Source organism: Scyliorhinus torazame, chromosome 1 (assembly GCF_047496885.1).
Source record: "Scyliorhinus torazame isolate Kashiwa2021f chromosome 1, sScyTor2.1, whole genome shotgun sequence".
NCBI lineage: Eukaryota > Metazoa > Chordata > Chondrichthyes > Carcharhiniformes > Scyliorhinidae > Scyliorhinus > Scyliorhinus torazame.
In genome coordinates this window covers 340,033,957-340,322,314 of record NC_092707.1, presented here as the reverse complement: position 1 = coordinate 340,322,314, position 288,358 = coordinate 340,033,957, and the positions used below count along the sequence as shown (strand labels likewise).

Here is a 288,358-nt window from a genome sequence, read left to right as displayed (position 1 = left end):
GTGGTTTTCCTCCGGGTGCTCCGGTTTTCTCCTACAGTCCAAAGATGTGCAGGATAGGTGGATTGGCCACACTAAATTGCCCATAGTGTCCAAAATTGCCCTTAGTGTTGGGTGGGGTTACTGGGTTATGGGGATAGGGTGGGAGTGTGGGCTTGGGTGGGGTGCTCTTTGCAAGAGCCGGTGCAGACTCGATGGGCCAAATGGCCTCCTGCACTGTATATTCTGTGATAAAACACTGCAATGAAGTTACTGTGAAAAGCCCCTAGTCGCCACACTCCAGCACCTGTTCATACACTGAGGGAGAATTCAGAATGCTCAATTCACCAATCAAACACATCTTTCGGGACTTGTGGAAGGAAACCGGAGCACCTGGAGGAAACCCACGCAAACACAGGGAGAACGTGCGGACTCCGCACAGACAGTGACCCAAGGGAATAGAACCTGGGACCCTGGAGCGGTGAAGCAACAGTGCTTACCACCGTGCAATAGTGCACACATCTTTTATTTTATATAATTTAAAGTACCCAATTCATTTTTTTCCAATTAACGGGTAATTTAGCGTGGCCAATTCATCTACACTGCACATCTTTGGGTTGTGGGGGTGAGACCCACACAGACACGGGGAAAATGTGCAAACTCCACATGGACAGTGACCCAGGGCTGGGATCGAACCCGGATCCTTGGCGCCGTGAGGTAGCATATTAACCACTGCGCCACCGTGCCGCCCCTATAGTGCACACATCCTGAGTGCCAACGGGCAAGTGCTCTTTTAAATTCAGCTTCTAGTCCTATCAATAATAGTCATTGGGTGGGAATTCTGATCAACTCATCCAGTATCATTGGACCTTATTTGAGTTTATTCACAACACTCCTGTATTGGTGACCTTGGCCAGGCACTCAGTCAAATAATGCACAATGAGTTCCCTGTAGTACGAGCTGGTTAGATGATCTTAACTGCTCACTTGTTAAAATCAAGTCCAGTATATTCAAGTACAAGTACAGGTCAGTCCTGAAGGAAAATGACTCCCTTTGTGTCCATCTGGTTAAAAAGAAACTTTCTGCTGATAGTTACGCCACGAGTATGAATTATATATCACAAACAGTAGTATTGTAAAGTATTGACCATCATTTTGAAATGAATTGGAACAAAATTCCCATTAACTCTTGAAGTGTTACTTCTAATGTCCATGCTCTGAGCACATGAAGGTCCTCTTCATTTATCAGATCAGGCATCTCAAATAGCAGAAACAACTGGTCCTTGCTAAAATGAAGGGGTCTCCTGTTGCTGCACTAATTCTAATTACGGAACAATCCACAATGTTTGATTGGATCCCGCTTCGATAACCTGAATTTGTTGGTATTGGCAGTGTTCATGTTTCCTGCTGTCACTCAGGCTAGCAGAGTGCATGCAGTATGAATCCTGGCACTGAAATCAGTCAGGCTCACTGTTTACTGCTTCTGACAGTGTCTGCATTTTGCAAGTTTGATTGAAAGTGAAAAATGCAGGATTGGTTGACACTGGCAAAGGCAAATCTCTCCAAGTCCCAATTTGCACAGATGACAATGCTCAGAACAAAAATACACATTGTTTGAGAAAACTGAGTTACTCCAATATTCACAAAAATATTGCCTGTAAATTGGATTTTCAGTATAACGGTCACTGAAAACTACAGCACTGCATTTAAAATGTGTTTTACTTGTACTGTTGTACATGTAATAATTGCACATGTAATAATAGCTGGCATAGAGTTACAAAGCAGTAACATAGGCAAATGACACAAAAACAAAATCCACCCCATGGGCGAAATTCTCCCCCAACGGCGGGATGCCCGCCGACTGGCGCCAAAGCCGGCGCAAATCAGACGGGCATCGCGCCGGCAAAAGGTGCGGAAGTCTCCGCATCTTTGGCGGCCTAGCCCCAACATTGAGGGGCTAGGCCGACGCCGGAGGGATTTCCGCCCCGCCAGCTGGCGGAAATGGCGTTTGTTGCCCCGCCAGCTGGCGCGGAAATGCGGCGCATGCGCGGGAGCGTCAGCGGCCGCTGTCAGTTTCCCAGCGCATGCGTGGGAGCGTCAGCGGCCGCCAACAGTTTCCCGCGCATGCGCAGTGGGGAGAGTCACTTCCGCCTCCGCCATGGTGGAGGCCGTGGCGGAGGCGGAAGGGAAAGAGTGCCCCCACGGCACAGGCCCGCCCGCGGATCGGTGGGCCCCGATCGCGGGCCAGGCCACCGTGGGGGCACCCCCCGGGGTCAGATCGCCCCGCGCCCCCCCCCCAGGACCCCGGAGCCCGCCCACGCCGCCTGGTCCCGCCGGTAAATACCAGGTTTGATTTACGCCGGCGGGACAGGCAATTCCTGGGCGGGACTTCGGCCCATCCGGGCCGGAGAATCCAGCGGGGGGTCCCGCCAACCGGCGCGGCCGGATTCCCGCCCCCGCCCAATCTCCGGGAGCGGAGACTTCGGCGGGGGCGGGGGCGGGATTCACGGCGGCCAACGGCCATTCTCCGACCCGGCGGGGGATCGGAGAATGACGCCCCATATCTCTGGTTGTTCCTATTGGTGTAAACAAAATAGTTTAGCTGTGAATTTCCCTGGCACTTGGGTGGAGCTCGGGGGGCGGCCGGGGGGATCAAGCTTGTGGTCTATGGATCTCAGACTTGAATTTCCCTAGCCAACTAGAAAGACTCCCCCTGCTGAATCATTGAATCTGATCAAACTTTTTTTAATATCTGACATTTGGATCATCCAAATTCCAGATGGGAAGGGAGAGAATAAACCACGGCACTTGTACATGCAACACTGCATATTAATATGCATACAGATCATCCTAAACTGCTATGTTTTTATCTCCCTTATGTGAATATTATTGTATTGATAATATGATTACCCAGTGCCATTTTAAGAATGTTGATTATTGTTTCATCCGGAGTGTTTTGTTTTGTACCATGAATGATATTAACATTGGTTGTCAACAATTGGCAATTGTGTGTTCTGAAAGTTCTCCATTAGAGTGGCCTGGCCAACTTTGTGTCCAACCTACATGTTAAAACAAAAAAATACACCATGATTAAACGTAAATCCATGCTATTTTTAGCCTGCATTCTTCGCCCGCCAGCGAAAGTGGTTTGAAAGAGCATTGTTTCCATAAAAAAAGTGACTGGCATGATTCTATAAAGTAACCTGAAGAGACGTGTGTTGTTTTCATCCTTGTGCTGTCCTGTCATGTGTTCTGATGTGACCGAAATCACAGTGTTGCATGTTTGGAAACCAATGAAAGAAACAAAAGATGATTCTCTCTGTCGCAAACACGAAAAAGGCCTATTCTATTCATCATCATTCAAGGCATGAAAGAGAGGCGGTCAGTAGTGGGAATTTGGAGTGCAGGGGAGTAGCACGATATTTGACAAGTTGGACGTCCAAATTAACTTGATATAAGTAAGGGCTGTAAAGAAGCCAAAGGCACATGTGCCTGAACCAGGCAGGTAGGGGGCCTCTATGGGCTTCTATGCTCTGCCCTTTTTTAACAGGGAAATTGGCCTAACCTGCGACAGTCAATGTTTTGGCTTTTATTGTACTAGACTTTAGGAAACATCAGCCAAATGAGCGGTTCTTTCTTATGCCAGGTTGCTTCCACTGGTTCATTGGTGAAATCATGAATAGCCTCTCTTTTTGGTTGGCTGAACGATTGCAATAAAATGTTAAAAATCCTGCCTCAAATTTTGAAAACAAAGAATGCCAGCAATGGAAAGTTTATCAGTGTCCCCATAACCAAACTCCCTGGTGACTCCTCTCTCAGCCCAGTGTGATGTATGTAGGAATTTCAAATGTGTTGTATTATAGGTATTTGGTGCAGTAAGGGTTAAAAGTCTGGAACAGAGTGCGTTTGACTGCTGCAGTCATGTTTTAAAATAAATCCTAGTTTGAAAGGCAAGCATATTTTAGGAATCGGGCGAAATTCTCCGACCCCCCGCCGGGTCGGAGAATCGCCGGGGGCTGGCGTGAATCCCGCCCCCGCCGGTTTCCAAAGTCTCCGGCACCAGAGATTAGGCGGGGGCGGGAATCGCGCCGCGCCGGTTGGCGGGCCCCCCCCCCCCGCTCGAATATCCGGCCCGGACGGGCCAAAGTCCCGCCGCTAAAATGCCTGTCCCGCCGGCGTTAATTAAATCACCTACCTTACCGGCGGGACAAGGCGGCAGGGGCGGGCTCCGGCGTCCTGGGGAGGGCGCGGGCGATCTGGTCCCGGGGGATGCCCACACGGTGGCCTGGCCTGCGATCGGGGCCCACCGATCCGCGGGGGGGCCTGTGCTGTGGGGGCACACTTTCCCTTCCGCCTCTGCCACGGTCTCCACCACGGCGGAGGCAGAAGAGACTCCCTCCACTGCGCATGTGCGGGAATACTGTCAGCAGCCGCTTACGCTCCCGCGCATGCAACGCCCCGGAGATGTCATTTCTGCGCCAGCTGGCAGGGCACCAAAGGCGGAAATTCCTCCGGCGTCGGCCTAGCCCCTCAATGTTGGGGCTCGGCCCCCAAGGATACGGAGCATTCCGCACCTTTGGGGCGGCGCGATGCCTGTCTGATTTGCGCCGTTTTGGGCGCCAGTCGGCGGACATCGCGCCGTTTCCGGAGAATTTCGCCCCAGGGGTGCAATTAGCCACCATAAAAGTCTTTGGCTAATGCAGTTTTGTTTTAATTAAGGGGATTCCCTGTGGAGTTCATTAGTTTTCAACTTGGTGAGATTATATCATTTAATAATAATTATTATTATTATCATCGCTTATTGTCACAAATAGGCTTCAATAAAGTTACTGTGAAAGGCCCCTAGTCACCACATTGCGGCGCCTGTTCGGGGAGGCCAGTACGGGAATTGAACCCGCGCTGCTGGCATTGTTCTGCATTACAAGCCAGCTGTTTAGCCCACTGTGCTAAACCAGCCCCTGGTTTCTAGGTGGTGCTAAGGTATCAGGCTTTTTGGGAACACATTTTCAGTTCAGTTCTGGGGCGTCATTCTCCGACCCCCGCCGGGTCGGAGAATCGCCGGGGGCTGGCGTGAATCCCACCCCCGCCGGTTGCCGAAGTCTCCGGCACCGAATATTCGGCGGGGGCGGGAATCGCGCCACGCCGGTTGGCGAGCCCCCCCGCTTGATTCTCCGGCCCGGATGGGCCGAAGTCCCGCCGATAAATTGCCTGTCCCGCCGGCGTGGATTAAACCACCTTTTGAACGGTGGGACAAGGCGGCGTGGGCGGGCTCCGGGGTCCTGGGGGGGGCGCGGGACGATCTGGCCCCGGGGGGTGCCCCCACGGTGGACTGGCCCGCGATCGGGGCCCACTGATCCGCGGGCGGGCCTGTGCCGTGGGGGCACTCTTTCCCTTCCGCCTCCGCCACGGTCTCCACCATGGCGGAGGCGGAAGAGACTCCCTCCACTGCGCATGTGTGGGAAACTGTCAGCGGCCGCTGACGCTCCCATGCATGCGCCGCCCCGAGATGTCATTTCCGCGCCAGCTGGCGGGGCAACAAAGGCCGTTTCCGCCAGCTGGCGGGGCGGAAATTCCTCCGGCGTCGGCCTAGCCCCTCCATGTTGGGGCTCGGCCCCCAAAGATGCGGAGCATTCCGGACCTTTGGGGAGGCGCGATGCCCGTCTGATTGGCGCCGTTTTGGGCACCAGTCGGCGGACATCGCGCCGTTTCGGGAGAATTTTGCCCCTGATCTGAATGAAGCTGTGCCCAGAGGTGAGGCAGTTTTGCTCTCCCTTTGGTAAGTTAAAAGAGATTAGCAGTATTTAAAGTGGTGCAGACTTGTCTGGGAACAATGGGGAGCTGAAACAAACCAGTTGGAACAGGTTTTGAAACCAAACAGCAAGAATTTCTGCAGGGGTCTGGCAGAAGTCAGGGGCGAGATTCTCCGACCCCCCAGCGGGTCGGAGAATGGCCGTTGGCCACCGTGAATTCCGCCCCCACCGCCCGCCGAAATCTCCGAAGGGAAAAAAGTCGGCGGGGCGTCAATGGCGCCCCACACATCGGAGAATGGCACGGGTGGGCACAAGGCAATGGATTTTGGGGCTGCCGATATCCTCCCGTCCGGATGGGCCGAAGTCCCGCCGACGTGATGACGGGTCAAGTCGGCGTAAATCAAACCACCTTTCAATCGGCGTCAACCAGTGCTCAAGGTTAACGCCGACCAGCGTGGAGGGGTTGGCCGCTGGACAGGCGATGGCGTGGCCGCAGTCTGAATGTGTGGGGGAGAGGTGTGTGTAGGGTTTTGTGTGTGTGTGTGCGACGGGGGGGGGGGGGGGGTGGTTAGAGTGGGCTGGGCTCCGGGGGAGTGCCGGGAGGGGGGTGAGTGCCGGGGAGGAGGATGGGGTCCGTGCCGGGGTGGAGGATGGGGTCCGTGCCGGGGAGGAGGATGAGGGGGGGGGTCCGTGCCGGGGAGGGGGATGGGGTCCGTGCCGGGGAGGGGGATGGGGTCCGTGCCGGGGAGGGGGATGGGGGGACGGGGTCCCTGCCGGAGAGGGACGTGGGGGGGGGGGGGGCAAGTGAGTTGGTCCACCTGGCCAGGTGCCAGCCTCCAACAGTCGGACCTATGCGGTCCATGCCACCTGGCTGGGGGGAGGAGGGGGTATGGGCAATGATGACATGCCGTCGTTCCCCCCCCGCACCCCGCCAGGCCGTCATGTTTTCCGATCAGCCAGCGATGTTGACCGCCGTGGCGGCAGCCGCTAATGTCCCTGTTGCCCTGGATGAGGAGGAGGAGGAGGAAGAGCGTGCCAGAGAGGCGGCGCAGGCTGCCGCAGAGGGGCAGGCGGCAGCCGCCCAGGCTGGAGGGACACCTGACCGACAGGACGAGGAGGGGGAGGAGGACGTCGCGGCCCCACGGCAACGGAGGCACCCGAGGGCGCCCCGTGTGTACCGGCCCCGGCAGTCATACCAGGACCTCACGGACCGAGAATGCAGGAGGAGACTCCGGATGAGCCGGGAAACCGTGGCACACATCTGCCACCTGCTGGCGCACCTGTCACCGCGTGGCACTGGCGGGGGACACCCTCTCCCTGTGTCCGTCAAGGTTACGGTGGCCCTGAACTTTTATGCAACGGGGTCATTCCAGGCACCGAGTGGGGACCTGTCCGGCATATCGCAGACATCGGTGCACCGGTGCATCCGGGCAGTGACACACGCCCTATATGCCACGGCGCACCGCTACATCCGCTTCCCTGTGGACCGAGCCAGCCAAGATGCCCGGGCCGTGGGCTTCTCTGCCGTGGCCGGGTTCCCCATGGTCCAGGGCGCGATTGATGGGATGCACGTCGCCGTGCGGCCACCTGCAGATAACAGGGCCGTGTTCACCAATAGGAAGGGGGCCTATGCGATGAACATACAGGTGTCTGCGAGCACCGCACGATGATCCTGCACGTCTGCGCCCGTTACCCGGGCAGTGTACACGACTCATACGCGTTGTCGTGGTCATACATCACCGGCATGTACGAGCGACGCCATCCCCGGCTGAGGGGCTGGTTGCTGGGCGACAGGGGCTACCCATTGCGATCGTGGCTGATGATGCCTATACGGAGGCCACGCAATGAGGCGGAGAACCGCTACAATGATGCCCATGTAGCGACAAGGGGAGTGATAGAGAGGTGCTTTGGCGTGCTGAAGATGCGTTTCAGGTGCCTGGACCTCTCTGGGGGCGCCCCCCAGTATCGGTCAGATAGGGTCGGCCGCATCATTGTGATGTGCTGCGTCCTGCACATTATAGCCCAGCAGAGGGGCGATGTGCCGCAGGCAGAGGAGGGCGGAGTGGAGGAGCAGCAGGAAGAATTTCATAGAATTTACAGAGCAGAAGGAGGCCATTCGGCCCATCGAGTCTGCACCGGCTCTTAGAAAGAGCACCCTACCCAAGGTCCACACCTCCACCCCATCCCCATACTACCCCACCCAACAGTATGGGCAATTCTGGACACTATGGGCAATTTAGCATTGCCAATCCACCTAACCCGCACATCTTTGGACTGTGGGAGGAAACCGGAGCACCCGGAGGAAACCCACGCACACACGGGGAGAATGTGCAGACTCCGCACAGACAGTGACCCAAGCCGGGAATCGAACCTGGGACCCTGGAGCTGTGAAGCAATTGTGCTATCCACAATGCTACCGTGCCGTCAAGAGGCGCAGTCCTCCCCAGATGAGGGGGATGGGGGCAATGGTCAAGGCAGATGGGCTAGACACGGGCGGGTGGCTGTCCACCGTTACCGGCTGGGCCAGCGGGCACGGGACAGGCTGATAGCCGCCCGTTTCACTGACTAGATGGGCGTGGGAATCGGGTAGTATGGCCACAGACCGCACACCATGGCAACAGCCGACCACCCACACCCCCCACCCATCCACCCACCCAGCACCCTCACCCCCCTCCCCAACCCCACCCACCCCACCCGCATGCACACCACACCCCCATTGCCGATCCACCTGCGGCATAACGGCCGGGCTCACACAGTTGCCGGTGGACGCGTGTCTATTGCAGGCCATGGAGGATGATGACAACCCGCCCTGCGATGAGCTCCGGGCTCCACATCATTGGACTATGTCTGACCCATAGCCACAGTACCACCATCCACCCGGACCATCCCTGCATGCGGCTGTGACACTGCAGCGCACGGTTCCGTCCTCTGCCCAGGGGGATGTTGATGGCGGCCCAGGGGGAAGGGGGCAGACTCACCTGGGGCTGAGGTAAGACCACCCCTCACACACACACTTGCGCTCAACGTACATGACACCCCCGCACGCTTTGGACAGAGCACAAAGGCAGCTTCGGTAGGTGTAACATTGACTTTAATAACGAAAGGAGTTCATGCACGTGCCCTAGCCCCTAAAACTCATCTGTGCCCTGCACCCCTGCCAACTTACTCAGTGTTTAATTGTTTGGCCTTACGGACCCTATGACTACGTCTACGTGGTTCCCCAGACGGTACAGCAGAACTGGAGGTGGACTCCTGTGATTCCTGCCCTCTGACACGGGATCCCTTTGGCGGCCGTTTCCTGGGGCGTCCTGGCCTAGATGGGCCAGGCTGTGGCCCGGGCGACTGGGATGGCGAGCCGCCAGCCTGTCCTGCCCGTTGTCCACCCGATGCACCTGGGACGGAAGGGGGGGAGTCCGAGGTGTCGCGGTGTTCCGGGACCTCCCCTACAGGGGGACTCGGGACGGACCACACCACCTCCTCCTCCCTCGGGGTGCCCGATGGCCCCAGGCCTCTACATGGGTGGGAGATGCGAACGGACTGGCCATCCGACGCCCCCCCCAACATCTGGCGCTGCCAGTCCTGGAGGCCCGTGCTGGTATTGACAGGGGTCAGCAGGTTTGCAGCCATGGAGCTCAGGGGATTGGCAAACCCTGTCTGTGACTGTGCGATGCCGGCTCGCACATGGGCAATGGCGCCGATGCCCTCAGCGATGGCCTGCTGAGACTGGGACATGGCCTGCAGAGACTGGCCTATGGACTGTTGAGACTAGGCCATGGCCTGCTGAGACTGGGCCATGGCCTGCTGAGACTGGGCTATGGACTGTTGAGACTGGGCCATGGCCTGCTGAGACTGGGCCATGGCCTGCTGAGACTGGGCCATGGCGTTGAGCGCCTCTGCCATCTGCCGCTGGCACTGGCTCATGGCCTCCTGTGAGACGGCAGCCATGTCCTGGGCCACAGGCGCCGCCTGCACGGAAAGCCCCAGGCCTCGCAAACCGTTCCCCATGTCTGACACCATCGCACCCATTGCCTCCACCGCGGACGCCACCCGTGCTGTGTCGGCCTGGGTGGCATGCATGACCGGCACCACTCCCAGCTCCTGGGCGCGGGTGGACTCCTCCACCTGCGACTGCAGCCGCCGCAAGCCGGCCGTCACCCTCTTCGCTCGTCTCCGGTTCGGTGGTTGCATCGGATCTATGGGTGGGTGTGGTAACTCCAGGAACCCGGGATCCATCTGGGCGGCAGATGTTCCCTTGGGCTGGGCTGCCCTCCGACCGCCCGGCCCCTCTGCTGCTCCTACCTCCACCTGCTGTACCGGGACGGCTGTGTTTGGCGCACCAGTGAGTGTACCAGATGCCTCATCACTAAAGTGCCCAACCGAGGTGAGTGTTTCTGCGATGGTGGAGGATGTTGGTGACAGCAGTGGCGTTGTGTCGTGCTCTTCGTCCCACTCTGAGTCCATGGCACTTTGGGGTGGGGGTTCGTCTCCGCCCATCCAATCTGTGTCCCTGTCCTGTATTTCAGTTTCCTGGGTAGTGGTGTCCTGGGTAGGGGTGTCCTGGGTAGTGGTGTCCTTGGTAGTGGTGTCCTGGGTAGGGGTGTCCTGGGTAGTGGTTTCGTGGTTCGGCTGTGACGGGGGCCTGTGGCTGGCCCTCTCGTCGCTGGGTGGCACACGACTGCGTCGTCGCACCCGCACGAGACGGGGGCGTCGTCTCCCTGTTCCTCCAGGTCTCTCCATCTCCAGTGGTCTCCGAGGGGCATCCTGCGGGCGTCGCATACCAGAGGGTCCGGGTCTCTCCATCTCCAGTGGTCTCCAAGGGTCATCCTGCGGGCGTCGCATGCCAGAGGGTCCGGGTCTCTCCGTCCCCATGGTCTCCGAGGGGCATCATGCGGGCGGTCTGCATCTGCGGGGATGGGTGCCTCGATGTTTGCTCCTGCGATACACAAGGAAGCATGCATGGTTAGACACGCAGGCGGTGATCAGGTGATATGGGGGAGGGTGATATAGGGGAGGGGGAATATGGGGGAGGGGGATATGGGGGAGGGGGGATATGGGGACGGGCTGTCGGTGGCTCACTTGCTGGTGGGCCCCCGACCTCTGCATCAGCAACCTCCCGGTCCTCAGGTCCGCCAGCCAGTTCCAGGGCCCTTCGCTCATGTTCGGTCAGTGGCCTCTCATCAGCGGGGCCACCTCCCGTCCTCACATGCTCCCTGGTGTTGTGTCCGCGTTTCTCCTGTGGGGGGGGGGGGGGTGGTGGTGGTGGTAGGGGTAAAAGGCAACAGTGTTAGACAGGTAGATGAATGCACGCCATCGGTTGCGCGTGTATTGCAGAGGTTAAGGTTAGGGCTGGATTCACTTGGGGAAATGGGGGAAGGCGGATATGGGGGAGGGGGATATGTGGGATATGGGGGAGGGGGGATACGGGGATATGGGGAGGGGGATATGGGGAGGGGGATATGGGGGAGGGGGATATGGGGGATGGGGGATATGGGGAGGGGGGATATGGGGGAGGGGGGATATGGGGAGGGGGATATGGGGAGGGGGGATATGGGGAGGGGTGATTTGGGGGATAGGGGGGATATGGGGAGGGGGGATATGGCGGAGGGGGATATGGGGGAGGGGGGATATGGGGGAGGGGGGATATGGGGGAGGGGGGATTTGGGGAGGGCGGATATGGGGAGGGGGGATATGGGGAGGGGGGATATGGGGAGGGGTGATTTGGGGGATATGGGGAGGGGGGATATGGGGAGGGGGCATGGGGGGAGGGAGATATGGGGAGGAGGGATATGGGGGAGGGGGTATGGGGAGGGGGATATGGGGAGGGGGATATGGGGGAAATGGGGAGGTGGTATATGGGGCTATGGAGAGGGGATATGGGGAGGGGAAATGGGGTATATGGGGATGAGGGATATGGGGGAGGGGGGATATGGGGAGGGGGATATGGGGGAGGGGATATGGGGTATATGGGGATGAGGGATATGGGGAGGGGGGATATGGGGGAGGGGGGATATGGGGAGGGGGATATGAGAGAGGGGGGATATGGTGGAGGGGGGATATGGGGAGGGGGGATATGGGGAGGGGGGAGAGGGGGATATGGGGAGGGGGGATATGGGGGAGAGGGGATATGGGGAGGGGGAATATGGGGAGGAGGATATGACGGATATGGGGGAGGGGGGTATGGCGGAGGGGGAATATGGGGAGGGGGATATGGGGGAGGAGGGATATGGGGAGGGGGGATATGGGGAGGGGGGATATGGGAAGGGGGATATGGGGGAGGGGGATATGGGGGAGGGGGATATGGGGAGGGGGCTATGGGGAGGGGGGATATAGGGGAGGGGGATATGGGGAGGGGGGATATGGGGATATGGTGGAGGGGATATGGGGGAGGGGGATATGGGGAGGGGGGATATGGGGGAGGGGGGATATGGGGAGGGGTGATATGGGGGATAGGGGGATATGGGGGAGTGGGGATATGGGGGAGGTGGATATGGGAGATATGGGGAGGGGGAATATGGGGGAGGGGGGGATTATGGGGAGGGGGGTATATGGGGGATATTGGATGGGGTATATGGGTAGGGGGATATGGGGGAGGGGGGTATGGGGAGGGGGGATATGGGGACGGGGATATGGGGAGGGGGGATATGGGGAGGGGGAAATGGGCGAAATGGGGTGGGGGGATATAGGTGAGGGGGGATATGGGGCTATGGGGAGGGGGATATGGGGAGGGGGGATATGAGAGAGGGGATATGGGGATATGATGGAGGGGGGATATGGGGAGGGGGGATATGGGGCATATGGGGAGGGGGGATATGGGGAGGGGGGAGAGGGGGATATGGGTAGGGGGATATGGGGGAGAGGGAATATGGGGGATATGGGGAGGGGGGTATGGGGAGGGGGGATATGAGGGATATGGGGGAGGGGGGATATGGGGGAGGGGGATATGGGGAGGGGGATATGGGGGATGGGGATATGGGGAGGGGGATATGGGGAGGGGCGATATGGGGAGGGGGGATATGGTGGAGGGGGGATATGGGGGAGTGGGATATGGGGCATATGGGGAGGGGGATATTGGGGAGGGGGATATGGGGGAGGGGGGTTATGGGGAGGGCGATATGGGGGAGGGGTGATATGGGGTGTAGGGGGGATATGGGGGAGTGGGGATATAGGGGAGGGGGATATGGGAGATATGGATGAGGGGGGATATGGGGGAGGGGGGTATATGGGGGATATGGGGAGGGGGGATATGGGGAGGGGGATATGGGTAGGGGGATCTGGGGGAGGGGGGATATGGGGAGGTGGATTATGGGGAGGGGGGATATGGGGGAGGGGGGATATGAGGAGGGGTGATATGGAGGAGGGGGATATGGGGAGGGGGATATGGGGAGGGGGAATAAGGGGAGGGGGATATGGGGGAGGGGGGATATGGGGCATATGGGGGAGGGGGATATTGGGGAGGGGGGATATGGGGGAGGGGGTTTATGGGGGAGGGGGATATGGGGGAGGGGTGGTATGGGGGGTAGGGGGATATGGGGGAGTGGGGATATGGGGAGTGGGATATGGGAGATATGGGGGAGGGGGGTATATGGGGATGGGGGATATGGGGAGGGGGATATGGGGGAGGGGGACTATGGGGAGGGGGGATATGGGGGAGGGGTGATGTGGAGGAGAGGGATATGGGGGAAGGGGATATGGGTATATGGTGGAGGGGGGATATGGGGGAGGGGAATATGGGGGAGGGGGATATGTGGGAAGGGGGATATGGGGGAGTGGGGATATGGGGGAGAGGGGATATGGGGATATGGGGGAGGGGGATATGGGGACGGGGATATGGGGGAGGGGGATATGGGGAGGGGGATATATGGGATATGGGGGAGGGGGATATGGGGGATATGGGAAGGGGGGATATGGGAGGGGGAATATGGGGGAGGGGGGATATGGGGGAGGGGGGATATGGATATCGGGCGGGGGGGGGAGGCTCACCCTGGCTGCTCTGACGAGCTTGTTCACCTTCTTGTGGCACTGGGTGCCTGTCCATGGTGTCAATGCCACAGCGGTGACGGCCTCAGCCACCTCCCTCCACAGACGCCGGCTGTGGCGTGGGGCAACTCTGCGGCCATGCCCGGGATACAGGGCCTCCCTCCTCTGCTCCACTGCGTCCAGGAGCGCCTCAATGTCACGAGACTGGAACCTCATGGCTGAGCGGCGGGCGGCCATCCGGTCGGGTGTTCTGGTCGGGTGGGGGGAGCAGCGCGTCCTTAATTAGCCGTCACGCCATGCGGCGTGTATGACGCCACACGGCGTGAACCACGTGAGCCAGCGCGGATAGCGTCACGTCACTGCTAGCTCATTCCGGGCCGGAGACTTTGTGACGTTTGGGGCGGCGTGATGCCGGCGGACTTTGCGCCGATAACGGAGAATTTCGCCCCATAGCTCTTAATTCCATCGTTGGCAAATCAAAGCAGGAGTTGGGAAAATTCAACCAGAAATACAACCAGGCACAATTGCAGGCGGAAAATGAACTCAAAGAGGTTGCGGCCTTGAAAGAACTGAAGAACCAGTTGGCAAAGAAGACTCCAGAATCTTTTAAATTTCAGGAAGAAACCAAGCTGTACAAGAAAAAGGTGACAGAGCTGAAATAAATGGTTGGAAATTTGAAAAAAAACTTGGGAAAACATTACTTTTCCAAAGAGAGATATGAAGAGACAAAAATTAAGAATATAGAATGGCAAGAGAAATTAGTACTTCTCACAAAAGAGCGTGAAGAGTCTCAAAAAAATAGGCAGAAGTGAAATGACAGAACGTGAGTTTGAAGGATAGCGCAGAGAAATTATGTTCTGCTGAAGAAAACTGATCAGCGAAGAGAACCAACATGCGTGTACAAAAGATGAGTTCATGAAGGAAAAACAAAGGGCAGCACGGTGGCGCAGTGGGTTAGCCCTGCAGCCTCACTGCGCCGAGGTCCCAGGTTCGATCCCGGCTCTGTCTGTGTGGAGTTTGTACATTCTCCCCGTGTTTGCGTGGGTTTTGCCCCCACAACCAAAAGATGTGCAGGCTAGGTGGATTGGCCACGCTAAATTGCCCCTTAATTGGAAAAAATTAATTGGGTACACTAAATTTATTTTTTTAAATGAAGGAAAAACAATGGAATGTCGCTCACCGGAAGTAGAACACTTGAAAGGGGATTTGAAATGCATAAAAGGCAAATTTGTAGAAGCACGCTCAACAAAGAGAGATCTTCAATTAAAACATGATGAACTTCAAACATCAGGGGCTGGATTCTTCACTGGCTGGATTCCATGTTGCGCCGGCAGCACACCCACTCCCGGCGATTTCCCAACAGCGTGGGGCTGCCCACAATGGGAAATCCCATTAGCCGGCTGACAGGACGGAGAATCCCGCCCCGGCGGGGGCACACTGCAACGGGACGGAGAACCCTGCCCCAGATGTCTCCAGTAATTATTAGTACAAAAATACTTGCAACAGGAGAAAGAATTATTGATGAATAAGAACGGTTGCTTGAAAGCAGAATTAGCAACCAAAACTGATTAAGTCCTTGGACTTCGGTCCAATCTGAACAACATGTAGTTTGAGATGGGAAATATGGAAGAGCAAATCATCTGAGAAATTCTACAAAGCAGATTGGGAGGAAGATTCCCAACAGAACTGAATGCCCAGATGGAGTTGTCAAACTTATATAAGAGTTCCACAGACAACTTTGAAACAAGGACAACTCAACTTACCAGACTTGTTGCCGAATGAAAAGATTCATAAGCATGTTGCTAGCACTCATAAGTTTGAAAAACAACTGGAAAAGAAGAAAGTGCGACAAAATTTGGGTAAAGTGGTGAAACAAGTGGGAACGAGCGTGCAGTTTGAGGTCAGAATCTACAGCTATTCATATGTACAAAAAGTGATTCCATCCCACCACAGCTGCCAATGGAAATGCCCTTGCAGAACATCAAAACCAGAGGCATGGTACATAATGGGATGGATTTTAAGGGGGGAGGGGCACACTGCTCACCTCCTCCGCAAAGGAAGGGCCAAACGGAACCACTTTTAAAAAGTCTGCCCGGCAGAAATAACAAACAGGGGTTGTGCTAAACAGGTTAAGGATCGTACTCTGGGCAAGCTGATTTGCCTGCATCTTCAGCAGACCCATCAGCACCCGAACTCAGCTGTGAACACTGCTGGGACACAAGGATACCTAAGCAAGAACATCAGGTGAGTTATGAGCTTTTAGGTTGTGAAATTCAGATTAATAAATTAACATATGCAATTGTCGGTAACAGATTTGGACAGACAGAAGTAGCAAAATTAGGATTCATGTTGATATTATTCCAATAGTCACTTGGACAAATGTGGGTTAATTAAGAAATGCCAGCATCGATTTATTAAGGGAAAATTGTGTTTAACTAACTTGTTAGAGTTTTTTGATGCTGTAACAAAGAAGGTTGATGAGAGTAATGCTGTTGATGTGGTGTATATGGACTTCCAAAACAAATTTGATACAGTGCCAAATAACAGGCTTGTCAGCAAAGTTTGGAATTAACCGGACAATAACAACGGGGAAACAAAATTTGTCAAGTGAGAGATTGGGCGGGATTCTCCGACCCCCCCCACCAGCTCGGAGAATCGCTGGGGGGCGGCGTGAATCCCGCCCCCGCCGGCCGCCAAATTCTCCGGCACCAAAAATTCGGTGGGGGCGGGAATCGCGCCGCGCCGGTCGGCGGGTCCCCCCGGCGATTCTCCGGCTCGCGATGGGCCGAAGTCCCGCTGCTGGAATGCCAGTCCCGCCGGCGTGAATCAAACCACCTACCTAACCGGCGGGACTAGCGGCACAGGTGGGCTCAGGGGTCCTGGGGGGGACCCCCCACGGTGGCCTGGCCCGCGATCGGGGCCCACCGATCCGCGGGCGGGCCTGTGCCATGGGGGCACTCTTTTCCTTCCACCTCGGCCACAGCCTTCACCATGGCCGATGCGGAAGTGACCCCCCCCTGCGCATGCGCGGGGATGACATCAGCAGCCACTGACGCTCCCGCGCATGCGCGGACTTCCGCCGACTGCCAGAGTCCCTTCGGCCCCGACTGGCATGGCGCAAAAGGCCTTTCCCGCCGGCTGGCGGCGCGCCAACTACTCCGGCGCGGGCCTAGCCCCTCAAGGTGAGGGCTTGGCCCTAAAGGTGCAGAGAAATCCGCACCTTTGGGGCGGCCTGACGCCAGAGTGGTATACCTCCCTCCCGCCGGCACCCCCCCCCGCCCCGCCGGGTAGGGGAGAATCCCGGCCGAGGATACTCAGGCCCCAGACTGCCAGGTATCGTCACAAGCAAGCTAGGAAAGTTTGCAAAGCCGTTAAAAGTCAATACTCTCCAAATTTTCTCTTCCTGCCCACGATAATGTCTGCTGAAGCCGGGGCCAGAAAACTACGGACAGAAAGTAGTGGTTAAATGTTATTTTTCAGAGGAATGTTTATTGTGGAGTTCCCAGGAATCAATGTAAAGATGCTTGCTCTTCCTGATACATATTGATGATCTAGACTTTAATGTACAGAGCACAATTTCAAAATTTGCGCATGATACAAAACTTGTACTGTGAACTATAGAGGAGGTCTTGTGGCGTTAGTGTCTCTGAGCCAGAATTTCCAGGTTTGATTCTCACCCCAGGACCGAATGGCCAAGGAAGGTGGGTTCATCACACAGTCAAACAGGTTGCGTGTCAACCTGCCAATTCTTTCAAATACGGCAATGATTGGTGGTAAGAGCAGGAGAGACCCCTGGTGGAGTGGTGTCCCTTAAGCTAAAGCCTCTGGCAACAGAGTAACAACCTGTTCCATGGAAACAATCAAAAGTCTGCCTTCATGGGGCAACACGGTGTCACAGTGGCTAGTGTTGCTGTCTACGGCGCTGAGGACCTGGGTTCGAATCCCGGCCCTGGGTCACTGTCCATGTGGAGTTTGCATGTTCTCCCCGTGTCTGCATGGGTTTCGCCTCCACAACCCAAAGATGTGCAGGTTAGATGGCCACGCTAAATTGCCCCTTAAATGGAAAAAATAATTGGGTACTCTAAAAAAAATTTTTTTAAGTCTGCCTTCGTGCACCACTAGGATGTTACATTGAGGAGAGCCCGGAATCCAGTGTCATGGGCTTCCTCCATGTAGCTGGCTTGCCCCAAGTGCAGGGTGTCATAGGCCACACTCACATGGCTCTGCGCTCCTCATTGCATCATGTGGCCTTGTTTATCAACTACAAGGGATTCCACTCCCTCAATGCACAGATCGTGTGCGACCACTCAATGCACATTGTGTGCCTGTTTCCTGGGGATCATCAATGATATCTACATCTTGGGACACTCACAGGTGCCAGTAACTTTCAAGGGTGACCAGTGGCTGGAGGGATGGCTTCTCGTGGACAAAGGGTACCCACTCAGGAGGTGGCTAATGGCACCAGTGCGATGGCACCAAACACCCGGTGAGACTTGATATAACGAGGCTCAAACACCTACACGTGCACTGGCCTCGCAGGCAATCAGCCTGCTAACAATGCAGTTCCAGTGCCTGGGACGGTTGCGTGGAGCCCTTCAATGCAGCCCCCTAAGGGTGTCCCACAGCAACGGGGTTTGCTGCACTGCAAAAAGGGAAAGATGCTGGATGAGGAGGTAAGGCAGAAGCACCACATCTCCGAGGTCGAGGAGGGCAGTGTGGGTCAACATCTGAAGGAGGTAGAGAGGAAAAGGATCTTGGGCAATGGCCAGGGCTCACTTTTCTTTCCTTTGCCTTCCTCACCCTCCCGCTATGTCTAGGTGTATTCCCAGGGTGCACAGCTGGGGATAGGGCAGCTTCTATGCCCTACTGCTTATGATGAACTTGGCGGGTGTCCCCTGGAGGGTGGGACATTGAGGGTCCTGCCCTACTTTTGGGCAGCAGGAATGTTTGCAGAGCTATCCTCCTTGGTGGGGCTGGGGGGGTGTCGGTCACAGGGAGGGTGGAGTCAGATGGGCTGGGCATCCCCGGGGTCTCTTGGGTGGAAGGCCTCAGGTTGTGCATCCCTTCAAGTACCGGATCCCTGAGGCATCCCTGCCTTCAACTGCTGTGGATCATCAGTTGTGAGGTGTTCACCAGTGAGTGACCTAGACGTCTGCCCACTAATGATTCCTACCAAGATGCAAATATCTGCATTGGTGGAGGGGCGGGTGACAGATGTAACACCTCTTCAATCCTCGTCTCCGAGATGTCTCCCTCAGAGCTGCTTGTATCAGTGCTATCCAGGGGGCACGAGGATGGTCTGGGATAGTCTGCTAATTGACTTGCAAGGGAAGCGAGATGGCATTAGTGCTTGGCAGGCCAGACTGATAGATGAAAGTTAACTCATATGAGACTGGTGCCATGGCTGGATGTGTTGAGGATTCCCATTTTTGACTCTTGCCCCCACCTCGCCCTCTTCACAGGTATGATCCTGCTACTCGCTGGCCAGCCTCAAAGGAGTTTAGGGTCTTGGCTCGGGCATGACTCCGGCTGGATGTACCCACTCTCGCCGATTGTGCTTGTGTTTGTCCTGCAATGAGACAGATGGGGAGAGTGTAGGCAGGAGTCCTGTTACGTCAGATGGTCATGAAGTCTGACATGCATGTGAGGTGAGTTGGAGTGGGGATGTGAGGTGCTACTGTGTGGATGATGTGTGTGGGGGTGGGGTGTGGTTGGGAGGCAGCATGGCAAGTACTGGGCCCTTGTGAGTTAGCTGGGAGTGAGATCACCATGGAGGTGTGATGGGTGTGTTAAGTGATGCTGTGTGAGACATGAGGAGACAGACTTACCCTTGCTACACGAAGAAGGTCATTCATCTTCTTTTGGCACTGTAGCCTCATACCCTTGTAGAGTAAGCTGGTGCTCACTATTGCGGCCACAGCCTCCCAGGCGGGTAGGTGACCTTGCTTGCTGGATGTCGGGCTGCCCGCAGGTGGAGGATTTCATGCCTCTGCTGCCCCATCTAGAAGTTTGGTGAGGGCTCCCTCCCTCTCTCCTTGAATCATCCTGGCATCCATCCCCTGGGGAGGCATTTAAAAGGAGTTTCCCACTGAGTGCAGTGATTAGGTTTGACTGCAGCGAGCAAATCAGGGGCTGGCTGTCATGAACGCGATATGAAACTCATGAAAAGGTGGCTGAATATATGGTGAGTTTTCTCGCCGACGAGGTTCTCTCAAGTTTCCTCGCCGAGGCCAACACTTAGGAAAAATGTCAGCAAATTCCTCCCCATGTCTCTATGATAAGAATTGCAGTGGATTATGTAAAAGTGTGAAATAAGACCAAATATAGCCATGTAATCAGGTTTGTGCATGACACTGAAGCAGAACAATTCTGAGTGACAACAAATAACACCAGTTGTTCAGGTGAAAGAGCATCGACTGCTTTGTTTTTCTCTCACATATGCTGCCTGACTGGTTGAGTATTTTCCAGAACTCTCAGCTTTAAATGGATGCAAGAAGCCTTAAAGATAGCTGCCAAAAGTCACCTAACCTTTTGGTCAAGCTTCCAGAAAGCTCCAGATGGATTGCGGTTGGCATATCCATCATATTGATAGTTAAAATTCAATTTGCATTTCCACCAGGTTAAACAGAAACTCAGTGTGGTCTCATAGAATCATAGAATCCCTACAGTGCAGATGGAAGCCATTTGGCCCATTGAGTCTGCACTGACTCTCTGAAAGAGCACACTACCTGGGGCCAGGTCCCCACCCTATCCCCATAACCCCGTAACCCTACCTAACCTTTTGGACACGAAGGGGCAATTTAGCATGGCCAACCCACCTAACCTGCACATATTTGGACTGTTCAAACTCCACACAGTCACTCACGGCCAGAATTGAATCTGCGCCCCTGACGCTGTGAGGCAGATGGGTTAACCACTATGCCACTGTGCCGCTCCCTGGAGGAGCAAATAGTTCTTTCTTATCTCAAACCAGGAAGAATGGGAACCATTAACTTAATGGCTGAGACCTTTAAAAGGTTAATTATCTCTGCTAAGAAGACATGTTTGGGACTGTGCACCACCACCTCTACCCCCTCACACCCACAAGACCTAATTTGGTGGCATGATTTGACAGTTTGGGCTGGCATCCATTTTAAGTTGGAACTGGATGAAGTCTAGCTGCGGACAGTCATTTTGTGTGCAGAGCCATCATGAGAGGCACACCTTGAAACAGGAACTGCTCTCAACAGGGAGAGAACCGAGGTCGGTTTCCAGAAACAGCTGTTGGACTGCTATACTAAATCAAGCTGCCAAGAAACATCACCTGCAATACCATAACAGTGAAAATGGAAGCCTTCAGTCCCAGGCCATGCTCTGCTTGTTGAGCCACTTGCAAAGGTAAACCCCAACTCTTCAACCGCAGAAGCCATTGCAGCTGCTGAACTGAACCTCAAATTTCAACCCCTTCACTTCGGGAAGAAGGAACTCAAGTACCAGGCCAGCAATGGTATCTCACAGGCACTGACTTGAAATCTCATCTTGAAGTATCTTTTTTTCAATCTTTATCTGCTTTTAATCTGTGTATCTGTTTTTTTAGTTAATAACGTTATCACTTTTACCTAAGTAACTTTCAGCAGTGGTGTTTGTAATAAACCAACCTTTTATCTTGTCTAAGGCTAAAAGCTTGTCAGCTGGGTTATTTTAAAATTGAACCACTCATAAATCAAAAGAGAACTACAGAATGAGACACAAAATTCTTAGCTGACAGACTACTTTAAGGAAACGCCTTTTACACGTGGTCAGGACGGTGGATTCAACTAATTTTTTCATGTTTATTTCATGGCACTATTGCAACTGCAGGCACCTGGCTGAACGACATTTGACCTGTTGACCTGTGGTGTCTGCAACCTGCCTTACACCAGGAAAAAAATAAGGCGCAAGTTAAAAACATTTCAACGTGAACAGACAAATGAAGTGGATGATACAGGCTGGAATATATTTCCTCCGCACATGTGGTAATGCTTATGTGTATTATGTTTTTCTCTGGCTCACACATGATTGTACTACCCATAGACTGCTTTGTGTTGCTGAGTTGATCTTGCGTGTAATTCAGTAGCACTCTTCGCCAGCATCGCGGTTAAATGGAATGAAACGTTTGTTTTCTCTTCTTACATAACTACGTTCTGACTTGAAATGCTGCTCAACCCTCTTTATCCCAATGATTGAAATGATAATGAAAACCAAACTTACAACATACTCATATCCGTGCAGGAAGGGTTTGATAAAATTCTTAAACTAAAATGTCATCAATGGCCAGGAAATGATATCTGTTCAGAGCCACAGAGTAAACAATTTCTGCACATCATCATTGCTATTAGTGATTCCTAGGAGCGGCTAAATGTTGCGCCCATGGATTTAGTTTGCTCCCCTCTTATTTATTCCAGTTCACAGATCTATGTCACACAGTGGGTGACATGGTGGCACAGTGGTTAGCACCGTTGCTTTACAGCTCCAGGGACCCAGGTTCGATTCCTGGCTTGGGTGACTGTCTGCACGTTCTCCCCGAGTCTGCGTGGGTTTTCTCCGGGTGCTCTGGTTTCCTCCCACAGTCCAAAGATGTGCAGGTTAGGTAGATTGGCCATGCTAAATTGTCCTTAGTGTTCAAAAAGGCTAGGCGGGGTTACTGGGTTATGAGGTTAGGGTGGAGGTGTGGGCTTAATCTTTCCAAGGGCCTGTGCAGACTCGATGGGCCAAATGGCCTCCTTCTGCACTGTAAATTCTATGATCTAAACACGCTGGAGTGGGGTGGATAAGATTCTGTGGCTGTGGCCAGTCAATTTTCTTTAACTTCATAAAAATTAAAATGTATCCCTCAATTTCCTGGAATTGAGAAGGGTGGGAAGCAAGAGCTTTGCCTGTGAAGAGCCAGAGAACCGGACAGACCCTATTGCGGCAGGTCTCTTCCCCATTATAATCTGGCCTGTTACATTTGGTAGGGTGGCCTTGAGCAGACTGCTCAAAAATGGGGCAGATCTGGGAAATTCCTGTATTTTCCAAGAACATTATGTCCACTTGACCCTTAAAAGGCCTCAGTCTGAGCCCCGGAAACGTCCAACAATAGGGTGATCAATGGAAGGCAGATAAAGGGAATTCCTGCCACTTGTTTCCAAGGAATATAACATCCTGCACTTGTGCTTTTGAGAAAGCCCTTGTGTGTTATGAGGCCTTTAAGTTTCTGACTGGGTGTTCTAATATGTTCATTTTATTTCCATAGGTTAAGTAAGGGAGATCAAAAATGCTGAAGTTTTACAATGGAAGGGGCAAGGACTATTCCATTTATATTAAAATTATTGTCTGATGACATTTGTCAATTAAAGGGTCATCTGTTTTGTAATCATTCTGATCAAAAATTGTGAATTTTACAATCCATTTTATCAGAATTCAACACTTTGGAAAATAACTATCCTTTTTTTTAAAAAAAATGTTTATTCAAAGTTTTTCCAACAAAAATGTTCGCCCAATTAAACCCCCCCCCCCGTAACAGAAAAGCAAAAGAGAAAAGAACAGAACAGAACATAAACATATCAATCAAGCATACTACAGAACTTATACAATGGGCTTCTCCCGCACATAGTAACCCTCCCATATGCTTTTTTACAAGTACCCCTAGGGAAAACCCCCTCCCCCGCCCGCCCAAATACCCCCCCCCCCTGAAAGAAACACCCCCCTCCCCTCCCCTCCCCCCTCCCTCCCTGGGTTGCTGCTGCTGTTGACCGACCTCATTCTAACGCTCCGCGAGATAGTCTAGGAACGGTTGCCACCGCCTGAAGAATCCCTGCGCAGACCCTCTCAAGGCAAACTTTATCCTCTCCAGCTTGATGACCCCTGCCATGTCATTTATCCAGGCTTCCACACTGGGGGGCTTCACGTCCTTCCAGGAAAATAACTATCCTATTTTAAAGGCATGTGACAGACTCTGAAAAGGAAAGAAAAAAGAAAGGAAATTCAATCACAGTACTCAAAGTAATGTAAATGGAGGGAGAAGTGGGTAGTGGAAAAAATTTTTTATTTCAAAGAACATTGACATTTGGATGCCAAAGAGTTGTCAGAATTTGAAGTTTGCCCTCAATATGGAGTAAGTTATCAACTTCAGGCATGCCTGACAAAGGTCCAATAATTGCCTACTAATGGAAGCGGGAATTCAATGAAGTCATCCAGGATGATTCTTCTGCATCTCTTAGCAAACAAAGAACAGCACAGGCAAAGGCCTGGGAATAGGTCATCTGGCTAGGCCTGCTGTATGGACCAGTGAGCCAAATGCAACTGCTGTTCAAAAGCCACAATAATTATGTAGATGCTTTCTGGCATATTCAGCAATGCTTTGTAAATGAATAGAAACAGGTCAGAAATATCCTTTGAAGCAATAACAAGTTGTGTTTTTATAGTGCCTTTCACTTGACAAAACACTCTTAAGGTGCTCCACAGGTCCTTTATCAAAGCAAAATTTGACACTGAGCCACACAATGAGATATTCAGGCAGATGATATGATATGCAGACATGCACATAATGAGATACAGACAGGCAGCTAATGAGCACAGAGAACAGGACATAACCAATCATCAGGCAGAACACTTGGGGGTGGTTTCCCACTATAAAAGGCACGAGGCACTCACACTCCACCTCTTTCCACTGGGGACATCTCCAGAGTGAGTCTGGTGTATATATCACATAACACCTACAGCACGTGGCTAAGAGCTAGTCTGGTTCAGTCAGACAGAGTAATCACACTTAGGTTAGCAGAGAGTCGAACTCACAGAGAACGGTGCTAACTGTGTGACAGGTTCAATAAATCAAATTGAACTAACTTCAAGGTCTGGAGTATATTTCAGTTATAGCTGCATCCAGTTGCAGCCCGTGTTATCTCAGTTTGCTTAACACGACAGATGATAAAAAGGTTTGTCAAAGAAATAGGTCTTAAGTAGCATGTTACAGGAAGGGAGCATGTTACAGGAGCAAAGAGAAGTAGAGAGGTGGAGAGGTTCAGAGAGGGGAATCCAGAGCTTCAGGCAGCTGACAGCATGGCTATCAATGGTGGAACCATTGAAATCAGCATTGTTCAAGGGATCAGAGTTGGAGAAGCACAGAAATCTCAGAGGGTTGTAGGGCTGGGAAAAATTACAGGGATAGGGAAGTGCAAGGTTGAAAACAAATTTGCAAAGATTAGGGTTTTTTTCAACGGGGGAGAGCCAGTGTAAGTCGGTAGGCTGAGGGGTGATAGTGGCACAGGACTGGGTGTGAGTTAGGATGCAGGTGTTCACGTTTCAGGTGCGTTTAAGTTTATGAGAGGTGGGAGATGTGAGTCTGGCTGACTGTGAACAAATCTGGAGATAACAAAGGATAGATTACAGCAGGGTTTCCCAAACTGGGTTACCCAGAGATTCCGGGGTAGCTCCAACAATTTTAAATGTTTACAAAATCTGCCCTTCCAGTCTGATCATTCAAAGGCAGCTTTTTTCACTGTGTTGGCTATTGATAAGCACACTAATCGGCCTATGAGCAGCCAATTAACTAAGACGCCAGGCACTGATTGGACAAGCTGGAAATGCCGGCAAAGTTGGTAAAATTTTCAAGTCACAGGCAACACTTTCGTATCCACAATGCGGGAGAGGCAGGAACTGTGGGGACTGAGAGATGCCATGGGGGCCCCAAGAGAGTCCGGGGCTTCGATATAGTTCAGGGCGGTGGGGTTCTGAGAGAGTCCTAGAGCGCGGGATCCCAAGAGAGTCTGGGCCACAGGGGCCGAGAGAGCCCGGGGGCCCGAGAGAGGCCTAGAGCGCGGGGGCCCGAGAGAGTCCTAGAGCCCAGGGGCCCGAGAGAGTCCTAGAGCCCGGGGGCCCGAGAGAGTCCTAGAGCCCGGGGGCCCGAGAGAGTCCTAGAGCCCGGGGGCCCGAGAGAGTCCTAGAGCCCGGGGGCCTGAGAGAGTCCTAGAGCCCAGGGGCCCGAGAGAGTCCTAGAGCCCGGGGGCCCGAGAGAGTCCTAGAGCCCGGGGGCCCGAGAGAGTCCTAGAGCCCGGGGGCCCGAGAGAGTCCTAGAGCCCGGGGGCCCGAGAGAGTCCTAGAGCCCAGGGGCCCGAGAGAGTCCTAGAGCCCGGGGGCCCGAGAGAGTCCTAGAGCCCGGGGGCCTGAGCGAGTCCAAGAGCGCGGGGGTCCGAGAGAGTCCTAGAGCCCGGGGGCCCGAGAGAGTCCTAGAGCCCGGGGGCCCGAGAGAGTCCTAGAGCCCGGGGGCCCGAGAGAGTCCGAGAGCCCAGGGGCCCGAGAGAGTCCGAGAGCCCGGGGGCCCGAGAGAGTCCTAGAGCGCCCAGCACCCCGAGAGAGCCCGGGGGCCCGAGAGAGTCCTGGAGCCCGGGGGCCCGAGAGAGTCCTAGAGCCCGGGGGCCCGAGAGAGTCCTGGAGCCCGGGGGCCCGAGAGAGTCCTAGAGCCCGGGGGCCCGAGAGAGCCTGGGGGCCCGAGAGAGTCCTAGAGCCCAGGAGCCAGAGAGAGTCCCAGAGCCTGGGGGCCCAAGAGAGCCCGGGGTCCCGAGAGAGTCCTAGAGCCCGGGAGCCAGAGAGAGTCCCAGAGCCCAGGGGCCCAAGAGAGACCGGGGGCACGAGAGAGTCCTAGAGCCCGGGAGCCAGAGAGAGTCCCAGAGCCTGGGGGCCCGAGAGAGCCCGAGAACCCGGGGAGGCCTGAGAATCTGTGGCCGCGGGGGTCCGAGAGCTTCAGAGCTGCAGGGGCCCAAGATAGTTCAGGGCAGTTGGGGTCCAAATGAATCTAGTCGACAGGGGGCTGAGAAAGTCCTAGACGCCAGAGATCCAGTGGAGTCTGGGGCCATGGAGGTCCGACGAATTCTAGATGCCGGAGGTCCGGAAGAGTCTTGGCTGCGGGGACCCAAGAGAGTCCGAGACCACATGGGCGCAGAGCGTCCATATCTATAGGGGCCCGAGAGAGGCCGTGGCCCAGGGCTAGAGAGCCCCGAGAGAGGACGGGGCTAAAGTGCCAAGTGAGTCTGATCCCGAGGCCAAGAGATGCCCTGGGCTGCAGGGGCCCAAGAGTGTTCTCGAGAGAGTCTGAGGCCATGGGGTCCAAGATGGCCTGTGGGTTTTGAGAAAGTCCAGGGTCATGGGGGCTGAGAGATGTTGTAGGGATCCGAGAGAATATGAGGCTGCGGGGGCCCCAAGATAGGCCAGGGCCCCAAAAAGATATGTGAGTGTGATGTGCCGTCAATTACCACGAGACGAGAATGGTGAAACAATCGAGGCTTTATTGCACAAGATGTTGTGCCTCCTGCAGCTGGAACCAGAATGGGAGCAGCGCAGGAGAGCACATACTTTTATACAGAGCCTGCTGGGAGGAGCCAGCAGGCTGGGATTTACCGTGATACCTGTAATACATGGGCAGTACTGTAATACATGCAATGTGTTACTCGTGGTGTTTACCACATTCACCCCCTGTTTAAAAAAGGAATCCGGCAAGGGTGAAGAAAACATTACAAATTGTGTCTGTCGGGGGCTCTGACCCTCCCCTGCGATCGCCTCAGTCCTGGTGGTGATGTGGGCGCTGACGTGGTCACCTGCGACTCCGGGAGCGTGTTGTCATCTACTTCGTCACCCCTTAGTGGATCCAGTGAGGGGACGGATCCTGCTGGGATGGGGGCTGCGGTGAGGCTCGCTGGTGGGAGGGTGGTTGGCGCAGGGGTGAATGAAGCAACCGGGGGGAGGAGAGCAGTATCAGGTTGGGGGTTGAGGGTGGGGGCCCAGCGGGTGCCAGGTCCCGGAGGGAGACTGCGTCCTGTCGCCCGTCGATGTGTGCCACGTAGGCGTACTGTGGGTTTGCATGGGGAAGGTGCACTTTCTCAACTAAGGGATCCAATTTATGGCTCCGCACATGCTTCCGCAGGAGGACGGGTCCAGGAACTGTCAGCCATGTTGGGAGCGAGACCCCAGAGGTGCACTCCCTGGAGAAGGCAAACACACGTTCGTGAGGGGCACAGGAGTGACCGGATGGAGTGGAGCGTGTCGGGGAGCACCTCCTGCCATTGGGAGACCGGGAGATTTCTAGACCGAAGGGCCAGCACGACAGCCTTCCAGACTGTCCCGTTCTTCCTCTCCACCTGCCCACTTCACCGGGGGTTGTAGCTGGTCGTCCTACTCGAGGCGATGCCCTTGCTGAGCAGGAACTGACGCAGCTCATCACTCATGAAGGAGGATCCCCGATCGCTGTGGATGGAGGTGGGGAAACCAAACAGAGTGAAGATGCTGTGCAGGGCTTTGATGACCGTAGCGGAAGTCATGTCGGGGCAGGGGATGGCGAAAGGGAACTCATCAAATACGTTGAGGAAGTACACGTTGCGGTCGGTGGAGGGGAGGGGCCCTTTGAAGTCCATACTGAGGCGCTCAAAGAGGCGGGAGGCCTTCACCAGGTGCACTCTATCTGGCCGGTAGAAAGGAGGCTTGCACTCTGCGCAGACTGGGCAATTTCTAGTTACGGACCTGACCTCCTCAATGGAGGAGGGCAGGTTGCGGGCCTTGACAAAATGGAAGAACCGGGTGATCCCCGGGTGGCAGAGGTCATACTGGAGAGCCCGGAGTCGGTCCACTTGTGTGCTGGCACATGTACCGCGGGATAGGGCATCTGGGGGCTCATTGAGCTTCCCTGGGCGATACAAGATCTCATAGTTATAGATGGAGAGCTCGATCCTCCACCTCAAGATCTTGTCATTCTTGATCCCAAGCCATTGTGGAAGCTGTGCGACATTGGAGGCATTACCTGGCCGGCAGGAGATTCACTCTCCTCACTGACCAACAGTCGGTAGTTTTCATGTTTGATAATACACAGTGGGGCAAGATAAAGAACAACAAGATCTTGCGGTGGAGGATAGAACTCTCCACCTACAACTACGAGATCTTGTACCGTCCTGGGAAGCTAAACAAGCCTCCTGATGCCCTGTCCCGCGGCACGTGTGCCACCGCACAGGTGGACCGCCTCCGAGCCCTCCACAAGGACCTCTGCCACCCGGGGATCACTCGCTTTTTCCACTTCAATAAGACTCGCAACCTGCCCTACTCCATCGAGGAGGTCAGGACAGTCACCAGGGACTGCCAAATCTGCGCGGTATAAATATACTGCAAACCGCACTTCTACCGGCCAGAGAGGGGGCACCTGATAAAGGCTTCCCATCCCTTTGAACGCCTCAGCATGGACTTCAAAGGCCCCCTCCCCTCCACCGATCGCAACACGTACATCCTGAACGTGATTGACGAGTACTCCAGGGTCCCGTTCCCCATCCCCTGCCCCGACATGACCACAACCACTGTCATCAAGGCCCTCCAGGGTATCTTTACACTGCGTACATACAGAATGATAAGGGGTCCACCTGTATGAGTAACGAACTGCGTCAATTCCTGCTCAGCAAGGGCATCGCCTCAAGCAAGACGACCAGTTACAACCCCCGGGGAAACGGGCAGGTAGAGAGGGAGAACGGAATGGTCTGGAAGACCGTCCTACTGGCCCTACGGTCCAGGAAGGTCCCAGTCTCCCGATAGCAGGAAGTCCTCCCGGAGGCCCTCCACGCCTTTCGGTCACTGCTCTGTACAACTACCAATCAGACACCTCATGAACGTCTCCTTGTCTTCCCCAGGAAGTCCTCCTCCGGGACCTCGCTCTCAACCTGGCTAGCAACACCCAGACCCATCCTGCTTCGGAAGCGCGTGCGGGCGCACAAGTCGGACCCGTTGGGCGAGAGGGTCCACCTGCTGCACGCTAACCCCCAGTACGCCTACGTGGCGTTCCCTGACAGCCGGCAAGATACAGTGTCGCTCCAGGACCTGGCGCCCGCCGGAACCCCACACGCACCCGAACCATTGCCCCCACCCCCTCCCCCCCACAGCACCTCACTGGGGGGTCGGTCCTCCCGCCGCTCCTACCTAGGCCATCCCACCCACCGACACCCCCTACAGATGCCCCCCTCTCGTGTCAACCATTTGCCCCACCAGCGCCACCTAAGGGTGACGAAGCTGCCATGGACGCGAAGCCACGATCCCGGAGTCGCAGACGCCCGGACCCCCACCAGAACCACCACAGAGGCTCAGACGATCCAGGAGGACGACCAGGCCTCCCGACCGACTGATTGCTACACTGTAACTTTAACTGTACATGAACATGACTATATATATATCTTCCACACTTGTAAATACTCACGGTACCTCCATATCTGATCATACCATGTTCAATGCAATTGACTGGCCAACACGCCCGCCAGACTCTTTTTTAACAGGGGGTGAATGTATTAGGGAATGTAACAGGGGGTGAATGTATTAGGTATTGCGGTACCCGAGAGGCTATGGACCATTGGGTAAGCCTAGCAGCTTACCATTGGCTGTTTGGTATGTGGCTCCGCCCTGACAGGCGGAGTATAAGAACAGGTGCCGTCCCAGCAGCCCTCATTCTGTACCAAAGCTGCTGGGGAACAGATCTAGTCTATTAAAGCCTTCAATTATGATACAACCGCGTCTTCAAATCTAATTGATCGTGCATCAACTGCGCAATTTGATTGACCATGTCAGATATGCGTGGGAGGGGGTACACGTCGAGCTGCGTGTACCGGTTGATGGTCTGACTGTAGTCAATGACCATGCTGTGCTTCTCCCCAGTCTTCACTACCACCACGTGAGCTCTCCAGGGGCTGTTACTGGCTTCAATGATCCCCTCTCGCAGAAGCTGTTGGACCTCCGACTTGATAAAGGTCCTGTCCTGCGCACTGTACCGTCTGCTCCTAGTGGCGACGGGCTTGCAGTCCAGGGTGAGGTTTGCAAACAGTGAAGGTGGATCGACCTTAAGGGTCGTGAGGTCGCAGACGGTGAGGGGGGGCAGGTGAATTTCAAAGTAAGGCTTTGGAGGTGGCATTGAAAATCAAGACCTAGTAACAGGGCAGCGCAGAGATGTGGGAGGGCGTAGGGCCTGAAGTTGCTGAACTCTATGCCCTGAACGGTGAGGGTCGCGACACAGTACCCCCGGATTTCCACGGAATGAGATCCGGAGGCCAGGGAGATTTTCTGGGTGACGGGAAGTACCGGGAGGGAGCAGCGCCTTACCGTAGCAGGGTGGATGAAACTCTCTGTGCTCCCCGAGTCAAAAAGGCAGGTTGTCTCGTGTCCGTTGATCTTTACCGTTGTTGTAGCGGTCGCGAGGTTGTGGGGCCGAGACTGATCCAAGGTGATGGAGGCGAGCTGCGGAAGATGTTGGGAGGTCTTGGGCTGATCAGCGGTGGCGGAGGTATCAGCGGGCAGCGAACGGCCCGACGAGCAGGGGTCATGAGGCAAGGTCCAAGATGGTGGTGCCCACGGGGCGCACATGGCGGGCGGCATCAAAGATGGCGGTGCCCACGGACCGCACGTGGCTTGTGGTGGAGAAGATGGCGGCGCCCATGGGCCGCACGTGGCTTGTGGTGGAGAAGATGGCGGCGCCCCTGGATCACACGTGGGGGGTGTAGCAATGCCGGGCCTGGAAACAGTGGCGACCGACCGGGCCTGGCAAATGGAAACAAAGTGGCCCTTCTTCCCGCACCCGTTGCAGGTCGCGCTCCGCGCCGGGCAGCGCTGCCTGGGATGTCTGCTCCGGCCACAGAAATAACACTTGGGCCCTCCGGAGTTGGCTGGCTGTCGCGCGGTGCAGGCTTGCGGTGAGCTCGAGTCAGCAGCTGGTGGGGCCCACGATGCCCACGAGGGTGACGCGCGGTCGGAGGTGTAGGCCTCCAGATTACGGGAGGCCACTTCTAGTGAATTAGCAAACTGCCTAGTCTCTGCAAGATCGAGCGTACCCCCTTCCAATAGTCACTGGCGAACGTATGTAGACTTCATGCCCGTGACATAAGCGTCTCTGATTAATAGTTCGGTGTGTTGGACTGCCGAAACTGCCTGGCAGTCACAGTTCCTATCGAGGAATCTGTAGAGCCCGCAAGAAATCCTCCAGTGTCTCCCCCGGGAGTTGCCATCTCGTGGCCAGGAGGTGCCTGGCGTACACTTGATTCACCGACTTAATGTAATGTCCCTTTAGTAGCGCCATCGCTTCTGTGTCGGTGGGCGCATCCCGGGTGAGGGGAAAGATTTCAGGGTTCACCCGTGAGTAGAGGACTTGGAGCTTCTGTGGGTCCGAGAGTTCTTCAGTGGCTGCTCTGAGGTAGCCTTCAAAGCAGGCTAGCCAGTGCTCGAAGGCGGATGTGGCGTTGGCTGCGTGAGGGCTCAGCTGTAGATGATCAGGTTTGATTAGGAAGTCCATCTTTTAAAATCTTGTGCAATAAATTGATGTACCGTCAATTACCACGAGACGAGAATGGTGAAACAATCGAGGCTTTATTGCATAAGATGTTGTGCCTCCTGCAGCTGGAACCAGAATGGGAGCAGCGCAGGAGAGCACATACTTTTATACGCCGCCTGCTGGACGGAGCCAGCCGGTTGGGATTTACCGTGGTACCTGTAATACATGGGCAGTACCGTAATACATGCAATGTGTTACTGGTGGTGCTTACCACAGAGTGTGTCTGTCTGTATGTCTGTGTGTGTGAGGTGATTGTGTGCACGTATGGGAGAGGAGTGGGTATATGGGAGAGGAGTGGGTATGTGGGAGAGGAGTGGGTATATGGGAGAGGGGTGGGTATGTGGGAGAGGGGTGGGTATGTGGGAGAGGGGTGGGTATGTGGGAGAGGAGTGGGTATGTGTGGGAGATGGGTGGGTATGTTTGCATGTGTGAGAGATGGATGAGTGTGTATGCATGTGGGAGATGGATGAGTGTGTGTGGGAGATAGATGAGTGCGTACGTGTGTGGGAGATGGATAAGTGTGTGTGCATGTGGGAGATGGATGAGTGTGTGTGTATGTGGGAGATGGGTGCGTGTGTGTGTGTGGGAGATAGGTGCGTGTGGGTGTAGGAGATGGGTGCGTGTGTGTGGGGGAAATGGGTGCGTGTGTGTGGGAGATGGGTGCGTGTGTATGTGGGAGATGAGTGTGTGTGTGGGAGATAGAGGGGTGTGCATGTGTGGGAGGTAGAGGGGTGTGCGTGTGTGGGAGATAGAGGGGTGTGCATGTGTGGGAGGTAGAGGGGTGCATGTGTGTGTGGGAGATGGGTGAGATAGAGGGATGCGCGTGTGTGTGGGAGATAGAGGGGTGTGCGTATGTGTGGGAGATAGAGGGGTGCGCGTGTGTGTGGGAGATAGAGAGGTGCGCGTGTGTGTGGGTGATAGAGGGGTGTGTTTGTGTGGGTGATAGAGGGAGGTGTGTGTGTGGGTGATAGAGGGGGGGTGTGGGTGATAGAGGGGGGGTGTGGGTGATAGAAGGGTGCGCATGTGTGTGGGAGATCGATGGGTGTGTAGTTGAGCTGAGTGTGCATGTGGGAGATAGAGGGGTGCGTATTTGAGGTGAGTCTGTATGCATGCGGGAGATAGAGGGGTGCATATTTGAGGTGAGTCTGTGTATGCATGCGGGAGATAGAGGGGTGCGTATTTGAGGTGAGTCTGTATGCATGCGGGAGATAGAGGGGTGCATATTTGAGGTGAGTCTGTGTATGCATGCGGGAGATAGAGGGGTGCATATTTGAGGTGAGTCTGTGTATGCATGCGGGAGATAGAGGGGTGTGTATTTGAGGTGAGTCTGTGTATGCATGCGGGAGATAGAGGGGTGCGTATTTGAGGTGAGTCTGTGTATGCATGCGGGAGATAGAGTGGTGCGTATTTGAGGTGAGTGTGTGTATGCGTGTGGGAGCGGGGTGGCTGTGTGTGTGATGTGAATGTACATATGTTGGAGAGGGGTGAGTGCATGAGGTGAGTGTATGCGTGTGTGGTAGAGAGGTGAATGTGTGTATATGAGGTGAGTGTTTATGCCTGTGTTTCTCCCTCTGCTACCGGTTTCCTGCTGCCTCCGTGAGTCTGCAATGAAAACAGACCCAAGCTGAAGGTAAAGAAAGTACCCAACTGAAGGCCTAACCTTGAGAAAGAAACTAAGTGGAAGGCAAGCATCTGAATCAAAAACCCTCATCCTTTTATTTTCTTATTATTTCTCTTCTCTTTCCACTATCCTTTCCCTTCTGTGTTGTTGTCGGTGTGTGTGTGAGTAGAGGGTGGGGCAAGTTAAAAAGTGAGGTGTGGGTTGGGAATCAGACAATAGATATCCCGGTGTATTTTTTACCGATTTAATTATAATTACTGTTAATAATAAAAGGTACAAACCGTGATTGGTTACAGTGCGGAACAAGGGGCCAAACAAAGCAAATACATGAGCAAGAACAGCACAGGACGTCGTGAATAGTGTTCTTACAGGGAACAGATCAGTCCGAGGGAGAGTTGTTGAGGAGTCTGGTAGCTGTGAGGAAGAAGCTGTTCCTATGTCTGGATGTGCGGGTTTTCAGACTTCTGGGGCGTCATTCTCCGCCGGCGGGAGTCTCCGTTTTGCCGGCGCCCGGGGGTCTCCCGACGGCGTGGGGCTGCCCCACAATGGGAAACCTCATTGACCGGCCGGTGTAACGGAGCACCCCGCCGGCGGGTCGGGGCAGAAATGTGGCGGGGCGGGTGGCAAGCGGGTGGCAGAAATGTGGCGGGGCGGGTGGCAAGCGGGTGGCAGAAATGTGGCGGGGCGGGTGGCAAGCTTGTGTGATGCATTGGGCTGAGTTCACCACACTGCAGTTTCTTGAGATCTTGGGCCGAGCAGTTGCCATACCAGGCTGTGATGCAGCCGAATAGGATGCTCTCTGTTGCACATTTGTAGAAGTTTATGAGTGGATGCAGACATGCCAAATTTCTTTAGCTTCCTTAGGAAGTAGAGACGTTGGGCTTTCTTGGCTGTTGCATCAACATGAGTGGACCAGGACAGACTGTTGGTGATGGTGACCCCCAATGATTTGGCAGGAGTGAAAGTTATAGCTTCACCCATGATTACAGGGAATCTGAGAGAAGATAAGGAGACAGAACAGTTATAGGAACCGTTTCCAGATATTTTTCTGTCATGTATGGTGAGCAGGGAATTGGTGAAACAAAGTCCACCACCAGAGATGGAAGTCACGGGCAAAATTCTCCGTTATCGGCGGAAACTCCGCCGATCGGCGCAAAAAACGGCGCAAATCCGACTTGCGTCACGTCGGAAAAATGGGTCGATAGTCTCCGGCCCGAAATGGGCTAGCAGCGACGTAACGGGATCCGCGCTTGCGCAGTGGTTCACGCCGTGCAGCGTCATACGCGCTGCACGGCGTGACGGCTCATAAGGCCGCGCTGCTCCCCCCCACCCGACCGCAACACCCGACTGGATGGCTGGCCGTCGCTCAGCCCCGAGGTTCAAGTCACGCGATGTGGAGGCGCTCCTGGACGCGGTGGAGCAGAGGAGGGACGCCCTATATCCCGGGCACGGCCGCAGAGTTGCCCCACGCCACAGCCGGCGTCTGTGGAGGGAAGTGGCAGAGGCCGTCACCGCTGTGGCCCTGACACCACGGACAGGCACCCAGTGCCACAAGAAGGTGAACGACCTCGTCAGAGCAGGCAGGGTGAGCCTCCCCCATATCCCCCATATCCCCCCTCCCCCATATCCCCCCTCCCCCATATCCCCCCTCCCCCATATCCCCCCTTCCCCATATCCCCCCTCCCCCATATCCCCCCTCCCCATATCCCCCCTCCCCCATATCCCCCCTCCCCCATATCCCCCCTCCCCCATATCCCCCTCCCCCATATCCCCCATACCCCCCTCCCCCATATCCCTCCCTCCCCCATATCCCCCTCCCCATATCCCCCATATCCCCCCTCCCCCATATCCCCCTCCCCCATATCCCCCATACCCCCCTCCCCCATATCCCCTCTCCCCCATATCCCCATATCCCCCCTCCCCCATATCTCCCCTCCCCCATATCCCCCATATCCCCCCTCCCCCATATCCCCCCTCCCCATATCCCCCTTATCCCCCTCCCCCATATCCCCCTCCCCCATATCCCCCCTCCCCCATATCCCCCCTCCCCCATATCCCCCCTCCCCCATATCCCCCCTCCCCCATATCCCCCATATCCCCCCCTCCCAATATCCCCCATATCCCCAAGTGAATCCAGCCCTAACCTTAACCTCTGCAATGCACGCGCAACCGATGGCGTGCATTCATATACCTGCCTAACACTGTTGCCTTTTACCCCTACCCCCCCCCCCCACAGGAGAAGCGCGCACACAACAATAGGGAGCATGTGAGGACTGGAGGAGGGCCCGCTGATGAGAGGCCACTGACCGTACACGAAGAAAGGGCCCTGGGACTGGCTGGCGGACCTGAGGACCGGGAGGTTGCTGATGCAGAGGTCGGGGGCGTACTAGCGAGTGAGCCACCGACAGCCCGTCCCCATATCCCCCCTCCCCTATATCCTCCTCCCCCGTATCACCTGATCACTGCCTGATGTCTAACCATGCATGCTTCATTGTGTATCGCAGGACCAAACGTCCAGGCACCCATCCCGGCAGATGCAGACCGCCCGCAGGATGCCCCTCGGAGACCACAGGAGACGGAGAGACCCGCACCCTCCAGCATGCGACGCCCGCAGGATGCCCCTCGGAGACCACAGGAGACGGAGAGACCCGCACCCTCCAGCATGCGACGCCCGCAGGATGCCCCTCGGAGACCACGGGAGACGGAGAGACCCGGACCCTCCAGCATGCGACGCCCGCAGGATGCCCCTCGGAGACCACGGGAGACGGAGAGACCCGGACCCTCAAGCATGCGACGCCCGCAGGATGCCCCTCGGAGACCACGGGAGACGGAGAGACCCGGACCCTCCAGCATGCGACGCCCGCAGGATGCCCCTCCGAGACCACGGGAGACGGAGAGACCCGGACCCTCCAGCATGCGACGCCCGCAGGATGCCCCTCGCACACCACGGGAGACGGAGAGACCTGGAGCAACAGGGAGACGACACCCCCGGCACGTGCGGGAGCGACCACCCAGCGACGAGGGGGGCAGCCACAGGCCCCCGTCACATCCGAGCCAGGACACCACTACCCAGGACACCACTACCCAGGACACCACTACCCAGGACACCACTACCCAGGACACCACTACCCAGGACACCCCAACCCGGGACAGCACTACCCAGGAAGACGAAATACCGGACAGTGACTCAGAGTGGATGGGTGGAGACGAACCCCCACCCCAAAGTGCCATGGACTCAGAGTGGGACGAAGAGCACGACACAACGCCACTGCTGTCACCAACACCCTCCACCATCGCAGAAACACTCACCACGGTTGGGCACTTTAGTGATGAGGCGTCTGCTACACTCACTGGTGCGCACAACACAGCCGTCCCGGTACAGCAGGTGGAGGTAGGAGCAGCAGAGGGACCGGGCGGTCGGAGGGCAGCCCAGCCCAAGCGAACATCTGCCGCCCAGATGGATCCCGGGTTCCTGCAGTTACCACACCCACACATAGATCCGATGCAACCACCGACCCGGAGACGAGCGAAGAGGGTGACGGGCGGCTTGCGGCGGCTGTGGTCGCAGGTGGAGGAGTCCACCCGCGTCCAGGAGCTGGGAGTGGTGCCGGTCATGCGTGCCACCCAGGCCGACACCGCACGGGTGGCGTCCGCGGTGGAGGCAATGGGTGCGACGGTGTCAGACATGGGGGACGGTTTGCGAGGCCTGGGGCCTTCCGTGCAGGCGGCGTCTGTGGCCCAGGAAATGGCTGCCCTCTCACAGGAGGCCATGAGCCAGTGCCAGCGCCAGATGGCAGAGGCGCTCAACGCCATAGCCCAGTCTCAGCAGGCCATGGCCCATTCTCTGCAGGCCATGGCCCAGTCTCAGCAGGCCATGGCCCAGTCTCTGCAGGCCATCGCTGAGGGCATCGGCGCCAGTGGCCATGTGCGAGCCGGCGTCGCACTGTCACAGACAGGGTTTGCCAACCCCCTGGGCTCCATGGCTGCAAACCTGCAGACCCCTGTCGATACCAGCACGGGCCTCCAGGACTGGCAGCGCCAGATGTCGGGGGGGCGTCGGATGGCCAGTCCGTTCGCATCCCCCACCCATGTAGAGGCCTGGGGGCCATCGGGCACCCCGAGGGAGGAGGAGGTGGTGTGGTCCGTCCCGGCTCCCTCTGTAGGGGAGGTCCTGGTACACCGCGACACCTTGGACTCCCCCCTTCCGTCCCAGGTGCATCGGGTGGGCAACGGGCAGGACAGGCTGGCAGCTCGCCATCCCAGTCGCCCGGGCCGCAGCCTGGCCCATCTAGGCCAGGACGCCCCAGGAAACGGCCGCCAAAGGGATCCAGTGTCGGGGGCAGGAATCACAGGAGTCCACCTCCAGTTCTGCTGTACCGTCTGGGGAACCACGTAGACGTAGTCAAAGGGCCCGTAAGGCCAAACAATTAGATACTGAGTAAGTTGGCACGGGTGCAGGGCACAGATGAGTTTTAGGGGCTAGGGCACGTGCATGAACTCCTTTGGTTATTAAAGTCAATGTTACACCTACCGAAGCTGCCTTTGTGCTCTGTCCAAAGTGTGCGGGGGTGTCATGTACGTTGAGCGCAAGTGTGTGTGTGAGGGGTGGTCTTACCTCAGCCCCAGGTGAGTCTGCCCCCTTCCCCCTGGGCCGCCATCAACATCCCCCGGGCAGAGGACGGGACCGTGCGCTGCAGTGTCACAGCCGCATGCAGGGATGGTCCGGGTGGATGGTGGTACTGTGGCCATGGGTCAGACATAGTCCAACGATGTAGAGCCAGGAGCTCATCGCAGGGCGGGTTGTCATCATCCTCCATGGCCTGCGATAGACACGCGTCCACCCGCAACTGTGTGAGCCCGGCCCGTTGTGCCGCAGGTGGATCGGCAATGGGGGGGGGGGGTGGTGTGCATGCGGGTGGGGTGGGTGGGGTTGGGGAAGGGGGTGAGGGTGCTGGGTGGGTGGATGGGTGGGGGGTGTGGGTGGTCGGCTGTTGCCATGGTGTGCGGTCTGTGGCCATACTACCCGATTCCCACACCCATCTAGTCAGTGAAACGGGCGTCTATCAGTCTGTCCCGTGCCCGCTGGGCCAGCCGGTAACGGTGGACAGCCACCCGCCTGTGTCTACCCCGTCTGCCCTGACCATTGCCCTCATCCCCCTCATCTGGGGAGGACTGCGCCTCTTCCTGCTGCTCCTCCACTCCGCCCTCCTCTGCCTGCGGCACATCGCCCCTCTGCTGGGCTATGTTGTGCAGGACGCAGCACACCACAATGATGCGGCCGACCCTATCTGACCGATACTGGAGGGCGCCCCCAGAGAGGTCCAGGCACCTGAAACGCATCTTCAGCACGCCAAAGCACCTCTCGATCACTCCCCTTGTCGCTACATGGGCATCATTGTAGCGGTTCTCCGCCTCATTACGTGGCCTCCGTATAGGCGTCATCAGCAACGATCGCAATGGGTAGCCCCTGTCGCCCAGCAACCAGCCCCTCAGCCGGGGATGGCGTCCCTCGTACATGCCGGGGATGGATGACCGCGACAACACGAATGAGTCATGTACACTGCTTGGGTGACGTGCGCAGACGTGCAGGATCATCATGCGGTGGTCGCAGACCAACTGTACGTTCATCGAATAGGTCCCCTTCCTATTAGTGAACACGGCCCTGTTATCTGCAGGTGGCCGCACGGCGACGTGCATCCCATCGATCGCGCCCTGGACCATGGGGAACCCGGCCATGGCAGAGAAGCCCACGGCCCGGGCATCTTGGCAGGCCCGGTCCACGGGGAAGCGGATGTAGCGGTCCGCCATGGCATATAGGGCGACGTCCTCCTCCCCCTCCTCGTCCTGTCGGTCAGGTGTCCCTCCAGCCTGGGCGGCAAGCCTGCCCCTCTGCGGCAGCCTGCGCTGCCTCTCTGGCACGCTCCTCCTCCTCCTCCTCCTCATCCAGGGCAACATAGACATGAGCGGTTGCCACCACGGCGGCCAACATCGCTGGATGATCTGAAAACATGACGGCCTGGTGGGGGGGGAGGGGAACGACGACATGTCATCATTGCCCATATCCCCTCCTCCCCCCAGCCAGGTGGCATGGACCGCATGGGTCCAACTGTTGGAGGCTGGCACCTGGCCAGGTGGACCAACTCACTTGCCCTCCCAACCCCCTCCTCGGCACGGACCCCCCCCCAACCTCCACCCCAGCACGGACCCCCCCCCCCCCCAACCTCTGCCCCGGCACGGACCCCCCCCAACCTCACCCCGGCACGGACCCCCCCCAACCTCACCCCGGCACGGACCCCCCCAACCTCCACCCTGGCACGGCACGGACCCCCCCCAACCTCCACCCCGGCACGGACCCCCCCCCAACCTCACCCCGCACGGACCCCCCCCCCAACCTCCACCCCAGCACGGACCCCCCCCCCCCCAACCTCCACCCCGGCACGGACCCCCCCCCCCCAACCTCCACCCCAGCACGGACCCCCCCCCCCCAACCTCCACCCCGGCACGGACCCCCCCCAACCTCCACCCCGGCACGGCACGGACCCCCCCCCAACCTCCACCCTGGCACGGCACGGACCCCCCCCCAACCTCCACCCCGGCACGGACCCCCCCCCAACCTCCACCCCGGCACGGACCCCCCCAACCTCCACCCCAGCACGGACACCCCCCCCAACCTCCACCCCGGCATGGACCCCTCCCCAACCTCCACCCCGGCACGGCACGGCCCCCCCCCCAACCTCCACCCCGGCACGGACCCCCCCCCCAACCTCCACCCCGGCACGGACCCCCCCCCAACCTCCACCGCAGCACGGACCCCCCCCCCCAACCTCCACCCCAGCACCAACCCCACCCCCAACCTCCACCTCGGCACGGACCCCCCCCCAACCTCCACCCCGGCACGGCACGGACCAACCCCCAACCTCCACCCCGGCACGGACCCCCCCCCCAACCTCCACCCCAGCACGGACCCCCCCCCCCAACCTCCACCCCGGCACGGCACGGACCCCCCCCCCAACCTCCACCCCGGCACGGACCCCCCATCCACCTCCCCGGAACGGACCCCCTCCCGGCACTCCCCCGGAGCCCAGCCTACTCTAACCACCGCGCCCCCCCCCCGCCGCACACACACACACACACAAGCCGAGACACACCTCTCCTCACGCATTCAGACTGCGGCCACGCCATTGCCTGCCCAGAGCCAACCCCCCAGGCCGTCACTCACCTCCAAGCTGGTCGGCGTGAGCCTGGAGCACCGGGTCACGCCGATGAAAAGGAGGTTTAATTTTCGTCGACGTGAACGGTCATCACGTCGACGGGACTTCGGCCCATCCAGAAGGGAGAATATCGGCAGGCCGAAAATCGGCTGTCTTGCGCAGACCCGTGACATTCTCCGCGGCAGCGGCGACATTAACGCCCCGCCGACTTTTCTCCCTTCGGAGACTTCGCTGACTTCTGGGGCGAGATTCTCCGACCCCCCGCCGGGTCGGAGAATTGCCGGGGGCTGGCGTGAATCCCGCCCCCGCCGGTTGCCGAATTCTCCGGCACCGGAGATTCGGCGGGGGCGGGAATCGCGCCGGTTGGCGGACCCCCCCCCCCGCGATTCTCCGGCCCGAATGGGCTGAAGTCCCGCTGCTAGAATGCCTGTCCCGCCGGCGTGGATTAAACCACCTCTCTTACCGGCGGGACAAAGCTGCGCAGGCGGGCTCCGGGGTCCTGGGGGTGGGTGGGGGCGCGGGGCGATCTGGCCCCGGGGATGCTCCCACGGTGGCCTGGCCCGCGATCGGGGCCCACCGATCCGCGGGCGGGCCTGTGCCGTGGGGGCACTCTTTTCCTTCCGCCTTTGCCACGGTCTCCACCATGGCGGAGGCGGAAGAGACTCCCTCCACAGCGCATGCGCGGGGATGTCGTGAGCGGCTGCTAACGCTCTCGCGCATGCGCCGCCCGGCAACGTCATTTCCGCGCCAGCTGGCGGGGCACCAAAGGCCTTTTCTGCCAGTTGGCGGGGCGGAAATCGGTCCGGCGCAGGCCTAGTAATTTCGCCCAAGGTGAGGAAGTAGAGACATCCTCATAGATCTGCATACGAGGAATGGATGGTTGTTTATCGCCAAAATATTGTAGGGAAATATTGGAAACAGGCGTTTCACCTGGCCAAAATTGCATAAGGATATAGTGTGATTCTGTACAACCAATCATACCTGTTAGGTAATAGGTAAACCGCAACATGGGATTAAACCCATGTCTTTAATACTTTATCAATTTTGGAAAAAACATTTGTTGTGTATTGGTAGATTGTGTAGGTCGATTGCCTAAAGCAAGGGCAGGCCATTAGTACATCTTATGATCATGGATATGACCACCCAATTTCCGGAAACTCTGGGCAAGATTCTCCGTTTGGGAGACTATGAGCTAGATTCTCCGATTTTGAGACCAAGTGCCGACGCCGGCATGGGAACATTGTCGTTTTATGACAGAAAAAACGGTGCAACAGCTGCACTGATTTGCCTACTTTAAATGGTCTAGTAGCATCGCCACGTGGAACACAATAAATTCCATGCAAAATGGTGCCAGATTCATCGGGTCCGTGATTGGCACACGTGAAGCTCACACACCGCAGCCGAACTTAAACGATCCATCCCTCCACACACACAGTCCCAGCCAAAAAGAAGGAGAGTAGCGCCAATGGTCAGGGACGCTGAGCTGGATACCCTCATGGAGAAGAGAAGGGTGACCCTGTACCCTGACCCAGGAGGAAGGCCACCAGGCTCCGCTGTTCACAATGCCTGGGCGCAGGTGGCAGAGGCAATCAGCGCCATGGACAACATCGCCCGGACTGGCATGCAGTGCCGAAAGAAACTTCACATACTTCTCAGGGCAGCCAGGGTGAGTTGGCTGCACCTGGCACTAACCCCACGCCCCCCACACACCTGTAACCCGGCCCCTCCAACCCCGGGGATGGTAGAACCCCCACCCTGCCCCACATGCCCGCACCAATGCCAGCCGCCATGGCTGGGTGCACTGGCCACTGAGGCCACCATCCTGGGCTGCATGCTTGGGAACATCTCACGGTTTTGCTGTTTGTGTGTGTCCCCCCCCCAGGATAAGGCCACGCACAACCGCCGGGATTGGGGAGTACCGGATAGGGACCACCACAACTGCGGCCCCTCACCATGCCCGGGCAGTGGGCACTGGACGTGGTAGGAGGCCCAGAGGAAAGGAAGGTCGCCGAGTCAGAGTTCGGCTGCGGGCGAGGAAGTGAGACCCTGCTTCGTTGCAGATCCCCATGACACGTGTGTACACCCTCCCGGCTGCCCCCTCCCCCTCCCCCCTCCCCCTCCCCCCTCCTCTCCCCCCACCTCTCCCTCCCCCCCCACCCCCCCCCCCCCCCCCCACCCTCCGGCCGGCTGTCTAATCATACATGTCGTCCTGTGTCTTCCAAGACCTGCCATAGATGGTTCCACCCTGAGCCCCCCCGGCCCCAGCCAGTGCCAGAGCCGGTGGCCCCAGACAGCCGAGCAGTGACGGGGAGAGCAGCTCGAACAACAGCCACCCGTCCGAGACTCGGGACAGCCTGGAGCTCGGCTCGGAGGAGGACACCGACTTTCCATTACTGATGTCTACTGCACCCTCCACCATCCCAGAGACTATCACCTCGGCTGGGCACATCAGTGAAGAGGCTCCTGGGACACTATCTGGTGCGCACCACACATTGCATCCGGTACAGCAGGTGGAGGTAGGAGCAGCCGAAGGGCCGGACAGTTGGAGGGGAGGCCGGCCGCAGGAACCAGCTGCCATCCAGACAGGTCCCGGGCTTCTGGAACATCCAGTCCCAGCCACAGTGCAGACAGAGTCAGAGACCCAGGGACCACAGGAGGGGGTGATAGCCGGCATCCAGCACCTGCAGGCGCAGGTAGAGGAGTTTATCCGCTGGGGGTGGTGCCAGTCTTGCGTGCCACCCAGGCCGACACTGGGGGCGACAGTTTCGGCTATGGATCAGCGCGTTCAAGGCCTGGGGCGTTCTGTGCAGGTGTTGGCCGAGGCCCAGGACAGGGCTGTCCTCTCACAGGCAGCCACGTGCCAGACCCACTTGGAAATTGCAGCGGCGATCCTCTGCATGGCCAAGTCACAGCAGGCCATGGTGGGGAACGTCGGCAGCATTGCCCAGCCGCTGGTCAGCGTTGCTCAGACACTGGACAGGGTGGCCCAGACCCAGAGGGAGGTGTCCCAAAAACCAGAGGAAGGTGTCCGAAAAACCAGAGGGAGGTGTCCCACACCCAGAGGGAGGTGGCTCGCCCCAGGAGACACTGGATGGGGTGTCCCACACCCAGAGGGAGGTGGCTCGGCCCAGGAGACGCGTGCCACAGGGCAGGAGTCACAGCAGTCTGCCTCCATTCATGCTGTACCATCTGGCCAACCACCTAGGTTGGGGCTCGTAAGGCCAGAAAGTTAGACACCAGTTAGGTTGGCACGGGTGCAGGGGTCCGTCTAGTTATAGGGGCTAGGGCACAGACCGTGTATATATTTCCGCACAATAAACACCTGTTAACACCGTTGAAACCTGCCTCGGTGTATCTGTCTGATGGGTATGGGTGTGTGGGTGGGGTGGTCTGGGCTGGCCAGGAAGGAGCGGGGACTGGGGACTGCAGGTGCGGGGGAGGGGGGTAGGAACCAGTGCAGGTGAATTAGTGCGACCATCACCACGGCGGTCAGCAGTGCCTATTTGAAAGCAAAACGCCATTGTCTACAGTGGTTGGAAGGCCAGCATGTAAGCACGGCTAATACTCCCCAGCCCAGCCAGGGTCCATGGGCCACACAGTGGCCCCTGTCGGCACTGCAGACTCTGCCTGAGCATGTCTCTCCCCCAACCCGCACCCCTGCCCTGTTGACTACTGGCACCGTCGGCGCCCCTGGGATTGACGCCTGTCCCTGCTACCAGGGGTGTAGTTGGATGGCACTGCCCTCACTGAGGGCTGCCGTGGGTGTTGCACTGGGTGTTCCCCCGGTGGATGGCGGCCGGTTGGGCAAGGTGTTTGGGTCGGGGGGGTGCACTGTGGCGGGGGGTGGGTGTCACTGTGCAGAACCAGGGGCCGAGGTGCGTGGTCAGCGGGTGCGCAGCAAGATGGCCACCGTAATGGCAGTCGGTGCCTGGACTCCGCCCCAGTCCTATGGTGAAGCACCCCGGCTGCTCGGCCTATCTCCCCCCACCCCAGCCAGCACAGCCGGTGTCCGAACCTGCAGCCTACTGTCACTCCACGCCATTTCCTGTCTCCTCTCTGTCTCACTCAGCAGCCACGATGCCAGGTTCCCACCTTTTGAGAGTATAAGTGAACCACGCCATCGGGAACTCGGCCCTTTGGAGGCCCCGGAGAATAGGGTGTCAGGCCCGCTAATGATATGCCTACTGTACGTTTACCATGCGCAGCAAGCGGCGCATTTATGCCATTTTCAGGGTGCCAGTGCATCCCGATTTGGCATCAAACAAGCGCCTACCTCAATTTTGGAGTCGGAAGCTATTCTGCGCCCCTAATCACATTTGTAGATTTCGGCAAATGAAAAATCATGCCCTATGTTCTCCTGCCAGAGCTGAGTTGCACCAGATTTGCCCTCCCAGCGATTTCCAATCTTTAGCCATGCAAATTTACATATGGAGAATTGAGAGGGAGTGGGATTTCTGCATGTTTGGGGGAGGGGTGAGTGTGTGTGTGTATGAGGTGAATGTGTGTGCATGTGTGGGAGAGCAGTGAGTATGTGTGTGAGGTAAGTGTGTATGCATATGTGAAAGAGGGGTGAGTATGTGTTCATGTGTGTGAGGGAGTGGGCTGAGTGTGCATTCATGTGGAGGGGGTGAGTGTGTGTTCATGTGTGTGTGAGGGGTGTGTGTGAGGTGAATACGTGCGTGTGTGTGAGGGGAATGTGGGAGGGGTGAGTGGGTTTGAGGTGAATGTGTGCGTGTGTGGGGAGGGGTGAGTGTGTGTGTGGAAGAGGGTGAATGAGTGAGAGGTGAATGTGTGAGTGTGTGGGAGTTTGGTGACTGTGTGTGGAAGAGGGGTGAGTGTGTGAGCATGTGGGAGAGAGTGAGTGAGTGTGAGGTGAATGTGTGTGTGTGGAAGAGGGGTGAGTGTGTGTGCTTGGAAGAGGGGTGAGTGTGTGTGTGAAAGAGGGGTGAGTTTGTGTGCATGTGTACGGGAGTGGTGAGTGGGTGTGCGCTTGTGTGTGTCTGAAATGAGAATCCAGCTCCTCAGCAGCACTTCCAGTATTGAATTAATTAGTCAGCAAAAGATCAGCATTTCTGCTCCCATTAAAAATGATAAAAAGGTGAGACTTGGAAGTATTTATTGAATGAGAGAACTTTTCAGAACTTTTTAATTAAAATAAGTGTATACGTAAAAGAAATGGAAAAATCTTTTAAATTTGTTTTTGTTTGTACCTATTGCGCAATAACAATAATTTTAATTGAGGTTTAATTATTCAATGTAATAAGAATGTTGAGAATGAGGTTGCGTAGGCTGGGCCTGTACTCACTCTAGACGAATGAGAGGCAACCTTATTGAGACATATAGGATTCTCAGGGAATTTGACAGGATAGATGTTGACACTGGTGGCACGGTGGCAGAACGCCAGGGACCAAGGTTCAATTACAGCCTCGGGTGACTGTGTGGAGTTTGCACTTTCCTCCCCGTGACTACGTGGGTTTCCTACCACAGTCCAAAGATATGCAGGTTAGGTGCATTGGCCATGATAAATTGCCCCTTAGTGTCCAAAGGTTAGGTGGGATTACAGGGATGGGGTGGGGAGTGGGACGAGGTAGGGTGCTCTTTCAGAGAGTTGGTACAGACTTAATGGACTGAATGGCCTCCTTCTGCACTACAGGGATTCTATCAGAGGTTGCTTCCCTTTGTTGGAGAGTCCAGGACCAGAGGGCATACTCTCAGAGTAAGGGTTCGCCCATTTAAGGCAGAAGTGAGGAGGAATTTCTTTTCTCACAGAGTAGTGAAACAGTGGAATTCTTTACCATAGAGGGTTGTAGAGATTGGGTCGTTAAGTATGTTATCAGTAATGGAATCAAGGGTTACATGATAAGGCAGGAATGTGGGGTTGAGGATTATCGTATTAGATCAATCATGATCTCATCGAATGGCAGAGCAGACTCGATGGACCGAATGGCTATTTCTACTCCTACATCTTATGATCTTATGGTTTCTTAGAAGTCCCATATGTACTCTTGGGAGGCCAAAAGGGTTCCATGGCTGGAAATGTTTTGGAAACCCTGGATTAGGGTTGCAGCAACAGATGGGCTGAGGCAGGGGCAGAGTGGGATTATGTTATGGAAATTGAAGTGAGTTGGTGGCACAGCCGATATGTGGTGGGAAACTCACCTTGGGGTCAATTGACAACTACTCCAAGGTTGTAAACAATCTGGTTCAGCCTCGGGCAGTTGGAGGGAGAAGGATGGAGTCAGTGGCTAGGGAAAGAATTTGTGCTGGCAATCAAAGACAATGGGCTGAATATTCATGGGTGGATCGCAATCCTGATGTCAGGTGGAATTCCAAGTTGGGAACCTGGAAGTGACTGTGACTAAATGACCTCTATGATCTGTCCAGAGATGGCCAATTAATGAGCCTCCGCCAGGAACCCCATACAATTAGGTAGTGGCTGGGTTGCAGCAATGGGAGGTCCATTCAGTGCTGCTCATAAAACCGGGTTACCCAGCATCCTTCGGTGTGTGGGCGATACCTGGTCACCAGCAGGAGCCACAGCAGCAGCAGGGCCCTGCTCTGGAAGAGAAGTGGCTACCATTGAAGCAGGGCAAGCGTTAACAGAGACATCAATCTCCATGAATTGGTTCAAAAGACATGTCTGGTGCCTGGAGTTAGATCTTCTTTGTGAATTGCCAGAAAATAAATGTAAATCCTCAGTTGGCTCACAGCTTGGATGTCCCACTACAAACCCATCCACTGATCCATTTTCAGGCACCTGACACAGCCCAATGCGTTGGGAAAATCGTTTGAGGCCTGGAAAATTGAAGTTCAGTGCCTTACTCATTGCCATCTTTAGGTGGATTCTTGCCACTACTGGTGGTGCTTGGAGGTAGGAATGCATTGGGGAATCTAATCAATGCGCATCTTTCCAAATTGTTTCACACCCCTGACTCCAAAACTGTATTCATGGACGTAGGAATATCAGTCCAGGGCTTTGGTCTTCCCCATATTTAATTGTAGGAATTTTTTATCTTCCCCATATTTAGTTACAGGAAATACTGGATGGTAGACAAGCAGCATTACAAATTCACGGAAGTGCAAGAGCAGAGGTGGTGGTGAGGTACAGATGGGTGTCATCAGCGTGCATGTGAAACTGAAGTTTTGTTTTTGGATGATGCCGCTGAGGGGAAGCATGTGGATGTATTGCACTGTAACATCAGAGCAACATAGATTGATCATTTTAGTTTGATGTTCAATATTTCCCTTCCTGCTCTAATATCAGCATTAATGAATCTAAATTGCACGTGTTCTAGTCCAAGGCATTTATGCAAGTAGATGTGCGGGAGGAATTTAATTATTTTCCACGTTTTTATGTTTCAGTTGGATTCAGCAATATTCCAATCAAATGAATATTCCCTAATATCTTGCTCACTGATGCTGAATTCAGTTTCCACCAAAAGCACTTGGCTCCAGTTCTCATCACAGTCTTGATCCAAATGTGGGCACAAAAGCTGATTGTCAACAGAACAGTGAGAGTATCTGATGCTGATATTAATGCAGCATTTTACATAATATAGCACCAAGGGGCCCCTTCAAAACTGAAGTTATTGAGATCAAATGAAAGCTCCTCATTCACAAAGATAGTTTCTGGTTTTTGGAGGCCAATATTTGCAGCCCAAGGACGCCACTGCAGGAGACTCTCAGGAGTTAACCCAGTCATTATTGATGGTTTTATCAATGACTTTCGTCCATCATACTGTCAGGAGTGGGGCTGATCACTAACAATTCCATAGTAATTAGCACCATCCACATTGCCTCTGATAATGAGGCAGCCCATGCCAGCACGGGATACGGATAACATCCATACTTGAGTGGACCAGTGACTTGTATCATTGTCATGTATTTTAGAAGTTTGAGAAACTTTGAAACAATTGCCATTTGAATGGCTGATTTGTCAGAAAATGAGGCGGTAAAGATTTCATAATTGGTGGTGCAGGAGGTGATGGTGAAGTGGTATTTTCACTGGGCTAGTCATCCAGAGACCCAGGGTAATGCTCTGGGGATCCGGGTTTGAATCCTACCATGGTCGATTGCAAAATTTTGAATTCAGTAAAAATCTAATTAAAAGGGTAATGATGACCGTGAAACCATTGTCATAAAAATCCACCTGATTCACTAATGTCCCCTAGGGAAGGAAATTCGCCATCCTTACTGGGCCTGGCCTACATGTGACTCCAGGTCCACAGCAATGTGGTTGACTCTTAAATATCCTTTGAAATGGCCTAGCAAGCTACTCAGTTCAAGTGCAATTAGAGATGGGCAATAAATGCTGGGCCCAGCCAGCGACACTCGCATCTCATGAATGAATTTTTAAAATGGAATTACAAAGTCAAACCAATCTTTGTCTTGTTTCTCAGGTCTGAAAAGCCAGGAGCTACACGTCAAGCAAATGGATCGGTCCCCCCAGCAGTAAGATGCATTCAATTGTGGCACATTAAAAACTGAAATACAAAGATCTGTTGACTTCAGTTGTATGCAATTAAGATCACGTATATACGTATGTCAACTCTGTCTCACTTCATTTGGCACTGTTGCTTTGGCTAGTGTCATCCGTCAATTGTATTGCAGTGAAAATTCAAACAATTCAGTAGATCAGTAAAGGGCTGATCAATATAATTGGAATCAGTCTAGCAGACTTGAGGTCGAAAATGCCCCGAGTGTTTGAAAGATTGCCTCATTTTAAAATGCTTTATTATCTGCTGTTTATCAGTTATAGAAATACAATATTTTGGAGACTTTCCATAAATGTTCCAAAGATTCAAAGAAGATCTTCCTGAATTTACTTCCAAATTTGTACTGCCAATGGTAATTAGCTAATCAACCTGTTTAGGGCAAAGCAGACAATAATTCTCTTCAATGATGATCTCTTATATCCATGATGATTTATTCATGAAAATGCATCCCATTTGCTAATCCGGTAATTTACATAATAAGTCTTTGTAAGCTGAGATGAACGGTATTTGAACTAAGTGTTTTAAGCCAATTTTCAGTCAATAGACACCTGGATTATGATCTCTCCAGTAATCTCAGTAAGAACATCTTGGACCTTAGGCTGTTGTACATCTGTAAAATATATTTTTTATAATAAGTCAAGGACTTCCAAAAAAAGTAAAACTGAAATAATTTATTTAACCACTAGAGCACCACAAAATCTGCAGGCTTCACAGACATACCATGTGTTAAAAAACATAGTAATTAGCCAACAAATATGTATGTTTGACCAAAATGTACGATTGAAAGATAAAATGAGGAAAAAGCACCCACCCTCCCACCCAAGTGGTAAGATCATCAAATGTCCAACATTTACTAAGGATCAAGAAATAAGTGTACAATTTTTAAAAACAATAGTTTCAAAGACGTCAGCATTACAAGAGGAAGCTTTATACTAGTATCAGTGCAATCCTGAGGAAAAGAAACTTCATCCTAATGGGGCAAAAAAATAACAGCAGAAGGAAATATTGAGCAAAATACAGAGATACGTTTTTTTTTCTTAATAAAAAAGCATTCAACATTTGGCTGCGTCCAGCGCAATCAAGTATAGTTTGACATTCTGGCATCCCATCTCCTTTAATTGGAGCTAAAAGACAAATTATTATGCCATTCAGATATAGGATCCCAAACTATCCACAATGAATGACACTCTTAAAGATTTAAAGATAGGTTCTCCCCGACAAAAGTGCTTACAACTGGCATTCCAGATGTCAGAAGCTATTTTCATGTATTTATCTACAAGGTATATTTTGCGAATTTCAAATGATGTTTAAGTGTTAGATTAGAGCTAAATTGAGACCACTGTCTTCATGAAAACAGTATTTGGCAAACATTTTTTTCATTTTGCCTGACACAGTTACCTCATAGATGTAAACCCAGCCAAAATGTATCACTGTGTCATTTGCAGGCACTATTACAATGATGAAGATGATGCATGGGCATTCTTGTTTGCCAAGTAAAAAAGTTGGCCAGAGACTTTTTTTCTTGAAGGCAGTGGCCCTTTAAAATGATTCACTCTTTCTATCCCAATGAGGAATGAAAATCATATGGGAATTAGATCAACAAATCAAAATGTTCTGAAACGAATAGACAGTATTATAAAATAAGTAACATGGTTTGATCATCTAGTATGATGAGCATCACAGAAGCAGGGGTTTCCAAATTGGGTTTAGATGAATGTCCTATACACATCAGTGAGTCATGAGAAGTAATAAAGGGGATCTGGATATTTATTTTATTTAGACAACTACATCAGCACATATTCCACTGTGTATCTTAAGGAAGCTGTCAAAGGTCACTCCTTATTTCCATGAGTTAACTTGTGAAATTTTAGCACACTGTTTTCTTGCATATTTTTCTAGTGACGTTATGTTTACTTTACACTTACCAAGTGAATGGAAGTAGTCACAACAGAGGGAGATTCCCATGGTTTAACATTGTAAAACTTCTTGAAATTACTATTGAAAAGACATCTGAATTAAAATATTGGAAATAATAAAGGGTCTATATCTGATCAAATTTGACTTTTCATAATTGCCCTTGTAAATAAGTCCTTCCACGCCCCCCCCCCCCCCCCCCCCCCCACCCCCCCATTGCTCTTGTGTCCGTCTCAGCTGGGAGGTGCAACCATGGAGACAATATACGCTGTTCCCCATTTACACCCTAAATGCTGCTCGGCATTCGGCCCAATGTGCCTATGTTGGCTCTTTGAAGGAATTATCCAATTGATCCCAACCCCCAGTTCTTTTCCTTTCTTTATCCCACTGCTTTGACTGTGCCAGGCAGACCAAATCAGCATTTCTAGTGAGCAGTCTAGGATTTCTAGCGGCATTTTTAGTCAATCTGCAGTCTCTTGTCTGGGATTTAAATTGAATGTCCGCCTGAGGAGACACCACTTGGCAGTCCTAGCAGAAGGACTGGTTTGCCCCTGATAAGGAATATAGCTCAGAAATCCTGATCAAAATGTGTGCTACTGTTTATACACCAGGACTGGAACATGGATCCCCTGATCAAGAAGCAACACCTCAGTGTGATGGGGAGGGGGAGCATTTGTGTTCCACTGTCCTTTCACCTATAGTTCTCAGCAAACAGGCTTTCTGATTTGCCCATCCTGCAGAGTGTTTCCAGAAGATGTTCCTTATCTTTGTATTGCTGTACAGTCTGAGGAAGAAAGGAAACCTTCTTGGGAAAGAGGACCATCTCAGTATCCATAAAGTTCTGAAAGAGCTCTATTAAAACTATAGGAGCTTTCATGAGATTTCTGTGGGACTATGAAACACTTGGTTTTCTTTTCTCTTTCCTGTGAGGATTTGTTGGTCCCCACTTAAAACAGAGAGCTCAGCATGTGACGACATGCTGACACAGACCCACATTCTCTCATTCTGTTATACAACACGTTACAGCATCCCTTTTACGAACCTGAAGCAAAAATGCATTGTCCTTGTACTGCACCTAACCTAAAAAGGAACTCAAGTATTTTAATCAGATGAGTATCATAGCTATGGGCCGCCCCTTACAGATAAAATATTTTGCTTGGTGTAAACAGAAGCATCACTTTCATATTGTTGTGCTAGTTTCTTTATTTTTAACAATACTGTACACATTTCATTGTTGTGCTTGCTAACCGTTCACTCATAAGTAACTGATAACAAAAATGCATCACACAAGTAGATTTAAAAACAGAAGAGATGGAATTTTTGGGCTGATGCTCAATTTAAAGGAAGAATAAAGCCGATATAATTCAGCAAATATCATATCTGGCCTTAGGGAGAAAGGAGTATTTCCTTAATTGCTCCTAAAGATGAAACTGAAATATGGAAAACCAAAAACAGAAATATCAAAGGACATGAGTCCTCGTATTTTGCTCTCTGCATTTGTTTTTGCAAATTCAGAAATGTAGCAGCTCTGGAATTGGAAGAGTCTGTTCCTAATGTGCAATCTAGCTTAGCAAGAGTACAGATTGGAGACTTGGTGGAAAGGTCAGTGTGCCTGAAATGCTGCAGTTCTATCTTTTGGATATTAATAATAATATTTATTATTTTCACAAGTAGGCTTACATTAACACTGCAATGAAGTTACTGTGAAAAGCCCCGAGTCTAAATGCTGAAATATTATGGCTAGTATTCTCCGGCCACTGGGATTCTCTTTTCCCGCTGACAGTGCACCCTCGCCCATGGGGTTCCTGGCGGCGTGGGTGGCTTCAACAGGAAATCACATTGACAAGAGGCAGGAAGAGAGAATCCCGCTGCCAGTGAACGGCGCGCCGCCAGGAAACACATCGCTGTGCATCCGGAGAATCTCGTCCTATGAGTCCCACAAGTTAAGTATGATGACCTCTGCATCTAGTTCCCCGATCATAGCTGGAGCAGAGTTTCACAATTTCAGGCTATTATCTGGAAATGCAAGTACAAAACCAGTGCACAGTGGAAAATATCGGCAAAGGTGCTTTAGAAAGAAAGAATTCCCATTAAGTTCGATTTATGGCATTTCTGATATTCCAGTCATTTATTTTAACAGCTTGGAAATGAAATCAACCATTCTGACCTCCACAGATAATTCTCCAATCAACACTTCTGTTGGATAAGACTCTGTACCAGAAGCAGACAATTTCCAGGCTATCATGCTTATGAATTTGTTAAATCAAATCCAGACTGTACAATGTATGGTTTTTAGTGGAAAGGGCATGAAGTCTAACAAGTCTGCACTTTCTTTTCAAAAATCAACCCCAACATTCAGCCTTCTTGCCATAATCACTCAACCTCTTCTCTTTCCAAGAATGCATCTTAATTGAACAGTTCTCCTACAAGCATGCTAACATCTGGATTCTAAGTGTTCCACTTGCTGTTTCTTCTTACTTGTAACATACTCATTTTTAGGTCCGAATTGTAATCACTTTCATTCCCTCGACCAATATCGTACTTGACTGATAGCAAGTACATGCTGTGTGCTGTTTACAAGTTTGTTATTGTCTGCCACCACTTCAACCAATAGCACATCCCGTCAATGAACATATCAGCAATACATCTAACTTTGTTGGTGCCCGAAGAAAGGAGTATATAGGATGCCAATTGCATAACAATACAAAAGATCAAGTAAGGCATGGGACCTGTACAGCATTTCCACTAAGTGGGACTCTTTTTATTTCACATATTAACACTTACAATTTTTCCAGTGTTTTTATTTAAATTTAAAGGTTCTGTGTCTCATCTATCACACTAAATTAGTAGGTGAAGGATAGGAATAAAGCCTTCAATGTACATTTTTTTTTCCTTTTGCTTCTGTTGGTAGTTAAATGAAAACAAATGTTCCAAATAGTTCAAACTAGTACCATGTATTGTTCTTTTATTTAACACTGATGAACCTGGGATTTTCAGGGGTGTTGTATTCACTCTTAGCTGCATTTGCAAGACTTAACTACCATGTTCGAAAGGTGTTCAATTTTCGGAACTTTGCCAACGAAGTAGAGAATGGTGAGTGGCTCCAGGTCTTGAGAAACACAGCAAGGGGAGGCAGAAGCTTCAGGGTTTATGTTGTTGTACAGACTAAGTATCTGAAATAAAGAAAATATCATTTAGTCTGCCAATAATCTTTTAGAAAAACAGAGTCAACTGGCCGAGGGTCATTCTGGTAGGAAGTTTATATATGACTGAAATAAAGAGTGAATGGTCACTTGAGAAATAGCCTAAATAAATACTGCCACACTGGGACAAAGGCAGTTTTGCAGCTTGACCATTGACCTATTGAATAAGCAAAAGAGAATTGTGATGCTGTTTTCCTGACACCATAACATGTTCAATTCTGAAATATGATTTTATAATAACATTCTACCATTAAAAGAGATACCACATACACGGTGTATTGTTTTTAAAGAACACTCAGTCCTATTGATGGACACAGATGGAAGTGAAAATATTTAATATAAATCCTTGGCAATGTGTGAAATGCTGAAGTAAATTTTGCCATTACTACAGTATGTCACCTTTTGGCATCTATAAATATTTTGACTGCCTCCTAGGAATAAAACAGGGCTGAGTTCTCACTCTAATTTCCTTACTTTTTAATTTTTAAAATGGGGATTTCTTTAAATAGGCTGGAAAGTGATTCTGCTAATTGGGCTACAAGTGATTTTGCTAATTGGGCTCAAAATGTAGACATTCAGAGCTTAATGTGTTCAAAATGACTGCCTGAAATTGGTGGCTGAATGAGTTGTAGAACTTTAACCACCATCATGCTGTCATTCCTGCTCATCAGCTACAAAATGATTTTTGCAAAGCTGGTGCAGGACAGACCAAATAACAGGCAACCTGCTGATAAAAGTATTTTGGGAAATTAAAAGAGTATTAATTCGGGTAACAACTTTGTAAGATAAAGCTGAAATAAATACTTTCCCTAATAGAGATAGTGCAGATGGTGGAAACCTAGAACAGTAAAACGTAGGGGTACTCCTCTCTTGGAACAAAATAGAATAGAGGTACTCCTCCAGAGGAAAAGTGTGGAATGGGTTGATTGTTAAATAAGAACAGTATTAAATAAGTATACTGCTATATAGGAATAATGCAACAGGGCTGCCCTGCTGTATAGAATCAGTGTGGGGTAGGTTGAGTGGTGGATGAGAACAGTGCGGCGTTGGTACACCGTCGTCCATGGTCAATGTGAAGTAAGAATGTTGTTATATTGGAACCCAGTGAAATGGATAATTTGATATGCATGACCACGATTATGTTAATAAAATTTCATACAACAGATTGGTTAAAAAAGTAATCTTATTCTATCTTATACTCATGATTGTCCGAATAACGGTCCTAATAATTGGTCTGCAGCCTTTGATATATGTGATGAGACGACCAAGGACATGGATTTGACTTTTTTTTTCCTGTTCTCCCACTTGGGTTGATTATATTGATTCTAAATGATTATATATGTAGGCTGGATTGCGCTGTCAAGCATCCAGTTTTTTCAACTGCATTGTGGTTTCTCACCAGTTGTTTTTTGAGTCCAGAACAGTTAAATTTACAGAGCACTGATGAAAAGTGATATTATTCCCAGCCCAACAAGACTTCCTAATTCTAGAAACTAATTTCAGAGAAATCGAGCCAAGGTGGACCAGACCGCAACTCGCTCCTCTTTCACAAGCAACTGCTCAAATTTTAGATGATTAAATTGATTTGCACTCCTTGATCATTATTTACATCTTTCTATAGCGTAACGTCCATTTTATTATACATCCTTATAGGAATGTAGAAAATACAGAGAGAGAACATACAGCAGTTTCCCTTGCGCCAGCGCAAAAATATATCAAAGTACATGGCACAAGTTAACAGCATTGTAAAAGATCCAAAATCTTTAAACTGTTCAACATCACAGTGCTATTGCGTCTGTGCAGTCACAGACAGTACTTACCCTGCTGTGTTGAGTATCTGAACTCCACAAGTAAGGACAGGCCCCAGCACAGAAGTTAGCTTGGTAGCCCTTGGGTTCATGAATCCATTTCCACCCAAGGTCTCTCCGGAAGTCAATGTACAGTGGGCGTAGGCAGCAGTTGTCCTGCACATTTCTATTCAACAGACAAAAGTTCACATTTAGGTGGCAGGATTTTTTTTTCAATTTCGTACTCCTTTTTCCCCTTATCTCCTGAAATTTCTGACTTGTGCAATAGTACGTTTAAAGCAGTTTTTAAATGATAGTTCTCAGGATGCGGGTGCGGCTGGAAAAGTTGGCATTTATTATTGCCAAGCCCTAATTGCCCTGAACCTTCATACAACTGGTACAGCTCAGTGGCTTACTGGACCATTAAAATTCAACCAGGGACTGGAGTCTCTGGTAATTACAAAATAAAAATACTTTAAAACTGTATGTTTTTTTCCTAAATCTAGCAAGGCTCATTGGATAATGTGCACTGGTTGTGGAAAGATTTATAAGGCAATCAGCCCAGTGCTTGGCCACAATAAAAGAGGCAAACAAAGTAATGTTTTGCATTAACAAAGAGATCGAGTACAAATTAAAGGAGATTCTATCATTCCTGTACAAGGTGTTGGTCAGTACCCATCTTGATTACTTCGCTGTGACCTTGCTGAGCGCAATTTGGCTGCTGTGTTTCCTACACTGTAACAGCGACTGCACTGAGGAAGCTGATCTGCGTGCATTCAGTCAGGAATGCAGATGAAGTTCAGTAGTTTCCTAAATCTATTATTAAACATAATTTTTTTGAGTTTAATGTAGGATCTCACTTGCACTCACTGGTTCGCCTGTGGATAACTACTTCACATAAAAGGTGATGCTTCTTACTCACATTTCCCAGCTTTGGAGGATCAGAAACTAATCTGCACAAATCAGATCTGTTTAGATGAAAGATAACGAATAATGACAGTAAAAATATAGCCTGAAGCTGTCCCTAAATATGCTTTGCCAAACCAAAGCTATGCGCCTGCTGGAAAGGTATGTGTTTGCATTTATCATGCTATCAGGTCAATAAAATTAAACTTAAAAAAAGGCTGGCCAAAACTTGCAAAATATATAATATAAGTTTTGCACATTATGAAAACATATAACACAGAGCCATTCACACTTTTGGCCTGTCTTTACTAATTTGAGTGGGAAAAATGAGATGCAGCACATTTAGTATTTTCTGTTTCTAACAATGCCGACATTTTCACAAAAATTAGCGAAAATGTTCATTCCAAACACTTTCATACATTAAAATTTTTCCTCCAGAGGGACATACAGGTGAAAGAGAATCCCACATCCATTTCTAATACTTTCCAGCCCAATTTGAATTAATTTGAAATGGAGCCATTAAGCTAATTTACATAATATTTCTCAGTACTTGACTATTTTTTGAAACTTTAATCAGTTGGCCACTTTCAGGCAAAATAAATCCTCCCGTAGGCTTTCAGCAACCGAAAATCTGAAGTATTGTTGCAACTTATTTTTGTAGAAGACTTTGATGTCTATATCTTGGCTACGAGTTTATGAAAAGTCAGAAATATGATGCCATCTGGTACTGCTCTAACTGGCTACACCAGTGTAAAATGCAGCATAGGTTAAAACTGCACAGTTCCCACAAAGCAACCTCTCCAATCACATCCAGGCCATGAATGGCAGCCACAATACTGAGGTTAGGCTTGTTCCTATATCAAAGGAGGAGAAATTGATTGGTGAGTCACCTGTTGGTGACCGGTTCAGAGGCTTCCCACTGTTTTGGCTAGAAAATGAAGCACTCACCTGGGAAATTAAAGGGCGAGATAATCACTTACATAATCACGGTGAGAAGATAGGTTTTGATATATGGAATTGCAAACACCTAATTCAGCAAAGGACTTTTATTATGCAACTATTTTTCCTTGTGAAATATTTTTCAAAGAATTAACTTGTTAAGCCATGTAATGAGTAGGCTTATAAGTTTTAGAAGATTGATCTTTTTGATCTTTGCCCATGCCCCAACCACAAAAGCCTTTGCATCGTCTAATATCCCATCAGCATTCCTGTAAAACTTTGAGGGATGGGATGGATAACTTCCTAAGATTGAATCTCTCACTCATCCTTCAGCAATATTTTAAGTTTGTTGTTCAAGCAGCCTTTTTGTCTACTTTGCCAAAGACGGTTCTCTGCAGAATCGGACAAATTCCTGGACAAAACTAGCACTAAGTGGCATTCATGCCTGGATTGCACTTAATGGCCATGAGACACGGAAGGTAGAATAGGACAAGGCAATTACAAGCAAAACCAACTCATTACTGGGGCAAAATTCCAAAAATCAATGAGGACAGCAAGGAAGTTACCATTGGAGGATTAGAAAAGGCTTTTTTTTCAACAAATTTTACAGTCCCAAACAGTATGTTACTTTCCAAGTGATAAGACATTGGCAGAGTGTGCTCAGCCAAATGTTGCAGTTCATGTCAGAACTAACAACAGAAGAAAGAGGGGGGTTTCAGAGAGAATTTGAAGAGTTAGGAGCTAAACTACAGAGTGAGGCATTACATGTAAACGACAGTACCACAGGATTACTCCATGTGCCGGGTCCGGTACAGGTAGGTTACAAGTGTCAGAGTTTAGCTCAAGAAATGGTGCAGGAACGAAGATTTCATATTTCCAGGGCAAGGGGAAATTTTTAGAAAGGTGAAAGATATACAGGAGGGTCAGGCTTCATTTGCCATTACTGAAAGCATTAATTAGAGAACAAATTCAGATTTAAATCTGTAAGGAAGGGGAAAGGCAAAGAAGGCTGACCAACTAAGACATCAGATGACCACTGAGGCTTGCAAGGGGTTAGTTGTAGATGAACGAGGCCTCAAAAGTAGCAAAGAGGAAGGGGAAAGTAACATAAATTAGATGACACTGCAAAATTTAGGGGCGATAGTAGTGAGACTTAGGGTGGGGAAACAAGGAGGAAAAAAAAACATAGCAATTAGAAAAAGGAAAGGTTTAACAACAAAGATAGGCACCAAAATGCATGTATACGGAATCAATAAGGAATAAAACTAGGAAACTAGAGTAATATCAAACAAGGTGAGTGTGAATTCAGCTAAGAGGTTAACAATGGGATTTCTACAATACTGGCTGTGTTTTCAGAGCATCAAATTGTTTAAAACATAGAAAGTGAAATCTGCATACAGTTTAGAGAGATCTATAGCAGCAATAAAGAGATAAAACTATAATAGCAGATAATCAGGTTACTAGGTTATAGGGGAGATGATGGCAGAGTGGTAATGTCACTGTGCTAGTACTCCAGAGGCCCAGGCTCGTGCTCTGGATACATGGGTTCAAATCTCATCATTGTAGATGGTGGAATTTAATAACAATTGATAAAATCTGGAATATAAAGCAAGTCTTAATAATGGCGAAAATGAAACAATTATTTGAAGAGTTACATGTTACAAACATACACTTCCTAACCTAATGTTCATAGTTTGTCTATTTATATAAGCACAAGTGAATACACAGTTAATATCCACTTCCAGCATACAATTAAACATAATTAATATAGAATTAATAATAGAATCATAGAATTAACAGTGCAGAAGGAGGCCATTCGGCCCATCGAGTCTGCACCAGCCCTTGGAAAGAGCACCCTACTTAAGCCCAGGCTTCCACTCTATCCCTGTAACCCAGTAACTCCACTTAATCTTTTGGACACTCAGGGCAATTTAGCATGGCCACCTAACCTGCACATCTTTGGACTGTGGGAGGAAACCAGAGCACCCGGAGGAAACCCAAGCAAACAAAGAAAGTACAAACTCCACACAAACAGTCACGCGAGGCCGGAATTGAACCTGGGATCTTGGAGCTGACAAGAAGCAGTGCTAACCACTGTGCCACCATGCCGCCCGTGAGCAGCAATTGGTATGGGATAGAATACGAGCAGTAGAGTTTTGGGCAAGGTGGAGTTTTTGGAGAATGGATTGCCAGTGCTAAGAGCTTTGAAGTATTTGAGTGCAAGTTGGCAAATGTGTGAGTGAAATTTACACATGTGTAACAGCTGAGGAAAGAACAGAGACGGACACGTTATAGTGGTGGAAGCAGATCATTGTGCTGGTGAGGATATGAGTTTAAAAACTGAGCTTGGGACACCAAAGTAGGGAACAGCTTGATTCTGCACAATGGCTGGAGTGGGGTGAGCTTGGGCCAGGGATGAGAGAACAGAATACATAGCTGAGGGAGAAAACAGTAAAGGCTTTGATTGTACCAACATATAGATGAGCTTCATGAACACAATATTCACCCCAAAACTTCACTCTCTGTGGAGAAAGAGAGTAATGTTCTCAGTTTTATAAATGTTACACTTCAAACCTCAAAACGTAGGTGAGTTCACAAAGATACGTGGGACTGAGGAATGTGAAACATTTGGATTTACGTTACCTAAAACAAAATGCAGCATCCAGTGCACGTTTCTTCCGCCGACTAGATTGTTGTGACTCAAGTCTATAGGTTGGTAGTAGCATTAGGATAAGATGCGCTGTTTTTCCATTATAATGATTACTTTTTAGTTTTCTCATATCACCACTGGAATAATCTCTTAGATGGTTGTCATAAATTCCTTCAAAAGTAACAACATTTCCAGTTAGAAAAGGTAGCAATGCATGTTCCTGCCTTCAGCATATTTCTTTATCTCAATATGTTAAAAGGCCCTCTTAAAAAACAGACCAGACAACCAACTTCGTTGATGTTAAAAATTTAAATGTTCCAGTTTCTTGGGTCCAGGTTAGATGTTATGGTAACAAAGGTTTTATTAGCTGTGCTATACAGAGTTTGAACAATGCACACTGCATGAATTCTGACCATTCTTGATTCAGCAGGTGGAAAAAGGACAATTCGGTTTCTGAGGGGGAGGAAGGACTCTAAAGCAAAATAGGATTAGTGCCATCTATACAATTAACTCCATCCTATATGCTGATAAAATGCAACTTGAGGTAAAAGTCACTTGTCCCCACTGCCCCCAGTCAGAAGCAGACATGCTGCGCCCTGTCCCTATGGTCGAGTTAGAGCAAGGTGGGGCAGTCTTTTGTTGTATCTGTGTGAGGTGAAAGACAGGAATTAGAACTGGCAAGGTGAAAAGTTTCAAAGTCATCCTTGTGCAGATGATTATACTACTTTGATTACTTTGCTTGCTGGCATCATGTCCACATGAGTGAGTGTTGTGTGCCATGCTGTAGTGTGAATAATTATATCGCCAGATATCTGGGAGACCTCCATTTCTCCATCTCTAACAGAGTTGCCGATGTACCGATCTCCAGTGCATCCTCCTCTGCAGCCATCGGGTTGGTGATGACTGGAGGGCCACACCCAGTTCTCTGCCTGTCCCTGATATTCTGCTCTCTCCGTTGTTAGCCGGAGAGAAGAAAGAGAGATACGAGTGTGAAATATGGTAGGACAACATTTGTGAGGATTGGGAGTGAGAGATGGTATGGCATGGCAATGAGTGTGTGTGCCAGGGAAGGTTGGTGAAGTCAGAGTCAGAGGTTTGGCAATGAAATGTAGCATGCCACTCACCTCTCCTTCCCTCATGAAATCACTGAATCTCTCAAGGCACTGAATGAGGTACCACACTCCTGCTGCTCATCTCCTCAGCCTGCTTGGTCTCGTAGACTGACCACTTTCTGGGAAGAATATTTCTCTGCGGGCTTTACAACCGCAATATGATCCTTAGTGGCTTCCAAGGACCAATGTGGGACCTTTCCGGTGTTGAAACTCCCTCTGTCCAGCTGCTGTCTCTAGTCTGACAGTTGTGGAATGGATCCATTCTAATGCCTGCCCAGATCCCATTCAATAATGCAGTTTGAACAGTCAAGCGCAGATCATCATCCTGCCTGGCTGCTCAAATTCATTGAAAAACCTGTAAGCGGGATTCTTATGGAATGGCAAAGCTATAACAAAGCCCACTTCATGGATTCTTGGCTTCCCAACCCACTGCCAATCTCTGCAAGTGGGCCTTCTGCCTCAGTTTCTTAAATAAATGCAGTATGGAGGCGGAAAATGAAGGGCTGGATTCTCCGATCGGCGGTGCCGAAATCGTGTTTGCCGATCGGCCGGAGAATCCCCGTTTACTCCGGAATCGGGGGATGTGCCCTTTTTGCGATGCTCCAGCCCCTCAAAAAAGGCGTACTCGTGGAATATGCCACATGCCATATGGATGGCCTCAGGACGTCACCGAAGACCCTCCCCTGGTGCTCCACCCCCGATGGGCCGAATCCCCTATGGCATGGGACACGTGTGCTCACACCATTCAGGAATCCCGCGTGGCGGCTGCGGACCTGAGTCCAGCGCCGCCACAGTCGGGCGGGTGCCGTTCCACTGGCAGAGGGGGCTTTGGGCACTGATGGGGTGGTGGTCAAGGGGTGGCAAGGCTGCTTAAATGGGGCAGTTTTTGGCAGACCGGGTCCGTGTGCGGCTGGCGCAATGTTGCACGGCGCTGCTGCCGCAGGCCGCCACCGCGCACATGCGCGGCCACGGACCCGGCCATATCCGCAGGTAAACCAAGGGGCTTTACGTTATGTGGCTGCTATCCCCTCTACCGGACAGAGGATCGGTGCAGGGGCGGTGCCGACTTTCTGGTTTTAAGACCAGATGGATCCTGCGGGCATAGCTGCAGGATTGGAGAATCCAGCCCGACGTTCCACCATGTTTGTACAGAAGAGATATTTCAGCTTGTGGCCAGAGAAAGCAATATTTAGAACATAGAACATAGAACAGTACAGCACAGTACAGGCCCTTCAGACCACGATGTTGTGCCAACCATTTATCCTAATCTAACATCAACCTAATCTACACCCCTACAATTTACTACTGTCCATGTGCCTGTCTAAGAGTCGCTTAAATGTCCCGAATGACTCTGACTCCACCACTTCTGCTGGTAGTACATTCCACACACCCACCACTCTCTGTGTAAAGAACCTTCCTCTGACATCTTCCCTATACCTTCCTCCATTCACCTTAAAATTATGTCCCCTCGTGACAGCCATTTCCAACCTGGGGAAAAGTCTCTGACTATCCACTCTATTCATGCCTCTCATCACCTTGTACACCTCTATCAAGTCACCTCTCTGCCTTCTTTGCTCCAGTGAGAAAAGCCCTAGCTCCCTCAACCTTGCTTCATAAGACATGCCCTCCAGTCCAGCAGCATCCTGGTAAATCTCCTCTGTACCCTCTCCAAAGCATCCACATCCTTCCTATAATGAGGCGACGAGAACTGGACACAATATTCCAAGTGTGGTCTAACTTGAGTTTTATAAAGCTGCAGCAAAACCTTGCGGCTCTTAAACTCAAACCTCCTGTTAATGAAAGCCAACACACCATACGCCTTCTTAACAACCCTATCTTGGTGGCAACTTTGAGGGATCTATGTATGTGGACCCCAAGATCCTTCTGTTCCTCCACACTTCCAAGAATCCTGCCTTTAATCCTGTATTCAGCATTCAAATTCGACCTTCCAAAATGAATCACTTCACATTTATCAAGGTTGAACTCCATCTGCCACTTCTCAGCCCAGCTCTGCATCCTGTCAAGGTCCTGCTGTAACCTGCAACAACCCTCAACACTATCTAACCTTCGTGTCATCGGCAAACTTATTAACTCACCCTTTCACTTCCTCATCCAAGTCATTTATAAAAAACACAAAGAGCAGAGGTCCCAGAACAGATCCTTGCGGGACACCACTGGTCACCGACCTCCAGGCGGAATACTTTCCATTCACTACCACTTCCTGTCTTCTTTCGGCCAGCCAATTCTGTATCCAGACAGTCAAATTTCCCTGTATCCCATGTCCCCTAACTTTCTGAATGAGTCTACCATGGGGAACCTTATCAAATGCCTTACTGAAATCCATATACACCACATCCAATGCCCGACCTTCATCAATACGTCTCGTCACATCCTCAAAGAATTCAATGAGGCTTGTGAGGCATGACCTGCCCCTCACAAAGCCATGCTGACTATTCAAAGCGATTCATAGAATTTACAGTACAGAAGAAGGCTATTTGGCCCATCGAGTCTGCACCAGCTCTTGGAAAGAGCACCCTACCCAGGCCCACATCTCCACCCTATCCCCATAATCCAGTAACCCCGCCCAACACTAAGGGCAATTTTGGACACTAAGGGCAATTTAGCATGGCCAATCCACCTAACCTGCACATCTTTGGACTGTGGGAGGAAACCGGAGCACCCGGAGGAAACCCACGCAAACACGGGGAGAACGTGCAGACTCCGCACAGACAGTGACCCAAGCTGGGAATCGAACCTGGGACCCTGGAGCTGTGAAGCAATGGTGCTAACCACTGTGCTACCGTGCTGGTAATCAAACTATGTTTTTCTAAATAATGATAAATCCTATCTTCTCAGAATCCTTTCCAATCTTTTGCTCACCTCAGACGTAAGACTGATGGGTCTGTAATTCCCAGGAATTTCCCTATTCCCTTTCTTGAACATGGGAACAACATTCGCCTCCCTCCAATCATCCGGTACTACTCCAGTGGGGAGTAAGGACGCAAAGATCATCGCCAACAGTGCAGCAATCTCCTCCCTCGCTTTCCGTAGTAACCTTGGATATATCCCGTCAGGCCCAGGGGACTTATCTATCCTGATGCTTTTCAAATTTCCAGCACATCCTCCTTCTTAATATCAATCTGTTCAAGTCTGTTAACCTGGTTCACACTGTTCTCATGAGCAACAAGGTCCCTCTCATGAATACTGAAGCAAAGTATTCATTTAGGGCCTCCCCTATCTCCTCAGACTCTAGGTACAAGTTCCCTCCACTATCCATGATCGGCCCTACTGTCACTCTGATCATCCTCTTATTTCTCACATAAGTATAGAACGCTTTGGGGTTTTCCCTAATCATTCCTTCCAGTGATTTTTCATGCCCCCTTCTAGCTCTCCTCAGTCCATTTTTGAGTGCCTTCCTGGCTAGCTTGTAACCGTCTAGAGCTGAGTCAGATCCTTGCTTCCTCAACCTTACGTAAGCTTCCTTCTTCCTCTTGACTAGAAGCTCCACTTCTCTTGTCATCCAAGGCTCCTTCACCTTACCATTCCTTCCTTATCTCAGTGGGACAAAACTATTCAGCACTCGCAGCAAGTGCTCCTTAAAAAGGAGTATTACTGTTGTGCATTTCCCCAAGAACAATTGTTCCCACTTTATGCTCCTCAGCTCCTGGCTAATAGCAGGATAATTTCCCCTCCCCCAATTAAATATCTTCGCATACTGTGTGTTCCTATCCCTCTCCATGATTATGGTAAAGGTCAAGGAGTTATGGTCACTGTCACCAAAATGCTCTCCCACCTAGACATCTGACCTGGTTTGTTGCCGAGCACCAAGTCCAATATGGCCTCCCCCCCAAGTCGGCCTATCTACAAATTGAGTCAGGAATTCTTCCTGTACACACCTGACAAAATCTGCTCCATCCAAACCATTTACACTAAGGAGGTTCCAGTCAATATTAGGGAAGTTGAAGTCACCCATGACAACAACTCTGTTACTTCTGCACTTTTCCAAGACCTGCCGCCCAATCTGTTCCTCTATCTCTCTGCTGCTTTTGGGGGGTCTATAGAAAATTCCCAATAAAGTGAATGCTCCTTTCTTGTTTCTGACTTCCACCCATACTGACTCAGTAGACAAACCCTCCGCAACAACCTCCTTTTCTGCAGCTGTGGTGCATTCCCTAATTAACAGTGCCACTCCCCCTCCTCTTTTACCTCCTTCCCTATTCTTCAAAAAACATCTAAACCCTGGAACATCTAACAACCATTCCAGCCCCTGTGAAATCCATGTCTCCATAATGGTCACAACATCGTAGTTCCACAACATTTGCTATCATATGTCAAAATTGAGGATGCTCCCTCCACCCCCACCTCAGCCCCTGAAATTAGAATTGCTGAGGCCAATGTTACTGTCACGGTATCCCTTCAAGAGCAAGATTTATCCCAGATGAAAGCAACAAAAATCAGCTGTATTTGGAGACTGCAGATTATAGAACAACAGAACATTACAGTGCAGTACAGGCCCTTCGGCCCTCGATGTTGCGCCGACCTGTGAAACCAATCTAAAGCCCATCTACACTATTCCATTATCATCCATATATCTACCCAATGACCATTTGAATGCCCTTAATGTTGGTGAGTCCACTACTGCAGGGCATTCCAAGCCCCTACTACTCTCTGAGTAAAGAACCTACCTCTGACATCTGTCCTATATCTAACTCCACTCAATTTAAAGCTATGTCCCCTCATGCTAGCCATCACCATCTGAGGAAAAAGGCTCTCACTGTCCACCCTATCTAATCCTCTGATCATCTTATATGCCTCTATTAAGTCACCTCTTAACTTTCTTCTCTCTGACGAAAACAGCCTCAAGTCCCTCAGCCTTTCCTCATAAGATCTTCCCTCCATACCAGGCAACATCCTGGTAAATCTCCTCTGCACCTTTTCCAATGCTTCCACATCCTTCCTATAATGCGGCGACCAGAACTGCACGCAATACTCCAAATGCGGCCGCACCAGAGTTTTGTACAACTGCAACATGACCTCATGGCTCTGAAACTCAATCCCTCTACCAATAAAAGCTAACACACCGTATGCCTTCTTAACAACCTTATCAACCTGGGTGGCAACTTTCAGGGATCTATGTACATGGACACCGAGATCTCTCTGCTCATCCACACTACCAAGAATCTTACCATTAGCCCAGGACTCTGTATTCCTGTTATTCCTTCCAAAATGAATCACCTCACACTTTTCTGCATTAAACTCCATTTGCCACTTCTCAGTCCAGCTCTGCAGCTTATCTATGTCCCTCTGTAACCTGCAACATCCTTCTGCACTGTCCACAACACTACCGACTTTCGTGTCATCTGCACATTTACTCACCCATCCTTCTATGCCCTCCTCCAGGTCATTTATAAAAATAACAAACAGTAGTGGCCCCAAAACAGATCCTGGTGGTACACCACTAGTAACTGAACTCCAGGCTGGACATTTCCCATCAACCACCACCCTCTGTCTTCTTACAGCTAGCCAATCTCTGATCCAAACCGCTAAATCACCCTCAATCCCATGCCTCCATATTTTCTGCAATAGCCTACCGTGGAGAACCTTATCAAACGCTTTACTGAAATTCATATACACCACATCAACTGCTTTATCCTCGTCCACCCGTTTGGTCACCTTCTCAAAGAACTCAATAAGGTTTGTGAGGCATGACCTACCCTTCACAAAACCGTGTTGACTATCCCTAATCAAACTATTCCTTTCTAGATGATTATAAATCCTATGTCTTATAATCCTTTCCAAAACTTTGCCCACAACAGAAGTGAGGCTCACTGGTCTATAGTTACCGGGGTTGTCTCTATTCCCCTTCTTGAACAAGGGGACAACATTTGCTATCCTCCAGTCTTCTGGTACTATTCCTGTAGACAATGATGACATAAAGATCAAAGACAAAGGCTCTGCAATCTTCTCCCTAGCTTCCCAGAGAATCCTAGGATAAATCCTATCTGGCCCAGGGGACTTATCTATTTTCACACTTTCCAGAATTGCTAACACCTCCTCCTTATGAACCTCAATCCCATCGAGTCTAGTAGCCTGTATCTCAGTGTTCTCCTCGACAATATTGTCTTTTTACTGTGTGAATACTGATGGAAAATATTCATTTAGCGCCTCTCCTATCTCCTCGGACTCCACTCACAACTTCCCACTACTGTCCTTGACTGGACCTACTCTTACCCTAGTGATTCTTTTATTCCTGACATACCTATAGAAAGCTTTAGGGCTTTCCTTGATCCTACCTGCCAAGGACTTCTCATGTCCCCTCCTGGCTCTTCTTAGCTCTCTCTTTCGGTCCTTCCTGGCTAACTTGTAACCCTCAATCGACCTAACTGAACCTTCACGTCTCATCTTTACATGAGCCTCCTCCTTCCTCTTGACAAGTGATCCAACTACTTTAGTAAACCACGGTTCCCTAGCACGGCCACTTCCTCCCTGTCTGACAGGTACATACTTATCAAGGACACGCAGTAGCTGTTCCTTGAACAAGCTCCACATTTCAATTGTGCCCATCCCCTGCAGTTTCCTTCCTCATCCTATGCATCCTAAGTCTTGCCTAATCGCATCATAATTGCCTTTCCCCCAGCTAGAACTCTTGCACTGCGATATACACCTATCCCTTTCCATCGCTAAAGTAAACGTAACCGAATTGAGGTCACTATCACCAAAGTGCTCACCTACCTCCAAATCTAACACCTGGCCTGGTTCATTACCCAGTACCAAATCCAATGTGGCCTCGCCTCTTGTTGGCCTACAACATACTGTGTCAGGAAATCCTCCTGCACACATTGGACAAAAACTGGCCCATCTAAAGTACTCAAACTATAGCGTTTCCAGTCAATATTTGGAAAGTTAAAGTTCCCCATAACAACCACCCCGTTACTTTCGCTCCTATCCAGAATCATCTTTGCAATCCTTTCCTCTACATCTCTGGAACTTTTCGGAAGCTTATAGAAAACTCCCAACAGGGTGACCTCTCCTTTCCTGTTTCTAACCTCAGCCCATACTACCTCAGTAGATGAGTCCTCATCAAACGTCCTTTCTGCCACCGTAATACTGTCCTTGACTAACAATGCCACACCTCCCCCTCTTTTACCACCTTCCCTGAGCTTACTGAAACATCTAAACTCCAGAACCTGCAACAACCATTCCTGTCCCTGCTCTATCCATGTCTCTGAAATGGCCACAACATCGAAGTCCCAGGTACCAACCCATGCTGCAAGTTCACCCACCTTATTCCGGATGCTCCTGGCGTTGAAGTAGACACATTTCAAACCACCTTCCTGCGTGTCGGTACACTCCTGCGACCTTGTAACCTTACTCATTACCTCACTACTCTCAACTTCCTGTACACTGTAGCTACAATTCCAGTTCCCATTCCCCTGATGAATTTGTTTAAACCCTCCCGAAGAGCATTAGCAAATTTCCCCCCCAGGATATTGGTACCCCTCTGGTTCAGGTGTAGACCATCCCGTTTGTAGAGGTCCCACCTACCCCAAAATGAGCCCCAATTATCCAGGTATCTGAATCCCTCCCTCCTGCACCATCGCTGTAGCCACATGTTCAACTGTTCTCTCTCCCTATTCCTCGTCTCCCTATCACGTGGCATGGGTAACAATCCAGAGATAATAACTCTGTTTGTTCTATCTCTAAGATTCCACCCTAGCTCCCTGAATACCTGACTTACATCCCCATCCCTATTCCTACCTAAGTCGTTGGTGCCTGTGTGGACCACAACTTGGGGCTGCTCCCCCTCCGGGACTCTGTGCCAGAGTCTGTGCCAGAGACCTGTACCCCGTAGCTTACCCCTGGTAAGTCCCCCACCCCCACCAGTATCCAAAGCGGTATACTTGTTACTAAGGGGAACGACCACAGGGGATCCCTGTACTGACTGCTTCCTCCCAGCCCCTCTCACCATCACCCATCTATCTTCATTCTTCGGAGTAACTACATCCCTGAAGCTTCTGTCTGTGACCACCTCTGTCTCCCGAATGATCTGAAGTTCATCCAGCTCCAGCTCCAGTTCCATGACACGGTTTCTGAGGAGCTGGAGATGGGTGAACTTCCCACAGGTGAAATCAGCAGGGACACTGAGAGTGTCCCTCACCTCAAACATTCTGCAGGAGGAACATTGCACTGCCTTCCCTGCCATCCCCTCTAGATAACTTGCGGATAAAACAAGAAAAAGAAAGAGCTTACCTGTTATCCCCTTGAATCCAATCGTCAATAGTATATTATAATTTGCTTACTTTTGAATTTGAATAAAATAAAATTAGCATTTCCCTGAGGTAACATCCAAGCTGTCGACACAAAGATGGGAATAATAGGTGCAGACCCAGCATTTGCAAGGTAATGAGGTGGATGAAGATCTTGTCCCTTAAGGGCACCCATTTCCACTGGAACCCCAAAAGGTTGATGACGGATCTTGCACCTTAAACTCTTTCTGAGGGTGACAAGCAGCTAGGTAAAATTGGACAAAAGGCAAGTAGCATTCCTTTTATTAAATTAGATTTTCAGTTCTGAAGGTCCTTTGGCTGTTGTTTGCCAAAGGAAGTTCCAAACGTCGGCGATTAATTTTGCAGCTACATTATTATTTCAGCTCCTGTTTCCTGGTACATAATGCTGTCAGGGATGGGCCTGCACCAAAGGTGTGGTCATCTCACCAATTACCACAGACTGCCATCTGCCTGAGAAAAGGGCAGCGAAGAAAATCGGCCCCATTGAGTTTGTGTGGACATACAGCTTTATTTTCTTAAGAGGATTAATCACCCCAAATTTGAGGGGCCTTAAATGGGTAAAAATTGACATTAATGAAACAATTCTCAAAAAGAGTGGCAACACAGCCAGCACCAAAGCAAGGAGCATAAAATGTACTGAACCTGAGCTGAAAGGGTCATTGCTAATTTCTTCAGCTCTCCTTCAGGCCTGCCTCAAGACTCCCATTTAGGCCCTGCTGTGGAAATCACTTCAATAATTGGTTGCACTAATTAAAGCCACTGAAATGTTTTAGTTCAGGTCTCTTAAGTTTTCACTTGGGTTTAAGTATTATCCCTGGTAACTGAAATGCTTTATTTGATTTTGAGAACTTAAAAGATTCAATGTAACATTACTGTGAAATTCTATAAATATGACCTAACTAAGGTCTGTTAACTTAAGGAATCTCTGGAATGCTTACTGTTTCCAGTAGCAAGATCCATTTTTCCAGCAACTGTAACGTACGTTACTGTAGCACTGTACTAAATGCAATGCTGCTCAAAATCCTGAATTCCAATGTCGGCCCAGAAGCGGTAGGGAGAGGTTAAGTCAATAAAACTGAGTTTTAAAAAAGCACTAATATAAGTTTAAAAACAGCTTCGCCTCAATATGGACATCGAACAAGTAAAATGTTAATGAGTTTATATTCTGGCATTTAGCTTTTTTAAAATATAAGAATATCAAAGCACTATTCTACAAATGCTGCTTTGGCATGAGTCCACTTTTGTTACCATTTTCTCACTGCTAGTAAATAGCACGTTTGATTCATTGGTTTGGCTTTGTTAGAGCACTTTTGTTATCAACAGTTGGACAATAATTGTTTATCAAAGAAAAAAGCCATATTAGAACAACAGCAGTAAACTCACTAGTCAGACAAGTCATCCCCATTAACATGAAACTCTGACCCACTGTCACAAAATGGGAAAATATTTTTACAGTAATTATCTATTTCTTGTTTTAAGAAGTAGTTGTCGCTGACATTCGAGAATGAATGTCCTCATCCCAAAGCAGCCACAAGGAAAATATTTGGAGAACGTTATAAAAATTCTTGGCTGTACAAATGATCTGTTTCAAAATCTATGTAAATATTGAGGCCATTTATTTTTGATGTCAAAAGAGTTCCCTCCACGGACCCTGACTGATCAGTATATGATTTAAAAAGTCTTGGATGCATTATTCAAACATGATCCTTTTCCTTTGAGAAATCTAAACAATTTTGATGAATGTCTATAAAGAACACAGCTGCTGCTTTCTCCCAACACCTCACCACCCAACAAGAAGGTAGGCTCAATTTTGATATATTATAAGTAGTGAGTGATGTATCATGATCTAGGTCTTCAGACATTGGCATAATTTCCCCAAAATATGGCAAAGTGTAATTTTCAGTGATTCCCGTCGGCCCAAGCGGAGTGTCCCGGGCTACAATTTTCAGGCACTTTGAAAAGATCCCCCTCCCCACGTGAAAAGCGCCACACCTGAAGCATGACGCGTCTGATTGGCTGCCCCGGGGGTCATCTGAGCACTTCAATGAAGGGGTGCTGCATTTAAACTGTTCCATAGCGCTTGCTCCCATTCAAGCCAAGAGGTTGGATGTGAGGACACCTGCTCCTAGATTTACAGAGGGAACACTCAGCTATTTGCTGGTTGCCGTGGCGGAGAGGCGGGCTACATATGCCCTCGGGCTGGCTGAAGACCCTCCAGCCAGATGACAAATCCCACCTGGGAGACGGTGGCAGCACTGGTCAGTGCCAGCGAGAAGACAGGTGTGCAGTGTAGGAAAAAGATGAATGACCTACTCAGCAAGGGTAAGTGCTCCCAGTCTCCTTTCTGCACTTCACCCGTCCGTCATCCCCAGAAAGTCACCTGGCTGACACATGCCACCACCTTGTAGGGTCCAGCAAGAGACCTCCCAGCAGCATTCCCAAACCCCCCGCCACCCCCCATCACTGCACTTCTCATCAGAACACCTGGCCCAGGGTTTTCTGGGCTTGTTTACCGTGGGCGCAAATCTCGTAATGGCCACTAACTCTCAAAAGAGGACTTTCTTTTGACAAAGAAGATCTGAAGTGAAAACCTGGTTGTGTTTCTGGGGCGATATATGTCGGATTTCAGTCAGAACCTAACACTTTGCCATTTTCTTCGGAAAATTCCGTCCCCTTCCTGCTTAGTTGCAGTGGCCACACATGCCAGGTGTCATCGACTTTTGACTTACCAGGCATCCAGCTCACATAATTCCCATTTGTGTTCCTGCAGGAGAAGATCATCCATAACTGCCTCAAGTGAGAAAATGAACAATGGGATGGCCGAGCTGAAGATCCTGACTCCCTAAGAGGAGAGGGAGGTGGAGCTCGCAGGGAAGGAGCAGCAGTGGGCCTGCACTGACAGCGAGGTTGACCAGTGACAGAAAAGTGAAGAGCCATTGCACCTTCATCCAGATAACTAGTCTCAGGTGAGTTCTTTGTTGTCCAAAACCTTGACCAGGCCATGTACCAAAACGAAGTCCCCTGCCTTGCAGGAACATCAACCAAAGAGCCAGGCCTGTCTACCAACAGTGTCGCCCCAGCCACCCTTGACATCACCTTGGAGGAAACCTTGAAGGAGGACACGGATGAAGCGTCACAGCTTTCACCTGCGCCATCCACCATCACAAGGATACACACCTCGGTAGGCAAACTTAGCAGGCAGGCTTCGGGTCACTTTCTTGTGAGCACAACACAGCTTCTACTGTACATCAAGTGGAGACAGGAGAGTCCCAAGAATCAGACAGTCAGAGGTTTGCTAGATTCCAGGACACAGCTGTGCCCAGGCAGATGACATGCCTCTGGACACATTTGTCCCTGGAGATGTAAAGGCAGAGCCGGGAACACCATGAAGGGGTGCCAACAACACTCCTGTGACTGCATTGCCGAATGAAGGAGTCCCAAAGCCTTCTGTCACAGATGTCATCATCGATGCGTAGCATACAGGTCAACACTACAACGATGGTGTCTGCAGTGGAAAACCTGGGGCAAGGGGTCAGATCCAAAGTATGGCTCAGTCCCTGATGACCATGGATGAGAGGTTCAAAACCATGGTGCAGATACTGGCAGGCCTCCAGGACTGGCAGCAGCAGATGAGGTTGAGGCGTCTGGAGCTCACTCCAGCTGTACCTCCATCCCACTGAGTAACCCAGTGACCCAGGAGCACCGGAGTGAGGAGGGTTCACTGGAGCACATCCCAGGACCATCCACCCAGGTGACCTTGAGAAACACCAGCCTATCTCAATCCCCTGTTCCTGAGATTGTCACAACTCAGGCGTAATGAGCAGAACAGGTGAATGCAACAAAACCAGTGTCACCCAAAAGTAGGCCGTAGCCCTCCAGGTACCGGCCCACCAGAGGATGCCCGCCAAGGGCATATCAGGCAACAGGGTGTGGAAGGTAGCAGGCTGACACCACCTCTGATGTGCATCCTTGGAATACATCAAGATGTAGTCGGAGGGTTTGCAAGTGTAGGGAATTGTAGAAGCACAGTGTGGGTATGGCTGAAGTTCGGCACAGATAGTTGGGGTCTTTATCACCTGTAACATCTGCACATTTCACTGTTTTAAATTTTATTGGTCTTCACAACCTTAAGGCCTCACTTTCGTTAACCCTCCTCCCAGTGTCATAGCGCTTCCCCACAACTGGACAAAGATCTTCTCACAGGCCCTCAATGTTAGGCAAATAGTGAGGCACTCTCACAGAGAATGTTTCATTAATTGTAATAGGACTCTGGCATGAATAGGTGACCCAAGACACTCGCCCCTAATACTCCTATTAGTGCTGAGGGACAAAGGAATCGAGAGCCAAACCTCACCTGCTCATGATCCAGAGAGTCAGCATTCTGGCAGCAAACAGTCAGGAGTCAGACCTAAAGACTAGCAGGCCATTCCACACTGCGAGTCATCATCATTCTCCTGCAATGACTGGGCAGCAGGTTCACAAGGACTCCTCAGCCCCACAACCCTGATGACTAAGATTTCTGCAACCCTTATCCTATGGTTGTGAGGGGTCACCACAGTGTGGGGGTGGGGACAGGGGGGAGCTTGTTGTCGGACAACATACTGGTCCTACTGCATGAAGCAGGAAGTGATGAGGGCTTCCCTAGCCCTTCTGCCCAACCCCAGCCCTTCCCTAGCCCTTCTGCTCAACCTCGCGTGGCCTCCCATCCTCTGGCTCCACATCAACCTATTCCTCTACTCCCACCAGGACGTCCTCCTCATATGAGGAAACATGACACTCCTCCAGGTCTTCATCAGTAAGTTTGCCACCCTGCTGTTGAGCAGGGTTATATAAGACCACCACAATGCTGGGGACAATACTAAAGGGCCCCACCAGACCTGTTGAGGCAGTGGAAGTGCCTCTTGAGGAGGCCGATGCACCGTTCTATCACAGACCGGGTGGCACTGTGAGCCTCATCGTATTGGGGCTTTGCTACAGTCTCAGGCCTCCGCACTGGAACCATCAGCAGAGACCTCACGGGATATCACTTGTCCCCAGCGAGTGATCCTTGAAAATTCTAGGTATTTGCGATTTCCCAAGAATGGAGATTTCATGCATGCTCCCAAGGCGGCCTTCAGGACGCGCGACAACGCAGAATCGCCGAGCAGAAACTTATAGCCAAGTTCCGCACACATGAGTGCGGCCTCAACCGGGACCTGGGATTCATGTCGCATTACATTCATCCCCCACCATCTGGCCTGCAAAATCCTACCAACTGTCCTGGCTTGACACAATTCACACCTCTTTAACCTGGGGTTACCCCATCTCTGGATCTGTAAAGATTTAATCACCTGCTAATGGTCGCATTCCAAGCATTGTTTGGCATCTTTGAATTTGTCTATATATATGTTTCTGGAACAGACCTCTTCATTCACCTGAGGAAGGAGCAGCGCTCCGAAAGCTAGTGACATTGAAACAAACCTGTTGGACTTTAACCTGGTGTTGTAAGACTTCGTACTGTGCTCACCCCAGTCCAACGCCGGCATCTCCACACCCTAGAAAATGGGCATACATGAACCTCATCTGGTGGTCACACACCAACTGTTGATGAAGGGAATCCCTGATGCCCTTCCTGAGCGTGAACCTGATCAGATCATCGAGATGGGCCCAGGGAAGATTGTGTTCTGAAATCTCGCTGGCACAAATCCCGTTTTTGACTCTTGTGATATTTAGCAGCCATTACGAGATATGCGCATGTGGCTAAAGGACTCATTAAATCCTGACCATTGTTTATAACCTTTTCGCATTAGCTATCTTCTTACTTGCAAGCTAGAGACTACACAATTCTTTCCAAGTCCTGCACGCAGTGGTGATGAGTGATTAATTGCGCCAAATTCTTGCAGTGCACATTGTGAATATTTTACTGTGAAGTCCATTCAAAATTATACTAATAGTAAAATTATAGCAGATGACATTGGGTTTGTGCCAAGGTATTTTTAACTGATACTATTTCTTTAGAAGAGCCAGCATTGTTGATGTATCAACCAGCAAAACACACAATGGCCAAGGTAGATGACAAGAAGCTGTGACAAACTCAGGACCAAAGAAACATTTACATTGAGTTACAACACAGATAACTTTAGCTGAAACCATGGATATCCAGAGACAAAAGAAGTGCCATTGCCCTTGTTCAGACTACGTGAAATGTTGTAAAAATTGTCATATTAATTACCTGCAAATCTGGCTTCCAGCTCTTCGCTCTTATTTGGTATAATATAATTATTTGAAGGCACAAATGTGCAACATGGGCAATGTAGACTTATCTTAAATCCAAGGTTTCTGTCTGCAAAACACAAAATATCAAATAATTGAAGACATAGCTTAAACGAACATTTCGCAAAATCAAAAGCATTACACTCCAAATATACTTAATATGCAACTGCAAAAGGTTACCTCGATGGAGCAGCCATTCATTAACTGTCTCAGTCACATCAAAGGACAGCCATTCTCCTTCTGTTCTTGTTCGTACTACTTTACTGTCAATATACCGCTGGGATGGAGATGAAGGTTCTTTAGATTTTAGAATCTGAGAATAAGAATGTAACAATGGTAAATTTTTCTGACTACATCAATGTCAATCAAAGACCACCAATGGAATTCTCCGTCAGCGGTATCCTCCGGTCCGCCGGCAGCACACCCGCGCCCACGGGTTTTCCGATGGCGTGGGGTGGCCACAATGGGAAACCCCATTGACAAGCTGCGGGAATGGAGAATCCTGCTGCTGGTGGGAGCGCTCCACACCGGAAAAAATGCTGGCTTACCGGAGAAACCCGCCCCAATACTTTTTAACCAAGAATGGGACAGATATTTGCTATTATTCAGAACTTTGATGTAAATCACTGGAGTGGCAAACTGATAGCTGACATCATCTTAATGAGGTCATTGCAAAACACTTTTTCCAACGAAGGATGCCAGATGTGGCAGGAGGACTCAGTCACGGAGCTGGCTTGTGCACAGAAGAAAATCAAAACAAACCTTTTTGTAGAACCAAATCGAATCTAGGAGGCACTCAGAGTAAGAGATCTAAGGCCTTCAGTAAATTAAGCCCTCAAATACCTTCATCTTGCCTTTTGAAAATCAAATGGCAAAAACATCGATAGGAAAGCAGGGCAGGGTATGAAATTCCGAGCCAATAATTGAAATCTTATGCAAAGAATAGTTTTATCACAAAGGGTAATGGAAATGTGGAGTGATCTCTACTAAAATGCTATGGATATCTGGCCAACTGAAATTTTGATGACTAGGACCATACGTTTTATTGAGTCACAGTACTGAAGGATATAGAGAAATGGTGGATAAATAGAATTGAAGTACATTTAGGTATTTATTTTCCCATTAAGGCAACACCACTTTTCTCAGGGAATCCACAACGCTGATATGCCTCCCTCAGTTTTGATTGAATTGAATCATGGCATGCTTCCCCAACTTTACAGCGCTTCCTGGTGATTGAACTCCTATTCTCTGCCAAGGATTCAAAGTCCAATGGATCCATGCCCTTACATATTCCCTGACAGTGGCAATCACAGATAAAGATCCATCTGTGAATTGAAGACCTCCTTAATTAGAATCTCCCACTCAGGTTTCTATCTATTCCTGACTTTATAATAGATCTCAGACCTGTGGCTATGGTTTACAGCTAATATTTACACTTCTACAGTCTTGAATATTCCACAAATTGAATATATTCATTGAAGACCTTTCCAGATAGTACAAAGGTCTTCCACACACAAAAAATACTTGACTGAAAATTCAGGCTGTTTTGTAAAACTTCTCTATTAGAAAGAATTACTAGCAATGTGCATCACACATCATGTATATTAGATAATGTTATATTGAGGGATGATAAATCAAAGCTGAAGTCGACCCACCTCTTTCAATTTTACTCGCTGACGTCCAGTTGTATTTTTTGAAACAATCTAGAGAGGAGGTTTCCACTGTTTACTATTTGCAGCAAAATTGAAAACATTGTAAAGATCACAGATGCGATTTAACTGGGAAAAAAATCTATGTACAATTTTGGGCGTGTTTATCGGGGTGTTTCTTGGTGGCTGCAGCATCGAGAAACATCTGGCTATTTAACTGCACTTTGCTATTTTTTTTGGCCTTGTGAAGGTTCTCTCCGCTGAGGTCGCACTTAGTCATTTCCTGCCGGCGAGCAAAGGCTCTGTGCAGATTGGGGTGCCATTTTATCCGGCTGTCCCGATCTCGCCACGATGCGCCCTGCCCCGCCCAACCTCGGGGTGGCCCTCAGAAACACCCCTCACCCCCCCCCCCCGCCCCCCCCCCCCCACCTAGTAAGACCCTCCAAGTCTAATCCTGGGCAGTGCCAACCTGGCAGTGCCCCTGTCAGCCTTGCAGTGGTACCCTGGCAGTGTCAGGCTGGCACTTCCATGGTGCCCGGGTGGCACTGCCAGTGCCAAGATGCCCGGGTGCGAAAGGGAGTTCCAGGGTGCCACCCTGCCCTATCCCCGACTGCCCAGGGGTGTTTAATGGTCTGAGAGAGCGCCCTAGGTGCCATTACGACTGGTCTATGTTTGTGGAAACCAGTACGAAATGGCATCCTGTTGAGGATTCCCAGGCGCAGCCGTTAGGCCCTGAAGGTGGGAAAATCCTGCATTTAAATGAGCCCAATATTGCCAGTTTAAATATGTTGATCTGGATCACGTGTAGTGAGGGCGAGATCCAGAATGTGATGTTTCGCGAGACTCCATTAAATAGGGCAAGGCGCTTTCAGCGTCGCAAATCTGGCGAGTTTTCTCATGAGATTCAGTGGACTCGTCACGCCAAGTCGGGCGCAACGAGTCCGTTAAATCTCACCCGACATTTATAACTCAATATGAACAGTAACATATTCCCCTGTCATCCTCTGTATATTGCTCAATGTTGACGCACTCTTCGCACAGGAGGAATGTAGCGCACCAATTACTCACTCAAGTCGAGAAGTGATGAAGTCAATCAAGGCTTTATTAAGCAAGACTTGTTCCCCAGCAGCTCAGTTACAGAATGCGGCTGCTGGGAGAACTCGAGCTCTTATACTCCGCCTTCAGGGCGGAGCCAGAAGGCGGCAGATCCAACCAGGACCCGGGACCTGTCAGCCAATAGCCTCTCGGCTTCACAGGTACCGTATTACCTCTAATACATACCACCACATTCACCCCTTGTTGAAAAAGAACCCGGCGGGGTGGTGGTTCGCATGGTGGTCGGGGTTTATGAAGGCTGGTCCTGGAACAAATTTCAAACAGTGGCTATGTATTGTGCCCAACCGTTAACTATGTACAAGTTATATCAGGATTATTATGTACAGGTTTTGTCAGAATCATTATGTACAGGTGTTGTCAGAGTTATTTACAAGTTTTTCTGGTGTCACGCGGATTCCACGAGTTGCGCGGGTGCCCTGGTCATCCTTGTCGATCGCCTCAGCCCCGGTGGTGGTGCAGGTGCTGGCTCGGGCACTGTCATCTCTGGAAGGGTTGCGCTGTTCGTTCCTGTTTCTTTACTCCTGGGCGGGCACGGGAGGAGGACAGATCCACCCGGGAAGGGGGTGGTTGTGGGGTGCGCCGGTGGCAGGGAGGGGGTGTTCGGTGTTGGGAGTGTGTGTGTGTTTCCGGCGGGCGGCAGGTCCCGCAGGGAGACCGTGTCCTGTCGGCCGTCGGGGTATGCCACGTAAAGTATTGGGGGTTGCATGGAGAAGGTGAACCCTCTCGACCAACGGGTCCGATTTGTGCGCCCGCACATGCTTTCGGAGCAAGATGGGTCCTGGGACTTCCAGCCAGGTCGGCAGCAATGTTCCGGAGGAGGACTTCCTAGGGAAGACAAGGAGGCGCTCGTGAGGCGTTTGGTTAGTGGTGGTACACAACAGCGACCGGATGGAGTGGAGGGCATCCGGGAAGACTTCCTGTCACCGGGAAATTTCTGGACCGTAGGGCCAGTAGGACGGTCTCTCTCTCTACCTGACCATTCCCCCGGGGGTTCTCCCTCTCTACCTGACCGTTCCCCCGGGGGTTGTAGCTGGTCGTCCTGCTCGAGGCAATGCCCTTGCTGAGCAGGAACTGACGCAGCTCATCGCTCACGAAGGAGGACCCCCTGTTGCTATGGATGTACGTGGGGAAACCGAACAGTGTAAAGATGGTGCCGAGGGCTTTAATGACTGTGGTCGCTGTCATGTCGGGGCAGGGGATGGCGAAGGGGAAACGGGAGTACTCGTCCACCACGTTCAGGAAGTATGCGTTGCGGTCGGTGGAAGGGAGGGGGCCTTTGAAATCCAAACTGAGGCGTTCAAAGGGACGGGAAGCCTTTATCAGGTGCGCTCTATCTGGCCTGAAAAAGTGCGGTTTGCACTCTACGCAGATTTGGCAGTTCCTGGTGACTGTACGGACCTCCTCCACAGAGTAGGGGAGGTTGCGGGGCTACACGAAATGGTAGAATCGAGTGACCCCCGGGTGGCAGAGGTCCTCGTGGAGGGCCTGGAGGCGGTCTACTTGTGCGTTGGCACATGTGCCGTGGGATAGGGCATCGGACGGCTCGTTCAGCTTTCCAGGACGATACAAGATCTCATAGTTATAGGTGGAGAGCTCAATCCTCCACCTCAGGATCCTGTCATTCTTAATTTTGCCCCGCTGTGCATTACCGAACATAAAGGCTACCGACTGTTGGGTCAGTGAGGAAAGTGAATCTCCTGCTGGCCAGCTAATGCCTCCAATGTCGCACAGCTTCCACTATGGCTTGGGCTTCCTTTTCCACTGAGAAGTGGCGGATTTCTGAGGCGTGGAAGGTCCAGGAGAAAAAACCACGGGTCTGCCCGCTTGGTTGAGAGTGGCCGCCAGAGCTACGTCGGATGCGTCACTCTCGACTTGGAAGGGGAGGGACTCGTCGATAGCATGCATCGCGGCCTTTGCGATATCCACTTTGATGCGGTTGAAGGCCTGGCAGGCCTCTGTCGACAGGGGGGAAGGTAGTGGACTGGATTAACGGGCGGGCCTTGTCTGCGTACTGGGGAACCCACTGGGCGTAATACGAAAAGAAGCCCAGGCAGCGTTTCAGGGCTTTGGAGCAGTGGGGGAGGGGAAATTCCATGAGGGGGCGCATGCGTTCGGGGTCGGGGCCTATCACTCCATTGCGCACTACGTATCCCAGGGTGGCCAGATGGTTGGTGCTAAAAACGCATTTTATCTCATTATAGGTGAGGTTCAGGGCGTTAGCGGTCTGGAGGAATTTGCGGAGGTTGGCGTCGTGGTCCTGCTGGTCATGGCCGCAGATTGTTACGTTGTCGAGGTATGGGAACGTGGCCCGCAAACCGTGCTGGTCAACCATTCGGTCCATCTCCCGTTGGAAGATCGCGACTCCATTCGTGACGCCAAATGGGAACCTTAGAAAATGGTAGAGACGCCCGTCTGCCTCGAAGGCCGTGTACTTGCGGTCACTCGGGCGAATGGGGAGCTGATGGTATGCAGACTTGAGGTCCACGGTGGAAAAGACGTTGTACTGTGCAATCCGATTGACCATGTCGGATATGCGGGGGAGAGGGTACGCATCTAGCTGCATGTACCTATTGATGGTCTGACTATAGTCTACGACCATCCTCTTCTTCTCCCCGGTCTGCACAACTACCACCTGGGCTCTCCAGGGACTATTGCTGGCCTGGATTATGCCTTCCTTCAGCAGCCGCTGGACTTCGGACCGGATAAACGTCTGGTGCTGGGCGCTGCATCGTCTGCTCCTAGTGGCGACGGGCATGCAATCCGGGGTGAGGTTCGCAAACAAGGAAGGCGGTTCAACCTTGAGGGTTGCGAGGCTGCAGATAGTGAGTGGGGGTATTGGGCCGCCGAATTGGAACGTTAGGCTCTGGGGTTACACTGGAAGTCTAACCCCAATAGAGTGGGAGCGCAGAGTTGGGGGAGGACGTAAAGCCTATCGTTTTTAAACTCCCTCCCTTGCACCGTTAGGTTCGCGATGCAGAACCCTTGGATCTCTACTGAATGGGACCCCGCTGCCAGGAAAATCTTTTGGGTGCTCGGACGAATGGAAAGAAAACAGCGTCTTACCGTATCCGGGTGGTTAAAACTTCCTGTGCTCCCAGAGTCGATCAAGCATGGCGTCTCGTACCCGTTGATCAGCACCGTTGTTGTTGCCGTCTGGAGCGTCTGGGGCCACGATTGGTCCAGGGTCACCGAAGCCAGTCATGGTTGGAGCATTGCGGCGTTTTCTTCAGACCCCGTGGAGCTGTCTATGCTGGGGTCCTTGGCTATCAGCCAAAATGGCCGCCCCCATGAATCGCACGTGGCCGGGGGGGGGTCACAGGATGGCGGCACCCATCCTCCCCTCTTGGTGTCCGGGACCCAAAATGGCGGCGCCCGCGGGCTGCATGTGGATCGTTGGGGGGGCTGAGTCTGCTGTCCCCGTTCTCCGCTAGGACTGGCATACTGCTGCGTAATGCCCCTTTTTGCCGCAGCTTTTACAAGTCGCTGAGCGGGCCGGGCAGCGCTGCCGGGGGTGTTTCGCCTGCCCGCAAAAATAGCAGCGGGGTCCACCGGGATGGTCTGATGCTCTAGCCGCGCAGGCTTGCGGGGTGCCGGGGAGTCGGTCGCAACGGGGTCCACGGAGCCCAAGGGGCTGCCGCGCGGTCGGGGCCGTAGTCGCGGGCGTTTTGTGAGGCCACGTCAAGGGAGGCCGCAAGGGCCCGTGCCTCTGTGAGTCCTAACGAGTCTTTCTCTAACAGTCTTTGACGAATTTGCGAGGAAGTCATACCTGCCACAAACGCATCTCTAATTAGTAGCTCCGTGTGCTCGACCGCGCTCACCGACGGGCAGTTACAGTTCCTCCCCAAAATCAAGAGTGCGCTGCAGAATTCGTCGAGCGATTCTCCGGGGATTTGCCGTCTCGTCGCAAGTTGGTGGCGTGCGTAGACCTGGTTTATGGGCCGAATGTAGACTTCTATCAGCATGGCGAGCGCCGTCGGGAAATCCTCCATGTCTTCGATGAGCGAGTAGATCTCCGGGCTCACCCTGGAATGCAGGACCTGCATTTTCTGATCTTCCGTGGTCCGGCCGGGGGCCGTTCGAAGGTAACCTTTGAAGCATGCTAGCCAGTGTTTAAACACGGCTGCCGAGTTTGCTGCATGGGGGCTGATTCGCAGACACTCCGGGGCGATCCGGAGCTCCATAGTCTTTTAAGCTTGCTTAATAAATTGTAGTGCAACAGTTACTCACTCAAGTCGAGAAGTGATGAAGTCAATCGAGGCTTTATTAAGCAAGACTTGTTCCCCAGCAGCTCAGTTACAGAATGTGGCTGCTGGGAGAACTCAAGCTCTTATACTCCACCTTCAGGGCGGAGCCAGAAGGCGGCAGATCCAACCAGGACCCGGGACCTGTCAGCCAATAGCCTCGCGGCTTCACAGGTACCATATTACCCCTAACACATACCACCACAAGGAATAGCTACAGTTGTTGACAAGTGCATGACAAATATCTCACTTGTTTTCAGTTTTTAGTTTCAGATCTCTTTCCCACAGCCTTCACCGGAGAGTGTACGGGCAGTAACGCAGAACCTAGCAACCAAATTACAAACATTCAGCAGGCCAAGCATGAGAACTAAGGTCCAGCAGTATTAGTGGGTATTTTGTTTATGGACTGGGCCAGCTATTAGTGTGCAACTGATTGTCCTATTTTACTGAGAAGTCAGATTAAGCAGACACCTAATAATAGGAGACGGGGAAATGGCTGAGGAGCTGAACAGGTTTTTTTGGGTTAGTCTTCACAGTGGAGGACACAAATAACATGCCAGTGACTGATGGAAATAAGGATATGATAGGTGAGGACCTTGAGATGATTGTAATCACTCAGGAGGCAGTATTGGGCAAGCTAATGGGGCTAAAGGTAGACAAGTCTCCTGGCCCTGATGGGATGCATCCCAGAGTGTTAAAAGAGATGGCTAGGGAAATTGTAAATGCACTAGAGATAATTTATCAAAATTCACTAGACTCTGGGGTGGTCCCAGAGGATTGGAAAGTAGCAAACGTGACACCACTGTTTAAAAAAAGGAGGTCAGCAGAAAGTGGGTAATTATAGGCCGGTAAGCTTAACTTCGATTGTAGGGAAAATGCTGGAATCTATCATTAGGGAGGAAATAGCGGGGCACCTGGAGGGAAATTGTCCCATTGGGCAGACGCAGCATGGGTTCACAAAGGGTAGGTCGTGTCTGACTAATTTGGTAGAATTTTTTGAGGCCGTTACCAGTGCAGTAGATAACGGGGAGCCAATGGATGTGGTATATCTGGATTTCCAGAAAGCTTTTGACAAGGTGCCACACAAAAGGTTGCTGCATAAACTAAAGATGCATGGCATTGAGGATAAAGTGGTAGCATGGGTAGAGGATTGGTTAACTAACAGAAAGCAGAGAGTGGGGATAAATGGGTGTTTCGCTGGTTGGCAACCAGTAACTAGTGGGGTCTCTCAAGGATCAGTGTTGGGCCCGCAGTTGTTCACAATTTACATAGACGATTTGGAGTTGGGGACCAAGTGCAATGTGTCAAAGTTTGCAGACGACACTAAGATGAGTGGTAAAGCAAAAAGGGCAGAGGATACCGGAAGTCTGCAGAAGGATTTGGATAGGTTAGGTGAATGGGCTAGGGTCTGGCAGATGGAATTCAATGTTGCCAAGTGTGAGGCTATCCATTTTGGGAGGAATAACAGCAGAATGGATTATTATTTAAACGGTAAGATGTTAAAACATGCTGCTGTGCAGAGGGACCTGGGTGTGCTGGTGCACGAGTCGCAAAAAGTTGGTGTGCAGTTGCAACAGGTGATTAAGAAGGCTAATCGAGTTTTGTCTTTCATTGCTAGAGGGATGGAGTTCAAGACTAGTGAGGTTATGCTGCAATTGTATAGGGTGTTGGTGAGGCCGCATCTGGAATATTGTGTTCAGTTTTGGTCTCCTTACCTGAGAAAGGACATATTGGCACTGGAGGGAGTGCAGAGGAGATTCACTAGGTTGATCCCAGAGTTGAGGGGATTAGATTATGACGAGAGGTTGAGTAGACTGGGACTGTACTCATTGGAGTTTAGAAGGATGCGGGGGGATCTGATTGAGACATATAAAATTATGAAGGGAATAGATAGGATAGATGCGGGCAGGTCGTTTCCACTGGTGGGGGAAAGCAGAACTAGGGGGCATAGTCTCAAAATAAGGGGAGATAGATTTAGGACGGAGTGTAGGAGGAACTTCTTCACCCAAAGGGTTGTGAATCTCTGGAATTCCTTGCCCAGTGAAGCAGTTGAGGCTCCTTCTTTAAATGTTTTTAAGAAAAAGATGGATGCCTTTCTAAAGAATAAAGGGATTCGGGGATATGGTGTACGGGCCGGAGAGTGGAGCTGAGTCCACAAAGATCAGCCATGATCTCATTAAATGGCGAAGCAGGCTCGAGGGGCCAGATGGCCTACTCCTGTTCCTAGTTCTTATGGCTAGAAATTAATGTCCTCACGAAGATGAGTCTGGAGGCAGGTAGCATTTAGAGGCTATCTTCTCGCCTCTGCCACATATAGTGTTGGGGTGGAAAGGTCTTCCCAACCTGCCACCAATTGCGTTTGTCCACTTAAAGATGTTGTCCTATCACTGCTGGTATTCAACCAACAGCGGGTGGGGCTGTTGCCAGTCAAACAACTCAGTCTTGTTTGCTTCTGGGCTCCAGCCAGGGGTCTTTTGTTCAAAGGTACTCAGTGCTTGATCAAGAGATCTTAGGAAGGTGTTCCACCGAGTGTCACCTTCCCCACCTTTGCTTCAGTAGTTAGTCTTGAAATGGCTTTAAACCCCCTCATTCTTTCCTCATCGGGGTCAGAACACTTTCATCAGTACTGTTTGTAAACTAAACTCAATTATTACAGGCTGAGCATCCCTTATCCGAAATTCCCAAAATCGAAGATTTTTGAAATCCGCACATTTTTTTCAGCGCCGACGAGGCGTCACAAATGGGAAATCCCACCAGGCTCCTGGGCAATGCACAGTTTCCAAGGCGCACCGCACATACGCAGTTCCCAATGCACACCGCACATGCGCAGTTCCCAAGGCGCACCGCACATACGCAGTTCCCAATGCACACCACACATGCGCAGTTCCCAAGGCGCACCGCACATACGCAGTTCCCAATGCACACCGCACATGCGCAGTTCCCAAGGCGCACCGCACATACGCAGTTCCCAATGCACACCCCACATACGCATGTCCCAAGGTGCACCACACATGCACAGTTCCCAAGGTGCACCACACATGCTCAGTTCCCAAGGTGCACCACACATGTGCAGTTCCCAAGGCGCACCGCACATACGCAGTTCCCAAGCTGCACCACACATGCGCAGTTCCCAAGGTGCACCACACATGCGCAGTTCTCAAGGCGCACCGCACATAGGCAGTTACCAAGGTGCACCACACATGCGCAGTTCCCAAGGTGCACTGCACATGCGCAGTTCGCAAGGCGCACCACACATGCGCAGTTCCCAAGGTGCACCACACATGCGCAGTTCCCAAGGCGCATCGCACATACGCAGTTCCCAATGCACACCGCACATACGCAGTTCCCAAGGTGCACCACACATGCGCAGTTCCCAAGGCACACCGCACATACGCAGTTCCCAAGGTGCACCACACATGCGCAGTTCCCAAGGTGCACTGCACATGCGCAGTTCCCAAGGCGCACCACACACACGCAGTTCCCAAGGTGCACCACACATGCGCAGTTCCCAAGGCGCATCGCACATACGCAGTTCCCAATGCACACCGCACATACGCAGTTCCCAAGGTGCACCACACATGCGCAGTTCCCAAAGCACACGGCACATACGCAGTTACCAAGGTGCACCACACATGCGCAGTTCCCAAGGTGCACCGCACATGCGCAGTTCCCAAGGCGCACTGCACACGCGCAGTTCCCAAGGCGCACCGCACACGCGCAGTTCCCAAGGTGCACCACACATGCGCAGTTCCTAAGGCGCACCGCACATACGCAGTTCCCAATGCACACCGCACATACACAGTTCCCAATGCACACCGCACACACGCAGTTCCCAAGGCGCACCACACATGCGCTGTTCCCAATGCACACCGCACATGCGCAGTTCCCAACGCGCACCACACATGCGCAGTTCCCAAGGCACACAGCACATACGCAGTTACCAAGGTGCACCACACATGCGCAGTTCCCAAGGTGCACCGCACATGCGCAGTTCCCAAGGTGCACTGCACACGCGCAGTTCCCAAGGCGCACCGCACACGCGCAGTTCCCAAGGTGCACCACACATGCGCAGTTCCCAAAGCGCACCGCACATACGCAGTTCCCAATGCACACCGCACATACACAGTTCCCAATGCACACCGCACATACGCAGTTCCCAAGGCGCACCACACATGCGCTGTTCCCAATGCACACCGCACATGCGCAGTTCCCAACGCGCACCACACATGCGCAGTTTCCAAAGCGTGCTGCAGCTCAAGACGGCACCAGAGCATGGCGACTCTCTGCAAGCTCTCTCCCACAGATCATTTTCCTACAACTCTTACAACCTTGCTAACCGTTTAAAACTCAATACTAACACTAATATTATCTCGATCCTTTCTCTTTTATGTTACTTCCGGCGCCCGTGGGCCAGCCCACATGACCCCACAGGACCTGACTCGGTAGAACTCCTCCGGTGACTCTACCCTGGACCTTGCCCTGGAAGTGGAAGAGGCCCGACGCGGAAGCCCAAACACGACCTGGCAAGGAAAACGACCCAGCTCACGGAGCACCCGGCCTAGGAAGCTACCCCGTGCCCCGGAGTGCCCGACCTGGTCCCCGACCACGCGACCCAGCGCGACTCAACCTGGAGAGGCCCATCCAGTGTCCTGACATGCCGGCAGATGGAGGAAAGGAGAATCTACATGGAGGCCCGAACAAGCCTACAATAAGGCCCAATTCCAGGACAGCCAGACCCAACCACCAATATTGGAACTGATCACGTGACCCGGCCCAAGCTGACCCAGGAAGATCCTGCCAGCAACTGAAACCGGACTGTGCCATACAACCTGACGGCTTCTCCACATACCGGATGGACCACATGGCACCATCGGGCAAAGTGAAGGGTAGAGGGGTTTTCCTCCGCAACAACTACTCCTGGTGCTCGGATGTGGCAACCCTGGTGAACTACTGCTCCCCCGACCTGAAATACCTGGCTGTGAAGTGCCACCCGTACTACCTTCCACCGGAGTTCGCTTCTGCCAGCATCACAGTGGACTATATCCCACCCCAGGTGGAAGTGAAGAAGGTGCTTGATGAATTGTACAATGCTATAAATAACAATGAAACAGAATACACGGAGGCCTTGTTCATCATGGCAGGGGACTTCAACCAGGTCAACATCAAGACTGTACTGCCAAAATTCCAACAACACATCTCCTGTCCCATCAGGGGCCCCAACATCCTTGACCATTGCTACACAAACACCAAGGGCACCTACCGATCCATTTCCCACCCGTATTTCGGAAAATCTGACCACAAGACAGTGCTCCTTCTCCCGCCATACAAACAAAAACTTAAGAAGGACATTCCGGTTAAGAAGGTCATGCAATCGTGGTCCGATGGAACGGAAGTGCTTCTACATGACTGCTTGGAGTCAGTGGACTGGTCCATATTCAGGAACTCAGTGGCTAATCTAAACGAGTATGCCACCACCATCACAGACTTCATCAGTAAGTCTGTAGAAGATTGCATGCCAAAGAAGGTAATGCGTGCGTTCCCCAACCACAAACCATGTTTTATTTTATTTTTTAATAAACATTTTATTGAGGTATCCTTGGTATAGTAGCAACAACAAAACAAACATTATACGTGAAACCATAAACATAGTGCAAAAGCCATTTACCTCTCGTACAGGTCCCTCCCTTATTGACCCTCTATTCTAATCTAGACTACTAACCCCCCCCCCCCCCCCCGCCCTCCCCCCCGCCAGTCTGCTGACGATTATTTTCCCGCAAAGTAGTCGACAAACAGTTGCCATCTCCGGGTGAACCCTAACAGTGACCCTCTCAAGGCGAACTTGATTTTCTCTAAACAGAGCCATGTCCGATAACCAGGTCTCCAACTTCGGGGGTTTGAGTCCCTCCAAGCTAATAATATCCATCGCTGGGCTACCAGGGAAGCAAAAGCCGGGATGTCTGCCTCTTTCTCCTCCTGGATTCCCGGATCCTACAACACCCCGGAAACCGCCACCTCTGGACTCAGTGCCACCCTTGTTTTTAACACCTTGGACATGACATCTGCAAACCCCTGCCAAAATCCCCTCAGCTTTGGACATGTCCAAAACATGTGAACATGGTTCGCCGGCCCTCCTGCACATTTTGCGCACCTGTCCTCCACCCCAAAGAATCTGCTCATCTGGGCCACTGTCATGTGAGCCCGGTGAACAACCTTAAATTGGATCAGGCTGAGCCTGGCACATGTTGCGGACCATTGACTCTACTTAACGCGTCTGCCCAAAGACCATCCTCTATCTCACTTCCCAGGTCCTCCTCCCACTTGCGCATCTGCTCTTCGGTCTGCGTCTCCTCCGACCCCATGAGCTCCTTATAAATGTCCGAGACACTCCCTTCTCCGACCCACCCTCTGGAAACTACCCTGTCCTGAATCCCCCTTAGCAGTAGGAGCAGGGAGGTTGACACCCGGACCTGCAGATACCTGAATTTGTTTCCCCTCGCGAAGCCAAACTTTTCCTCCAGCGCCCTCATACTCGGAAAGCTCCCCTCTAAAAACATATCCGCCATCCTCTCAAACCCCGCTCTCCGCCATAACCGGAACACCCCGTCAATACTTCCCGGGGCAAACCGGTGATTATCACAGATTGGGGCCCAGACCGATGCTCCCACTGCTCCCACATGCTGCCTCCATTGCCCCAAACTCTCAGGGCCGCCGCCACCACGGGGCTGGTGGAGTACCTGGCCGGTGGGAATGGCAGAGGCGCAGTTACCAACGCCCCAAACTGGTGCCCTTGAAGCCGCCTCCATACGCTCCCATGCCGACCCCTCCCCCACCACCCACTTCCTGATCATGGCTATATTCGCCGCCCAGTAATAGTTGCTAAAATTTGGCAGCGCCAGCCCGCCCTCTCCCCGACTCCGCTCAAGCATTACCTTCCTTACTCGCGGGGTCTTGCCCACCCAGACGAAGCCCGTGATCACTCTGTTGACCCGCTTAAAAAAGGACCGCAGAATAATGATGGGGAGACACTGAAATACAAATAGGAATCTCGGGAGGACCGTCATCTTCACCGTTTGCACCCTCCCAGCCAGAGACAACAGAAGCGAGTCCCATCTCCGAAAATCATCCTTCCTTTCGTCCACCAGCCGGGCCAGATTCAATTTATGCAGCCGGTCCCATTCCCGCGCCACTTGGATGCCTAGGTACTTAAAGCTTCCCTTTACTAACCTAAACGGCAGATCTCCCAGTCGCCTCTCCTGTCCCCTCGCCTGGACCACAAACGTCTCACTCTTTCCCATGTTAAGTTTATACTCCGAAAACCGGCCAAATTCCCCTCGAGTCCTCATGATTTCTTCCACCCCCTCTATTGGGTCCGGAACTTACAGAAGCAGGTCATCCACATAGAGCGAAGCCCTGTGCTCTAGCCTCCCCCCAGACCAGTCTTCTTCAGTCCCTTGAGGCTCTCAGAGCAATTGCCAATGGCTCTATAGCCAGCGTAAACAACAGTGGGGAGAGGGGCATCCCTGTTTCGTCCCCTGGTGCTGTCTAAAATAGTTCGATGATGTCCTATTCGTCCGTACACTTGCCACAGGAGCCTGATACAGTAACCTGACCCAGTCAATAAAGCCCCGCCCGAATCCGAACCATCCCAGTATCTCCCACATATAGTCCCATTCTACCCGATCAAAAGCCTTTTCTGCATCCATTGCGATCACTATCTCCACCTCCCTACCTACCGGGAGCATCATGATCACATTTAACAGTCTTCTTACATTGGCCACCAACTGCCTGCCCGAAACAAACCCCGTCATCCCCAATAACGTCCGGAAAACAATCCTCGGCCCTGGAGGACAAGATTTTGGCCAGCAACTTGGCATCTACATTCAACAGGGAGATCGGCCTGTAGGACCCACACAGCTCCGGGTTCTTGTCCCGCTTAAGAATCAGCGAAATCGTTGCCTGTGACATTGTCGGGGGCAACACCCCTCTTTCCCTTGCTTCATTGAACATCCTCAACAACATCGGCCGCAATATCCCCGAGAGCGTTTTATAAAATTCCACAGGGTACCCATCCCGACTCGGGGCCTTACCCGCCTGCATGGCCTTCAAGCCCTCCACTATCTCTTCCAGCCCGATTGGGACCCCCAGCCGGTCTACCCGCTTCCCGTCCACCTTTGGGAAATTCAGCCCTCCAAGAAGTGCCTCATCCCCTCCGGCCCCGTCGGGGGTTCCGACCAGTACAGCATACTGTAGAAATCCCTAAACGCCTTATTCACCCCTGCTGAATCAGCAACCAGGGGCGGGATTCTCCGACTCCCCACCGGGTCGGAGAATCGCTGGGGGCTGGCGTGAATCCCGCCCCCGCCGGTTGCCGGATTCTCCGGCACCGGATATTCGGCGGGGGTGGGAATCGCGCCGCGCCAGTTGGCGGGCCCCCCCCCCCCCCGGCGATTCTCCGGCCCGTGATGGGCCGAAGTCCCGCTGCTGGAATGCCTGTCCCGCTGGCGAGAATCAAACCACCTCTCTTACCGGCACGACAAGGCGGCGCGGGCAGGCTCCGGGGTCCTGGGGGGGGGGGGGGCGCGGGACGATCTCGCCCCGGGGGGTGCCTCCACGGTGGCCTGGCCCGCGATCGGGGCCCACCGATCCGCGGGCGGGCCTCTGCCATGGGGGCACTCTTTTCCTTCCGCCTTCGCCATGGTCTCCACTATGGCGGAGGCGGAAGAGACCCCCTCCACTGTGCATGCGCGGGGATGCTGTGAGCACTTGCTGACGCTCCCGCACATGCGCCGCACGGCAAAGTCATTTCCGCGCCAGCTGGCGGGGCACCAAAGGCCTTTCCCGCCAACTGACGGGGCGGAAATCAGTCCGCCGCGGGCCTAGCCTCTCAAGCCTTTGGGGCAGCGCGATGCCGGACTGATTCCCCCCATTTTTGGCGCCGGTCGGCGGACGTTGCGCCGATTTCGGAGAATCTCGCCCATGATTCCCATCTCCGTCCTTTACTTTCCCTATCTCCCTAGCTGCCTCCCTCTTCCTAAGCTGCTGTGCAAGCATTCTGCTGGCCTTCTCTCCATGTTCATAGATCGCCCCCCTCGCCTTTCTCAGCTGCTCCACCGCCCTTCCTGTGTTCAGCAAGCTAAACTCCACCATTAACTTCCGTTGTTCCCTTAAAAGCCCTGCCTCTGGGGTCTCCACATATCTCCTATCAATCTCTAGTAGCTCCTTTACCAGTCGGTCCGTCTCTGCCCTGTCCACCTTCCCCCTATGGGCCCGGATCCAGATCAGCTCCCCCCTAACCACCACCTTCAGTGCTTCCCACACCACCGCTGCTGAAATTTCCCCCAATGTCATTGATCTGCAGGTAGCTCTGAATACATTTCTTCAGCTGCTCGCACACCCCTTCATCCGCCAAAGTCCCACATCCAACCTCCAGTGCGGGCGCTGGTTACTGTCTTTACTAACCTGCAGGTCAACCCATCCCCGGTGCCAGATAGTCTCCCACCTATTGTTCCCTCTCCATCCTACCGCCCGCTCATACAAACAAACTCCAACATCAAACAATCCCCACACAATTGCCCAACAGAAAAACACCAAGATCAAAATAAACACACATCCATCCCCCAACAGTGCAAATGAAAACCTTAACTCACTCAGCTTTACCGCTGGTTCCAAATCAATGCAAACGGCATCACAAATATCTTCCATGCAACGCAAAATGAGAAACTTTTTACAAAAACAGAGAAACAAAAGGAAAAAAGAAAAACATGAACGTTGCAGCCAAGTTCAAAAGTTCTCAATCCATCACCAGCCCTTTCTTTTTCGCAAAGTCCAACGTGTCCTCAGGCGACTCAAAGTAGAAGTGCTGATCCTCATGCGTGACCCAGAGACAGGCTGGGTATAACAGTCCAAACGTCATCTTTTTCTTAAAAAGGATCAATCTGATCTGGTTGAAGTCTACTCTACTCCTGGTCACCTCTCCACTCAGGTCCTCGTAAACCCGCAGGATGCTATTGTCCCATTTACAGCTCCGTGTCTGCTTGGCCCACTGTAGAATGCGCTCCTATTCCGAGAACCTGTGGAATCTCACCACCATTGCCTTCGGGGAATCTCCCGTTCGCGTTTTCCTAGAAACCATGTTTTAACCAGGAGATTCACTCCCTATTAAAGGCCAGGTCTGAGGTGTTCAAGACAGGCTACTCTGACCTATGCAAGATATCTAGGTACGACCTCTGCAAGCCATCAGGGACGCCAAGAGACAATACCAGACTAAGCTAGAGTCATAGACTAACGACATGGACTCTCATCAGTTGTGGCAAGGCTTAAACAATATAATGGGCTACAAAGCAAAGCCGAGTAGAATCTCCGGCAACAGCACACCCCTCCCGATAAACTCAATTCATTCTATGCTTGTTTCGAGCAGGAAACCAACAAACCATTGTCAACTGCCCCAGCAGCCTTGGTCACACCCATACCTACCATCACAGCGTCCGAAGTCAGATCAGCCTTCTTTAAAGTGAACCCTCAGAAAGCAACAGTTCCTGACAGAGTCCCTGGTTGTGCACTGAGATCCTGTACGGACCAACTGGTGGGTGTGTTCGCGGACATCTTCAACCTCTCCGTGCTCCATTCCAAAGTTCCCACCTGCTTCAAGAAGACCACCATCATACTGGTGCCAAAGAAGAAACAGGCAACGTGCCTCAATGAGTACCATCCGGTGACCTTGACATCTATCATTATGAAGTGCTTCGAAAGGTTGGTCATGAGACACATCAACTCCATACTCCCAGAGTGCCTTAATCCACTGCAATCCGCATATCACCACAAACAGTCAACAGCAGACGCTATCTCCCTGGCCCTACACTCATCCCTGGAGTATCTTGACAACAAGGACTCCTATGTCAGACTCCTATTCATTGACTGCAGCTCCGCCTTCAGCACCATAATCTCAGCCAAGCTCATATCAAAACTCCAAAACCTAGGCCTTGGCTCCTCTCTCTGCAACTGGATCCTCGACTTCCTGACCCATTGACCACAATCAGTAAGGATAAACAACAACACCTCCTCCATGATAGTTCTCAATACCAGTGCCCCAAAAGGCTGCATGCTTAGCCCCCTGCTATACTTCCTATACACACCCAACTGTGTGGCAAAATTTGGTTCCAACTCCATCTACAAGTTTGCTGATGACACGACCGTAGTGCTTCTGATCTCGAACAACGATGAGTCAGAGTACAGGAGGGAGATAGAGAACCTAGTGGTGTCATGTAACGACAACAAGCTCTCCCTCAATGTCAGCAAAACTAAAGAGCTGGTCACTGACTTCAGGAAGCAAAGTATCGTACACACCCCGTCTGCATCAATGGAGCCGAGGTGGAGATGGTTGACAGCTTCAAATTCCTCGGTGTACACATCACCAACAATCTGGCCTGGTCCACCCACATCGATGCTACGATCAGGAAAGCACAACAGTGCCTATACTTCCTCAGGAAACTAAGGAAATTCTGCATGTCCACATTGACTCTTACCGATTTTTGCAGATACACCATAGATAACATCCTATCTGGCTGCATCACTGCTCGGCCCAAGGCCGTAAGAAATTACAGAGAGGCATGAACACAGTGCAGTCCATCATGCGAACCCGCTTCCCATCCATTGACACCTCCCGCTGCCTTGGGAAAACAGGGAACATAATCAAAGACCTGTTAGAGTTCTTTGAAGAGATAACAAATAGGTTAGACCAAGGAGAGCCAATGGATGTTATCTATCTTGGCTTCCAAAAGGCCTTTGATAAGGTGCCTCACAGGAGACTGCTGAGTAAAATAAGGGCCCATGGTATTCGAGGCAAGGTACTAACATGGATTGACGATTGGCTGTCAGGCAGAAGGCAGAGAGTTGGGATAAAAGGTTCTTTTTCGGAATGGCAACCGGTGACGAGTGGTGTCCCGCAGGGTTCAGTGTTGGGGCCACAGCTGTTCTCTTTATATATTAACGATCTAGATGACGGGACTGGGGGCATTCTGGCTAAGTTTGCCGATGATACAAAGATAGGTAGAGGGGCAGGTAGTATGGAGGGGTGGGGAGGCTGCAGAAAGATTTAGACAGTTTAGGAGAGTGGTCCAAGAAATGGCTGATGAAATTCAACGTGGGCAAGTGCGAGGTCTTGCACTTTGGAAAAAAGAATAGAGGCATGGACTATTTTCTAAACGGTGACAAAATGCATAATGCTGAAGTGCAAAGGGACTTGGGAGTCCTAGTCCAGGATTCTCTAAAGGTAAACTTGCAGGTTGAGTCCGTAATTAAGAAAGCAAATGCAAAGTACGCACTAAGAGGTTCGGCTCAGGGGTTCACCAGGCGGTGGCAACCGTTCCTCGACTATCTCGCAGAGCGATAAGGGAAAATAGGAAAGACAACAGCAGCAACCCAGGGGGGGGGGGGGGGGGGGGGGGGGGAGGGTACATTCGGGTCTTTGGGGGTTCTTTGTGTGTTGTTACATAATTGTTGTTCATATTTATCTTCTCAATGTTACCATTTCTTTTGTTTTTTATTTGTGTTGGCATTTGCCGTTAGTTAATATATTATTTTAAAAACGATCAATGTATATACTGTTACAAAGTTGTAAAAATGGAAAATTCTTGGTTGATCGAAAAACTTTAATAAAATATATTTTTTTAAAAAAAGAAAGCAAATGCAATGGTATCATTTATCTCAAGAGGCTTGGAATATAAAAGCAGGGATGTACTTCTGAAGCTTTATAAAGCATTAGTTAGGCCCCATTTAGAATACTGTGAGCAATTTTGGGCCCCACACCTCAGGAAGGACATACTGACACTGGAGTGGGTCCAGCGGAGATTCACACGGATGATCCCAGGAATGGTAGGCCTAACATACGATGAACGTCTGAGGATCCTCGGATTATATTCATTGGCGTTTAGGAGGTTGAGGGGAGATCTAATAGAAACTTTCAAGATAATGAATGGCTTAGATAGGGTGGATGTAGGGAAGTTGTTTCCATTAGCAGGGGAGACTAGGACCCGGGGGCACAGCCTTAGAAAAAAAGGGAGTCACTTTAGAACAGAGATGAGGAGAAATTTCTTCAGCCAGAGAGTGGTGGGTCTGTGGAATTCATTGCCACAGAGGGCGGTGGAGGCCGGGACGTTGAGTGTCTTTAAGACAGAAGTTGATAAATTCTTGATTTCTCGAGGAATTAAGGGCTATGGAGAGGGAGCGGGTAAATGGAGTTGAAATCAGCCATGATTGAATGGTGGAGTGGACTCGATGGGCCGAATGGCCTTACTTCCGCTCCTATGTCTTATGGTCTTATGGACCCCTCCCACCCAGGTTATTCTCTCTCCCAACCTCTTCCAAAGGGCAGGAGATGCAAAAGTCTGAGAACACAGATTCAGAAATAGCTTTTTCCCTGCTGTTACCAGACTCCTGAATGGCCCTTATGGAGTGAACTGATCTCCCCACGCATCTTCTCTGCTGAGTAGCACTACACTCTGTATGCTTCACCTGATGTCTATGTCTATGTATTTATATTGTGTATCTATCATATATCCTATGTTTTTCATGTATGGAAAAATTTGCCTGGACTGTACGGAGACCAATACTTTTCACTCTACCTCGGTACACATGACAATAAACCCAAATCCAAATCCAATCCACCTGTGCAGTATATTCCGAAAAATTCCCAAATTGGATTTACACTCAGCCCCAAGCATTTCAGATAAGGGATGCTCAATCTGTATTTCTTTTGCCCCATGCTGTTTGCCCTCAATGTGCACTTTCCTACGATCTGTCACCCTGAAGTGCAGATGCCAAGAGGTGCCAGACACTATGGCAATTGAGATGAGATTGAAAATAAATTCACACTAACATCAGTTGTCTTAAAGTAGTTCATTCCTAGTGTTACCTTATATATCTCATAGAATCCCGTCTGTGCAGAAGGAGGTCATTCAACCCATCAAGTCGGCACCGACCCCCTGAAAGAGCACCCTACGTAGGCCCACTTCCCCACCCTATCCCCCTAATTCAATTTAATCTGCACATTTTTGGACATAAAGGGGCAAAGTGGTTAGCACTGTTGCTTCACAGCTTCAGGGTCCCAGGTTCGATTCCTGGCTTGGGACACTGTCTGTGCGGAGTCAGCACATTCTCCCTGTGTCTGCGTGGGTTTCCTCCAGATGCTCCGGTTTCCTCCCACAAGTCCCGAAAGAAGTGCTGTTAAGTTATTTGGACATTCTGAACTCTCCCTCTGTGTACCCAAATAGGCGGTGGAATGTGGCGACTAAGAACATTTCACAGTAACTTCATTGCAGTGTTAATGTAAGCCTACTTGTGACAATAAAGATTATTAAAAATTAAATCCAGCATCACCAATGCAATGGGGCTGAATTTTATGGGGTCTTCAGGGACAGACTGGGAGGTGGGGAGTGGTCTATAAAATGGTAAGGGAGGTAGCAGCGGAATGTTTATTGCCTTCCAAAGCCAGAGAATTTTATCAGTGATGGTGGAGAACCATCCTCCTGCCAGAGGCCAACTGAGGCCATTAAATTGTCACTTAAGAACCTCTTCCCATAACTGTTGGCATTTAACAGTGGGTGGTTATCCCTCTGCTGTGTGGAGGGACCACCTGGTAAACCCTGATGGTCTCCCTGTGGGCTTGGTGGTGGCAATGGAGGGGGTGGGTGGGGATGGGAGGGGGAAGCGAGTTCCTACTATGAGGGCACCTGCACAATGGTAATGGGGACCTCCGTGACAATACCCCCATTTGCCATCATCAGCCAAACCTTGCATCCTCGTGGGGCCTGCCTGACTTGCCCCAGTGATCCTAATCCTACTTGCCATCTTCGGAGGTTGGTGAACATGCTGTTTCTCCAGACTTGATACAGTGAGTGCAGTTATGTGTGTTGCTGGGATGGAAGAGGGACAGATTTCCTTAAAGGGACTGGAGCTCCTATAGCAGCTAATAACTGCCTGTGCATCAGAATCCAGTCGGGCCTCGCCAAAAAGGCCAAGGCAGGGTTGCCCGTGTTTTCCGGCCTGCCAGGGCCACTGTTTCCCTGGCAAAATCCAGCCCATGGAGCCAAGACCAAGTTCAGTATTCAGGCTTAGCAAGATTAAAGGTGGATTCAGGGCAGGGAGGAGGAGGGTTGAAAATAAGGAAGAAGGAAGACAAAGAAAGAGGTGAGTGAAGAACATGGGGAGAAGAGCAGGAGGATGTGAGAATGGGCAACGGCGAGGATGGATAATGGTACAGTGTTGCATTTGAGCAGAGATAGTAGAATTGCCTCTTCAAATTCAATCAATGGGGTTGCAAGAAAGGCAAAGGAATCATTGCAGCTAACTTCTCAAAATATTTAAATGCTAAGAAGGGGAGATGAAGAGCATCCATTCATTGCTCAATGGATTTGGATATTCCACTCGATGATTATCAAATGCAATGAAGAAGAAGTATTAATCAGTACAGTTGTGGCCTGCTGTACTTGACAGGTCACACAACTTGACCTTCAGAGTGTAACCAATAGGCATAATGCCAACACAATGCTGCAATACCGCACCATTTGTAATAGCATATAGATAAATATATAACAGCTTAAAATGCTTGCTGTATTGAAGCTGGCTACAATTTAAAGTTCTGTCTCATCACCAATTATGCCATAAATCAGTTCTGCACTGTCATATAAAATCTGGGTACAGGGATCAGGATATTCTTTAGTGTGTCTCCTTTGTCTTGTGTTTCATCAAGGTCCACATTTTGATCTTACACAGAAATAAGTTAAGGGCCAAGCACTGGTCACAATCATGGACTTCCTGGTATTTGAAAGTACTTTAAATTCTCCCAGGTTTATTTTCTCCCTTACACTTAAAGCAAATTGATTGAAGGATGACACTGTCAACATTGTGCCATTGGCTCCTGAGTGTGTTCACTGAGCCACCCAGGCCATGGATAATCCTATGTAACCACTGACACTAGAAATCCTGGGCTTCTCCAAGCTGAAAAATATCTTGACAGGATCAAGGCTGTCTTGGACCTTTATCTTGGATGGACTTGAAAAAAAAACCTATGAATGTAAAGAGTTAATGCAGTGATTCCCAAGACCTCTTAATAGAAGAAAAATGTGACTTCAGTGCAAGCCTGGTTTCTATTTCAGCAGAAATGGCATTTGGTATATATCGGTAAACACTGTAAGTACTAGTGCAGCAAGATTTATGTTCCCTGTACCTCCCCACGCCTGCCTCGCTTATCCTATTCTAAATGTTTCACCACCCAGCACTATCTGCAGTTGACCATGGAGAGAAAAAGAATCCCTCTCTATTTTAAGCCTTAAGTCATTTTGAACTCTCCCTATCTGTCCTGCTCTGACTCTGTACTTTACATTCTTTTCACGGAAAAAAATGGGGAAATATATTGAAGCACATTTAAAGTGCTAATTAAATAATGGAATATTCACGTAACAACTGAAAAAACATCTGGTGGGCAGACAATGTCTGCTGCAGGGCCGATCCAACAAACCATGGTTCATTTTCTTATTCAAGAATAGTAAATAGAATATCTGTACATACAGCTGATGACTAAAACAACAATTTTAAGGGAAGTGCAGAATTCTTTTCTGGTTCCAGTTTTTCTTCCATTCACTTTTCCATTTTCCATTTCCTCTCCCACAGTCTGTTCCAGTAACTCAAAATGGATAAGTGCACACACATGCACATGGTTAAGTACAGTAATTTCTTCTTAAATGCGCCTCTCTATTTTTTAAATAACTTTAGTGCAGGAAACTATGAAGAGCGGAAAAGGAAAGGAAGAAATAAATGCCTTACAATTTTTAAAAAATTTGTTCTTGGAATAAGTAAGGTGATACTCCTGGCAATACGATAGCTTTATCTTCAAATGCATTTTGATCCATTTATTATACTTTCCATCATTGAATTTGTTCTCTGATCTGGAAACTATTCTGAACATCTCCTGAGAGACAGCAGAACAATGGACTGACACCGATATGTGGAGAATGTATGTGGAAAAAATATCTTTAATCCATCTCAGAGGCACAGGTGTTTGGTAACAGATTGTACATTTGACATAAATGTGACAGCCTTAGTTCAAGGGAAAGACGCTCAAGAAAGAGGATGTCTGTTACAGGCTAGTACCAATTATTAAAAACTTGATTCCACCCAAAGAATGCACACTTCATACTCCAGTGAGTTGCCAAAAACCTGGGGCTGAATTTCGAGAAGGGATTTAGGACCCTGATGGCACGGCGAAAAGGGGGTTCCGAGTCCCCACTTGCCGACAGTGGAACCTGTTGAGCCATTTCCCTGCAGGATGTATCCTAATTGGCCGTCTGTGGGCCTGACCTCCAATTATCGATGATGGGCAAGCTCTTGATGCTGTCAGCCCAATCAGCAGGCTGGCAGCTCCGAAGTCTCAGCAGCGCCACTGGGAAAAGTGGTCACAGCTGAGGAATGCAGGACAGCTCGGACCTACAGAAGGTAAATAAAAAGAATGAAAAGAAAACCAGGGATCTCAGGTCGGAGGGGAAACGTCTCTGGGGAAATCATTGGGGCCGCTGGGACTGCCTTCCCTGTCCACAGCCCCACCTTTATTCTTTAAAAATGTTCCCTACACCAAGTTGCTCCTGGGAGATCATCTCATTTAGCCAGCAACCAACTCATATGAGATGTACGATAAAATGGTCCCTAATTTGGTCTTTGTGGAAAAGGGGGCCTGTAAAACCATGGCCTTGGTGATTTGGAGAGTAGATATCATCAACAGGATCGTTTTGCAGAAAAGGAGTTCTGCATCACTGGCTCAGAATGGGAAAATAAAAGCATTTAAATAAACTAGATTGCCACAAAATACATTGGCTGCACTTCTAACAATATCTAAGTGTCTTAATCTGTAGCTTCCCTGTATGTAGAGAAAACAATCACCACACAAAGCATTCAGCTTTCTGTGCTACAGCTTTAATAACATAACTGAAATACAGTGCATCACTGTCTCACTCCCATCTGGCAAGCTAACATGTAGCAATGGAAGACCAAACAAAGGACCAGAAAGTGAAATAATCGAAATAAAGATTTCTAAAACTTGCCGACATGTTGAGATTAGAGGTGTACAGATTTCATTCATTTCAAATTTGCGCCAGAGAATAAATAAGATTTGAATTTGTAATGATAAATGAACCCAGAAGAGATATAATGTAATGAACCATTCGGTACTGAAGTAGAAATTCAGATAGTTGGAGATGAAGAGAGACACCACAAACAAACTATTATCTTAATTCATTACCAGTGTTTAATATTTTTCTTTACAATATTCATTTTTGTATTTAAAGGTCACATGTTTTTACATTTACTAACTGCAAAAATGTTGTTATTGGCTTTTATCTCTATTACTTTTGGCAACAGGTAGACTATGGGAAGAGGAAAGTGATATTACAATATTAGAAATCCTTGATGGCTGGTATTAAGACATGGCCTGCGTCGGGCTTTCCATTAAAGTCAATAGGTTCTGAAGTAATCTTTGGAATAACTTGTATTAAAAAAACAGCTCACACACAGACTTTTGCACAATTGCTTAAAGATAATTAGAAGATAAGAAAGCAGATACTGGGGTGGGGGGGTGGGGAGGAGGGGGAGGGGGAGGAGGGGGGGGGATTGTGGTACCCTCAATAACGACGCTTTGAGTGTGAACAGTAAAGAAGGTTTTAATAAACTAAGAACTAGACTAGAGCCGAGACGTGTGCTAACTGCTGCACTGCCCACAAGGCGGCTCTTTATATACGGCTCCCAGATGGGTTGAGCCAGAGGCGGAGTTTACCAGGGTTCCAAGCCCGGTCTTAAAGGGGACATCACCTTACATGATGACAGGGGTACAGTGTTACAGTAACCGTTCATCACATTCACCTCCTGTTTAAAAAAAGTCCAGCGGGGGTGAAGTGCCATCATAGGTCCATCCGTCTCGGTGGCCGGATCGGCCTCATCGACCTCCTCAGTTCGGGAGGTGGTGCGGTGGCCGGTGGTGCGGCGGACACGGACGTCCTGGTTGAGGGTACGTCTGGGAGCACGGCGGTCGGAGCTTCGGTCCGGGTCGGGGCAGGGAAACAGGGCGCAGGGAGAACAGGCGGGGCTGGGGGTAGCGGTGCCGGCGCCGGCGGGGTGTGTAAAGGGGGGGCGCTAGGTAGGTACTCACCAACGGGGGGTGGGGCCGGGAGGGGGTATGTTGTAGTGGGTGCCGGGTCCTGCAGGGGAGCGGCGCGGTAAGGGGCGTCTGTAGTGGGGGATCCAGCGGGTGCCAGATCCCGGAGGGAAACCGCATCTTGCCTGCCGTCGGGGTAGTCAACGTAGGCATAACTGGGGTTGGCATGGAGCAATCGGACCCTTTCGACCAGCGGGTCCGTTTTATGGCTCCTCGGGTGCCTCCGGAGAAGAACAGGTCCCGGAGCCATCAGCCAAGGTGGATGCGAGACCCCGGTGGTAGAGATCCTGGGGAAGACAAACCATCGGTTGTGAGGGGTCTCATTCGTGGCCGTGCAGAGGAGCGACCTAATGGAGTGTAGGGCATCGGGCAGGACCCCCTGCCAGTGGGTAGTTGGGAGACTTCTCGACCGTAGGTCCAGAAGGACAGCCTTCCACACTGTCGCGTTCTCCCTCTCCAATTGCCCGTTTCCCCGCGGGTTATAACTGGTCGTTCTGCTCGAGGCGATGCCTTTGCTGAGCAGATACTAACGCAGCTCATCGCTCATGAACGATGTACCCCGGTCGCTGTGGATATAAGCAGGGAAATCGAACAGGGTGAAGATGCTGTGCAGTGCCTTAATCACAGTGGCTGAGGTCATGTCAGGGCAGGGAATGGCGAATGAAGTCCACGCTCAGTCGCTCAAAGGGCCCCGAGGCCTTCACGAGCCGAACCTTGTCTGGCCAGTAGAAGTGCGGTTTGCACTCCGCACAGATCTGGCAGGCCCTGGTCATGGCCTTGACCTCGATTGAGTAAGGTAGGTTGCGGGACTTGATAAAATGGACGAGCCGGGTAACCCCCGGGTGGCAGAGGTCATTGTGGATGGCTTGCAGGCGGTCGTCCTGCGTGTTGGCACATGTGCCGGGAACAGGGCATCTGGGGGCTCGTTGAGCTCCCCTGGACGATACTTGATATCGTACGTGTAGGTGGAGAGTTCGATCCTTCACCTCAATATTTCATCATTTTTTATTTTGCCCCGTTGCGTGTTATCAAACATATAGGCGACTGACCATTGGTCGGTGACGAGGGTGAACCTCCTACCGGCTAGGCAGTGCCTCCAGCGCCGCACAGCCTCCACAATGGCTTGTGCCTCCTTCTCGACTGCAGAGTGTCGAACCTCGGAGGCGGTGAGAGTCCGGGAGAAGAACGTTACTGGTCTGCCTCCTGATTGAGGGTAGCAGCCAGGGCGATGTCTGATGCATCGATCTCTACCTGTAAGGGGATAGTTTCGTCCACCGCGCACACAGCAGCCTTGACGATATCGGCCTTGATGCGGTTGAAGGCCAATTGAGCCTCAGCCGAGGGGGGAAAAGTGGTGGTCTTTATGAGTGGGCGGGCTTTGTCCGCATACTTGGGGACCCACTGGGCGTAGTAGGAGAAGAGCCCCAAGCACCGTTTGAGGGCCTTGAGGCTGTGGGGGAGGGGGAGTTCCTTAAGGAGGCGCATGCAGTCGGGGTTGGGACCTAGGACCCCGTCTTCCATGACATAGCCGAGGATGGCTAGCCGGGTTGTGTGGAAAAAGCATTTTTCCTCATTATAGGTCAGGTTAAGGGCTCGAGCGGTCTGGAGGAACTTTTCGAAGTTAGCGGCATGGTCCTGCTGGTCATGGCCGCAGATGGTGACATTGTCCAAGTACGGGTATGTAGCCCGCAAACCGTACTGGTCACCATTTGATCCATCGCTCTTTGAAAGACGGAGACGCCGAAGGGGACCCTGAGGAAGTGGAAGAGCCGGCCGGCTGCTTCGAAGGCAGTATAGGGGCGGTCTTTTGGTTGGATGGGGAGCTGGTGGTAGGCGGATTTGAGGTCGACTGTGGAAAATACTCGGTATTGGGCCATCCGATTTACCATTTCCGCGATGCGAGGAACGGGGTACGCATCAAGCTGCATGAATCCGTTTATGGTCTGGCTATAATCCACGACCGTCCGTTTCTTATCCCCGGACTGGACTACCACCCCTTGTGCTCTCCAAGGGCTGTTGCTAGCATTGATGACCCCCTCTCCCAGTAAACGCTGGACCTCTGACTTGATAAAAGTCATATCTTGGGCACTGTAGCGCCGGCTCCTGGTGGCAACTGGCTTACAGTCGGGGGTGAGTTCGCGAATAGCGAGGGGGGTGCGACTTTCAGTGTCGCAAGGCAGCATACCGTGAGGGGAGGCAAGGGTCCGCCGAACTTCAGTGTCAGGCTTCGGTGGCTGCACTGGAAATCCAGTCCGAGCAGCAGGGGGCACAGAGGTGGGGAAGGATATAAAATTTGAAACGGGTGTACTTGGCGCCCTGGATCGAGAGATCTGCAATACAGTACCCCTTGATTTGTACCGAGTGGGCCCCGGATACGAGGGCTATGGTTTGGGATGCGGGATGGGTGCGCAGGGAGCAGCGCCTTATCATTTCAGGATGAATAAAGCTCTCCGTGCTCCCGGAGTCGAAGAGGCTTGCAGTGTCGCGCCCGTTGACCTGGACCTTCATCATAGAGTTCTGCAGGTGTTTTGGCCGAGTTTGGTCGAGGGTGATCACACCCACTCGCGGGTAGTCGGAGTCCTCAGCCGAGTCGGACTCGTAAAATGGCCGCCGCCGGCTGCAAGTGTCGGGTCGAATAGATGGCCGCCGACAAGATGGCCGCTCCCATGATTCGCACGAGGCTGATGACGCATCAGAAGGGGGCGTGTCGGGTCGGAGCGCAGCCGCATTGCGAGGCCTGCGGGCCTGAGAGCCTGATTTTCGGGCCGGCTGTTCCTTGTTCTTCTGGCCCCTGGGTCTGGCCAGGCAGACCCTCGCAAAATGCCCCTTCTTCCCGCAGTCGCTGCAGATCGCTGAGCGGGCTGGGCAGCATGGGCGTGGATGCTCGCCCTGCCCGCAAAAGTAGCACGGTGTGACCCCATGATGAGCGGGTCGCCACGTGGCGCAGGCCTGTAATATGGCTGAGTCTGAGGAAGTCCGGGGGGGGGGGGCTCGTAGAGTGCGCAGGGTACCCAAGTTATGTCGGGCCACCTCCAGCGAGGAGGCAAGCGTTAGCGTGTCCTGGAGGACTTTTGCCCCATTTTCGAGCAGCCACTGCCGGATGTAGGTCGAGCGGATGCTGGACACGAAAGCGTCTCTGATGTGCAGGTTCATATGGACTTCCCCTGTCACATCCTGGTGGTCACAGTCCCTGTCAAGCGCGGTGAGTTTCTCGACGAATTCGTCTAGCGATTCCCCCGAGCGCTGCCGGCAGGTAGAGAGCAGATGCCTGGCATGCACCTCGTTGATAGGCTTGACGAACCGCTTGCGGAGTAGCTCGACCGCCTCTTCACAAGTCGTCGCCTTTTCGAGCATGCCGGAGATTCTGTGACTCACCCGGGCGTGGAGTAGGCGCAGCTTGCGTGGCCCCAGTTTGGGAGTCTCTGAGGAGTCCAGGTACGCCTCGAAGCATCGGAGCCAGTATTAAAAAATTTCCTTTGCCTCCGATGTCCGTGCTTCTAGGTTGAGCTTCTCGGGCGTTAGGCCTGCGTCCATCCTGATGTAGTTTAGTTTACTAAATTGTGGTACCCTCAATAACGACGCTTAGAATGTAAACAGTAAAGAAGGCTTTAATAAACTAAGAACTAGACTAGAGCCGAGACGTGTGCTAACTGCTGCACTGCCCACAAGGCGGCTCCTTATATACGGCTCACAGATGGGCGGAGCCGGAGGTGGAGTTCCCCAGGGTTCCAAGCCCGGTCTTAAAGGGGACATCACCTTACATGATGACAAGGGTACAGTGGTACAGTAACCGTTCATCACAGGGATATTCCAGGCCCAATTATCACAAATCTCATTATGACCACTAACTGCTTACTCTTGTGGGAGGGCCATAGTGGGATATGCCAGGGCGATTTCAGAATTAAATCTCTCCCAGCTTTTATCGTCCACGCTGCACTGCGGTGAGCTGCTTTTTGGGTGCAACGTGGCCATTGGATCGTGCTCCATATTAGAAGATCTGGGGAGAAAACCTGGCTGTTTCTCTGGGAAGAAACACACTGGTTTTCAGGCGGAACCTAATACTTTCCCCTGGGGGGAAAGTTCTGCCCATCATTTCCTGTAGACCACTACAGTGTGGACAATGCACATGCCAAGCACAACATATGCAAAATGTCCCATAGATATCCCCAAAACGTAATAAAATCATGAGAAACTTTCATCACAAATTTCACCCCCCTTAAAGATGCTGACGTAAGTTGGAGTCCAGTTTCTGGGCACCAGTGACCCTCAGGACATCACGCAGTATCGATTTTTTTTTCCATGTGTAAATCTACATAGTGTCAGCAGGCTACATAACCCCCTGGGAAGAAGAGAAAAGTATCAACCCAAATCCAAAATTTTCCTTCACCCAACTCACAAGCACATGCAACTGTTTAGATTTCACTGCAAGTACTCTGCTGTGAAAAAGCAACTCAGTTAGCTAAGCAGGAGCAGAAAGCAGAGCTGGAAAGGATTCCAGCTGTGATGACAATTGGTGTTTGTAGAAAGAGAAGAAAAGGAGTAGGGAGGAGAAGCTAACTCTTGATGCTTACAAGTATAGTTGCAAAGTCATCCTGCAACCATACACTGCAGCAGCCCAGACCACACACACATTATAAATAAAACACTATCAGTGTTTGAGTACATGTCATTCGTTACAAGATAGTAGATGCCTGCAAATGAATTATTAGATACTCCTGCTCTTCTGAAACTCCAAGTTCATCATCCTGCACACTCATCCTATTTTCTATGCCTTACTGTGTTGAAAACCAGGCCCATCACACTTTCCCCTAGTCTAATTCATTCTTTTCCAGGGTATCAAACCTGCCAACATCCTCACAATCCTCGATATTCCCTTCCTCTCTACATCCACAACCTTTTCAAATTCAACCTTGACATCACCTATCCACTTGATTTATTTTGTATTCTTCCTCCATATTGCAGCCTTGATGCTGTCACACATTATGGGCCTGGCCTTGCTAAAGAAACAAACAAATCTAATCCTGGAGCTTAGCTGGCACCATAAAGACCTCACGTGTCATTAGAGTCCATAACAGTGATTAGAAGACAAAAGGAGATGATTCGACCCATTGCGTCCATGCTGGCAAAAACCTTTGAAACCAAGGGTTTAATAGCTACCTTAAACCTGCTAATTGGTATTGGTTATTTATAATGCACACCAGAGTTGTTCTGTCTGTTTTCTCCTTTTACCCCATCGCTCCTGAAGCAATGATTCCAGGGCACATTAATGTGCAAATCTGGCGACTTCCGGGTGCGGCGATGACCAGCTGAGTCGCACGTTTCGGCAGCTCCCTGTGAAACGGACTTTTGGGCTCTTGATAGGAGCCCCAACGGCAATTTTAACGGCTGAAAACACCGTGCGGTAAACCAGAAGGGTGTTCCCCCTGGACACGGATGGAAAAAGGAGAGGAAAGTGGCCGGATTGCAGCGGATCCTTTGGAACAACGGCAAGGAAGGCAAGCAGAAACCAAGATGGCGTCGGAAGGTGGCAGTTTCATATGGGGCCCTGAACAACAAGAGTTTTTGAAACGCTGCGTGGAGGAGATAAAAAAGGAAATGAAGAAAGAGTTGTTGGCCCCGATATTACAGGCGATTGAAGGGCTGAAAGAGGAACAAAAGACCCAGGAGCAGGAGCTTCGGGTCGTGAAGGCGAAAGCAGCAGAGAATGAAAACGATATACAGGGCCTGGTGGTGAAGTCGGAGATACAGGAGGCACACCAGAAACGATCTGTGGCGAGGTTGGAGGCACTGGAAAATAACGCAAGGAGGAACAACTTGAGGATTCTTGGCCTTCCTGAAGGTGTGGAGGGGGCGGACGTCGGGGCATATGTGAGCACGATGCTGCACTCGTTAATGGGAGTGGAGGCCCCGACGGGTCCGTTGGAGGTGGAGGGAGCATACCGAGTTATGGTGCGAGGATCGAGAGCAGGAGAAGCTCCCAGAGCCATAGTGGTGAGATTTCTCCGTTTTAAGGATAGAGAAATGGTCCTTAGATGGGCGAAGAAAACTCGGTGTAGTAAATGGGAGAACGCGGTGATCCGCGTCTATCAAGATTGGAGTGCGGAGGTGGCGAGAAGGAGGGCGAGCTTTAATCGGGCCAAAGCGGTACTTCACAAAAAAAAGATAAAGTTTGGAATGCTGCAACCGGCAAGACTGTGGGTCACATATCAAGGGAGGCACCACTACTTTGAGACGGCGGATGAAGCGTGGACTTTTATTGTAGAAGAAAAATTGGAATGATTGGACTACGAAAATGAACGTTTGGACAAAGTGGTGGGACGAGTGGGGGGGGGGCGAAGAGGGATTGTATGATTAATCCTGCGGTATGGTAACTTTTCTTTCTCCCACAGGTGGTGATGGGGGGAGGTGGGGAGGGAGAGGAGATGGGGCGTTGGCCATGGGAGGCGGGGCCGAGGGAGAGGCGCGGGCTTGGTTCCCGCGCTATGATAATTATGGCGGGAATAGAGAAGCAGGAAGGAGGGGGCGCCGCACGGGGCGAGCCGTGATCACGGGGGGAAGCCGAGGTCAGCCAGAGTTTGCTGACTTCTGGGAGCAACATGGGGGGAGTAATTACGCTAGCGGGGGGTCTAGCGGGGGGGGGGGGGGAGGGGGGAATTACTGGGTTGCTGCTGCTGGGGAAAGGGGGGAGTGGGTACGGGAAAGGATGGGCGGGGGGGCACCGTCTGGGATAAATACAGCTGCGTGGGAACTGGGCGAGAAGCTGGAAAAAGATGATGGCTAACCGGCAAGTGGGGGGGTGGGAAGCCCCCCAACTCGGCTGATCACGTGGAACGTGAGGGGGCTTAACGGGCCGATAAAGAGGGCACGAGTACTCGCACACCTTAAGAAACTTAAAGCAGATGTGGTCATGTTACAGGAAACGCACCTGAAACTGATAGATCAGGTTAGGTTGCGCAAAGGATGGGTAGGGCAGGTGTTCCATTCGGGGCTGGATGCGAAAAACAGGGGGGTGGCTATATTAGTGGGGAAGCGGGTAATGTTCGAGGCAAAGACTATAGTGGCGGATAACGGGGGCAGATACGTGATGGTGAGTGGCAAATTACAGGGAGAGATGGTGGTGTTGGTAAACGTGTATGCCCCGAATTGGGACGATGCCAATTTTATGAGGCGAATGCTAGGACGCATCCCAGACCTAGAGACCGGAAAGCTGATAATGGGGGGAGACTTTAACACGGTGTTGGAACCAAGGCTGGATAGGTCGAAGTCCAGGACTGGTAGGAGGCCGGCAGCAGCCAAGGTGCTTAAGGATTTTATGGAGCAGATGGGAGGGGTGGACCCGTGGAGATTCAGTAGACCTAGGAGTAAGGAGTTCTCGTTTTTCTCCTATGTCCATAAAGTCTATTCACGCATAGACTTTTTTGTGTTGGGTAGGGCATTGATCCCGAGGGTGAGGGGAACGGAATATACGGCTATAGCCATTTCGGATCATGCCCCACACTGGGTAGACTTGGAGATAGGGGAGGAAACAAGAGGGCGTCCACCCTGGAGAATGGACATGGGACTAATGGCGGATGAGGGGGTGTGCTTAAGGGTGAGGGGATGCATTGAAAAGTACTTGGAACTCAATGACAATGGGGAGGTTCAGGTGGGAGTGGTCTGGGAGGCGTTGAAGGCGGTGGTTAGGGGGGAGCTGATATCAATAAGGACACATAAAGGGAAGCAGGAGAGTAAGGAACGGGAGCGGTTGTTGCAAGAACTTTTGAGGGTGGACAGACAGTATGCGGAAGCACCGGAGGAGGGACTGTATAGGGAAAGGCAAAGGCTGCATGTGGAATTTGACTTGCTGACCACAGGCACTGCAGAGGCACAATGGAGGAAGGCGCAGGGTGTACAGTATGAATATGGAGAGAAGGCGAGCAGATTGCTGGCACACCAATTGAGGAAAAGGGGAGCAGCGAGGGAAATAGGGGGGGTGAGAGACGAAGATGGAGAGACGGAGCGGGGAGCGGAGAGAGTGAATGAAGTGTTTAAGACATTTTATAAAAAATTGTATGAAGCTCAACCCCCGGATGGGAGGGAGAGAATGAGGGAGTTTTTGGATCGGCTGGAAATTCCCAAGGTGGAAGAGCAGGAAAGGATGGGATTGGGAGCACAGATCACGGTAGAAGAAGTGGTGAAAGGAATTAGGAACATGCAGACGGGAAAGGCTCCGGGACCGGACGGATTCCCAGTTGAATTTTACAGAAAATATTTGGACTTGCTCGCCCCGCTACTGACGAGGACCTTTAACGAGGCAAAGGAAAGGGGACAACTGCCCCCGACTATGTCAGAAGCAACAATATCGCTTCTTTTAAAGAAGGAAAAGGATCCGCTACAATGCGGGTCCTACAGACCAATCTCCCTCCTCAATGTAGATGCCAAGGTCTTGGCCAAGGTAATGGCAATGAGAATAGAGGAATGTGTCCCGGGGGTGGTTCATGAGGACCAAACTGGGTTTGTGAAGGGGAGACAGCTGAACACGAACATACGGAGGTTGTTAGGGGTAATGATGATGGCCCCACCAGAGGGTGAAACGGAGATAGTAGTGGCGATGGATGCCGAGAAAGCATTTGATAGAGTGGAGTGGGATTATCTGTGGGAGGTGTTGAGGAGATTTGGGTTCGGAGAGGGGTATGTTAGATGGGTGCAGCTGTTGTATAGGGCCCCAGTGGCGAGTGTGGTCACGAATGGACGGGGATCGGCATATTTTCGGCTCCATAGAGGGACAAGGCAGGGATGTCCTCTGTCCCCATTACTGTTTGCACTGGCGATTGAGCCCCTGGCGATAGCGCTGAGAGGTTCCAAGGGATGGAGGGGAATACTTAGGGGAGGAGAAGAACACCGGGTATCTTTATATGCGGATGATCTGCTACTATATGTGGCGGATCCAGCGGAGGGGATGCCAGAAATAATGCGGATACTTGGGGAGTTTGGGGATTTTTCAGGGTATAAATTGAACATGGGGAAGAGTGAGCTGTTTGTGGTGCATCCAGGGGAGCAGAGTAGGGAAATAGAAGACCTACCGTTGAGGAAGGTAACAAGAGACTTTCGTTACCTGGGGATCCAGATAGCTAAGAATTGGGGCACATTGCACAGGCTAAATTTGACGCGGTTGGTGGAACAGATGGAGGAAGATTTCAAGAGATGGGATATGGTAGCATTGTCAATGGCAGGGAGGGTGCAGGCGGTTAAGATGGTGGTCCTCCCGAGATTCCTCTTTGTGTTTCAGTGTCTCCCGGTGGTGATCACGAAGGCTTTTTTCAAAAGGATAGAAAAGAGTATCATGGGCCGGGAAGACCCCGAGAGTGAGGAAGGGATTCTTACAGCGTAGCAGGGATAGGGGGGGGCTGGCACTACCGAGCCTAAGTGAGTATTATTGGGCCGCTAATATTTCAATGGTGAGTAAGTGGATGGGAGAGGAGGAAGGAGCGGCGTGGAAGAGATTAGAGAGGGCGTCCTGTAGGGGGACCAGCCTGCAGGCTATGGTGACAGCCCCATTGCCGTTCTCACCAAGGAACTATACCACGAGTCCGGTGGTGGTAGCTACACTGAAGATTTGGGGACAGTGGAGACGACATAGGGGAAAGACTGGAGCACTGGGGGGGTCCCCGATAAGAAACAACCATAGATTTGCCCCGGGGGGAATGGATGGGGGATATGGAATGTGGCAAAGAGCAGGTATAACGCAATTGAAAGATCTATTTGTGGATGGGAAGTTTGCGAGTCTGGGAGCGCTGACCGAGAAATATGGGTTGCCCCAAGGGAATGCATTCAGGTACATGCAATTGAGGGCTTTTGCGAGGCAACAGGTGAGGGAATTCCCGCAGCTCCCGACACAAGAGGTGCAGGACAGAGTCATCTCAAAGAAATGGGTGGGGGACGGTAAGGTGTCGGATATATATAGGGAAATGAGAGACGAAGGGGAGACTATGATGGACGAACTAAAAGGGAAATGGGAAGAAGAGCTAGGGGAGGAGATTGAGGAGGGGATGTGGGCAGATGCCCTAAACAGGGTAAACTCGTCGTCCTCGTGCGCCAGGCTAAGCCTGATTCAGTTCAAGGTATTACACAGGGCACATATGACTGGAACACGGCTCAGTAAATTTTTTGGGGTGGAGGATAGGTGTGCGAGGTGCTCGAGAAGCCCAGCGAATCATACCCATATGTTTTGGTCATGCCCGGCACTACAGGGGTTTTGGATGGGGGTGACAAAGGTGCTTTCGAAAGTAGTAGGAGTCCGGGTCGAACCAAGCTGGGGGTTGGCTATATTTGGGGTTGCACAAGAGCCGGGAGTGCAGGAGGCGAAAGAGGCCGATGTTTTGGCCTTTGCGTCCCTAGTAGCCCGGCGCAGAATATTGCTAATGTGGAAAGAAGCCAAGCCCCCGGGGGTGGAGACCTGGATAAATGATATGGCGGGGTTCATAAAGTTGGAGCGGATTAAGTTCGTCCTAAGGGGGTCGGCTCAAGGGTTTACTAGGCGGTGGCAACCGTTCGTCGAATATCTTGCGGAAAGATAGATAGGGGAGAACAAAGAAGGCAGCAGCAGCGGCCCAGGACTTGGGGGGGGGGGGAGGGATGGGGGGCGGGGGGGGGGGAGTGTGGCCTGAGACAAGGCAGTTGCCAATTAGGGCTAGCTTTTATTTATTTATTTATTTTTTTTTGTTATTTAATATTTATTTATTTGTTGTTGTTTTTGTTTAAATTTAAAAAGGTCATTATTATCTGTATTGTTACAATGTTGTGTAAAAGATGCACAATGTACTGTGTTGGTTGACCAAAAATTTTCAATAAAATATTATTTAAAAAAAAAAAAAAAAAATGTGCAAATCTGGCAAATGACTGTTGGTGGACTTTGCAATGTAATAATAATATAATAATAATCTTTATTGTCACAAGTAGGCTTACATTAACACTGCAATGAAGTTTCTCTGAAAAGCACCTAGTCGCCATATTCCGCCTGTTCGGGTACACAGAGGGAGAATTCAGAATATCCAATTCACCAAACTGCATGGGCGTAATTCTCCGCAATCGGCGCAATGTCCGCCGACGGGCGCCAAAAACGGCGCGAATCAGTCCGGCATCGCGCCGCCCCAAAGGTGCGGAATCCTCCGCATCTTGAGCGGCCGAGCCCTAACCTTGAGGGGCTAGGCCCGCGCCGGACTGATTTCCATCCCGCCAGCTGGCGGGAAAGGCCTTTGGTGCCCCGCCAGCTGTCGTGGAAATGACTTTGCCGGGCAGCGCATGCGCGGGAGCGTCAGCGGCCGCTCACGGCATCCCCGCGCATGCGCAGTGGAGGGGGTCTCTTCCACCTCCGCCATGGTGGAGACCGTGGCGAAGGCAGAAGGAAAAGAGTGCCCCCACGGCACGGGCCCGCCCGCAGATTGGTGGGCCCCGATCGTGGGCCAGGGGTCCTGGGGGGGGCGCGGGGCGAACTGGCCACGGGGGCAGCCCCCGTGGCCAGTTCGCCCCGCGCCCCCCCCCCCAGGACCCCGGAGCCCGCCCGCGCCACCTTGTCCCGCCGGTAAGAGAGGTGGTTTAATCCACACCGGCGGGACAGGCATTCCAGCAGCGGGACTTCGGCCCATCCGGTGCCGGAGAATTCAGCAACCGGCGGGGGCAGGATTCACGCCAGCCCCCGGCGATTCTCCGACCCGGCAGGGGGTCAGAGAATCCCGCCCCATGTCTTTCGGGACTTGTGGGAGGAAACCAGAGCACCTGGAGGAAACCCACGCAGACACAGGGAGAATGTGCAGTGTTCGAGTCGATTGCAACCAAACCTGAACCTATCCTAATACTCACACACAGATACTCCCAGAAGGAGTCAGTGAGCAGGAATGGGATTGATTTTCCCTTCCTTGGCACAAGGGGCGGGATTCTCCGACCCCCTGCCGGGTCGTAAAATCGCCGGGGGCGGCGTGAATCCCGCCCCGCCACTCCGATGCCGGCTGCCGAATTCTCCGGTGCCGTTTTTTTGGCAGGGGCGGGGATCGCGCCGGTCGGGGGCTGTTGGCAGTGGCACCCCCGGCGATTCTCCGGTCCCCGAGGTGCTGAGCGGCCACCCGTTTTCGGCGAGTCCCGCCGCCGTCTATTAGACCAGGTCCGTACCAGTGGGACCTGGCTCTGAGGGCGGCCTGCGGAGTCCTCGGAGGGAGCCCGGGGAGATCCGGCCCCGGGGGGGGCCATGGTGGCCTGGCCCACAATCGGGGCCCACCGATCTGCCGGTGGGCCTGTGCCGTGGGGGCACTTCTCTGTCCCAAGGCCGGGGCGGAGAAGAAACCCCCTGCGCATACGCAGGAATCATGCCAGCAGTATTGGGAACACGCTGGTGCTCCTGCGCATGCGCCAACTCGCGCCGGCCGGCGGAGGCCCTTCAGCGCCAGTTGACACGGCGCCAATTACTCCAGCGCCAGCCTAGCCCCCGAAGATGCGGAGGATTCTGCACCTTCCAGGTGGCCCAACGTCGGAGTGGTTCACACCACTCTTTGGCGCTTGTACAGCCTGCCCCGCCAGATACCGGAGAATCCCGGTGTTGATGCTAATTGTGGCATGCCTATCATTAGCTGCCTGATATCAGCTATCTCAAAATAATCCAGGATCTTACCTCCATCTTGGTGCATATGATTCAGTGCCATATCAGACAAAGGGCTGAACTACTGAGCTACGAGAAAGCTACAACACTAACATGTATTATTGTAATATATGTATAATACAATTGTACATAACATATTATATCCCATATAATTTATTATAATATATGATGTTAATTTTTAATACTTAAGTAGATGTCATTGATTCTCCTTGTATGATTTAGCATCCAATGGAAGTAGAATTTTGAAACATTCTTTCACCTGATGTGGGCATCGCTTGAGGCCAGCATTTACTGCCCATCCCTAATTGTCCTTGAGAAAGTGGTGGTGTGCCATTTTCTTGAACCCCTGCAGTCCATATGATGGATGTACACTCACTGTGCTCTTAGGAAGGGAATTCCAAGGTATTAACCCAGCGACAGTAAACGAACGGTGATACGGACCGGGTTATTCCAGTCCTGTCGTGAGCAGAAATGGAAATTTGGAGAGCCAGCCAGAAGTCCATTGACTTTCGACGGCACCAGAAAACCCTGGTGACGGGTGGGGCTGGAAAATATTGACCATCGTTTAGCACAGTGGGCTAAACAGCTGCCTTGTAATGCAGAACAAGACCAGCAGCGCGGGTTCAATTCCCGTACCGGTCTCCCCGAACAGGTGCCGGAATGTGGCGACTAGGGGCTTTTCACAGTAACTTTATTTAAGCCTACTTGTGATAATAAGCAATTATTATTATTATTATTATTATTAAGTCAGGGTAATGTGTGGCTTGGAGGGGAACTTGCAAGTGGCCGTTTCCCTATCGACCTGCTGACCCTATCCTTCTAGTTGCATTTTTTAAGGAAGGAACATACAATACACATTAGATGTTCTACAAAAATACAAATCATGCTGTCGAACTACAGACCGGTGAGCCTAACGTCTGTAGTAGGTAAGTTGCTAGAAGGTATTCTGAGAGACAGGATCTACAGGCATTTAGAGAGGCAAGGACTGATTCGGGGCAGTCAGCGTGGCTTTGTGCGTGGAAAATCATGTCTCACAAATTTGATTGAGTTTTTTGAGGGGGTGACCAAGAAGGTAGATGAGGGCAGTGCAGTAGACGTTGTCTACATGGACTTTAGCAAAGCCTTTGACAAGGTACCGCATGGTAGGTTGTTGCAGGAGGTTAAAGCTCACGGGATCCATGGTGAGGTTGCCAATTGGATTCAAAATTGGCTGGACGACAGAAGACAGAGGATGGTTGTAGAGGGTTGTTTTTCAAACTGGAGGCCTGTGACCAGTGGTGTGCCTCAGGGATCGGTGCTGGGTCCACTGTTATTTGTGATTCATATTAATGATTTGGATGAGAATTTAGGAGGCATGGTTAGTAAGTTTGCAGATGACACCAAGATTGGTGGCACAGTGGATAGTGAAGAAGGTTATCTAGGATTGCAACGGGATCTTGATCAATTAGGCCAGTGGGTCGACGAATGGCAGATGGAGTTTAATTTAGATAAATGTGAGGTGATGCATTTTGGCAGATCGAATCAGGCCAGGACCTACTCAGTTAATGGTATGGCGTTGGGGAGAGTTACAGAACAAAGAGATCTAGGAGTACAGGTTCATAGCTCCTTGAAGGTGGAGTCGCAGGTGGACAGGGTGGTGAAGAAGGTATTCGGCATGCTTGGTTTCATTGGTCAGAACATTGAATACAGGAGTTGGGACGTCTTGTTGAAGTTGTACAAGACGTTGGTACGGCCACACTTGGAATACTGTGTGCAGTTCTGGTCACCCTATTATAGAAAGGATATTATTAAACTAGAAAGAGTGCAGAAAAGATTTACTAGGATGTTACCGGGACTTGATGGTTTGAGTTATAAGGAGAGGCTGGATAGACTGGGACTTTTTTCCCTGGAGCGTAGGAGGCTTAGGGGTGATCTTATAGAGGTCTATAAAATAATGAGGGGCATAGATAAGGTAGATAGTCAACATTTTTTTCCCAAAGGTAGGGGAGTCTAAAACTAGAGGGCATAGGTTTAAGGTGAGAGGGGAGAGATTCAGAAGGGCCCAGAGGGGCAATTTCTTCACTCAGAGGGTAGTGAGTGTCTGGAATGTGCTGCCAGAGGTAGTAGTAGAGGCGGGTACAATTGTGTCTTTTAAAAAGCATTTAGATAGTTACATGGGTAAGATGGGTATAGAGGGTTATGGGCCAAGTGCGGGCAACTGGGACTAGCTTAATGGTAAAAACTGGGCGGCATGGACTGGTTGGGCCGAAGGGCCTGTTTCCATGCTGTAAACTTCTATGATTCTATGATTCTAAGATTAAGTATATGCATAATGTTCAACACAGATACTAATATGGGTTGACAGTGAAAATCAAATTTCTCGAGTAAACAAACATGATGGATAGAAATAGTTTCCATTTGTGATGGGTTTCCTGTGACAATACAATTCTGTTTAACCTTTAATTGTATAGAACATAGAACATACAGTGCAGAAGGAGGCCATTCGGCCCATCAAGTCTGCACCGACCCACTTTAGCTCTCAGTTCCACCCTATCCCCGAAACCCAATAACCCCTCCTAACCTTTTTGGTCACTAAGGGCAATTTATCATGGCCAATCCACCTAACCTGCACGTCTTTGGACTGTGGGAGGAAACCGGAACACCCGGAGGAAACCCACGCAGACACGGGGAGAACGTGCAGACTCCGCACAGACAGTGACCCAGCGGGGAATAGAACCTGGGACCCTGGCGCTGTGAAGCCACAGTGCTGTCCACTTGTGCTACCGTGCTGCCTATACTCCACTAACCAATCCCTGCACCAGCTTGTATATTGGAGGCAAATAGAACCAATCACGCTTTGGGAAATCCCTGATGTGCAACTGAAATAACTCAGAAGAATAAAGGGAAAGAAATTCATATGGTTATTTTATTCAAATCTTCAGTGCTATAATAGATATCAGCAAACTCATGGGACTTCAATTCAGGACCTGGATTTTATAAACACGCTTTTACATCCAAATGGACACTGTGGAGCTGGCAGAAAATGAATTGAAAGGCTGTAACATCAGTTTTAAAATAAGAAAAGCATTGATAGGGAATTGGTTGATGTGACTATTGCCTCCAGGACCAATATTTAAATAGATCCTGGACTTGTGGGCAATGTGCCTCATATATGAAAATGATTGGGCAGTGTAAATACCTTCCTAATGACTATGGGCCTACAACACAAACTTAGCATTAATGATCAATTTAAGTGGAAGAATCTACATGAACCAGAAAACCTCACACTAGTGCAACAGACAGTGACCATTTGTGATTGAGGCAGAGTTTTCTCTGTATCTTGCTGTGGCTTGCTTGACTTGAGCATGCTTGATGTTGACACTGGGGGGGCAGGATTTTCATCCCCAATGGTGAGCAGGTATGTCGGCAGCCAAGTGCGAAAACCCACACTGCTAGCCTAAATACCAGTTTCCTGGCACCATCTGCCGATTGTCCATTTTCCCAGAGGCAGGATGGAGGTTGTACCCACCCACTAGCACTAGGTAGCTAATTAAAGGCCAATTAAGGTAAATTGGCAGAGGCTGACTGAGCTATTTGCGTCCCTCGCTTTGAGAAACCGTTTTTGACTAAGGTTTAGAAAAGTAGGTTTAGTACAAAAATCGAAAATTAGTTTTTAACAATAAAACGGACTGACAGGTGAGTTGAAATGTTAAAAATGTGTTTCTATTGCTCACTTTCTGTCTCAAAAACAACCTCTTTAACCTTGCCTTGCCTGTGATCACTTCCCCTAAATCTTCTAATCCTGTGCAACCCATCATGAAGTGCCTTGGGAAACTTTGTTGCAAGTATCATTTAACTGCAATATATTGTTGTTTCTACATGGAAAGCCAGTTATTATGATTAATTTGGGCACTCACATATATTCAAATGTGGTTATAGCGTTTGCCTGCGCTAAACATATTTGTAAATAACACATCCCCTGCAGGGCTGTAGGACATACATACATTTCCTGATCTATAACATCCAGAAGAAAACTAAGTTCCTGTTAGTTCTAAGACTAAATTATTCTGGTGGAGCTCTAGGGGATTACTTATTTGGTTACTTATCAGGTTACTTATTGGCTTTCTCAACTGGCGACGATGCCAGTCTTGAGCTTCACACTTTGTTCTTTTCTCTGGATTCTCCCATTTTTGTGGCTGCGTATCTTTATTCACTAAACCAAGAACTGGGGAGTGTGAATCTAAATTCTTTCCCTGTTAGTAACAATAATTGCATTTATTCAGACTTATCTCTGCAACCTTCCTGATTGTAGAACACCCAGCACGTTCTGAGACCCGGAATACTACTTTTGTGCCAAAAAAATAAAGAATGTGTGTATTTATGTGAACAATGTTTTGAGTTAAGAATTTTCCCAGAATTCTAGGCATTTAAAAAAAATTCTACAACATACAGCTTTAGAAATTAAAGTCTTTCTCTCTCCCCTGCTCTCATTCATTAGTGATCGTTGAATAATCCAGTTCTTCGATAGTTAAATAATTTTGACTTATTCACTCAAACACCATAGCCATGCATGAATATTTGTGGCCGCTAGTACATACAAAGAGTTTGCCTTCCGAGACCACAACGGAGCCAATTTTTTCCGCAATGTGAATGGCGTTCCTGACATTTCATTCTTACAACGCATAAGGATATGGTCTCAGAAGAACTGGAATGTAGCTTAGAAAACATATGTAGAGCTGTTGAATTGAAAGTCACAACAAGAGGCAACCATGTTGGCCTCCCTGGAAAGTCATCTTCTGACATTGGGCGAGATTCTCCGGTCCCCAGGCACGTGTTTCCCAGCGGCGCGCCATTCACTGGCGACGGGATTTTATCTTCCCACTGCTTGTCAATGGGATTTCCCATTGAAACCACCCCGTGCTGCTGTGAAACCCTCTGATGGGGATGCGGTGCCAGTGGGAAAAGTGAATCGCGATGCCAGAGAATTCCTCCCATTAACCTAGAAGGAAATACATGAAGAAAGTGCGCACTTAAGGGACTCTTTCACCTGACCACCCTTCTTGTCTGCTCCATAAAGAGTACCTCCAAATTCGAAAAACGGTACATTGTCAAAACCTTTTAACATTGCACTTGAGAATCTTCCTGGCAACATTTACTCGGGAAGAATTTCAAATCATTCTGCTCATTAATAGTAAAAACACCTGGTGAACCCACTGAAAATTGCTTTTTCGGCAATGATTCCTGGAGCTAGATTTTTAGCCTCTGCCAGGGCTGGAACAGACTTGGGCAGCCACTAAAAATGGGATTCAGACATACAAAGGGAAAATCCAGCTCCTAGTGTTTGGAATTAGGCGCAACTATAAGTTACTGATACACAAGATTAGGACTTGAAAATATACAAAATCTACCAACCTGTGGGACCAGGAGCTGTTGAATATCACTGGTTCAAAATACTGTCCTGTCAGTTGTTAATATCTTGTCAATTACATTATTAAGGTTAAGAGAAACAGGTGATGGGATATTAATGGTCTTTGAGCCCATATAAGTAGGGGATATCACCTCTGGAAATGATATTTTGGTTTAGTTAGTTACGTTTCCTTTGACGTTCTGATTTTTGTGACAGGGCCCCACCAGGGGATGCCAGCCACAGTAAAAATTAAAGCTGAGATTCACAATTTTGTTTCATCACTGACATAACTGCCACAGTGTATATCAGAAGAAGAATACAAAAAGTCCCTGAGACACATTCCCTTATGTAAGACTGGTGCGAGACTGGCGAGTTATTCCAATAACAGTAAGTGATGTGAAGTTAGTGTCAGAGTTAGTGGAATAAAATGATATATCTTGTGACTTGTCATTGGTAGTAGTAGGAGGAAAGGAATTGGCTTCAGGAAATTTGGTTAAACTGGGCTGAGGTATTCACTGTGGGAAACAGTAAGGGTATATCTGTCATTGATGAAAGTGGTCTTTGAGCAAGAAGGACTAAATGATAAAATTAGCCAACATTATGAATTAAATATCATGGGCGAGATTCTCCGTCAGCCGACGCCAAAATTGCGGAACACGATTGGGTGGAGAATCGGTTTTAACTCCACATTTCTGGCCGGCCCTGGTTTCACGCCAAATCGCAATTCTCCGACGCCTCGACAGCTGCGTCAATACATTCCAGGAAGCACGTACAGTAAACGGGTTTGACATATCATTAGCGGGTCTGACCCGGTATTCTCCGGAGCCTCCGCGACTCTCCGCCTCCAATGGTTCGAATTCCCAACCGTGAGTTTCACTTGTGCTTTTAAAAATTGTAAAACAGGCGCCATGGCTGCTGAGGGAGAGAGAGGGGTTACGGAAGTGTTCAACATTGCCCTAGTTTGCTGACAGTTGTGCCGCTGGCTGACGGCTTCTGCCAGGCTTGGGAGAATAGCACATGATGGCCAGGAGGTGGGCAGTGGAGTCGGGATTGAGGGGCTCAGAACACCGTTACTGCAGCTTGCAAGGCAACCATGCAGCTGCATATGCTGCTGACTGCCCACTGTGAACTTAGGGCCACAGGTCCTATAGGTGTCACCGCAGACCACCCCCAGGTGCCCTTAGGCCCCAGCCGACCCATCAGTGGGATGGGCGTGCCGCAGCACAACCTGTACCATCTTGTTGACTGGAACGGTGGGTGTGATTCTCCGAAATGGAGACAAAGTCCCGACGCCGCAGTGTTTCACTCCGGCGTCGGAGCCCGTTCCCAGCCCCCTATTCTCCCGCCCCTAGGGGGCTAGGAGCGGCCGGCGTCACGTAAACGACATCACCTGCGCATGCACGGTTGCCGTCCTCCCCGAGGCCACCCCGCAAGAAGATGGCGGATGGATCTTGTGGGACGGCGAGGAAAGGAGTTCCTCCTTTAGAGAGGCCAGCCTGCAGATCGGTGGGCACCGATCGCGGGCCAGATCCCATCGGAGGCCCCCCAGTGCAGGAACACCCCTCCCCCCTCCCCACCAGGCCGCCCCCCCCCCAGCGTTCCCGCGCAGTTCCCGCCAGCAGCGACAAGGTGTGGACAGCGCCGGTGGGAACCTGTCGTGTTGGGGCGGCCGCTCTGTCCATCCTGGCCGGAGAATCGACACTCGCCTTTTGCAAACGGCGAGCGGCGATTCTCCGAGCGGCCAGGCGTGATTCTTGCGGCGCTGGTTTGGGGGGATGGGAGAATCGCGTGCGGGTGTTGGGGCGGCGTGGCGGGACCCGCGCAGCGCCCTGCCGTTTCTCCCACCCGGCATGGGGGGGGGGGAGAATTCTGCCCACGGTGTGTGTGGGGAGTGATGTGTGTACATGCAGCTGCACCTTGTCAGCCTCCCGAGTGTCAATAATGGACCCAGCAAATCCCGCACCATTTCCCATTGGATGCAACTGCATTTCACGTGGCACCGATGCTAGCTCCTTAACTGTCGCTGAATCGGTCCAGGTGCGGCACCAGTTTTACTGTCATGGAAGTCCACAAAAGCTGCCCTGAATCGGTCAGGATAGGGGCCGTTTCGCGCCGTCGTGAATCTCGACGGCGTTCACGACGGCGCGAACACTCTGCCTCCATTTCGGAGAATCCCGCCTCTTGATTCCAATGTCTGCACACAGATTTTCTAGGAGGATCACTCAACTGTAGATCCTGGCTGATTTTCTTCCTACCTAACTTGAGCACAGTAAGAAGTTTTACAACACCAGGTTTAAGTCCAAAAAATTTGTTTCGAATCACTAGCTTTCGGAGCACAGCTCCTTCCTCAGGTAAAGCTGACAATGAGAGTTACAAAAAGAACCCTCTGGTGGACTACTTTGATTAACAGGCCATTTGGTGTAGGTTAGAAAAATGCATTACCAAATGGTCACCAGATTTCAATAGAGTTCTTTGTTGACATTTCCTCAACAACCATCATTATGCCATTATGAAAGCCTGGCTGAATTTCAAAAGCATGGGGTTATAAATTCATGGCTTGACAGTTAAAAAGGCTATTATTGGTCTTCGGTTTGGGGTCTGCAGATAAGCTGTTTCCTGAATGGGAGTCTTTTTTACTATCAAGTGAATTGATAGGTTGTCAGTGGTTTATCTTTCTTCACCTCCACCTGGCTCCTGAAGTCCAGCCATGGTGGATACAGGTTATGGAGGAGTCACTGATGGGATGAGGTCGCATGGGAGTGGTCAGAGTACATGAATTAGCATGAAGGTGGTATGAGGGCAAGGGGGGCATGGAGCTGGGGGTGGAGATTTGATCAAGAAGACCTAACGGTGTCTGAAACAGCTGGGATAGAGTCTCAGATATCGGAGGTGGGCATTCCAACCATCTGCTCACAGCACTTCCCCATGCTCCCTACCCACAACCAACCCCCACCCCGCCAACCATGACTGTCTAGGATCTACTTCCAGGGTCAGTGAGGTGAGGTGGCTCCACTGGGTCAGGAAATTTCCCAACGCCAACCACTCGCCTCAGTAGCTAAAATCCGGTCCACTGAGGCCATTGGAATGTACCAAAATGTTTCCATGGCTAGCAAACGCAACACAGGTCACGATTGAACCTCCGGCATTTCCCAGCCTTTATGGCTCTGTACCACCGTATGGCATATTGGAGAGATGGAAGCAGAGAGGCACGTTTAAATGAAGCTGCATTTGAAATTAGCATGGCTAGAGTCGCTCTACTGAGACCCTCCAGTGGCACGGTGGCACAGTGGTTAGCATTGCTATCTCATGGCATGAGGACCCAGGTTTGATCCCGGCCCCAGGTCACTGTCTGTGTGGAGTTTGCACATTCTCCCCATATCTGCATGAGTCTCACCCCCACAACCCAAAGATGTGCAGAGTAGGTGGATTGGCCATGCTAAATTGCCCCCAATTGGAGAAGTAAAAAAAAAACCTGAGAGGCTCCATAACAAAAGAGCCACTATTGTAAATTCAGCGCCAATAAAGTTGAATGCGCTTTTTGTTGATGATTAAATCTTTTCTTTTTCTGCCTCGCTGTTGGCTATTTCACTAAACACCTGTTTGAATAGTTGTTCCTGACCCTTTGGTTTTTTTCCCTCGTTTGTCTTATCTACAGAAAAATTACCAGAGTCTCATCCATTTATTCACTTGTCAATGGTTAGGGAACTTGTCTCAACAGATGATAAGTTGGTGTCATTGGATAGGAAGTTGATATCTGTAGCATAAATATAGATCAGGTACGCTGGGGCAATAATGGTCAGAAATGGAAGACCTGAACACTATCAACGATATTGCTCTATTTAGTGCATTAGTGAAATTTGCTTCCTTCCTAGCAAGAGGTTAATGGTGTAAGGAAGCAGGCTTCCACGATGCATTTTAGACAAATGCAATTAATTCGGTCATCTTCTGCCAAGTTCAAAACCAGACCGGGGGTGGAACTGTGGCGGGAGGCAGTGTGTGGGACCGTGGCTTATGTTCTGAGATTCAATGTGTTGGTGATGAAAAGCCTCCTCATAACCTCAATAATTAATGTCACCACATTACGAGACGCAAACATTATGAAAAAAAATGGGGCTTATATTTTTAAAATCAGACCTTTTGATGTCTGGTTTCCATCTTAGATATTTCCGGACAGCCCACTCAAAAACAAGACTGTCTAAGCCAACCCTGGGAGGGTGGCAACATCGACAGTAGAAACTAGGAAGTTCCGCAAAAGGACAGCTGAGACCGTTTGAGAAAAGAATGTTGTAATAGTGTAGCACATTCCACAGGGAAGACAGCTGGGACTGTGAAAAAAATTCACGATAAAAAGAGGAAAACACAGAATAAAAGTAATTAAATGGTCTGCTAAGAAAATGGCAATGGACATGCTGTGTGATGTGTACTACTGTGTTTTGTTCAAATCAAGGACAACTGGAAGACTGAAGAGTTAAGAGTCTGGTCCTGCAATTCTTCAGCCAAGTGCTAGTATGGCGAGACAGGACACACATGCCTCCATTATACTTCTTCAAAGTTGGAACCAATTCATGCCAATGTGGTGCACACATGCAATACCTTTTCCACTATGTGTTGGATATGCGTGCCAGAACTGATTGTCTGGGCCTTTTTTACTCTTGATAAATGATTGGCGAATGATTGAAGGGGCCAGAAACTGAATGTAAGAACACCTTCAATGTACTTGTTTCAAACACCTTTCCAATGACTTCTCTACAAGCTTTAAAATACATTGAAAAACTAGGAAATAATACCCCACACAGGACCACCTACAAACCTTCAATTTATGTGGCTGGAGCCATTGCAGAAAATTGAAAAGAAGAAAGTCAAAAAGGCTTACATTTTCATAGTGTCTTGACAGACTCAGGACACCCCAAAGCACCAATAAAGTACTTCAGAAAAGTATTAATTGTTGTAATGTTGGAAAATTGACAGGACACGCTGCCTCACAGCACCAGGCACCCGGGTTCAATTCCAGCCTTGGGTCACTGTCTGTGTGGAGTTTGCACGTTCTTCCCATGGCTGCGTGGGTTTCCTCCCACAGTGCAACGCTGTGCAGGTTAAGTGGATTAGCTATGCTAAATTGCCCCGTAGTGTTCAAAAAAGATGTGTAGGTTAGGTTAAGGGGTGGGGAAGTGAGCTTGGGTGGAATACTCTTTCAGAGGGTCGGTGCAGACTCGATGGGCCGAACGGCCTCCTTCTGCATTGTAGGGATTCTATGATTCTATATGGGAGAAGGAGAGTGTATGTCTGAGCGCAAGTCAGAGCTTGTGTGCCTGTGTGTGTACATGTGTGTGTGTGTGTGTGTCTGTGCCTGCAGTTTTCTGGCCCCATCATGGCCCAGCTTAATGTTCATTTGACTTTTGGCAGGGCCGGATGATCCCAGTGGTGGTCGGGGCCAGAAAATTCTGATCTGTGTTCATGTGTGTGGTGGGACAGGGGGCTTTTGTGTGGGCATGTTTGTGTGTGTCAGCATCTGCATGTGTCTAATGCTGGGCAGTCTGACGGAGGCATGGAAGAAAATAGTGGATGTTTCTGGGATGCTTGTTGTTTGACTAAAGTATGATTAATTTTCACACACATTTGGCAATACCAGATTTCATTACCTCGCGTCAAAATCAAAATGTAAAATGGGCTAAATGCCCAGTCATTAACACTGTAAAATTGTTACCATTTTGTAGTGGATTTTTAAAGTAAACTAAAATGCTTGCAATTGGCACCTTTTGCTCATGTTGGCTGTAAAACTGCACAAAGAACTGGAATTGTTTTGAAATACAATCCATAGAAAAATATTCTCAGAAATTTGGGATTTGAGCATAATTTGTATGAAGGACACAGCTGCTCTGCGAACCTGAAGCTAAAGGAAAGGACATTTGGTCGATGTATCAAAGCACAAGGAAGGAACAAGCAAGCGAGGAAGAAAGCAGACAAAGTGAAAGGTATTAGATCCTCATAGAGTTCCTGTGGCTTTGGTGTATCTTCTGGAATTAGTAGACACGAGTTCTCCTTCCCGTTGCTCTGCAGAACACACACCTAGTCAGCTTACTACAAATAGCCAATCTGACTTCAATCAGTCTCTAACTGGAAGGCAACTTCTGTATTTTCAGGGTGGTCATGAATAGAAACTGAATACAGACCTTCATGAATAAATGGGACCAGTTTTAGGATCTGACATGTCCTGCTTCCGGTCGCAGACAGACCATCCTGGACTGTGGAATCCGCTGGAAGCCAGCTCTGCAGGTTTGCCATTTAACTTTAGCCCTTCTGAAACAGGTTGGAATTTCATTTTAAACAGGGACTGGACGGCACTGCTTTATTACCCAACTTGTGAATGTGCTGGATGTCTAACATTGCTGCCAGGAGTTTCAAATTTTCACCTCCACCCCGTCAACAACCAATACCTCTATCCTTAATTATTTAATAGAGCGCTATTTACTTTTGACGGTTTAGAAGGAATTAATACCTGTTCTAAATCATTCTAAATTGACTTGGATGATAAACCCCAGTACTTAGTGCAGTAGGATTTAATCCAATCCCCCAATGCTCAATATTTATATTGGATGCAAAATAAATAAATAGAACCATCATGGTGCTTGTTTCCTCCTTCACTCGTGTTGCAGTTTGACACCTGTTCTGCAAAATCTGCTATGGAAAATTTTCTACCAATGTGAAAAGGGCCACTGACAGCACAATTAATAGATCTTCATGCAATCAATAACCACGTTATTATGTGAATGCATGTGCACGCCGACACGTCAGGTATTTGCCAACATGACAGCATTTAAATACGTGATTTGAATGAATTCAGAGGAGAGCTTAATATTAGCACTGAGATGATCTGATTAAATTCCTACGGATAATGACAGCATGTGTGCTGCAATTAAGGAACAGTGGTGTGCCAGTTATTCAGCCACACAGAAAGTTAGAAACATTCAGAGCTTGTGACGATGGTGGCATTATATATGAGTGACTTTTTGTAGGTTAGTAAATTTACAATGGGTTAGGATGGTTTTTTTTACTGTTTATTTCTCTCTCATCCAATTAGTATATGTATGGTAAGAGAATAAATAACAAAAGTAATTTTCCATTAAACACAAGTTGGCAGCTCTCTGCTAGACCGTAAGGAAAAAAGCTTGCCCTGTGAAGAAGGTGATAAGAAAAGAATGTCACCATAATAAAGGTACTTTAATGCTATCTGGAATATCACATTAATACATAGAAACATAGGAATTAGGAGCAGATGCAGGCAATTCAGCACTTGAGCCTGTTCCACCATTCAATCAGATTGTGGCTGATCTCCCTGCTCTCAAATTCACCTCCCTACCTGTTCCCCATATCCCTTCAACCCGCTTTTATCAGAAATATATCTATCTCCTTCTTGAAACCATTTAATGACTCAGATTCCATCACCCTATGGGGCAGCGAGTTCCACAAATTCACAGCCCTCTGCAAGAAGTAGTTCCTCCCCATCTCAGTTCTAAATCTACCGCCTCTCAACCTAGATCCGTGACCTCTTGTTCCAGATTGCCAAACAAGGGGGAACATTTGGTCTACATTTACTTTATCAATCTCTTTCAGTATCTTATATGCCTCAATCAGAACCCCTCTTAACTTCTGAACGCCAGTGATTATAAACCCAAGTGGTTTAATCTCTCCTCATTTCATTTTTCATTTTCATTTCATTTTTTTCACACATCAACCCTTTCATACCCGGAATCAATCTGGTGAATCTCCTCTGAACTGCCACCAATGTTGCCACATCCTTCCTCAAATAAGGAGACCAGAACTGGACACAATACTCCAGATGTGGTTTCACCAACACCCTATACAATTACAACAATACTTCTCTACTTATATACTCCAGTTATTTTGCAATAAACGCTAACATTTCATTTGCGTTTTAAATTACATGCTGTATCTGCATACCGACTTTCTACGATTCATGAACAAAGACACCCAGATCACTCTGCCCAGACGCATTTTATAATAATTTATAGTAATTTGTCTTTCTATTTTTTTGGCCAAAATGGTTAACCTCACACTTATCTATATTAAACTCCACCTGACAAATTTTGGCCCAATCTCCGAGCTTATCTATATCCGTATGTAAAATCTTTATCTCCTCTTCACTGCCTGCTTTCCCACCTAATTTGGTATCATCCACAAATGTTGATATGTTACACTGTGTCCCTGCCTGCAGGTCATTCATGTAGATTGTGAACAGTTGAGGTCTGAGGATTGACCCCTGTGGCACCCCACTCTGCTTTCAGTCAGTCAGCCAATCCTCAATCCATCTTCCCTCGAAATAGGCAGAATTTTCCTAAAAAATGCTGAAGTGTCAGGTTCTTGCTGAAAACCGGCATGTTTCTCCATAGAAAAACAGCCAGGTTTTCTCCCCAGATCTTCTGGCACTTTGTGCAAAAAAAGCAGGAGGCATGTTTTCACTTTCATTCTTGAGCGGCGCCGCCTAAAGACACAGGCATGTCCAGCTCTACAGGTATCGTGCGCCATTTTAAAGCGCGTCCCGATCTCAAAGACCGTCCCCCCACAACCACCGTTGCCGGCATCATGGTTTCAGTGCCCACCCCCATCACCGTCACCGGCACCCCACAGAGTGGGACCCTGCCATTCCCAGACAATGGGGATTCCCTGGAGACCCCCCGGCCCTGCCCCTTTGCCCCTCCCCTGGCACGACCAACTTGATGGTACAACCTTGCACTGTCAACTGGCACTGCCAGGGTGCCAGTGGGCAGAGAGGAGTAGCGATTCCCTCTGGTGTGCCGTCACACCAACATCAAACATCCCCGGAAGGTAAGGCATTATACCTTTTAATCATATATAAATCCATTCAGATTCAAGTTAATCAAGTTCACATCCTCACTTGGCGTAAATTTGATTATGTCACCAATGGGGGGGGGGGGCATGAAAGATCTTTTCTGAGATTTCCTCGACATAAATCCCGTTATGGCCCTCTCATAAGAATTTGCGGTCATAATGGGATTCGCGCCCACGGAAATCGGGCCTGGAAACCCCCCCCATAATGTCAGAAATTGGCTACATTATCACTAATGGATGGAAATTTTAAAAAGCACATTGTTTCTATACAGAGGGTGGGCCGGGTTTTCTTGCTTCACCGTGACAGGGTTGAGCCGCTGCAGAGCTTCTGCCCCTCACCACCCTAACTCTGCCAGTTTCCTGAGTTGGGGATCATTCGATTTGCATTGCAAGATTTGGCAGAAAATGCGAACCTACCAGTGGTCCACAGGAAAATTAAGATTGTTGCAGGAGGATAGCTGTTGCAACAAACAAAAAGATGGGAGGTATTACAGGGCCCAAAGATTGAGGATTCGAACAGATAAGCAATTGGAGGGACAGAATTCCATTACTAGACCTTCTCCCTCTTTCCAAATAATTTTGGATCCTTTCCTCAGCTGATCCAAGCCTACTGCCACTTTTCCTAGGAAGCAGCAGGACAAGAGACCCAGGTATCAGTAATATCCATTTGAGACCACCTTACCTCCCACCTCTGCCACTGCCACTTGCATGTAGCAGGTGAAGAAGGAGTTTTCAACTGAGGTTCTGTTAGCATTACAGGCAAGACAATTCAGGTTGGAACAGTAAAACATCACTTGCAATCATTGTCCCATTCCTCTCAGTTTCTACCACTATTCCACCCCATTTCAAAGAGGATTACAGAGGAGATTCCAGCCTTCACCATGTTAGCATCATAGAGTGTAGCAGAAACACAACTCGGGTCATTTTGCATGTTATCTATGGAGCCACCATAAATCAAAAAGACCACACAAATCTTCACATTCCATGCTTTTCCTTTTTAGGTGTAGATATATTTATCTTTTATATTAGCCCTTTACTGTTTAATTTTTAATGAATATATTTTCCCATCTCGCCCCCATATTCTTACCCTTATGCCCATCCCACTGACATAAGCTGGGCTAGACAGGTTTAAGCTGCAGAGGTTTCCACAACTGCTTTCAATAAAATGAACTGGCAATGTATTTTCTACTAAACACCTACCAGAAGTGATCTGGCTGAATTTTGTGTGGCGCTTTTATCTAACACACCCACCAACAAGGAACAATGCACTCCCAAAGAAAACAATCAGTTAAAGGGGCTGACAAAACTTTCCAACCTTTTGGTTAGGAGTCAAGAGCTTGGCTTCTTGAGGCACTGGCTGGCTTCATACATTCCTTATCTCAAGAAATGGCAAGACTATCAACTTTACTGCTTGTGCTTTGGGAAATTATTACTTTCAGCGGGTAGATAAGGATAGCAATGCCAGGCTAAGTAAAATGCTATTGCCAGCAGCTCAAGGTAACTGTAGAATGCAGCTGTAAGCTAATATTAATTCAAACTGGCCAACAGACACCCTTCTGGATTATATTTGTGTTTTGACTGTATATGATCCAACAGTCACAATACAATGTAGTAGGTAAAAGCTTCTTCATTTCCCACAGTATAATGCTGCAGTCTCAGAAGTTGCTTCTGAGTAAAATGCTATTGCCTATATGGGAGAGTTAAAAGTTCAGATCTAACACTACCATTTAAGGCTGGGACTCTTGGGACAAGGTATTTTATTCCTGATCAAATTTTCAGAATCCAAATTACTACCGCTTACCCCCATGTCCCTGTCCCCCACACACCCCATGAAATACATCAGTATTTTTATTTGATTTTATGAGGCGATTGCTTTGTGAAAGTAAAGTAAAAAGCGCAAAGAATGCTGCTGCTTCTGGGAGGCCATGGCCCGCCCTCATATCTCTCCTATTCTAGCAGATAGAAATCACTGTTCAAAGGTGTTTTTCTCGTGCCGTAAAAAGGGGCTTTATTAAGAGAGGTAATTTTAGAGTACTCTGGTACAGCTGCCGTTGTTATTATTGACATAATTCAATTTTGGCAGAGCTATTATTTGTAGCAAATCTGTCTTGCCTTCCGATGAAAAGCACAAAGATGCTGTTCACCTTTTATTTTGTGAAAATAATGGCCTCCTGGAAACATATAATTACAATGCCAAGCTACTTCTGAATGTATAAGATTTTAAAATGAGACAATGTAACCACACCATATTTACAGGTGGTTCAGCAGCATGTTCTGGAGAGAAGCAAGTCAGCCGCCACTGATCAGTGGCTGTCTGAATCGATACACTTGTTTGAAGAGCAACTTTTAATTTATAGGTTAAATTTCATTCATGCAACAGCATGCACATAAGAGTCAATCAGTAATACGATGTTGATTTAAAAATCGAGTTATTGCAATGCACAATATTACCGCACATAGATAATGCTATACTACTTTTACAATGCTATGCTAGATCTCCATATTGCTTTATATTGACTGGATCGCTGGAGACTAAATATGGCAGAAATTGATGTGATGATTCTCCCTGGCTCCCACTTGTGGTAGAGCAATCCAGTTGCTGGAGAAGTAGCCTGAACTTCTTTTAGGAAATATCGAGTTTGGATCAGAATCCCATATTTGTTCTAAATGTGGGGTGGGGGAGTTGGAAGGGAGCGAAGAGGAATACAGGGCAAGACTACCTTGTCTTGAATAAAGACAGAAAATTCTGGGAAAGCTTTTAGAACTGTGACAAAAGGTCATCGTCCTGAAACGGTGGATGGAAATTTACTGTGAGCTTCAGGACCATGATGTCGGACGGAAAAAGATGTCCTGAGCCTGCACTTGCCGATAGTGGGGGTTGTTCGGTGATCTTGCTGCAGCCAACCTCCTGGGTGATCACCTGCAGGCTCGCCATCCAATTAAGGATGGCAGGTAGGTTCCTGGAACTGTTGGCCTAGTCAGAGGACCAGCAGCTCTGAAGCCTCAGCAATCCTGTCAGGAGACATGGGCACTGCCGAAGAAGGCGGGGGAGCTCAGCATGGAAGTGCCTTCAGGCAGGTAGTAAAAAGAAACAGTTCGGACCAGTGTCCTTGGGCGGGATTCTCCGTTTTAACGGCAGAGTGTTGACACCGTCGTAAACGCCGGAGCTTTTTACGACGGCGTCATCTGGCCACTAGGAGCAGTGATCCCCCAACTCACAGGGGGCCAGCACGACACTGGAGCACTTTACGCAGCTCCAGCTGCTGATATGGGCCCCAGCATGGCCGGCGCGGGTCTGCGCATGCGTGCCACGCTCGGCGCAGGTCCGCGTATGTGCGCCACGGGCGGCGTGAGTCCGCGCATGTGCGTGGGTTGCCGTCGCCGCAACAGTACCCACGAAACATGTCGGAGACTTACAGGGGCCTGGCACAGAGGAACATAGGCCCTCCCCCCCGGAATTAGCCCGCCTGCCGATCGGTAGCCCCCGATCGTGGGCCTGGCCACCGTGGAGGCCGCCCGCCCCCCGGAGTCGTATCTCCCGTCCCCCCCACCAGGACGGCTCCCGCAGCCAGAAAGCCGAGGTCCCGCTGGTAGGGCCGCACGTGAACGATGCCGGCGAGACTTGGCGGAACTCGGCGGACACTCGGCCCATGGAGCGTGAAAGGGGGCGCGTTTAGCGGCTCCCGACCGGAGAATCGGCAGCCCGTCGTCGGAGCGGCATGGCGGGATTCGTGCCACCCCTCTCCCCCGGCGATTCTCCGACCCGGCGTGGGATCAGAGATTCCCGCCCCTTATTTCCCAGTTTTTAGTGTTTTTTCATTCTACTTAAAATTTAGGATCTGGTGATGGGGGGGGGGGTCGAGGGTGGTAAGAGGGTAAACCCCTTGGAGGGGGTGGGGGGTGAGGGGGATTTCTTTCATGCTGGCAACCCCTTTGTTGAGCCATGGAGCCTCCGGCTCGGAAGATCCCAAGGCAAGCAGGCTGTCTCCGTGGAGCTGATGCGGCACGGACGGGTCAGCCATCAGTAAAATGCCAACAGCCTGGTTAAATGAACTGTACTGAGGCCTTAATTCTGCAACTTGGATGCCTGAGCCCATAGTGCGAGCAGCCAATCCACACCCAGGCTGAACCTCTACCCAACTCTGACAGAACTCCCCACCATTTTATTGGCATATCCTTGTCTCTGCCCTCGCCACCTGGCAACCACTAGAATCCAGCCTGGCAACGTATTTTTCTCTCTTGACTGATGCTGCCTGACCTGCTGAGTCTTTCCAGCATTTTCTGTTTTATTTTGGATTTCCAATATCTATGGTATTTTTCTCCTTAATTTCTTTTTGCTTCTTCGTGGGAATCTCTAGCAATTCTCCCGGAGAGAGGAAGGGCAGGGAACTTGCTCTCAGCCATCTGCAAATGATTTCACTACAAACAAGATTACAACCCCTCAGTGTGACTCTCTTGTGGATACTCCTCCCCTCCTGTTGTGAAGTGTGTGGGCTATGTTCTCTATTTCCTCTTGATGGTCAGACTGAGTTCAGGAACCTATTAAGTGAGAAATTAAGGCCATTGATCAAGTTGAGTGGTAGATCAGGCCCGAGGGGTTGAAAGACCTACTCCCATTCCTTTACTCCTATTTGTCTGCATCCCATCATTCTGTGGCACTGTCTACACTACCACAATGCCACGCCACCACTCTGCCATTTTTAAAAAAACCTTATAAAAGGATACTGATGGCACAGAGCCATCTGGCATTCAAACAATGATTTAATTATATTCGAAGCACCACATCAGGAGATTTTGCAATCTCCAAGCTAAACATGGAACTGTGGTGCTCCTGCACTGACAGAAGAAGAGAGGGTTTAACTGAAATTATTGAACAGCAGCCCTAAGAAAATAAACAAATTCCACCTTGTCTATTCACGGCTGATTGTCTTCCTCCGAGTACAGGGCATAAACAACCCACAATTAATTATAAAGTCTTATATTTTCAAAACAAACCTTTCATCGTTTCTTTGTGAGCCTTTTCTTTTTATAGAGAGCACACACAATAAGCTCAAAAGTCAAGAAGTCCAAATAAAACCTCCTGACAGCACAATGTTAGATTCCATAAACAGTAGAGAAAGCATATTAAACATTCCCTCTCACACTGTACGGGACTCCCTGTACAACAGTGAATGTGAATAAAGCATGTCCTGCAAATTTGTATCAGAAAATTAACAGCATAATCACGGTAATGCGAATTGACAGTGTAAAAGATCAAGAAAATTCTGGAGTAAATCACTTGCCCCTGTTTTTACAAAATAGTTTGCTCGATCTTTTACCGATTTGCCTATTCAAAAGAACCTTTGTTGCAAGTCTCGATAACCTCGCCCTATCCCCATGCCAAAGTGCAACTTACATAGATTTCTGGAATTTTTGCCAGTTCTGAATGGGCAGTAAATCATTTCAGGCCACAATAGGACCTCAGGTATTATTTCTGGAGTTTCATGGCATTTTCAATTACTTCTTTCGAATCATTTCCCTCCACTGAGGCATCAATATATTTTATGTGTCTTTCAGTGTATTTCTAAGGAACAAAATGATTTGCACTAAATATTGAAAAGGTCCCACACCATATTTATGTGTATATATGTTAGTCTGATAACTTAAAAGCTTAATGTTCATGCATAAAGAGGAACTTAAAGAAGGAAGGTGGCATTAGTTTGCTGGGTACCTAGGCTCCTGATGTTTTGTCTGATTCCCACTTGCTTCAAATGTGTTTTTATGATCTAGTGTATGCTAATGAGGTTCTCAGCCGAATTTTGGTGTGGCATCATTTTCAGGAATTGCCAGGCTGATTTATAGTGCTCTGCCTAACAGGGACATTAATTAACAGCAATGTAAGGCTCCTCTCTCATGCTCTCATTATTCCTGGTTGCTGGCGTAAATTTCCATGGTACAAGTTGTTGTATCTGTTATTGTTCACTTGTGCTAAGCAGTTCTCTGGCCACCCACAATCTTTCCTTTGAATTTTAGTGCATTGCCAAAGCACGTATGCATGCAGGTACATGCTGTACATTGCTACACCCTTCATTGGGCTCATTATATATACACAACAGGCTCTTGGCAAATTATCTTTCATCAAGATGGGACCCCCAATGCAACTAAACAAGCTGCAGTGGCAACAAGGAGCCTCAAAAGAGCCAAAGTACCACAATGATGGGAATAAAGGCTTCCTCTGAAGGCTTTGGTCAAGACAGGAATCTTCAGCAGCTTTGGTGGGAGAGGAGACAGTCCCCTCCCTCTACTGGTGGAACTACTGTTGTTTCCTTTGCAACTGCTACCTGGGACTTAGGGGCCAGGATTTTGCAGCCCCTCCAGCCCAATGGAATATTACGGTCCAGCTGAAAAAAACAGCAATTCAAACAGCATCCACCGTTGGGGGGGGGGGGGGGGGACCTTCTGTTATTCTCTGTTTTGGGTGAAATCACAGAGAAATCAGCCCCCCCCCCCTCGCCATACCTGAGCCCCCATTCTGCTCCATCCACCCCCTGTCCTCTCCATTTATTGTGCTATTGGGTGTACATCAAATTATGAAGTTGGAAGAAACGTGGGTGTGCAGTGAACATTATTCGACCCATATAAGAGATAGTTATTCGCCAGCTAAATATTAGAACATTGGAATTGGAGTAGGCCATTCAGTCCCTCCATCCATCTGCCTTTCAACTATAATTATTTTAAGCCTGTGGTTAATAGATTTTTCTTGACTGAGTGTTTCAAGGGATGTGGAAACCTTTAAGGTTGAGGTTAAAAGTTATAATTTTGGGCAATGAACCTCGGCAAAAGCCACTGAATCTCTTTCCAAACCTTCTTTATGAAGGCACCTTCCAGAAGGGGGTGGACAATGGTCTGTTCCCCACCACAGCCCCTTCAAGGTTAATGTGCGGATGGAGTGAGACTCCGGGTGTACAGGAAGGATTTGACGGGGAGGATCTTTCTCACCACTAGCCGTGGGGAAAATTCAACCCCTATTTTGTGCAACCTGTCTATATAATAAAATCTTTAACCTCCAGTACCATTCTGGTGAATCTGCATTGCACCCCTCCAAGGTCAATCGATACAGCATGTGGGGTAGTGCCCAGAATGCAGTACTCTAGCTCGATCTGACCAAGGCTCTATTGAACTGAAGAACTTCCTCTCTTGATATTCAAACAATCTTGGGATACAAGTCAACATTCCATGAGTGTTTTGACTGTCTTTAATGCCTTTTCATTTTCTTTTTATAATTTGTGTACATGGACACCCAAATCCCTTTGCTCCTTGACAGATCTTAGTTTCTTATCATGTAAAGTTGGATGATCTCACAATTACCAACAGTAAATTTCATTTTCCTCAGTTTTGCCATTCACTCTCTCTGGGCTGGATTTTACACTCCCCTGCTTGGGGGGCAGGGGGTGGGGGGGGAGAGCACCTAAAAGGTGGCCTTTCCGCTGCATACCCACTCGCCCCGAACTGTCTGAAATTTTACAGGGGTGAATGAGGCAACACAGCCCTGCCCACCCTTGGGCTTATTGAGGCCCTTAAATGACCAACGAATTCCCTCTCTGAACTGCTCTACCTCTCGTCCCTCCTTAAAGGTGCTCTTTAAAACGTACTTGTGATCACCTGTCCTAATATCTCCTTTCACAGTCTGTGTGAATAATGCTCCCAGAAATACCTTTGCTTTTTTTCTTACATTAATGGTGCTACATGGAGACAAATTGTTGTTTGCTTCCCTTGGTTATTTTAATAGCTCTCCCAGTCTGCCGGATTTCCACGTTGCTTTGTGTTTGTTTAAACTTCTTCTTTCAGTTTTATATTGTAGCTTCCTCATTTCTTGATTATCTGAGTTGACCCAAGAATATAGTACGCTGATAATAGCAACAACAACTTGCATTTACAGAGTACCTGTTGTATTATGATGCCACCGCTGAGTAGCATGTTTTATTATTGGTATGTTTGATGTTTCAATGGTGAGATTTTGAGATTTGTATGTTTAAACATGAACTGTTTATTGTTAATCATTAACTATGTACATGTCCCACTTACTGCTGCTCCAGGCAGTCTGGTTCTTTATAGATTCCTCAACCTGTCTATTACCGTGTGACTTTATATGCCATACCTGGGGTATGCTATTCATAGAATCATAGTATCCCTACAGTTTAGAAGTAAACCCTTCAGCCCATCAAGTCTGCACTGACCCTCTAAGAGAGCACCCTTCCTAGACCCACTCCCCCGAACCCCAATTAACTGCACATCTTTGGACACTAAGGGGGAATTTTAGCATGGCCAATCCATGCACATCTTTGGACTGTGGGAAGAAACTGGAGCACCCAGTGGAAACCCACACAGACACATGGAGAGCATGCAAACTCCACACAGTCACCCAAGGCCGTAATTGAACCCGGGTCTTTGGCGCTGTGAGGCAGCAGTGCTAACCACTGTGCCACCATGTCGCCCTCTCCAGTCCCATGGTAACCCTTGCCCTATGGAGTACCTTTACCTTACAATGGCAAGAAGGCACATACAACATCATACAACAGTATCTTTAACATAAAAACATTGTTCCAGACTCCTAAAAGAAGCTTAATCAAACAAATATTGATATGCATGCGTGACAGCTGCATTTATGCAGCCAATTACATCATAACATGACACAACTTCAGGGGCGAAATTCTCCTACCCGCCCCGCCACATTTCTGCGCCGACCGGCCGGCGGGAGTCTCCGTAACACCGGCCGGTCAATGGGGTTTCCCATTGTGGGGCAGCCCCACGCCGTCGGGAAACCCCCGGGCGCCGGCAGAACGGAGACTCCCGCTGGCGGAGAATGACGCCCCAGATATTAGACAGAAATGTTAGACAGAAATGGACACAATTTGGGGGGGGGGTTTACTTTATTTTTGTTTATGTTATTTACACTGGTGGGTCTGAGGGGGTGTATACACCTGTTGTGTTAAGTCGGGGTGTTAATGTTAATTTATTATTTATGTACAGGGGGGAGGGGTTTGGTGGGTTGCTTTTTTAGATTGTATTTTGTACTTAACCCTGTTGGGTTCTTTTTTCTTTCTCATTTTGTCATTGATATTTTATGAAAACCTTTAATAAAAATTATTAAAAAAAAAAAAAAAGTACAATTCTAATCCATCATTGTACTAACATTCTAACTAGAAGCACCAAAGGTGGGAGAAATACTGACACCCCTATTTTCAGATAATGGTATAGTACCTACAACCATAGCAAAATGAATGTAGCTAAAATTCAAGCGTGATAGGGGTATCATAAAGAAACCATTCAAAATATTCCTCCCCCACAGCGCAATTATGATTCCCCTTCTAATCTAGAAATTACACTCTCAATATCATATTCGACATGGCTTGCAGCCTAATAGGAAAATCATATTTAACATGCTTAATATTACTCTCTCATTCTGCCTGGTAAATTGTTTAATACTGAAGTGAAACCATATTAAATTGGCTAAATGGCAGTATCCTGTGAACATAGATATTGATCTAGGAAACTCAGAAATGTTGAGTATATAATAAACATAATTAATAAAATTCATAAACTCAAGAAAGCTGACACAGCCCCATAAGCTGACAATTCATATAAGAATCACGAAACCTGGAATACAAGCTTGTAACCAGCATGATTGCCTTACAATAATTAAATAAGTCTTGTTTTAGTGCATGCAATTTTAGGATTCTCAACAATGTTTTGTGCAGCCACATTTTATAATACAGACCCTTTATCCATTAAGGCAGTACCTAAAGACTTTTGTCAATGGCATAAAAACAATTAGTTATACTGAAATTGCAACGAGACATAAGTCTGTTGTAACTTAAGCTGCTGGTCTGCCCAATATATTCACCCACTTGTAGTGTAGGTAAAAACTAAAGCACACAAAAATGCATTTTGTATGTTGGTGAAACAAAATGTTTTTTGGCGGGATATGTGCATACTTACTCAACTCTGGGAGCAAAGCCTCCCCCTCAATATTTCAGTTTTTGACATTTTGTAAACTTTCCTGCATTTTGAACTGCAATCTAATTCAACCTTTGACGGCAAAACTAAGTTATTCTTGAAAAGTTACAAATATTTGAAGCATTTGAATATATTAATTGTTCAAGGTAAAATTGTCTTTTCATGTTTGAGTATAATACAGCAGATTGCTGAATCACATTAATACCATAATGACTTTTCCCACAAGTGCAGATCAAGAAAATAGAGCAGGCACTGTAATGCTGGAAATGCTGCAAACTGTCTTGCAGTACATGAAATGAAATGTCAAGTCAATGCTAATCCCCTCCCCTGTCAGCTACTAAATGTTCTGCTGAACAGCTTTGGGATTCAAGTGTTCTCCCAACATCTGCACATGGATGCTGTATGGCCCCTTTCTGTTTCTTCCTCTTATTTCTCCTTTCTTTTATTTTGTCATTCTTACTTTTGATCCATGGGTGATTAATGGATATGCATCTTTAAGGCAAGCAGCAGAATTCAGAAGTTATAGGAGAGAACACTTTGCTGGTTGAAACAGGAGCTGCAGACTTGTCGGCACCAGAGGAGAGATGGGGTGGGACTCAGTTTGATTGGTTGGTCACCAATGAATTGGCCCAAAAGGCCATACTCTGCTCAGTAACAGGTGATGATTGGATCCTATCCGAGTGGAATGATTTTCAAAGTCCTAAAGAGGTCCAGTTTGATCCTGGCATAACAGAGACAAGATCCTGCTACTCTCTCTCCTCCAGGTTCTCTACAGAAAGGCTGTGAATCCAGTATTCCTGGGGCTGCAGAGAGCTTGAATGAATTAATCTACAGAGAAATCAGTACAGGCTGCAAACCAAGACCAGGACTAGCTTTCTCTCTCCAGAAAGTCTGTGACTGCTGTATTTCTGAAGCCTGACTGAATGAATCTACAGATAAGATCAGTACGGCTTGCCAACAGGGATTTTAACCTGTACACTTGCTGTGACGGAATGTATGCTAAAAAAACACCATCTGAAACAAAGACTCTTTTTCCTTTCATGTATGTTTTTCACTCCTTCCCGCCCCTCTGCGTATTTCTGTCTTATGTGTGTGTATGTGTAGAGGGTATTTTTCTAAGAAATATTGATTTATTCACTTGTGTTGTGACTCCGGGTCAAGTGGGGCTGGAATTGACCATGCACTAGCCCAGGGTGTTGTAACAATGCATATTATTTAGGGCATTTAGGGCCTTCTGGGGTGATGTTACTAAAAGGCCTATACCCTATAAACATGATGATTTCCATATTTGACGTGCATGTTGGTAGAGCATATTGTTCCTCTATAAAGAACTCTCCCAATATATAAACATTTAATGGCTCCTAAAGATGGCATAATAAATGAAATGATTCAATATACCTATGTCCAACAATTTAAATTAGCATCAAATAAAAAGAACATTGAATGCAATAACCTTTTATAAAACTGAAAACTTACCTGATAAAGTTCTATTCGTTGTTCCTCTACTTTTGCCTTTGGATTCTGTAAACGAAACACTCTGAACTCTGCCTTCACCAGGTTCGAAACATTTTTCTCCATTGAAGTGACGTCTAAGTACACACGTCTGAAGTATGGGTTATATTGTTGGGGCAGGATGACATCTACATGGAAATGAACAGAGCAATGACAAGTCAGTATATCAACATATATCAACAAGCATAGTAGTAAAAACAACTGAAGCCAGTGTGTACAGTATTAGTTTCAGTCAGTGTTCCCAGATGTCCCTATATAAATATAATATAGTCCATGACCCCTGCTCCCAGATTTCATAAACAATTAGTTTAAATGTAAATCATTAAATTATGATATTTTCCACATTCCAAAGCCTGGCATTATTCAATAACAATAGTGTTTCAGAGGGTAACAAGGCTCCAGGTTTCGACGTCAGGTAAACATTCTATTTGTCTGCATTTCAGAGCTGTAATAAATGTTACAATGATAATACTTTATAACTCTGAAGCACTGACACACTCTGGGCGAGATTCTCCACTCCCGCGCCGGTTGGGAGAATTGCCTGGGCCGCCAAAATTTCCCGGGACGCCGGTCCGATGCCCTCCCGCGATTCTCCCAAGCGGCGGGAACGGCCCCGTCGAGTTCCGCGGGCCGCAGGCCGGAGAATCGCCGGAGACACCCAAAATGGTGATTCTCCGGCACCCCCGCTATTCTCAGGCCCGGATGGGACGAGCGGCCAGGCCAAAACGGCGGGTTCCCCCGGCGCCGTCCACACCTGGTCGCTGCCGTCGGGGACAGCGCAGGAATGCTGGGGGGGCGGCCTGCGGGGAGGGGGAGGGGGGTTCCTGCACCGGGGGGTACCTCAAATGTGGGATGGCCCGCGATCGGTGCCCACCGATCGTCAGGCCGACCTCTCTGAAGGAGGACTTCCTTCCTTCCGCGGCCCCGCAAGATCCGTCCGCCATCTTCTTGCGGGGCGGACTCGGAGAGGACGGCAACCACGCATGCGCGGGTGACGCCAGTTATGCGGCGCTGGCCGCGTCATGTATGCGGCGCCGCCTTTACGCTGCGACAAGGCCTGGCGTGTGTAGATGACGCTGCCCCGCTCCTAGCCCATTATCGGGCCCTGAATCGGTCGGGATAGGGGCCGTTTCGCGCCGTTGTGAACCTCGACGGCGTTCACGACGGCGTGGGCACTTCGGCGCGGGAGTGGAGAATCCCGCCCCATATTCCTCACAATTTTGCTTTAGAATTTCTAAATGGTTTCCTCAATTTTCCCTTCTATGGCGGGTAGTTTCCAGGTACTGCACCATAATAACTAATGAGGATATTAATAAAACATCTGCTTTAATAAAACTGCCAAATTAATCATTTATTTTAACAGTACAGACACAAAAGACTTCCAACAAATATATTCACATTCAGGTATTAACATAAGAGCTCATTAAACAAGGTATTATACAGCAAATAATATGGTTGAAATGAAGTCAAAGGCTATGAATTACCCTCAGGGGTTCAGCTGAGTCCTTGAACAGCTTGAGCTGTGCTCTCGCTACTTATGATATTACCTGGATTCCTCAAATAACTAACTACCTTGTTACAACCATGCATTATCCTTTTTGCTGTTGTGAAATGGTTTGAAATGAAATTCTTAGCACTAATTTCATGTTTTCTTCCAATCAGTCTTGCAATTTAATTCCATTTCCTTTTAGAAAAGTGGGAGTGTCTCTTCAGGACTTCATTACTTGGATGCAGACAAGGTTCCCTGTGAACCTAGTGTGACTCACCATCTGATTTGTGATGATCATTGCAGTATTTGAATTATTTAGACATTAAAATCCCCTGGTAATTTTCAAAATATACATGCATTAGAGATCTAAACAACTCCAGTAATAGAAGATTGTCTGTAAACATTTTTTAAAATCAGCTAGGGTGCGATTTAATGAGAAAAGTTCTAAGTGTCATATCGGGCGTGACTTCCTGGGTGCTTCCCGATGGCCAAGCCAGCGAGACCGTGGGCGGTATTTAACTGCACTTAGTACCGACAATAATCCCTCGCGAGCTTCATAGCAGAACTGGCTATCCCGTCAACTGATTCAATTGGCCGTCAGTTCAGGCGAAATGACCAGGAGGTCCGCTGTCCAATGTCGGAAGAAGCCTAATGAGCTCCACTGGGCTGCAAGGGTAAGTTAATACTGGCATGGCCCAGTCACTGCTCCCTGGCATCAGTCCCACCTGCCACCCCCTCTGATCTCCGGCACCCCCCACCTCCCCTCGTTGGTGCCTGGCACCTCTTACCCCACCCCCACAGCATATCACCGTGCTTGTGCCCCAGCACACCCTGCTGCCCATCAGCAAAACCTCTCCATGCCTCGGAGCGGTGCTCAGACCTGCAATAAACCCCTTCTGATGCATCAAGCATGTGGTTCACAATTCCCCCTCTGTCCCCGCAGGAGATGTTGGCCCACAACAGGCGGGAAATGTGCAGATGGGCTGTGGGGCTCAGGATATCAGAGTCCTCATCCTCTGTCAGGATTGGCCCTGGAGATCGTGGGGTTGGCAGAGGAGAGATCGGTCACTGACAGCAAAGTTTGCCTGTGCCGTAGAGGTGAGGATCCACGACCCCTTCACCCAGATGACCTGTCTCAAGTGAGTTGTTCATGTCAGACAAAATAATCCATCCCTCTCACTGACCACATGTTCATTCTCTCGCAGGATCTCCACCTGATACAGCCGGGCCATCCGGGGTGGTGTCCAAGGCTTGGCTCAGTCAGTGTTGACCATGGCTGAGGGCCTCAACATCATGTCCCAGTCACTGAGGGACATGTCCCAGATTCAGGTGGACATTGCCGGGGCACTGCAGAGCATGGCCCAGTCACTGAGTAGCATCGCTGAGGGTGTCAACACCTTGGTGCAGGCAATGGTGAGGTGCCAGGATTGGCAGAGCCTGATGATGGAGAGGCCTCTGGAGCCCACTACATCTACCTTTCCACCCCAAGGAGAACCCCAGGGCCCTATGGGCATCATCCAGGAGGAGGGAGTGCTGGAGGCTGACGCGGGGCCTGCCACCAAGGAGACAACGGCAGTCTCCACCTCACCTGAATCACCCCTCCTGACACTGGCGCATCTCAAAGTCAGCAGCCAGAACAGAGTGGCACTGTGATGCCAGTGATAGCAGTAAATCGGAAGGGGCTCTAGGCCCCCATGGTGACAAAAAAGATTATTATTATTAGTGTGTGTGCATGTGTTTATAATAATAATCTTTATTGTCACAAGTAGGCTTACATTAACACTGCAATGAAGTTACTGTGAAAAGCCCCTAGTCGCCACATTCCATGTTCGGGTACACAGAGGGAGAATTCAGAATGTCCAAATTATCTAACTGCACATCTTTCGGGAATTGTGGGAGGAAACCGGAGCACCTGAAGGAAACCTATGCAGACATGGGGAGAATGGGCAGACTCCGCACAGACAGTGACCCAAGCCGGGAATCAAACCTGGGACCCTGGAGCTATGAAGCAACAGTGCTAACCACTGTGCTACCATGCTGCCCCTATTAACTATTAACTGAGGACCAGATCAGGCTTGGTTATGATAGCTCTGACATTTAATAGTCCCTTAACACTCAATGAAAAATGTAATACATGAATAACAATCGTTTGGATACATTATTGAAATATGATTGTAATTCATGGAACTGCACACTGTAGCGAGCCAATGCCTTTTCAAGAGAAGGAGATAGGAGGAAATTGAGAATAAATACAACCCAGATTGTCTACTCTCCCTGCTGGTTGTTGAACTATTGCATGAACTAAGTTTGTGCAGTCTCAACCTACTTCCCAAAAGGTACACATGAACAGAGCTTGCCACACTTCAGCGTGGTGCAATACTAAATGTCCAGCTTCATTCAGAATCAAGAATGACGCAGCCTGCGACAAAGACATGTGCCACATTGATGCCATAGAGGGTGTTGCTCTGAGGATAATGTTAGAGTGAAGTAAGGGTAACTTTATCCTCATAAGATTACAATTAACTTTGAGATGAGGAAGGCCATCCTACCTATTTTAAGCCATCCATTCTGAATGACTATACTTTCCCAGTAGCTGTATCTAGCTAGTTCTCAAGTCATTCCAAGGTTTCCACTTCCACTCCTCTATCCAGAATCCCATTTCACGTTGTTAGTTACTTTTAATGGGTTTGAACCTATGCTCTATTCCCAGTTTATTTTAAAAGTATTCCAAAATAACCTTTCTAGTTCTCTCATCTATCTCCATAATATTCCCTTCCAAATGCCTCCCTTTAGGCTGGAAAGCTTCAATGTTGTCAGTCTTTCTTCATAGCTCAGGTCCCTGGGACTACAGCTAGTTGGCTCTTCTTTGCAATGCTTCCAGAATTAAATATCTTCCTCATTTGCCAGGACTGGTGACAGTACTCAAGATGCAATCTGACCAGAGCACTGTAGAGTTTGTTCATCGACTTCCTCCGATTTGTATTCTGCTGTCTTGGATATGACGTTGGATTCTCAGCTTGTCTTTTGTGATTTCTACTCTGCATTGTCTGTGCAAATTGAACACTCAATCAACTAATGCTCAGGTTTCTTTCAATTTCATCCTTAGCTACTTACATACAAATACATAAATCACCCATTTCCTCCCTGTGTGCAACATTTCATAGAGGCCTGCATTACATTTTATCCGTTTTTGCTCAATCTATGTGTATATTGTATTTAACTCACCCTGAGGTTTATAGGTTGCATCACTGATTTCACTACCCTTCTTATTTTGGTATTGTCTTGACATTTGACCAGCTTATAGTAGAACTTTTGAATTCTGAATTTCATAGATACAGCACTGGCCCCATTGCTGAGCCCTGGGTCTCTCGACTTAAATACTTACCTCAATAACCCCTTTAAAAATACTTAAACATTTCTACTCTTCATCCAATTTCTTATCCACACCCAGGTTTTGTACTAAATCCCCACTGCACAGAGTTTAATTATGTTGAGATTTATCAATCATCTTTTGGAATTCATAGGACTCATTTGAGGGTTATCACTTCTAAAATAAATCAAGGGGATCAATCAAGCAGGATCTTGCTCATGTAAAAACTATGTTCCCTGCTGTGAACTAGGTTAATTCTATGCAGATAATCCTCGGGTTTACTCCTGATAATTGTTCCATTGTTTTGCACAGAATTGAAATAGGATGAATAGGCTGCAATTCCCTGCATCTGCTTTGCCACTATTTTTGAAAATGCATATGTTTCCAATCTATTGATATCTTCAGTGTCCAATAAATCTCTCCTCATGATTATCGGTACCTTTCAGATCTTCTCTTTAGTCTCTCTCAACACTCTGACATAAATATCAACTTGTCCCTGGGGAACTATTTGTCTTAAGCCCTATCAGCTTGTCCAAAACATCCACATCCTTTATACTGAAAAGTCCTGAATTTTGCTTTGGCATTCTTTCTCTGAAGAGGCAATCTTATTCCAAGTTTTTCTTTAGATCTTTGTATCCAGAATTTTCACCCCGAGTTTAATGTATGAATTTGACTGAAAAATCATGGTTGCCAATTATACACTGATTGTGCTGTTGAACTTGCTATGCCTCCCGAAGCCAATTCCTGAGTAGGTAGCCTGTGCCAGCTTCAATATAACAGCTGGCACTGACAGAGTGCCCCAGAAATGCCATAACATCAGCCTATCTACTCACTGGAACAAATCTAATTCCAAGAATCAGTGTCTTATTTCACCTGCGTACTGCAAATCATTTTGCATCCTATCAATGCTCATGTACAGAGGTGCTCTACATTTTGGAGAAAACTGCGACACTTAGGTGAGGCAACAATTTTAATACACTTAATTTATAACTGGTAGTGTACCTGATCAGGCAGTACATGATGCACTGAGTGAGAAAAGCAGATAAATGGACCCTTCTCAGAAGTAAAAGTCACAAAATCCAACTTTCCAAATGTGGGATCATGTGCACAAAGGTGATCTGTGATTTTCTGAATCTTGAATCCATAGACTCCCTACAGTGGAGAAGGAGGCCATTCGGCGGCCCATCAAGTCTTCACTGACCCTCTGAAAGAGCACCCAACTAGGCCCAACACCACCCCCCCCCCCTCCACCGCCCCATCCCCGGATCCCCACCTAACCTGCACATCTTTGGACTACGGGAAAAAACGGAGCACCCGGAGGAAACTCACACAGACAAGGGGAGAACGTGCAAACCCACACAGAGAGTCATCCAAGGCCGGAATTGAACCCAGGTTCCTGGCACTGTGAGGTAGCAGTGCTAACCGCTGTGCCACCGCGCCGTAACTCTAAGTTAGAGTTAGGGAAATATATGAACCCATTGTATCATCATGTTATTTCAGTCTCTGAGTGATGTCCCATAATGAGTTGACAGTCAGCACATTGCCCAATGTAACTGAAGGGATAATGCACTGTAGCATACAATAGCAAATTACCAGTGTTATTGGATGAGTCTGCAATGCAATACTGTTCCGGGGGGGGGGGGGGGGGGGGGGGGGGCCTGGTTGCTGGAACTTTCTCCCCCCAAAAGCTACTAAGTCTAGGTCAATTGAAATTCTCAAAGCTGAGATCGAAAGAATTTTTCAGGAATATTTATGGCCGGATTGTATTAAGGGATAAGAAACAAATTGGGCTTGGGGTTAAAATGAAGTTGAGATATAGAAGAGCCATGACCTAATTGAATAACGGAACTGGGTTGAGGGACTGAATGCCCTACTCCTGTTCCTATATTCCAGTTTTACTCCATGGAGGGAATATAAGACTTGGATTGGAGTCATCCTTTACATTGATGGAATAATGTTTTGTCCTCCTGGCTGCAGATGCTGGTTAACCAGACAATGGGACCCCCAGCAGCAGCAATCTTTCAAATGTGGGCTTTGAAACGCTTCCACACAAATCTTGGCACTGCCTACATTCTGGATCGTTTTCCATAATCAACAGAGTCCAGGTGACCTCAGAAAAACTGGCCAATAAAAACAGCTGTAAGTGGCCAGGATAGCAAGTTTATCCAACCTCCATGAAATATGTTTTTGGATAAAGAGGTCACCATGACAACACCTTTGGCTGACAGATAGTTTGGCTTGTTTTTAAGTTTTTGTTTCCAATACAGCAGGACACCCACTTAACCCTTTCAGGACAGAACTTCAACATTCCTTACTAAATTAGCTCTTTTTTGCTTTAAACAATATTTTGTTATCGGAAATTTAGCAGATAATTAGAGTTTAGGCAGAACAGGAGTAAAAATTGAATACTTTCACTTGCAGCTGGATGGGAGAGAACTTTTGGTTTCCTGTCCCTCAGTCAGTGTTTGATCTTAACTCCAGTGTGCCCTGGAGGTAGTGGTTGAATGCTGGTTCTGAATTGTAAGGTTAGCGTCCAGTGGGATGTATGGGTCTGATGGATGTAAAGAACTCTCCATATCATAAGGGTAAGGGAAGTCCATTAAAGCCTCTCACCTTACAGGATGAATCACCATATAAGCTGGCATAAAGATAGTTCTGCGAGACCATTTGGGGCCTTTTGTGATTGTGAATCAGGCTGAAAATCCTTCCACAATTTTACACCATTCTCCGCAGAAAGGACATACAAGAGCAACATCTTTTAGTTAGATGAGCCACTAATTCATTCCACTTGGCAGTCAATAAAAGACAAAATATTAATTACATCATCAGATACAACATTATTAATTTCCATATTCTCAGGTTATGTTGATGTGCTTCTGAAACTCGTTGTAATACATGCGGGGCGAAACGTTAGCATTACATAGAAACATAGAATATAGGTGCAGGAGTGGGCCATTCTGCCCTTCGAGCCAGAACCACCATTCAATATGATCATGGCTGATCATGCAAATTTAGTTTCCCACTCCAGCTTTCTCTCCATACTCCTTGATCCCTTTAGCCGCAAGGGCCACATCCAGCTCCCTCTTGAATATGTCCAACGAACTGGCCCCAATACCTTTCTGTGGGAGAGAATTCCACAAGTTCACAACTCTGAGAGAAGAAATTCTTCCTCATCTCAGTCCTGAATGGCTTACCCCTTATTCTTAGCCTGTGACCCCTAGTTCTGGAAGTCCCCAACATCGGGAACATTCTTCCCACATCTAGCATGTCCAGTCCCATCAGGATTTTATATGTTTCTATGAGATGCCCTCTCATTCTTCTAAACTCCAGTGAGTACAAGCCCAGTCGATCCAGTCTTTCTTCATATGTCAGTCCTGCCATCCAGGGAATTAGTCTGGTGAATCTTCGCTGGACATCCTCAATAGCAAGAATGTCCTTCCTCAAGCGAGGAGACAAAAACTGCACACAATGCTCAAGGTGTGGCCTCACCAAGGCCCTGTATAACTGCAGCAAGACATCCCTGCTCCCATATTCAAATCCTCTCACTATGAAGGCCAACATGCCATTAGCTTTCCTCACCGCCTGCTGTACCTGCATGCCAACCTTCAGCGACTGTTCTACCATGACACCCAGATCACATTGCATTCTCTTTTCCTAAACTGCCTCCATTCAGATAATAATCTTCCTTCTTTTTTTGCCACCAAAGTGGATATCCTCACATTTACGCACATTATATTGTATTTGCCAAGTATTTGCCCACTCAGCCAGCCTGTCCAAGTCACCCAGCAGCTGCTTTGCATCCTTCTCACAGCACACACTGCCACCCAGCTTGGTGTCGTCTGCAAATTTGGAGAAATTGCATGCAATTCCTTTGTCCAAATCATTAATGTATATTGTGAACAGCTGTGGGCTGGGGTCCCAGCACTGAACCCTGCAGTACCCCACTCGACACTGCCTGCCACTCTGAAAAGGACCAGTTTATTCCCACTCTCTGCTTCCTGTTTGCCAACCAGTTCCACATCAATACATTACCCCCAATACCATGAGCTTTAATGTTGCTCACTAATCTCTTGTGTGGGACCTTGTCAAAAGCCTTTTGTAATTCCAGATACACAACATCCACTGGTTCACCCTTGTCCATTGGTCACATTCTCAAAAAGTTCCAGAAGATTTGTCAAGCCTGATTTCCCTTTAGTGAATCTATGCTGACTTAGACTGATCCGATCCCCGCTTTCCAAATGCTCAGTTATTTCATCCTTAAAAATTGACTCCAGCATTTTCTCCGCCACCAATGTCAGGCTAACTGGTCTATAATCCCATTTTCCCTCTCCCTCTTTTTTAAAAAGTGTGGTTACATTAGCTACCCTCCAATCCACTGGAACTCTTCCAGAGTCTATAGAATGCTGGAAAATGATCACCAATGTATCCACTATTTCTGGGGCCACTTTCTTAAGTGCTCTGGGATGCTGAGCCTCAGGCCCTGGGGTCTTATTGGAATTGATCCCATCAATTTCCCCAATACAATTTCCTGACTAACAAGGATTTCCTTCAGTTTCTCCTTCATGCTACACAATCTGTCCCCTTATATTTCAGGAAGGTTATTTGTGTCATCATAGATAAATGGAGATTTGTCTTCATTCACAGGTGAATTAGATAGATTTTTATCTGAATATGTTCGCATTTGCTTTGTGAGTAATTTGAGGCATGACATATGTTACGAGTAGCTTAGGAGGAACTTTTAATCTGTGACTCTCAATGTTTTCCACCATTACTGATATCCCTCACCTCTTGTCTGGTTCTGTAGCAGATTGAGTGATAAGAGATTAATTGTCATGATAAGTCAACATTTCCATTTTGCTGTATCGGAAGATAGAGAACCTTGTGGAGTGGTGTAACGGCAACAATCTCTCCTTCAACATCAGCAAAACTAAAGAGCTGGCATTGACTTCAGGAAGCAAAGTATCGTACATACCCCTGTCCGCATCAATAGTGCCGAGGTGGAATGGTTGACAGCTTCAAATTCCTAGATGTGCACATCACCAACAATCTGTTCTGGTCCACCCATTTCGACGCTACACCAAGAAAGCACAATAGCACCTATACTTCCTCAGGAAACTAAGTAAATTCGGCATGTCCGCACTGACTCTTACAACTTTTACAGATGACCATAGAAAGCATCCTATTTGGCTGCATCACAGCTTGGTATGGCAACTGCTCGGCCCAAGACAGTAAGAAACTAGAGAGTCGTAAACACAGCCCAGTTTATCACGCAAATCCGCCTCCCACCATTGACTCTGTCCACACCGCCCGCTGCCTTGGGAAAGTTGGCAGCATAATCAAAGACCACTCCCACCCGGGTTATTTTCTCTTCCAACTTCTTCCATCGGGCAGAAGATACAAATGTCTCAGAACACGCACTAACAGGTTCAAAAACAGCTTCTTCTCTGCTGTTACCAGACTCCTGGAATGACCCTCTTATGGACTGAACTGATCTCTTCACACATCTTCTTTACTGAGTAGCACTACACTCCACAGGCTCACCCAATGCCTGTGCCTATGTATTTACATTATGTATTTATGCATGTCCTATGTTTTTTCATGTATGGAACGATATGTCTGGACTGTATGCAGAACTATACTTTTCACTGTACACTGGTACATGTGACAATAAATCAAATTCAAATTACATTTTTGGACAACTATTGAGATGGTAGAATGTGAACTAGATGGATCTCAGTCTTTTACATTCAGTATTTCCTATGTTTTAATGTTTTGATTTGTCACAAACATCAGATTTATTCCCACATGATTAGCACATTGGTTATCTTTGCAATTACCTTTTTTAAAGTAATGTCTGGCAACTAATCGGGGCTTCTAATATGGTGAAATTTAGCAGCCATGGTATTATTTTGGGCCTGCCTGTCTGCTGGTAAATTCAATCTCTACTTTGGAATTGTGAGTTTTATCCCGATTTATTTTATCAGGAAAAACAGAAAGTTGCAATTTCATGTTTGTTTTCGATGTGGCGCACAAAATATTGCATTCACTTTTAAAGGGTTAAAGAAAGTTTGCTGCCATGTGTGGTGTGTTGTTACTCCAATGTGCTGCATCACATGGTGGAGGACATTGGTACTGTATTATGCAGTGTTCCATGGCTTATGTGCCGAGTTTCAAACATAGTCATGCTCCAAAGAGTAGCAAAACCAGGCATTGAATTGGGAGAATAATTGAAGAGGAAAATCATGCCAAGTTACCACATGCACTCAACCAATGTTAAGCATCAGAGGGGTTGCAGGTAATTTTTAAAATGTGTTCATGGTATATGTGTGTCGCTGGCTTGGTGATCCCTATGGATCTGGAGTCACATGTGGGCCAGATCAGTTAAGAATGACAGATTTCCTTCCCTAAAGGGTTTTTATGACAATCAACAATGGTTTCATGGTTATCTTTAGACTTTTAATTTCAGATTATTTTATTGAATTAAAATGTCACCATCTGCCATGGCAGGATTTGAACCCGATCCCCAGATGATGGCTCTGGGTCTCTGGATTACTAGTCCAGTAATAATACCACTTTGCCACTGCCTCCCATATGAAAGGAGTGAAGTAGGACACCAGGGTAGACATCCTTTAAAAATATCTAAAAAGCCTATATCATTCCTGTTGTACTAAATATCCACAGCCACAGTTACACGTCCTTTTCTGTTATCACGTACTCTATGAATCAAAGCTATTAAATATTAGAACTACAGAACTTTATTGTTTATTTATCTTTTCAAAGATTTGTGGATTGCTTCAATCAACAATTAGGGCGGGATTTTCCTGCCAATCCTGCCAGCGGGATCTTATGGTCCCAATGACGTTGGCCCTACCCAGCTCTCCCCGGACGGGTCTCCTGGCAGTGGAGGGTGCGAACAACGGGAAGCCCCCTTCACAGAGGCGGGGCCGGATTATACATCTGCCAGCCAATGGGGGGCCACCTTCAACACCACAAAATACTCCGGCGGGGGGGTGGATCCGGTGGGATTTTCCAGCCCGGCTGATGTCAAGGAAATTTGAATATCTTGGTGCACTTCCTGTCGCAACTGGGCTCTAAAATGAAGAGGACTGCTTCCTGCTGCCAATTTGACTGGCTGGAATTTTTTTTGTTGCAGAAATCGTAAATAAGACTGGAGGGGGAGTGTAGAAAATTGCACGGCATGTATTTTGGAAAACTGCACTTAAAAATATTAGTTTTCATTCACTTTTCTCATAAAATCATGCAAGCTTTTCTTTTTCTTTATGGCTGCCGTAAAGAGTGGAATTAATTTGCAATTCCTGCTGTTCGAGAAATTAAACACTTTGAAATAATCGCAAAAGTAAATTCCTTGTGGTGCCGTGTGTTTATAGTTGAACTGCCCTTGGTGAAGGGATTGATTCCCCTTAATCCAGAAACTGCACCTGAAGTGCCTGTATTGCCTCGCCTTAAGTGCGGTGGTAGTGGGATGGTCGGCTGTTTTCTACACTGCTCAGGTATCTATTCCGGGCAGGCGGGCGAGTAGTTGATCTGCTATCGCCAGTTTCCATGCAACATTGAATATGAAAAATCACCCCTCTGTGTTTTAAATACAAAGTATTGGTTGTTAAACAACTCACCACTGTTACCAATCACAAGGATTGCTCAGAACCCAGAGCTGCTTTGTATGCAGTGAATAGAAGCAGTTTCCTGAAGCTGGACTCAGGTAAATCATTTCCTTACCGCAAAGGTTTCTACTGCTTTCCAGGAAAACTCACTCCACAGGAATTGACTTCCCTTGCGGTACATTTCCAGTAACATGGAGGAAACATTGGCCAGGGAATTTCTCGAACTTGCTCCTGCTCTACTTTTTCAGGAATCTGGCATAACGGGACGTACGCCACATTTCTGGAAAAAAAATCTATGGAAGGTTGTGGAGGCTTTGGAGAGAGTGCAGAGGAGGTTTCAGGATGTTGTCTGGTCTGGAAGGTGTTAGCTCTGCGGAGAGGCTGAATAGACTTGGACTGTTTTCATTGGAACGACGGAGGCTGAGGGGTGACCTGATAGATGTCTACAAGATTATGAGGGGCATGGATAGAGTGGATGGGCAGGCACTCTTTCCCAGGGTGGAGGGGTCAGTCACTAGGGGGCATAGATTTAAGGTCCGTGGGCAAAGTTTAGAGGACATGTACGAGGCAGGGTTTTTACACAGAGGGTGGTGAGTGCCTGGAACGCGCTGCCAGGGAAGGTTGTGGAAGAAGATACATTCGCAGCGTTCAAAAGGCACCTTGACAAACACATGGATAGGATCGGTATAGAGGGATACAGCACTAGGAAGTGCTGAGGTCTCATGCCTGGTACAGGCTTGGAGGGCCGAAGGCCCTGTTCCTCTGCTGTATTGTTCTTTGTTCTTTGAAACACAAGAACAGCTCCAACGAACTTCCTGGTCTCTGGAACCATTTTATACCATTAGCTCCTGTATACTGGTGGATTGTCAAAAATGTTGCCGCTGTTAAAACAGTTCCTAGCATGAAAATTGCCAGCACAAAACTGCCCAATACTAATTAGCACATATTCACAATCCTATGTAGAGAGGCCTCAGGATGTTGGATGTGGGTAATCAAAATAATGTATCAATGGTTCAATTCAGATGACCTAAATGGTGGACCTAAAGTGCCTCATTAGGCCAGAGCAGAAACAGCTTCACTCTCCATCTAACCATGCTGTACCTGGCTTCTGAATGCTCCGAACTGACACCTGGTTGGAACCTGGGATCAGAGGCCTGTGGGCATCAAAGATAGTGCTGCTGACATGGGTGCCAGTTCTTCAGCTCCATCCTTCCCCCAGGATTTTCACAAAGGTGAATAGGTGGCGGTGGCAGTGGAGGTGGGGGATGGTAACGGGAGGGTGGTTGTGGTTGGCAACAGAGCCACCTGCATGCTGATTTTTCAACTGGCCTCCAGGCAGTGGATAGTCCAGTCTAACTTACAGACAAAAGCAGGCGACTGCTGGAGGCAGCATTCCAGACAGACCCAAAGGCCCTCTCTGCCTGCCTGGGTAAAGCAGCAGCCGCAGTCCGGCCTATGGAAGGACTCCCCACCATCTCTCACAGAGGTGGCCAAGCTTCAAAAGCCATTTTTTAGTTCAAATATAAAAAATGCCCATCTTTCCGGCAACTCCTGCAATCAAACCAGTGCCAAACATAGTGTCTTGCGTATCTTTGGGCTCAAGCAGGAAGATCGAGAAGGGCCCCCAGGCATCCAGGCAGCCCAAGGTCTCCATATTACACAGGTTTAGGAGCAGCACGGTGGCGCAGTGGTTAGCTGCCTCACGGCGCTGAGGTCCCAGGTTCGATCCTGGCTCTGGGTCACTGTCCGTGTGGAGTTTGCACATTCTCCCCGTGTTTGGTTGGGTTTCACCCCCACAACCCAAAGATGTGCAGGGTAGGTGGATTGGCCATGCTAAATTGCCCCTTAAGTTGAAAATGAATTGGGTACTCTAAATTTAATTTAAAAAAAGAAAACTGAGACCCATGGAGGGGAAAAGAAAACACATATTACACAGGTTTGTGTCTGAGAGAGGACACTCCAGTTCCGTTGCTGAATGTTAACACAACATGGGAGACAGCAGCTACGAATGATAAACCCAAATCCATTGGCATAAAACCAGGTGCTACAGGGTCTCCAATAGTAAGAGGGAACATCGTATTCCACTGGTCAGCCAATGTCCACCTTAGGATAGGCAATCTTGACGAGAACATTACGGAGCTGCCACAGTCCATCTGCTTCACTGGGTGCTTGGAATGTCAAGTCTCTGCACAACAGGCGGACGGAATCCATTACACCAGGCAAACAAACAAAAAGAAAGAAGATGCCAATTCTTTGGCAAGCTGGAACGTCAGGACCTTGCGTGCACGATTAACAGATGAAGTGCAGCTGGTCGATAATGCACACAGGACAGCTGGGATCAACATGAAGCTTGGTAGGCTGAACATTGACACAGCCTCCCTACAGGAGAAAATCATTACTCGGACATCTGTCAGGGGGAGAGCTCAGAGGAACCTCGTGAGCAAGGTGTAGACTTCTCTGTAAGAAACCTATTATCCTCGACAAATGGCTCAACCAGAGCCAGTTAACCATATGACTATCTCTGCTCTTACACTATACTCCAGTGCAGAAGCGCAGATCTATAAGACTGCTATCAACAGAATCCCTAGCTCAGAACATCTTCAGCTGCTAAGTGATTTCAGCACAAGAGTGGTCATGAACTATGAGGCATAGCCCTCCTGCCTCATACATCATGGCTTGGGAAAGATAAATGAGAATGGGCAGAGAGTGCTTGTGCTTTCCTGCTACCATGAGATTTGTGTAACTAATGCCTTCTTTCAGAACAAACCATATCAGAAGGTGTCCTGAAGACATCCAAGATCAGGGCATTGGCACTAGTTGGAACTGATCATCACCAGACGTGACTCTCTAAAGAACATCCAGAACACATACAGCTACCACATTGCTGACTATGATGCAGATCACTCCCTGGTGTGCACCAGCGCTAGAATGCAAACTTTGAGTTTTTTCATTCACAGCTGAAATGCTGTCCTTATATCAACGTCAGCCATACTTCCTACCCAGATAAAAAACAACTGTTCCTTCTCTAGGTTGAACAGGTGCTCTCCAGCATTCCCACAGAGTGCTGAAGCAAAATGGAACATACTTTGAGGCACCTACAATACTGCACGCTCAACATGTAAGAAGCAAGGGAGGAAAAGTGCTGACTGGTTCGAGGCTGAAGTCACTGTTGTGGAACCTGTCATTGAAGCCAGGCGGTCCACTCTTATTAATTGCAAGAGGGACTCTGAATGCACTAAGCCGCTTGAAGTCAAATCCAACAGACTGCTAGGCCGTACGCCAATGACTACTGGTTACAACTTTGCCAGAATATCCAGATGTCCATCAACACATGGAGTGCTCGGGGCATGTATGAAGGGATCAAACAGACAACAGGTCTACCAACAAAGAAAAACAGCTCTATTGAAAACAAAGGTAGGGGAGGCCATCGCTGACTGCAATAAACAGTTGGAGAGATGGGTGAAACATTACCTTGAGTTGCACTCTAGAGACAACGCTGTCTATGAGGAAGCTCGAGATACCATAGAAAGATGCTCATGATGACAGAGCTGAATATTGAACCCACAGCTGCCTAGCTTAGCAAAGTCATTGACTCGCTTGCCATGGACTAAGCTCCAGGTGTTAATGCTTTAACTGCCTGAGCTCATCAAGTATTGGAAACTGACATTCCTGTAGCATTTGCACAAATGTCTCTGTTCGAGGGAGGGAGTTGTGCCACAGGATATGTGCAATGCAAAGATTTTGACTATATACAAGAACAAGGGTGACCACAGTGATTTTAACAACTATTCAAGCATGCTGAGTATCATGGGAAAGGTATTGGCTCATTTTTCCCTTGTCAGACTGTAGATCCTGGTTGAATGTATCTATCCTCAATCCCAGTGTAGTTTCAGAACGGGAAGATCAACAATGGCATGATTTTCTCAGTTCGGCAACTGCAAATGAACTGCCGTGAACAAAGGAGACCTCAAAAATTGCCTTCTTCGATCTCACCAAGACATTCGACTATGTGAGCAGACACAGTTTATTTAAGCTGCTGGAGAAAACTGGCTGCCTGGTGAAGCTGCTCAATGTGGTCTCCTCTTTCCATAACAACATGATGGAGAAGGGCAGATATGGTAGGACAACAACAGAATCTTTTGAGATCCGCTGTTGGATCAAAGAGGGTTGTGTTCTGGCACAGACACTCTTTGGCATATTCATCTCTTTGCTGCTGTCATATGCCTTCACGTTACATAGCAGAACTGACAGAATATTGTTCAGCCTTGCCTTCCTGAGAGCCTAGACATCAGCATACATCAGAGAGCTGATCCATGCTGATAAGGCTGCACTAGCATTTCATACCCAGGAACACATTAACAACAAATTGGATTGGATTGGATTGGATTTGTTTATTGTCACGTGTACCGAGGTACAGTGAAATGTATTTTTCTGTGAGCAGCTCAACAGATCATTAAGTACATGAAAAGAAAAGGAAATAAAAGAAAATACATAATAGGGCAAGGGAAGGTACACAATGTAATTACATAAGCACCGGCATCGGATGAAGCATACAGGGGTGTAGTGTTAATGAGGTCAGTCCATAAGAGGGTTGTTTAGGAGTCTGGTAACAGCGGGGAAGAAGCTGTTTTTGAGTCTATTTGTGCGTGTTCTCAGACTTCTGTATCTCCTGCCTGATGTAAGAAGTTGGACAGACTCTCTCACACCTGTAAAGAGTTCAACTTGACCATCGGCATTAGGAAGACAAATGTAATTATACAGGATGTTGCCATACTGTCATCTATCAGCATTGACAATGTGACGCTGGATGTTGTTGATAGCTTCACATATCTCCCTTCCACAATCACCAGCAATCTGTCGCATGGTGCTGAAATCAACATGCAGATTGCAAAAGTTGCAGCTGTTATGTCCGAGCTGAGTAAGAGATGTGGAACAACAGCATCCTGACTGAGAACAGCAAACGTGAGTCTACCAAGCCCTCACCTTCAGTGCCCTTTTCTACAGTGTTGAGAGCTGGACAACAGCAGGGGAAAAGGCTGAACAGTTTCCACCTTCACTGTCTCAGATGCCTCAACATCTGTTGGCAGGACAAGGTCACCAAGTAGAGGCCCTGGAAAGTGCTAATTCCATCAGCCCACACTCATTCCTAAGTCCAGGGCGACTGCACTGGCTGAGCCTCATTCATTTGATGAACGGCAGCCATAAACTAAAAACCTTCTGTTAGGTGAACCGGCCACTGGGTCATGATCTCTAGGGTATCCAAAACTCCACCTGTAAGTGGGCTAAGCCTCTCCACTGCGGGTTCAATATCCAGCACTATCATGACAGGCAGGTCTTCTATAATGTCTAGAGTTTCCTCATTGACAGGGTTCTCCCTGGGGTACAGCTCAAGGTACTATTTCACCCATCTCGCCAACTGTCTTTTGCAGTCAGTGAAGATAGTGGACATTATTTCTGACATCTGGGAGACAGTCGCTGATGGCTGTGACCTCTGGAGGCTGACTGTTTGGAAGGGTATTGGAAGAGGTGAGCAGAAACAAGAAGCTCAACTCGCTGATGATATGGCCCAGAGAAAACAGAAGCCAGTGCATCATGCACCTTCACAGTCCACTGTCCCTACAGCGAATACAACAGAGACTGCCAGGTCTGAGAGGGGCTCCTGAGGACGTCAGGGCCATGTCCACAGGATTGACAGATGACTTATGCGTGGTCGATGGCATGCACAAGGCAGTTGTGATCGACATGGAACGCGAAGGCTCAACATTGAGATGGTGGTTTGGTAACATCCTGAGCCACACCAGGCGATGTTTAACACAGAGCTCCCCACTGCAGCACAAACCATAATCTTATGAGACAGAAGGCTACCAGAAAAAATGTGTTGAAGAGTGGCTGTCTCCATTTTGAAGTGTCCTCTACCTCACTTACCTTCCATTCTGCTGATTTCAGGCTGGAGTACAGAGGCAGATTGGTCCTCCAGTTTCAGGAGCCTGTCCAGCATCCTTATTTGGAAAGTGAGCCCACCCTCTGGCCACTAATTGACTGCTCTGGGGAAAATCACAGTGAGTGACTGCTTCACATACGGTGCAGGCTTCTGACCCATATCTCAGCCTGAAGGCCGCAGGAAAATTCTTGCCCTTTTGTGACAGACATGAAAAATGTTCCATTCATTAATATTAACATTCATCATCGTGATGAGTGAAGAACCTATACTGATAAAAAAAGGAACAAGCACGCGAAAGGGAGCATTAAATACACATTCTTATCACACTAACACTCGCTTAGATTATAAAACCGGATAGGAATAAGGTGGGTGAACTTAAGGCATGGATCGGTACTTGGGACTACGATGTGGTGGCCATCACGGAAACTTGGATAGAAGAGGGGCAGAAATGGTTGTTGGAGGTCCCTGGTTATAGATGTTTCAATAAGATTAGGGAGGGTGGTAAAAGAGGTGGGGGGTGGCATTATTAATTAGAGATAGTATAACAGCTGCAGAAAGGCAGTTCGAGGAGTATCACCCTATTGAGGTAGTATGGGTTGAAGTCAGAAATAGGAAAGGAGCAGTCACCTTGTTAGGAGTTTTCTATAGGCCCCCCAATAGTAGCAGAGATGTGGAGGAACAGATTGGGAAACAGATTTTGGAAAGGTGCAGAAGTCATAGGGTAGTAGTCATGGGCGACTTTAACTTCCCAAATATTGAGTGGAAACTCTTTAGATCAAATAGTTTGGATGGGGTGGTGTTTGTGCAGTGTGTCCAGGAAGCTTTTCTAACACAGTATGTAGATTGTCCGACCAGAGGAGGGGCAATATTGGATTTAGTAATGGGTAATGAGCCAGGGCAAGTGATAGATTTGTTAGTGGGGGAGCATTTTGGAGATAGTGACCACAATTCTGTGACTTTCACTTTAGTAATGGAGAGGGATAGGTACGTGTAACAGGGCAAGGTTTACAATTGGGGGAAGGGTAAATACGATGTTGTCAGACAAGAATTGAAGTGCATAAGTTGGGAACATAGGCTGGCAGGGAAGGACACAAGTGAAATGTGGAACTTGTTCAAGGAACAGGTGCTACGTGTCCTTGATATGTATGTCCCTGTCAGGCAGGGAAGAGATGGTCGAGTGAGGGAACCATGGTTGACAAGAGAGGTTGAATGTCTTGTTAAGAGGAAAAAGGTGACTTATGTAAGGCTGAGGAAACAAGGTTCAGACAGGGCATTGGAGGGATACAAGATAGCCAGGAGGGAACTGAAGAAAGGGATTAGGAGAGCTAAGAGAGGGCATGAACAATCTTTGGCGGGTAGGATCAAGGAAAACCCCAAGGCCTTTTACACATATGTGAGAAATATGAGAATGACTAGAGCGAGGGTAGGTCCGATCAAGGACAGTAGCGGGAGATTGTGTATTGAGTCTGAAGAGATAGGAGAGGTCTTGAACGAGTACTTTTCTTCTGTATTTACAAATGAGAGGGGCGATATTGTTGGAGAGGACAGTGTGAAACAGATTGGTAAGCTCGAGGAAATACTTGTTAGGAAGGAAGATGTGTTGGGCATTTTGAAAAACTTGAGGATAGACAAGTCCCCCGGGCCTGACGGGATATATCCAAGGATTCTATGGGAAGCAAGAGATGAAATTGCAGAGCCGTTGGCAATGATCTTTTCGTCCTCACTGTCAACAGGGGTGGTGCCAGGGGATTGGAGAGTGGCGAATGTCGTGCCCCTGTTCAAAAAAGGGACTAGGGATAACCCTGGGAATTACAGGCCAGTTAGTCTTACTTCGGTGGTAGGCAAAGTAATGGAAAGGGTACTGAAGGATAGGATTTCTGAGCATCTGGAAAGTCACTGCTTGATTAGGGATAGTCAGCACGGATTTGTGAGGGATAGGTCTTGCCTTACAAATCTTATTGAATTCTTTGAGGAGGTGACCAAGCATGTGGATGAAGGTAAAGCAGTGGATGTAGTGTACATGGATTTTAGTAAGGCATTTGATAAAGTTTCCCATGGTAGGCTTATGCAGAAAGTAAGGAGGCATGGGATAGTGGGAAATTTGGCCAGTTGGATAACGAACTGGCTAACCGATAGAAGTCAGAGAGTGGTGGTGGATGGCAAATATTCAGCCTGGATCCCAGTTACCAGTGGTGTACCGCAGGGATCAGTTCTGGGTCCTCTGCTGTTAGTGATTTTCATTAATGACTTGGATGAGGGAGTTGAAGGGTGAGTCAGTAAATTTGCAGACGATACGAAGATTGGTGGAGTTGTGGATAGTAAAGAGGGCTGTTGTCGGCTGCAAAGAGACATAGATAGGATGCAGAGCTGGGCTGAGAAGTGGCAGATGGAGTTTAACCCTGAAAAGTGTGAGGTTGTCCATTTTGGAAGGACAAATATGAATGCGGAATACAGGGTTAACGGTAGAGTTCTTGGCAATGTGGAGGAGCAGAGAGATCTTGGGGTCTATGTTCATACATCTTTGAAAGTTGCCACTCAAGTGGATAGAGCTGTGAAGAAGGCCTATGGTGTGCTCGCGTTCATTAACAGAGGGATTGAATTTAAGAGCCGTGAGGTGATGATGCAGCTGTACAAAACTTTGGTAAGGCCACATTTGGAGTACTGTGTACAATTCTGGTCGCCTCATTTTAGGAAGGATGTGGAAGCTTTGGAAAAGGTGCAAAGAAGATTTACCAGAATGTTGCCTGGAATGGACAGTAGGTCTTACGAGGAAAGGTTGAGGGTGCTAGGCCTTTTTTCATTAGAACGGAGAAGGATGAGGGGCGACTTGATAGAGGTTTATAAGATGATCAGGGGAATAGATAGAGTAGACAGTCAGAGACTTTTTCCCCGGGTGGAACAAACCATTACAAGGGGACATCAATTTAAGGTGAAAGGTGGAAGATATAGGAGGGATATCAGAGGTAGGTTCTTTACCCAGAGAGTAGTGGGGGCATGGAATGCACTGCCTGTGGAAGTAGTTGAGTCGGAAACATTAGGGACCTTCAAGCAGCTGTTGGATAGGTACATGGATTACAGTAAAATGATAGTGAAGATTTATTTGTTCTCAAGGGCAGCACGGTAGCATTGTGGATAGCACAATTGCTTCACAGCTCCAGGGACCCAGGTTCGATTCCGGCTTGGGTCACTGTCTGTGCGGAGTCTGCACGTCCTCCCCGTGTCTGCGTGGGTTTCCTCCGGGTGCTCCGGTTTCCTCCCACAGTCCAAAGATGTGCGGGTTAGGTGAATTGGCCAATGATAAATTGCCCTTAATGTCCAAATTGCCCTTGGTGTTGGGTGGAAGTGTTGAGTTTGGGTAGGGTGCTTTTTCCAAGAGCTGGTGCAGACTCAAAGGGCCGAATGGCCTCCTTCTGCACTGTAAATTCAATGATAATCTATGATTAATCTAGGACAAAGGTTCGGCACAACATCGTGGGCCGAAGGGCCTGTTCTGTGCTGTATTTTTCTATGTTCTATGTTCTAATTCTCCGGTTTTTGCAATTCACTTTTCCTGCCGACAGTGCACCCCCGCCTTCCGGTTTCCTGGCAGTGTGGGGTGGTCACAATGGGAATTCCCATTGGCAAGAGGCAGGAAGATAGAATCCTGCCGCCAGCGAACGGGACCGGCTGAGATACATGAGGCTGGGGTTTGGAGAATCCCATCCACTGTCTCTATATATTCACTTAAAATTAAATCTGCTTCACAGACATGCTTAGACACATTGTAAGTAAGGTTGCCTCATTTAATTTTAACCAGTAAGACCTGATGACAATCCTCCCTGAAAGAAAAATGGTGAAATTATTCTTTATTTCGATAACACAGAATAAACATAAAAATTAAGGGGGGAGGTTAGAAAGAGCTCTGTCATATATTTGTCTGCTAAATATATTATAGTCATGTTAATTAAATAATGTTTTCTTGGAGATAAAAACATGTCATTTCACTTATTTCAATAGTAATACAGACAAATGTTTATTCCCATTGTCAGATTACATTGAAACTGGCCATTTGGGAATGTTCTACATTATTAGTCTTCCTTCATAGGTAACCTTTCTTAATGAAGGAAAAATGGAAAGCACAGAGAAGCCTAAAATACACATTAAATGCCATGTTTTAAAATATGAAATAAAAACTAGAAACCCAAACTGTTGATGTGATGCCATAGTTCAATCATTTTATTTGAAATGAACTGATCAGTTTGGTGGTGAATGAGGAACATGATCCAAAGTACTTTCCTATTTTTATCTAATCTAATGTGCGTTGCTTCACTTTCCATTTTTTCCCAGTTTCCTCATGTTCCATACCGACCAGAGGATGCACAAGAGGCCTCCTCCCAACCTCTAGCAATGCCACTTGACCTGTCATAATAGTAAGTGTGCAACATTAGCTGGATATGATCCCCTCTTTCATCTTTCCCTCCTTACTGTGGGAAAGATGTCTGACTACTGCACTGCTCCTACTCTTCTTCACTCAGTTAAAAATATAACTCACTCTGTAGAGAATTGCATACCTGTTGTGCCATAGTGAACCCACCAATCTGTAAGTCTTTTTAAGTTAGTCTTTTTTTTTCCATACAGACAAGCCTTTGCTAAAAAACTTACCAAAGATGGAGGAAGCATAGCTAGCGCTCAGACCAAGAGTCTCTGAGGGCTAAAGGCTGCAGATTGGCAGAGGCTTCATTCTGAAAAGTGGGTGTGAGAGACTGCGGCCAGGACCTTGTAGGGATTAAAGCAATGAAGGTGGAAGCAAGGTCATTCTGAAGCAAGTTAATGGGGACATCAAAACTTCTGTACTAGAGAAGCACTCTGGAATCCTCTTGGTAAGGGTGGGAGTGTGGGAAGATAACATTGAAGCTGTCTTTCTAAGGAACAAAAGAGGGTCGGGTTTGGGGCAGACATGCGACCATCAATGGAATAACATTATAACAGAGAGCTACACCCGGTTGTACTATCATCAAGTTGAGGTAGTCCGATATCCACAATATCCATGCAGGCAGCATTGCACACAGCATCTGACTGCTGGTAATGATCGAAAGACTGAAAGGAAATGAGGCATTTGGTCCTTGTCGATTACTGAATGTGAATGATTACACTTTACTGCGATTCAGACTTGTTTTATGCAGAAACTGAAGCACATCATTACTGAGTGAAGAGCACTCTCCCATGTGTAATTGCTACCAGCACATCAATGTACATTTGCCTATTTTGTTCTGCACTTTTAGTATTGTTTCAGTACAGGCTCATTGGGCAAGGATAGCATCTATTAGCAGTGAACGTTCCAACCGCCTCAAAGTTTTCCAGTGCTTCTGTATTTTTAATATCTGTCCAAATACTTTTCCACTGAATCTCAGATTGAATGCAATGGAAAGATTCCCTAGAATATACCTACGAAGATAGGAATTAGGAGCAAGAGTAGGCCCCTCGGGCCTTCTCCGCCATTCAATAAGAACGTGGCCGATCTGATTCTAGCATCAACTCCGCATTCCACCTACCCCTGATAACCTTTGACTCCCTTGTTAGTCAAGAATCTATCAACTCTTGCCTTAAAAATATTCATTGACCCTGCCTCCACCGCTCTCTGACAAAGAGTGTTCGCAGGATTCATGGTCTTCTGAGAGAACACATTTCTTCTCCGTCTTAAATGGGAGACCCCTAGTTTTGGGTCTGACAATGCCCCTAAAGCTGACCGATGTTGTCGGTGATGTAATATGTAGAGGTATTCTTAGGTAGATATTTGTTTCTGCCTGGAGCTAGCTTATCCAAGATGACCTTCTTATTGACAAAAACGTGGAAATGTCAGGATGATGTTACATAAACTACATTGGCGCATCAGTAACAGCACATGATAAATTCGTCGATGATTAATAATCTCCCTGAATAGAAATCTTTTCATTTCGAGCCACTGGCCTTTCCAAATTCACTTGGCAAAAAAAGTATATTTTGAAATGACTTTTGTGGAACTGTACATCGAAACATGTATTAATCCTTCCTTCAGCAAGCCTTCAGTTACACTGTCCTACTGTCTAAGATCCATAACTTTAAACTGAAATGGTCAAGCCAAGCCAAGCTGGGGGCTAGCAATATTTGGAGTAGTGGACGAACCGGGAGTGCAGGAGGCGAAAGAGGCCGGCATTCTGGCCTTTGCGTCCCTAGTAGCCCGGCGAAGGATCTTTCTAATGTGGAAGGAGGCGAAGCCCCCCAGCCTGGAGGCCTGGATAAATGATATGGCTGGGTTCATAAAGCTGGAGAGGATTAAATTTGCCTTGAGAGGGTCTGCGCAGGGGTTCTACAGGCGGTGGCAACCGTTCCTAGACTATCTCGCAGAGCGTTAGAGAAGGGTCGGTCAGCAGCAGCAGCAACCTTGTGGGGGGGGGGGGGCGGTGGAGGGGTCATCCTGGGAGGGGGGGGGGAGGGGGGGTGAAAGGGGGGACTGCCTGGGAGGGTGGATGAGCAAGAGATAACATGAATGGTTGGGGAAACTGGCACGCACGGGTGAGGGCCAGTGTACAAAGCTGTGTAAATATATCATTTTGCCATGTATATATCTTGCTCTGCGCGATTTCTTGTTTTTTTTTGTTATGAGGGGCTATTGTTTGTAAGGGAGAAAAATTGTGTTAAAAAAGTTTAATAAATATATTTTAAAAAAACCAAAAGACTTTAAACTGAAATGCAGCCAGCAATACTCAACTTATATATTGGACTGTGAGTGGCATGAAAACATAATCTAGCCAACAGGAAGGAGCATTGTGCATGTGTATCTCTGCACATGCACAAGTGTCCACTTTCTCGTCAGATTAGAACTCAATGCTAAGGTAATAAAGTGCCCAGGAGTTGCGACAGACCACTTGAACACTTTTAAAACACAGACACAACATAGAACATACAGTGCAGAAGGAGGCCATTCGGCCCATCGAGTCTGCACCTACCCACTTAAACCCTCACTTCCATCCTGTCCCCGTAACCCAATAACCCCTCCTAACCTTTTTGGTCACTAAGGACAATTTATCATGGCCAATCTACCTAACCTGCATGCCTTTGGAGGAAACCCACGCAGACACGGGGAGAGCGTGCAGACTCCGCACAGACAGTGACCCAGCGGGGATTCGAACCTGGGACCCTGGCGCTGTGAAGCCACAGTGCTATCCACTTGTGCACAACTTACATTCTGAAGAGAAAGGGACTGAACGGGCAATTCCAACCTTCCAGTCAGATAAAAGTTTTAGTGTCAGGACCATAAAATATTTCAGACAACTATTTAATTATCTTAGAGTGCAACCATTTTTTCTTTTCTTATCGGAATTCCTTGGGAAGAAATATGCTTTATTTGGAGTGCTTGGTCCTGTTCCCTGATGCTAAATCCATTTATCTTTTAGTTACTTTGTCACTGAAGTGAAGTTTGGGATTTCTATCAGTTTTTGGGATGATGTGTAAAATCTATAAATCCAAGGATAGTAGTTGCTTATTTTCATAACAGCCAGCAACAATCAGAAACATCATCTGTTTCTATGCTTTTCTTCCTAAAGCAAGGACAGAACAGAGGAATAAGGCTGACTGGGTTGATCCATATAACCACTGCAATATAATCAAATTATTCAATAACACGGCATTCGTGGATTGGATCTAAGCCCGCTTCCACAGCCAGCAAATGTCTTTACCATTCCTGTCAACCGTGTTGTACTGCCCTTTTTTAACAAAGAAAGTTGGAAGAGAAGGCCATGCCGATCCCACAATTGTGTGCGGCTACATTGAAAATTGCATTCAATGGTAAGACCAGCTCTTGTTCAATAAATGGCCCAGTTGCGGGCTGGGCCATTTATTTATTGTGATTGGATGGGGTCAAATTTTATTTTTATTTTGTGGGATTCTGTGAGGTTTTATCTATATTTTTGAAATTTGAATTCGGCACTTTGTCCATTTATAACTGGGATGATTTGTCTGCAAAGCCTGCAGTCATATTCTGTTTTTATCACATGAGATTCTGGGAATTGTACCAGGGTTTTAGGATATTTCACCAATCCTTCTGTCAAAACCACAATCCAGCGGCATTTTAGGAATTTATACCAGAGTTACAGGAATGATATCTTAAATAAGAAGCACAATACACTAGCATTTTAATTTTTTTTAAAGTGTGAGGAATGATTTGGCATTGTTTGTCTGGTGATTACAAATAGATGATAAATTACGAGGCTTTCTCTCGCAGTACCCATGGAACGGGGAATGTTCCCAATCTTGTGCAAAATCGACCAGCAGCTGGAAACGGCTGAGCACAACTGCTGAGCAAAAATGCTGAAACAAAAACCCCTCCTGGCCCAATAAAGAGAAAACAAGTGCGAGGAAAATTAGTTGGGAAAAAGCTCACAAGACGGAATGATGGCCTGGAATTTCCTGGAAAGTTTCAGTGAAATTATACTGTAAGATTGGAGATGTGTCAACGTTTCCCAAGAAAACGTATGCATAGCTGATTAGCGCCGGTTGAACACTGATACATTGCAATGCGCAAAATGCCTCAATTATTTGTACCGCTTCAGAGTTCAGAGCTATAGCCACCAAAACCCTCAGCTGCTTCTTTACATAGGTCCACACCACCAACACCCCCCCCCCCCCCCCCCCGCAACCCCCCACCGCCCCACGCAAAAGATCAGCGCAGATATTAAGTCCTTTGAGTTAGAATGGCATAGAAGGTTGCCATTCAGCCCAACTAATCCATACTGGCTCTATATAGATGAATCCAGTCAGCCTTATTACTCTGTTCTATCTTTGCCTGCAAATTTATTTCCCTCAAGCCCAATTTTATTTTTAAATGATTGATTATCTCTGCTTCCACCCCCCACATAGGCTGATTTCCAGATACTGCAGAAACACAAATCCTTCTTCACGTTGCTCCCTGCATCATTTGCCCAAAACCTTAATAATAATAATCATAATCGCTTATTGTCACAAGTAGGCTTCAAAATCTGTGTTTCCTTAGTTCTTGCCCCGCTAGCTAATCGAAACAAGCTTGCTTTGTCTGCTTTATTCAAATGTGTCGTAACTTTGTGCACCTCTATCAGATGTCCCCTCAATCCCCCTTGTTCCAAGGAAAACAACGACAGTCTCTCCAACCAAACCTTGGAGCTAATATCCCTCATCCCTGCAATCATTCAGGTAAACCTCCTCAGCAGCCTCCAAAGGGCTCTTGTGCTTGCTTGATTTTTGCGAAAGCAAAATGCATGGGAGTAGATTAATGAGCCACTTTTGAGGGTCAGGCACTGCTCAAATGCACCTGTGTTTAGCATAAATGGAAGTCATAGAGTATTGAAATGATTTTCTTCATGATTTAGAAAATTATTTTATTGAGTGGTGCATTATACTTAACCAAAGTGCTGTCAGTCGCAGTCCACCTGAAATATGTTGCCCCCACCCCTTCCCCATGCATTTAGGGCAGCACGGTAGCATAGTGGTTAGCACTGTGGCTTCACAGCACCAGTGTCTCAGGTTTGATTCCCCGCTGGGTCACTGTCTGTGCGGAGTCTGCATGTTCTCCCCGTGTCTGCGTGGGTTTCCTCCGGGTGTTCCGGTTTCCTCCCACAGTCCAAAGATGTGCAGGCTATGTGGATTGGCCATGATAAATTGCCCTTAGTGTCCAAAACGGTTAGGAGGCGTTATTGGGTTACGGGGATAGGGTGGAAGTGAGGGCTTAAGTGGGTCGGTGCAGACTCTATGGGCCAAATGGCCTCCTTCTGCACTGTATGTTCTATGTTTGCTCTATTTCCAGGCTACGCAGGTGGAAACATCTTCCCAATGAGCATACCCATGTTCTTCACAATAGTAGAAGCGACAGAGGAAAAGGTAAGAATAAAAGGCTCTGAGAATGAGGAAGCATGTGTTATGGGCCAGGGTTTAGAGAACCCCAAAGTGTATCATGGAGTTCACCTGACCCACAACTTTTAATAGGTTGTGGTATGGGGAGCACACGGCCCATTCTACAGGTGTGGTACAGCAGAAATGGAAAAGTAATTTTTAAAGCAAAACAATGTTTATTCTATGAACTCAAGTTAACCTTTTTGAAACATACAGTGAACATCTTAGCAACCATCAATTCAAATACAACCCCCAAAGAATACAACACTAAGTAATCCTTAATAACTTCCCAAACAACATCCGGAAGAAAGAAGAAACACCGTTTAACAGAAGCACATCAGGTTTACGTTCATTACTGAAAACATTTATAATTCTGAATTCACCAAATGATCAAGAGATAGTATTTTCATGGCAGAGAGATCAACAGTGCACCTGCTCTGTCTGGCTTCAGCTCCAACACTGAAAACGAAACTAAAACACACCCTACAGCAAACAGCCTAAAACAAAAGTAAAAAGTGGACAGACAGCCCAGCTCCACCCACACTCTGACATCACTGCAGTAGTAAACACCCATTTCTTAAAGGTACTCTCACTGCAGATATTTATATACACACCCATTTATAAACACCCAGTTCTTAAAGGTAGTCTCACTATAGATATTTATATACACACCCATTTATAAACACCCATTTCTTAAAGGTACTCTCACATGACACATGGCAGGAGATAACCATTTATTGTCCTATCTACAATCAGCAAAGGAATTGAGGGTTCTGGGGATAAGGTGGGAAAGTGGAGTCGAGGATTATCATTTCAGATCAGTCATAATCGGGTATCACAGTGGTTAGCACTGCTGCCTCACAGCACCAGGGACCTGGGTTTGATTGCGGCCTTGGGTGACTGTCTGTGTGGAGTTTGGCCTTGGTAGGATGCTCTTTCAGAGGGTTGGTGCAGATTCTATAATTCTATTCTATGACTGACCTAAATTCAAATAGCAGTGGTGTTGGGCTGATAGGATTTGTTACTCTTGAACTTGGGGGGCGGGGGGTGGGGAGGGGGGGTGGCACGGTGATTAGCACTGCTGCCTCACAGTGCCAGGAACCCGAGTTCAATTATGGTCTTCGATGAATGTGTAAAGTTTGCACGTTCTCCCTGTGTCTGCGTGGGCTTGATCCGGGTGCTCCGGTTTCCTCCCACAGTCGAAAGATATGTAAGATAGGTGGATTGGCCATGTTAAACCTTGATGAGCAGGTAGGTTGCAGGCATACAACATGGTGGATGGGGGAGTGAATCTGTGCAGGGTGCTGTTTTGGAGGGTTGGTGATGACCCGATGGGCCAAATGGCCTCCTTCGGCACTTCAGGATTCTATGATCTCATTGAATGGTGGAGCAGACTGATGGACCAAATGGCCTTCTGCTCCCAAATCTACTCGTCTATTGGTAGCGTTGCATTTATTTGCATTGGTTATTTGCTGGTTCCTAAACTCTGGTATCGGTTTTGACGTAAGATTTGGGTAAATGCAGTCCAGGAAATTCTAATATTTCAGGGAAGTGAACCAGTTGATTGCATATTCCCTGGGAAGTGGCGAAATCACTGTTTCTGAAACAAATGCAGCATTTTAAACTGCAATCAAGTTTCCTGGGAATCCCTAACTGACTTGTGGCAGTGCCAACTGATATAAAATGCCACCCTGAAGAGGCTCAGGAGAGGGAAGCCTCAAAGCTGGAATACAGTCTGGAAATAATTTGGTTTTTTTTCAAAAAATAAGAAAGAAAAATGTGTTGAAATGTATCCTCAGAGCGCTTCTTCGTGCACTGCAACTAATGCAAGCAAAAGGGAGCAGTGTCCAGGACCTGATTGATGCCAAATTCAGTTTATGGTCGTGGCCAATGATGGGGAGAAGTAAACACTTGTAAAAACAAACTTCCCAAATGTGTGGCTCACGAAGGTCGAGTTCTGGAGCAGCCCAAGCTGGCTTGGCCCTTCAGCTGGGGGAAAGGAAGCGCTCAGCAGCAGCTGGCTGCTTCTAATGTTGGGGGGAGCTGGTGTGTTTGGGCATCCCACAGTAGGAGAGACGGTGACATTTCACATTTCCCCTTGTTGGACTGATCTCTCGATCATCTTTAAACATCTGAACCATCATTTCATGCTCCTGAAATTGTTGCAAAGTTGGATGACCCCCCCACCCCTGTAATACTGATGTACATCTGGGTGTTCCTGAACACCAACGACGTTACTGACGCCCCCGCATCCTAGTGGTTGAAAGTTGTTCATTCAGATCAATGGAACTCACCTCAGAGAACACCAAGATCAGAGGGGGTTGTAGCAGGAGCCGGGTGGACGGAATAGAGAGCCCCTAGGTTTGGATTTGGAGTCTGCATTGTCCTGCTAGCATCTGAAAACTGCATCACTGGAGTTTATAACCACACACACATAGTTACTGCAAAGCATAGGCGGCAGTTTAGTGGCTGGAAGTTGTCGTTTATGTGCAGACACAGAGTTTGCATCAAGGGTTAACACCAGCCTTAGAGGCAGAGGCCGTTAATCTGGGCTCTGGAGATTTGAACCAGGAACACAGAACATGTAATTCAGAGCAAGCTGTTCAGAGTTTAGCACCATTCGCGTCAAATTATGCAGGCATGTAGGAAAAGACCCGCATCTATAAAACGCTTCGCAGGACCTCACGCCGCTCCAAAAGACTTCCCTTCCAGCCAAGAACGCGCGATTTCATTCTGCCCAGCACCCCCCTCCCCCCCCGGTCATTATATTTTAATAATTCCAACATTAATTCCATACACACGTCATAAAGACGCAAACATTTTCATTCTTAACGATCAGATTTCCTCTCCCCATAATACTGGCTCTGAAAATATTCATCGGGCAGCAAGCTGACATTAGGAAATGCTATGTGTGTGCTTTAGAGTGAAGTAGTTCACAACACGCGGATTTGCAACGGATTGAAACTTTGCTTCCCAGACGATTACAAGAATATTACTGGGGATTTGTGTCAATGCATGGCCTAGGCTTCTAGTTGAAGAGAAATCTATTCCAATCACCATCGCTCTCGGTTGCGTTCATGTTCGTAACGCAACAACTATTGGGACAATGTATACTTTGTAAGCACAGATATTTCATCGAGTCAAACCACGGTCATTTCTGGCTGGTTAGCAAAGCTTTTGATGAAGGAAAAACCGAAGAAGATGCAATCTGGAGATTTGACTCTCAGTGAAGGATAGAAAACGTAAGATCTCCGGTCCCTGCCCTCAAACCAGCACAAGTGGCTTCAGGTCAATAAACACAAGCAAGGAAACTTGTCCTTTTTTGTTGTTGTTGTAAATTTCTACAATTGCTCTGATATCATAACCGATATCTCGCAGCTCTGCTTTTGACCCATTCCTGGTGTGTGATGATTGTTGGCGCGCAGCCCAAGCTGGAGTCTGACGGTATTTTTGTAAGGGCCAAGGATAGCACTGTATGTGAAACCGTACACCAAGGATTGCGAGGCTGGGCGTTTCTGCCCAGTTAACCTGCTACAGACTGACTGAACGGACACGTGCTCCGTACAGAAATAACGGCTTGCACGCCATTGGGACAGGAGGGGAGGGAAAGGGAGGGACTTTGATATGAGGACCTGTGGTCTGGACTGAACACACCACTCGGGCTGGACTGACCCCTCAAGTGTTCAAACGCTTGTCACCGTGGGCTCCCAGTTCTGCACCGTGAGAGCGGCCCCCAGCCTCGACACCCGTCCAAAATGCGACATTGCATCTTAATATGTGCTGTTTGGCACAACAATCTCCACAAAAAACCGTTCGAAGTGCAGTCTAAAGGAAAGACACAGGGAAGATCCCACAGTTTAAGTGTCGAGCGGGCGCTTCCCTGAGTGGCCCCACGATAACCTCAGGATGGAGCAGATCTTTACAAATCACATTTTATACATCCCCATGGTACTTATTCGTTTATGAGATTTTTTTGCATTGTTTTTTTAAAAAGTCATTTTAATTCATCTGGGAAAAAAAACTGGCAGGGCTTTTATTTTAAACGTATTAATCCCTCCACTATTGGGCGTTGGATGCACCGGGCACACATTCTGTTCCCTGCGAGTGTCCAAAGCTCCGCAGTGGTTAGGAGTAGTAGCTCAGCACGGAATGGGTTAAATGGTAGCTGGAGATCAGAATATTTCTCCCCTTGCCTGACTGCCGTGTTTGTTTACACAGCACCTGTCTTGGAATTTCAGCATTTCCACTGAAGACAGCAGGTTCTGGGTTGTGTGGTGGATATTTTTGACACCATTGCCACGGGATACTGTGCAGGACCGGTCTAACCGCTGGCTCGGGCCGTCGCGACCCCCATTAACCCCCAAAATCACCGCGACAAAACAAAAAGCCAAACCAAAACATGCCGCTGGTATATCCACCCCCATCCTGCCCCCAAATCGTGTCACTTCGCTCTGCAAATGAGCGAAAGCTGCATTTCAGATGCCGCACAGAACATATTACATAAAAAAACAGCGCGAATAAACTGTCCACTGAACTTTTTTGATGGTGCATGCAAAACGGGGTTTAGCCTTAAAGAGGAACCGCATCCCTTTTTGCTGACACAGGTAGGGTATTACAACTATCAGACTGCTATTTTAAATGAAGCTTCGCCAATCATACAGGTTTAGCCAAACTGGGCTGGGGTATTTGGAATAAGCAGATTTAGGGAGGATTTCGCTTGATAAATACATCACAGCCTCCTGTAAGCTGGCAAAAAGGGACGCGACCTCTTTAAATGACCACTCGTGCCTTACTTTCAGGATGGTTCGGTGGGTTCGTGTCAATCTTGTAAACCTCTTTGGCGTAGTACTCCTCTTCGCTCCTCTCCCGTTCGCAAGTGGCAGCCCTCTCGTTCGCCTTCTCCAGAAGCAAATCCCTGGTGCTGTTGTAAATCGCCAGCACCTCGGTGGTGACCTCCTCCGGCTCCGGGTAATGTTCCGGGGGGTTGGTGAGTTTGAGTTTGCTGAGGATCTGCCCTCGGATGGCCTCGATCCTCTTCTTCATGAACTGCTCCATGTCGAGGGTGTTGCAGGTCGACAGGCAAGCGGCGATCATGGCAAAATCCAGCGTGAGGAAGACAGTGAAAATGGAGTAGTGCATTTTCAAAGCTGGGCAGCTGGAAAGTTGGAGAGAGAAGAGAGTGGAGTGGGGGGGGGGGGGGGGGAGAAAAAATTCAGCTGCAGATCGTGATCGTCAGGCGAAAACAAAACAAGTTAAATATTTAACCACAAAACAACAAATAAAACAGAGAGGATAGGCACGTTTATTGTTGCTATTGTTTAAGCTCGACTCCCAAGTCCTGTGCACTATTCAGTGACTTGCCAAAGTCTCGCTGCAGCTGCAGTCCCGGGCGCTAACGTTGCCTTTCTGCCGAAGATAAACACACCTTCACTCCATCGCAGTCCTGAGGAAATATTTTTAGCTTCTCCCAAACTTCCCTCTCCCTCTCTTTCTCTGTCTCTCCAGCGGCTTTGCCTGTCTCCAGTTATAAAGATGTCAAAACAGCAGCTTTATTCCACCAGGGCTCCTGAACTCTCCTGATTCGCCTGGAGTCCGGGGTGAAGTTACAAAAATAGGAGAGAATCTGACACAAACACCCGCATATATAAAAAAACAATTAATTTGGCAAAAAGCTTAAGCTCGATTTCTTTTTTTCCCCAAAAAAAGTGAGGGGGGGGGGGGCTGGCAAGAGATTGAAAAACAAAAGTTTATATATATAGTTTTTTAAATCTCAAGTAGGAGCCTCAAGTCATCCGCGAACCGTTACTTTTGCTGCTCCATCCTAGTCTGAGAGCCCAGGTTGAGAGAGAGACAGAGGGTGTACAGTGTGCGTGTTAGAGAGCGACTTGCCAGCAGATAACTGGGCTGTTACCAGGAGGCCTTTATAATGGCTCATTTACCACGTGTTGCCTCCATGGAATGACGCGGGGGTCCGACCGACGGAAGATTCCTCAGCATTCGTTAACAGGGCTGCCCAGAGGCAGCTTCAAGCCCTCCGCGCTGTCCTCGCGCCAACCACTCCCCCCACCCAAGGGCTCCCCACCCACCCAAGAGCTCCCCTCTCCACGCTCCCATCCTTTTAGTATGCTCTGCTAGTGTGGCGACTAGGGGCTTTTCACAGAAACTTCATTGCAGTGTTAATGTAAGCCGACTTTGTGATACTAATAAAGATTATTATTATTCCTGCCCGTTCTAACCTCAGGCGGACCCAGTATTGGACTTTGAAACGCCGACTTTCTGGAAAAGGGTAACACAGCGAAGCCAGCCAAGTGGACGGTCTCTTGGTACCCACCCGCTCTAGAGGCCGTGGGGGGGGGGGGGGGGGGGCTCTGCTTCCCAAACTGTTACACCAGATGGGATTTAACAGGAAATGACCGGCGAACCCCCTTCCCCGGGGACGGGGATGGAAGAGGCAGGCAGTGGGCACAATTCTATGTAGACAGACACAGCCAATGTCTCGAGCTAGAATGTTTTCTCTGGCCAGATAGTATCAAGATGTATTCATCCTGATCTGTATCAATGAGGCAGGGGCATTGAAGAGTGGTGAGTGTGGATAAAGGTTTGCCCCTTGGTGGTAGCAACAAATCGCCACTTTATTGGGTGACCACCTTAAGCTACAAGCCGCAGCAAATAAATCAATAAATAAAAGCGGTTGGCGGTGATCACGGGCCAACTCAAAACATGAAAGTGCACTGGAACTGTTCAACACGTGTGGCATCAGAGCGCAGCTTACTCCGGCAAGAATTCTCCAGACAAAAGCCGGCCAGCATGAAGGAAAATGCGATCCTCTCAAACTGAGAGGGAGGGAGCAGATCAGAGATGCACACGCAAACCCAGCGGGGATGAACTCAAGTCGCGCGAGTCATGGCCAGATGAAGCCTCTGTCACGGAGACCTGGCGCTTCTCTCACCCGGAACGTTTCCACCCAGGGACTTGTTGCAAATTCCAATTTAGACTTTCTGCACTTATGCAACTTCTTGTGGACAGTTTAACGCTGCGAGTTTGACAACATTAAAGGGGAGGGGGGACTGACTATCCGGTTGTTTCTTTCACAGCCCTTCTGTCTCGTCACTTAAACTCCTGTTTGAAAAGGACACAGCTCGAAGTCGCCTCAGATTTAAAACAAAAAATGTTTTCTTTTTTAAAAATCGAAATGATGGGAAAGAGGAGGGCGCTAGGGCCCAGAAGGGGCGCCACATGGGCCGTTTGCACAGAGTGCTGCAGCCAGGCAGCCTGCGACAGGGCAATCCTGATCATTTGAGGAATCGTCCACCTACGTGACTCAGAACATTCGAGGAGACAGTGGGATGGCTAGTTCCGTTTCTAAACCAAGACAGTTGGACAAATATTTCCACATCGTAAGGGGGGGGGGGGGGGAAAGAGAGAAATAAAGTGATTCAGACTCGGCAGCGCCACTGGAATTCTGCCTTTAAACAAAAAGCCCCGTGCAGTCAAATAAAACACAGCTCACACAAAGCAAATGCCAGTCTCTCCAGCAACCTCGCTCCGGGATCCAGCATTTACTCAACACACACACTGACCTCGGGAATGGGACATTTGCCGCCGTGTGCGCAGCATACACGCGGGATCAGCAGCGAGTGCTACACATTTAATACAAGTCTCTTTTAGAGCAAGAACCCCTCCCCAGGACGGCACAGTCATTGATCGTCTCAGCAGAATGCTGATACTTCACTATGATGTCCTATCTGGCTGTTCAGGTGGATGCTAACGATCCAAAGGCAGGACAGTAGACGGGTAATGGGTTCCTGCAGCCTCCTGCCTCTCATACCCTGAATTAACTGGCCCTCTGTCCCCATTACTGTGGGTTCCTGTTCTCGCCCCATTTCCCTGTGTAACTCCAACATTGTTCCTCTTGTGTGCGAAGCTCAGATGCTTGTTACGCGGTACAAAGCGGTAACAGGAGTCTGTTTTGTCTAAGGGAGAATGAATGATTGGTGCATCACTGGCAAGGATCAGTCCTTTAAAGGTGGATAACATTCGAGCAAGCATCAACTAGATCAATACTGAACTTCGCATTGCTATTCCAAGAAGAATGGATTCCAGATTCTCACTCAGTACCGAAGGGATCTGTACACAGGACAGGGCGGGATGGATGCATTTAGAACACGTTTATTTCGAAGTCCTTGGTACGAAACAATGCTTTATTCAAAAAAGGCAGTTCGCTCCCCATCCCACGCACAATTTCACACATTCACAGAATGAGCATTATTGCAGTCCAGGTTGGCTTACGCCAAGTACAAATGGCCACATGGTTTATCGGTCTGAATCACTTTCCTCCACACCTCCATGGGACTTTGCCTCCTCGTCACTCTCTTTATCCCAGTCTTTCATCGCGGCCCCCATCATGAAATCATCACGTAATATGTTCCATGTTGCACTATCCTCGGATTTAACTTCAACCTGAAATGGACAAGTTCATCATGAAATATAATCAAAACACAAGTGAGCGTTTAAGACTCACTTCTCATTAACCCTGGCAGTCTGAACACTCATCTGATGGAATTTTTAACCCCCAGGTGCTGGCTCATCGGAATATTTCCTGCCACAGCGATCCCATACAGAGCATTGGATCTAATGAACCCTCTTGAAAACGATACAATATTTCTTTCGATCTCTAAAACCAAATTTCCTTTATGCGCTACATTGCCTCACATGGCACAAAGCTGGCGTTCAGGAAGTCTGATGACTATAATATAGATCTGTGCTGGGAGTCTAACGTTGTTATCGTGGTACTAATTCATTCTCTTGCGGTCGGTTGGTTCAAGCGGAAGCAATCTTGTACAACATTTCCTATATTTGTGTTTAAAACTGAGGCATCCGGCTCTAGTTGAAATCAGCCGCGAGTTCTCCCTCAACTCCCTTTCCTCAAGAGTTACTATTTTACAACTGGATGTGAACAGAATACGAGACATGGGCAGGATTAAGGTGGAGCTGGAGCGCCACTCTGAGGCGCTTTTCAGCATTTCACCGCCCCATTGTACAAAGTTTACTCACTGCACCAGCTTGTCTGCTGGGAAAAGAAATCCCTTTTCTGCGCCGTTAGAACCAACAGCAGCACGGAAGCATTAAAGCAGAAAACACGAAAATCTAAAATAAAAACACAAAGTGTTGTTTTTGCAGCGAAGATTTTGAAGTGGGATTTTAGCCCTGAAGAGCGTTTTTGTAATTAAGTGTTGCTGAACCTTTCTCACGGAAGAAGGCCTTTCATTGCAGGCTAGTTTTGAACATTCTTACATACCCACAGCTTAATGGTCTTTCTCATTTTTCCTAGAAAACAAATTAATTTTTTTTCTTAGCATGCTTCTGAAGGAACCTGGAAGTTGGCAAGAGCGGTCGGTGGGTACTGACAATTGCGAGGCAGATGGCTCTTGAATCTTACACCCAATACATCCGAGATGCCCCTTCAAACCTCGCAAAACCACAATACTACACTGGTCAGTATTAATACCTGTGTCTTATGACAATGTAATCTATACCGTGCGATGATACAGGCACGGTATAGATTAGGTGCTTTAGGATTCTAAGGGAATGCTAAATTACCAGGAGGAGTCAAGTTGATGTAGTTTAAGGGTCTTTGCAATAATTATAGCCACTATAAAGGGCTCTCCATGTGAAAATGTGACATTTATAACCACACACAATTGTGGTCATCATTTAGTGACTGCACATACACATGTGGAAAATGTATTTTGGCAATCATTACTGCAGTTAAAAGATTCAAGAACAATGAAGAAGTTCTTAAAAAAACACAAGTATTGAATTGTTTTAAAATGGAGTTTAAGGTTGTCATCATTAATTCCCAAGGAGAGGCTGGAGCTCTGATGTAGTCACAGGCACAACCAATGTTCAAAAACAACATAAACAAGGCTGTTCACAAACCCAAACGTGCTGCCTCCTCTTCCATTGACACCCCCTCTTGCCAGGGCATGCTCATACAGGCACGAGTAATCCTCCAGTACCTTGGCAAAGTGACCATCCGTAGATCATAGAATTTACAGTGCAGAAGGAGGCCATTCGACCCATTGAGTCTGCACCAGCTCTTGGAAAGAGCAGCCTACCCAAGCCCACACCTCCACCCTATCCCCGTAACCCCCCCCCCCTAACCTTTTGGACAGTAAGGGCAATTTAGCATTGCCAATCGACCTAAGGTGCACATTTTTCTTCAACTGTGCCTAGTGAATATTATTGGGCTTTCCAGCACAGAGGGCACCACAACCAAGTCAGATTCTGTCTTCATACGAGCACTTTCCAGCTGCACTATCCAGCCAGCAACACCAAATAGTACAGGAGGGAGATAGAGAACCTAGTGGCATCGTGCAACGACAACAATCTCTTCCTCAATGTCAGCAAAACTAAGGAGCTGGTCATCGATTTCAGGCATCAAAGTATCATACACACCCCTGTCTGCACCAATGGTGCTGAGGTGGAGGTGGTTGACAACTTCAAATTCCTGGGTGTAAACATCACCAACAAAGTCCTGGTCGACCCACATCAGCACTCCGATCAAGAAAGCACAACAGTGCCTATACTTCTTCAGGAAACTAAGGAAATTCGGCATGCCCACATTGATTCTTACCAATATTTACAGATGCACCATAGAAAGCATCCTGTCTAGTTGCATTACAGACTGGTATGGCAACTGCTCGGCCCAAGACCGTAAGAAACTACAGAGAATCGTGAACACAGCCCAGTCCATCACACAAACCCGCCTCTCATCCACTAACTCGGTCTACATCTCCCTCTGCCTTGGGAAAGAGGGCAGCATAATCAAAAAACCCTCCCACCCAGGTAATTCTCTCTTCCAAACTCTTCCATCGGACAGAAGATACAAAAGTCTGAGAACATGCACTAAGATTCAAAAACAACTTCTTCCCTGTTATTACCAGACTCCTGAATGACCCTCTGATGGACCGAACTGATCTTCCTACACATCTTCTCTATTGAGTAGCATTGCACTCCGTATGCTTCACCTGATGTCTATGTATTAACAATGTGTATTTATCGTATGTCCAATGTTTTTCATGTATGGAATGACCTGCCCGGACTGAACACAGAACAATATCTTTCACTGTACCTCAGTAAACGTGACAATAAATCGAAATCAAATCAAATAGTGATCAAGAGCAAGAGCCCCAATGAATGTTCGATTCTATTGTAAACCTTGCATCCAAATTATTACCCCTTATGACATAAGTCAACTCAGCACAGACAAGAAATTAAACTTGGGACTTTGTTTGGTTTAGTATTACTAGGCAATATCTTCTGGGGCAGAGTTGCTCAATCTTGTTGTCCTTGCAGTAGTAGAGATACATACTATGGAGCTACGCAGCAAGTGCAAGTCTATTTGCAATTTGCTGATGGCATAACCTTTTGATAAATTAGTGTTAAGCATCTGGCACAAATAAGACCAAGTCATTCCCCAGCCTCAACCCCTCTTTAAACTTTCTTTCCTCAGATGTCTGCATGATTATAAAATACATCTTCAGACTTCCGGTTGCGGCTATGCCGAGGTAGGTCGCACGTTCGGCAGCTCCCGCCGGGAACGGACTTTTGGGCTCTTCAGAGGAGCCCCAACGGCAATTGTTCGACAGCTTCCAGTGTGGGAAGGTGACAGCAAGGTCCCCCCCGACATTATATGGATTGGACCAGGAGTGGAGCGGTTAAAAAAGTGATCCTGGTGCAGCGGAAAGTGCGAGTGAGGAAAAGCAAGATGACGGCGGGTGGAGACCAAGCAGCGTGGGCCCAGAGTTTGCAGGAACAGCAGGAGTTTCTTAAACGCTGCTTTGAGGAGCTGAGGACAGAAATGCTGGCGCCAATGAAGGCGGCGACTGAGAAGCTTGTGGAGACCCAGAAGGACCAAGGGGCGGCGATCCAGGAGGTGCAGCAAAAAGCCTCGGAGAACGAGGACGAGATCTTGGGCCTGGCGGTGAAGGTGGAGGCGCAAAGGCGCTGCACAAGAAGTGGGCGGAAAAATTTGAGGACCTGGAGAATAGGTCGAGGAGGAAGAATCTTCGGATTCTGGGTCTCCCTGAAGGAGTGGAGGGGCCCGATGCCAGGGCATATATGAGCACGATGCTCAATTCGCTGATGGGCGCGGGAGCTTTCCCAAGGCCCCTGGAGCTGGATGGGGCTCATCGGGTCCTGGCAAGGAGACCCAAAGCCAACGAGCCGCCAAGGGCTGTAGTGGTGAGGTTCCACCGCTTTATGGATAGAGAGTGTGTCCTGAGATGGGCCAAAAAAGAGCTGAGCAGCAGGTGGGAGAACATGGAGATCCGAATTTACCAGGACTGGAGTGCGGAGGTGGCTAAGAGGAGGGCTGGTTTTAACCAGGCTAAGGCGGTGCTCCATCGGAAGGGGGTGAAGTTCGGGATGCTGCAGCCAGCACGATTGTGGGTCACGTTCCAAGATCGGCACCACTATTTTGAAACGCCTGATGAGGCATGGAACTTTATCCAGACTGAAAAGTTGGACTCAAACTGAGGGTTTGTCGTGGGGGGATGTTTACTGCGTTTGGGGAATGTTCTTTTTGTTTTGGTGCTGGGTGGGGATGGGTGAATGGATTTGATGTGGGGGCTGTGGGGGAGTGTGGGCGTTGGTGTTGGAGGGGCAGGGCCCCGCAGAGGAAGAGGGAGGGTGGAGGCCCGGGGATGGGGAGTTGGGGTAAGGCCGCAAAAAGGAGCTGCGCCAGAGGGGATGGGGCTGGCTCAGGAAAGCGTAAGCTTTTTCCCGCGTTAGGGAAGGATGGGGGCGGGACGGGGGGGGGGGGGGGGGGGGGGGGAGAGGGAGAGAGAGAGAGAGAGAGAGAGAGAGAGAAGGGCGGTGCTGGAGAGGAACGCACACGGACTGCCAATTGACTGGTTGGGGGGATTCTCACACTGGCGGGGGGGTCAATGGAATGGAGGGAGAGGCCGGGGTCAGCAGACCAGGAGTGCCCTGGGGGGGCAAAATGGCCAGATGAGGATCTAGCCCGGGGGGGGGGGGGGGGGAGAACTGGGTTGCTGCTGCAATGGCCAAAGGGGAGCTGGAAGTAGAAGGGTTAGTCGGGGCGGGGGTCCGCCGCTTGGGGGACTGGAGGGTGCAGGAGGCGCGGGCACGTGGCTGGCCTAGAAAAGGAGATGGCTAGTCGGCAGGGTGGGGGGAGTAGCCCCCCAATCCGGCTGATAACTTGGAATGTGAGGGGCCTGAACGGGCCAGTCAAGAGGGCCCGGGTGTTCACGCACTTAAAGGGACTGAAGGCAGATGTGGTTATGCTCCAGGAGACACATCTGAAGGTGGCAGATCAGGTTAGGCTGAGAAAGGGATGGGTAGGGCAGGTCTTTCATTCAGGGCTGGATGCGAAGAACAGAGGGGTTGCAATACTGGTGAGGAAGCGGGTGTCGTTCGAGGCACTGAATATTGTAGTGGATAATGGAGGTCGACATGCGATGGTGAGTGGTAGGTTGCAGGAGGCGCGGGTGGTACTGGTGAACGTATATGCCCCGAATTGGGATGATGCCGGATTTCTGAAACGCATACTGGGTTGGATTCCAGATCTGGAGGTAGGAAGCTTGATAATGGAGGGGGGGGGGGTCTTCAACACGGTGCTGGACCCAGCACTGGACCGTTCTAGGTCCAGGGGAGTAAGAGGCTGGCTGTGGCCAAGTGGCTCAAGGGGTTTATGGACCAGATGGGGGGAGTGGATCCATGGAGGTTTGCCAGGCCGCAGGCCAGGGAATTTTCCTTCTTTTCCCACGTCCATAGAGCCTTCTCCCGGATAAAATTTTTTCATTTTGAGTAGAGCGCTAATCCCGAAAGTGGAGGGAACGGAATATTCGGCCATAGCCATCTCGGACCAGGCCCCGCATTGGGTGGAGCTGGAGTTTGGGGGGGGGGGGGGGGGGGGGAGAGAGGGACCAGCGGCCATTGTGGCGCCTCAATGTGGGACTGTTGGCAGATGAGGGTGTGCGCGGGCGGGTGCGGGGGTGTATTGAAAGATATTTGGAGGCCAACGACAACGGGGAGGTGCAGGTGGGGGTAGTCTGGGAGGCGTTGAAGGCGGTGGTCAGGGGAGAGCTAATCTCCATTATGGCCCACAGGGAGAAGGGAGAAGAGAGAGGGGAGGGAGAGGTTGGTGGGGGAGATTTTAAGGGTGGACAGGAGGTATGCAGAGGACCCCGAGGAGGGGCTACTTAGGCAGCGTTGGAACCTCCAGACGGAATTCAACCTGTTGACCATGGGGAAAGCAGAGGCACAGTGGAGGAAAGCGCAGGGGGCGGCGTACGAGTATGGCGAGAAGGCGAGTCGGATGCTGGCACATCAGCTTCGTAAGAGGGAGGCAACGAGGGAGATTGGTGGAGTCAAGGATAGAGGGGGGGGAATACGGTGCGGAATGCGGTGAGAATAAACAAGGTATTTAGGGACTTCTATGGGGATCTGTACAGGTCTGAGCCCCCAGCGGGGGAGGAGGGGATGCGACGATTCCTGGATCAGCTGAGGTTCCCAAGGGTGGAGGAGGAGGAGGTGGTTGGTTTGGGGGCGCCGATTGGGCTGGAGGAGCTGGTTAAAGGATTGTGGAGCATGCAGGCGGGGAAGGTCCCGGGGCCGGATGGGTTCCCAGTTGAATTTTACAGGAAATACGTGGACCTGCTGGGCCCGTTGCTAGTGAGGACTTTTAATATGGCGAGGGAGGGGGGACCTTGCCCCCGACAATATCCAGGGCGCTGATTTCTTTGATTTTGAAGCGGGACAAGGATCCATTGCAACGTGGGTCGTATAGACCGATCTCGCGCCTCAATGTTGACGCTAAGTTGGAGGCGAAGGTGCTGGCTACGAGAATTGGGGACTGTGTCCCGGGGGTGATTCATGAGGACCATACGGGATTTATGAAGGGTAGGCAGCTAAATACAAATGTGCGGAGGCTCCTCAATGTGATTATGATGCCCTCGATGGAGGGGGAAGCGGAGGTAGTGGCAGCTATGGACGCGGAGAAGGCCTTTGATCGGGTGGAGTGGGAGTATCTTTGGGAAGTGTTGCGGAGGTTTGGTTTTGGGGAGGGGTTCATCAGTTGGGTCAGGCTGCTATATAGAGCCCCGGTGGCGCGTGTGACTACGAACCGGTGGAGGTCGGAGTATTTTCGGCTGTACCAGGGGACGAGGCAGTGGTGCCCCTTATCCCCCTTGTTGTTTGCACTGGCAATTGAGCCGCTGGCCATGGCACTGAGGGAGTCCAGGAAATGGAGGGTATTGGTCCGGGGGGGGGGGGGGTAAAGAGGAACACCGGGTGTCATTGTATGCCGATGACCTGTTGTTGTATGTTGCGGATCCAGTGGAGGAGGTGGCGGAGGTCATGCGGATCCTTAGGGAGTTTGGGGACTTTTCGGGGTATAAACTCAACGGAGGGATGAGTGAGCTCTTTGTGGTGCATTCAGGGGACCAGGGAAGGGGGATAGACGAGCTACCGCTGAAGAGGGCAGAAAGGAGCTTTCGGTACCTGGGGATCCAAGTAGCTAGGAGTTGGGGGGCCCTGCACAAGCTTAATTTGACGCGGTTGGTGGAGCAGATGGAGGAGGATTTCAAAAGATGGGCTATGCTGCCACTCACTAGCGGGTAGGGTGCAGTCGGTCAAAATGACGGTCCTCCCGAGGTTTTTCTTTGTGTTCCAGTGCCTTCCCATTTTGATCCCCAAGGCCTTTTTCAAACGGGTAAGCAGGAGCATCATGGGATTTGTGTGGGCGAATAAGACCCCGAGGGTGAAGTGTGTGTTTCTGGAGCGTAGCAGGGACGGGGGGGGCTGGCGCTGCCGAATTTGTGTGGCTATTATTGGGCTGCCAATGTGGCAATTAAACCATAAGACCATAAGACATAGGAGCGGAAGTAAGGGCATTCGGCCCATCGAGTCCACTCCACCATTCAATCATGGCTGATTTCAACTCCATTTACCCGCTCTCTCTCCATAGCCCTTAATTCCGCGAGAAATCAAGAATTTACCAACTTCTGTCTTAAAGACACTCAATGTCCTGGCCTCCACCGCCCTCTGTGGCAATGAATTCCACAGACCCACCACTCTCTGGCTGAAGAAATTTCTCCTCATCTCTGTTCTAAAGTGACTCCCTTTTATTCGAAGGCTGTGCCCCCGGGTCCTAGTCTCCCCTGCTAATGGAAACAACTTCCCTACGTCCACCCTATCTAAGCCATTCATTATCTTGTAAGTTTCTAGTAGATCTCCCCTCAACCTCCTAAACGCCAATGAATATAATCCGAGGATCCTCAGACGTTCATCGTATGTTAGGCCTACCATTCCTGGGATCATTCGTGTGAATCTCCGCTGGACCCACTCCAGTGCCAGTCTGTCCTTCCTGAGGTGTGGGGCCCAAAATTGCTCACAGTATTCTAAATGGGGCCTAACTAATGCTTTATAAAGCTTCAGAAGTACATCCCTGCTTGTTTATTCCAAGCCTCTTGAGATGAATGACAACATTGCATTTGCTTTCTTAATTACGGACTCAACCTGCAAGTTTACCTTTAGAGAATCCTGGACTAGGACTCCCAAGTCCCTTTGCACTTCAGCATTATGAATTTTGTCACCGTTTAGAAAATAATCCATGCCTCTATTCTTTTTTCCAAAGTGCAAGACCTCGCACTTGCCCACGTTGAATTTCATCAGCCATTTCTTGGACCACTCTCCTAAACTGTCTAAATCTTTCTGCAGCCTCCCCACCTCCTCCATACTACCTGCCCCTCCACCTATCTTTGTATCATCGGCAAACTTAGCCAGAATGCCCCCAGTCCCGTCATCTAGATCGTTAATATATAAAGAGAACAGCTGTGGCCCCAACACTGAACCCTGCGGGACACCACTCGTCACCGGTTGCCATTCCGAAAAAGAACCTTTTATCCCAACTCTCTGCCTGACAGCCAATCATCAATCCATGTTAATACCTTGCCTCGAATACCATGGACCCTTATTTTACTCAGCAGTCTCCCGTGAGGCACCTTATCAAAGGCCTTTTGGAAGTCAAGATAGATAACATCCATTGGCTCTCCTTGATCTAACCTATTTGTTATCTCTTGAAAGAACTCTAACAGGTTTGTCAGGCACGACCTCCCCTTACTAAATCCATGCTGACTTGTCCTAATCCGACCCTGCACTTCCAAGAATTTAGAAATCTCATCCTTAACAATGGATTCTAGAATCTTGCCAACAACCGAGGTTAGGCTAATTGGCCTATAATTTTCCATCTTTTTCCTTGTTCCCTTTTTGAACAGGGGGGTTACAACAGCGATTTTCCAATCCTCTGGGACTTTCCCTGACTCCAATGACTTTTGAAAGATCATAACTAACGCCTCCACTATTTCTTCAGCTATCTCCTTTAGAACTCTAGGATGTAGCCCATCTGGGCCCGGAGATTTATCAATTTTTAGACCTCTTAGTTTCTCTAGCACTTTCTCCTTTGTGATGGCTACCATATTCAACTCTGCCCCCTGACTCTCCGGAATTGTTGGGATATTACTCATGTCTTCTACTGTGAAGACTGACGCAAAGTACTTATTTAGTTCCTCAGCTATTTCCTGGTCTCCCATCACAAAATTACCAGCGTCATTTTGGAGCGGCCCAATGTCAACCTTTGCCTCCCGTTTGTTTTTAATGTATTTAAAGAAACTTTTACTATCATTCCTAATGTTACTGGCTAGCCTACCTTCATACTTGATCCTCTCTTTCCTTATTTCTCTCTTTGTTATCCTCTGTTTGTTTTTGTAGCCTTCCCAATCTTCTGACTTCCCACTATAATTCCCAAAATTATGAGGGGCATAGACAGAGTGGATAGTCAGAGGCTTTTCCCCAGGGTAGAGGGGTCAATTACTAGGGGGCATAGATTTAAGGTGAGAGGGGCAAGGTTTAGAATAGATGTACGAGGCAAGTTTTTTACACAGAGGGTAGTGGGTGCCTGGAACTCGCTACCGGAGGTGGTGGAAGCAGGGACGATAGTGACATTTAAGGGGCATCTTGACAAATACATGAATGGGAATAGAGGGATACGGACCCAGGAAGTGTAGAAGATTGTAGTTTAGTCGGGCAGCATGGTCGGCGCGGGCTTGGAGGGCCGAAGGGCCTGTTCCTGTGCTGTACATTTCTTTGTTCTATTCTTTGCCACATTATAGGCTTTCTCTTTTGCTTTGATGCATTCCCTAACTTCCTTTGTCAGCCATGGCTGCCTAATCCCCCTCTAATAACCTTTCTTTTCTTTGGGATGAACCTCTGTACTGTGTCCTCAATTACTCCCAGAAACTCCTGCCATTGCTGTTCTACTGTCTTTCCCACTAGGCTCTGCTCCCAGTCGATTTTCGTCAGTTCCTCCCTCATGCCCCTGTAGTTACCTTTATTTAACTGTAACACCTTTACATCTGATTCTACCCTCTTTCTTTCAAATTGGAGATTGAATTCTACCATATTATGATCACTGCCTCCTAAGTGCTCCCTTACTTTAAGATCTTTAATCAAGTCTGGCTCATTACATAACACTAAGTCCAGAATGGCCTGTTCCCTCGTGGGCTCCATCACAAGCTGTTCCAAAAAGCCCTCCTGTAAACATGCAATGAATTCCCTTTCCTTGGGTCCACTGGCAGCATTATTTACCCAGTCCACCTGCATATTGAAGTCCCCCATGATCACTGTGACCTTGCCTTTCTGACATACACTTTCTATTTCGTGGTGCATTTTGTGCCCCCGGTCCTGACCACTGTTAGGAGGCCTGTACATAACTCCCATTATGGTTTTTTTGCCTTTGTGGTTCCTCAACTCTACCCACACAGACTCCACATCATCTGACCCTATGTCGTTTAGTGCTATTGATTTAATTTCATTCCTAATTAACAAGGCAACCCCACCCCCTCTGCCCACCTCTCTGTCTTTTCGATAGGTTGTGAATCCCTGGATGTTTAAATGCCAGTCCTGAACCCCCTGCAACCATGTCTCTGTGATGCCTACCACATCATACCTGCCAGTCACAATCTGGGCCACAAGCTCATCTACCTTGTTCCGTACACTGCGCGCATTTAAATATAGCACCTTTAATTCTCTATTGACCGTCCCTTTTTGTTTTCTTAGTGTGGTGGACCTTGGTTTACTGAGCCTTTCCATACACCGTGTCATAGTTTGTGGGATGGGGACTATCGTAACCTCTCCTGAGTTTTGACTTTTCGTGCTTTTTTGTATTCCTAAGCAGCTACGCTTCCCACTGATTACTTCACCTCTTGGTTCCCTGACTTTCCCTTCCCCCCCAATCTTTAGTTTAAAGTCCTATTGACCACCCTATTTATTCTTTTCGCCAGAACACTGGTCCCAGCTCGGTTCAGGTGGAGACCATCCCAACGGTATAGGTCCCCCCTGTCCCAAAACTGATGCCAGTGTCCCATGAAAAGGAACCCCTCTTTCCCACACCACTTTTTCAGCCACGTGTTAACTTCCCTTATTCTTGCCTCCCTGTGCCAATTTGCACGTGGCTCGGGCAGTAATCCGGAGATTATGACCTTTGAGGACCTGTTTTTTTAATTTGAATCCTAGCTCTTTATAATCTCTAAACAGGTCCTCTTTCCTAGACTTGCCTATGTTGTTGGTACCGACATGGACCACAACAACTGGATCCTCCCCCTCCCTCTCCAGTATCCTTTCAAGCCGGTCAGAGATGTCCCGCACCCTAGCACCGGGCAGGCAACATACCATGCGGGACTCTTTATCCTGCTCACAAAGGATACTATCTATCCCCCTGATAATAGAATCCCCTACAACTACAACTTGCCTATTTACTCCCTCCCCTTGAATGGCCTGCTGAACCATAGTGCCTTGGTCAGCTGACTCATCCTTCCTGCAGCCCTGTTCGCCATCCACACAGGGAGCAAGTGCCTCATACCTGTTGGACAGAGTCAAGGGCTGAGGCTCCCGAGTTCCTGACTGCTGGTTCCCTTTACCTGCCTGACTTGCAGTCACACCCTGCTGTCCCTGGCCACTGGCAGGATTTAAACTACTTACTCTGACAGGTGTGACTGCCTCCTGAAACACAGCGTCCAGGTAAGTCTCCCCCTCCCGGATGTGCCTCAGTGTTTGAAGCTCAGACTCCAGCTCATCAACTCTGAGCCGGAGTTCTTCGAGCAGCCAACACTTACTGCAGATGTGGTCGCTGCAGCTCGCAATGGGATCTGCCAGCTCCCACATCAAGCAGCTCAAGCACATCACCTGACCAGCCATCACTAATTAATTAATTAGTTTAATTTAAGTTTATGAGTTTAGCTGTTTTTTTAAAAAATTGGGGTAGATTTGCTATCAACCAATCAGATCACAGCTTCCCTCTGACGTCACTTTTGGCAATGATCCATAAGTGGGTAATGGAGGGAGAGGGGAAGAGGCTAGAGATGGCGTCCTGTGTGGGCACGAGCCCGAAGGCGCTGGTGACGGCACCACTGCCGCTCTCGCCGACAAGGTACACCACGAGTCCAGTGGTGGCAGCGACGCTGAAGATCTGGGGGCAGTGGAGACGACACAGGGGCGAGGTGGGAGCCTCGGTTTGGTCACCGATTCGGGAGAATCATCGGTTCGTCCCGGGAAAGATGAATGGGGGGTTTCGGAGCTGGCATCGGACAGGGATTAGAATGGGGGACCTGTTTATCAATGGGACGTTTGTGAGCCTAGGGGCGCTGGAGGAGAAGTTTGGGCTATCCCGGGAAACGCTTTCAGGTACATGCAAGTGAGGGCGTTTGTGAGGCGGCAGGTGAGGGAATTCCCGCTGCTTCCGGCACGTGGGATTCAGGACAGGGGGATTTCGGGTGTATGGGTTGGAGAAGGCAAGGTTTCGGCGATTTACCAGGAGCTGAAGGAAGAGGAGGCGGCCTCGGTGGAGGAGTTAAAGAGCAAATGGGAGGAGGAGCTTGGGGAGGAGATAGATGAGGGTCTGTGGGCTGATGCCCTGAGTAGGGTTAATTCTTCCTCCTCTTGCGCCAGGCTCAGCCTAATACAGTTCAAAGTTACTCACAGAGCGCATATGGCAGGGGCAAGGTTGAGTAGGTTCTTTGGGGTGAAGGACAGATGTGGGAGGTGCTCGGGGAGCCCGGCAAATCACGTCCATATGTTCTGGTCGTGCCCGGCGCTGGATGGGTTTTGCGAGGACTATGTCCAAGGTGGTGAACGCCCGGGTCAAGCCGAGCTGGGGGTTGGCATTATTTGGGGTATCGGACGAGCCGGGAGTGCAGGAGGCGAAAGAGGCCGGTATTCTGGCCTTTGCGTCCCTGGTAGCCCGGCGGAGGATTTTGCTACTATGGAAAGATGCGAAGCCCCCTCGTGTGGAAGCTTGGATCAATGACATGGCAGGGTGCATCAAGCTGGAGAGGATAAATTCTGCCTTGCGAGGGTCTGTGCAAGGGTTCGTCAGGCGGTGGCAACCGTTCCTAGACTATCCCGCGGAGCGTTAGGAGGAGGTCAGCAGCAGCAGCCCAGGGGCGGTGGGGGGGTTCTTTTGGGTGAAGGTGGGATTTTTTCCCTATTTGTGCTTTTAAATGTTATATGGGGGGTTATTGTATATGGGGGCAATCCAATGTATAATTTCTGATTGTTGTGTTTTTTGTTTCTTTCTTCTTGTTTGCGGGGGGGAGGGCGAGGGGGGTTTGTTGAAAATTTGTTGAAAAATTTGAATATATTTTTAATCTTCACCACTTTCTTTCCCAGTAGATAGGTATTTCCACAATGGATTCGCAATTCATCATTTTAGCATCTCGACGATTATCAGCGCTCAGCATAATTATGGGGAACATGATGTGTAATTCTGCAAATCAGAGAGTCGCTGTCAAAGTTGCCCTGGGCTTCCACAAGCTTCATTACACCAATACCTTACCAAGAGAATCAGCACTAAAATACATGAAAAATAGCCACAAAACATCTCAGAAAAAAGTTGCATCTTATTCATTCAAATGTAAGTGATGTTTTAAAAAAATAAACATTTTATTGAGGTATTTTTGGTATAGTAACAACAAAATAAGCAATATACGTGAAACCATAAACATAGTGCAAAAGCCATTTACCTCTCGTACAGGTCCTTCTCTTATTGACCCCCTACTCTAATCTAGACTACTACCCCCCCGCCAGTCTGCTGACGATTATTTTCCTGCAAAGAAGTCGACGAACGGTTGCCACCTCCGGGCGAACCCTAACAGTGACCCTCTCAAGGCGAACTTGATTTTCTCCAAACAGAGAAAGCTAGCCATGTCCGTTAGCCAGGTCTCCAACTTCAGGGGTTTGAGTCCCTCCAAGCTAATAACATCCATCTCCGGGCTACCAGGGAAGCAAAGGCCGGAATGTCTGCCTCTTTCTCCTCCTGGATTCCCGGATCCTGCAACACCCCGAAAATCGCCACCTCTGGACTCACGCCACCCATTTTTTTTTAACACCGCGGACATGACGTCTGCAAACCCCTGCCAAAATCCCCTCAGCTTTGGACATGTACAAAACATGTCAACATGGTTCGCTGGCCTTCCCGCACATTTTGCGCACCTGTCCTCCACCCCAAAGAATCTGCTCATCTGGGCCACTGTCATGTGAACTCGGTGAACAACCTTAAATTGGGTCAGGCTGAGCCTGGCACATGTTGCGGACCATTGACTCTACTTAACGCGTCTGCCCAAAGACCATCCTCTATCTCACTTCCCAGGTCCTCCTCCCACTTGCGCATCTGCTCCTCGGTCTGCGTCTCCTCCGACCCACCCTCTGGAAACTACCCTGTCCTGAATCCCCCTTAGCAGTAGCAGCAGGGAGGTTGACACCTGTTTATGAAGGAAGTCCCACACCTGCAGATACCTGAATTTGTTTCCCCTCGCCAACCCAAACTTTTCCTCCAACTCCCTCATTCTCGGAAAGCTCCGCTCTATGAACATATCCCCCATCCTCTCAATCCCCGCTCTCCGCCATAACCGGAACACCCCGTCAATACTTCCCGGGGCAAACCGGTGATTATCACAGATTGGGGCCCAGACCGATGCTCCCACTTGCTGCCTCCACTGGCCCCACTCTCAGGGCCGCCACCACCACTGGACTGGTGGAGTTCCGTGCCGGCGGGAACGGCAGAGGCGCAGTTACCAACGCCCCCAAACTGGTGCCCTTACATGAAGCCGCCTCCATACGCACCCATGCCGATCCCTCCCCCACCACCCACATCCTGATCATGGCCCAGTAATAGTTGCTAAAATTTGGCAGCACCAGCCCGCCCTCTCCCTGACCCTGCTCAAGCATTACCTTCCTTACTCGCTGGGTCTTGCCCGCCCAGACGAAGGACGTGATCATTCTGTTGACCTGCTTAAAAAAGGACCACAGAATAATGATGGGGAGACACTGAAATACAAATAGGATTCTCAGGAGGACCGTCACCTTCACCGTTTGCACCCTCCCAGCCAGAGACAACAGAAGCGGTCCCATCTCCGAAAATCGTCCTTCATTTCGTCCACCAGCCGGGCTAGATTCAATTTATGCAGCCGGTCCCATTCCCGCGCCACTTGGATGCCTAGGTACCTAAAGCTTCCCTCTATTAACCTAAACGACAGCTCTCCCAGTCGCCTCTCCTATCCCCTCACCTGCACCACAAGCATCTCACTCTTTCCCATATTAAGCGGATACCCTGAAAACCGGCCAAATTCCCCTAGAGTCCTCATGATATCTTCCACCCCCTCTATTGGGTCCGAAACATACAGAAGCAGGTCATCCGCATAGAGCGAAACCCTGTGCTCCACGGACCCCCCCCCTCCCCCCCCTGACCAGTCCTCTCCAGCCCCTCGAGGCTCTCCGAGCAATTGCCAACGGTTCTATAGCCAGCGCAAACAACAGTGGGGAGAAGGGGCATCCCTGTCTCGTCCCCCGGTGCTGTCTAAAATAGTCCGATGTTGTCCTATTCGTCCGTACACCTGTCACAGGAGCCTGATACAGTAACCTGATTCAGTCAATAAAGCCCCACCCGAATCCGAACCGTCCCAGTATCTCCCACAGATAGTCCCATTCTACCCGATCAAAAGCCTTTTCTGCATCCATTGCGATCACGACCTCCACCTCCCTACCTTCCGGGGGCACCATGATCACATTTAACAGCCTTCTTACATTGGTCACCAACTGCCTGCCCTTAACAAACCTCGTCTGGTCCTCCCCAATAACGTCTGAACACAATCCTCTATCCTGGAGGACAGGATTTTGGCCAGCAACTTGGCATCTACATTCAACAGGGCGATCGACCTGTAGGACCCACACAGCTCCGGGTTCTTGTCCCGCTTAAGAATCAGCGAAATCGTTGCCTGTGACATCGTCGGGGGCAACACTCCTCTTTCCCTTGCCTCATTGAACATCCTCAACAACAGAGGCCCCAATATCCCAGAGAACGTTTATTAAACTCCACTGGGTACCCGTCCGGACCCGGGGCCTTACCCGCCTGCATGGCCTTCAAGCCCTCCACTATCTCTTATAGCCCGATTGGGGCCCCTTTTTCCCGCTCCCCGTCCACCTTTGGGAAATTCAGCCCTTCCAAGAAGTGCCTCATCCCCTCCAGCCCCGTTGGGGGTTCCGACCTGTATAGCCTGCTGTAGAAATCCCTAAACGCCTTATTCACCCCTACTGAATCACCAACCAGATTCCGGTCTCCGTCCTTTACTTTCTCTATCTCCCTAGCTGCCTCCCTCTTCCCAAGCTGCTGTGCAAGCATTCTGCTGGCCTTCTCTCCATGTTCATAGATCGCCCCCCTTGCCTTTCTCAGCTGCTCCACCGCCCTCCCTGTGGTCAGAAAGCTAAGCTCCACCTGTAACCTCCGCCGTTCCCTTATAAGCCCTGCCTCTGGGGTCTCCGCATACCTCCTATCAATCAGTAGTATCTCCTTTACCAGTCGGTCCGTCTCTGCCCTGTCTACCTTCTCCCTATGGGCCCGATCGAGATCAGCTCCCCCCCTGACCACCACCTTCAGTGCTTCCCACACCACCGCTGCTGAAGTTTCCCCCGTGTCATTGACCTGCAGGTAGCTCTGAATACATTTCCTCAGCTGCTCGCACACCCCTTCATCCGCCAAAAATCCCACATCCAACCTCCAGTGCGGGCACTGGTTACTGTCTTTACTAACCTGCAGATCAACCCAGTGCGGAGCATGGTCTGAGAGTGTGATGGCCGAGTACCCCATGTCCACCACCCCAGCCAGCAAGGCCCTGCTCAAAATAAAGAAATCAATCTGGGAATACACTTTATGCACGTGTGAGTAGGAGGAGAACTCCTTCACCCTCGGCTGCCCAAATCTTCTTGGATGCACCCCCCCCCCCCCCCCCCCCCAATCAGCTCCATGAACCCTCTTAGTTCCTTTGCCATTGCTGGCACCCTTCCTGTTCTCGAGCTTGACCAGTCCAAGCCAGGGTCCATAACTGTGTTGAAGTCCCCTCCCAAGACCAACCTGTGCAAGTCCAGGTCCGGTATCTTCCCCAGCATCCTCTTTATAAACTCAACATCATCCCAATTTGGCACATACACATTTACTAATACCACCTGCACCCCCTCTAGCTTCCCACTGACCATAATGTACCAACATCCCACGTCCGAGTCTATTCTACCCGCCTCAAACACCACGCGCTTATTGATCAGGATCGCGACCCCTCTAGTCTTTGAATCTAGTCCCGAGGGAAAGACCTGACTGACCCAGCCTTTCCTCAGTCTAACCTGGTCTGTTACTCTAAGATGTGTCTCCTGCAACATTAACATGTCCGCCTTCAATCCCCTAAGATGCGCGAACTCACGTGCCCTTTTGACCGGCCCATTTAACCCACAAACATTCCAGGTAATCAGCCTAGTTGGGGGGCTCATTGCCACCCCGCTCTGCCGATCAGCCATCCCGTTTTTTAGGCCGCGCCTCCACCGGTCCATCCCCAGGCAGCCCCCGCCCCCAACCTCCTCTCTGACCCTCAGCAGAGTCCCTCCCTCGTCAGCAGAATATCCCCCCCCCCCCCTTAGTAACAACACCCTGTAACCCAACCGCCCCCCCCCCACCCCCCCCAGTAACAACACCCTGTAACCCAACCCCTTTACTAAACCAAACATATGCACACCCCCCACTGCGTTTCCGAGAGCTAGCTTGTCCCGGTAGCTTAGTGGCCCCCATCCCCAACGCCAGATAGTCTCCTACCTATTGTTCCCCCCCATCCTCCTCCCCCCCCCACATCCAAACAAACTCCAACATCAAACAATCCCCACACAATTGCCCAACAGAAAAACACCAAGATCAAAACAAGCTCACCTCCATCCCCCAACAGTGCAAATGAAAACCTTAACTCACTCAGCTCTACCACTGGTTCCAAATCAATGCAAACGGCATCACAAACATCTTCCATGAAATGAAAAACGAGAAACTTTTTACAAAAACAGAGAAACAAAAAGAAAAAACAAAAACATGAACGTTGCAGCCAAGTTCAGATGTTCTCAATCCATCACCAGCCCTTTCTTTTTCGCAAAGTCCAACACGTCCTCAGGAGACTTGAAGTAGAAGTGCTGATCCTCATGTGTGACCCGGAAACGGGCTGGGTATAACAGTCCAAACTTCATCTTTTTCTTAAAAAGGATCGACTTGATCTGGTTGAAGCCTGCTCTCCTCCTGGCCACCTCTACACTCAGGTCCTCGTAAACCCACAGGATACTATTGTCCCATTTACAGCTCCGTGTCTGCTTGGCCCACTGTAGAATGCGCTCCTTATCCGATTACCTGTGGAATCTCACCACCATTGCCCTCGCGGGGGGGGGGTCCCCCAATCGCGGCTTCCTCGCGAGTGCTCTGTGAGCCCTATCCACCTCCAAGGGATGTGAGAATGCCCCATTCCCCAAACATGTCTGCGATGTATGCCCCAGTGTCCGTTCCTTCGGACCCCTCCGGGAGCCCAACGATTCTTAGGTTCTGCCGGCGGGACCAATTTTCTAGGTCCGCCACCTTCTCCAGGAGCTTCTTCTGCTGGTCCCTCAGAATCCCCACCTCCAACTCCACCGCAGTCTGATGATGTTCCTCCTGCTCAGCCAGCGCCTTCTCCACCTTCTGGATCGCCCGATCCTGGGCGTCCAATCTATGCTCCAACCGCTCAATCAACTCTTTTATTGGGTCCAAGCAGTCCCGTTTCTGCGTAGCAAAGCTTTCCTGAATGACTTGCATCTGCTGCTCCATAGGCTGCTGGGTCGACAAGCCAGAGGTCCGAACCTCCGCCATGCTGTCTTCTGTTGCAGCTACAGCCCAAGCCTTCTCTATCTTTTTGTTTCTGCCCTTACGAACACCTCTAGTCCTTATCTCCATGCACCGAAGTGGGAATTCAGTAAACAATTGGCACGAACATCTGTTTTACAACTCAAGTCCGGTAGAAAAACGGGGAAAGGTCCAAAAGTCCGACCAGAGCGGAAGCCACCAAATGTGCGACTTATTCCTCCATAGCCGCCACCGGAAGTCGTAAGTGATTTTTTATTGACATGATAGTTAAATTACTCCTGAACAACCCCCCGTCACTGAAAATTTACAATTGGAAAAGTCATTCCTTCAGATTTTAACTACTAAAAGATGTAAAAAAAAATAAAAAATTTTCACCTCCCTCAACCCCATCTTTCTTTCTTTGTCTATTTTGTTGTACATGGATTTTATATTGTCTTACAAAGTCTAGCTTTCACTTCCTACTTTAATAAAAGCAAAATACTGTGGATGCTGGAGATCTGAAATGAAAACAGAAAATGCCGGTAAATCTCAGCACGCCTGGAGAGAAACAGAGTTAATGTTTCGAATCCGTACAACTCGTCTGCAGAGCTCAGGAGAGGGAGAAATGGATGGATGTTATACTAAGAGGGGGTGGAGCAACATTGAAGGGCAAGGATAGGTAGGAACCTACCCTGAAATTCTATTTTGCTCCACCTGCACCACCCCCTTTTAGACAGTATAAAACCCAGCACATTTTTCCTTTTTAACTCTGAAGCCAGAGGATTCGAAACGTTAACTCTGTCCTTTCTCTACAAATCCTGCCAGACTTGCTGAGTTTTTCCCGCATTTCCAGCTTTCTTCCTGCTTGGAACTGTCTCTCTATAAGTACGTATCAATCTCACTGGTTCAAAACACGTTGTTGTTCGCACAGGTCCCTGACACCTTGTATGGAGCATCAAACTAAAATCGATCTCCAAGAGCTGTAATCCGTCATGCAAAAGCCCACAAATAGTGTATGGGTAGCTGTAAATGTAACAAAATGCCAGCATAATCCGTCTTCCAATGATCGCACAATCTGAGCCAATAACCTTTTTCTCCGAAGTACACATCATTCCTTCGTACTGCCAAGAAAACCTTAACCAGAATAACATAAGTTCAGTTTTTGAAGAAAAAACTTAAGCTTAAGCAATATAAAACACTGAAAAGGGGAAAATTTATTTTTGGATCTTTTCCTCCCCTGTGAAATGTCAAAATTAGGCCTCTTTAGGAAAACCTCCTCACGAATTTCCACCATTAAATAATTTTAAGGGTACATTTCGTGTTTTCTTTTCACAGGGACGTGTATTAAGTTGCAAATGTTAATCATAGGCACTGGTTTGATGGAAATAAAGGACTGAATACAATGAAGAAACTGCAAGTGGTTTGATCTGTAATAGTTGTCATCTCCAGATAGCTTAGTACGAGAGAAAAATAAATGAATAACTTAATCGGTTGTTCGGCAATTGCCCAATCGGCATGCCCATTGGAAATTTTAAAATTCCCAGCGATCAAGCGAAAGGGTTTGTGATTAGCTGAAAAATCCCAATGTCAAATGCAAAACAATTCGCGCCGTTAACATTAGTTATTTGGGCCAAGGATTTTTGTGCTATGCAACATTTTTAATGAGGCTTTTCAATGACAAGAGTAGCTATTTTACTGATCTCCTGCAGCATATTTTTTTCCAATAGTTTAGTTTGGTTCATGGCTCTATACTTGACATTCTTTCCTTTCCATCAGGATCCATGCCAAAACTTCATGACCAGATCAAATGCAAAGCACAACAGTTGGAGTTGCTCTGATCAGCAGCCAGTTACAAGATTTTGTTTCTCTTGCTGCTGGTTGGAGGGACCAAAACTACAACTCGCATTAAAACCATGTGTGAAGCCAGAAAAATGGAAGAATCTCTTCTACCTGGCAAAGTTTACCTCTCGTTAGCCAAAGAAAGCCACAAACAACTTATTTTAAACCCAACAATCCTCTAATTTTGATCTTGGTCATAAAAAACATGGTTTTTAATTTAAAAACAAAATCAGGTTAGGAATGAACCGATTGTTGTTGATTGAAGTGTCAAGCTCCATATTCAGAGCCTGAGACTGGATCCAGAATCTCAGCTTGGGACAAAGCAAAATACTGCAAATGCTGGAAATACGAAATAAAAATAAAAAATGCCAGAAACACTCAGCAGGTCTGGCAGCATCTATAAAGAGAAACAGAGTTAATGTTTTAGGCCGATGACCTTTCATCAGTTTAGGAGCCAGCTGAATCCATATTAATGGAAGGATAGGCATTCAAAGCTCCCTCACAAGCTATTTTCCTATCCGCATGCTCAATGAGATGTTAGGACTATCCTTGGCATTGACAACTACAAACCAAATGCCTATACCAAATGAAAAATATCAACGCAAGATCAAAATAAACTACTTCTTCACTTACTTAATCACAGGTGCCGCTCCATGTGCAGCAAGAGCCTATAAACAGTAAATGAGATGATCAACCGGATTATTCTTATTTCAGGTACCTTTGGTCAGGGAAGTCTACCAGCCAAAATAACAGAATTCCGTGCCTGCCCTGCGAAAATGACTAGAGGGCAAGGCGTGACTTTGAATGACACACCCAATAATGCAGCATTCCCCAAGTACTGCACTGAGGGTAACCTAGCTCATGTACTCAAACCCTGGAGTGATACTTGAACATAAAAACTACAGCAGAGAGTGCTACTAATTGAATCATACCGACACCAAGTTGATACAGAAAATATATGCTGTGTTATGAAGCAAATGCTGTTGCACGTGATTTACACTAATCTTTTGTGGCATATTTTAACCACATCACATTTATCCATGTCCAGGAGATCCCAAGGACAACTTTTAAAGTGCAACAATTTTACAAGAGCAATTCATTCAAACTGCAGCTTCCATTTGTCCTATTTTTCAATCCACTGTTTTCATTAAACTTAAAAAAAAGCCTTAATTTTATGTAGTACCTTAAATCGAGTTCTCAATTGAACATCTCACTCATACAAATAATTCTTTTTGAAACACTATGATAAATGCAGCAGCTGTTTTAGATCTAACAAAATTCTCACAAACATCACTAAGATGAATGATCAGTTCATTGGTTTTCAGTGCTACTAGTTGAGGAAGGAATGTTGGCTCGGACAAAAAGAAATTTCTGCTCTTCAAACATTGCCATGAGATCCTTAAACTTCATTTAAACTATTGAACAGGTAGACGGAGTTTAGCTTCACGCCTGAAAGAATTATTTACAGATGCAGAGGCCATTTCCCCACCCAGTTTGTACAAAGTATAGAAGAACTTAAAATAAATAATGAACAAGAAAACAATCTTGGTGCTAAGTTTAGTCTAGGATTTGTTCTAAACTCGCTAAAATGGTCATGCCAGTACAGCCATGACGATGTTACATTTTAAAAATTGTATTCTTCTTAAAATGATGAACTGAAGGGTGGCTGCCATGGGGTCACCTGACTTTTGCAACTTCGACAGCCCAGCAAGCTTTCTGGCAACTTCAAAAGTGGATTATAATGAATGTGGGTCTCCCTTGAATGGGCATGTCCAAATCGCACTCTTCTATGAAATGTCACACCTACCCTTGTCAAGGCTTACTCCAAAATAGAGATAATAAACTCCCAGAATCTCTGACTCCAAGTCTGCCATGTAACAAAGGGGGGGCTATGGAGACTGAGTATCCAAAATGAAATGTTAAAGATAATTTATTGTATGTAGATGCCTTTTGACCATACAACTGAAAATCCTAGACTATCATTTGTCTTCCATCATGCATCAATGGCCATTCATCATGTGGTCAAAACTGCCCTCTGAATTTAAAATCCTTTTATCCAAACACAGAGACCGGGGAAACTACAGAACACCAACAACAACATCACAGCTGTAAAGAAAGGCAGTGTGATCTTGCCTTATCAAGACCCGTGAGGCCGAAAAAGCATTTTAAACGCCTCCTCTAACCTGTTTCAAACAGCTTTGATTTTGTCTGTAAGAAATTGGACCTCTGGTTACAACAACTATCAGGACCTATCAACACAACCTGAACAATATTTACTTCAAATGAACCCTGCAATCAATCCATGTTTGAACCCAGACATCAGAACCTACCTGAACCTCAACTCCAGAGTGGGAAAAGCCCCCTTCTTCACTGGACTCTTAGCATGTGAATGGTTAACTATTTTGCTGTAGAGATAATACTTGTAGAAGTGCACCAGCTTCTTTAATTGTACCTTTCTTGGGTGTGTGTTGTGCGATTGATATAGCGTATGCCTTCCAGGGTGTGTGCGTGTGTAAATAAATTATACTCCGTGTTTAAATCCATTAAAGTCTGCTGATTACTTTTCTATTAACCACACGCTAAAAGGGTTTTGGCAATGCAGCCTTATTAAAATTAAACTACAGTGATGAAAGATCGAAGGGAAAGCCAATTGAGGACTTCAGTCTCTCTTTCTCCCCTGTCCATAACACAACTCACCTGATCATTCATATTTGACTTAAAACATATTTCAAGTATACTTGTACTTCTAAATCATAGGTTCCTCCGCTTCCTATCTTTTATGGCAAGTCCAAACTTGATAGAATCCTGTAAATAATGCTATAACGTAATCAGCTTCAGCTGTCTAGTGAGCCTGACGAACTGCCTCCCCTTTAGAGATCACCTCTAACTGCCCTTCTTGAAGTCAGTAGTAATATGAGAATCTTGAAATATTGGTTTTATTAATCTTTTCACATCCTCTTGAGATAATCGCTTATTGTCACAAGTAGGCTTCAATGAAGTTAATGTGGCACCTAGTCGCCACATTCCGGTGCCTGTTCGGGGAGCCCGTATGGGAATTGAACCTGCGCTGCTGGCATTGTTCTGCATTACAAGCCAGCTGTTTAGCCCACTGTGCTAAACCAGCCCCTGATCTGATGTCCCAGGATTTGGAACAGCCTGTTCTGTTGGATGTGTGGTCCTTCCAAAAAATTTGCCATGTCTTTTTATAACCACAAATGAAGTGGACAGGTGAGGCTGGTTGTTCAAAAGCCAAGTTCACCAAAAGGCTGCGAGTAAAATCCAAACAGGTCCAATCAGACGTCTGACACATTTAAAGTGATGAATTAAATCATGAAGTAACAAATATATTCCAAATGTCACAGGACATTCTGTAATTGGAAGAGTATTGCCAATTATACCTGTTTACCCAATATACGTACACCGTTAGTTTTCCCTTACAATTTTAAGAGCATTACTATTCTAAATGGGATATTGCAGGGAGGCAAAAAAATTAAATCATATTGTTAAATCACCGGTGAATAGCACTTGTTTATTCCATGCTGCTCATTTCCACTAAAATAATATAGATGAGATTGAAGTGAAAACAATGGAGATTCTATTGGTGTTCTCATGAATAAAATTGGACTTGTGCTAATCAGTACAAGTGAACAGCCAAAGTTACTGAAAATTGGGTTTGGCAAGTTCTACTTAAGTGCTGCATCTGCATGATCATTACAAAGGCTTACTTGTACCAATTGGTAAGCAGTGAGATACTGGCAGAGGCCAGTGCGACCTGGAAAAGGAAGAAATGCAGAGAGAAAATAAGAAGTCAAATGTGTGAACTATTCAGTTTTTTTTAAACAAAAGACTAATTTACCAAAATGACTCACTATATCCACATAACGGTCAGTTTTGTTCAGTTGTGCTGATGCTATTACTGGGGGATCAATAAGCTAACCACTGAGAGTGCAGTATACATATTTACTCAGTTGTTCAGATTCTATTCAACAAATCAGGCAAAATTATGCAATTTGAGTCTTTAGTCTAGTCGCTGGCTAGCTATGGATTCATTGAAAAATGTTCAAAGCCAGCTGGATTTCATTTTGTATGGCAACACCACGTAAGACAGTCTTCTCTTCACCTAAAAGAGTGGCATAATACAGTTGTGCATAACTTTAATCATATTGGAATATTCAATGATAGCTTTCTGCCAAATTAAATGTCTGTTCAACCAATGACAAAACCAATATTCTGTGAGGATTATTTAATTTTGTGTCTTTGAAGAAACAGTCAATTCATGGAAGCCGAAGAAACGAATGCAAGACACGTCCTTCAGTGTGGCATTTAACATTTCACACATTTTGTGGGTTCATGTTCACACCCTCCTTTCAGCAACCAAGGTGTACAGACAGAACTTCAACTGCTGGCCAACTGTTTCATGTCCAAACAGGAGTGGCTGGCAATTGAGAGGTCAAAAGGGACCCTGTAGCCTGTTTGCCTATCCCAATCAGGAATTAGGCCAGCCTTTAATTGGGGCTCAACATTCCTGCCCAAAAGGAGGAAGAGATTGCTTAGTTAAGTAAACTGAAGACACAGACCTGCTGTAAAATTCCAATTTCAATGCTTAAAGAGGGACAGGTACATCAATTCCATCTCTTTAAGTGTCGACCCTGCAACTATTCTTAATGACTGGAGGCCACTCCCAAAAGGTAAGTTTTGCATTTTTTTTAAAAATGGATCCGGTTGGAGCACCAAATTGAAAATCTTCACACCCAGTCTTGCCACTCCTCCATGACCACACCCCAACCCTCTTCCCAGGCCTAGCTGTGCCATTTTCTCATGAGCAAATCCAACAAATGGCAGCCTGCTGGGTGCCCACAGCTCACCAACACAGCATGTTAATGAAAATGACACGGGTTCGGACCTTCTGACTGCTGGTTTGGCTGAGCACATTGCCAATATCACACCGCCCGGTGCTCTAACCGCTGAACTGTGTGGTATCAGCAGTGTGCACAGCCAAAACTGCCGTTAGGCAATGCCCAAACAAAAGGTTTTCTCCACAGTTTACATTGCACTCCTGCAGCACATCTCAAGGTATGACGTTGTCCAGAACGCTATACCTTAAACTACTGCCTTGTAGCACTTTTATCATCCATGACAGAAATGGCAAGAAAACAGTCACCTGACATGCTTAAAAGACTTGTGTAAACCTTCTTTCTAATATCAAAATGCTGCCAACTTAAACCATCAAAATTGAATTCATCTCCTTAACAAACTTTGAAATTACCTGTACTGGTTGAATAGATTGTGCAACTTAAAATTCAACTTTGCATCCATAAAGGGATCTCTGTTTCACTGACTGCATTTATACACTAAAAAAATGTAATCCAGCTGGTTTGCTTACTGTTTTTACAGTTCAAAGTATCCTTCTGCACTGGCCTAGACAGAGCTAACTACACTATATAGAAATGAGCTCAGCAAAATCCAGTCCTCTCATGTTGCTAGGTAACACATCAAATCTTTCCAAATATTTCAGTATTAGTACACATAAGCTCAGCTTTATAAGTTTGAAGTATTTAATTACAACACCCAATCTTCTTTTGGAAAAACCCTCCACAATCTAATTAAGTATTACACACAATACCTCAAAAAAACTTACTAAAACACAAAATAAAAAGTGGTTACAAGTTACAAAAAGAAAAGTACTCTACTTAAGTATTGCTTTGATACTTCACAGAAGTAGGAGAAAAACAGACCGCCCCCCAAAATATCAAGTACAAAATCACTTACAGAGGAAAAGACACCTTAAGTTATATAAAAGTTATTCTGGCTTATACTCAGGGGCAGTCACTTCCATCTGGGCAAACAAAACCTGAAAAAAAGACTACAGTTTGAAGCAATGAAAGCAAATATTTGACTCCAGCCAACAGCTCATTCATCACAAGATAAACAGTCAAACCTCAAACCATGCAGAGTATTTCTCTGCATAAAAAACTAGAAAAACAGATACGCAAGTACGACATGTATCCCATCAGCGTTCCAATATTTTAGTGCCACACTTCACTCGAAAACAAATTCCATTTTAAAGAAAAAAAAACAAGTGGACATCATTTCTGTCGAATAGCAATGCCCACCCCCAAAATGAATTAGAGATTTTAAAAAATACACTTGCAGACCCAAGCACGGGCAGCACGGTAGCATAGTGGTTAGCACAATTGCTTCACAGCTCCAGGGTCCCAGGTTCAATTCCCAGCTTGGGTCACTGTCTGTGTGGAGTCTGCTCGTTCTCCCAGTGTGTGCGTGGGTTTCCTCCGGGTGCTCCGGTTTCCTCCCACAGTCCAAAGATGTGCAGGTTAGGTGGATTGGTCATGCTAAATTGCCCTTCAGTGTCCAAAATTTCCCTTAGTGTTGGATGGGGTTACTGGGTTATGGAGATAGGGTGGAGGTGTGGGCTTGGATAAGACCCGGTGTAGACTCGATGGGCCGAATGGCCTCCTTCAGCACTGTAAATTCTATGATTCTAAGCTGCCAAGTAATTTTACAAGTACCAAACATTAAAAATAAACTCAGAGGGCAGGGTTTTCCACCCACCCCGGCAGTGAATTTTATTTGTCAGTGGTAGGAAATTCCGTTCCCGCCGTGGCCAATGGGGTTTCCCATTGTTCGGACCCCCCCCACGTCCCCGAGGAACCCCACATTCGGCGGGACCAGAGGATCCCGCCCCATAGGTCAGGATGCATCATGTCTAACTATATTACTATTCAACATTTCTGCTCAATATTAATTGACAATGACCACAAAAAGCAATGAATCTGTTGCATCCAGGGTGTAATCAGTTGTTTCATTTTTGATTTAAGTCTTAAATATGATACAAAATCATTAAATGATGCAATCAAGAAGGAACTAAATAAGTAGTCCAAACTGAACCAGTCCACCATCTAAATTAAGTTGTCAGAGGAATAAAACATGTGAACACTATTCACAACCTCAGGGCACTCCATGACAAATGAAGTACTTTTACATTTAGCTACTGCCTTCGTTAGTGATGCTCCTTTGCGACCATTACACCTTGTGGACAATGATATACCTCTGTTCAATTACTTCACTTGAGATACAACTACTATTAACAGATCCACGCACCCATGTGCTGCCTCGGCCACCCTCAGTAATTGAATTCAGCATCCCAGAAAGAACCTTAGGTGACTGCAAATTGTGACAGGGCAGAGAAGGAAATGTTGCCTGAAACTTGCGAATGTTGAGGTGCTGTTCCAGCCATTCTCAGTGTTTAGTAGAAAAAGAGATATCGTTGCTAGCCATCGGTCCACTGATAATTTTGTAGAAAACCCATTAAGACTCAATAATGGAAAAGACTACTGTTGTGAAGTCAATTTATCTGAATAACCTGCAAAGATTTCCCAAACAAAGTTGCAAGTAGGACACTAAGCTGCTGACGATGATAAATAAGAAATCTATTGCTCCAAAGCTGGTAAACTTCAGACTGCTGGCTAGTTATCTTCTTTAACAAGGAAGTTCTGAGTTGTTTGGGGTGTAATTCTGGCCTTGCCAAAGCAGAGTAAAATGCTCGAGTGTTAGGCCAGGATATTAAAAGTTACAGAATGAATCGAGTAAATAGAGTTGGGATACAGATCAGCCATAATCTAACCGAAAGGTGGAATAGGTTCAGGGACAAAACACCAGGATGCTTATTCACTCTCTCCCCACCCCCCACCCCAATTTAGAAATATTCACTATTCCTTCATCATCGATGGGTCAAAATACTGAAACTTTCACTGTGACAGCACTGTGAGAGTCTCTTCACCACAAGAATGCACTGTTCAAGAAGGTGGTTCACAACCACCTTCTCAAGGGACATTAAATGTTAGCCTTGCCAGTGAAATCTATTTACGAGGATGAACAATAAAAGGAAAGACCCCCTCCTGTTCCTCGTAACTGATGATCTCTATGGTACAAAATAAATAAACAAAGCACCCAGCCACATTTCTAACTATTAAATCTGTTTTATACAAAATTCCACATACCCGTTTTCCACCAATAGCCGTCCTTTCTGCTGAGTTCTGATGTACATTCTGTCCTGATTCTCGGAGTACATTGATGAAATCTCTCTTCGAGACAGATGACATTAACTTGGCACGCTTTCGTTCAGACCCACCGACTTCTTTAATTTTTTCATCCACACTCGTTTGGTGCTTTCGCACAGCATTAAATAGCTGCACAACACCTCTGCATATTAAACAAATATTTTTGTCAACCCAGTTCACACAGATGGGTGAGTTTCTACCCAATTTGCACATTTTCCCCATACTCTCGTTCACCAAAAAAAAAAGCTCAAATGTTGAGTAGCCTCAATACATAATGTAATTGGCAGAGCAACTGGGTCTGTGTCCTGCTTATCCTACTTTTAGACTGTAGGAAAACAGTGCTCAACGTGATATTTATGTCACCCAAACGCCACCCTAGCTAGCCCACAAATTGGTGCGAAATAAAATATAAGTTTCAACTACATCTCCTTGATATTCAACGGAATTACCTCCGTTGGTAGCACCCTCACCTATGTGTTTCAAAGTTCTGGTTTCAAATGCCACTCCAGGGATTGAGCATAAAGAAACTCATGATTGCGACGCTGGTGTGGTACTGGGGGAGTATCTTTTAAGGGAGGCATTAAACCGCGGCTCCATTTTCATGGGTGGGTGCAAAAGATCCCAAGGCATGATACCAAGGAAGAGGGGTTTGCTTTCATACTGTCATGTTTACTGTTGTATTTATTCAAAATAAAACCCCTTCAATACTGTGCCTGCACAATACCTACCTGGTGGCTATTTTCTGGAAGTTTCTCTCGGCCTCTCGGTCTCGAATGACATCGGGTTTCACTCTGCCCATCTGCTCCCATTGTTTCTTTTTATCCAGCTGCCAAAAAAAGCCAATTTAAGAGCTTGCTGAATAATGTCTTAACTTCATAGAAATCTAAAGGTTTCTAATGAATAAATGACTATTAAATATCCAAACATTTGTCGGGAACTGGTGAGACCACAGTATCAGCAAAACTAAAACCTCAACAAAACAGTTACTGGTATTTGTAATGCATCTGTAAACACCATGCTGCAACTCCTGCCAGCAAAGCAGCTTGCTCTGAAAATTAAATGTTGTGTTAAATGAGGAGGCTGAAATGAAGGACGTTCCCCATTCAGCACTGGTCAGTCTCAGCACCTCTGCATCAGGCTGGATGCAGAATAAATGTATCTATACTCCCAACTGCACCAGTATAAGATTTTCTTTTCTGCCATCAGTCTCTGCCAGATTATCAACTAAACTGAACTAGAAGCAGTTGTATATGGTAGGCCCATATCCACCAGGAATGGCAATGGAGCCAGACAAACTTGTTTCATATTGGAACCCCCATATTCAGGGAAAAGAAAACTTCCCTCCTGTAATCCACAGGTTAAGAATATGCTAACCCACAGCACTCAGTGCCCCCCAGAATCACTTCTTTCCACACATGCCACATTAACTGGAATTCCAGAAATATTAGAAACGCATGTACATTTAATAGAATTTACTACTAAACATCATAAATGCTGGAGGTCTGGTACAGGGTTACTGGCAGCAATCCAATCTTGGGGGTTTGTTGACAAACTCTTCAAAACGTTAAAGTTTGTGGTTTACAATGTGATTGAAGGGTTCAAATAGCATTGCTGCCTCCAGATCTACTGCCAGCATCCCTAAAGTAACCCTCCTTCTTAAAATGAATGGCCAAGACAAACATTTGTAATTCCACACTGGTCAACAGTAAACACAGAGGCTCTCCAAGTACAAATTCAACACAGCTTACCCATATACACCACACAATTCCAGCAGTCCCCTTTTTACATTATATCACTGAATCAGGTATTTCATAAGGAAAGAAAAAAAAGGATTAAAGCAGTGTTTAATTTCCAAGTGACTTGGAGTTCGAAGCCCAACCCAATTCACATCATAGTCCATCTTCTTCAACTTAGCACACTCCCTGCTTATGTTCAGACACAGATCAAGAACAGAAAGCTGACAAAATGGGACATGTCTGGAAATAGTGACAGCTGTGAGCTCAACTTTTTGGATCTCACATGTTATGTACACCGGACAATTCAGAAATGTGGAAAAACCCAAAAATCTTTAGTATTTATTCGGGAAGTTGAGTGAAACATATGCAAAGTGTTAAAACAAAGTGGGGCAGTCACAACAAATGCTGATTGTGCAGAAAAGCAAAATTAAACCACCTGGCATTTGAAAATCATTTTCAATGACCACTCTACCCTGGTCATATTGCACAAATGCTACAGAAAATGCTTCTGCTTTTTTCAATTGGTCAACTCCATGTGATTTCCCTTCTCCAGAAACACAGAGTTGTGTGGAAGACCCGTTTATAGTGCCAGCTTCAATGCGCTTCCCTAGTAACTTGTTCCACAGCTACATCACCTTTGGCTGTAAAATAAATCCATTTGGTACAGTTACCAGCTGCCAGTAAAGATACTCCACTTGCCAGTGGGGTTTAACATTAGAACCTGAAGGTCCTTCAATTATTTGTTTTGAGGTGTAAACTGTCAGCAGGTAACTTTCTTCCCCAGTCAAGTGCACAGGCAAAAACAAAGTGCTGACATCTCAAGACTTTTTCAGACTTAATTTAAATGTAATTTTTTTTTCTACAAACGACGCTATGACACTGGTAAATATGGAACTTGCCTGATGTTCCGTACATTATTCCCATGTAGAATTCAGTTTGCGCAGACATATTTCATCACTTTAGGCCCAAGCAAAAAAATCTCAATAGTTTAGATCTTAAGAGCGCAATGCAATCAATACCTGTCTCATCTTTTCCAACATCGCCTGCCTCCGCTTTACTTTCTTTTTCTCTTTAGTTTTAGCAAGGATTGCTGGTTTATTCTCAGGTATTGTCTTTCCTAGAATTTTGGCCATAGCATCTGCCCAGCCAGCATTGGAATTTGTTGGATTCGGGTCTGCAGTTTCCCCCCCAAGTTCAGCCTCTGGAGCATGATTTTTCTCATCTTCACCTGAAGAGAAGCGGTCACTTCCAAGATCTCCATCAGAATCTAAAACAGAACAGACAGGTATTTTTGCTCTAAATATAAAGAATGCACTCACGTGAATTTCAATTTGATGCAATGCTGACACCTAGTGTCAGCAAGAGGTTCAGCAGTCTCAAAGTTGCAATTTTCACACTGTCTGAGAAATACTTAATGGAAACATTAGAAATTTGCATTGTGCCTTTAGATCTTAAAAACTTGTTTTTATAAAACTGAATTCCGACTACATTAACCTAACCCTGATTTATTGCCTGTCACAGGAATTCAGTTTTGCAAACATAAACTTTAAGGCATTGAGGAATACTCAGCACAATCCCGACAATTGTAGAATATTTTTGATTAATTCAGCTCTTTATGAAGGTAGCTCAGAGGTACTTTGATATGCCAGCACACTTCGGACTTTTAGAATTAATTCCTGGGAAAATTGTACAGATTGGTCACGTTAACAAACATGCTGACCGAAGAGCAGTTCAGCACAGGGTTTGAGCAGATTAACATTCACCAGCATCACAGAGTACTAGGATGCCTTTTCTTCTGAAACGCATAAGGAAGAACTCGGCTGCTCCAGTGCTGTCAAACCAAAAACCTAAATAGCTAATGTATCAAATTAGATAGCAAGACTGATGTCCGCATCCAATATGTCCTCCAGTACTGTTGCAAAAGACTCAAGCATAACGGCAGACACTGTGTGCCCCTTCTAATAATAATAATCAGGGCCACTTGGGGACAGACAAGGCTGTGGGAGAGAGTCAGGTAGCCAGCACAATCATTTCCTGTGAGCACATCCAACCTGGTCCTGTGGAAAGTCACCTTCACCAAGCCTAGAAGCAACTTTTCTGTGCACAGCAAAAGATGAGGTAGGCTGAGGCCAGGGCAGGTGGGGAATGAAAACAGTCAGCCTGTGCTAGCATTTCAAGTCCCACTTGCCTCATGGTTTCAGAGGTGAGAGTAAACTGCAGTCGGTCCTGCATCATATCTTCAAAATAAATCGCACAACGTGCCCTTTAAAAAGCAGCACAAATTTCAAGACTTAAATAAAGTGTATGAAATAACTAGAAATATTAGTCACTTCACAATTGTAAAAAAATGTTTTTGAAAAGCTAAGAAACTAAGGCCTGCGCTACTGTAGAGCAGCCTGACTCAAAAGTCTGCATGGGTGGTCAGTATTTCAGGGACCCTGTCACAAAAGCTAGTGTAATTTTCTAACTCACTGCCTTTCACTTAAAAAATGTTTACTGTTTTTAAGGCAATACATTACAATTGGGGGAGCCATGGTGAGGTGCCTTCCTGAACTGTTGCAATCCATGTGGCGTAGGTACACCCACAGTGCTGTTCGTGAGGGAGTTCCAAAATTTTGAAAAACTGACAGCAAAGGAAGCGTGATATATTTCCAAGTCAGGGTGGTGAGTGGCTTGGAGGGGGAACTTACAGGTGTGGTGTTCACATGTATCTGAGATACAACAGCCTAGAAATTAATTTGTGCTGACAAACTGGAGTGAACTAGGCACAGTGAACAAATGTTGGTGTATCCAGGGCACTTTTTCTTTTAAAACAGAAGATTGGTGAGCTGCATATGGGCATTCCCAGGTGATTTGTCAGTGAAAAGGATTTGAAGTTTGGGTTATTGGCAGCAGTCTTCAGGTAACTCCCAGGAGAAAGAGAGGAAGCAGGGGCCAACAATAGTTTTCAGCAATGTAATGGACCCAGGGGAAATTCTCCTGCACTTCCCGGTCCCAAAGTCAAAGTATCATTTTGATTTTAAACTGGTCCCTTAAAAAAATATTGCTGGTTAGGCCACATACAGATCATGTTTTCCTTGTAGGACAGCCCAACGTTACAAAGGGGACCTCAACTTGCCTAGTTAGTTACATTGGCAAAGACACTAATGCCCATTTCAGGTGCAGAACCTGGAGAGTTTTTTCTGCCTTCATCAATATCATGGTATAACACACCCTATTAGATGTTTCACTGGCAACGCAGAGAAAACATTAAAAAAAAAATTTTTTAAAAAAAAGGTAACATAGCTGTTTCAATTGTTGCAGTGATCACAATAACCTGCAGAGACAAAATGCCATTAGCATCAAAAACATCCCAAGCACTTCACAAATAGGCGCAATGAAAATTAATGTCAAGCTGCGGAGGAATTCAGGCTGATAGGTTTTGAGGAGGATTTTATGGGCAAAATGACAGAAATTTAGAAAGGAAGCTCCATGGAGTAGAACTGAGCTGACTGTTGAGGTGAAGGAGGGGAGAATAGCTTTGGAGGCAATATAGTGTAATAAAGATGTCGCAGATAGGATGGGGAAGGAGTTATACAAGGCCAAGAATACTGAATTGACTATGAAGAATACGAGACAGAGCAGATTAGATGACAATGGTTTAGGGGTGCTTTGAAGCAAGGGTAGCAGATGATAAAAGCAAATAAAAAGGCCTCAGATACAGAAGTAAGCGAATGGACAAGCTGTTGAGTTTTAACATTAGTTCAAGGCCAAATCATAAATCAAGACTGCAAAATGTCTTGATCAATCCGAGTGGCCAGGAAAATGCTTGGAATCACTGGCAAATGAATAGAGTTTGCAATCAGGGTAAGATAAAATGGAATCAGCCTTACCAAGACTAAGCTGGAGGCAGTTTTGGCTTGTCTGGGACAGGATGGTGGACAAGCAGAGGCCACAAAGGGATTGGGAAGTGATGAAAAAGTACAAACATCAATGGCACATTGGTCAATGTTGATTGCATTCAGTTAGTACAAATGGAATAAGCATAGGGCTTGATGCCTAGCAATCTTGAGACTGAATAACTCCAGCAAATACACCCATCAGTGTGGCACCAACACTAAAGTACAACATATACACAAACATAACAAGACACGGACCATCATTTATCATGCTTTCCTTTTTTCCCATGTATTTTGACACTTACAAATATACATACACAAGTGAACTGCTTAAAGCATCAACAGCGACCGAGCATCTGAATTAATTGTTCAGTACAATATCTTTATGTAATCAAGGAGGAACAGTCCAGAGCATCTTAAATTTCATAGCTTCAGATTCTTGGTCAGTAATAAGTTGAATCTGTTTCTGGTGGAAACCTGCAAATTTTCAAAAAATTCTTTAACAGGATGTGGATGTCGCTGGTTAGGCCAGCATGTATTGCCCATCCCGTTGCCTTTCAGAAAGTGGGGGTGAGCTGCCTTCTTGAATCACTGCTGGCCCTTGGTGTAGGTAAATGCACAGTGCTGTTAGGGAGGGAGTTCCAGGATTTTGACACAGCGACAGTGAAGGAACAGAGTTATATTTCCAAAACAGGGTGGTGGAGTGACTTGGAGCAGAACCTCTAGGTGGTGGGGCTCCCAGGTATCTGCTGCCCTTGTCCTTCTAGATGGTAGTAGTTGTGGGTTTGGAAGGTGCTGCCCAAGTAATCTTGTCGAATTATTGCAGTGCATATTGTAGATGGTACACACGGCTTCCACTGTTCGTCGGTGGTGGAGGGATTGAATGTTTGTGGAAGGGGTAGAAATCAAGCAGCCTGCTTTGTCCTGGATGGTGTTGAGCTTCTTGAGTGTTGTTGGAGCTGCACTCATCCAGGCAAAGTGGAGAGCATTTCATTACACTCCTGACTTGTGAAAAAATTAATTATTCAACAGGAAACTAGCAAAGGTAACAGTGTGAGAATTTTAATAAGTCTTCACAACTCTACAAGTGGAGGTTTCAGAGTAGTTTTGGTAAATAGCCTAATATAAAATAAGCGATATATTGGACAACTGCATTAAAGGGGCAACATTGCAAAACAGGATGTGGATCACAGGAGTAGCAAGTTCAGTCATGGTAGCCATACACCTCCCAACTCAGCTTGAAATAGTAGGCAAGGAGGCAAACGGAACTGTGAAAAGAGACACTAATGGAAGTAAAAGAGGTTTGTCTCAGCCTGGTGAATATTTAACTGGAGATCAGGCCCATCCTAATCTTGATATTAAACAATTTAACAAGGTGGCAACAGCCTTTTATTTAATGAAGGTGGTGGTGGTGGGGGAGCAGGGTGTTTAGTTGGATCCTATTGACATATACATGGAAGCTGATCTGTGTTTCTGGATTGTGTTGCCCAGGATTACACACCGACAGTGAAAAGGGAGCTGAAGCTGGGCCCCTGGGATTCGCTAGTGACAACAAAACCAGTAGAAGTATAGAATCACAGAATTTACAGTGCAGGGGGCCACTCGGCCCATCGAGTCTGCACCGGCCCTTGGAAAGCGCACCCTACTTAAGCCCACACCTCCAACCTATCGCTGTGGTGGTTGCACAGTGGTTAGCACTGTTGCTTCACAGCACCAGGGTCCTGGGCTCGATCCCTCAGTTGGGTCACTATCTGTGCAGAGTCTGCAATTTCTCCCAGTGTCTGCGTGGGTTTCCTCCAGGTGCTCTGGTTTCCTCTCAAGTCCCGAAACACGTGCTTGTTAGGTGAATTGTACATTCTGAATTCTCCCTCTGTGTACCTGAACAGGCACCAAAGTGTGGCGACCAGGGGATTGTCACAGTAACTTCATTGTCGTGTTAACGTCAGCACACTTGTGACAATAATAAAGTAGTAACCCCACCTAACCTTTTTTGACACCAACAGCAATTTAGCATGGCCAATCCACCTGCTCAATCTTTGGATGTGGGAGGAAAACGGAGCACCTGGAGGAAACCCACGCAGACATGGGGAGAATGTACAAACTCCAAACAGATAGTCACCAAAGGTTGGAATCAAACCCGGGTAGCTGGAGCTGTGAGGCAACCGCGCTAACCACTGTGCCATTCGCATTGCCATGCAAATTGAGAAGACTGCGTGAAAATTTAATGTGAGAGGACGGAGTTGTCAATGATGTTAAAAGCCAAATGGAGAAGAGAGGGGAACGCTCAAACAAGTACAGATTAGAGACAGAGAATAAGGAGGCCAGAAGCGGGGAAAGGATGGGTTTAGGTTAAATCGTCCAAACAATGCGGAGCGGAAAGGGCTGGGAGCTGGTTTAACTGTGAAGTAAATGCGCTCTGACGGTTCAAGCTCATCACCGGTCCCGCCGGGATGCATGGATCCCTGCAAAGGCACTCTTCCCGCAGCCGCTCTGTGTGGCTTTTCCCTAGACTTTAAGGAGAGTCGGAGCTCCCTGCACTTTCCTGGGGCTCCGCTCATGTTAATTTACCGCTGAACTCCGCTTCTGCTCCACGACCGTCCCCACGTGAAACAGCCCCAACCTGCAACGCCATCTTAACCGGAAGCAGCAGCCCGAGTGCAGCGCTCACAACTTTCCCCCGCGCTGAAGCGTCCGTATCAAAGGTTCTGCTCGAGCGGCTGAGAGCCGGGTGGCAAGGGCGGGGCCTGGAGGCAGATGAGGGCGGGGTCTGGGTCAAAAGGGTGGGGCCTGGGTAGTGGGGGCGGGGCTTCAGCGTTGCAGCCCTGAGACTGGGACTCTAATTTGAATTAACATTGAATTGATTGACAGTTAATCCTGCTCCAGTCGAGTATTCATTTTTTTTAATAAATAATTTTTATTGAAGTTTTCACAAACTATCAACAACAAAATGAAAAAGGAACCCAATAGAATTAAATACAAAACAAAATAAAACAACCCCCGTGCCCCCCTCCCCCCTATACATGAATAATAAATTAACACCCTGAATGTACACATAGCAAACATAGCAAATATATACACCCCCTTGAAGTGTTGGGTGCTCTGAGGTACAGACAAACCAACACGGTTGCGATTGGTACAACGCAGTTTTATTCCATTTAACTATTTATACATCAGACTTGGTACTCAGCACGTTGTAATGGTGTGAGTGTCTTGCTATATGGTCCTGGCCCTGTGCTGTCTCCAGATGGACTGCCCAGGAAGTGTTGTGTTTCTTGTCTTATACTGTGTCTGCTCTTGTCTGTGATTGGCTGTCGTGTTATGTGTGCTAATTGGTCCGTTGGTCTGTCTATCATTATGTATGTGTTATGATGTATGTTTGAATATCATGACATCCCCCCTTTTTTACAAGATTATGTGCCTATGTGGTTATAAATATAAATGTGTCCTGAGTGCAGCTAAAGGTGTGTGCGTGCGTAATATTTACATCATGTACATGGGGCTTAACTATATACAAGGGGCGATGTCAGGTGTGACATACTAACGAGGTTGTACCATAACAAAAGAAGAACAACGTTGAAATTTGGAACGATCAAACGAGGCCTGTAATGATAAAACAGTGACATGTTATAAAACAGTGGTTGCAAAAGTTTGACGTGTGAACAGTCTCATAAGTCCAGTCTAGTAGGTGGGCGACGAATTCGGGTTGACCGCCTCAAGGGTGGGTCGAGAACCACCGGTTGAGGTGCGAGCCTGGCCACGGGCGGCGACAGAAGGGGCATGGTATATGGCAGCTCCACAAAGTCGCTATCAGGAACCAGTGGAGGACACGGCGTCTGTGTAGGGTCCCGTTGCGAGCGTGGAAGTAAGCGAAGGGCTCGGCAATTGCGCCTACGCACGGATCCATCCGGCATGCGTACCAGGAACGAGCAGGGAGCCACGCGTCGGAGAACTTCGGCAGGTGCTGACCAGCCACCGTCTGGTAGGTGGATGCGGACGTTGTCTCCAGGGGCCAGGGAGGGAAGATCAGTTGCCCGTATGTCGTACGACCTCTGCTGGCGACCGCGCTGCAGTTGCATCCTATGCAGTACCGGAGCATGGTCTATTGTTGGTGCCAGGATGGAAGGCACAGTGGTTCTGAGGGCGCGACCCATCAGCAGCTGTGCTGGTGAGAGACCAGTGGCTAGTGGGGCCGAGCGATAGGCCAGCAGGGCGAGGTAGAAGTCCGACCCGGCAGCAGCAGCCTTGCAGAATAGCCGCTTGGCAATGTGAACGCCCTTCTCCGCCTTTCCATTGGACTGGGGATGCAGAGGGCTGGACGTCACGTGTGTTAAGCCATACGAAGCAGCAAAGGACAACCATTCATGGCTGGCAAAACAGGGCCCATTGTCCGACATGATAGTCATCGGAGTGCCGTGGCGAGCAAAGGTGTCTTTGCAGGCCCTGATGACAGCAGACAACGTCAAATCGTGCAGGCGTATAACTTCTGGGTAGTTTGAGAAGTAGTCAACTATGATGACATAGTCCATGCCGAGCGCGTGAAATAGGTCGACGCCCACCTTCGCCCAGGGGGACGTCACCAGCTCATGGGGCAGAAGCGTCTCAGGAGGTTGCACCGGCTGAAACCTTTGGCAGGTTGTACAGTTGAGCACCATGTTGGTAATATCGTCACTGATGCCCGGCCAGTATACCGCCCCTCGAGCCCTCCGTCTGCACTTCTCGACCCCCAAGTGGCCTTCGTGTAGTTGGTCGAGAACCAGCTGGCGCATGCTGTGCGGAATCACAATCCGGTCCAGCTTCAGAAGGACACCATCAATGACGGCCAGGTCGTCTCGTACATTGTAGAACTGCGGGCACTGCCCTTTGAGCCATCCTCCCGTCAGGTGGCGCATCACTCGCTGCAGAAGGGGGTCGGCTGCAGTCCCTCGGCGGATACGGGCCAGACTGAAGTTGTCAGCCGGCAGATTTGCCGCTGTAAAAGCCACCTGTGCCTCGACCTGACATACGAACCCCTCCGCATCTGGCAGCGTGCTCACTGCTCTGGATAGGGCATCCGCCACGATGAGGTCCTTCCCTGGAGTGTAGACCAGTTGGAAGTCGTACCTCCTGAGTTTAAGTAGGATGCGCTGGAGGCAAGGGGTCATCTCGTTCAGGTCCTTGTTTATTATGCTGACCAGGGGACGGTGGTCAGTTTCGACCGTGAACCGTGGAAGACCATACACGTAATCATGGAACTTGTCTAAACCGGTTAGCAAGCCCAGGCATTCTTTTTCGATTTGCACGTAGCGCTGCTCTGTGGGGGTCATGGCCCGCGATGCATAGGCCACAGGGGCCCATGATGCCATGTCATCCCTCTGCAGGAGCACTGCTCCAATGCCGGATTGGCTGGCATCAGTTGAGATTTTGGTGGCACGAGACGTGTCAAAAAACGCCAACACTGGTGCCATAGTGAGTTTGCGTTTGAGCTCCTCCCATTCCAGCTGGTGTGTGTGTTGCCACTGGAACTCTGTGGATTTTCTGACGCGGTGGCGCAGAGTCGTCGTGTGGGAGGCAAGGTTGGGAATGAACTTCCCCAGGAAGTTGACCATGCCAAGGAAGCGTAGGACAGCCTTCTTGTCGGCCGGCTGCGGCATGGCTGTGATGGCGCTCACCTTGTCTGCATCCGGACGGACCCCTGACCGGGAGATATGGTACCCCAGGAACTTCAACTCGGCCTGGCCAAAGGAGCACTTGGCTCGGTTGAGGCGCAGGCCATTTTCCCGTATGCGGGCAAAAATGCGTTGGAGACGATGTATGTGCTCCTGCGGTGTGGTGGACCAGATGATGACATTGTCCACATATACGCGCACCCCTTCGATGCCTTCCATCATCTGCTCCATGATTCTATGGAAGACCTCGGTAACCGAGATGATGCCAAATGGCATCCGGTTGTAGCAGAACCTGCCGAAAGGGGTGTTGAAGGTACATAGCTTTCGGCTGGACGGGTCCAGTTGGACCTGCCAAAATCCTTTAGAAGCATCCAGTTTCGTGAATATCTTCGCCTGGGCCATTTCACTGATGATCTCCTCCCGTTTGGGTATGGGATAATGTTCCCTCATAATATTATTATTGAGGTCTTTGGGGTCAATACAGATGCGGAGCTCGCCAGAGGGCTTCTTGACACACACCATGGAGCTGACCCATGGCGTGGGCTCCGTGACCCTGGATAGGACCCCTTGGTCCTGGAGATCCTGCAGCTGCTGCTTGAGGCGATCCCTAAGTGGCGCAGGAACCCTGCGAGGTGCGTGAACGACCGGGATGGCGTCCGGTTTGAGGCGAATTTGGTAGGTGTATGGCAGTGTTCCCATTCCTTCGAATGCCTCCTGGTTGTGGGCGAGGAGCGATTGGAGCTGTGCGTAGAACTCTGCATCCGGGAAGTCAGACGTGCCGCCTGGAGAGAGAGAGAGAATTTGTTGCACAAGGTGGAGAGCCTTGCATGCCTGTGCGCCCAGCAGGGAGTCCTTCAATGAGCCAACTATCTCGAACGAGAGTGTGGTCGTGTGTGTTTTGTGTGTCACCTGGAGCTGACAGGAACCCATGGCCGGGATAACGTTCCCGTTGTAGTCAACCATCTTGCACCGGGATGGCTGGATTGGTGGTCTGACCTTCATGGCGTAGAAGGCTGACCATGCTATGAGGTTGGCGGAGGCGCCAGTGTCCAGGCGAAAAGTAATCGGCGATCGGTTGACCGTGGCACTCCATTCATCGCCCGGATTGATGGTGTTGACCCGGTTCGCATCAATGACCGCAACCCGGAAGGCGTCTTGGTCATCTGTGTCGTCGGTTTGGATGTCGTGATGTGGAGGCTGAATGGTCCGCACGTTCCTGCGAGGTTGTCGGAGATGTGGAAGATCAACAGGTTGAGCCGCTCGACAGTAGGCAGCGTAGTGGCCCACCTTGCCACAGCATAGGCACTGTCGGGTTTTTGCGGGACATTGCCCTTTTAAATGTGCAGCTCCACAGTTGCCGCACGTCATGACGTCATGGCGTTCGTTACGCCACTGCGCATGCGCAATTCGGTCTTGCGTCGGGCGCGCCTGCACAGCACGTCCCTCAGTGTTGCCGTAGGTTTTGGCGCGCACAAACGCGGGAGGCCTTAAAAAGCGCGCGAAACGGCCACCCTCATCCGGGCCGCGGGCCGGGAGAAACTCGATTGCCTCGACGCGTTCGGCCTCGTGGGTGGCCTGGCTTGCCGATTCGATCACTTGGGACCCCCTCCGTGCCAATTCGGTCGCCTGAAATTGGGCATAGCGGCTGGTCGCATTCTCAAGCAGGACACAGGCTTCAACTGCAGATGCTAAGGTCAGGCCTTTAATTTTTAGAAGCTGCTGGCATAGGCCACTGGAGGCAATGCCAAAAACGATCTGGTCCCGGATCATGGACTCTGAGGTGGTGTCGTAACCGCAGGACTGCACGAGTATGCGGAGGTGCGTCAGGAAGGACTGAAAGAGCTCATCCTTACCTTGCAGGCGCTGCTGAAAGACATACCTCTCAAAGCTTTCGTTGACCTCAACGTTGAAGTGCTTGTCGAGCTTGAGGAGGACCGTGTCATACTTAGCTTTGTTCTCGCCTTCCGCGAACACCAAGGAGTTGTATACATCGATGGCGTGCTGACCTGCGGTAGTGAGGAGCATGGCAATCTTTGTTTCGTCCAAGGTGCCCTGTTTTTCATTGGCTTGCATGAAGAGTTCGAATCGCTGCTTGAAGAGCTTCCAATTTGTGCCCAGGTTCCCAGCGACTTGCAACGGCTGCGGTTTGTTGCGGGTGTCCATGGCTCAGGATGGCAGATTTGCTGGGAGGTATCGATCCACTCACTGGTATCATGAAGTGTTGGGTGCTCTGAGGTACAGACGAACCAACATGGTTGCGATTGGTACAACGCAGCTTTATTCCATTTAACTATTTATACATCAGACTTGGTACTCAGCACGTTGTAACGGTGTGAGTGTCTTGCTATATGGTCCTGGCCCTGTGCTGTCACCAGATGGACTGCCCAGGAAGTGTTGTGTTTCTTGTCTTATACTGTGTCTGCTCTTGTCTGTGATTGGCTGTCGTGTTATGTGTGCTAATTGGTCCGTTGATCTGTCTATCATTATGTATGTGTTATGATGTATGTTTGAATATCATGACACCCCTCAGATCCCCCAGCGTAGACAAACAAAAATAAAATAGACCCCGCCCCCCCCCCCCCCGAGTTGCTGCTGCTGCTGACCATTGACTACCGCTCTGCCAGTAAGTCCAAGAACGGTTGCTTCCGCCAGAAAAACCTTTGCACCGATCCCATTAAGGCAAATTTCACCCTCGCCAATTTAATAATCCCCGCCATATCGCTGATCCAGGATTCCACGCTTGGGGGCCTCGCATCCTTCCACTGAAGAAGAATCCTTCGCTGGGCTACCAGGGACGCAAAGGCAAGAACACCGGCCTCTTTCGCCTCCTGCACTGGGCTCCCCTGCAACCCCAAATATTGCGGGCCCCCAGCCCGGTTTGACCCTGGATCCTACCACCCTCGACACCGTCCTTGCTACGCCCTTCCAAAACTCCTCCAGCGCTGGGCATGCCCAGAACATATGGGTGTGGTTTGCTGAGCTCCCTGAGCACCTAACACACCTGTCCTCACCCCCCAAAAAACGGCTCATCCTTGTCCCGGTCATGTGTGCCCTGTGCAGCACCTTAAACTGTATGAGGCTGAACCTCGTGCACGAAGAGGAAGAATTCACCCTCCCAAGGGCATCTGCCCACGTCCCCTCCTCGATCTCCTCACCCAACTCCTCCTCCCACTTACCTTTCAACTCCAACACCGAGGCCTCCTCCTCCTCCTGCATCACCTGGTAAGTTGCCGAGATCGTCCCCTCTCCAACCCACCCCCCCGGGAGCACCCTGTCCTGTACTGTGCGTGGCAGCAGCAGCGGGAATTTCACCACCTGCCGTCTGGCAAACGCCCTTACCTGTAGATACCTAAAGGTGTTCCCCTGGGGGAGCCCATACTTCTCCTCCAGCTCACCCAGGCTCGCGAACTTCCTGTCCACAAACAGGTCCCCCAACCTTCTTATCCCTGCCCTGTGCCACCCCGAAAACCCTCCATCTATTCTCCCTGGGACAAACCGGTGGTTCCCCCGTATTGGGGTCCACACCGAGGCCCCCACTTCCCCCCTGTGCCGCCTCCACTGCCCCCAGATTTTGAGGGCAGCCACCACCACCGGGCTCGTGGTATACCTCCTTGGCGGGAGCGGCAGTGGCGCTGTTGCCAGTGCCTCCAGACTCGTACCCTCACAAGACGCTGTCTCCAGCCTCTTCTATGCAGCCCCCTCCTCCCCCATCACCCACTTGTGCACCATCGCCACATTGGTGGCCCAGTAGTACCCACAGAGGTTGGGCAGTGCCAGCCCCCACCATCCCTACTCCGCTCCAGGAACACCCTTCTCACCCTCGGAGTCCCTCGCGCCCACACAAATCCCGTTATGCTCCTGTTGACCCGCCTAAAGAAGGCCTTCAGGATAAGAATGGGGAGGCACTGGAACAGGAACGTAAGCCTTGGGAGCACCGTCATCTTAATTGACTGCACTCTACCCGCCACGCACAGTGGCAATGCGTCCCACCTCTTAAACTCCTCCTCCATTTGCTCCACCAGCCTTGTAAAGTTAAGTCTATGCAGGGCCCCCAGCTCCTGGCAACCTGGACCCCAAATATCTGAAACTCCTCTCCGCCCTTTTTAGTGTTAGCTCGCCAATCCCCCTCTCCTGGTCCCCTGGATGAACCACGAACAACTCGCTCTTCCCCATGTTGAGCTTGTACCCTGAGAAATCCCCGAACTCCCTGAGGATCCTCATTACCTCCGGCATTCCTCCCACCAGGTCCGCCACATATAGCAGCAAGTCGTGCGCATAGAGCGACACCCTATGCTCCTCCCCACCCCGCACCAACCCCCTCCAGTTCCTCGACTCCCTCAGTGCCATAGCCAGGGGTTCAATCGCCAGTGCGAAGAGCAGGGGGGTAAGGGACACTCCTGCCTCGTCCCTCGTGCAACCAAAAGTACTCAGACCTCCTCGTACAACAGCCTAACCCACCTGATGAACACCTCCCCAAACCCGAACCTCTTCAGCACCTCCCACAAGTACCCCCACTCTACCCTATCGAACGCCTTCTCAGCGTCCATCGCCACCACTATCTCCGCCTCCCCCTCCCTCGCCGGCATCATAATAATGTTCAGGAGCCTCCGCACATTCGCGTTCAACTGCCTCCCCTTCACGAACCCCGCCTGGTTTTCGTGGAGCACCTGCGGCACCCAGTCCTCAATTCCCATGGCTAAGACCTTCGCCAGCACCTTGGCATCTACATTTAACAACAAAATCGGCCTGTAAGACCCACACTGCAGGGGATCCTTGTCCCGCTTCAGGATCAAGGAGATCAGTGCCCAGGACATCGTCGGGGGCAAAGCCCCCCACCCTTGCCTCATTGAAGGTCCTAACCAACAACGGGCCCAACAGGTCCACATATTTTTTGTAGGATTTGACCGGGAAACCGTCCGGCCCCGGTGCCTTCCCCGCCTGCATGCTCCCTATCCCTTTGGCCAGCTCCTCCAGCCCAATTGGGGCCCCTAATCCCGCCACCAGTCCCTCCTCAACCTTCGGGAACCTCAATTGGTCCAGAAAGCGGCCCATCCCTCCCTCCTCCAGTGGGGGCTCGGACCGATACAGTTCCTCATAAAAGTCCCTGAAGTTGAAGACCCCATTGCTGCCAACCCCACTCCACACCACGCTCCCCCCCCCCCTATCGTTAACTCCCCCGATCTCCATCGCTGCGTCCCGCTTCCGAAGCTGATGCGCCAGCATCCGGCTTGCCTTTTCCCCATATTCATAAACCACCCGCTGGGCCTTCCTCCACTGCGCCTCCGCCTTCCTGGTGGTCAACAGGTCGAATTCGGCCTGGAGGCTACGCCTCTCCCTCAGCAGTCCCTCCTCCGGCACCTCCGCATACCTCCTGTCTACCCTCACCATCTCCCCCACAAGCCTCCCCCTCTCCCTCTGCTCTCTCCTCTCCTTATGGGCCCTATTGGAGATCAGCTCTCCCTTAACAACCGTCTTCAGCGCCACCCAGACAATCCCCACTCGGACCTCCCCGTTATCGTTGGCCTCCAGGTATCTTTCTATGCTTCCTTGGACCCGCTCACTCACCTCCTCGTCCGCCAACAGCCCCACCTCCAGGCGCCACAACGGGGGCTGGTCCCTCTCCTCCCCCAGCTCTAGGTCTCCCCAATGCGGGGCGTGATCCGAAATGGCTATCGCCGAGTACTCAGTATCCTCTACTCTCGCTATCAGCGCCCTGCTCATAATAAAAACGTCGATCCGGGAATAAGCCTTATGAACATGCGAGAAGAATGAAAATTCCCTAGCCTCCGGCCTTGCAAATCTCCAAGGGTCCACCCCTCCCATCTGGTCTATAAACCCCCTCAGCACTTTAGCCGCCGCCAGCTTCCTACCCGTCCTAGACCTGGAGCGGTCCAGTGCCGGATCCAACACCATGTTAAAGTCCCCCCCCCCATTATCAGGTTCCCCCACTTCCAAGTCCGGGATCTGACCCAACATGCGCCGTATAAAACCCACATCGTCCCAGTTCGGGGCGTACACATTGACCAGCACCACCCTCTCCCCTTGCAGCTTACCACTTACCATTACATACCTGCCGCCATTGTCTGTCACAAGGCTCGACGCCTCAAACGACACCCTCTTTCCCACCAAGATCGCCACCCCCCCAATTTTTGGGACCCAGCCCCGAATGAAACGCCTGACCTACCCACCCCTTCCTCAATCTTACTGGTCTGCCACCTTCAGATGTGTCTCCTGGAGCATGACCACATCCGCCTTCAGCCCCTTCAGGTGCACGAATACCCGGGCCCGCTTGACCGGCCCGTTCAGTCCCCTTACATTCCAGGTTATCAACCGGATCAGGGGGCTACCCGCCCCCTCCCCTGCCGACTAGCCATAATCACTCCTTGGCCAGCCACGCGCCCGCACCCCACGCCCGGCCCGTTCCCCACGGTGGCAGACCCCCGTCCCGACTCCCTCTACTCGCTCCAGCTCCCCCTTGACCATACCAGCAGCAACCCAGTTCCGCCCCCAGCTAGGACCCCCCCTAGCTACTTTGCTCCCCCCATTGCACTCCCGCAAGTCAGCTGACTCCTGCTGACCCCAGCCACTCCCGCCTCCCCTTCGACTCCTCCCATTGTGGGACATCCCCTCCTCCTCCATTACCCATCAGCGGGCTCTCCGCCTCCCCCTTCCATCCCAAGCACGGGAAACAACCCTCGTTTCCCGCCCCGGCCCCACCCCCTCCAGCCTTCAGCGTGGGAAAAAGCCCACGCTTTCCACCTGCCCGGCCCCGCCACCTCTGCGCAGCTCCTTTTACAGGCCCAGTCCCCATCCACCGACCCGGGCCTCCCCCTCCCCCACGGGGTCCCATCCCCTCTACCAGCCATCCACCCCTACTCCATTTACTTTCCCCCCTCCAAGAGCCCATCCGACAGACCCAACCAAAACAGTGCCCAACCCACCCTAACCACCCACACCGAATCAAAAAGAAACAAGAACAAAGAACCCCCCCCTCAAAATGTAACACACCAACAGCAATCCCCGACCACCCATCCAGACCTTCAGTTTGTGTCCAGCTTCTCGGCCTGAACAAAGGCCCACGCCTCCTCCGGGGACTCAAAATAATGGTGCCGGTCCTTGTAGGTGACCCACAGTCGCGCCGGCTGCAGCATGCCAAACTTCACCCCCTTCCTGTGCAGCACCGCCTTCGCCCGGTTGTACCCGTCCCTCTTCTTCGCCACCTCCGCACTCCAGTCCTGATATATTCAAACCTCCACGTTCTCCCACCTGCTGCTCCTCTCTTAATTGGCCCATCTGAGCATGCACACCCGATCAGCGAACCAATGAAACCGCACCAGCACCGCCCGTGGCGGCTCGTTAGCCTTGGGCCTCCTCGCCAGCACTCTATGGGCCTCTTCCAGCTCCAGGGGCCCCTGGAAGGACCCTGCTCCCATCAACGAGTTTAAAAAGGTGACCACATAGGCCCCCACGTCCGACCCCTCCAACCCCTCCGGGAGGCCCAGGATCCGCAGATTCTTCCGCCTCGACCGATTCTCCATCTCCTCGAACCATTCCTGCCATTTCTTGTGGAGCGCCTCGTGCGCCTCCACCTTTACTGCTAGTCCCAAGATCTCGTCCTCGTTATCGGAGATCTTTTGTCGGACCTCGCGGATCGCCAACCCTTGGGCCGTCTGGGTCTCCAGCAGCTTATCGATAGAAGCCTTCATCAGCTCCAGCAGGTCCGCTTTGAGCTCCCTGAAGCAGAGCTGGATAACCTCCTGCTGCTCCTGCGCCCACTGCATCCACGCTGCCTGGTCCCCGCCTGCCGCCATCTTGCTCTTCTTCCCTCACACTTTCTTTGGGTTCACCACCACTTTTTTAGTCGCCCCGCTCCTGGTCCAAGCCACACACTGTCAGGGGAATGTTGCAGTCTTCTTCCCACACCGGGAAATGTTGAAAAAATGCTGTTGGGGGCCCTGAAAAGAGCCCAAAAGTCAGTTTCAAGCGGGAGTTGCCGAACGTGCGACTTAGCTCTGCCTAGCCGCAACCGGAAGTCTCCAGTCGAGTATTCATAAAACACGCTCCCTGAGTGACCAGGACAATGTTATCGGTAGTTCCCCCATTTACTTTTACATTGGTTAACGCCGATTGCATTAATGTGACCAACAACTTTCCTGAAAGGAAGAATTGGCCAATTCCTTGGTGTGTGGCTTGTGATCAAAATTCTCCTGATCTACGCCAGAAATAGAATGAGTGAAAAGTCGCCAGGTGCATCCATCAAGTTGGTACAGCCCATGTCTGAGAGACACTTGTATTGTACTTTTTCCTGATATTTGACCCCTTTCCTTTCTTTTCCACCGTATTTCTCTTCACAGCCCATTTTACCAGAGGGCCTATTACAGAATTAAAACAAAATATGCCACGGAGAACTCACCAACCTGGAATTCATGGTGATGGCAAAACCTTCTCTGAAAAACACAGGCTCTGCAGTTTAAGTGATCCACACCGTGTTTTTTTTTTGGAAAGGCTATAATGGAATAGTTTAATGCTGTAAGTTTAATTATCCTGGAAACTGCTCATGATTTTGTTTCTCTGAATGTGGATTTTTAGGTGATGAACTGTACCTGAGAAGCCCCCTGCAGCAATGGGAAAGCTACTGATAGATACCTAAAACAGCCATACCACAAAACTATGTTCGACTTTTCATTTAACCTTGCTTGATTAGACTCTGCTGGAATGTAAATTCTTTAGAGTGTAGAAGTAGAATAGAAGTTACTTGAGTGAACAAATTTCAATAGTTTGATACAAAACAAGGACACTGGACTACATAGCCATGACATTCAGTTCACTAATAAGTCTAATGAACAGCTTTGAGCTTAAGTAAATGGTGATATGGTGGAATTAAGGCAGCACTTGACCAAGTGTGGTGTCAAAGAGCCATGGCAAAACTGGAGTCAATGGGAATCGGGGGAAAACTCTCCTCTGATTGGAGTCATACCTGGCACAAAGGAAGATGGCTGTAGTTGTTGGAAGTCCGTCATCTCAGCTCCAGGTCATCACTGCAGGAGTTCCTCAGGGTTGTGTCCTAGGCCCAACCATCCTCAGCTGTTTCATCAATGACCTTCCTTCCATCATTAGGCCAGAAGCGGGGATGTTCGTTGATGATCGCACAATGTTCAGTACCATTCATGGCTCGTCAGATACTGAAGCAGCCCATGTCAAAATGCAGCAAGACCTGGACAATATACAGGCTTGGGCTGACAGGTAACAAGTAACATTCATGCCATAGAAGTGCCTGCCAGGCAATGACCATCTCCAACAAGAGAGAATCTAACCAACATTTGTTATGGTAGAAAATCCAGAGCTCAATCCCTCTCCAGTCCCCCGGATGGTGATACAGGAGCTCTATCCTCTCGCAAACCCACACAGCAGGCAGAACTCAGATTCTTTACAGCAGTTTGTTCAAGCACATGCAGGCGAAAATGCATCTTAGTCAGGCTGATGTACAAACTCCCAGATCCGTTAGAGTTCATCATTGTTATACATTTTCAACAGCTACAATTATCAGCATATACCAATCACTAATTAACATGATTTTCTACTTTAATACAGTTAGCGATCACTATTCATGCACGTACACAGTGATTGTACGATCATGTTTACACTATGTTGTCTGTAAAGCTTCAGACACTTTGACCAGTTTATTATTCAAATGCTTTACCCAGGTGCCTTTATTTGTGAAATGAGACAAACACATGTTCACAATTCAATCCAATTTTGTTTTCAAACACAATAAAACAGTCATCCTCCCAAATTATCCCAAATATAAAATGTCCAAATTTCTAATACTACCCGGCTGATGAACTGGGTTGAGCTGTGGGTCCAATCCTTTGAGTTACGGTCGCCTCAGTGCCTTCATCTGTGAAGGTGGGTCTCGCAGGCTTCTTCCATCTGTACTCTGGTCTGCTGTTGAGTCTTCTCCATTGCCTCTGCTTTGAGTCCTCGCTGGGAAGGGTCTCTGAGTGTCCTGTTCTTATCTCCCTTTTCGCTCCCTTCTAGAAGTTTCTCTGGCACTCAGCTAATGACGTCGCTGGGTGGGGGTCGCAACACTCAATGGAGTTGCTGATTGCAACTCTGCAGGACACCAGGAACTCCCATTAGAGGTCCATCCTCAGGTGCATTGTCTGTATGTATACTTATCCCATATAAGATGATCTAGGTGCCAGAAAGTCTGGCCATTTTACCACTGCAGTTGCTATGACCATCAAAACTGAGTTACAGTGGACAAAGCAGCATCTTATATCTTTGTCAGAAAACTCCCACCCTGCTCAGTTCTCATATGGTTTTGCAGCTGCGCGTAAAGGCCTTATAATACGATTTTACTTAAATGTTGTTATTAACCCTTACTTTCTGCTTTCAGCACTCAATGGCATTACCATCACTGAATCCCCCACTACCAACACCCTGAGTATTACCATTGACCAGAAGCTGTACTGGACTAGCCATATAAATACAATGTGCGTGATTCAACTAATTGGGAACAAAGTACCATAGCGAGCGCGTTTAGCTGTCTGTTTCCCGGCGCTCGCAGTGCTGAGAAAGACATGGCTATACAATGCTAGTCACATTTTATAAAGGGCCTCAGTGGGGAATGCACGGCGGAGGGCCTCACAGAGCCTCGTTTTGTACACTGAGGAGCTCCGCTCACCGGAATTCCCCAGTGTAGCAAGGGATCGGGACCCCATGTTTAAATGGCATCCCGATCTCAGAGGCCTCTGAAGTAATCCTCATCCTCTTCCCCCATCCTGAACACAATATGGCAAGGTCTGCAACTCCCCCACACCCAACCCCACAGGGCACCCTCTGCCCAATCACACACATGCAAAAATACCAACCTTGCACTGCTGGTGCCACCTGGGCACCTTTGCATTGCCAGGCTGGCACCAGCAGTGCCAGGACACCACCTTTCCCAAACAGCATGCAACTGGGGCCTCCAATCCCTCCCCCAAGTGCCATTTAACATTTGTGGAAACCAGTACCAAATGGGCAGATGGGAGAATCCAGCCCCAGCTGTCTCGCTTTAATGTGCAGATTTTTCAAAAGGTGATCCTGCCCCCACTTGGTAGAATTTACATTGCAATGTCTCCCGAGATTGCGTGAGATCTCGCAAGGCGTTGCGAGCTGGGTAGGTCCTGGGGGCAGGGTCTTCCGGCTTTTATCGGCCACAAAATTGGATCACGCCCCATGACTACAAGAGCAGGTCAGAGTCCAGAAATTACCTCCTGACCCCCCAAAGCCAGTTCACAAGCTACAAGTCAGGAGTATGTTGGAATACTCTCCACTTACCTTAATGAGTGCTGCTCCAACAACACTCAAGAAGCTTGATACCACCCAGGACAAAGCAGCCCGCTTGATTGACACTCAATCCACAAACATTCATTCCCTCCAGCAACGATGTACATTAGCAGCAGTGTGTTCCATCCAGAAGGGCGAGGGCCGCAGATAAATGGGAACACCACCGCCTGACAGTTCCCCTCCCAGTCACTCACAAACCTGACTTGGAAATGTATCACCGTTCCTTCACTGTCGCTGGGTCAAAATCCTGGAAATCCCTTTCTAACTGCTCTGTGGGTGTACCTACACCACATGCACTGCATCAGTTCAAGAAGGCAGCTCACCACCATCTTCTCAAGGGCAATTAGTGAGGGGCAACAAATGCTGGCCTCACCAGTGACACCCGTATCCCTTGAATGAATAAAACAAATTTGACAGATTTATATGAAGAATCTTCTGTGAGTTAGTTTGAGGCTGGAGACTTCTTTGGAGGATTAAATTCATCAGGAAGAACTGCGTGAGATGCATTAAGGAATGGGTGAATTAAAAGTTCTGATCAAGAAGAGAAGATACGTCTAGGGGCAGACAGGAAAGTGGAGTTGAGACCACAGTCAACTGCGCAATGATTTAATCATATCACCATATTGGTTGCAGCCAATATGATTGATTAAAATCACTACAAAATGTGTGAAGGAATACTGTAATTCACCATGACTGACAAGATAGACTCGAACTGGATGATATGCTAAAAGGAAAACTGCAAGATGGAATCTGCATGATCTAAATTTCTCAATAACCAAATGGACGATTCAGTTAATCACAATCAAGAAGTATTTTTCCCATTGAGCAGTACCCGGTACTTAGATTTAGATTCAGATACTAAATATTCTGATGCACTATTACAAATGAAAATTAAAAGCATTATGAAATGTAACTATAATATACTACAATTTTAACCCCTTAAGCTATAAATTAAAGCAATATATTTGTAAGTGTACAACTCTGTACTTGGATGCTATGAAACATAAAGGTTTGATCAAACTTTTATCTTTCCATTTTCCATAATCAGTACTTTATAGGGTCCATTTCAGCTGTTAGAAAAATACCGGAATAATAGCGTGGGGTTTCTCCTGGGAACATTAAAATATAAATTCCAGTACTTTGAATTTCTATTTTATAGGCACTTACCTGAGAGCTAAGAATGTGTTACTTAATAAGCGCCATCTAGCTTCATTTTTCATAAACTGGTATTCTGATATAAACCATTAATCAGATATTAAAATGAAATGGTTCACCATTCATGATTTTGTGTGCTTTGCTAAGGGTTAGCACAGGAAATGATCCACAGAGCAACACCATGAAATGCATGCAGGGGAACATGCAGAATGAGAGGTTGCTATGATTTATTTAGATCTTGCTGTTGGAAAAAAACTCCTTTAGATTTAAGAGAATGAGAGTGCCGTACAGTTGTGAATGAATTAAAATGTTGACAATTCTTGCAGATTGCTTGTAACAATGTACTAAGCTGATGCCATGACCGAGATAGCGTAACACAAATTAACAGTATCTAGTCCATGAAATCTTCAAAATGGCTATTCTTGAAAAACTAACGCTTTTTTTCGCTACAGGGATAGATATTTTTCTTTCTGAGCCTTTTTGCCAGGAAAGAGACTGCCTCATGCTGATACTTTCACTTTGTATCTGTCATAAGGATTCAAGTGCATTTGAACTCATCTCTTCTGCTTTTGAATGTGGCAACATTTTATGACATTAAATAAACTTATTAATGCCCAACCTTGTTTGAATTTCATGAGTTCAGTTAGTTTGAATTGGAGTTCAAAACCTGCCCCACCAACATTATTTTGACATGCATCCAGACTGTCTCAGATTTAATTATCTAGTTAATTGCAGAGTACAGTTATGCAGTTCCTATATGAGCAGAGAGGTGTGCCACTGTTGTTATCACACTTTTAGATTGGATTTGGTTCCCATAAAGAGATTCAATAAATTTGCTTATCTGCTCAGTAAGATTGAGATGCTTGATTCCCAGATTCTGTGTTTCGTTATGCTGAGCTCTAATAAATGTGAATATCCCAACATGCTTGATATGACTAAGTAAAATGTGCCGACTATATTCGCTGCTCCCAAAGCGGTCTCCATTACATTGCGGAGACTAAACGCAGGCAATGCAAACTGGAACACCAACGCCTCATGTTCCCAGGCATGCTACTGCCTCTGGACTCAACATTGAGTTCAACAACATTAAATGTTCCCCTCCACCTTAAACTGCAACTGCCCTCCCTACCTTTATAGCTTGTTATTAGTTGTTTTTCAGATCCCTGATCTGCCCTAACACACCCCACCCATCTCCCACATGGCCACCTGTACCTGGCTGCTCAATTGCACCCATTAAAACATTCTGTTATCTTATCTCTTACCACTATGAGCACTCTTTATGTCTTAATGGTACCATTTTGCACCCCCAGCCCCCTCCCTTGTCTTGGGCGAAATTCTCCGTTATCGGCGGAAACTCCGCCGATCGGCGCAAAAAACGGCGCAAATCCCACTTGCGTCACGTCATAAAAATGGGCCGATAGTCTGCGGCCCGAAATGGGCTAGCAGCGACGTAACGGGATCCGCGCTTGCGCAGTGGTTCACGCCGTGCAGCGTCATACGCGCTGCACGGCGTGACGGCTCATAAGGCCGCGCAGCTCCCCCCCACCCGACCGGAACAGCCGACCGCAACACCCGACTTGATGGCTGGCCGTCGCTCAGCCCCGAGGTTCGAGTCACGCGATGTGGAGGCGCTCCTGGATGCGGTGGAGCAGAGGAGGGACGCCCTGTATCCCGGGCACGGCCGCAGAGTTGCCCCACGCCACAGCCGGCGTCTGTGGAGGGAGGTGGCAGAGGCCGTCACCGCTGTGGCCCTAACACCACGGACAGGCACCCAGTGCCACAAGAAGGTGAACGACCTCGTCAGAGCAGGCAGGGTGAGCGTCCCCCATATCCCCCATATCCCCCCTCCCCCATATCCCCCCCTCCCCCATATCCCCCCCTCCCCCATATCCCCCATATCCCCCATATCCCCCCTCCCCCATATCCCCCCCTCCCCCATATCCCCCCTCCCCCATATCCCCCCTCCCCCATATCCCCCCTCCCCCATATCCCCCCCTCCCCCATATCCCCCATATCCCCCCTCCCCCATATCCCCCATATTCCCCCCTCCCCCATATCCCCCATATCCCCCCTCCCCCATATCCCCCCTCCCCCATATCCCCCATATCCCCCCTCCCCCATATCCCCCCTCCCCCATATCCGCCATATCCCCCCTCCCCCATATTCCCCCCTCCCCCATATCCCCCATATCCCCCATATCCCCCCTCCCCCATATCCCCCATATGGCCCCTCCCCCATATCCCCCAAATCCCCCCTCCCCCATATCCCCCATATCCCCCTCCCCCATATCCCCCCCTCCCCCATATCCCCCATATCCCCCCTCCCCCATATCCCCCATATTCCCCCCTCCCCCATATCCCCCATATCCCCCATATCCCCCCTCCCCCATATCCCCCATATCCCCCCTCCCCCATATCCCCCATATCCCCCCTCCCCCATATCCCCCATATCCCCCCTCCCCCATATCCCCCATATCCCCCATATCCCCCTCCCCCATATCCCCCCCCTCCCCCATATCCCCCCTCCCCCATATCCCCCATATCCCCCCTCCCCCATATCCCCCCTCCCCCATATCCCCCATATCCCCCCTCCCCCATATCCCCCATATTCCCCCCTCCCCCATATCCCCCATATCCCCCCTCCCCATATCCCCCCATCCCCCATATCCCCCCTCCCCCATATCCCCCATATCCCCCCTCCCCCATATCCCCCCCTCCCCCATATCCCCATATCCCCCTCCCCCATATTCCCCATATCCCCCCCTCCCCCATATCCCCCCTCCCCCATATCCCCCATATCCCACCTCCCCCATATCCCCCATATCCCCCCTCCCCCATATCCCCCATATCCCCCCTCCCCCATATTCCCCATATCCCCCCTCCCCCATATCCCCCCTCCACCATATCCCCCATATTCCCCCCTCCCCATATCCCCCATATCCCCAAGTGAATCCAGCCCTAACCTTAACCTCTGCAATGCACGCGCAACCGATGGCGTGCATTCATATACCTGCCTAACACTGTTGCCTTTTACCCCTGCCACCACCCCCCCCCCCCCCCCAGGAGAAGCGCGCACACAACAATAGGGAGCATGTGAGGACTGGAGGAGGGCCCGCTGATGAGAGGCCACTGACCGTACACGAGGAAAGGGCCCTGGAACTGGCTGGCGGACCTGAGGACCGGGAGGTTGCTGATGCAGAGGTCGGGGCCCCACGAGCAAGTGAGCCACCAACAGCCCGTCCCCATATCCCCCCTCCCCTATATCCCCCTCTCCCGTATCACCTGATCACTGCCTGATGTCTAACCATGCATGCTTCATTGTGTATCGCAGGACCAAACGTCCAGGCACCCATCCCCGCAGATGCAGACCGCCCGCAGGATGCCCCTCGGAGACCACGGGAGACGGAGAGACCCGCACCCTCCAGCATGCGACGCCCGCAGGATGCCCCTCCGAGACCACGGGAGACGGAGAGACCCGCACCCTCCAGCATGCGACGCCCGCAGGATGCCCCTCGGAGACCACAGGAGACGGAGAGACCCGCACCCTCCAGCATGCGACGCCCGCAGGATGCCCCTCGGAGACCACGGGAGACGGAGAGACCCGAACCCTCCAGCATGCGACGCCCGCAGGATGCCCCTCGGAGACCACGGGAGACGGAGAGACCCGAACCCTCCAGCATGCGACGCCCGCAGGATGCCCCTCGGAGACCACGGGAGACGGAGAGACCTGGAGCAACAGGGAGACGACACCCCCGTCACGTGCGGGAGCGACCACCCAGCGATGAGGGGGGCAGCCACAGGCCCCCGTCACATCCGAGCCAGGACACCACTACCCAGGACACCACTATCCAGGACACCCCTACCCGGGACACCACTACCCAGGACACCCCTACCCGGGACAGCACTACCCGGGACAGCACTACCCGGGACAGCACTACCCAGGATACCCCTACCCGGGAAGACGAAAGACCGGACAGTGACTCAGAGTGGATGGGTGGAGACGAACCCCCACCCCAAAGTGCCATGGACTCAGAGTGGGACGAAGAGCACGACACAACGCCACTGCTGTCACCAACACCCTCCACCATCGCAGAAACACTCACCACGGTTGGGCACTTTAGTGATGAGGCGTCTGGTACACTCACTGGTGCGCACAACACAGCCGTCCCGGTACAGCAGGTGGAGGTAGGAGCAGCAGAGGGACCGGGCGGTCGGAGGGCAGCCCAGGCCAAGCGAACATCTGCCGCCCAGATGGATCCCGGGTTCCTGCAGTTACCACACCCACACATAGATCCGATGCAACCACCGACACGGAGACGAGCGAATAGGGTGACGGGTGGCTTGCGGCGGCTGCGGTCGCAGGTGGAGGAGTCCACCCGCGTCCAGGAGCTGGGAGTGGTCCCGGTCATGCGTGCCACCCAGGCTGACACCGCACGGGTGGCGTCCGCGGTGGAGGCAATGGGTGCGACGGTGTCAGACATGGGGAACGGTTTGCGAGGCCTGGGGCCTTCCGTGCAGGCGGCGTCTGTGGCCCAGGAAATGGCTGCCCTCTCACAGGAGGCCATGAGCCAGTGCCAGCGCCAGATGGCAGAGGCGCTCAACGCCATAGCCCAGTCTCAGCAGGCCATGGCCCAGTCTCAGCAGGCCATAGCCCAGTCTCTGCAGGCCATGGCCCAGTCTCTGCAGGCCATGGCCCAGTCTCAGCAGGCCATCGCTGAGGGCATCGGCGCCAGTGGCCATGTGCGAGCTGGCGTCGCACTGTCGCAGACAGGGTTCGACAACCCCCTGGGCTCCATGGCTGCAAACCTGCAGACCCCTGTCGATACCAGCACGGGCCTCCAGGACTGGCAGCGCCAGATGTCGGGGGCGCGTCGGATGGCCAGTCCGTTCGCATCCCCCACCCATGTAGAGGCCTGGGGGCCATCGGGCACCCCGAGGGAGGAGGAGGTGGTGTGGTCCGTCCCGGCTCCCTCTGTAGGGGAGGTCCCGGTACACCGCGACACCTCGGACTCCCCCCCTTCCGTCCCAGGTGCATCGGGTGGGCAACGGGCAGGACAGGCTGGCAGCTCGCCATCCCAGTCGCCCGGGCCGCAGCCTGGCCCATCTAGGCCAGGACGCCCCAGGAAACGGCCGCCAAAGGGATCCAGTGTCAGAGGGCAGGAATCACAGGAGTCCACCTCCAGTTCTGCTGTACCGTCTGGGGAACCACGTAGACGTAGTCAAAGGGCCCGTAAGGCCAAACAATTAGACACTGAGTAAGTTGGCACGGGTGCAGGGCACAGATGAGTTTTAGGCGCTAGGGCACGTGCATGAACTCCTTTGGTTATTAAAGTCAATGTTACACATACCGAAGCTGCCTTTGTGCTCTGTCCAAAGTGTGCGGGGGTGTCATGTACGTTGAGCGCAAGTGTGTGTGTGAGGGGTGGTCTTACCTCAGCCCCAGGTGAGTCTGCCCCCTTCCCCCTGGGCCGCCATCAACATCCCCCGGGCAGAGGACGGGACCGTGCGCTGCAGTGTCACAGCCGCATGCAGGGATGGTCCGGGTGGATGGTGGTACTGTGGCCATGGGTCAGACATAGTCCAACGATGTAGAGCCAGGAGCTCATCGGAGGCGGGTTGTCATCATTCTCCATGGCCTGCGATAGACACGCGTCCACCCGCAACTGGGTGAGCCCGGCCCGTTGTGCCGCCGGTGGATCGGCAATTGGGAGTGGGGGGGTGGTGTGCATGCGGGTGGGGTGTGTGGGGTTGGGGAGGGGGGTGATGGTGCTGGGTGGATGGATGGGTGGGGGGTGTGGGTGGTCGGCTGTTGTCATGGTGTGCGGTCTGTGGCCATACTACCCGATTCCCACGCCCATCTAGTCAGTGAAGCGGGCGTCTATCAGTCTGTCCCGTGCCCGCTGGGCCAGCCGGTAACGGTGGACAGCCACCCGTCTGTGTCTACCCCGTCTGCCCTGACCATTGCCCCCATCCCCCTCATCTGGGGAGGACTGGGCCTCTTCCTGCTGCTCCTCCACTCCGCCCTCCTCTGCCTGCGGCACATCGCCCCTCTGCTGGGCTATGTTGTGCAGGACGCAGCACACCACAATGATGCGGCCGACCCTATCTGACCGATACTGGAGGGCGCCCCCAGAGAGGTCCAGGCACCTGAAACGCATCTTCAGCACGCCAAAGCACCTCTCGATCACTCCCCTTGTCGCTACATGGGCATCATTGTAGCGGTTCTCCGCCTCATTGCGTGGCCTCCGTATAGGCGTCATCAGCCACGATCGCAATGGGTAGCCCCTGTCGCCCAGCAACCAGCCCCTCAGCCGGGGATGGCGTCCCTCGTACATGCCGGGGATGGATGACCGCGACAACACGAATGAGTCGTGTACACTGCCTGGGTAACGGGCGCAGACGTGCAGGATCATCATGCGGTGGTCGCAGACCACCTGTACGTTCATCGAATAGGTCCCCTTCCTATTAGTGAACACGGCCCTGTTATCTGCAGGTGGCCGCACGGCGACGTGCATCCCATCGATCGCGCCCTGGACCATGGGGAACCCGGCAATGGCAGAGAAGCCCACGGCCCGGGCATCTTGGCTGGCCCGGTCCACGGGGAAGCGGATGTAGCGGTGCGCCATGGCATAAAGGGCATCTGTCACTGCCCGGATGCACCGATGCACCGATGTCTGCGATATGCCGGACAGGTCCCCACTCGGTGCCTGGAATGACCCCGTTGCATAAAAGTTCAGGGCCACCGTAACCTTGACGGACACGGGGAGAGGGTGTCCCCCGCCAGTGCCACGCGGTGACAGGTGTGCCAGCAGGTGGCAGATGTGTGCCACGGTTTCCCGGCTCATCCGGAGTCTCCTCCTGCATTCCCGGTCCGTGAGGTCCTGGTATGACTGCCGGGGCCGGTACACACGGGGCGCCCTCGGGTGCCTCCGTTGCCGTGGGGCCGCGACGTCCTCCTCCCCCTCCTCGTCCTGTCGGTCAGGTGTCCCTCCAGCCTGGGCGGCTGCCGCCTGCCCCTCTGCGGCAGCCTGCGCCGCCTCTCTGGCACGCTCCTCCTCCTCCTCCTCCTCCTCCTCCTCCTCATCCAGGGCAACATAGACATGAGCGGCTGCCACCACGGCGGCCAACATCGCTGGATGATCTGAAAACATGACGACCTGGTGGGGGGGAGGGGAACGACGACATGTCATCATTGCCCATATCCCCTCCTCCCCCCAGCCAGGTGGCATGGACCGCATGGGTCCAACTGTTGGAGGCTGGCACCTGGCCAGGTGGACCAACTCATTTGCCCTCCCATCACCCACCCCGGCACGGACCCCCTCCCCAACCCCCAACCTCCACCCCGGCACGGACCCCCTCCCCAACCCCCAACCTCCACCCCAGCACGGACCCCCCCCCAACCTCCACCCCGGCACGGAACCCCTCCCCAACCCCCAACCTCCACCCCGGCACGGACCCCCCCCCCAACCTCCACCCCGGCACGGACCCCCTCCACAACCCCCAACCTCCACCCCGGCACGGACCCCCTCCCCAACCTCCACCCCGGCACGGACCCCCTCCCCAACCTCCACCCCGGCACGGACCCCCCCCCCAACCTCCACCCCGGCACGGACCCCCTCCCCAACCCCCAACCTCCACCCCAGCACGGACCCCCCCCCAACCTCCACCCCGGCACGGAACCCCTCCCCAACCCCCAACCTCCACCCCAGCACGGACCCCCCCCCCCCAACCTCCACCCCGGCACGGACCCCCTCCCCAACCTCCACCCCGGCACGGACCCCCCCCCAACCTCCACCCCGGCACGGACCCCCTCCACAACCCCCAACCTCCACCCCGGCACGGACCCCCTCCCCAACCTCCACCCCGGCACGGACCCCCTCCCCAACCTCCACCCCGGCACGGACCCCCCCCCCAACCTCCACCCCGGCACGGACCCCCTCCCCAACCCCAAACCTCCACCCCGGCACGGACCCTCTCCCCAACCCCCAACCTCCACCCCAGCACGGACCCCCCCCCAACCTCCACCCCGGCACGGAACCCCTCCCCAACCCCCAACCTCCACCCCGGCACGGACCCCCCCCCCCAACCTCCACCCCGGCACGGACCCCCTCCACAACCCCCAACCTCCACCCCGGCACGGACCCCCTCCCCAACCTCCACCCCGGCACGGACCCCCTCCCCAACCTCCACCCCGGCACGGACCCCCCCCAACCTCCACCCCGGCACGGACCCCCTCCCCAACCCCCAACCTCCACCCCGGCACGGACCCCCTCCCCAACCCCCAACCTCCACCCCGGCACGGACCCCCTCACCAACCCCCAACCTCCACCCCGGCACGGACCCCCTCCCCAACCCCCAACCTCCACCCCAGCACGGACCCCCCCCCAACCTCCACCCCGGCACGGAACCCCTCCCCAACCCCCAACCTCCACCCCGGCACGGACCCCCCCCCCCCAACCTCCACCCCGGCACGGACCCCCTCCCCAACCCCCAACCTCCACCCCGGCACGGACCCCCTCCCCAACCCCCAACCTCCACCCCAGCACGGACCCCCCCCCAACCTCCACCCCGGCACGGAACCCCTCCCCAACCCCCAACCTCCACCCCGGCACGGACCCCCCCCCCCAACCTCCACCCCGGCACGGACCCCCTCCACAACCCCCAACCTCCACCCCGGCACGGACCCCCTCCCCAACCTCCACCCCGGCACGGACCCCCTCCCCAACCTCCACCCCGGCACGGACCCCCCCAACCTCCACCCCGGCATGGACCCCCTCCCCAACCCCCAACCTCCACCCCGGCACGGACCCCCTCCCGGCACTCCCCCGGAGCCCAGCCTACTCTAACCACCCCCCCCCCCCCCCCCCCGCCGCACACACACACAAGCATAGACACACCTCTCCTCACGCAATCAGTCTGCGGCCACGCCATTTCCTGCCCAGAGCCAACCCCCCAGGCCGTCACTCACCTCCTCGCTGGTCGGCGTGAGCCTGGAGCACCGGGTCACGCCGATGAAAAGGAGGTTTGATTGACGTCGACGTGAACGGTCATCACGTCGACGGGACTTCGGCCCATCCGGAAGGGAGAATATCGGCAGGCCGAAAATCGGCTGCCTTGCGCAGACCCGTGACATTCTCCGCGGCAGCGGCGCCATTAACGCCCCGCCGACTTTTCTCCCTTCGGAGACTTCGGCGGGGGCGGGGGCGGGATTCACGGCGGCCAACGGCCATTCTCCGACCCGGCGGGGGGTCGGAGAATGACGCCCCTTATATCTATTACAAATTTGTCAAGTCTCTCTTTTGCCCCAATCTATCCCTGGTCTTCTATTCTGCTCCATCTCCCCTGCCTCCTTTCTAACTATACAATTCTGTATATTTCTACCTTTCTTAAGTTCTGTAGAAGGTTCATTTAGATTCAAAACATTAGTTATTTCTTTCTCCCTCCGCAGATGCAGCCAGACCTGCTGAGTTTATCCAACATTTTCTGTTTTTATTTAAGTAAAATGTGATGGTGTTTGACATTAGTATAGGCCATTATGTCATTTCCAAAAGGAAACCTTCACGTATCTGGGCTAAAAGGTATACCCCTGCTATACAAGATTGCACAGGGGAGGTGTGAAAAATAGTCAAAGGGAAAAGTTTTTGTAGGCAGCACAGAGGCCAGAAAACGGCCAGGTTCAGTAGGAGATCTCTGTGACAGACAGTCTAATTGAGGGAAGTGTCAAAATCTATATTTCTTTACCAAATGTTTTGTGCTTGGAATTGTGAATGAGGGGTTGTGGTATTGAGATTTGACCATTTATTGTTTTTTTACTTACAGTCTGTTTAGAAACTCTGAACCAATTATGACTCTGACATTCCTGGGAGCAGAGAGGGTGAAAAGTCATATTTCTGCCTGTTGAGTCAGGAATTAGGAGATTAACTCATTTACCCAGCAATGCGGCCTGTTTAGCCGTGCTTTTCAGATTCTGGTAGATTCTGGTTGCAAGTCTTATGGATGGAAGTTCCGGCGATAACATTCACCTCCCACCACTCTGTTAAATAGACAGAAACACTTGGGAAAGTCCTCCATTTTCCCTAGGGTTAATGACCATTTCATACTCCTGTGCCCTCGTTGCAGTTGAAATTTTATGTGAATCATTTTGGTGCCTGTAAAAAAAAGGTATAGGAAGTTGCAAGAAGAGAGACTTCTTTCAGTCATCTCCAGACATCTTCACCATCAGAGAAGTACAACGTTACTCTAACATTCCGTTGGTGGTGAGGGTAGGTGCCACTAATTGCCAATGGTCAGCATTAGACGTTTGCTCCAGCCATACAAATAACCTGCCAGAGATCATTCCTGTGGTAGCCTGGCATCGACAAGGTGGAGGATCCTCATGTGAATAAATAGAGCTTATTGATAACAAGGAATAATGATACAGAGGCCAGTGGTCTCACTGGCCTGGAGCCGCACAGAGCTACTGCTCCAGCCTTTACATCTTTACTACATGGCTCCCCGATGCATTCTGCTCGGGAAGGGACTCACCCTCTGGGGTGTTCACCTGCACTCGGTCCCCATTGGTCCCCGGAACAAGGTGACCCTCCTCTGCTGTGCTGTCTTGAAGTGAAAGGCATCAGGAGGCTCGTTTAGTTTCCCAGGACGGTACAAGATCTTGTAGTTGTAGGTGAAGAGTTCTATCCTCCACCGCAAGATCTTGTCGTTTTTTATCTTGACCCGCTGTGCATTATCGAACATGAACGCCACCGACCTTTGGTCAGTGAGGAGAGTGAATCCCCTTCCGGCCAGGTAATGCCTCCAGTGTCGCACAGCTTCTACTATGGCTTTTGCCTCTTTTTCGACCGATGAATGGCGAATTTTGGAAGCATGGAGGGTACAGGAGAAGAAGGCCACGGGTCTGCCCGCTTGGTTGAGGGTAGCGGCCAGAGCTACGTCGGACGCATCGCTCTCGACCTGGAAGGGGAGGGACTCGTCAATGGCGCGCATCGTGGCCTTTGCAATGTCTGCTTTGATGCGGCTGAAGGCATGGCAGGCCTCCGTCGACAGGGCAAAGGTTGTGGACTGGATTAGAGATCGGGCTTTGTCTGCGTAGTTAGGGACCTATTGGGCGTAATAACTGAAAAACCCGAGGCAGCGCTTCAGGGCCTTGGAGCAGTGAGGGATGGGGAACTCCATAAGGGGGCGCATGCGTTCAGGGTCGGGGCCTATAACTCCATTTCGCACCACGTAGCTGAGGATGGCTAGGCGGTCGGTGCTAAATATGCATTTATCCCTATTATACATTAAGTTAAGGATTTTCACGGTCTGGAGAAACTTTTGGAGGTTGGTGTCGTGGTCCTGCTGGTCATAGCCGCAGATGGTGACATTATCGAGATATGGGAACCCTTAAAAATTGATAGAGCCGCCCATCTGCTTCGAAGGCAGTGTATTTGCGGTCACTAGTACGGAGGGGTAGCTGATGGTAGGCGGACTTGAGATCCACCATGGAGAAGACCTTGTATTGCGCGATCCTGTTTACCAGGTCGGATATGTGGGGGAGAGGGTACGTGTCCAGCTGCATAAACCTGTTGATGGTCTGACTGTAGTCAATGACCAGCCTATGTTTCTCCCCGGTTTTTACCACCACTACTTGAGCTCTCCAGGGACTGTTGCTAGCTTCAATGACCCCTTCCCTCGGTAGCCTTTGGACCTCTGACCTGATGAAGGTCCGGTCCTGGGCACTGTACCGTCTGCTCCTGGTGGCGATAGGTTTGCAATCCGGGGTGAGGTTCGCAAACAGGGAAGGCGGGTCGACCTTAAGGGTCGCGAGGCTGCAGACAGGAAAGGGGGGGTATAGGGCCGCCGAATTTAAAGGTCAGGCTTTGCAAGTTACATTGGAAGTCCAACCCCAGGAGTGTAGCCGCGCTGAGGTGCGGCAAGACATAAAGGCAGAAATTGTTGAACTTCCTGCCTTGGACAGTGAGGTTTGCTAGGCAGAACCCCTTTATCTCCACCGAGTGTGACCTGGAGGCCAGGGAGATTCTTTGGTTTACATGGTGGGTAATAAGTGAACAGCGCCTTACCTTGTCGGGGTGTATAAAGCTTTCCGTGCTCCCAGAGTCGATCAGGCAAGACGTCTCATGGCCGTTGATGAAGACCGTTGTTGTTGCTGTTGCGAGTGTCCAAGGTCGATTTTGGTCCAGAGTCATCGAGGCCAGATGAAGCAGTTGCGGGTTTTGATCGGGCAGCGTGTAGTCGGCCATGCTGGGTGCCTGGGACCCTATCCAAGATGGCGTCTCCCATGGGTTGCCCATGGTGGTCGGGGATGGACAAAATGGCGGCGGGGATGGACAAAATGGCGGTGCCCATCCGTTCAGCGTGGTGTCCGGGGGGCAAAATGGCCACGCCCGTAGGTCGCACGTGGCCCTAGGATAGGGGGATGGCGGTGAGTGCTGGCCGCCTGGGGCCCAAAGGGAGGGTTGCCGCGGCGGTCCGGAGTCGCTGGAGACCGCGGCCACGGCTTGTGCCTGGCAGACCCCCACAAAATGGCCCTTCTTGCCGCACCCTTTGCCGGTGGTGGTGCGGGCCGGGCAGCACTGGCAGGGATGCTTCGCCTGCCCGTAGAAGAAACAGTGGGGCCCGACGGAGTTAGCGGGCCGTCTTACAGCGCAGGCCTGCGGGGATAGGGGGAAGGTCTGTGGGGCTGCCGCTGCTGGATGCGACGCAGCCTAGGGGGCCGCCGCGTGGTCGGGGCATAGGACTGCGCGTTTCTGGAGGCAACATCCATGGACCCTGCCAGGGCCCGTGCCTCTCTAAGTCCCAGGGTGTCCTTTTCTAAGAGTCTTTGGCGGATCTCTGAGGAGCTCATACCTGCTACGAAGGCATCCCGGATTAAAAGTTCCGTGTGCTCGCTCCCCGAAACTTGCGGGCAGCCACAGTTTCTGCCCAGCACCAGTAGCGCACGGTAGAACTCCTCCAATAAATCCCCGGGGCTTTGCTGTCTAGTTGCAAGCAGGTGACGTGCGTAGACCTGATTTATAGGGCGGATATAATGTCCTTTTAACAGTTCGATCGCAGCATCAAAGTCCTCCGCCTTCTTGATGAGGGTGTAGATCCCGGGCTTACCCTTGAGTGCAGGAGATGCATTTTCTGTTCTCCTGAGGGGGTGCCTCCGGCCGTCTCGAGGTAGCCTTTAAAGCACGCCAGCCAGTGCTTAAATATCGCCGCCGAGTTCTCCGCATGGGGGCTGAGTTGTAGACACTCCGGTTTGATTCGGAGATCAATCCTTTCAGCTTAAGTCTAGTCGATTAAATTGTTGCGCGATCAATTACAATCAAAGACGAAGTAGTAACATAACTGAAGGCTTTAATCGACTAGAACTGTTCCCCAGCAACTTCGGTACAGAAATGAGGGCTGCTGGGACGGTATCGGTTCTTATACCCCGCCTGTCAGGGCGGAGCTACGTACCCAACAGCCAATGGTAAACTCCTAGGCTTAACCAATGGTCTTCAGCCTCTCGGGTACTGCAATACTATAATACCTGATAATACCACAATCTCTACAGCGCTAAGCTCCCTAAAAGGTATCCATATTCTCCCTGCATGATTTTTTTTTGTCTGTTTCACCAATGGATTCAGCGATCTCAAAATCCATAGGGCTCTATTTCAAACAGTTTTTCCTTTTTTCCTAAAGAGGTGGAGGTTTTCTTTGCCAAAAGCCTTAGACCCTCGCTGCCTGCAGTCCACCAATGCAGGAATCGCTACACAGACCCCTCCCGCAGGCTCTGCTCATATTGGGAGCTTGGATCCTCAGCCACTTCACTTTCCCACACTTTTGGGACAGGTTCTTTAGTTCCTTGGGGCAATTTTTCCTTTTGACACTACTCCCTGTGCTCTCCCCTCTTTGGTTTTATTACTTTTAACTTCAGTTCCCTTTTTTTTAAATAAACATTTTATTGAGTTATTTTTGGTATTGTAACAACAAAATAAACAATGTACATGAAACTATAAACATAGTGCAAAGGCCGTCTCCCTTCCTTACAGGTCCCACCTTTATTAACCCCCTACTCTAAGCTAAACCAAGCCCCCCCTCCCCTCCCCCCCTTCTGCTGAAGATTAATTTTCCGCCAAGAAGTCGACGAACGGTTGCCACCTCCGGGCGAACCCTAACAGTGACGCTCTCAAGGCGAACTTGATTTTCTCCAAATAGAGAAAGCTAGCCATGTCCGATAGTCAGGTCTCCGACTTCGGGGCTTGGCGTCCCTCCAAGCTAATAATATCCATCTCCGGGCTACCAGGGAAGCAAAGGCTAGAACGTCTGCCTCTTTCTCCTCTTGAATTCCCGGGTCTTCCGACACCCCGAAAATCGCCACCTCTGGACTCAGTGCCACCCTTATTTTTAACACCGTGGACATCACATCTGCAAACCCCTGCCAAAATCCCCTAAGCTTCGAATATGTCCAGAACATGTGGACATGGTTTGCTGGTCCTCCCACACATTTTGTGCACCTGTCCTCCACCCCAAAGAATCTGCTCATCCGGGCCACTGTCATGTGAGCCCGGTGAACGACCTTAAATTGTATCAGTCTGAGCATGGCACATGTTGTGGACGCGTTGACTCGACTCAACGCGTCCGCCCACAGACCATCCTCTATCTCTCCTCCCAACTCCTCCTTCCACTTGCGCTTCAGCTCCTCGGTCTGCGTCTCCTCTGACCCCATAAGTTCCTTGTAAATGTCTGAGGCGCTACCCATCCTCTGGAAACCACCCTGTCCTGAATCCCCCTTAGCGGTAGGAGCGGGAAGGTTGACACCTGTTTACGTAGGAAGTCCCGCACCTGCAGATACCTGAATTTGTTTCCCCTCGCCAACACAAACTTCTCCTCCAGCGCCCTCATACTCGGAAAGCTCCGCTCTATAAACATATGCCCCATCCTCTCAATCCCTGCTCTGCGCCATATCCGGAACCCCCCATCCATACTTCCCGGGGCAAACCGGTGATTATTACAGATTGGGGACCAGACCGATGCTCCCTCCGCTCCCACATGTCTCCTCCATTGCCCTCAGACTCTCAGGGCCGCCACCACCACGGGCCTGGTGGAGTACCATGCCAGCTGGAATGGCAGAGGCGCAGTTAACAGCGCCCCCAGACTGGTGCTCTTACATGAAGCCGCCTCCATACGCTCCCATGCCGAACCCTCCCCCACCACCCACTTCCTGATCATGGCTATATTCGCTGCCCAGTAATAGTTACTAAAATTTGGCAGCGCCAGCCCGCCCTCTCCCCGACTCCGCTCAAGCATTACCTTCCTTACCCGCGGGGTCGTGCCCACCCAAACGAAGCCGGTGATCACTTTGTTGACCCGTTTAAAAAAGGACCGCCGAATAAAGATGGGGAGACACTAAAATACAAACAGGAATCTCGGGAGGACTGTCATCTTCACTGTCTGCACCCTCCCAGCTAGTGACAACGGGAGCGCGTCCCATCTCCGAAAATCATCCTTCATTTGGTCTGCTAGTCGGATCAGATTAAATTTATGCAGCTGGTCCCATTCCCGCGCCACTTGAATGCCTAGATACCTAAAATTTCTCCCTACTAATCTAAATGGCTGATCCCCCAATCGCCTCTCCTGTCCCCTCACCTGGACCACAAACATCTCACTTTTCCCCATATTTAGCTTATACCCCGAAAACCGGCCAAATTCCCTTAGAATCCTCATGATTTCTTCCATCCCCTCCACTAGGTCCGATACATACAGAAGCAGGTTGTCTGCATAGAGCGAGACTCTGTGCTCCACCCCCCGCCCTACCCCCCCCCCCCCCCCCCCCCCCGCCACCCCCACCCCCCGGACCAGCCCCTTCCAGCGTCTTGAGGTTCTCAGAGCAATTGCCAACAGCTCTATAGCTAGCGCGAACAACAGTGGGGAGAGGGGGCATCCCTGTCTCGTCTCCCGGTGCAGTCTAAAATAGTCCGATGTTATCCTATTCGTCCGTACGTTTGCCACAGGAGCCTGATACAGTAACCTGACCCAGCCAATAAAGCCCCGCCCGAATCCGAACCGTCCCAGTATCTCCCACAGATAGTCCCATTCTACCCAATCAAAAGCCTTTTCTGCATCCATTATCTCCACTATCTCCACCTCTCTATCTTCCGGGGGCATCATGATCATGTTTAACAACCTTCTTACATTAGCCACCAACTGCCTGCCCTTAACAAACCCAGTCTGGTCCTCCCCAATAATGTCCGGAAAACAATCCTCTATCATGGAGGGCAAAATTTTGGCCAGCAATTTAGCATCCACATTCAACAGGGATATCGGCCTGTAGGCCCCACACAGCTCAGGATTCTTGTCCCCCTTCAGAATCAGCAAAATCGTGGCCTGTGACATCGTCGGGGGCAGCACCCCTCTTTCCCTTGCCTCATTGAACATCCTCATCACCACTGGCCCCAATATCTCAGAGAAAATTTTATAAAACTCCACTGGGTATCCGTCCGGCCCCGGGGCTTTACCCGCCTGCATGGCCTTCAAGCCCTCCACTATCTCTTCCAACCCGATCGGGGCCCCCAGCCCTTCTACCAGCTCCCCGTCCACCTTTGGGAAATTCAGCCCCTCCAAGAAGTGCTTCATCCCCTCCGGCCCCGTAAGGGGTTCCGACCTGTACAGCCTACTGTAGAAATCCCTAAACGCCTTATTCACCCCTGCTGAATCTCCAACCAGGTTCCCATCTCCGTCATTTATTTTCCCTATCTCCCTGGCTGCCTCCCTCTTTCTAAGCTGCTATGCAAGCATTCTGCTGGCCTTCTCTCCATGCTCATAGATCCCCCCCCTTGCCTTTCTCAGCTGCTCCACCGCCCTCCCTGTGGTTAACAAGCCGAACTCCGCCTGTAGCGTCCGCTGTTCCCTTAAAAGCCCTGCCTCTGGGGTCTCCGCATACCTCCTATCGATCTGTAGTATCTCCTTTACCAGTCAGTCCGTCTCTGCCCTGTCCACCTTCTCCCTATGGGCCCGGATCGAGATCAGCTTCCCCCTGACCACCACCTTCAGTGCTTCCCACACCACCGCTGCCGAATTTTCCCCGTGTCATTGATCTGCAGGTAGCTCTGAATACATTTCCTCAGCCGCTCACACACTCCTTCATCTGCCAAAAATCCCACATCTAACCTCCATTGCGGGCACTGGTTACTGTCTTTACTAACCTGCAGGTCAACCCAGTGCGGAGCATGGTCTGAGATTGTGATCGCCGAGTACCCCGTGTCCACCACCCCTGCCAGTAAGGCCCGGCTTAGAATAAAGAAATCAATCCGGGAGTACACTTTATGCACGTGTGAGTAGAAGGAGAACTCCTTCACCCTCGGCTGCCCAAATCTCCATGGATCCACCCCCCCCCCCCCCCCCCCCCCCCCCCCCCCCATCTGCTCCATGAACTCTTTTAGTTCCTTTGCCATTGCTGGCACCCTGCCCGTTTTCGAGCTTGACCGGTCCAAGCCAGGTCAATAATAACTGTGTTGAAGTCCCCTCCCATGACCAACCTGTGCGAGTCCAGGTCCGGTATCTTCCCCAGCATCCTCTTTATAAACTCCACATCATCCCAATTTGGCGCATACACATTTACTAATACTATCTGCACCCCCTCCAGTTTCCCACTGACCATAATGTACCGACCTCCCACATCCAAGACTATTCTACCCGCCTCAAACACCACTCGCTTATTGATCAGGATCGCGACCCCTCTAGTCTTTGAGTCTAGTCCTGAGTGAAAGACCTGACTGACCCAGCCTTTCCTCAATCTAATCTGGTCAGTTACTCTAAGGTGCGTCTCCTGCAACATTACCACGCCTGCCTTCAGTTCCCTAAGATACGCGAACACACATGCCCTCTTGACCGGCCCATTTAACCCTCGAACATTCCAGGTGATCAGCCTAGTTGGGGGGATCATTGCCCCTCCCCCTTCGCCGATCAGCCATCCCTTTTTTTGGGCCCGTCTCCAGCCCATGCTCCGCGCCTCCACCAGTCTGCCCCCAGGCAGCCTCCGCCCCCAACCTCCTCTCTGTCTCTTCGCCCAAGTCCCTCCCTCGTCAGCAGAACATCCCCCCCCCCCCCCCAGTAACAACACTCTGTAACCCAACCCCTTTAATAAACTGAACATATGCACACCCCCCACTGCGCTTCCGTGAGCTAGCCCGCCCAGTGAGCTTGGTGGCCCCCATCCCTGGCGCTGGATAGTCTCCCACCTATTGTTCCCTCCCCACCCTCCCTCCCGCTTATACAAACATACTCCAACATCAAACAATCCCCACACAATTGCCCGACAGAAATCTCCACACCAAGATCTAAACAAGCACACCTCCAACCCCAACAGTGCAAATGAAAACTTGAACTCACTCAGCTCTACCGCTGGTCCCAAATCAATGCAAAAGACATTACAAACAGCTTCCACAAAACGAAAAACAAAAAACTATTTTTTTAAAGGAATAAAAAAAAACCAAGAATGCTGCAGCAAAGTTCAAAAGTTCTCAGTCCACCACCAGTCATTTTGTTTTCGCGAAGTCCAGCGCGTCCTCAGGCGTCTCAAAATAAAAGTGCTGTTCCTCGTATGTGACCCAGAGATGGGCCAGATACAACAGTCTGAATTTCACCTTTTTCTTATAAAGGATCGAACTAATCTGGTTGAAGCCTGCTCTTCTCCTGGCCAAGTATTGTATCACTTACAGCTCCATGTCTGCTTGGCCCACTGTAGAATGCGTTCCTTATCCAAGTACCTGTGGAATCTCACCACCATTGCCCTTGGGGGGTCTCCTGTTCGCGGCTTCCTTGCGAGTGCTCTGTGACCCCTGTCCACCTCCAAGGGTCGGGAGAATGCCCCATCCCCTAGCAGCTTCTCAAACATGTCTGCGATGTATGCCCCAGCGTCCGCTCCTTCGGACCCCTCCGGGAGCCCAACGATTCTCAAGTTCTGCCGGCGGGACCTATTCTCTAGGTCCTCCACCTTCTCCAGGAGCTTCTTCTGCTGATCTCTCAGCATCCCCACCTCCAACTCCACCGCAGTTTGATGTTCCTCCTGCTCAGCCAGCGCCTTCTCTACCTTCTGGATCGCCCGATCTTGGGCGTCCAATCTAAGCTCCAGCCGCTCAATTGACTCTTTTATCAGGTCCAAGCAGTCCCGCTTCTGCTTAGCAAAGCCATCCTGAATAACTTGCATCAGCTGCTCCGTTGACCGCTGGGTCGACGAACCAGAGGTCCGGTCCTCCGCCATGCTGTCTCCCGCTGCAGCTTCAGCCCAAGCCTTCTCTGTCTTTCTGTTTCTGCCTTTACGAGCACTTCTAGTCCTTCTCTCCATGCACCGATGCGGGAATTCAGTACACAATTGCCTCTGTCATCAGTTTTACAATTCAAGTCCGGTAGAAAATCGGGGGAAAAGGTCCAAAAGTCCGACCAGAGCGGGAGCCACTAAATGTGTGACTTACTCCTTCATAGCCGCCACCGGAAGTATTTATTTCCCTTTTTAACAACTCAGGATCGCAGCTCTTGCATCTGAGGGTCTTTTTCTACATTTTCTCAAACTTCTGACTGTACTAGTCAAGTTTGCTCTGCATCTGTCCCTCACGGTCTGGCACCATCTATTTGCTCAAAATAATTCGGGTGATTCTTTCCTTCCTTCAGACTTCAACTTATCTGAATACTCACATGTTGCCTGTGTCTTTGTAATCGATCCCATTCTCATCGCCAATGTGTTAGCCTAGCAGCGATGAGGTGGAAGCCCTTCATGTGAACAAGAAACAATGGGATAGAGACCACTGGCTTCACTGCCCTGGAGCAGCACGGAGATACAGCTCCAGCTTTTATATCTTTACTACATGGCTCCCCGATGTATTCTGCCTGGGAAGGGACTCCGATCTCCATTGGTCCCTGAAGCTAGGTGAACCTCCCCTGCTGTTCTGCATGAAAGAGACAGGCACCTCAATCTACACAATTCCCCACTTCTGATCTTATGTTGGAAAGAAGATCAATGATGAAACTAATGAAAATAGTTGGGCCAAGGACACTGCCCTGACAAACTCCTACAACAATGTCCTGTAGCTGAGAATAGTTCTAAGAACCACAACCATCCTTAGTTATGCTAGATGTGACTCCACCAAGGCGAGCTTTCCTCCTGATTCCCATTGACTTCAATTTTATTAGAGCTCCAGTATGTCACAGTTGGGCAAATATTGCCTGGATGTCAGGGATAGTCACTCTCACTCCACCTCGAGAATTCAGCTCTTTTGTCCATACATAGGCCAAGTTTGTAATGAGGTCTGAGGGGTGTGGTCCAGGTGGAACTTAAACTGAACATCAGTGAGCAAATTCTATCAGTGATATAACATCAACTTCAATTGTTTCTAAATATCTGTATCAACAATTTTGTTACTTAAGATTAAGTTTAATGATGAACAAAAATGTCTTTCTCCGTGTTAACTTTGTCATTGCCTTTCCTTCTAAAAAATGTAGACAGGAGTATAGAGCATTTATTGGATAAACAACTCATCCATCTACAAAAGTAAATGCTGGAATATCACAACAGGACAACTTGACACCTTATCGCAGCCACATTTAGGAGCAGTGAATGGTATGGGGACCTGAATTATTTGGGGCTGTCTGCAAAATGTATTAGAATTCTAAAGCATCATAATTGAGAAAGCTTGGAATATTTGTTGGTGAACTCTGATGAGTTCCACTGATTAAGGAATCTTTACGCATTGTAGCATGTCAAACTTAGAATCTCTTGTAGGTAATATTCCTCTTGGAACATTACATTACAATCCTATAAAATATCCATTCATGGAAAGTGGTGCAGCAAATAAATCATGTATTGCGTGCGACACATTGACAGAGATCTGTTTTATGGGAATCGTTGCTATCTATATTTTTGGTTGGGGAGAAGGAATATGTAACTTCCAGTATATGCCATTTGGTTACTGTTGACAAAGCAGCCTGTCGAGATGGAATATACAGATCAACTGGGTTTTTCTGCTTTTCTAATAATAATCTAATAATCTTTATTAGTGTCACAAGTAGGCTTACATTAACACTCAATGAAGTTACTGTGAAAAGCCCCTAGTCGCCACATCCTGGCGCCTCTTCGGGTACACTGAGTGAGAATTCAGAATGTCCAATTCACCTAATAAGCATGTCTTTTTGCACTTACAGACCATCATGTTCCACCATTTACATAAAACCCCCAGATATTACTAATTATAGTTATGTACCTTGTGTAGCTTTAGTTTTTGTTTGTTCTCTGATGTCTTTAATTACATGTAAAACTGGGGCCAGCTTTTGGGAATGGAAATTCTCTCACTCTATTGTTAAACAAAGTGAAAGAAGATTTACAGCTCGTCCAAGTGATAAAAACAATAAATATTGATCTTCTTGCTTTTACAATCTACTTCATGTTATATTATATCAGGCCTTTGACAAGACTCCAGGGGCGTCATTCTCCGACCCCCCGCCAGGTCGGAGAATGGCCGTTGGCCACCGTGAATCACACCCCCGCCCCCGCCGAAGTCTCCAGATTGGGCGGCGGCGGGAATCGGGCTGCGCCGGTTGGCGGGACCCCCCGCTCAATTCTCCGGGCCGGATGGGCCGAGGTCCCGCCCAGAAATTGCCTGTCCCGCCGGCGTAAATCAAAGCTGGTATTTACCGGCGGGACCAGGCGGCGTGGGCGGGCTCCGGGGTCCTGGGGGGGGCGCGGGGCGATCTGACCCCGGGGGGTGCCCCCACAGTGGCCTGGCCCGCGATCGGGGCCCACCGATCCGCGGGCGGGCCTGTGCCGTGGGGGCACTCTTTCCCTTCCGCCTCCGCCACGGCCTCCACCATGGTGGAGGCAGAAGAGACTCCCTCCACTGCGCATGCGTGGGAAGCTGTCAGCGACCGCTGACGCTCCCGCGCATGCGCCGCATTTCCGCGCCAGCTGGCGGGGCAACAAATGCCATTTCCGCCAGCTGGTGGGGCGGAAATCCCTCCGGCGCCGGCCTAGCCCCTCAATGTTGGGGCTAGGCCCCCAAAGATGCGGAGCATTCCGCACCTTTGGGCCGGCGCGATGCCGTCTGACTGGCGCCGTTTTTGGCGCCAGTCGGCGGACATCGCGCCGTTGGGGGAGAATTTCGCCCATGATGTCTGTCTCAACAGAGGGCTTTGTGTAAACCTTCTGTCCTTACCTCGTCTGGCCTATATGTGACTCCAGTCCTAGTGCAATGATGATCAACTCTTGACTACCCTCTGAAGTGGCCTAGCAAGCCATGCATTGAATTTGTTGCAAGGAATTGTGGTTCAGCTTCAGGAAGGAGCATTCTGAGGGAAACAAAAGATGGGCAATAAAATATGACCAAGTTGACATCCTGAGAATGAATTAAAAGATAGTTTGCTCACCTTGTATCATCATTGAACTGGCTATCTGGCTGAAGATAGGTCTCACTGAGAGGGGGAGAAGAGGCAGATACTCCAAACACCATGAATCTGTTTTGATTGACAATTCTGTAGCCAGAAGTTGCATGAAATTGAACATGCTTTTTTTCATGTTTCAGTCTACTTCTCAGTGTACCATTGTCCGTGGGAGTTCACCATGTGTAGTTCTGGAATCCACATTAGAGGAGGGGTGTGATGGCACTGAAAAGGATACAGAGGATATTTCCCAGGGGATGTTGCCTGGGCTGGAGAGTTTTAGCTATGAAGAGAGATTGGATAGTCTGGGGATGTTTTCCTTGGAGCAGGGGAGACTGAGGGGAGGACATGATTAAGATGTATGAAATTATGAGGGGTGTAGATAGAGTAAACAGGAAGATTATTTTCCCCTTGAAGTGGGGGTCAATGAGCAAGGTGCATAGATTTAAGGTAAAGGGCAGGAGGTTTAGAGAAGATGTGAGGAAAAACGTTTTCACCCGGAGGGTGGTGGTAGTTTGAAATTTGCAGCCTGATAAGGTGGTGAAGGCTGAGATCCTCATAACATTTAAGAAGTATTGAGATGTGCACTTGCGATCACAAGGCATACAAGGCTATGAGCTAAGTACTGGAAAATGGGATAAGAATAGTTAGCTGGTTGTTTTTGACCAGTGCAGACATGATGGGCTGAAGGGTCTTTTCTGTGTTGTAGACCTCTATGGCTTTATGACTGTAACGTAAACTGCCTTAATAGAGACACTTGGTCCAAACTATTTGGGGAAGATCTGTGCAATAATGTAATATGGGCTGTGGTGAACTGGCAGCCCATTTTCTACCTTTCCCAATTTTTAGAGGTCAAGAGAGTTTGAATGGGGTGCCGATTTGTTTTCACCCATTTTACAACATTACAATAAATTAAGACGTATCCCTTTGTATAACTATTGAAAACTATCACAGTTGTTACTTCTGAAGATTTCTAGAAATATGAAACACGTTTTGTATTTAAAACAGTTAATTATTTTGCATTGATGCAAAAGTTGAAGAAAACTACACCTATGAAGTTCCAATGTGCTATCTTATTGTTCAGAGAATTAATACTTTGGACAGAGGCATTTAAATCAGGACCCTGCACTGTTCATAGGACACCCAAAACAAAAACACGAGAGGATACCCATGAGTTCCCTGAAACAATCTGTGGCCTCACATAAGTCTTCCCAAACACTTTTGGCTGCTCAGTCAGTCCACCTTTTCCCTCCCTCCCAAGGATCACCTCTCTTTTCCTTTCAAAAGCTTTTGGCTGGGATTCTCTGAAAATGGGGCTATGTCCCCAGGCCGGCGGGAAAATCGGCGCCAACCACTCCGGCGTCAACAGCCCCCGAAAGTGAGGAATTCTCCAATTTCTCAGGGGCTAGGTTGACGCTGGAGTGGTTGGCGCCGCTCGCGCATGCGCGGAACAGCTGGCTTATTTCCACGCATGCGCTGACTGGCCGGCGTATTTCTGCACATGCACGGAGGTTCCCTTCTCCGCTCCGGCCCCCAGGCAATATGGCGGATGAAAGAAGGCCCCCACGGAACCAGCCCGCCCGCAGATCTGTAGGCCCTGATCGTGGGCCAGGCCACCGTGGGCCCCCCCCCCCCCCAGGGTTGGATCCCCCCGTGCCCCCCCAGGACCGCTCCCGCACACTTATCTGCCAGGTCCTGCCGTGCGTGAGGTGGGTAATTCACACCGGCGGCACTGGGCAAAACATTACGGCCACTCGGCCCATCGGATCCCAGAGAATCAACGGCCCCCGGGCGGTGTGACGGGAATCCCGCCGGCCCCCGATAAATGGCGTCGGAGAATAGGGCAGCCGGCGTCGAGGCGGCGGGGCGGGATTCGCGCCTCCCCCCAGGGATTCTCCGACCCTGCGCAGGATCGGAGAATCCCGGCCTTTGTTTCAGGATCAGCTTTATGGAATAGCCACCAGATGTTCTGCTACCACCCAACCCACCCTTCCACCCATCAATCAGTGAGCTGCCCATACACCTGATGCAAAGAATTAAAATGATCTATTTCGGCACTAGCTTACATGATGAGAACAACATTCAACAAGTAAAGAGAAATAAAGAAAGGGTCACTGAAAGTGGCAGGCGGAGAAGATAGTCAAGAAGGCATACGACCTGCTTGCCTTCATCGGCCAGGGCATTGAGTATGAAAACTAGCAAGTCATGCTGCAACTGTACAAAACCTTAGCTAGGTTACACTTGGATTATAGTGTTCAATTCTGCTCGCCACATTACCAGAAGGATGTGGAGGCTTTGGAGAGTGTACAGAAGAGGTTTAGCAGGATGTTGCCTGGTATGAAGGTCATTAGCTATGAGGAAAGGTTGGAGAAACTCAGTTTGTTCTCATTGGAATGATGGAGGTTGAGGGGCGACCTGATAGAGGTCTACAAGATTATGAGAAGAATGAACAGAGTGGATAGTCTGAAGCTTTTTCCCAAGTGGAAGAATCAATTACTAAGGGATATAGGTTTAAGGTGCGAGGGGCAAAGTTTAGAGGAGATGTGCGGGGGACGTTTTTTACACAGAGGGTAGTGGGTGCCTGGAACCCGCTGCCGGAGGAGGTGATGAAAGCAGATACAATAGTGATGTTTACGGGGCGTCTTAACAAATGTATGAGTAGGATGGAATAGAGGGTTACAGGCTCTGGAGGTGTAAAACGTTTTAGGTTAGACGGGCAGCATGGTTGGCGCAGGCTTGGAGGGCAGAAAGGCCTGTTCCTGTGCTGTACTTTTCTTTGTTCTTTGTTTTTTTTGTTCTATATACTTTTTAACATTTACCTTCAATTAAATTATCGGAAATTAATATTCGGATGCTGGATAGATGTTTAAAAAGCTGCAAAAAAAATTTTTCCCAGGAGATTGACATGATAAAATATTGGGCGCGATTTAACTAAATGGGAACAATGTCCCATAGCAAGCGCGTTTAGCCGTATATTTCCCGGTGCTTGCAGCACAGAGAAACATAAGGCTATAAACCGCGACTCATGTTTGATAAGGGGCCTTATTGGGGAATGCCTGGCTAAGACTGCACATAGCCCCATTTTGTACACTGAGGAGCTCTGCGTGCCGGAACACCTCAGTGTAGCAAGAGATCGGGACGCCATTTTTAAATGGCGTCCTGATCTCCAAGGCCCATGAAACAACCCCTGAACCCCCCAAGCCCCAATGCACTATTGCAGGGTCCCTAACCTCCTCTCACCCTCCCCAACACCTACACAGGGCACCCCCAGCCCTATTACACCTGTGCAAAAATGCCAAGCAATGCCAATCTGGCACTCTGGCAGTGCTCCTGTCAGCTGGTAGTGCCACCTGGGCACGTTGGAAGTGCCAGGCTGGCACTCATGTGGCACTCCAGGGTATCTGGGTGGCAGTGCCAGGGTGAACCCTGCCCAAAGGTCATGCACTTGGGGCCTCCGATCCCCTGGGAGACCCTCCATTTTTGGAGACCAGTACTGAATGGTACTAGCCCGCCTCCAAGGTGAGGGAGACTGATGCCACACCTCAGGAATATCAGGAATCTGCACATTACAGTAAGACTAGCTGTCTCGCTCTATTATGCAGATTTGTTAAAAAGTGGTTCCACCCACAATAGGCGAGATTTACATCGCAACATCTCACGAGATCGTGTTAGATCTCACGAGGTGTTGCAAGCCGGGTAGATTCTGGGAGTGGGGTATCCCAGTGTTTATCGGCCACGCTGTACCGCGGCGAGTTGCTTTTCAGGCGCATATGAATCACGGTCATTGACTCACAAATTACAAATAAGGTTCCAATAATTTTGTGAACATGGAAATAAATGGCATTTTAATGTAATTTTCCAGTGACACTCGGAGACACTTAATCTATGTTGAGTGGCTCTTGAAGACTTCTTTCTTCACTCTATGCAGGTATAAAAACTGAGTGATTAAGCTGTTGATGAAAACATATGCCCATAATTGTTTATTATAGAATTTTGAGAAATTGTTGAAAAACAGATATAATTTAGTTTTGCTGTCAATTGATCCCCAAATGAACTATCAATTTAATTTAATAAATGATTTACTGCACAAGTTCAGGAAAAATGTAGTAATATGTTGAAAGTGAAAAATGGATTGGTGGGGCTTCCAAATTAACTTAAAAGCTTTGGAACAAATAATGATTTGCTGTTGGAATGAACGCTCTTTGGTTGACAATACACTTTGCAGGGAATCCTCTGAGAGCTCTGAGTATATTTTGACGTTGTCAACCTAATGGTGCCCTGTGCCCCTGATTAGCCTTGGGGTTCACAACAATTGTTAGTATGTCATTGTTTGATTAGTACTGCCCCAAATAAATTCCACCAGACAAATCATATCGGAAATATTTCCCACCCCTAATGGAGACTGCACAAAAAGAAGCATCTTGAAGTTAAATTCAACACTAAATGATTCATTTAATCTGCCTCCCAAAGATCATGGTATACAAAAGATCAATTACCCCAACAAGTGATTCAGGATTATTGCCCAAAAGAATTTTGACTTTTCCGAGTTGTATTCATTTTCAATAGGGGGCCAGGGAAAAGGAAGTGAGGGAAGGCTTGAGTGTTGACAGTGAACAAAGAAATGGTCGCCTCCCAAAGGGCAAGAAAGATATAAGGGCAGGGTATGCATGTAAATGCACGCCCACACGTCCACCCTATCTCTGTAACCCCACCTAACTTTATTTTGACACTAAGGGCAATTTAGCATAGCCAATCCATCTAACCTGCACACCTTTTGGACTGTGGGAGGAAACCGGAGCACCCGGAGGAAACACACACAGACACGGGGAGAACGTGCAGACTCCGCATAGGCAGTGACCCAAGCTGGGAATCGAACCAGGGACCTTGGAGCTATAAAGCATCTGTGCGAACCACTGTGCTACCATGCTGCCCTTGTGAGGGAGGAGATGCAGCAGTCTTGGTCAAAGATAATATCATAGTCCTCGAACGAGATCCATTCCCGAATTAGAGTCTATATGGTTGGAGGTGAGAAACAGGAAGGGAGCGGTGACCTTGTTTGGTATTTATTGTAGACCTTCAAAGAGTGGGGAGGAAATGGAAGGGAGCATTTGCAGACAGATTATGGAAAGCTGCAAGGAAAGTAAGTTTGTGATAGTTGGGGATTTCAATTACCCTAAGGTAGGCTTGTAAAAAGGTAGAGTGTGGAGCACAGAAGGGGAGAAACTCCTGCAGTCTGTGCGGCAGAACTTTCTGCAACTGTACATTTCCACTCCTACCAGGGAGCAAGCTGTGCTGGATCTGGTCCTAGCAAATGAGACAGGGCAGGTGGAGAACATCAGAGTGGGGGAGCAGTTGGGAAATAGCGATCGTAATACAATACGATTCAATATTAAGCTGGACAAGGAAAAAAAAATCAGTCATGGATTCAGATTCCACACTGGAAAAGGGCAACATATACGGATCTAAAAGTTGAACTGGAGCAGGTTGATTGAAAACGCATTTTGGTGGACAAAACAGTGGATGAAAAATGGGAGACTTTCAAAGGAGGGATGAATAGGGTGCAAGCTAGGTACACACCCATAAGAAATAAATACCGAGCATCCAAAGTTAGAATACCCTCGATGACCAAGGATATTGATAATAAAATAAGGAAGAAAAAGAGGTGTATGATGCATGCCGGAATAATAATCGCAATAATAAAATCAGGAACATAAGAACATAGGAATTAGGAGCAGAAGTAGGCAATTCAGCCCTTCAATCAGATCATGGCTGATCTCTTCCTGGTTTCAATCCCCCCCCGCCCCCCACACTGTTCCCCAGATCCCTTTAATCTGTTTTTAGTCAAAAATGTATCAATCTCTTTCTTGAAACCATTTAATGACTCAGATTCCACCGCACTATGAGGCAGCGAGTTCCACAAATTCACCACCCTTTGTGAGAAGTAGTTTCTCCTCAGTTCAGTTCTAAATCTACCACCTCTCAAACTATATCCGTGACCTCTCATTCTAGATTTCCCTACAAGGGGGAACATTTACAATCTACATTTACATTGTCAGTCCCTTTTAGTATTTTATACATCTCGATCAGTTCCCCTCTCACCCTTCTAAACTTCTGCGAGTATATGCCCAAAGTCTTTAATCTCTCCTCATGCGTCAACCCTTTCTTCCCCAGAATCAATCTGGTGAACCTCCTCTGAACTGCCTCCAATGCCACCACATACTTCCTCAAATAACGAGACCAAATCTGGACACAATACTCCAGATGTGGTCTCACTAACACCCTAAACAATTGCAATTGGAAGAGTTTCTCAAATGCAGGAGAGAGGCTGAGGTTGGAATAAGGAAGTCTAAGAGGAATCATGAGGAAAGGTTGGCAGGCTGTGCTAAAACAAATGGCAAAATGTTCTTCAAACATATTAACGGTGAAATATCAGGGAAGGATAGTGTAGGGCCCGTAAGGGTAAGCTGCTCACTGAAGCGGAGGGTATGGCAGTGGTACTAAATTAATACTTTGCTTCTGTCTTTCCCAAATTAGAAGATGGTGACAATGACCCAGTTGAAAATGTGGGATTTGAGCAACTGAACAATATAGATAAAGAAGAGGTGCTAAAAAGGCTTGCAGCACTCCACGTAGGGAAGTTGCCAGGCCCGGATGGGATGTATCCTATATTGCTGAAAGAGTAAGGGAACATATTGCAGAACCATTGACAGAAATTTTCCAGGCCTCTCTGAACACAGGATTAGTCCCAGGGGGCTGGAGGATTGCAAATGTGACGCCGTTGTTTAAGAAAAGGGCAAAGGATAACCCAGGAAACTACAGACCTGTCAGCTTGACATCAATAATGGGAAAACTGATGGAGGCCATAGTACGGGAAGAGATAAATATACACTGAGAGAAAAAAATAAATTAATACTAGACAGTCAACATGGCTTTGTCAAAGACAGACCATGGGCGCGATTCTCCGACCCCCCACCGGGTCGGAGAATCGCCGGGGGCTGGCATGAATCCCGCCCCCGCTGTGTCCCGAATTCTCCGCCACCAGAGATTCGGCGGGGGCGGGAATTGCGCCGCGCAGTCGGGGGACCGCGCCGGTCAGCGGGGCCACCCCCGGTGATTCTCCGGCCCGCGATGGGCCGAAGTCCCGCCGCTGTCAACCCTCGCCCGCCGGCGTGGATTAAACCTCCTTTTGAACGGTGGGACAAGGCAGCGCGGGCAGGCTCCGGGGTCCTGGGGAGGGGCGCGGGGCTATCTGGCCCTGGGGGATACCCCCACGGTGGCCTGGCCCGCGATCGGGGCCCACCGATCCGCGGGCGGGCCTGTGCCGTGGGGGCACTCTTTTTCTTCCGCCTTCGCCATGGTCTTCACTATGGCAGAGGCGGAAGAGACCCCCTCCCCTGCGCATGCGCGGGGATGCCATGAGCGGATGCTGACGCTCCCGCGCATGCGTCGTCCGGCGAAGACCTTTCGGCGCCGGCTGGCGTGGCGCCAAAGGCCTTTCCCGCCAGCCGGCGGAGCGGAAACCACTCCGGCGCGGGCCTAGCCCCTCAAGGTGAGGGCTTGGCCCCTAAAGGTGTGGAGAATTCCGCACCTTTGGGGCGGCCCGATGCCGGAGTGGTTCCCGCCACTCCATTACGCCGGAACCCCCCGCCCCGCTGGGTATGGGAGAATCCCGCCCCATGTCTGACAAATTTAATTGAGTTCTATGACAAAGTGACCCAGGCAGTAAATGAGGATGTTGTATGTTGGGACTTTCAGAAAACATTTGATATGGTGCCACATGGCAGGCTGGTTAGCAAATTAAAAAGGTTTGGGATTGATGGGTCCTTGGCAGCATGGATTACAAGCTGGCTAAGAGATAGGAAACAGAGGGTAAGTAGAGATGGATATTTCTCAGACTGGAGATGAGTCATGTTCCCCAGGGCTCACTGTCGGGATCCTTGCTTTTTCTGATTTATATAAATGATTTAGAGGTGGGTGTTGAGAGCAAAATCTCTAAATTTGCAGATGATACTAAGCGAAGAAGAATAGTAAATTGTGAGGATGACGCTGAGTGACTTCAGAGGGACATTGACAAGTTGGTCAAATGTGGCAGAAAATGTGAGGTAATTTTGGTAGAAGAAACAGGGGGAGACAATATAAGCTCAATGGTACCACTTTGAGGGGAGTCAAGGAGCAGAGGGACCTCAGGATTCAAGGGCATAATTTTCTGAAGGTGGCCAGGCAAGTTGAAACAATTGTTAAAAAGGCTGATAGGATACTTGGGTTTATAAGTAGAGGCATAGCATATAAAAGCAAGGAAGTGATGCTACACCTCTACAAATCATTGGTCAGACCACATTTGGAGTATTGTGCTCAGTTCTGGGCACCTTATTTAAGGAAGGATGTCAATATCCTGAAGGAGTGCAGAAGAGATTTACTAGAATCATACCAAGAATGAGGAATTTTAGATACAAGGGAAGATTGGAGAAATTCAGCTTGTTCGCCTTGGAGCAGAGAAAATTAAGGGGCGCCATTATTGAGGTGTTCAAAATTATGAACAATTTTGACAGGGTAAAGAAGTATATTCTGTTTCCACTAGCAGATATTTCAGTGACTAGGGAGTCACAATTTCAAGATGGTCAGCAGAAGTGAGATGAGGAGAAACATCTTTACTCAGAGAGTTGTTGGTGTTTGGAATGCGCTGCCTTGGAGAGTGGTGGAGGCGGATTCCATCGGAGGTTTCAAAAGAGAGCTGGATACATATTTGGAAGTGATTCATTTAAAGGGCTACAGAGATGGGGCTGGAGAATGGGACTAGCTGGGTCTATTTGGGAGCCGGTGCAGACACAATGGGCCGAATGTCCTCTTTCTGTGCTGTAAATAACAAAATAAAACAAGTTTTAATTGGCATCAGTGGTCTGTTATGGGTCAGGGTTTAGAGAACCTCAAAATTTTCATGGAGTTCACCTGACCCACAACTTTTAATAGATTGTGGTATGGGGAGCACACGGCCCACTCTACAGGTGTGGTAGAGCAGAAATGGAAAAGTATTTTTTTAAAGCAAAACAATGTTTATTCTATGAACTCAAGCTAACCTTTTTAAAACATACAGTGAACATCTTAGCAACCATCAATTCAAATACTTCCCCCAAAGAATACAACACTAAGTAAAGCTTTCCTTTTAACGTCCATAAGACTTAAAACACCTTTTACCAGAAGCACATTAGGTTTACATTCACCACTGAGAACATTTATAATTCTGAATTCACCAAATGATCAAGAGATAGTCTTTTGATGGCAGAGAGATCAATAGTACACCTGCTCTGACTGACTTCAGCTCCAACACTGAAAACGAAACTAAAACACACCCTGCAGCAAACAGCCTAAAACAAAAGTAAAAAGCTGACAGACAGCCCAGCTCCACCCACTCTCTGACATCACTGCAGTAGTAAACACCCATTTCTTAAAGGTACTCTCAATACAGATATTTATATACACACCCATTTATAAACACCCATTTCTGAAAGGTACTCTCACATGACAGCTCCTATAAGTAATATGGTGATGGCAGAATGGAAGGATTGGAAAATAATAAATCCAGCGATAATTTTGACGGGGCATTATTGTCTCATTTGGCAACTTTGCAATGCTTGTGCAGAAGAGGCACAATTATGTTCTACAGGTCTCCAGTCACATTTCAAAGCAAATATCTTGACGGTATCCACACCACTGCAGCAGCTCTCAGGTACCAACTAAATGACATTAAAATAAAACATTTTCACAGGGCACAAACAACTTGAAAACTCCTTAAAAAGGGCAGTCATTTTTCTTTGAAAGAACTGCAAGAGAGGCTGATGAAACGATCTAATTCAAAATCCGCAGCTGAAATATGCCCTTACTGATATAACTTGCTGAAAAGAGAACAATCTTGTTTTTGTGGAAAAGGGAATGAGATAGAATCTGATTTGACTCTTCACACAAAGGAAATGCAGAGATCATGGGCAGAAATCTCCGTTCCTGAGACTAAGTGATGTCGCCGGGGCAGGTTTCATGGACTTCCACGACAACAAAACTGGCGCCGAACCTGGACCGATTCAGCGACTGTGGAGGGGCTAGCACCGGCGCCACGTGGAACACAATCGATTCCACTGAGAAATGGTGCCGGATTCACCGGGTCCGTGATTGACACTTGGGGGCTGACAAGCTGCAGCCGCAAAAGCACATTACAATTCCCGCACACACTCATCCCAGCCAACAAGATGGCACTGGTTGCGCTGGAACATGCCCATCTGTTGGTTTGTAATGGAAAGGTGTCTGATGTGCCACATGGATTTTCCATTTTCCATCTTATGTGACTCTGACTGGCCCGACCTTTCCTCATAATTCACATCTAAATTCAATTTTTGGAAAAAAGATGATAATATTAGTTTGAACTGGTACACTTCTTATTTGTTTTGTGGTGTTCCCCAAGAGTGGCAAAAATATTTTTGATTTTCCATTCACCTGCACTATGTGTAAAATTCATTTAAATATAACCTGGTGCTGTTAGCCAACATTACTTGTTTCAAACAAAATTTGCAATGTGGAGAAATTAACTCGATTTTGTACTGAGTTGAGTATTTAAAAATAATGATAAAATGTGCGGTGACATTGTCGGATTAATAGTTTAAATTTACATGTGAACTGGTAAATTAATTTTAGTTCATGGCTTGAGGTCATTAGCCCTGATTGACATTCAAAGCACAAAACTGTCCCTCATTTGTAGGATCAGCTGTAAAAATGTTATCTGGTGTGATTCTGAACTAAGGCTTTCCAGATCATTCCCACAATGTTGTTTAATCCGGATCAGACCATAATTCAGCTTCTATGCAAATGAAAAGGCCTTTTCATATTGGCCTTCATATTATGATATAAAATGACCCTTACAAGGGTTTGTAATTGGATTACAATATCAAAGACACTCCTTAACTCTGCAGAACATGCACTATTTGCCCATTTGCAGACCCTAGCAAATGTGGTCTTTAGGAAAATCATGACCCATAGATTGAGCAATTACTTTTGTAAACTCTATCTGTGAGGTATGAGTAATTGCAGAATGTTTAGCATGATTCAGACTTGTGATAAGAAGAGAGTTAAATAATTGCCCTGTGTGACTTGTGATTGTTAACCTCCGAGGTCAACTAGTTTGAACATAGGTTTAATGAAATCCTGGAGCTAGGATTTATGATACTGCCAGTGAATGTTAAATTGGACAATTTACATAAGGAGGACATTAACCTTCTGTGATCTAAATAGCATTTCAGAGCCTAGCCGCTAGGGACAAAATAACACATACCATTATTTCTGATTAGCCTAGCTACCCTGCCTAAAGCCCTCATGATGACCAATTGGTGCACTAAGTTTAGTGGCATAATTAAATAAATGTACTTGTAGGAAGTAAATTACTATCAGTGTATGTACTATATCATTAAATTTCTGAGGGCTGAAAGATATGAATAATTTAAAAACACATTACTAATTTACCAAGACTAAGCAACTGTGTGCCACTTGTATGCAGATCTGACCTACAAAATATTGTTTTATGGACTTGCACGTTCTGTGGAAGAGCTTTGATTTATAGAATAATGCAGTTCTTTTGTTCTGGTTGTCAAAATAATGGTGGCGTAAAATAAGATGTGCCGCTGTGGAAAATATGTCTGGATTTCTAGGTTGAAACATTGGGCAAGATACCTTATGCAGAATATTTGCATGAAATGAAATGTGTTGAGGATAAGTCATGGTCAGCTGTACATCTCTTTACAATTTATTTTCACAAGCCAGGCTCGTAAGTGGAAATATAAATCATATTGCGTTGATGGCTGTAAAGTGTTATATTTGTAACAGAGATTTCTTTGTGATTTAAAAAAAAACTTGAGGTTTTTTTTAGATTATATAGGAGAGATGCTGCGATACCTAATGACTTCATGATGTAGTTGCAGCTGGATTGATCTCATTTGCATAGTCAGGATCCCAAACTGGCCTGTGAGGTTCAGTGCATGATTGTTCATATCTGTCTCAACCCTGTGCTGATGTCCTGCAACTGCCCTGATTTGCCTCTGACAACAATTAACTAATTTCCCGCATGCCATCTTTACCTCCAACACTGGAGAGATTTCCCATTGCTCTCCGTTGACCTCAGCTTTTTCTGGGTTTCCTTGATGCCATAACTAGTTAAATGCAGACTTGAAGTCAAGGGCAGCTACTTCAACATGCCTCTAGTATTCAATTCTCTTCCGTATCAAGGCTGTGATGAGACCTGGAACTAAGTAGCTGTCGCAGAATCCTAACTGGGTGTTTGAGGCAGTTTATTCGTGCTGATTGATGGCACAATTAATGGCTCCTTCCATCACTTTGCTGATGATTGAGAGAGGCAAAGAGGGTGATATTAGATGTTTCTTGTTTGCTTGGAAATGACATGCCAGGGCAGTTTTCCAAATGGCTCTGTATATACTTGTGCCATAGAAGCACTGGAGCAGTTCATCTGGAGGTAACGGGTAGGAACAGTGTGGCCAAGCCGAGAGCAAAGATCTACAACACTATAGCCAAAATATTGGGCACAATCTATTGGCAACATCGCACCCCAATGGGCACACGTGTGGCTGATAGATCCCAGGTGAAGCAGGCTAACCGACAGCCACGACGCCTTGCAGGATGTACCCAAGTCCCGTGAGGTGTCAGGATTAGGAAACCGCCCACAATGGGCGGGACCAAACTACTTAAGGCCTCCCGGGATTTACCGTCCTCCCCAGGATGTATGTGTGTGGGGATGACATTGCCCATGGGTAGGGGGTGTGGGGGACTCACAAGCTCAGTTGGAGATTGGGGCACCCTTTCAAAATGTAGACCCGGTCTCCGAGTTCAGCTCTCCAGTGATGAAAATAACTCTGTGGGCTAAATCGGTGAGAAACTTCCCAGGGCCCAAAGAAGTCACTCAGTGCTATTAGATAGCAGCTGGAACTCCCAAAAAACCTGCCACAAATGAAACGTAGGGCGGGACTTAACTAAATGGGAACAAAGTTCTATAGCGAGCATGTTTAGCCGCGTGTTTCATGGCGCTCGCAGCACTGAGAAACACAACATTAGAAAACGGCACCCGGGTTGGATAGGGGGCCTCAGTGGGGAATGCGCAGCCGCGGCTTCACATAGCCTGTTTTGTGCACAGAGAAGCTCGCCGACCTTTGGAGCCCCCAAAGCGATCCCTGACCCCCCTTCCCAGAAGCCCCAAAGCACTATGGGAGAGTCCCCCCCCCTCCCCCCGCCCCCCCCCCTCCCCGCACCTCCCCAACACCCTCACAAGGCACCCCGGCCCGATCGCCACCATACAAAAAATTCCACTTGGCACCTTGGCAATGTCAACCTGACATACTGTCTGTGCCTCTGCCAGCTGCCAGTGCCACCCGGGCACCTTGGCAGTGCCAGGCTTGCACCCAGGCTGGCAGCACCGGGGTGCCAGGCTGGAAGTGCCAGGCTGTCTAGGAGGCACCAGCAGTACCAGGGTACCACCCTGCCCAAAGGGCACGCAGCTGGGGGCCTCCAATTCCTGGGAGACACCCACGAGTGCCATTCCATCTGGTCTCTGTTTGTGCACAGCTGTACCAACCTCGCTCACCTGAAGTCTCTGAAGCAAAGGGGATAGATCCCAACGCCTTGGGTACCTCGTGGAACTGCATATTAAAGCTGTCTAGCTTTAATATACAGTTTTGCCAAAAGGTGATCCTGCTCATAGTGGACGGGATTTAGATGGCAAGATTGTGAGATTGGGCATTGCGAGCCGGGTAGATCCCGGGGGCAGGCTATTCCGGCTTCTGTAGGCCACGCTGAGGTGGTGGGGCGCTGCTTTTCGGGGGCAGCGTGGCCGTTCGATCGTGCTCTTAGAAGCCTTTCCATTAAATCGTGCCCCATTATCAGGACCTACAACCTTTGCTGTATCTACTGTCATCAGTTGCTTTTTAATATCCTGTGGAGTGAACCAAATTCGTTGAAAATTGGCATCAATGATGTGGGAATCTCAAAAAGAGGCACGGTAGGATTATCCATATAACATTTTTTGGCTGCAACACTTCAATCTTTGTCTTTTGCCATGCTCTATCATATGTTGTTCTCTACCATGGTTGTGAAAATGGATGATCATGGATGCTCCTTATCCCATTAGTTACCCAGCTGAACATCACCATTCTTGACTGGAAACCGTCGGGATTCAGAGTATTAATTGTATCCATTGCAAATGGAATAGAAAAAGAATAATTTCCTGATATAATCTATTAAAACATTTTTTCCAACTAAGGGGCAATTTAGTGTGGCCAATCACCTAACCTCCATGCCTTTAGTTTGTAGGGGTGAAACCCACACAGACAGGGAGAGAATATGCAAATTCCACATGGACAGTAACCCAGGGCCAGGATTGAACCCGGGTTTTCAGCGCCTTAGGCAGCAGTGCTAACCACTGCGCCATCGTGCTGCCCTAATTAGATCTAGATTCTACTAGGGTTTCTGTGTACTGTGAGCATCTTATGGGAAACTGTATTATAGCCGGTTCACCTATAATGAAACATTCTCTTAAAGACATGGGGCGTCATTCTTCGACCCCCCAGCGGGTCGGAGAATGGCCGTTGGCTGCCGTGAATCCCGCCCCCGCCGGTTGCCGAAGTCTCCGGTACCGGATATTCGGCGGGGGCGGGAATCGGGCCGCGCCGGTTGGCCCCCCGGATGGGCCGAAGTCCCACCGATAAATTGCCTGTCCCGCCGGCGTAAATTTGAGTACCTATTTACCGGCGGGACAAGGCGGCGTGGGCGGGCTCCGGGGTCCTGGGGGGGGGGGGCGCGGGGCGATCTGACCCCGGGGGGTGCCCCCACGGTGGCCTGGCCCGCGATCGGGGCCCACCGATCCGCGGGCGGGCCTGTGCCGTGGGGGCACTCTTTCCCTTCCGCCTCCGCAACGGTCTCCACCATGGAGGAGGCGGAAGAGACTCTCCCCACTGCGCATGCGCGGGAAACTGTCAGCGGCCGCTGACGCTCCCGCGCATGCGCCGCCCCGGCATGTCATTTCCGTGCCAGCTGGCGGGGCAACAAAGGCCGTTTCCACCAGCTGGCGGGGCGGAAATCCCTCTGGCGTCGGCCTAGCCCCTCAATGTTGGGGCTCGGCCCCCAAAGATGCGGAGCATTCCGCACCTTTGGGGCGGCGCGATGCCCGTCTGATTGGCGCCGTTTTGGGCGCCAGTCGGCGGACATCGCGCCGTTTGGGGAGAATTTCGCCCCTGATGCAGATCCAGAAATGGGCCCATTGCTTGCATACAACAATCTTTCATAAACCGCGGTGTGCAATATCTTATAAAGAATTTCTCTACTTTCTAAAATTTTTTATTTGATTGAATAACAATCAAAGGATAGGATGTTTTTGCCCAGCCAACCATCACCTCTGCCACCTCTACACACCCCCCCATCCTTACTGTGGAGCAGCATTCTCCACTTCCCTGGAGTTGCCATGCTGATCCCAATCACATTCCCAGCCTCCTGTCCATTTAATATGGAAGGCAGACTCTCCTGACTCTTCCAAGAAGTTACATGGGTGTGAAAATGGCGAGTTTCGATTGCTGGACTTAATACCTGCTTTAAAGGTGGCTGATCAGCTGCCTGATTTAAAATAAATTTACCTTGAAAATTTCAGTGGTGGTGTGTATGACGTTTACATGAGTTTCCTTCCATCTTCAATTTTTGTCATGGCGTCTCCTCTGTTTGTCTCTTGCCACCGAGTTGAACAAGTGGTTCCATGTAGTCCAAGATTCTAAATACCACAAAATAGGCAGAGGCTGTATTTCCCTCATTTGCCTATAAACATCTGGATACCTAAAATTAGGCTGGCACAAATTTCCACTCTGGGATCAGGATGACTGTAGATACACAGAAAAGCTCCCAGGAGAGGTGGCAGACAGCCAGGCCTCTCATTTTCTTAATTCTAACTTGTAATTTTTTTTCTGAGTGGTGAGTAGATGATTTTGAACCATAAGAACAGCCAAAATTTTATTATTGTGGTTAAAAACTATGATCCGAAAATTCAACTCCGTAGCACCTGGTTTGTTGCCATTACAGATGCCATTTTACCTGCAAAAAGGTGTCCGAGAACACACACACATTTCTGGTGCTAGCTGTGCAGGACACAATTTTGGTGAGGGCATTAGTGTGCAAGCATGTATTATCCACCAGATGTATGCAGTGTAAGCAGATTGCAATGTCAATCATCCTGCAACACTGATCTGATGCAGGTTCTACCACTTTGGAGGGCAGCACTGCAGCTACCTTCCTCTCTTAATTTCACAAAAATGAACAAGCATTCAGCAGCAGGGAGAAATTGCCACCTGTACTGTTTAAAGGGATCATCAACCACTTTCAGGCTAGTTGTTACTTTATTTCAACAGTCTCATATAATAAATGTAGAAATGATTGATGTCTGTAGAGTTGTTTAAAGTTGCTAAAGTCTACTGGGAGAGGTATGGGCTGAACGGAACATATGAAATAGGAGCAGACGTAGGCCTTTCAGCCCTTCAAGCCCATTCTACCATTCAATGAGATCATGGCTGATCTTCATCTATAACACTACTTTCCTGCACTATCCCTGTATACTTTGATGTTTTGAATATGTAGAAATCAATAGATTTCAATCTTGAATATGCTCAACCACTGAATCTCCACAACCCTTTGGGGCAGAGAATTGCAAAGATTCACCATCCTCTCAGTGAAGGAATTGCTCCTCATCTCAATCCTAAATGACCTGTCCCTTATTCTGAGTCTGTGTCCCCTGGTTCTAGACACGCCAACCAGGGGAAATATCCTTCCTGCAACTACCTGTCAAGCCCAGGAGAAATTCTGTATGTTTAACTGAGATCACCTCTCTTTCTTCTAAACACCAGCAAATAAAGGCCCAGAGTATTTAATCATTACTCACAGGACAATCCCTCCATCCTAGGAATTAATTTAATGAACCTTCATTGCGCTCACTCGTGGCAAGTATACCATTCCTTCACTAAAGAGAACAAAACTACAGAATACCCCAGGCGTGGTCTCACCAAGGCCCTATATAATTGCAGTAAGACATTTTTACTCTTTAACTCAGATTCTCTTACAATTAAGGGCAACATATCTTGTGCGCCTGCATGTTACATTTCAGCGACTTGTGAACAAGGACACCCAAGTCCCTTTGCAGTTCAACACTTCCCAGACTCTCACCATTTAGGAAATACTCTGCCATTCTGTTCTCCTTTCCAAAGTGGATAACCTCACATTTCCCCACATTGTATTCCATCTGCCAAATTTCTGTCCACTCACTTAGCCTCTTCAGATCTTCTTGAAGTGCCTTTGCACCCTCCTCACAGCTTACACACCCAACTAGTTTTGTGTCATTTGCAAATTTAGAAATATTACCTTTAATCCCCCCATTCAAATCACTGGTATGTATTATGAATTGTGAAGCCCTAATTTAAAGGATTTTGAGCAGCCCGCTTGCTCCCTGACATGAGTGCAGTAGTTTGCATCTCTGTTTACCTACAACATGATAGGGGAATTGAGCAGATGTGACACAGAGCAGGACAAACTGAAGGAAGCTGGAGGAAGAGGGGAGATGGGCTCTCAACAGGAGGTCCCACCAGCCCATACTGCTCAGGGAGCACGACCTGAACTTCAGCAAGAAAGAGTGGGCCGGGTTTTCTGCGCCCCCCCCCCCCCCCTGCCAGCATGTTTTGCAGCAGCGGAGGTGGCCATACATCGGCTGGCGGGGGATCTTCTGGTCCTGCTGCTGTCAATGGGATTTCCCGTTGTTTGCACTTTCTGCTGCATGGGAATGTGTGGCGGGGATTCACCATCGGCGGGACTGGAAGATACCGCCAGTGAGAACTACTGGACGGTTCCAGCCAGTGTGTCAGATCTCTCCTCTTCATTAAGGAGATCCTCACTGACATCTGCCTGATATTGCAGCTACAAATGTAACCTCAGAACAGGGTGAGGACAGCAGTGTCAGCGGCTGAGAAAATTACATTGGTCATGAACTATGATGAGTTTGGCTCCTTCCACGTGGATCACCATCATCCTACAGTTCGTCATCTGATGATGCATAGGAAAGTCACAGAGGCTCTGCATTCCAGTAGAATTGAATATGTTTCATTCCCTCTTAGAGAGCAGTAGCAGAGTCAGCAGGTGCCTTCACGATGAAGGCAGGCTTCCTCATTGTGCAAGGTGACATTGACGGCACGCACATTGCATTATGGGTGCTACTTGCCAATTCTGAGATGTACCACAACTGGAAGGTATTCCATTCCCTCAGCATCCATCTGGAATGTGACCACACACAGTGTATCATACAGGTCAATGCCAAACATCTTGGCAGCAGTTGTGGTGCCTTCATTCTATCGCATTTGCATTTCAGCCACCACAAAGAAGCAAAAGGGTGACCACTGAATGACAGGGCTATCCACGGAGCACATGGCTCATGACTCCTGTGTGCAACCCATGGACACTTGCACAGCATGCATATAATAAAAACCATGTTGTCACGCAAAATGTGATTGAGCAGATCATTGGGGTGCTTAAATAATGCTTCCACTGCCTGCACCTCTCTGGAGGAACTCGGCAGCATTTGAGACCATTCTCTTTTCCCGCTGGCAGTGCCCTCTGCCCGTGTGGCTCCTGACAGTGTGGGGTGGCTTCAATGGGAAATCCCATTGACAAGCGGTGGCAAGTTAGAATCCAGCTGCCAGCGAACGGCACTCCAATGAGAAAAATGTCGCTGGAGTACCAGAGAATCCAGCCCTGTATGTCAAGAAACATAAAATAAAAGCAAAATAATGCAGATGCTGTAAATCTAAAATTAAAACAGAAAATGCTGGAAAATCTCTGTAGACCTGGTAGCATCAGTAGGCAGAGAAAAACACAGAATCAAAATATTAACTCTGTTTCTCTCTCCACCGATGCTGTCAGACCTGCTGAGATTTTTCAGCATTTTCTGCTTTCATGTCAAGAAACATTATTGTATGCTGAATCCTCGCCATAGGGCATAGTCCTTGCCAGCAGCTACAGGCAGCTGAGGAGGATGATGAAGAGGAGAAAAGAGGAAGGAGGCAGGAGAGAAGAGGCAACCAACAAACACATCCCTTTATGGCCCAGCAGTCTGAGATTGACTCATCTGATTGCAGAACCAGTGGAAGCAACACCAATTCCCCCATTCAACCTTTCCTCTGTCACAATGCCGAAGTAAAAAATCACAAAACAAACATTCCACAACAAATTTAAAAATCAAATCATGCCATAATCCACACAAAATGTGACTAATTCACCTTGCATATTTTCTTAATGTTTGGCTTCCATATGCCATTGCCTGCCTTAGTGATCCTATACTGGGAGAAAGCTTCTGTCTGCCAGTAGCCTGCAGAGTTGCTTCGAGCACCTGTGATCATGTGCTGCATGGCCTCAGCATGGGCAGCAGCAGTCTGGACTGGTTGGCTGACTGCTAGGCAACACAAAGGACCTTGGTAGAATGGCAGTGATGGGAAGATGAATACTGTCATCGTGAGAGAGGACAGCAACTTCATGCTCCACAGAGCCACTGCCACTCTCTCAGGTGGCACATCAACACTCCGAGCAATGTATCAGAGGTTGCATTTGTGGGATCACTCTAATGCCCTGCATAGCCTCATAGAACACTGAAAGCAACAGTTTATGCTGGCAGCAGCCTGAACAAGCATGGCAACAAGCTCAGCTTGCATGACTTCATCTAAGCTTCCATCGCAGTACCCTGGCAGTGGGTGGCTTCTGCTTCTGCTGCAATGGAAGCTGAGGCGTTCTGATTGGATTCTGGTTGGGTCCCATGGAATTTCCTGCAACACCAATCTCGGAAGGATGGGCTCCAAGCTTTGCCCAAAACCCTGGGTCAAGTTGGTGCTGGACTCCACATGGAGCATTGACTTTGATTGCAGGTTTTCTGATAGGCTTGTCAAAGCACCAAGTCTTTCAATATGCAATCAGCCTTCTCCTGTAGCTTACCCCCATGAGTCTTCTGCAGCAGAATTCATGTGTGACTTTGCCCTCCATGAGCCAGCACCTGCGCTACCCTTGCCCCCTGCCTGGGTTGCGGCCTACCCGTGCTCAGTCTCACCAGATGCAGATCCTGCCTTTGAACCAGCCATTAAAATCATAGATTATCATAGATTATCATAGAATTTACAGTGCAGAAGGAGGCCATTCGGCCCATCGAGTCTGCACCGGCTCTTGGAAAGAGCACCCTACCCAAAGTCAACACCTCCACCCTATCCCCATAACCCAGTAACCCCACCCAACACTAAGGGCAATTTTGGACACTAAGGGCAATTTATCATGGTCAATCCACCTAACCTGCACATCTTTAGACTGTGGGAGGAAACCGGAGCACCCAGAGGAAACCCACGCACACACGGGGAGGACGTGCAGACTCCGCACAGACAGTGACCCAAGCCGGAATCGAACCTGGGACCCTGGAGCTGTGAAGCAATTGTGCTATCCACAATGCTACCGTGCTGCCCCTCAGTGCCGATGTAAGACCTGATGGTTGCGGGTGTGAGAGTGAGCAACTGTATTTCTTCTTCATTAATCGCTCCCTGCTCTTCCATCTCTTTCTCTTTTCCTGCTACCTGGCCAGGTGGCAGCTGTCCGGTACCAAAATCGCTAAAGGCACCAGAGTGGAGTTGTGAGGGAAGGGAAGGAAGGGAAGGGGGGGGGTGAGAGGAAGAGGTGCATGCTTAGACCATCTGCGACTTGTAAATCAGAAGAGTTTGTGGGATGAGGTGGATATAGGATGTGAGATGGAGGGTTAACTATGAACACGCCATAATCTTCAGTGGTTTCAGATCCATGGCTGGCCAGAGCCTCAGTCATTAGCCTCAGTCATGGCAAGTACCATCTCCTGCATGAGGGTGAGAACATGTAGCCAGGCCTGTCCCTGACGTTTAGCTGCTGCCTCAGGTTTCTCTGCAAGGTATTCATGCAATGTGTTTGGGTGATATAGGGCTCAGTTTTACATGTCCCCATCAGGCATTATATAGGGCAGGTGATTGGTGGGGGAGGGGTGTGGGCACATGTAAAATAGGTTGGGTGCCCAGCCAACACCTTCTCACTTTCCCACTGATCCCCCAAGCTCACCCCATAACACGATAGGTGGGTGCCTACCCAAATCAGCAGCTCACCCACCTGTAGTAAACCACTGTATTGTATTGTACTGTTGTACTGTTACATGCCTGGGCTTGTCCCTGCTGGTCCTGTAGTATATAATCTGTGTATTGTGGTAAACTGCCACTGTATTACATGTAATGTGGTAAACTACTGCCTGCTAGCTCCGCCTCCCTGGGCTCGGTATAAAGGTGGCTAGGCTCCGCCGCTGCCGCAGTTCGGGATCAGAGGCCAGGAGGCTTTCTGTTTAGTTTATTAAAGCCTCAGTTACGTTCACCACTCGTTAACAAGCCAATTGGCCCTGATAATACACTGCCCATACCATAATACGGTTGGCACGGAGGGTTGGGAAGGAGTGGAGTGACCGTTTCATTAAAATGTTTTTTAAAGGGCAGGAAGGAGGTGGGCGTCCTCTCTTCAGAGGGTGCCCTTTGCCTACAATGCCAAAATTGAAGCAGTTCAACCATGGCAGGCCCTCGAGTAGAAGGAAGTAGTTTCAGAATTCCTACACAGAATAGCACCAATCAGATTTGTTGTTTTTCTTCTTTCCTATTTCCCCAAATTCTAAAGAAGAAAAAACTCGGTTTAAAAGACACTTGGCCGGGATTCTCCAAAAACCTGGCTAAGTGTTGACGCCGGCGTAAACACCAGAGTGTTTCACGCCGGCGTCAACGGGCCTCTTTGCCCAGCGATTCAGTGCCCACAGGGGACCAGCACGGCGCCGGAGTGCTCCTCGCAGCTCAGGCGCCGATACGCGGCCCTGCACTGCCAACACGGGTCTGCGCATGCACGTGGTGGCCGTTTCTGCACCGACGCATGCACGTGGTGGCCGTTTCTGCACCGACGCATGCACGTGGTGGCCGTTTCCGCGGCGGTGCTGCGCAACATGGCATAGCGACAGAGCGGCCCGCGCGGAAGAATGTAGGGTCCCCCAAACCGCGCGTGCCCACCGATTAGTAGCCCCCGATCACAGGCCTGGCCGTCGTGGAGGCCCCCCCAGAGTCTGATCCCCATGGCCCCACCCCACCGGGACGGCCACCGCGGCTGCGGGTCCGAGCTCCCACCGGGTAGTACCATATGTGAACCAAACCGGCGGAACTCGGCCGGCCGACCGCGGAGAATCACTGCGGGGCCCTGTTTCAACGGCCCCCACCGGCGCCGCGTCGACTATGCGCGTGCGACTGACGCCAATTCTCCGGTCGCCGGAGAATCGCGTCCTGGTGTCGGAGCGGTGTGGTGGGAATTTTCACCGTCAACTGCGATTCTCCAACCCAGCGCCGGCTCGGAGTATCCCCACCCATGTTCTTCTGATAACTATCGCTTGGCTGTCACAGGTCTTCAACTTGCTGGATCTCACCATTTATTTTCCTTTTTAGTCTTATTAGGATATGGGGGGAATGAAAGCCCAACCACATATCAGGGACGAAATTCTCCCCCAACGGCGGGATGTCCGCCGACTGGCGCCAAAGCCGGCGCCAATCAGACGGGCATCACGCCGGCCCTAAGGTGCGGAAGGCTCCGCATCTTTGGCGGCCTAGCCCCAACATTGAAGGGCTAGGCCGACGCCGGAGGGATTTCCACCCCGCCAGCTGGCGGAAATGGCGTTTGTTTCCCCGCCAGCTGGCGCGGAAATGCGGTGCATGCGCGGGAGCGTCAGCGGCCGCTATCAGTTTCCCAGCGCATGCGCGGGAGCGTCAGCGGCCGCTGTCAGTTTCCCGCGCATGCGCAGTGGGGAGAGTCTCTTCCGCCTCCGCCATGGTGGAGGCCGTAGCGGAGGCGGAAGGGAAAGAGTGCCCCCACGGCACAAGCCCGCCCGCGGATCGGTGGGCCCCGATCGCGGGCCAGGCCACCGTGGGGGCACCCCCCGGGGTCAGATCGCCCCGCCCCCCCCCCCCCCCCCCCCCCCCCCCAGGACCCCGGAGCCCGCCCACGCCGCCTGGTCCCGCCGGTAAATACCAGGTTTGATTTACGTCGGCGGGACAGGCAATTCCTGGGCGGGACTTCGGCCCATCCGGGCCGGAGAATCCAGCGGGGGGTCCTGCCAACCGGCGCGGCCGGATTCCCGCCCCCGCCCAATCTCCGGGAGCGGAGACTTCGGCGGGGGCGGGGGCGGGATTCACGGCGGCCAACGGCCATTCTCCGACCCGGCGGGGGGGTCGGAGAATGACGCCCCAGGCTTCAAACGCGATTTAGATTTCCTCTCAGACAATAACTACCGCTTATTTGTCTGGCGTAAGACTTCCACTTCTGTGTGTTACAGAGCTTGAGCTATGAGACATATATATCATATAGCAATTGTTGTTTAGTTGGTTGATAGGTATATGTAAAAAAAAAGCATCTTTTCAGGTGGTGCTATTAATTTTCAGACAGATCTGTATCCACAAACACAGTAATATGAGTTTTGTTGTAAAGCTAGTGATCAATCTTCATGGCAAAAAACAATGTCATGGACAGAGAGCCATTGTCGACTACAATTTTTCTCACTGTACACCATCTGGAATCACATGTCAGAAGATAAATAAAGCTGCAAACCATGTCTTATATTGTACTTTGATCAAACATTGTTGAAAACACATTTTCTCTCAATCGCATTAACATTTAACCGATTAATGGAGTAACAATACGTGGACAATTTTGAAAAAGGAACACTTGATTTTAATTATCCATAAATAAAGCATTATCTCAATAGAGAGCCACTCAGTGAAAATCCTAACTCTCCTGCCTTTATTGAAGGTGTTTTTATTTGACAGCCACCAGATTTTTCGACTGCCTTGGGCAAATCAGCTTCTGTGACAGGAGCACTTGCTGGTTGTCAAGTGTTAATGTGAAGTGCCCCTAGACCTCGGTGCTTATTCGTCTTCATCCGCTTGACTAATGCTTTTCACGTGTTGTTACATGTTGGTAAATTAAAGAAGCTTTCAGGCAGCTCTGTCAACAGTTTACTGAAATGTATCTCTCATTAGCTAGGTTAACTGTCAACATGTGTGATTTAATCCTGTTAAGACATCACTCAGAACACCTAAACATGAGATGAGAGCGTGCGTCTGTAGGATGAAATCAAATGAGAGGCAAGGAACTGCTGAATGTAGATGAGCCAGGGGTAAGACACAGTTCTGCAATTAGACAGAAGGAGATGTTGAACATTGCCGTGGTCGTGGTCCTGCTTGAAGTTGAGGGTAGACTTATGGCAGTAACCTTGGTAAACCATTGCTCCATCTCACCTGATATATTTTAATCCCATCACATCAGAAGACCCACTGCAATCTTTGGTCAGCAGCCTATTGCTCAACAAACTTTGCATTTCCCATCTCTGTCAATTCGGAGCTCCACCATGTTAACCTATAATGAATTTGCACCATCCAGGCTCTTGGTGTGGCAACACCTTGATATGTTCATCATTCTTTTGTTGTCACTTCACAAAAAATCTGTCTTTGAAGTAAAATGTTTTGATTGAAGAGGACTGAGCTATGTGAACAAAAGCTTTGGCCAAATGGTGTAAGTTCCTGTGTGGGAAGACTGACTTTTAAATGGGTAGGTGATCAGGGTTCTCCAGAAATCTAACTGGGAACAGCAGGGATTGTGATTGAGAGCTCACAATGTGTCACCATTGACACAGGTTTACTCACTCTCCATTGTGGTCGTGACAAACAAGTATCCTTTCCTGTTCTTTCAATTGGCATCTTTCCTTTGATTTTCCCCCCACCCCTGTTCATTCTATTATTCTCACCCAGTTTCTATTTCGTTGTTCCTTTATTACTTTAGTTTTTTTTCTACCTGTTCTCCCTTTCCTATGCTTTTCTTTGCATTCTTTCTTTCCTGGATTCCATTCCATGCAATTTCTGAGAAATTGAACAAAGCTGAGGGTGGCACACAAAGGTGGCATTTTCAGTATTGGCACGGAATTGGTGAAACGGTGGAGCAGTAAGCTTAGCGATTGCCAAACTGGGCCAATGTCGTTCGAGTTTCCTTGGTCGACGTCATTGACTATTCATAGCAAGATCCTGGCCTAGATTGGGACTGCCTGCAGCAGTTAGCAATCAGTGAAGGGAAGGAAATAGCAAGCATTGGCTGCTATTTAAAGGTGTGCTTCATCGTTACTGTATAGAAAAGCAATGATGCCTGCACAGAGGCTGAATGATTTCAGAGGACTCGACATAGGCCTGAGGAGGCAGATGGATTGTGGTCTTTGCATTGAGAGTCTGACAGATGATCCTTGATGTTTACAATGGTGATTCAGTAGGAATTGCTTCTCGATCCACATCCTGGTTTTGCTTTGTTTTTAGTTGCACCTCTTCTCTCCCTGCTCCCTGATTGTTGGAGTGGCCAGTCAGTTTGGAAACTGTGTTGTGATTGCACTGTGAAATCTGTTCAAGGCACTTCAAACAGTACTAGTATGCTAATAACCCGAATGGATCATTGGAGCTATGCTATGATGCTTATGGCTGTCATCAAGGTATACTGAGGGCTCTTTTCCCTTTATCACAATTCTAGCCTGCTGCATATGCCTTGAAGTGAAGACATTTAGCAGAATTTAAAAAACAAATAACATTTTCAGAGTTACAAAGCCAGTGTGCAGAGTGGATAGGGCAAGTTCTAAATCCATCTCCTTGCTTGCTCCAAAAAACAATTCAAATTGAGTCCAATTCATGGTCCCCCAATGAGAGGCATAGGTCGGAATTCTTCGGCCGTTTGGATTCTCTTTTCCCGCTGGCAGCGCATCCCCGCCCGTCGATTTCCTAATGGCATGCGGTGGCTTCAATGGGAAATCCCATTGACAGGCTGAGGGAAGAGAGAATCCCGCCACCAGCAACCGGCACTTTGCCGGGAAACACGCGGCTGGAGGAGCAGAAAATTCCTCCCCCATACGAGAACAGGCATCACACCCAATCTCGGGCTTGAGCCTATGCTTCCTCAATTTTAATTACCAAGTGGAGGTGGGTTTGGGTATGGGTCGGAGGGGGGAGGGGGGCGGTGAAAAATGGCAACTGTTTGGGAACCTACTTCAGGGTTTAACCAGGATGCATTTGGAGGCAAGTGAGGAAAACATGCGGAGCGGTCAAGTCAGTAATTTCAATATTTAAGTCGTCAATTCATCCAGAATTCTGAGTTTAACAGTCAGTGAACATTTTCCTAAACTGCATGGAAATTGCTTGGATCAACAAGGTTTGGCCGCAGCATGGAAACCCTCCCAAATAAACCCAGACTTTATTGCTTCACAGGCAATTTCCAACTTTTTGGAAGCCAGTTCACCTTCCTTGGAATTTATTCCCCTCAATGTGATCTCGCTGCTGCCGGTCTGCAATGCTGTGTGGGAAAACCTCATTTGACTCTCCCTTGGATCTGATAAGGAACCAGGGGCGTCATTCTCCGCCGGCGGGAGTCTCCGTTCTGCCGGCGCTCGGGGGTTTCCCGACGGCGTGGGGGTGCCCCACAATGGGAAACCCCATTGACCGGCCGGTGTTACGGAGACTCCCGCCGGCCGGTCGGCGCAGAAATGTGGCGGGGCGGGTAGGAGAATTTCGCCCAAGAAGTGCAGCAACTTTAGCAGCAGCAGGGGCAACACCACTGTCTTCCTCAGACACACAACACCCTACAGGACAGAGGAGTTGATATCCCCAATATAGGGTCCATAGGCAGAGGATCAACTTCTTTTTCTATGCTTGAATACCAGTGTCCTCAGAGATTCGACCGCCATTTTGAAAGGGTGCCCCGATCGCTAAGTGAGTTGAAGGTTCCTCACATCTCCACACACAGACAATGTCACACCCTGCAAACATGGGATTACTCCCCACCCCCTAAAATAAGGACACCCTGCCATGAGATCACCGAGGGCCCCCATTTTTAGGCTTCCCCTCCCCCCCCCCCCCTTTGGACCCCCCCTTTTCAGGACCCACATTCTGAAGCCCAGCAATGTTTATGAGGCCCCTTCTTACCTGCTCTTCACCCCCCATCCTTTATACCCACCTCATCGCCCCTTCCATGGGCATGGCCCCCCTCAGACATTGACCCTTGGCAGTGCCACCCTGTCACTACCACCCTGGCACCACAACAGTGTCCCCAACAACCTGGCAGTGTCACCTCGGTGGTGCAAGGGTGGCAGTGCTAAGGTGCCCAAGCGCCAGAGGGAGTGCCATGGGGTCACTCCTCTCTATCCCCGACCACCTAGGGGTCTCCAATAGCCTGGGAAACCCCCAAGTGGTATTAGGCCTGGTCTACATTTGTGTGGACCAGTATCAACCAGTACCCAGTCCAGTCCTCGCTGGGGAGGCCGTTAGTTCCCGGGTGCTGGAGAATCCAGCGCAGACATATTTAAATGAGCTGTAAAGATCTTTTAAATATGTATATCTGGATCTCACCCAGCAAGGGAGCGATCCAGATTGCGACGTTTTGCGAGGATGAATCTCGCAAGACATCTCAAGCATCACGAATCTTGTGAGAAACCTCAGCCTTGTGACGTCACCAAGCCGCGCGCGACGAGGCCGGTAAATCTTATTCCTCCATTTCATTGCTGTGCTTGCTGAAGCCTCAGCCAGCAATGTAAATATCAGTCACTCTGACCCCTGCTCCCTTTAACTATAAACCCTTTGTTTGACAGAGAGTGGGTTCCCAATCGACTGCCGGCACCCATTGCGAGGGAGTCAATTTCGATAAAAATTCTCCCCATAATGTTCAGTGCATTATTGAAGTCCTTCAATATGTTTGTACCTGGAGAGAAATAAATTGGGATCACGCTTTGTAAAATTTCTAAAGATTGATTTATTGAAAGCAGTGATGTTTTCACTTTACAGTGTTGTGCAGCACCTTCTGGTTTAGTTAAGCTTTCACATAAAAGTAAAGCAAATTTGTCAAGCATGTCCATGTGGGCACCTATGTTACATTTGTCAACTAGATTTGGAAATCAGTTTGTACTTTCTAGTTAACCAATTAAAACGCACAAATGCTGGCGATACACACCTATACAATTAACCACCACTTACAAAACTGACTGATCCACGAACGTCATTGAAAAGTTCTTTGTTACAGCAATACCATTGTTGTACACTTAAATAATGTCTATCTGAAAAAATAACTCAATTTCATCATGTTATATTGCATCAAAACTTAAAATTGTGCACAATACAGGTTTGTTATTACTCTGGGACAGTGCCCCCTGTTAAGAACCCTGCTGATGTTGGAGGTGAGGGTATGCCAAAACCAAGAAGGGTAACTTGGAATGTCTGTTCTTTTAAAAAAATAAATTTAGAGTACCCAATTAATTTTTTCTAATTAAGAGGCAATTTAGCATGGTCAATGCACCTACCCTGCACATCTTTGGGTTACGGAGGTGAAACCCACGCAGACACTGGGAGAATGTGAAAACTCCACACGGACCGTGACTCAGAGCTGGGATCGAACCTGGGACCTCGGCGCCATGAGGCAGCAGTGCTAACCACTGCGGCACCGTGCCGCCTGCGGAATGTTGGTTCTTAAGAGTATATTTTTTCAATTTGGTACGATGTGAGGAAAGATCTGCAAACCAGTGAGGAAAAGTCCAGTCTTCTTGTAACAATTCAAAGAAAAAACTGTTTATTAACACATCAAAACATCCAACAAGAAAGACCACACTGCAAAATAAAGGTACATTGAACTACAATAATGGCTGCACAAACACACTTTATTCTGGAATGAACCCATTTCCCATTTATCTACATTCTTGGAGAAACAACCCTTCTCCCAAAGCAACATCCCGTACGGTGTAACTCTATGAGCTAAATCCAACAAATAGTTACCACGCACGAGTTACCTTTACGTTTAGGAAGCCTTTCTTTAGTTCTGCGTAATTTCTCCCTGAGGTTTTCTATATAGCAGCTTCTAGTCCAGAATTTTACTTTCTGGGAGAGTTTCTAGCTGGGCATGGCTGTGGTCATAATTGCTCCTCTCCTTTCTCCTCTCACTTCCTGTCAGTACAGAGCTACCTGGCTACTGATATTTCCTTTTTGATCTTCTGTCTAAACCACTCACCTTATAAGCTAGGCTTTTAGCATGGTGTGAATTGTATTCTGATGTCTCCACTTTGAACTAATTTCTTATGCAGTTTCAACATCTAAAGTTCTATTGTTCCTCAATTCGCTTAAGGAAATAACTGTTTACTCTGGTTCTAAGCTAATTCACAAAGAGCAAAGACCAGTGAGGGAGCAAAGACCAGCGAGGGAGCCAAGACCAGCAAGGGAGCCAAGACCAGCGAGGAAGCCAAGACCAGTGAGGGAGCCAAGACCAGCAGTGGAGCAAAGGCTCAGCGATGGAGAAAAGGTTCAGTGGTGGAGAAAAGACTCAGCGATGGAGCAAAGGCTCAGTGATGGAGCGAAGACACAGCAATGGAGCAAAGGTTCAGTGGTGGAGGAAAGGCTCAGCGATGGAGCAAAGGCTCAGTGATGGAGAAAAGACTCAGCGATGGAGCAAAGACTCAGCGATGGAGCAAAGGCTCAATGATGGAGAAAAGGCTCAGCGCTGGAGCAAAGGCTCAGCGATGGAGCAAAGGCTCAGTGATGGAGCAAAGGCTCAGCAATGGAGCAAAAGCTCAGCGATGGAGCAAAGGCTCAGCGATGGAGCAAAGACTCAGTGACGGAGCAAAGGCCCAGCGCTGGAGCAAAGGCTCAGTGACGGAGCAAAGGCTCAGCGATGGAGCAAAGGCTCAGTGATGGAGAAAAGGCTCAGTGATGGAGAAAAGGCTCAGTGATGGAGAAAAGACTCAGCGATGGAGCAAAGGCTCAGCGCTGGAGCAAAGGCTCAGCGATGGAGAATATGCTCAGCGATGGAGCAAAGGCTCGGCGCTGGAGCAAAGGCTCAGCGATAGAGAAAAGGCTCAGTGATGGAGAAAAGGCTCAGTGATGAAGAAAAAGCTCAGTGATGGAGCAAAGACGCTGTGATGGAGCAAAGACTCACAGATGGAGCAAAGACTCAGTGGTGGAGCAAAGGCTCAGCGCTGGAGCAAAGACACTGCGATGGAGCAAAGACACTGTGATGGAACAAAGACACTGTGATGGAGCAAAGACACTGTGATGGAGCAAAGACTCAGTGATGGAGCAAAGACTCAGTGATGGAGCAAAGACACTGTGATGGAGCAAAGACACTGTGATGGAGCAAAGACTCACAGATGGAGCAAAGACTCAGTGGTGGAGCAAAGGCTCAACGATGGAGCAAAGACTCAGCGATGGAGCAAAGGTTCAGTGATGGAGAAAAGACTCAGCGATGGAGCAAAGGCTCAGTGATGGAGAAAAGACTCAGCGATGGAGCAAAGACTCAGCGATGGAGCAAAGGCGCAGCGATGGAGCAAAGGCTCAGCGATGGAGCAAAGGCTCAGCGATGGAGCAAAGGCTCAGTGATGGAGCAAAGGCTCAGCGATGGAGCAAAGGCTCAGCGCTGGAGCAAAGTCTCAGCGATGGAGCAAAGGCTCAGTGATGGAGCAAAGGCTCAGCGATGGAGCAAAAGCTCAGCGATGGAGCAAAGGCTCAGCGATGGAGCAAAGGCTCAGTGACGGAGTAAAGGCTCAGCGCTGGAGCAAAGGCTCAGTGACGGAGCAAAGGCTCAGTGATGGAGCAAAGGCTCAGTGATGGAGAAAAGGCTCAGTGATGGAGAAAAGGCTCAGTGATGGAGAAAAGACTCAGCGATGGAGCAAAGGCTCAGCGCTGGAGAAAAGGCTCAGCGATGGAGAAAAGGCTCAGCGATGGAGCAAAGGCTCGGCGATGGAGCAAAGGCTCAGCGCTGGAGCAAAGGCTCAGCGATAGAGAAAAGGCTCAGTGATGGAGAAAAGGCTCAGTGATGGAGAAAAGGCTCAACGATGGAGCAAAGACACTGTGATGGAGCAAAGACTCACAGATGGAGCAAAGACTCAGTGGTGGAGCATAGGCTCAGCGCTGGAGCAAAGACACTGTGATGGAGCAAAGACACTGTGATGGAGCAAAGACACTGTGATGGAGCAAAGACACTGTGATGGAGCAAAGACTCAGTGATGGAGCAAAGACTCAGTGATGGAGCAAAGACACTGTGATGGAGCAAAGACACTGTGATGGAGCAAAGACTCGCAGATGGAGCAAAGACTCAGTGGTGGAGCAAAGGCTCAACGATGGAGCAAAGACTCAGTGATGGAGCAAAGGCTCAGCGATGTAGCAAAGGCTCAGCGATGGAGAAAAGGCTCAGCGATGGAGCAAAGGCTCAGTGCATGAGCAAAGACTCAGCACTGGAGCAAAGACTCAGCGATGGAGCAAAGGCTCAGTGATGGAGAAAAGGCTGTGATGGAGCAAAGGCTCAGCACTGGAGCAAAGACTCACAGATGGAGCAAAGACTCAGTGGTGGAGCAAAGGCTCAACGATCGAGCAAAGACTCAGCGATGGAGCAAAGGCTCAGCGATGGAGCAAAGGCTCAGCGATGGAGAAAAGGCTCAGCGATGGAGCAAAGGCTCAGCGATGGAGCAAAGGCTCAGTGGTGGAGCAAAGGCTCAACGATGGAGCAAAGACTCAGCGATGGAGCAAAGACTCAGCGATGGAGCAAAGACTCAGCACTGGAGCAAAGACTCAGCGATGGAGCAAAGGCTCAGTGATGGAGAAAAGGCTGTGATGGAGCAAAGGCTCAGCACTGGAGCAAAGACTCACAGATGGAGCAAAGACTCAGTGGTGGAGCAAAGGCTCAACGATCGAGCAAAGACTCAGCGATGGAGCAAAGACTCAGCACTGGAGCAAAGACTCACAGATGGAGCAAAGACTCAGTGGTGGAGCAAAGGCTCAACGATCGAGCAAAGACTCAGCGATGGAGCAAAGGCTCAGCGATGGAGCAAAGGCTCAGCGATGGAGCAAAGGCTCAGCGATGGAGCAAAGGCTCAGTGATGGAGCAAAGGCTCAGCGATGGAGCAAAGGCTCAGCGCTGGAGCAAAGTCTCAGCGATGGAGCAAAGGCTCAGTGATGGAGCAAAGGCTCAGCAATGGAGCAAAAGCTCAGCGATGGAGCAAAGGCTCAGCGATGGAGCAAAGACTCAGTGACGGAGTAAAGGCTCAGCGCTGGAGCAAAGGCTCAGTGACGGAGCAAAGGCTCAGTGATGGAGCAAAGGCTCAGTGATGGAGAAAAGGCTCAGTGATGGAGAAAAGGCTCAGTGATGGAGAAAAGACTCAGCGATGGAGCAAAGGCTCAGCGCTGGAGCAAAGGCTCAGCGATGGAGAAAAGGCTCAGCGATGGAGCAAAGGCTCGGCGATGGAGCAAAGGCTCAGCGCTGGAGCAAAGGCTCAGCGATAGAGAAAAGGCTCAGTGATGGAGAAAAGGCTCAGTGATGGAGAAAAGGCTCAACGATGGAGCAAAGACACTGTGATGGAGCAAAGACTCAGTGATGGAGAAAAGACTCACAGATGGAGCAAAGACTCAGTGGTGGAGCAAAGGCTCAACGATGGAGCAAAGACACTGTGATGGAGCAAAGACACTGTGATGGAGCAAAGACACTGTGATGGAGCAAAGACACTGTGATGGAGCAAAGGCTCAGTGATGGAGCAAAGACTCAGTGATGGAGTAAAGACACTGTGATGGAGCAAAGACACTGTGATGGAGCAAAGACTCGCAGATGGAGCAAAGACTCAGTGATGGAGCAAAGACTCAGTGATGGAGCAAAGACACTGTGATGGAGCAAAGACTCGCAGATGGAGCAAAGACTCAGTGGTGGAGCAAAGGCTCAACGATGGAGCAAAGACTCAGTGATGGAGCAAAGGCTCAGCGATGTAGCAAAGGCTCAGCGATGGAGAAAAGGCTCAGCGATGGAGCAAAGGCTCAGTGCTGGAGCAAAGACTCAGCACTGGAGCAAAGACTCAGCGATGGAGCAAAGGCTCAGTGATGGAGAAAAGGCTGTGATGGAGCAAAGGCTCAGCGATGGAGCAAAGGCTCAGCACTGGAGCAAAGACTCAGTGGTGGAGCAAAGGCTCAACGATCGAGCAAAGACTCAGCGATGGAGCAAAGACTCAGTGACGGAGCAAAGGCCCAGCGCTGGAGCAAAGGCTCAGTGACGGAGCAAAGGCTCAGCGATGGAGCAAAGGCTCAGTGATGGAGAAAAGGCTCAGTGATGGAGAAAAGGCTCAGTGATGGAGAAAAGACTCAGCGATGGAGCAAAGGCTCAGCGCTGGAGCAAAGGCTCAGCGATGGAGAATATGCTCAGCGATGGAGCAAAGGCTCAGCGATAGAGAAAAGGCTCAGTGATGGGGAAAAGGCTCAGTGATGAAGAAAAAGCTCAGTGATGGAGCAAAGACAGTGTGATGGAGCAAAGACTCAGTGATGGAGCAAAGACTCACAGATGGAGCAAAGACTCAGTGGTGGAGCAAAGGCTCAGCGCTGGAGCAAAGACACTGCGATGGAGCAAAGACACTGTGATGGAGCAAAGACACTGTGATGGAGCAAAGACTCAGTGGTGGAGCAAAGGCTCAACGATGGAGCAAAGACTGAGCGATGGAGCAAAGGCTCAGCGATGGAGAAAAGGCTCAGCGATGGAGCAAAGGCTCAGCGATGGAGCAAAGGCTCAGTGGTGGAGCAAAGGCTCAACGATGGAGCAAAGACTCAGCGATGGAGCAAAGACTCAGCGATGGAGCAAAGACTCAGCACTGGAGCAAAGACTCAGCGATGGAGCAAAGGCTCAGTGATGGAGAAAAGGCTGTGATGGAGCAAAGGCTCAGCACTGGAGCAAAGACTCACAGATGGAGCAAAGACTCAGTGGTGGAGCAAAGGCTCAACGATCGAGCAAAGACTCAGCGATGGAGCAAAGACTCAGCACTGGAGCAAAGACTCACAGATGGAGCAAAGACTCAGTGGTGGAGCAAAGGCTCAACGATCGAGCAAAGACTCAGCGATGGAGCAAAGGCTCAGCGATGGAGCAAAGGCTCAGCGATGGAGCAAAGGCTCAGCGATGGAGCAAAGGCTCAGTGATGGAGCAAAGGCTCAGCGATGGAGCAAAGGCTCAGCGCTGGAGCAAAGTCTCAGCGATGGAGCAAAGGCTCAGTGATGGAGCAAAGGCTCAGCAATGGAGCAAAAGCTCAGCGATGGAGCAAAGGCTCAGCGATGGAGCAAAGACTCAGTGACGGAGTAAAGGCTCAGCGCTGGAGCAAAGGCTCAGTGACGGAGCAAAGGCTCAGTGATGGAGCAAAGGCTCAGTGATGGAGAAAAGGCTCAGTGATGGAGAAAAGGCTCAGTGATGGAGAAAAGACTCAGCGATGGAGCAAAGGCTCAGCGCTGGAGCAAAGGCTCAGCGATGGAGAAAAGGCTCAGCGATGGAGCAAAGGCTCGGCGATGGAGCAAAGGCTCAGCGCTGGAGCAAAGGCTCAGCGATAGAGAAAAGGCTCAGTGATGGAGAAAAGGCTCAGTGATGGAGAAAAGGCTCAACGATGGAGCAAAGACACTGTGATGGAGCAAAGACTCAGTGATGGAGAAAAGACTCACAGATGGAGCAAAGACTCAGTGGTGGAGCAAAGGCTCAACGATGGAGCAAAGACACTGTGATGGAGCAAAGACACTGTGATGGAGCAAAGACACTGTGATGGAGCAAAGACACTGTGATGGAGCAAAGGCTCAGTGATGGAGCAAAGACTCAGTGATGGAGTAAAGACACTGTGATGGAGCAAAGACACTGTGATGGAGCAAAGACTCGCAGATGGAGCAAAGACTCAGTGATGGAGCAAAGACTCAGTGATGGAGCAAAGACACTGTGATGGAGCAAAGACTCGCAGATGGAGCAAAGACTCAGTGGTGGAGCAAAGGCTCAACGATGGAGCAAAGACTCAGTGATGGAGCAAAGGCTCAGCGATGTAGCAAAGGCTCAGCGATGGAGAAAAGGCTCAGCGATGGAGCAAAGGCTCAGTGCTGGAGCAAAGACTCAGCACTGGAGCAAAGACTCAGCGATGGAGCAAAGGCTCAGTGATGGAGAAAAGGCTGTGATGGAGCAAAGGCTCAGCGATGGAGCAAAGGCTCAGCACTGGAGCAAAGACTCAGTGGTGGAGCAAAGGCTCAACGATCGAGCAAAGACTCAGCGATGGAGCAAAGACTCAGTGACGGAGCAAAGGCCCAGCGCTGGAGCAAAGGCTCAGTGACGGAGCAAAGGCTCAGCGATGGAGCAAAGGCTCAGTGATGGAGAAAAGGCTCAGTGATGGAGAAAAGGCTCAGTGATGGAGAAAAGACTCAGCGATGGAGCAAAGGCTCAGCGCTGGAGCAAAGGCTCAGCGATGGAGAATATGCTCAGCGATGGAGCAAAGGCTCAGCGATAGAGAAAAGGCTCAGTGATGGGGAAAAGGCTCAGTGATGAAGAAAAAGCTCAGTGATGGAGCAAAGACAGTGTGATGGAGCAAAGACTCAGTGATGGAGCAAAGACTCACAGATGGAGCAAAGACTCAGTGGTGGAGCAAAGGCTCAGCGCTGGAGCAAAGACACTGCGATGGAGCAAAGACACTGTGATGGAGCAAAGACACTGTGATGGAGCAAAGACTCAGTGGTGGAGCAAAGGCTCAACGATGGAGCAAAGACTGAGCGATGGAGCAAAGGCTCAGCGATGGAGAAAA

The 288,358-nt window shown here is 49.3% G+C and overlaps 2 protein-coding genes across 2 annotated transcripts; both read right to left on the bottom strand.

The window, feature by feature from the left end:
* Window positions 1-53,374: 53,374 nt before the first annotated feature.
* Window positions 53,375-175,322, bottom strand: tgfb2 (transforming growth factor, beta 2). The gene is made up of 7 exons (XM_072509352.1): window positions 174,097-175,322; window positions 140,967-141,130; window positions 76,592-76,724; window positions 76,371-76,481; window positions 60,753-60,930; window positions 56,298-56,451; window positions 53,375-54,447 (listed from the first exon to the last, which is right to left on the bottom strand). The coding sequence occupies exons 1-7, from the start codon at window positions 174,440-174,442 to the stop codon at window positions 54,289-54,291; spliced, it is 1,245 nt and encodes a 414-aa protein (XP_072365453.1). The 5' UTR covers window positions 174,443-175,322; the 3' UTR covers window positions 53,375-54,288.
* A 2,161-nt stretch (window positions 175,323-177,483) lies between these two features.
* Window positions 177,484-214,811, bottom strand: rrp15 (ribosomal RNA processing 15 homolog). Its single transcript, XM_072509365.1, has 5 exons — window positions 214,653-214,811; window positions 209,226-209,473; window positions 207,199-207,296; window positions 206,411-206,612; window positions 177,484-177,763 (listed from the first exon to the last, which is right to left on the bottom strand). The coding sequence occupies exons 1-5, from the start codon at window positions 214,714-214,716 to the stop codon at window positions 177,617-177,619; spliced, it is 759 nt and encodes a 252-aa protein (XP_072365466.1). The 5' UTR covers window positions 214,717-214,811; the 3' UTR covers window positions 177,484-177,616.
* Window positions 214,812-288,358: the final 73,547 nt, after the last annotated feature.

Bases quoted from the DNA above. Each gene is read 5' to 3' on its own strand.
- tgfb2 (XM_072509352.1), bottom strand. From the start codon at position 174,442: ATGCACTACTCCATTTTCACTGTCTTCCTCACGCTGGATTTTGCCATG. The intron at 76,725-140,966 runs GTAAGTTTTCAG...TCTTATTCTCAG, and splicing joins AACGAATAGAACTTTATCAG to ATTCTAAAATCTAAAGAACC. The intron at 76,482-76,591 runs GTAACCTTTTGC...TGTGTTTTGCAG, and splicing joins TGAATGGCTGCTCCATCGAG to ACAGAAACCTTGGATTTAAG.
- rrp15 (XM_072509365.1), bottom strand. From the start codon at position 214,716: ATGGCGTTGCAGGTTGGGGCTGTTTCACGTGGGGACGGTCGTGGAGCA. The intron at 209,474-214,652 runs GTAAATTAACAT...GTTCTGTTTTAG, and splicing joins AGCAGAAGCGGAGTTCAGCG to ATTCTGATGGAGATCTTGGA. The intron at 207,297-209,225 runs GTATTGATTGCA...TTTTTTTGGCAG, and splicing joins TGTTGGAAAAGATGAGACAG to CTGGATAAAAAGAAACAATG.